Raw genomic sequence first — 264,380 nt, 5'->3', positions numbered from 1 at the left:
TGTGAGTCATAACTATTAAGCTGGGAGACTAAATTGAGTAAATCGAAATTTTTGAAATTAGATTGAAACATAGTTGTTAGAACCGAACCAATGATCGAACCGGTCAAACTACTGGTTTACTAATTTATTGGTTCAACCGATAAAACCGGTCTCATGTAAATATAAAATATAAAATAGTTAAAAACTTAAAATTAAAATTTGAAATACATATCTTCACTAATATTTTATGAAAAATCAAGTCTCAACTTCTAAAAATAACTAATATAAAAAAAATATAAAATTTTAATACTACAATAGTATCTTATTTTGACACAATAAAAAAATAATTAATTCACAAAGTCTATCATCTAACTATAATATCAGTAGATTTTAACACTAACATCAAAATAAATAACCTTAATCACAATACTAGTAATAAAATAGATCAAATAAATTAATAAATTTTTAGTGAAATTTATATTTATATTAATAATGGTATATAATTAAAATATAATTAATTTTAAAAATAGAAAATACAAAAATTAAATTAGATTAGATATTTATGTATACTATATAATTAATATTTGTCAAATATAATACTTAGAAATGCAATGGCTAAGTGGCAAGTAGAGGTTGCTTTTGTTCTAAGGTTCTTGGTTTGAGACCTTGTAGAGACATTTTAAAAAAATTTTCAAGCAGACCAGTTCGGTTAGACCGGTTTGTACTGGTTTTTACCGGTTCACACTGGTTTTATTCCTTAAACGGTCCAAGAAATAAACTGAACCGAACTAGGATTCGGTTCTAGTCTGGTTCACTAGTTTTTCGGTCAAATCAGCCGATCCAGTTCGATTTTTACAACTATGGATTCAAATACGAACATAATTTCAGAGACCAATAAGTATTATCTCTTTATTGACAATTAAGTTGTTTTAATAGTAATTAAGATCTAATAATGGTTTATAATAAAAGAAGCATTCTTTTGCAACAATGAACCTATAGTAGTAGTTATGGGTGTTCATAGATTAGATCATATCCATATAAATCCACAGTATTTATCTGTATCTGATCTGTAATTTGAGGATATGATCTGATCTGTAAGATGATCGGATTGGATTGAATCGGATCCACACTCTAATTAGATAGAAGTAAATATGTTTACAAAAGTAAACAAAAAAAATTATTGACTTTTTTATAAAAATAAAATTTTTTAATATTTTTTATTTTATGAATATATTTGATATCTGATCCAAACATAAAAAGTGCGAATATCGAATTTGATCTAATGAGTTTAGTGTGGATTGGATCGAAATTTCAGTCATATCCATCTGTAAACACCTCTAGCAATAATAACTAAAAAATTATAATGATTATATTTTTAACTAAGAGGAAGTGCAAAAAAAAAAAAGTACTAAATACAAGAATATTTAATCAAATATTAAAAGAAAATTTTACTTTAAAACAGTTTGACTTTTTTTTCTATGATTTTAAGAAAGGTTTTGTAAGTCCCTAATTTTGTTATCGATTTTTGTAGTGTTAGCCCTCATATTATCAATTTGATTCATATATAATTCGAATGATAAATTATTTGGTGACGTGCTTCCTTTTTTACTCTGATATACTTGTTTATTATTATTATTATTATTATATTATTATTATTATTATTATTATTATTATTATTATTATTATTATTATTATTATTAAAAAATAACAGGCCAAATTATTGCCATAACATAATAGAAGTATGGAAATTTATCATTCTTCTCTAATGGAGGAAACAAAATTCTTTTCAATAGTTTATTTAACGTTTAGTAGAATAAAAATAAATTTTATTAGAATAAATTTTAGTACGAGTTTAATATTTTTATTCATCATAAAATATTTATAGAATTACTCGTAGATAAATTTTGAAAAAAAGAAAAAAAAACATGATTTTTAATTTTATTTTTAAATAAACTTTATTTTTAATTTTAAAATAAATTTTATTTTTATTTTTTAATAATATTAATTTTGTACCGTATATAATTATTCAATTTTTTTAATCATATATAAATAAATTAGTCTTAATAAGACTTTTTTGTGTTATTCAATTATATTTTAAAAAATAATTAATTATTAAAATAATTGAACTTTTCGCAACAAAAATAATAAAAAAAATTATGAACGAAAAAAATTAACTATCCTAATAATTTTTTATATTTTTATTCATATTTTAATTATAAACATAAATATAATTTAATTATAGGGCAATTTACATAAATAAATTGTTTGCCTCTTAAATTTAGGCAATTGCATTGTTTCAAATATGAAGACGCAAATACATTGTTTTATATATCTATAGAAACCGCTGCTGCCAGTAGCGATTTATCGAAATACATAATCCGCTATAGCCAGCAGCTGTTTACATGCGAATGGGGGAACACAGAAACTGCTAGAGGCTGTCGCAGTTTCTATTTGTTGATGCTTCGTCATAAACTGCTACTGGCAGTAGCGGTTTATGTGTATTGGGATATGTGCGTAAACCGCTAGAGGCAGCAGCGGTTTACGTTGATTATAAAAAATATTTGTTTATGCTAAATTAAGTTACAAAAAGATTGAGAGAAAGAAAACGGAGTATATATTTTTTGCAATCATATGATTTATATGGATAAAAAATGAAGTAAATTTTAAAGAAAAAGTGTATGCTTAATTTTTTTACTAAAAATAAATTATTTTATCATCCATAAGTTTTAGAAGGGATGAAGATAAAAAAAATTTAGTCTTAGTTTATATATTTTAGTACTTTGTGAGTACTCACTCTTTGATTTGCTATTTAATCTCATTTTAATAATAAATACAAATAAAAAATTATTACATGTATATTTATATTTTTTATTTTATTCATCAAAATTATGATGCTATCACTATTATTTATTCAATTAATCAACTGTAAAATACAAATAATTTTTATTTTTTGGTATAAGACAACAAAATTGCACAAATAAAAAAAATTCATTTAGCTAGAACCTCAAATGCAAATCAGCAGCAAAGAACACAACCCATTTTTCAAACTCTCTAATATCTTTTGTATGGTTGATATAAATAAAAGAGAATGAAGTGATTTTTAAAGAGAAAAATATATGATTTAGTAAACTTTTGGCTAAAAATAAATTATTTTATTATTTATAAATTTTAAAAGAGATGAGAATAAAAAAAATTAGTATTGGTTTATATAATTCAATACTTTGAAGACTGTATTTTTTATTTGTAATTTGGTCTCACTTTTAATAATAAATACAAATAAAAATTTTATTACATGTATATTTATATTTTTTAAATTATATTGTGAAATGATAAATTAATTTTTTTATTTATAATATTATTTAAATAGTATATACTATTAATTATTTGTTTTGTAATTATTTTTTTAGATAAAGATTAAGTTTACTATTTGTTTTCATACTCAACTAAACCGCTGCTGTCTTTAGCGGTTTACGCACATGTCCCAATACACATAAACCGCTACTGCCAGTAGCGGTTTATGACCAAGCATCAACAAACAGAAACCGCGACAGCCTCTAGCGGTTTCTGTGTTCCCCCATTCGCATGTAAACCGCTGCTGGCTATAGCAGATTATGTGTTTCGATAAACCGCTACTGTCAGTAGCGGTTTCTATAAATATATGAAACAATGTATTTGCGTCTTCATATTTGAAACAATGCAATTGCGTAAATTTGAGGGACAAACAATTTATTTATATAAATTGCCCTTAATTATATTATTTATGAAATGTGACTATAGATGTAGATAAAATTTAGTTATATTACTTATATATAGTTTCATTGTATTGTATTGCTTATAAAGTTAGATTATAATTATGACAATAGAATTGTTCTTGTATTTTTATATGTGTGACTAATTGGTGGTGTTAAAACATTTCTCTTAATTATAAATAAGATTTATAATTTAAAAAATCAAAGACTCAATTAAAAAAATACGAAAAACATTATGTTAAAATATTCTATCTCTTTAAAATAAAAATATTCAAAATTCAATTAAAAAGTATTTAAAATTTAAACTCAATAAAAATTTATATTCAATGTGTTTTGTATTAAATATATTTAATAACCTATTAATCTATTATATCATATCGGTTGAAATTAGTTTTTATAATGTTAATTTTTTAATAATACTTTATTAGAAAAAGTCATCTTTTTAAAAATTTTTAAAAATTAATTAATATTATATATATTTTGTTACATTCATCTTGTTATAAAAAATTTATTTATTTTTAATGCTTATATTAAAAATAAAAACAAAATTTAAATTAGTAAATTTTAATCTATAATATAATAATAATATAGTAATTATTTTATATATTATACAAATAAAAATTAATTATTTTTTTATTTATAAAAATTTTAAGAGCTTGTTATATATATATATATATATATATATATATATAAAAATTGATGAATGTGATATATTTTTTTATGTAAATAATCTTTTAAAAAAAATCTAATAGTTAATTTAGTACTTTTTTATTTTAGTCTAAATTAAATGTTTTTTATTGTTTCTAAAAAAAAATCTTTTAAAAAATTTAATAATATGTAATGAAGAACATCGAATAAATTATACAAAAATCAATTAAAATATAACATAAAAATATCTTTAAAAAAAGACGTTTTAGGCGTGTTTATTTAAATGAGCTCCTTTATTTATATATTATGTGGGTGAGTCTTCACTCTTCACATTCATTTATTATGTAACCCAACCCATCTTTAGTAATTAATCCTTTTAAGCCTGGGTCTGAGGGGCAATTTAAATACAATCTTTTTCTAACCCCTAATCTGCACGCTGGACCCACATCAGCTCAAGTGCTGAATTGATGTCATCGTTGGCTTATTTTGCGGGGAAAAAAATCGGAAGTAAAATTTATTTTAGTCCTTGAAAATTTTATTCGGTTTTAATTTTGACTCTTAAATTTTAAATTATTCAATTAAGATTCTAAATATTAGATTGTGACTTATATTTATTTTTAGAGTTATTTCCATTAACAAAAATTTAATGTGGCAAAAATATTTACGTGTCACTCAATTTATCAAAATGAATATATAATGGTTAAAGATATGACAAAAATTGACTCTATTCAATTTAACACTTCTAAAAATATTAAAATCCAAATTTACAATCCTCTTTTTTTAAAATGTACGAAATTTTGCTAGAAATATGATGAGTTTAGGCAAGCTTCAAAGAGCTCTACGCGGTTACGTTCTTGTGGCGCTTCCGTGAAGAACTTTAATCGTAGGAGATTGAGAAAGATTCTTGATTAGTGTGGTTGTAAAATGTGTTTAGTGCTTCGGTGGTCTGAGACGAATGCCAATCCTAAAAGATCTTTTTATGAGTGTCCAAATTATAATGTAAGTTCAACGTCTTTTTTTCAATGTGTTGTTATTGGTACTTTTGTTGATGGGTATGCTAACATTTTTTTCTTTTTCTTGGTTGTTGAGAAATTGGCAGAATTTTGAGAGAATGTGGCGTGGTTTCTTTATGTGGACAGATGCCAAAGAAGAAGAGAGCTGAGTGGGCAAAGCACAACCTACAAATAATAATGATAGTTGGAAGATAAATTTAGCGAAGAGAATTAATACAATGGAAGTTAAAATTAGGTATTTAAAACTATGGGTTAGTATTTTAAGTTCGGTTATTTGTTTAGGTGTGTCTGTGTATGTTGTGTATGGTGTAAATATGGTTAAAATTTGATTAACAGTTAACTGATGGTGTATATATTTAGTATGAATAAAAACATTGTAGAAATCAAATATGAAAAAGAAGCATGTTTTAGCTCTTCTAGTATATATGTAATGTTACAACAGTGAAGTAAAACTAAATATTAATTAAACATGCTAGTACTATTCATAAACTTTAAATCAAGAATCTATATTTAGGATAAAAAAAAGGGCATGCATAGTCAATATCCAAAAACATTGTTTGTCATTAACTGAACAAAATAAACTAACCAAAATAAACATAATAGAATATTAACAAAATACATTTAGAAAGTCATGAATAGTCATATATCAAGACACACACATAATCATGTTCCAGTGATATAAGATAAACATAATTAAGAAAGTAATTATCCTAATTATAATAATTCATCACTGCTGAAGATCAATCACTTTTTTTTAGGAGAATTCAATTATCCTTAAAGATGTTTCAGAACTTACTCCCTGCATTAGGTCGATACTTGCTAATCTTGAGGTTGGAGACTTTTTTTTACGTTGTAGTTTATTGAGTCTTATTGCAGGAGTTACCTATAGTTGCATGAGTGGAATACAAATCTGTATCATTTTGAAACATCACTAAACTAAACAGATAATTAAAATCATAGTTATCAGAATCGAACCGGTAATTAACCTGATCAGACTACTGGGACACTGGATCATTGGTTCAACCGGTGGGTCACATATTCAACCGATTGACTTGGTTATAATTAAATAATTATATAAAATTTAATCTTTTTATAATAATTTTTTTATACAAAATTAAGTTATTTTAATATTTCAATAGTTTATTAATTAATTATATTAATCAAATATATGTTAAAAAAGAGTTAATATTAATAAATATTATATAATTATCAATAACAAAAATATGGTATGATTAATAAAAATATTTTTGTTTATCTTTTTAATTTATATATATTTAACAACATTTAATTTTTTTAATAATGATGTAAAATTAAAAAATAATTAATTTAAATGAGTAAATATAAAATAAAAAATTCAATTAATTAAATATAAAAATTAGGACAAATCACCAAATAAAATATTTGGGCTTCAAATTTACCGAAATACAACTTTTGCATATTGCATACGGAAATGTAATTTTTTACTAAATTATGTAAACTGCAAGAGGGTCCCACGGATTCTAAATTAACATTTGTTACGCTCCTTCAGTGGTTTACGTTAAGATGCGAAATGGCCAAAAACCGCGATAGGAGTCTTGCAATTTCTGTGTAAATAGCAAATATGCATAAACCGCAACAGGGGTCCAGCAGTTTATGCTTTAGTATAAATACGTGACAGGGGAGTCGCGGATTATTCAGTTTGAGCCACTTTCATATTCTTAGAGAGAGAAAGAGACGTTCTAAAGAAAGGGAGAGAGGAAAGTGTGGTGAGGAAGACATAAACGAACGCAGTCTTTACCAGCTCAACGGCGTTGCACATGTTGCCGGCAGCATAAACGAAGAGGTAAGTTTGTTTTCTTTTAGTTATTGTATTTCATATAACATAAAATATAGTATTCGGGTGCAGTAGTTAGAACACATAATTTAAAATTGGCTAGTTTATGATTTCAAAGTTAAGATATAAAATTTAAAGGTAGGATCAAATGTTTAAGTAGAATGATGATTCTCCTGTATTTGAGATATAGGGTTCAAATTGTAAGGCTTGTAGAGTTGCTAATTAAGTATTGTATTTAAAAACTAAGATTTAAAATTTTAGATTTTAAATATGTAAGTTTAAATTCTAATATTATAGTTTTAGTTGTTTAGAGTTTAAAATTTATTTAAAGATTAAATTTTGTAAATAGAACGTAATGGTTGTATTTTACATTCTTAAACTTTAAAGTTATAAGTTTTGTAGTTTAGATTTTTAAATTAAAGATTTGAGTCTTATATTTAAGTTTTATTAAATTTAATTTAAAATTATAAGTTTAGTATCTGTTCCGGTTATAATCTATAGGCAAAACTTGTTAGTGATGGAATTTATTTCTCTCGCATGCTACAGTCAAGTAGGTGTATTTATAGTGTCCGAAGGCAACAGAATATGCCTCTGCATAATAAGATCATACCGCTAGACCCCTTGTTGTGGTTTATGCATATTTGCTATTTACACAGAAATCGCGAGACCCCTACCGTGGTTTCTGGCCATTTCACATTTCAACATAAACCGCTAGAGGGGTGTAGCGGTTTATGTTCATTTAGAATCTGTGGGACCCCTCTCGCGGTTTATATAGTTTAGTGAAAAATTATATTTCCGTATGCAATATGCAAAAGTTGTATTTCGTTAAATTTGAAGCCCAGATGTTTTATTTTAGTGATTTGCCCTAAAAATTACTCATTAGAATAAAAAGATAAAAGTGTAAGGAGATTTTAAATTTTGCATGACTAAAAGAGTTAATAAGATAAAGTTATTAATTAGGATATGTCTAATAAGTTATAATATATTTAAAAAAAGGTAACTATATATATTGTTAAAGAGCATCTTAGCCTGTGGTTACTATGTTCTTTTTACTCTAATAGTGCCAGGTTTGAACCCCAGCCCAGCAGTAACGTCAACGAATCTTTTGAAATTGGTATTTGTGGGATGACCAGTTCGGTCCGGTCCACAGTTTAGGACCAGTTTTGACCGATTTTTTTGAGTTTGACCGATTCGTTTACTTATACGGTTTGAATGCTAGCTTGGACTGGTTAAGGATCCGATTCACTAAATTTTCAGTCGAATTGGCCGGTCCGGTCCAAGTTTGATAACTATGATTAAAATAAATCTTAAATCTACAAATGTAAGGACAAATTGGATGGTTATTTGTTCTCCATCTTCTGATTGTGAAAAAGGTGGCTGGAATAGCATAATCTCTGAAGGAACAATAGCATTTGTTAGGACCTCAGAGATAGCAACATCAATGGTTGGAGCATAGTCACCCTCTCATTCTCCGTCTTGTGCAGACTCATCCTCTACGGTTTCATTTGCATTAGAAGCCCCTTTTTTTCTTCTTAGAAATTATAGCTGATGCAGCAGCAAGGGCAACTACAACATCATCAGTTTTTTTGTAGGAGCAGCTCTCTTCGTGTGACATTTTATCCCACAATAAGTACAAGTAAACTTCTTATACTTTTTATTTAGTTTCATTGCTCCAATCTTACTCTTTTTACTTCTTGAAGGTTCTTCATCTGTATCCTTCCGTCTTTTCTTCTTCAAAGGACTTGACTTCCTTTAAATGTTGGGAGTTTGAGGCCTACTATACTGAGATTTCTCCCACATAGGCCTACTATATGAATTCATGGGCAACCAAGTGTGACAATAGTCTTTAGAATTTTCATTTAGTCTAGTTATTGCAGCACATGCGTGAACACATGGCATGCCTAAAACAATTTACATCCAATCAGAATTTGTTCCAACCTAAAATGCATGCCTAACACAGTTATTTTAAATTGCGGCTTCACTTCTATTTTCACAATTGAGTCAGGATTACTTTTCAGAAGAGTCTCTGCATAGTCTCTAACGAGCGTGTATTGTGCTGCCACATCCCATAAACAATGTTTCTTGTATCACTTAATGCTCTAGTTAGAGAGAACTTATTCTAATGAAGAGAGAACTTAATGCTCTTAGTCCTCCTAACATATATGTGGTCATTATTAAATGTCTTCATCTGTCAACAAGTTTCTTCATGATCCATAGAAGCATATGTAACCTAACTACAACCTTATTTTTTGTACTTGCAAATAGCTCTCAGTCTATAACTCTTATTCCTTCTGAAATTGATTTGTCTCTCCTCTTGTATGGTAAATTTTTTCATTGCCTTGATAGAGTCATATTTTATATTGAACTTCATCCTGACCTTTAATTTCAGCTCTCTAAATCTTGCTCCCTCAATAAACATTGAAAATGCATCATCATCATTCACATTAGATTCTTCATCCAAATTATATAGAGTCTTCATCTCCTCAAAATGTTATGAATCATTTCCATTAAAATCATCTTGATAGGTATCAAAAACATCATATAGTGTCTAAAGTCTAAACCTCATTGGCTTTTTCTATTAGCACTTATCACCCAAGTCAACTTCTTCATTAGAATTTTGAACTATCAATTCATTTTCATCCACAAGTCTTCAAGACAAATCTTTAAATTTTTTTTTTAATTCTTTGATTCTTATTGCACCTCAAAATTAGAATTATCCTCACTTGAATTCTTAAAAGCTTTCGGTCCAGGCTTATAGAGCTCATTTTTCACACTGTCCTACAAGTCACTACTGTCTTTGCTTAACAATATTACTGTAGGTACTTCACCAACAACCTTTTTTTTTTTTTTGGGTAATTTGAAATTTAGGGAACAAAATTGAGATCAAGTGAAAATTTCATGGGCCAAAATAAATTTTAACTCCAAAAATCTTGATTAAAAATAATTAAAATATATAATTATATTAATAATAATTATAATTTTATATGAATATTAAAAACATAGAATATATATAAATAATATTATTGAACGAAATATAACGTTTTATCGTCATATATCTAATTACGATGAATTACGTCGTGTCCAAAAAAAATTATAGGACTTATTTATTTATGCAATTGATAAAAAAAATAAAAATAAAACAAAAATATTTTATATAATTATTTAATTGTATTATTTTTTAAATAATTATACACAAAACAGATGTAAACGACTGTTATTATTAAGATAATAAATAATTAGATTTACGCATAAACTTTTTTATATTAAAATAAAATGTATAATATTATATGAATTTAATTTTGTATATGACGTATTACATTGTCGTGTTGCGGATCTTCTAATTTAATTTTGTGTAAAACGTATTATAAAATAGATATTTTATATTTTTTCTACCCAAATTCTTATTTACTCTAATTTATCATCTCTTTTTTTTTATTCTGTGCTGCGGATGTTCGTCATTATTCCGAAGTGTTGCACCAAACTGTAACTGTTATCGACGATGAAACACGAATGTACGAAGCTTTTACTCAAATTCTCTCTCTCTCTCTCTCTCTCTCTCTCTCTCTCTCTCTCTCTCTGCGTATGCTTCTTTCTTTCTACAATCTTTATCCATCCACTCTCTCTAACCATTTCCATCGTCGTTGTTCCCAGGTTTCTTCATCGTTTATTTATGTGGTTGCAAGATTCGGGGGGTTCAACAGCAGCTCCGCTCAACTGTTACCACCAAGGCGCCGCAGCTTCTCCGCTTCTGATAATCTCTTTATGGCTTTTGTCCTTTCTTTCTGCTGATTTAGCTCTTTAGGGTTTTCAATTTGTACTCTTTTCTCTTTTTTCCTTTTCTTTTTGTTGTTGGGGAAATCTTTGTTGTGGGTACTTTTTGTAATTGTTATATCCTTTGTCAAAGTTTATAGCTTTGAGTTGTTTCTCCCCTCAATACTGTACAATCAACAATTATCATCTCATCTCATTCTTGCAGTCTTTTTCGTTTCCGTTTCTTTTATCATTTTTCTTAACTCATGTTGTGTTCTTTGATTTTATTGGGAGAATACTGTGTAATATCGTGGATTACTTTTAAACCTCACGTCTCTCCTGTTGTTGAAGAAAATAAAAAAGATAAATTATTGAAATAATAATTCAAAAAAAAAAGGGAGGAAAGAAAATAGAGGGGAAAAAGAAGAAAGAACCTTATCATCTCTCATTGATGGGGAGCCCGGGACTGAGCAATCGAAATAATGGACAGCAGCAACGATTAGGCATAACTGAGCCCATTTCATTGGGCGGACCAACTGAGTATGATGTGATCAAGACTCGGGAACTCGAAAAGGTTCTGTTTCAGGCTATTCTAAATCATTGCTAGTTAGTTCTTGAGGTTTTTCAAGTGTTAATTTACTGATTCGGGATTGTGGATGTTCAGTACTTGCAAGATGCTGGCTTGTACGAAAATCAGGAGGAGGCAGTTAGTAGGGAGGAAGTTCTTGGCAGGCTAGATCAGGTTGAATAAATCTTCTTGAATGAACATGTTTAAATTCTTGAGAAATATTCTTTAGTTGAGAGTAGCTGTTTGACTTAATCTTTTGATTGTATTGTTACATTTTCATTAAGTACTGTCTTCGAATTTTGGTGGTGTTCCTTATGAGGTTGCTGATATTTTATTTTCTGTTTTGATACGAACTAGATTGTGAAGATTTGGGTCAAAACCATTAGCCGTGCAAAGGGACTCAATGACCAACTGGTGCAAGAAGCAAATGCCAAAATTTTCACCTTTGGCTCGTATCGGTTAGGGGTATAACTCTGTTTCTGTTTTATCTTCCATTTTTTGTTTTTGTGCCTGTATTTTGTTCATCTTTAAATTGCAATTCAAGCTTGGACAGTCTTCTGGAGAAAGGATTGGAGAGGGTGAGTAAGGGTAGCACTGTCATATGTTATTAGCTTGACATAGAATGTACAGAATTTTGGACTGGAAAAAGTGATAATACTGATAATCACTATAATACATTTATTGTCATCTCTCTCTTTTTATTTCTCTCCTCTTTCAGATTGTGTTATTTTACCAGTTCGCTCCCAAATTTTGTAGGTCCATGGCCCTGGAGCTGATATAGACACGCTTTGTGTGGCACCTAGGCATGTATCCAGAGAAGTATGATAATTATTACCATTTCTTGTTGCAAATATATCATTTGCAGGTTTTATCTTTGATATGCTAAAATAGTTATTTGAATTGACCTTTAGGAAGATTTCTTTGGTGAACTACATAGGATGCTGTCTGAGATGCCAGAAGTAACAGAGTTGCACCCTGTGCCTGATGCTCATGTTCCAGTGATGGGGTTCAAGTTCAATGGTGTTTCTATTGATCTCCTTTATGCAAGATTGTCTTTGTGGGTTATTCCTGAGGTAAGTATTTTATGCAAGATTAAAGATTAAAGATTCATATGCCTAAGTTGTTCCATTTGATATGTATGAAATTGAATCATGCTGAGTGACAAACAGTTCTTGTCCACCTTGTGTTATGTTTGTCTGCATGTTGCTTGTATAGGCAAAGTTAATCATATTTAACCTTTTATTACTGCTTAGTAATGCTGGCTGATTTTGTGGGACAGGACTTGGATATATCACAGGAGTCAATATTACAAAATGCAGATGAACAAACTGTTCGTAGTCTTAATGGTTGTAGAGTGACTGATCAAATCCTGCGTTTGGTTCCAAATATTCAGGTAGTGTATATGAAATCCTAAACATGGTTGGAGATTTATGCATCAAGGTTTCCTGTCACATTAATCATTGTATGTCTGTTTTTGACGTGCAGAATTTTCGCACAACATTGAGATGCATGAGGTTTTGGGCAAAGCGACGTGGTGTCTATTCAAATGTATGTCAAAGCTCCTTCTCTTCCTATCTCAATTATAATTATATTACTCTGATTTACCTAAAACATGATATGTTGTGGGCAGGTTTCTGGTTTTTTGGGTGGTATAAACTGGGCATTGCTTGTTGCTCGAATATGTCAGTTATTTCCAAATGCACTTCCAAATATGTTAGTGTCTAGGTTCTTTAGGGTGTATACTCAGTGGCGTTGGCCGAACCCTGTCCTCCTTTGTGCTATTGAAGAAGGATCTCTTGGACTCCAAGTTTGGGATCCTAGACGATATCCCAAGGATAGATTCCATCTAATGCCGATAATTACTCCTGCTTATCCTTGCATGAACTCTAGCTACAATGTTTCATCAAGTACATTGCGTATTATGACAGAGGAGTTTCAGAGGGGAAATGAAATATGTGAGGTATGATGGATTGCTCCAGAAATATTGGCTTTTGGGAAAATTCAAGGAAATAGTCTTGGTCAAGCTATATGAAGTTTGAAAAATGAAACAAATTTTGGTTCAATTTTCTCTTTTTCTTTTTTCCCTTCCATTCAATGAGATTTAATTGTTAATGGTTTAGACACTAATATGTTTTAAGATAAAATATTGCGGCATTGCCTTATCCATGCCAACTCCACCTAGTGGGACAAGGCTTCGTTGTTGTAGCTGGTTTTATGTTAAGCCAAAACAATGTTTTTATCTGCAATGATCTCTTTTATGACTTTATTATTATGGAACTAAGTTTCTTCTAGGGTGGTTTACTTATTAGTTAAGATTATATTTCGATGATATTTGAGTTGCATAATTCTGAGTTTCTGTCATTCTTCGCAGGCAATGGAGGCGAACAATGCCAATTGGGATGCTCTTTTTGAGCCTTATCCATTTTTTGAAGCTTATAAGAATTATCTGCAGATAGATGTTTCAGCAGAGAATGCTGATGATCTTAGAAAATGGAAGGGCTGGGTTGAGTCCCGCCTCCGCCACTTGACATTGAAGGTATAGCACTGTTACTGTATTAGTGCATGTTATGACATCTAATTTACTTTCTTTCTTACTTAGCTCTTATCTTCCTCTGTGAGAAAGGGGGTAGGAACACTTCCATTTTCATTCTTTATTTATTTGCTTTTACCTTTAAACATCCAGATTGAGCGGCACACATATGGCATGCTTCAGTGCCATCCACATCCTGGTGATTTTTCAGACAAATCTAAGCCTTTCCACTGTTCCTACTTCATGGGTCTGCAACGTAAGCAAGGAGTTCCTGTGAATGAAGGCGAACAATTTGATATAAGACATACCGTTGAAGAATTTAAGCATTCTGTCAACATGTATACTTTGTGGAAACCAGGAATGGCTATCCAGGTATCCCATGTGAAACGGCGTAGCATACCTAACTTTGTTTTTCCTGGTGGCATTCGACCTTCCCGGCCAACTAAAGCGACTTGGGACAGTAAGCGAAGTTCGGAATTAAGGGATTCGGGACATGGTCAGGCAGAGAAGTCTCAAGAAGGACAAGCAGTTGCCTTGAGAGAAGCCGATGAAAGGAAGAGAAAGCGAGCGGAGGACAGCATTGATAACTTAAGAACTTCCAAGTCTTTTGCATCTTTACCTCCCTCCAGCGGGGATGTTCATGATGACTCGAGAAATCCTGTTAGCATTGCTAGTTCTTGTTCTATGAAATGCGATGAATCAGAAGTCAACAGTGTGAATGAGAAGCCTGATTTGAAATCTTTAACGGGAAGTCCTTCCAGGCATGGCGAGACCAATGGATCAGCAAGTATCCAACAAGTCAACCATATGCTTACTGGCACTAATACATGTAATTCTAAAGAAGCAGAAAATCTAGCCATTGAGAAGATCATATCTGGTCCATATGATACACATCAAGCCTTACCAGAAGAACCCGACGAGCTTGAAGATGATGTTGAGTACAGAAATCAATTTAAAAATTTAGGTGGGAACATAAACAAGAGCAACTTGGACTCTTCACATTCAGAGCTGGCAGTGGTAGGCGAACCAGTTATTACTGAGAAGGAAACCTCTTGTTCAAATCATTTATTCCCCAATGAGAGCTTGGAGGAGCTAGAGGTTACCCTCTTAATCTTGTTCAAACCATTTTATGGTGCAGTTCTTAAATAAGAAATTGAAGAGTTTCTGACTATTTGTTTTTGTTTTGTTTGTCCCTGAAAGCCTGCTGAGCTGACAGCTCCATTCATAAGTTCTACAGCTGCACCTCTGCCCCAGAGGAAGCCCCTTATCAGGTAAACTACTTTGAATGAGAGTGAGTTTATATGGGAATTGATAGTTTAATGTTGGTTGGCTAACCATTCAGTTTCCATCTTGTTCTCTTCAGGTTGAACTTCACCTCTCTAGGAAAAGCTGCTGACAAAAGTTCTTAGATGCTGTAATAGAGATGCCACTTCAAATGTCTTGGAAATGCTCTTTTCCAATTCCTTCTTTCCTTCTGTAATCATAATGAAGTTTTGACGCCTACTTATAGAAGGGAGATACCAGCCCTCTAAAATTCAAGCTTTTTTTTTTTATCTGCAATAAAATATAGTCCATAGTCCCATGTTTTGTCTCTATTTAATTGTGGGATTTATAACTAATTTATATATTATTTCTTTGGCATAGTTTTATACATTTTAAAATTGGATTTTGCTATCCTATGTCTTTAGGATATAAGTTAAGCATATAATAAAAAAAATATTTTAATACTATTTATCACAAAATAAGTTTTTTTACATTTTTAATACATAAAAGTAATAAATAGGGGTGTCCGCGGATCGGATCGGATATGGCCAAAATTTCGATCCGATCCGCACTAAAATCATCGGATCGGATCCAATATCCGCAGTTTTTAAGGTTGGATTCGATCCGATCCGCAAACATGCGGATCGGATCGGATATCGGATATATCCGCAAAATACAAAAATATTTTTAAAAGCTTATTTTTATAAAAAAAATATCAATAAAATTTATTTTTTCTATTCTTTTAAATATGTTTACTCCTAAAATAATATTAAACATATTTTTCTTGAATAATAAATTAAAATAATTTAACATATATGATAATTATTAGTTAAAATAAAACATAAAAAGAATATTTTACTTATTTATTTCTTTATTTTTGCGGATACGCGGATATGCAGATCGGATATGCGGATACCAACACAAAATGCGCAATCCGATCCGATTAGTGTGTGGATCCGATCCGATCCGAAAGCCTTGCGGATCGGATCTCCACAATTTTCGGATCGGATTCGGATAAACACCGCGGATATGCGGATCGGATCCGATCCATGAACACCCCTAGCAATAAATAACATTTAAATATTTTCTTTTATGGTATATTTAATTTATGCTTTTAGGGTTTAGGATAGTAATTTAGCAAAACCCTTCGAAATTAAAAAAATAAAAGAAATGTAAGTTGATAGTGAATTTATTATCGATAACTCGTATTTTGCAGTTTTTTTTAGTAGACACAAAATGGAGAACAATTATAGTTTAGTGGTTAACGATTTATAGTTAACAATTAATTTTATAGTTAACTACCTTTCACATTGGTTGGATGAGTGAATGATCATTTAAAAGAATGGATGTAATTATATGAATAATTTTTTACATCCAACAATTTTACATCTAAGTGATTTGAATTACGCGTTTTTTTTTCCCTATTCTCTCTAGCCTTCTTCTTGTTCTTCCATTACCAACAACACTTCTCCTCCTTCTCCTATTATTGTAATTTCGTCTCCTCCTTTCTTTTCATCCTTTTTCTCCCATCATCATCATCATCATCATCATGGCTATCGTCATTGTCTTCTTCTAATACGTATCGTCGTTGTCGTTATCGTTATCATCGAATTCAAATTTATATAATGGACAATTTTTAGTTCAATTTGATATTATACAATGGTTTCGTTTTAAGCTAATTTTCGGTTCATTCGAGATGGATTCGAATTTATATAATGGACCATTTTCGGTTCATTTGGCATTATATAATAGTTTCGTTTTGATAATATTTTTGGTTCATTCGATCACCACAGAAAATCAGAATCAATAAAGATGTTAGCAAAATATTGGTGTTATTGGTGATGATGATAACGATGATGGACGAGGGAGAAGAAAAAAAAAAGAAAAAATAAAAAAATTCAAATAAAAAAAGATAAAGAAAAAGTAGAAGGAGAAGGAGAAAAAAAAGCAGGAAGAGGAGAAAGAAAAAGAAAAGTAAAAAACCAAACCCTGCAGCTTAAACTAAATGACTTAGATGTAAAATTGTTGCTCATATTTTATATGCATCAAAATTTACTAAAATTATTTTATATGATAACTATAAAGTGATATGGATTTTATTCTATAAATCAACTCTAATATAGATTTTAATTCTAAAAGCATCAAAAATGATATTTTAAAAATATTTTATTGGAGATGCTCTAAGTTAAACACAAAACTAAGAAAAATGACAAAGTTATTCATCTATTATCTGTAAATCAATCTAACTTGTATAGATTCTTTACTATAATCATTTTGTATCTATTTATGACAATAAAAGCTAAAAAATCTAAGTTTGTGGATGATGATCATTTAAAATTTAGAAATAATCCTGGGCGGGGAAGTTCACGTGGTGTAGAAGAGTCGAGACATGTGAGTTGTGGCAGAAAAGTTGGAAGGGCGGTGGGGTCATCACTCAACACAACCAATTAATAATCTTACACTTGACAGTGTAATTATTGTCGCTAAGCACTTGATTGAATCTTTCAGCTTCTCCCCCCTAAGTCCTAAGATTATCTTTCAGCTAATATTATACAAGTATTATTGCAACTTGTGAAAGTGACTTGCAAATATTCAACATAACATAAAGAGTACTTGGATGGACAATCATTCACAATAAGTGGGTGTGGGGATGGGGATGTGGATAGAGAAGGAGGAGCTTGAGTATGTGTTGGTTCCGTTGGGTATGTTGGTGTTCGTGATGTACCATGTTTGGCTTCTCTACACTATTCTCCGCACTCCTCTCCGAACTGTCATTGGCCTCAACGCCCACTCTCGCCACCAGTGGGTTCTATGCATGATGAGTGTCTGTATTCCTTCTTCCTCCTCCTTATTTATTTATATCATTTGTTTCGTTTGGGATTTTAGAATCATTAATTGTTTGTTTTGGAACACAAATGGATAGAAACAGGTCAACGTATGTATGTCTATCTCAAAAGAGGAACGCATTCATTACTTGTTGGCTAGTGTAGTCATAGTATGTTTGATTGAATATAAACGAGTAAATAATCATTTAAGATTCTGATTTTGATAAAATGAATCTCATTCTTTGTTTTTGATAAAATAAACTCTAAAATAAGTTTTAAGGTTGTGTTTGGTGTAAAGTGGAAAATAAAAACAAAAATAAAAATAAAATTTTAATTTAATTTGCACAAAAAAAATTAGAATTAATTAATTGAAATAAGAATATTTTAAGTATAAAATGTTATTAAATATTCAGTTTTTGTCTTTTAAAGTTTCAATTTTTGGTGTTTCTATTTTTTAGAAATATTAAAATACTAAAATTTTGGAGACAAAAACTAAAATTTTAGTATCAATTTCTGAATCAAGAAACATGATATTGAGTCTTCGTCTATTTGACATACAGGATCCGCTGAAGAATGGGGTTTTGGCAGTTCAAACCATACGCAACAACATAATGGCATCCACTCTTCTTGCCACAACAGCAATCACACTGAGTTCTCTGATTGGAATCTTTGCTACCAGCACTGGCGCTTCAGAGGGCATGCCTTTTATACCTTACACAGCCACTTCCATCAAACAAATCTGCATCACAATTTGCTTCCTTATTGCATTTCTATGCAATGTGCAGTCCATAAGATACTATGCCCATGTCAGCTTCCTAATCACGGCGCCTACGGTCGGAGACCAAAGGGAGCATATGGAATACATTGGCAAGATCCTCAACCGGGGAAGCCATTCTTGGTCCCTCGGATTGCGGGCCTTTTACCTCTCATTTCCTCTCTTCCTATGGATTTATGGTCCCATACCTATGTTTGCTTGTTGTTGCTTCACCTCATTTAGTTTGTACTTCTTGGACACTACAGCTAAAGTTACAAGGGATCTTCACAGTAACTCATTCAGGAAAGAGACCCCATCAACTCATCATGATGATGATGATGATGATGCACACTCTGCACTCCATTCTCCTTATTATTCCTTACCCGGTAACAACAACTCGTCTCCAAATTTAGCTGCGGATCATCATGTATAACTATGTAACAGTTTTGACCCTATTATTATGTAATGTCAATGCTTGAAGAATGCCATTAACTTGGTGCATCATCATGCACCAGGATAGTTCCTTCGTATGATCTTACTAATGCATTGGATTTTGCAGAGTTGATCTCTGTGACATCAATAATCATACAAGAGTTGATCACGCATTAAGGATCATAATTCGTATGTATTATATGAAGAAGATCTATTTCCATTTGAAGGTCACTATTGAACACATTAAAGGATCATAATTCATGTGAGCATATGAAATGTTTGCGCAATCTTGGATTAATTGGGACCGCATGAGCTTTTATGCAAGATCTGTTTCCGTTTGAAAGTCACTATTGAACAGCTTTTTTAACATAAAACCTGACATATGGTTAAGCTTTGAGCACTGGCAAGTGGCAACAACAGCAAATCAGCATTGGATTCCTGGGGATACCAATGATGCTTAGACACTTCATTGTTGAATGAAAGCATTTTATTAGGACCACATCGTTGTTGTTTCTTGATTTGGTGTAATCGTTCAATTCTTATCTTTTTAGGGTTTTTTTTGTTTAACAGGTTCAGTTCAGTGCACACATTTAAATTTCATTGTTAGAAAACTCAAATAACATTTATCATATAGAACAAGAAAATAAATATTTCATATGATGAATTATTGCTGAGAATAATTACAAATTTTAATTAGTGAGAATTTTAACAAGTTGAAACAAAATGATCTAAATTTCTTCTTCCGTTTCAAGATTTACACACATGTGTTGCACTATTTTGAGATCTCCTTTATTCCTCTTGGAACAAATCTGAATATATATATTTAAATTTGTAAAAATTATCACGAAAAAAAAATTCACTCATTATATTTTCTTTATAGATTTGAGTGGATTTGCAGTTTTGCACCACCATGCTAAAATTAACAAACACCACGAAATGAGAGATATAAATTATAAGAGGGTTATTAAATTTGAAATTAGGACATAAAACAAAGACCAAAAAAGATAAACGAAGGATTGAGGGAGGAAAAAAGGAGAAAGAAAAGAGAAGTGAGGAGAAGAGTGTGAAGATAAATCGGCCGACTTTTTTCTTTTTTTTTTGGTCTTGATCGGCCGACTTAATTTTTTTTTTTTTTTTTTTTTTTGGTTTCCCACGGTATCCCCCAACCCGGCAGGTTAAGGACTAATCCGTCGCGGTAATGAGCTCCATTTAAGGGTTTGCCGCTGGCCAATGGGTTGCTGCATGCACAAGACGGGATTCGAACCCCCGACACTTGCTTAAGCGGACTAGTGAGCTAACCACTAGACCAACCCAACTTGGTTATCGGCCGACTTAATTTACCTTCGGTCACTACGCACCCCAATGAGATGTTAGGTTGGGCCTCATTAATGCGCAAAAAAAGTTCAATAGATTTTTATTTTGCATTTTCAATAAAAATTCATCAACTTGATTTCAATTTCTCCCATGACCAGAATTGCTAAAACAATTGTTTGTTTAAACCTTTTTGGTCTATATTTTGTCCAAAAACAAAAAAACTTATTTTCTAATACATTTTTTAAATTTTCTTTTAAAAATAAAAAATAAATGGATCAACCCATATATAACTTGTGGGGTTAGCCACAAATAATCCGAACCTAAAAATCGAGACTCATGAATGCTTGAAAAATAAAATGGTCATATAATCTATAGATTTAGGCACATACACTGGCCTAAATGGGTCAAATCAGCACGTTTGATGGCCTCAACATCTTATAAATTTAATATTATAAAATATAAAGCATAAACCCTTAGGCTTGATGGTTAAGGGGAATTTTGTTTTAGAGTCCTACTAGTAGGAAGCCAATCACTTATTTGTACAATGTGTATAATAAGTTATATGGGTTACAAAATGAACATCACCCAAAAATTTAAGTTGATTTTAGGATTCACCAAGGATCGAATTCTTGATCTTTTAGATCTAAAGCTCTAATACTATGTTATGATATCACTCATCCCAATAATTTACTTTGATAGAAAAAAGTAACACTAATGACTATATCTCTAGTACCTCTAAACCTGTATTTCCCTTTTGTATTTTATTTCGTAAAGCGTATGGTGTATATATTTATGTGTGAAAATTATAATGAAAAGAGGGATGTGGAGAATGTGCAGGAACAGCTGAAAGAGCAAGACTTTAGGTAAAGTAAAGTGGGATCCATCAAAGAGTGACAGAAAAGTGCAATATATACCAGTGTGGTCAATGTTATATGATAGAAGCGGAGTAAGAGAAGATAGATGAAAGTGAGAGATGGAAATAGCAGAGCTGGATTATGTGTTGGTCCCAGTTGGGGTGCTGGTGCTTGGAATATATCACGCGTGGCTTCTCTACACCATAATCAGGCACCCTTCTCGCACCGTCATTGGCTTGAACGCTCAGTCTCGTTATCAATGGGTTCTTTCCCTCATGGCTGTCAGTTTTACTCACTCCATAATCTCTTTGAGTTTAAATCTTTTAACAAACAATTTAATAAGAACGTTGGTGCAGGATCCCCTGAAGAATGGAGTTCTGGCGGTTCAAACAATCCGCAACAACATCATGGCATCAACGCTTCTGGCAACAACAGCAATCACACTCAGTTCACTAATCGGCGTTTTCGCCAACACCGACTCCGACACCAAATTGGTTTATGGTAACAAAAGTTCCCTCAACTCTGCTATCAAGAGGCTCTCCATATCGTTGTGCTTCCTTGTTGCATTCCTCTGTAACATGCAGTCTATCAGATACTACGCGCACGTGAGCTTCTTGATCACTTCACCTGCACTCAAAGGGAAGACGGATTTCATTGAGTATGTTGCGAAGACATTGAACCGTGGAAGTGTTTCTTGGTCCCTTGGACTCAGGGCTTTCTACTTGTCTATTCCTCTTGTCCTTTGGATCTATGGCCCCATTCCCATGTTTGCTTGTTCCTGCTTCACCTCTTTCGCCTTGTACTTCTTGGACACTACCACTCAGATCACCAGAGATCTTCACATTAAGTCCTTCAAACACACCGACATCGACATCCACCACATGCAACCTGCACCCTAACCCTACCTCCAACTTATTAATACTCTACACAAAATTTGTCAAGTATTAAGGGTCAGTAACTTTTGTGATTTGTAACCATCAATGATGATTTTAATGGTGTGAGATTGGCGTGAGATTTTATCCAATGACTCATTTTCTTTACTAGTTATATGCTGGACAAAATTTAAAAAAGTTGCTGACCCTTAAACTTTTCCAAATTTATCAATGAGGATACATCAGCTAGCAAGGAGAGGATTATCAAAATTTATTGTTTTAATTTTTTAGTTAATTATTAATGTTTAAAAATATAAAATAAAATATATTATTAAATTATTAAATTAAAAAAATATATTAAAAACTTAAATTAATAATTAAATAATAATAAATTCTGATATTCTTTAACATTTTTTGTTAAATTACATCCAATTATACATTGGTGGTTGTAACTTTGTAGTCATCATTTCAACATAAAGCAAAAGCTTGGTTACCAATCAGATACCACACTTCTTTATCTTTAGTCTTGTTATTACAAGTAGTGCTCCCACCATATGCTTTTTGACTTTATGTAAAATGATATTTTGTGCTCCAAGTTTACATGTAGCCTAAGAATAAGTGAAATGCTTATATAGGGATGATGATGATGACAATATTGATATTGTGATCATGAGAAAGAAAGAAGAAGAATATGGATATTCAAAACCTTAATATATATCGGTATAGGTGTGAATTGGGGGTATTTACATGTAATAATTTTGCGTACATCTTTTTTATACTTTCTACATTGGTGTTAAAATAATTGATAAACAAAATGAGATCAAATAAAAATATGCAAAAACTTGTATAATATAGTGGTACAAATATCATTTTTCTAATTTTTTAACATGACCCAAGTTCGCCATCCACAAAGAAAAGATGCATGTGATAAGTGATAACTACCAATAATGGGCCACAAATTAAAGCATTATGCACACCGACGAGCCAATCTCCAACCGAAACATACAAATTTTAGTCTAGTAGGTAATTAGGTATATCATTTCAGACAAACATAGAAAGGGAAAAATGCTTCTCTCGCACTACTGTACTTTTATCACATCAATTTATCAGCCGTCCATCTTTGTGATTCTCTATCTCAAGTGGATTTGATATTTTTAGTTTGAGGTTATCCAAATTTATTAGGAACTAATTTGTCTAAATTAAAAATCAATTTTGCTCAGTAATTAATAGAAGTTTAATCAATAATAAATTAACAAATATTTTTAAATTGCATTTTATATTAATTAATTATTATTAATTAGTAATTATTTAAATTTTTTTTAAATATAAAATTAATTATTATTAATTATAATTGTTTAAAATTTACTGGTTAAAAATTATATACCTATACTTTTCTATTAAAAATTCATAAATATTACTACCAATTAGAAAGTTTACTCAATGTTTCTTTTCTAACTTGAGCAAGTATATATCCATGATTTCATCAGAATGTTTCCAAAGAATGATAGTGGGATAGTTCATTTAGCAAAAGAAGTTATAATAACGGATAAAAAATTAGGCCATCATCAGTCACCACTTATAATATCAAATTCGTTTTAATTATAATTTAAATTTTAGTCATGGTATAAGATAATTGAAACAAATTAATTTTTTATATAAAAAATTAATTATTAAATTATTTATTTATATTATATATATTAAAATATAAAATACATTTTAAAGGTGAATTAAATATTATATATATTTATATACAAATACATAATACTGATTTAATAATTAATTTTAGTGTGTACATAATATTTGTGAGAATTTTTTTATATTTATATTAGTAACCAAAAAATACATTTAAAATGTTAATATGAGAACTTTCCAAATTTTAATGGTATAAAAACAAAAATACTATATACTCATAAAAAATCTATTACTATATATTTGTGTATAAATATTTACAGTTTAATTTATTTTTCATGTGTATTTTTAGTTTAATATATATTTTATACTGATAATTGATTTTAGTAGCTGCTTTTTAAGGGGTGAATACAAATCAAATTGGATCAAATATGAACAAAATTTTGATCCGATCCACACTAAAATCTAGGGGTGTTCATGAATCGGATCGCATCCGCAGATCCGTGATAAATATCCGCATCCGAAAATTGCGGATACGATTCGATCTGTAGACTGATCGGATCGCGGATATCTACTTTAATTTGTATCCGCAGATCCACACAAAAATAATTAAAAAAATAAATATATATATGTTTGGTATTATATTTACTTATTTGTATGTTTTAGTTAGTAATTATTATTCATATATTGTATTATTTTATTTTTGTTATTAAGAAAAAATTTAATTAAAAATATTTTAGGAATAAATAGGTTTAAAAGTGTGAAAAAAAATATTTTTATTGAATTTTTTACATAGAAATATAATTAAAAAAAATAAGGTTCAATTATGTGGATATACCGATCCGATTCGCAAATGTGTGGATCGGATCGGATCCGACACTAAAAAATGCGATATCATATTCGATCCGATCCGATGAAAATTGTGCAGATCGAATTGAATTTTTAGTCATATCTGATCCGATTCGATCTGCGTACACCTCTATAAAATTATCGGATATAATATCTAAATTTTCTATATTAAAATTTAGGGGTTTCTTTCTAAAACACTAACTTAACTACTATATATTTTTTTTATTCTTTATTTATTTATAATATGTGAATACATGCATAATATCTGTGATCCAATTTTTTCGAAATGCAGACCGATTTTTATCCTATCTAAGAACAGTACGGAGCGGATTATATCTGTAATTTGCAAATTGAATGATGATAAATGCTACAGATATACATATATTATCCTATTTATGTTGATCACTACTAATTTTAATATATAACTAGCAAAGTTGAAAACTTCTTAAATGAATAAATCTAATAACGGGTTGATTATGTACCTAGCTAACGTTAGTGATTAATAAAGTGAAAAATAAAAGAATGACGTGTCACGTGAAGAAGGGAATTAACTAAAGTTATCAAGTAATTAAAGAAAGGTGGATACTACCATGAAGATTTCATTATTGTCTTTATATGAAGATGCTTCTTTTTTACCATTAGATGATGAAATGTATGGTTTGATTTTGATGTGTTACAAAAGTGTTATTTTTTTTAAAGTGTGGCTAAACAAACAAAGTACACTTTTAACACAAAAATCTTCATAAAAAGATGTTTTTAGTATCTTCATTTGAGTAGTTGCCTTAAAGAAAAATCACTCTAGCTATATATGTCTATACTGTGCGTCACATAAACCCCCAATCAATAAAGTAAATATCATAGTGAAATATCTTGAGGATGCAATAATTAATATACATATGGGTCGGATATATGTGCATGTAATTTCAGTGGGGTTGAACCATGCATGTTGCTTCCGTTTCTTTTCTTGCTTACGTACTCTTCTATCTATTAATTATACTATTTCAGGTCAAATTGCATCCGTAGAAAAAGTAACATTCGATAGTAAGTACTAGCTAGGTGTTACATTTCAGGACAAGAATTATATTGTATGGGAATCTAAGGATTTCAAGCTAGAAGAGAATCATATATTCCTAATAATTACATCTACATGTAAGAAAGTAGGCTTATCAAGTATGAATCATTCAATCAGAGGGCAGACCGCACACATGAACACGTTTCGCCTTCAAATTATGATTGGAATACTTGCACAGTGCGATGCTCATCAAGTCATCATGCTAAACATACACGCATTATATTGCATTATTGCTTTGTTGATGATGGAATGTCTCCTCCGTGTTCGTGGTTGTTACAAGTATGCATCTCATGGATGGATCATGGATGACCCATAAATTTTCTTTAATTTCTTCAAATTAAATTTACAATTAGATAGCTAGCTGCTTCTGCAATAATCCCTTAATATAATAAATCACGTTATTATTGCTGCTACAAATTAAATCCTGTTTGCATGCACGTGTGGTCCGATCCTCCTTCCACTAAACCATGTGGTTTGCTAAAATATTAAGATAACATCATATATATACTGCATACTCATCCTCATAACAAATTAAAAAGGAATGAAGCCAGAAATGTTTCCATAATTTAGTGATTAAGTATTTGAAGTATCAAATTTGGGAAAAATACCTATGATATAGCCCCCAATAATAAAATTTATTATTTTTATTAGTTATCAATTAGTTATCAATATTTATAAGTGTAGGTTAAAATATGTTATTGGATTACTAATACTATTGTAAAATCTTGCAAATAGTATATACAAAATATACTATTCAGTTGATTTTAATGTACGAATAATATTTTTAATATATATATATATAAAAGTAAAGAATCAACATCACCTTTTTATATAAATGTTATGCCACATTCATGAGTAAAGAGATCCGTGATCTTCGATCACAGCAGCTAGCCAGTCGTCTCCATCGTCGTCTAACTGCAACATACTAATTATTAATTAGGTTACGGCGTTAATGCGCAAGGATAAAGATTTTTGTTGTAACTACTAGCTACTTCAATATAATTCATTCAGATGAGGAAAATAAAAGAGCTGGGAGGAAGAGAGATGGAAAAATGAAAGGTTGGTTGAGGGCGCGGAAGTAAAGAGGAGAACGAAGGTGATGACAGAAGAATAGAGAGCACAAAAGAGTGAGATGCAGAATTGATGCATATCATCGTCTGTGCTCTCTATCTTCTGTCAAAACCCCTCTGCCATTCTTCCCCTTCAATTCTTCCTTTCCCTTCCCCTTCATCGGTTTCATCGGTTCTATGTATGTTAGGTTAGGTTTCTCAATTCTTAGTTCTGATAATAAAACCCCTATTTATAAAGAAGGACGACATGGAACAATAATATTCAAAAGAAGCAAAGAATAATATGGCTGGGTTCACTTATTCCATGCCGTCCCTTTAGTTCTTTCGGTACATCTTCAAGTCTATCCACCTATCTTATTTTCTGCATAAAAATATTTAAAAATACTAAAATAATCTATAATTATTTTATTTTATTTTATTATTATTAAAATAATTCGATAATATTAAATATATATTACATACATAAAAATATATATATAAATCTTACATTAAATCAAATAATATTACGTTAGTTTTTTCTCTAGCATTTTCGTTTCAGCATTATGCATTTCAGGTAACAATAACACTTCAATTTTCACACGTTAACGAGAAGTGTTAAGGATTAGTAACTTTTGTGATTTGTAGTCATCAATAATATTTTTAATGGTGTGAGATTTTATTCAATAGTATAGAATTACTCGCTTCTCTTTTACTGATTATATACTAGTCAAAATTTAATAAAATTACTGCTCTAAACTTTTTCTTCACACAATACTATGGGATAGGATAACAATGTGATAGATTGACATATAAATATAGTTATATAGGTGATAAAGCTAACAAGATTGTATTGAAAAATTAAAAATTTTAAGAGTATTAATTGTATAAGAAATATATAAAAGTTATCTAAAATTCACATTTTAATATTAAATAAATAAATGAAGTTAAATTTTAATAATAAATTTAAAAAATTAAGGATGCGTGACATATTGAAATTTTTGTCTAATAACATAATTTTGACAACTCTATTGATTTTGGTGGCGTGAATGCAGTGACCGGTTAGTTTTTACTTTTTAAGTAGGGGTGAATGTGGATTTGATATAGTTAAATTTTCAATCTGATTTATCGGATCGGATTGGATCTAATATCTGTAATTTTTAGATTTGGATCTGGAAAACACAAAAATATTTTTAAAAATTTATTTTTATTAAAAAATATCAATAAAATTTATTTTTTCTATTCTTTTAAATATGTTTACTTTTAAAATAATATTAAACATAATTTTCTTAAATAATAAATTAAGATAATACAATATATATGATAATTATTAGTTGAAATAAAACATAAAAAAATATTTATTTTTTTATTTTTGCGGATATGCAGATATGTGGATACCTACAAAATCCGCAATCCGATGTGCAGATCCGATCCGATATAATCCGATAGCCTTGCAGGTCAGATCTATATCCACAATTTTTAGATCGAATTCGGATAAATACCGCAAATATGCGGATCAGATCTGATCCATAAATACCCTTATTTTTAAGTGTATTATTCTTATTCTTTATTTCTAATAAATATATATTATTATTTATATTTTACTATAATTTGTCACCAAAAAAATTATTTTACTATAATTTATATTTAAAGTGTAGTAGTATCTTTTAAATTAAAATTGTCAAATTATGAATTACCCAAACAATACATGTAATTATATATATATATATATAGTTACTGCTTTTTGGTGTTCGCTTACATACCATTTTTATATAATGATAACATTATAACGCATACAAAATTGACTCAATTCTCTCTCTTTTTTTTAAGCATGATAACAATATATCAAATTAAAATTCATATAATTACCAGATAAATATCAAATTTCTATCTAATACTTCAAACCATACTAATTTACTACAAAGTTGATGTTTTGATATTTAGGAGTGAAAATAGGTTAGACGATATATCAAGTGTTTACAATTTGATTTGTATTTAGTTTGGTCTAATTTATTATAAAAGTTTTGGTTCGTCAGATCTATTAATTAATTTTATTGGTTTATCAGATTTGTATAGACCTGTTAAAATATAAATAATTTTTATTATTAATAAAATTATTAAATATTTAAATTTATTATATTTTATTATAAATATTTTTATATATTTTAAATATTTTAAAAATTTAAATATTCTTGTAAACATTAAATTTAGCATATTATAGTTAAATAATTTTTATTAAAAAATAATTTTTATAAATAATATTTTTAAATTTTTTATTTTTATAAAAAAAATTATCAAATTTTGTTATAGACTTCAAAATCAGATCAAGTTCAATAACAAGTTAAATTTAGTATTTTAAAAAATATATATATAATAATCTGTCCATCAAACTTAAACTAATTAACTACATAAAAAATCTGAATTGTTAAGACTAAAGTTTGATTTGTTATGATCTATTTCCATCTCTATATACATTATTATCTTATGAGCTAATAACTACTCCGATTAAAATGACAACAAAGTCTATATATAATTTGTTTAATAGCCATTAACTTAATTTTTTTAATTTAATAATTTAATAATATATTTTAAATTTATATTTTTAAATATTAATAATTAATTAACAACTGAAACAATATATAAAAGACCAGATGCAGGCAGCAGGTAGGCACCAACTGATTCTGCAATATATATAACATTTGAATCTGTAATTATAATTAATAGGAAACATTTTAAATATACTGAGAATACCACTGTTTCAATTATTTTAAATTTTTTTTTTTTACTAAAGATAGGAGATTTGAACCCGCAACCTCTTAATTGAGTATGGGAACCATTTGAATTATTACTCATTGGCTCCAATTATTTTAATTATTAATTTAAATTATAAAAAAAATATATAATATATATTAATTGAAATCAACGGTTAAAATAACTTGATTCCTTAGTGCTCTTCAAATGTTTCTTAATTGATAATTCCTACCTCTGCTACTTGTATCAGGAAATGTAGTACTACTAACTGATGAGATGAGATGCATGCTACACAATACATACATACATATAGAGTTGTTGACCTGTTATAATGATGTGATTAATTCTTTATCACTTTAATTTACTGCTATATATCCATCAACTACCAAGGACGAGAAGCAGTATACAATTCAGGTAGTACTCTTGTTATTATCCTATTTGACGTTGTTGAACACCTGTCAGCACCCCATACCCTTTTTCCACATTTGTATAATAGGCCCATCTCATCATCTACACATACAGATGCTCCCATCCCCCAATACAATGTTGACAACGTAGCTATGCATGGCTTTTAAGTTTTAATTTGATTGGTTATGGTTATGGTAATGGAATCTTTGAAAAAGAATATAATCCATCAAAATGGGTAGCGTTTAGACCACGATAGATGATGACCTGACCTGATCTTCAAGACATGCATTTACATATAGATCATCAGTGCATATCAATTAAAGTCAGAGTATTATTCCATAATCTTAATGATGATGAGATTGGAGTGTATCAAAAAAATTTCCATGAGTGATAAATGATAAATGATTGTTATCATGTTAAAAAAGTGGTATATAACTTATTAAAAAAGAATTAAAAATTATTATTTATTTTTAAAAATATAAAATAAATAATTTTTTAATTTAAAATTTATCATAAAAAAATAAATTAAATAAAAATTAGACACTAAATTATAAGTATATATAATAAATTCACCAAAATGATATAAGGGAATTAGTTCCATTTTGGTGCCTGGGTGGGGTCACCCCACTCGCTAAATCCGACAACCAATATAGTGTGATGGCAAATCACTCAATTCATATCTTGAATGCAACTATGTAAGGGTTTTCCAGTATATGCCACAGTAACCGCTTAGCAATAGCTACCTTGCCAAAAGAATATGGTTCTATATATTAATTATGTTATGTTCAAAACAACATGCACTCGAGAATCATTGAATCAAACCTCTTTGTAGTAACACACTTTTGCGGCTGATGCTATTATGCTTTGCTGTATGATCGCATATAGCAGCACTGTAATCGGTAACATTACACGATTACGTACACTATTAGCTTGATTCTTCTGTTATATATCGAAACAGTAGCGAAGCTTAAAGCGATATTTTTTATGAGACAAAAAGTTTTCATATAAAAATTATATAACAGTTGTTCATGTACTTGTCCACTATTTAGTCAGATTCAAAATGATTAAAAGTTCAATTTATAAAGTAAGAGTCTAGATTATATATACATTGTGAAATCTATTCGACTTATTCGATTTCATAAAGTTCGGTCCACGCGATGCTAACTTGACCTAATTTATTTAAATAAGATAAATTTCAATTAACTACTATAATCTTTTTTATTCATTTAGAAAAAAAATCTTAACAATTTTTTTAATAAAAAGAAGTAACCAATCCATCACTAAAGATGAAATTACTTAAAGGGTAATTATTGACTCTATATCTACACTTATAAATACTCTGACACTCTCAGGTATTCTTTAATCTCAATCTACTAAAAACCTACTTAAATCCTTGCTAACTTAAGCATTAGAGTCCCATGCTAGTACCGCCGCCACCTCTCTACAAAAAACTCGAACAGTGACACCTCGATACCAGTAAACATCTGACGCTGCTCCAAAAGGTGTCTGAACCTCACGTTCAGACCCAAAGCAACTCAATTTCAAGTAATTTTCGGAACATTAACATCGTTGCCGGGGACTTGGAGATTAAGATTGTATGATGGCAGATGATAACCCTGAGGATCGGACGGACACAACTTACGATTCGGAAGCCCGAAAATAACAACAACAAAACGACGAACAGGCGTCAGTTATACCTCACCAAGATGATAAAGGGAGAGGTGCGGCCAGAGATGCACACACTTCAAACCCGGAAGAACATAGGATAAGTTCAGAAATACACCAACTTAAAACATCCAGGCTAAGAGATCCCACAAAGATTATAGGACTTGTTCGTGGATATCAAGGTCGGCTGGAACAATTCGAGTAGGAGCTGGAGCAACAACGAAAAACTAAAAGAGCCTTGAGGAGGGAAGTTCGACGACGGAGGAAATTAAAAGAAAAGGTCTCAAAATTGGAGTCTGACTTCAAGGGTAGAAAAACTCGAGCTGCTCGAGAAGAAACACCTCTGACAAACAAAGATTCATTCATAAAACAAATCATGCAGCCTAAAGTCCTTAGAAATTTTAAAATTCCGGACATGGATCTTTATGATGGAACTACCAATCCGAGGCATCATCTGAGCAATTTCAAGAGTTGTATGTACTTGGTAGACGCGTCGGATACAATTCGCTGTAAAGCTTTTCCAACAACGTTAACCGAAACGGCTAAGAAATTGTTTGATAGTTTACCACCTAACTCGGTCACATGCTTCGACGATTTTGCAAGAAACTTCCTTACCCGATTTTCCATCCAAAAGGATAAGATCAAGTATGCGGCAAGCCTCTTAGGAGTAAAGTAAGAAACCAAAAAATTCCTACAAGCTTATATGAAAAGATTCAACAAAATGTGTTTGGAGATTCAGAACCTACCGATTGAAGCAGTCATCATGGGGCTAGTCAACAGCCTCAGAGAAGGATCCTTCTCCCAATCCATATCAAAGAGGCACCTGACCTCTTTGTACGAAGTACAAGAGCGAGTCGAGAAGTAAATCAACATAGAAGAAACTACTCAGTTGAGAGAGCCTGCCCCGAGGTAGCACAACCGATATCCAGCCTGAGACAAAGAGAAAGAACCAACGAAAAAAGAGGAAAACAGCTCGGACAAAAACTTGAAGATTACTGTGAATACCATCGAGTCTATGGCCACTCTACCAATGAGTGTTATGATTGAAGAAATGTGATTATTGAAAAATTGACTAGAGAAAACCAATTGAACAGATACATTGCTATAATGACGCTGGCCGTAAAAGAAATAGGAGTGCAAAGACAGAGAAAGATCGCCAAAAGCCTGTAAGCATTCTAGATCGGCATGTCCACATTATCACAAGAAGATTTGCTGAAGTTAGAGTAGCTCTAGCTTTGTCCTACTACGAAAAAGGCATGATTTCATATGGACCCAAGAATGCAAGCAAGCCTTTTAACACTTTAAAAATTTCTTGAGCCAACCACCAATTCTAACTTCAATCGAAGATGGAGAAGAACTTGTGCTGTACTTAACCGTTGTAGACAAGGCCATAGCCTCAGCCCTTATCCGAGAAGATAAGGAGGGGCAACAACCTATTTATTTCACGAGTAAGGCATGACAAGGGGCAGAATTGAAATACCAAAAAATTAGATAAAAAAATCGTTTATGCCCTCGTCCTAGCCTCCAGAAGACTCCGACCTTATTTCCAAACTCACACTATCAAAGTCCAAACTAACCAATCTATGAAGCATATCCTCTAAAAGACGAATATTGCAGGTCAAATGCTACAATGATATGTGAAATTATCCGAATTCAACCTCAAATAAAAAACTCGTACAGCAATAAAATCTTAATATTTGGTCGACTTCTTGGCCGAATACACAGAAGAATAATAAAAAAGTCCAACAACTCGACATTTGTATGTGGATGGATCCTCAAATAAAACTGGTAGTGGAGTAGGAATCGTTCTTGAGAATAAAGAAGGAACTCGAGTAGAGCTCTCATTAAAATTCGAGTTTTCAGCTTCCAACAACTAAGTTGAGTGCTAAGCTATGATTGCTGACTAGCCAAAGAAGCTGGAGCATCAAAAGTCACAGTGTTTAGTGACTCTCAAGTGATAACCTCCAAGATAAATGAGGATTACCAAACTAAAGATCCTAACATAAAGAGGTATTTGGAGAAAATACTAGAGCAACTCGAACAATTTCAAACAGAAGTGAGGCACATAACTCGAAAATTCAGTTATCAAGATAATGCTCTCTCCAAATTGGCTAGCACTAAGTCAGGGAACAACAATAAAAGTCTGATCTAGGAAACTCTCCACACACCATCAATTGCTAAGGAAGTCGACAAGTCGGACGCACTACCAATTTCCAATGTAAACTTGGGATGGATGACTCCTATTATCGAATATCTCAAATTCGACATTATTCCTAAAGAAGAAAGGGAAGCAACTAGACTCATAAGAGAAGTACAAAATTATACTACCCTAACACCCTTAGATATTTTTTGAATCCAATCTACTAAAAACCCACTTAAATCCTTGTTAACTTAAGTATTGGAATCCTTTGCAGGTACCACCCCCACCTTCCCACGAGAAACTCGAACAGCAGCACCTCACATTCAGTCCCAACACAATCCACTTTCAGATAATTCTCGAAACAATAGTATTTATATAATTTACAAAATTTATAAATATAATTAATTTTTAATTTATTATTACTATGACAATAAATAAATAATTATATTGACAAAGATTATAAAATATTAAATAATTATATAAATAAAAAATAATGTTATTGCACCTAATTTTAATATTAAAATTATAAAATCTTGTTGATAATAAAAATAATAAATAATAATGAGAATAAACTTTTTTATTTATACGAATAAACAAATAAAATTTTTAATTTATGAAAATTTATTGAAGTCCAAATCTAAAATATTAACATTTAGAATTAAAAATAATTGAGTAAATGGAAGAAGTGAGAGTTGATCACAATAAGCTAGCCTAATGTAGGAGGGTAAGATTGAAGTCAATTGAACTATATTTGTTGTTTTATAATAATACTACTAATTTTTTAATAAAAAATTTGGGGATGGTTCTCCATCCATTATCAAAGCTAAGTTCCACTGCTGTATGGAAATATCTTACTCCTAGAGCATTCTGTCTCACGTTTAGTTCAATTTGGGCCAGGTGAGCAGATCTGATCCATCCATGGCCCAGCCTTTTGAGAATTTTTCGAAGGGCTCCCTCACTTGTCATACTACAAATAACAGGCAAAAGCATATGTATGCCAAAGTTTTATAAACCAAATTTAGGTTGGTGGAGTGGTGGATTCATTCGTTTTTTTAAGTAAGTGTTAAGAGTTTGAATTTTGCGATAGACAGATGAGTCCTTGATGTGTCAGATTAGTTGTAGGTGAGTATTCCTGTGCAAATCCCTTATTATATATGATTTCACAATTACCTTAATTAATTCATATATATTTTGATTGTGTATGTTGTGTGATGGGGAAATTGATAGAGATTAATGGAGGACAGGAGGAGTGTATGTACCCTTGTGTATTGCCTTTAATTTGTGCGTATATGACGTTACGCTCATGTGTATTGCCATTGGGATGTGAAGCAACACCAAGTTCGTGCGCCAACCAACACACTACACTCGCGTTTCTAAATTCTAAGTTCTAAGTTCTAACCACTCAACACTTGAAGCCCTACTTTTGCAACATAACGCTACTTCCAACCTTCGCCACATGACATGATGCTTCTCCCCTTTCTCATCCTTCATGCCTCTCCCGTAACTTATGTATCAAACTAAAGGACGACCAACATTCATACAAAGACACAGTTTTATGAAAAGCCGAATAGGACTATTAGGCTGCTTTTATTTTCTGGAAATGGAATTGAGATGAAGTACAAAATTTCAATTTCTTCGTACTTTTAAAGAGTGAAAACAGATAAGGCCTGAAATTTTTAATAATAAAAATTAAAACTTTAATAATATGTTTTTTTAAACATATTCTCATATAATTTTTTAAATATATCTTTTGGTCTTTATATTTATTTTAACTAGAACATAATATTAAGATATAACTCAATTTATTATATTTTACACCCTTATATATATGGGCACTATTGAATTCAGATGTGAAGCATTAAATTATGAATGTGACTATTATGGATCAAGCCAAGTGCAATAAAGATAATTCGTTTTGAACATATTGATTAGAAAACCGGTATTGCACCATTGAAAATGAAAAGGAAGCACCATATCCCTAAACATAAACAAGAGTCCAAAGCAAACGAAGAACTTGAAAGAAAGTGGCACTTCACGTGTTTATGCTATGCAGAATCTGGTTTCACATATTTAATTAACGAACGAATTAAGAGCAAGTGTGTGATCCTTGAAAGCTACGTTATGAGCAATTAGAAGCAAGCAAATTAATAAATTACAGGTTCCAATGCCAACTAGGTACGCGCCTCTATTTCATTAAATCTAAATACGTCCTTTTTAACTCGACAGGCAAAATCATTTAAGGTTAACGAGTTACTTCGTAGATTAAGTAAGATTTGAACTCTTAATATTTATTTAAAGGTTATGTTAGTTAACTAATAATTGTTTTAGACAACATGAATAATAGGTTTTAAAATTAATTTAATTCAAATAAAATACACTACACTTTAAATTATTCACCTAAATTTTAATGGGAGTCACTTAGATAAAAATATTGAAAACGTTTTTTTATAAAAATATTTTTAATAATTAAAATTTAACACATATAATCAATTAAATCGTGTTATTTTTGTCAAAATTAGACTAGATAAATTGATTTGACTAAAAAATGGTGAATCAAATCTTGAACTGGTCTAAATTAATATTATTTTTTATAGAAAATAACTACAATACCCTATTATAGAAAATAACTAAAATACTTCTATTATATATATTAATTTTGAGAATTCTAAATTTTAGTCCTTTATTTTTCTATCGTAGGATTAGGATTTATAATTTTTAAAATTAATATATATACCTACGATATAAAATTTTTAAAATTAATATATATATATATATATATAATAAGAGTATTTTAATTATTTTATATAATAAGGATATTATAGTAATTTTTTATAAAAAAATAATATTAATTTAGACCTGTTCAAAATTTGATTCACCATTTTTTCGGTTAAATCAATTTGTCTAGCCTAATTTTGACAAAAATAACATGATTCAATCGATTATATATGTTAAATTTTAATTACTGAAAAACATTTAAAAAAAAAAACGTTTTAAACGTCTTTATTTGAGTGGCTCACAATCTAAATATTAGAATAATCATTCACACACCTAATAAATTAAACATTCGATTATATCCATTATTCACGTTCTTTAATATTTTCATTGTCTATCTATATTTTTCTATACTTTTCCTTTATTTAAAGGTATTAACTGTTATAAAGTGAGAGGAAGAAGGGAAGTATCGTCCTCATCTCTTGAGAAATGGATCGGGATTATGATATGAGGCAGCATTCCCTCCTGAAAGTTCCCGGGGCCAAGCTCCGCCTGATGTGCAGCTATGGAGGCAATATCATGCCACGCCCCCGCCCCCACAACAACCACGACTCTCTCTACTACGTGGGCGGCGACACCCGCATGGTGGCTGTGGAGCGTAACACCTCCCTGAAGGACCTCTGTGCTGGCCTCTCCAACACCCTTCTCCATGGACGTCCCTTCACCCTCAAGTACCAGCTCCCCGAGGAGCAACTTGACAACCTCATCAGCGTGGCCACCGATGACGACCTCCAGAACATGATCCAAGAGTATGACCGCTTGGCTTCTTTCTCTCCTCCTCTGCGTCTCAGGGTCTTCCTCTTTGTCTCCAAACTAGACACGGCGGCTTCCATGGGTGCACTCCTGGACGATGCCAAGTCCGAGACGTGGTTCGTGGACGCTCTCAACAACTCGGGGATGATGAATAATATATCTCGTGTTGTTTCTGATTCTGCTGCTGTTGATGAATGTCTCCTCAGCCTTGTTGATGAAGTCCCAGTCCCACATAACACGGAGCAGGAAGTTAATAAGCAGCATTTGGGTGATGGCAGCAGCAAGGTGATGGACGAGCATTTTGCACAACTCACGCTTGGTTTGCCTTCTCCTGATTCTGTTGCAAGGTATATATACTATATTATTTCATTGATTCTTGATTATTTTTGCTGATGATGTTTTAAACAAAGAAACTTGTTGGGTGTTGTTTGGCAGTGATAGTAGCATTGCATCTGCAGCAAGTTGTTCAATCTCAAAGGGGCAGGGGTTTTACTATCAAGAACAACAAGTGGATCCAAATCAGAATCAGCAGCAGCAATTTGTGTATATCCAACCCCACACTCACAACACTGGACATGGACATGGACAAGTGACAATGCCAACCTACCACAACACAGTGTATGTAGTGCCAGTTGACATTTCACAAGTGGCAACTAATTACCCAACTATGCTAACTACCCCAACCAATGTACCTGACATGCCTTCAACTCATCCTGCATTTCTTCAAACACCTTCCAATCAATATCAGCAACAACGCTATGTGCCTTTGCCTCATCATCCAATTGCAGTTGCCACAACCAATTATGGGGGTGGACCTAAGCAAGACCAGCAACTAGTATATTACACACAAACGCAAACCCAGCAGCAGCAATCCAGTGCTCCACAACCCCTTCAGTACCAATCCATGATCCCAGCAGCCAAAGAGTTCCCTCTGTGATATATACTAAGTATGGACGGCATTTTGTTGATTTTGTACTCCGACAATAAATAAGGATCACATCTATCTCCTCTTTCTTTCTTTCCTTGTATGAAAGATCATGCATGTTGTTTGCAAATCCTGCTTAATTAATTTTCAGATTTTAATCTATCTATGTATGGTTAAATTTGAGTTGACAGTTCCAATCGCCAAAAGTTAAATTTGATGAGCTAGCACCAATTTTGCATGTGGTTTCTTGTCAGGTATTGACGGCAATCAAGATTCATGGGTTGCTCTGACATACATTTATTTAGTTGTTATTGGAATGGAAGGAATCTATGAACATGCATGTGTGGGCGAGAAGTTTTATGCAGATCAACTGAAACTGTGGTCTGGTAATAATGGAAGAAATAGTGTCATTAGGGGAACATGGTACAAACGACCCTCTGTTTTTTCGTTCGCCATAAATAAACATTCGACTTTTATTATGCCCAAAATTAAAGAAAGAGGAATGTGATGTGTAGCCATCAATAGTTATTATGAGTGTTTTTAATGGTGTAGGATTACTCATTTTTTTTAATAGTTAAGTGTTGGCCAAATTTTAATAAAAATAGGCCTCCTTAGACTTTCTCTTAAAGAAAATTATTTAGTCTATAAATCATTTTTATCTCGTTATTACCAATAATTTAATAAATTAGCCTTTTTCTTTATGGAAAAGTATAGGGTACCAACATATTATCTGCCAACTTCTACCAACTCTTATTTATAATTGTGTTTCATGGAAGTGTGTTCGTGAATGTGTCTAATAATTAATATATTTTAAATACATATATAAAGAGACACATCCAGAAAATATATCTATAAAGACACTTCTATTAAACACCGCTATAAAAAAGACATTTTTATTAGATACATTCACAAACACACTTCCATGAAACACAATTATAAATAAGAGTTGGCAGAAGTTGGCAGATATGCTGTTGGTAACGTAGCGGAACCGTTTTTTTATAAAATTTTGATTTTACATTAATAAATTATAAAACCCTAATTTATCATTTAATTTACGTTCTAATTATGTTCTGATTATGTGCCACTTCACCATGAATAAAAAAAAATCTAGAAAATCAATTATATTATGAGCCGATTTAAATTAATTCTTTGTATTTTTAGTTTTAAAATTTTTTTATAATTCTTAAATATTAAATAATAAATTTTATGTTTTAATATTTTTAAAACAAAATATTAATGTAAATTAATTTATTTTATGTCATCCGTGTCAAGAAATTTACCATATGATTTAACTTCTAAAATATACTAAACTAAACAACAATAAAAAAATATTAAAATTAATGTGTATAGCTATTCTCCTTCACATCTCCATCACCCACAAAATTTTTTTCTTAAAATAAATAAACAATCTTACACAGGCACAATTGGTGAAGAAAATCTCATGTCCTAAGCGGTTCAAGCGATGATGTTAATGGTTTGAAGAACCAGAAGGAATTAAAAGAGGGAGAGAAATAAGTTCTTCTCATTGTTGAAAAGAATAAAAAATCTCCTTAGAAAATATTTGTTGAGTTATTACACCTTATATACTATGTATTTTTTATGTACTCTCACTAAAAAAATAATTATAATGGTAAGTCCATTATTAATAAAGAAATAATCTAGGTAACACCCTCCCGCAAGCTATAATTGTGTAAATCTAACAATCCTAACTTGAAAACATTAGCAAGAAAAAGACTCGGTGGCAGAGCTTTGGTAAGAAAATCAGCAAGTTGATCCTTGGAACGAATTGGCATAAGATGAATGAGACCAGACAAATGATTTTCACGAGCAATGTGTCAATCACTTCAATGTGTTTGAAAGATGAGATTATTGGCAATGTGAGAATAGAGTGATAGACTTTTGAAGCAGCAAACCAATGAAATCCATTAAAAAAGATAACCAACTAGCTTCACAAGTGGCAACAACAAGAGACCTATATTCAGCTTCTGTAGAAGACTTGGCAACTGTGGTTTGCTTCTTACTCTTCCAGCTAATGAGAGAGTTCCCAAGCATGAAGCAATAACCGGAAACGGAGCGAAGAGTATCGGCACAGGTAGCCCAGTCAACGTCGACAAATCCAGTGAGATGCAGAGTAGAAATAGAGGAGAAGAAGAGACCAGTTGCAGGTCGGCCTTTTAAATATCGGAGTACACGAAAAGCAGCCTGTAGGTGAGAAGTGGTTGCATAGTTTAAAAATTGGCTCAAACGTCCCACAGCATAAGAGATATCAGGTCTAGTGTTTGTGAGGTAAAGGAGTCGGCCGATGAGCTGTCTGTAAACAGTATTGTCTGTTAAAATGGTACCTGATTCCTTTGAGAGTTTCTGACTATAATCAAATGGGTAGAGAGAGGCTTGCAATCTAGATAACCAAAATCGCTGAGAAGGTCCATGGTGTACTTCCGCTGATAAATGTGAATTCCAGAGTTAGAGCGTGCTACTTCCATTCCCAAGAAGTATTTGAGATCACCAAGATCCTTTATTTTGAATTTGTCATCTAAATTTTGCTTGATGGAATTGATTTCACTAATGTCATTCCCGGTTAAAACCAAGGCATCAACATATACTAGAATGGCAGTGAAGCTTTTAGATTGTTTCTTGATGAACAGTGAATGATCATAAAAAAACTGCTTATAACCAGCATCCACAAGAGTCTGAGTGAGCTTAATGTTCCATTGCCTGCTTGTTTGCTTAAGCCCATATAGAGATTTTTGTAATTTACAAACCAAACCTGGTTGTGACACAGCCAAACCGGATGGTATCTTCATATAAACTTCCTTGTCCAAATCTCCATGAAGGAAGGCAGTGCTGACGTCCAGCTGTTTCAAATGCCATTTCTTTGCCGCTGCTAATGCTAACATTACTCGTAGGGTAGTTATATTGACAACTGGACTAAAAGTATCACCATAATCTACTCCTTACACTTGAGTGAATCCTTTTGCAACTAGCCTCGCTTTGTGCCTCTCTATGGTGCCATCGGGATTGAATTTTACCCGAAAAACCCATTTGTAACCCACAACCTTCTTGTCTTTTGGGAGTTTAGTGAGACACCAAGTTCTGTTCTGATCTAGAGCTGTCGATTCATCTTGTATTTATTTTCTCCAACATTCATGTGCAGCCGCTTCCTCATAAGTGCTAGGTTCTTGATTTGGGGTGATGGCTAGAGAAAGTGACTTATATTTTGGGATTAGTTTATCATATGACAAGTGTTGTGAGATAGGATATAAAGAGTTAGAGTTGAAAAAGTTGCTAGAGTGAGCTGTGTGGGTTGTCATACAATGATAGTTCTTCAAATAAGCAAGCAGTTTCTTGACTCTTTCTAGTAATGCAATCATGTGTGATGTCAAGAGTGTTGTGATGTAGGTGCACTGTTAGTATGTGGTATGGTAATGAGTGCAATGGTGTGTGAGGAAGTTGGTGAGTGCATTGAGCTTGAGAAATGTTCATTTGAATCTGTGAGTGTGATATGTGTGGGTGATTGCAAATGATGTGTGGATGGTGTATCATATTGAAAAAGATCAATGCATTGTGGAGTACGAATGGGTACCACATAAATGTAAGTGCTAGTGGAATGTAAAAATGGAAAATGAGATTCATAAAAAGTTACATTTCTGGATATGAAAATTTCCTTTGATTTTAAATCAATAAGTCAAAAACCCTTTGTTCCTAATTTAAACCAAGAAAATTTGTTTTTCTCTTGGATCTAATTTTGTTCTTGAATTTGTTAATGTGAAAGCATATGCAAGAGAACCAAATACTCTTAAATATGAAAGGTCAGGTAAGTTACCATACAAAAGCTTGTAAGGACTAGCATTATCCAGGTTAGTGCTTGGCAACCTATTAATTAGGTGAATGACGTGAGCAACTGCGTATTGCCAAAAACAATATGGAATTCTTGATTGAAATAGCAGTGCTCTAGCAACACCTAAAATATGTTGGTGTTTTCTCTCTACAATCCCGTTTTGCTCTGGTGTTTCTACACAAGAAGTTTGGTGTAAAATTTCAATTAATGCAAAAAGAATTTCAGAGTGAACTCTGGTCCATTGTCAGTCCTTATACACTTAACTTATTTTTCAAATTGTACTCTGACAAAATTCACAAAATTAATAACCAATTGTGATATTTCAGATTTGGTTTTCATAAAAAAAATCCAAGTGAATCTGCTCTTGCCATCCACCATTGGAAGGGACAGAAATAGGACCCAAAATATCCATATGAACTAAGTCAAAATAATCTTTTATTTTAGTTATACTAAGATTAAAAGATAATTTTTTTGTTTTGCAAAATGACATGAATCACAAGGAAGTTTTGAAGCAATACAATCTATAAAAGGATAATACTTCTTCAGAAAATCAATTTATGCATGGGTATGTGTCCTAATCTAAGATGCCAAATATTGTTGTGCTCACTATGTGAAGGTGTGGTAGGATGACTAGTAGTCGTAGTTGCCGCCAATAAAGCTTGCTTTGTTGGAAGAGGGGAAAAGTGAGAGAATTTTGGTTCTCAACTCATTGTATATAACCCTTCTATACACTTAGCAATGCCAATCATCTTTGATGTGGATCTATCTTGTATCTCACAACACCTATCATTGATTAGCAGTTGACAATATAAGTTTGAGGTTAACTTTGACACAGATACCAGTTTAAAATCAAAAGAAGGAATGTATAAAACATTTTTGAGAAAAAAGTTTTTAGAGAATGTGATTGTGCCAATGATAGTGCTAACAGTTTTGGTCCCATTTGGCAATATTACATTAATTTGAGCAATATTTTGAAAACTTGCAAAATCTTTTAAGTAAGAAGTCACATGATCTGTTGCACCGGAATCAATGACCCATAGTGCAGATTTTGGAGTGATAATACTCATAATTCTCGCTAAAATGTAGTGCAATGGTTTTACTTGGAGTGAAAGTCTGAATGAAATTAGTCAAAATTTGATTTGCATTATGAGGTTGTTGCTGGCTTGCTGCACACTTTTGTCTTTGATCAACTCTAACAAGGTAAAACTATGCTGTGAACCCAGATCTTGATATTCCAGTGTTCTCTTGGAGACAATTGAGCTGGGATTGTTTGTCACTCAGTATATCATTGTGCCCCCTCAGTGATCACGTGATTGATGGTGGTGTTATGTTGCTGCCGTTGATAGAAATGGGAGGAGTACCCATGCTTCTTATAGCATACATCTTCTGTGTGGCCTTGCTTGTTGTAATGAGAGCAAGCCAATGTAGCTCCACGACCTCTATAATGGGAGGATCTGTTTACCATGTTCGCCATTTTGAGAAATCAATGAATCACAGGGTTAATAAGGATTCAGATCTTCTTCCTTCCAACTCGTTGATCGGAACAGCTGTGTTCACCAAGAAAGAATCTTGCGAAATAACCTCTCATCAAACTCTATTGGATGAGTTTGAAGGAAGAGGTAAGAATGGGAGAAAGAAAATGTCAAAAGAAAAATTAGGGATAAAAAGAAAATGGCAAAATTGGATTATCTCAATTCACAACTTTTTTTTAATTTGATTCACAGCTTGATTGTTCTCCACGCTCACTGCACCATGAAGATAATCTCATGCTCTAAACTGTTCAAGCTGTGATGTTAATGGTTTGATGAACCAGAAGGCATTAAGAGAGGGAGAGAAATAAGTTCTTCTCATTGTTGAAGAAAATGAAAAATTCCCTTAGAAAATACTTATTGAGTTATTACACCTTATATACTATGTACTTTTTATGTATTCTCACTAAAAAAAATTACAATGGTAAACCTATTATTGATAAAGAAATAATTTAGGTAACAATTCGTGTCTGAGGTTATATTTATATCTTAATTTGGTTTATAAATTTAGTCTTTAACTTAACATTTGTAACTAACGACTTATTGAGATGAATTGATAGCTACTTTGTTAGACTTTCTAACCACTATTTAAAATGATAATTGAAAATTTTTTACCTTAATTTATTCCCTATGAAATTATTTAAAATCTAATTCTCAAACTTAATATCTCAGCATGTTGTTAATAATTATGCGACAGAAATAAAAAATTAACGCGAGTCACATATGCTAAGAGAAGTAGGAAGAAAATGATTTTTCTAAGAAAACCATAATCCGAAGTGTGAAAGACATTTATAAAAGGGGGGGGGAGAAGACGATGAAAAAAGAGGAGAGAACAAGATTCAGCAGTATTCTCTTTCTGTAAAACATGTTTTTCTTCCTCCATGTTTTGTTTTTCCTAAAACATGAAATTGTAAGTTCGTCGTGCCTCATTTTAGATTCCTTTATTTTAATTGAAATGGTTAATGCTTAGCTATAATAAACTGGAGTAGTATGTGATAGTTGAATATTCATGTTTAATCTACATTTTCATATTTTGTTAATTGCTTGTATCATCATAAAGACAAATAATTATATAATAATAGAAAATGCTCGACCAGTATCAAGCACAAATTAGATATCAGAATTTCGCTAGGTGAACAATAAGAGATGCGAACAATGTGAATAACGAGCAGCGTTTCAGGCTCAATAACTATAAAAAAATCCTCAGCCAAATCAAACTATAACCATTTTCTTTACAGCAACCTCCTAAATGCACACTTCTTTTCTCCGTCGCGCCATCGCATCTCCTCCGCATCGCTGACTCCTTTTTCCAGTGCGCCGTCGTCGTCGCCGTTAGAGACGCACGTTAGCGCCGCCTCATGTCGTCCCCGCTGTGCACCGCTGTTGCTATGTCGGACCTCAGCGTCGTCGCCCTTCATCTAGTCCACACCACAATTTTTCTATGCTGTCGTCCTTCTTTCTGAAGCCCTTACCATCCACAGCGCCACCTCCTGCATCCTTACCGGTGTACTAGAATTTGAAATTTAGGATTAGCATCCCTAAACACATTCACACTACGTACGGTTCTCCTAATTCTACTGTAACAGAATTTCGACGTCCGCCGCGTAGCCTACAAAGTGCCCCTCCCGTCTACATCCACAATTCGCCATCATCGCGCAAGGCAGCTTTGTAGCAAGGTGCCTTTCCTTCCAAGAGCGTCGCTATCTTCCGCACCCCGTGCAGCTGCAGCCGTAGTTATTTCACAATCTTGTGCTCCCGCCTTCACTGCGGTTCACAATCCCAGGACTGCACCGGATGTTTATTTTTCATGCAGATAGAATGATTATTTTTCATGCAGATGCGGATGATTATTTTTCATGTAGATGGGTTGCTTACCGTTACCAGGAGTGTCAGGGACAGTTAGGGCTAACAGCATGACGAATCCAGTTATACGGAGCCAACAACGGTGCGAGATGGGTTCCTTCCAGGGGCCGATGGTGGGGATGCAGGAGGTGGCACTATGGATAGTAAGGGCTTCAGAAGGAAGGGCGGCTGTACAACGAAATGGTGGTGTGGACTAGATGAAGGGCAGCAGCGTTGAAGTCTGGCACAGCAACAGCAGCGGCACGACGAGGACGACACAAGGCGGCGCTGATGTGCGTCTCTAACGACGACGACGGCTGCGCAACGGAAAAAAAGAGTCAGCGATGCAATGGAGATGTGACGGCGCGACGAAAAAATTGAAGGTGCGTTTAGGAGGCTTTGCTAAAAAAAAAAAAAAGTTACGATTTGATGTGGGTTAAGATGTTTTTTAGTTATTAAGCATGAAACGCGGTTCATCATTCACATTATTTGTATCTTCTATTGTTCACCTATAGCAACAAAAAAGATAAAAGTGTTAAACAATATGATAATAATGGTGGTCATGAGAATAATTTAAAAAAGTAAAATAATTTTATAATGTTTAAATAATTTATTTTTATGAGTATAAAATTATTTTTTTATAAATAATTTTGTTAGTGTATTAAACATTTATGGATAAAAATGATAATTTTTTCGAATAAAATTATAAAGATTTGTTTACAAACATCGTCTCGTTGGCAAGTCATGTATAATTTCTGAAAGATTTTAATTATGAAAAGTGTAGTTAAAATATGAGATGCATAAATAGTAAAATTGAATGTTATGGTACTTAAAAATTTAGTATTTAATCATAAAAAATAAATAATTAATATTTAAAATTTATTATAAAAATAAATTAAATATAAATTAAACATAAAATGATAAACATTAATACATTATAGAATTGGCTAATATTAAAAATTAAATCAAAAATAAAAACTTAGATAGAATTAATTTATGAAATTAATAATTAAAAATCGTTAAATAATTTAATTAAATTTTTGTCTAATAATTTTCCATTATCAACATGGTACTACACCTGAAATTCTACTTAAATGAAAGGGAAATGCTAGTTGTACAATACTTTTCAGCCTTTAATCAGCCTTTAATCAGATTTAAATAATATTTAATTATTTTTTATTAAAACATGTTCCTATTTTATAGATACATATCTATAAATAAATTTAATTTAAATTTTAAAATCCACCCACTTTATTAGTAGTTATGTGACTTTCCTTTATTTTCGGAACTTCAAGTAACAACTAAAGTCTTTTATTCCTTATTCTAAGCACAGTGCGTTACATGTTCCAAAACCAAAAAGGTACGCACAGCTGAATTCTTCCTCTCTTATTCGTTGGTGAAGACGTATCACCATCTTCCAGAGCTGAAGCACTCCCTCTCCCTCGTTCTGCATTATTAAAAGGTAAGTAGGTAAATCTACTTTCTACACTCGTTTATATAATTTATTAAGAAGTATCATTTTCAATATTTCTAATTATATTTTACTTTAAATATAAAAATTCTATTGTTATTTAATTGGAATATGGTTGATCTTATTTAATTTATTAATAGAGTTGTTACAAATAAAATACTTTGTACATAAGTAGTTTGAGCAAAGAAGCAAAAAAAAAATATGAAGTTTAAGAGAGAGGATGTAGATGGTATAGTCATAAAAATTCTGTTGTTATTGTTCATTTTTAACACATCTGATAGTATGATATTTTATTTAAAATATTTTTAAAACACATCTAAAACTATGCTATATTTAAATATATAAATTTAAACGTTAATAATATAATTAATCTTTTAATTTTTTATTTGATCAAATGCATACAATATTTATTATTTAAATTATTAGTTGGATTTTTTTCGATACTTATTTGAACATTAACGTTTTCAAAATTATTATAATCAACAATTAATTTAAAATTGTATTGTTTTTTTTCGATTATAACACATCTGATAGTATGATATTTTATACAAAATATTTTTAAAACACATCCAAAATCGTGCCAACTTTAATAATACAATATAAACATTAATAATACAATTAATGTATTTATTTTCGATTCGATAAAATGTATATAATATTTATTATTTTAACTATTAGTTAGATTTTTTTCGATACTTATTTGAACAATAACGTTTTCAAAATTATTATAATCAACAATTAATTTAAGTTGTTTTTTATTTATAAAAAATATCTAACATATATTATCATGGTATTAGTTGGAATTTTTATTACTTGTTTGAGCATTAATATTTATTTATCTTAATTTTTTTTATTGATGTTATTGGTGGATATTTTAGATAATGGTTGGAAATAGTTTATTTCGTAAATTTATTACACATTTAAAATAATACAATCGAACTTATAATATTGCTAGAACACATCGAAAAATATATCAAATAGCACAAGATTTTTTTTTGGTCGTACTGATCCAAACTGTTTAACCAAATGGACAGTTGGTTATTAATTTGCAAATATTTTAATTAATTACAATTTTGTATTTTTCTAATATTATAATGACCATTATTTTATTTATAATATTAGACATCAACATGGTATTTGCTATAGACTTGAACACGCAGCCGTCATCAGAAGAAATTCACTCATTTGATACCCATATTGATATGGACGATATAAATATTTGTAATAGCTCAAGCAATTCTGCTACAGAAACTGAGTGCACGACTGAGGTAGTTGACATTTTTTTATTTGGAATTTTTTATAATGTATTAATTTATTCTTCTGATATTTATGGCCGACTTTTTTTCTTGCATGCTAATTATAGGTTATATTTTAATATATATATATATATATATATATATATATATATATATATATATTCCTGTGAACACATCCAAATATCCGAGTAATGGCACTATAAATATATATATATATATATATGCACGTATTATTGTGTTATTTTTGTGTCACAATCCTTGTTAGTATGTTTTGTTTTTTTAGGTCATAATTCATCCCACTATTTCTGATGAGGAGATTCCAAAAGTGGGGATGCTATTTGGAACCCTCGAAGAAGCACGCCAATTTTACTACAACTATGCCAATAAAGTGGGATTCGAGCCTCATATAAGAAACACTAACTTCCACAAGAATGGAAAAACACCCATTAACCAATCCATACAGTGTAATAGAGATGGATACCGAACAAAGAAGAATCCGGTAACCCATAGGTCAAACACAGTCTCATCTGTACACTGTAAAGCTCGCATCTATGTGAAACTTGACATAGAGCTTGAAAAATGGATACTGTCGAAGGTAGAATTAACTCACACGCATCGATGTGATCCCAGTTTGTCATGGATGTTTAAGAAAAACAGGGAACTCACCATGCACGTTAAGGATGTCATTGAACGCAACGACCAGGCTGGTATACGACCTTCGAAGACTTTTTAGGCGCTTGCTGATGAAGCTGGTGGTCGTTCTAATCTGAAATTTCTTGAGAAGGATGTTAGAAATTATATATCTGGTAAACTCCGAATCAATGGAGATGATACTGATGCGCAAGAGATGCTGGACTATTTTACCAGGATGAAAGAGCAGAACCCGAATTTCTTCTACGACATTTGTCTCTATAGTGACAATAGTCTCAAGCATGCATTTTGGGCGGATGCTCGATCAAGAGCTGCTTACGAGTATTTTGGTGACGTGGTGTCATTTGACACCACATACAAACTCAACAAGTAACTTCTTTTTCTTGGTTTATTTTTTATAGGATTCATTAATTTACAAGCTCACTGAGTGCCCCACGTGTTGATTTTTTTATAGATATGAGATGCCAGTTGCAGCATTTGTGGGTGTTAATCACCACGGAAGGTCATGTCTTTTCGGGTGTGCTTTATTGGGCAACGAAGAGACTGAGTCCTTTGAATGGCTCATGCAAACATTTATAAAATGTATGGGAAAAACACCAGATGGAATCTTAACTGACCAATGCGGAGCCATGGCAACAGCCATTCGAAATGTCATGCCAAACACTAGGCATAGATTGTGCATTTGGCACATCACGAGAAAGATAAACTTGGAAAGTTGAGCCGATATGAGGAAATTAAAGCTACAATGCATGGGATTATTTGGGAGTCTCATTCGCGAGAATCGTTTGAAAGTTCATGGTATGACTTCATTGAAGAGTATACCCTTCATGACAACAACTGGCTTAACGGTATGAATGCACATCCAAAACTTGATTGGTCTGTTTATTTGTCGTTTTAAGTGTTGACTAGATTTTGTAAAAAAAATGAACTTAAGCTAAATATCCTTTCATGCATGTTTAGTGACACAACATAGGTGACTATTTTAAAAGCAAATATGTCTTTCAAATGCAGATATCTATCATATTCGCAATATATGGGTCCCTGTTTTTCTAGAGCATGAATTTTGGGCTGGCATGAGGAGTACACAACGGAGTGAGAGCATGCATTCTTTCTTTGATAAGTACCTAATGTGTAGGAGCAGTTTAGTTCAATTTGTGCACCAGTATGACAATTGTCTTGCAGATAAGGAACAACAGGAGTTGGAATGCGATGCAGCAGACAATAGGGGCCTGATCCCATGTGTATCGAACTCTCCTATTGAGAAGCAGTTCCAATATGAGTACACCAACAACATATTTCGCAATTGGTTATTGATCTTAATTGGACATGATTGAAATTTGTATCGACCGTGTTTATACTTACCGCATATTCATCCACTTTCACCCTATGATCGGTAAGAGGGGGTCTAACTAGGGAGTCAAGAGCAAAGAATGTCGCACTTTTTGGATGAAAAGCATACAACCACCAGTGATTATCCAGGCAGATGGGTACAAAGAACTGCATCATACTCGGATTTTATTTTTCGATACTCTTACAAAGATACAAAGGGATGCACAAAAAACTTTATACTTGTTGGATGTAATATTTTTGAACATATACCGTATGTCTCTTGGCTGCTTCTACCTTGTTGAACAGACGGATCTCGTTCCCCCAACATTCTGCTAACCCCACATACTCTGAGTTGTGTTTGTCCTCAAATTTTTCAACATTCATAGGTGTCATAACACGACCCTGTACACATTTAGTCCGTATTAGTTTATTACTAAGTGTATCGGTGTAAGAACAAGTAAAAAGTAACATTGATATGTGTTCATCATACCAATATCATTGGATTAATGCAGTAGAAATCTTCTTGAAACCTCTTGGCTGGGAGCCCATTAAAGAGTGCACACATGCACTCTATCACCTGCACATGCATAAAAGCATAAAGGACAAAATGAAAAGAGATGATAAAAGTAGGTTAAAATTCTATATATATAGTTATTATTTGTTAGATTTTTTACCCGACCGTCGACCCATTCCCTCCTTTTTAATGTGTTCAGATCTCTTCGTGTTAGGTCCAACGTATAATGTGTCCGGTACCACACGATAACTTCATCCAACGGATTTCTGTCATCTATTACCCATCTGTATACCTTCTCTTTTGCATCTTCATCAAAATCCGGTGGGATTATAATTGGAGCAGGCGTTGGTGGAGTGTTATTGACAGATGTTGGTTTCGAGGAAAGCCTATTGCACTCTTCAACATCATCTTGGGGTATTCCATGATCAACTTCGCCGCTTTCCATATTATTCACACTTCTGTGGGGTCCGGAATACACAACCATATCTAAACACTTTGATGTCCTGCACTCCCCAAATAAAAGATGGATAGCCAATCCAAAGAAATCCAGTTTATAATCGCTTAAATACTAGTGTACATATTGTATCCCTAGATTGAAACAACAATAATTAATACATGTACTTACTTTACACTCGATTCATTGACAACATGGTGCTCTTCGTTGCTCATGGGGCTAGGTGCTCCACATTCAGCAAGAACTTCTTCTTGGAGCTCATGACTACACACACTATGTACTTTATGTCAATATAATATAACACAAACAGAGTCACTTATACACATCTAAATTAACAAAATGACATCCAAATAATTGTGGAAACACATCCAAATTGATACAATTAGTATTTACTCATTTCAATACTATTATACATATCGCATAGGTAAATTTTAACAGTGGTAATTAGTAAACGTACTTACTTTTCAATACTAGCAATGACAGCTTGGTGTTTTTCGTTGCTCACAGGATTAGGTTCTCCACAATCAGCAACAACTTCTTCTTGGAGCTCATGTCTACACACACTAAGTCATTTAACTCATTATAATAGGACTTACTTAAACACATCTAAAATTACATAACGTTACACATTTAATTGCTGAAACACATTCAAAATGATACAAATACATATTCTTTCCAATACTAGTGTACATATCATATAGGTAAATTCTAACATCAATAATTAGTAAATGCACTTACTTTTCAATTCTAGCATCGAAAACTTCTTGGAGATCAAGACTATACACACCAATTCATTCAATTATTAGATAATATAATGAATAATTGCACTCATACAAATCTAGCCACAAAAAGAAGGAATATAAATACGATTTTAAAGAAAAATGTCATTTAAACTTGCCTTTCCTGCCGGTTTTTTGTGCCACTCAACACTCGATATCGAGACAAGGGAACATTAATTTTATCTGAGGATGTTGAGCCTGGGTTCTCTTCATGACATAATTCTTTATCGCTAACGTCAGTCTCAGTGAGAAATTCTTCCTCATCTGACTCGGCAACAATTTTTTTCGGCCTTTTTCTTGTTCGCTCCTTAGTTCGAGGTCTAACTTGTGCACCCCGTCGCTTATCACGTGTTCTCTTTTGTGGTTCATCGACGTTGCCCTTTTCCCTCTCGGATTTTCGTAATTCATCAATCTTCCGAATTAGACCCTATTACATATATTAATTAATTCTCAAGCCTAGGTTCATAGTAAAAAAATTAAATACATGTACATATGTATCTATACCGATTCCCGAACTTGTTCTTCCATTACTGCTTCTCTAAGCTCAGCAACAGTCCATTCTTTAGTCCATGGTTCACCGCCACCAGAATATCCCCTAAGATCCCCGTGTTTGTTCGTATGCAAGTAAAGTATCTGCCACAAAAACACATGAGTAAATTAGCACTACCATTCAAGTGAATCTAGGTCTAACAAGTGATATGGCTCAACTTACCAAGAGAGCAAACATGCATCCATCAATAGTCCTTATGCCATCTTCCTTATATTTCCTTAAGCCCTCCTTAACACAGTCATAGATGTGTCTACCCCAAAAAAATCTCATTGGATTACGCACATCTATCACGCCCGGGATGAATGAATTGGTAATATACTTATTACTGGAAGCAAAGAGAAAGGCCTTCATGACAAACATTATGAAGTAGCGCCGAAACTCCTCCTTTTCTACTTCTGTTGTAACCGAGCATCTGATAACATGGGTCTTAACCTCTTTTTGGGTTTTGCCTTCAAAGGTATCTATGAGGTTACGATGCTTCTTCGGATCTAATTTCGGAAAGCTATCACCTATAACACGGAATCCATATGGTTAAGAGAAGTAGTACTACATCCAAAAGATAACATATATGTACTTTACATTAAATATATACTTTATGTATTACCATTTGTAGGGAGTCCCAATGCTTGACCTATCACTCGCGCATTCACCGGTATGTCTCCGGTCTCAACTTCCAAATGCATTCGATCCTTGTTATATGACCGTGCCAGGGCGACAATCAAATCTTGGCTCATCGACCACTTAGGGATGTGCCTCAGGCATCCAAAACCCATTTTCTCAACTTCTTGGTATTTGATCGGATATTTATCTTTTAAATGTTCCATCATATCCGCAATGGCAGTTGGAGAGCAGCGGGTATCAAGTGTTTTCTAAAATATTGAGCCACTAGTTAGTATATGTGAAATTGTGTACCTCACTTGCAAACCTCGAGAATTTTTAAAGTGAGAAACAAATTACCTTTTTAGGACCCTCTGGTTTCTTCGGTCTTCCAACTTTGTTCTTGACATTGTTAACATTAGATTCATCAAGTCTGCCATCGGAAGCCTTACTAGCTGCTGATTTTTCTTTCTTTGTACCAGATGAAGTACGTTTTTTAACTGGCATTATGATTCTACACTGCACATTGTTCATATAATAAGGTTAGACATAAAGTTTTCACCAAAGACACTTGTAGAATTGAGGTAACAATATAAACACATCCTGAATCGTAATAATCCACACTAATTATTTGGACAAGTTTTTGTCTTCATTCTCAACCCAACAAATAGATATATTTCTTTTAATTGCAGTGTAACCAGCTCATGCAACCAACCCAGCAAGCTAATTGACTATGAAAGCTATGTAACAAAAATAACATCTTTCGATCATTAACACACTATAAAATAGAACTTAATCATAATTTCCTTGCACCAGTCAGAGCTAATCCATTCTAAGAAGTAAAAACCCAAAATTAAGAAAATTATTTATTATTGGAGGTAGAAAAGAAAGCTTTCATGTAATGCTGTAACACTTAAACACACAAATAAGAATATTAGTGCTCAGGTCTAATAATCGTTCAAGCCTATGATATGAATTTCAAGCCTTCGCTCATTTCTGACCCAATTGCAGAAATAGCTACGTTGATATAATGTAAAGCAGCAACCATGAACACACCCACAGATAGCGATTACTGGAAGCTTACCCACACAAAAAACTCGATTCAAAGATGTAAACACTTCCAAAATAGAGAAATTGCACATGCAAAGATCAATTACTTCTCAAGCCATTTTATTCGGAATTTAATTTTCAAATTAATAAAAAAATCAAAACTTTATACAGAATAACACAAAAATTAGTGGTGTCAGAATAATCCAAACCTCAGTTAAGTCGCCGGCAACGACGATGGGCTTGAAAGGAGAGGAATGCAGCGTTGTGGATGTGCGCCGTGGTGGAGGAAGCGGTGACGCAGACGAATGGCAGCAGGGAATGACTTCTCTGGGTTTAAGAGTGTGCGCTGCTGAGTTGCCGTTGTGCGTCTCTGGTTTTTGGATGTGGGGCGTCGACGATGAAGGCCAATGAGGACGGTGGTGCAAGCGCACTGCGGCAGGGGGTGAAGTCTCTTTGTCTTCAGAGTGCCGGTGAATTGCTTTTCGGAGTTTTTGAGTTTTAGATGTGGGGTCTTGACGTTTTTTGACTTCTCTTCTTCTATTTTGAATGTGTTTACTAAATCATTAAATGATTTAACATTTAATTTAGAATTTTAAAAGTTAAATTTCAAACTTTTGAGTAATTTAAATTTATGACGTGTATTTAAATGATAATGTATTATTATATTAAATATATTAAATTTGAAACAGAAATTTAAAATTTAAATTTTAAATTTTAGTTTGATTTAATTTGTATTTTAAATATAGATTTAATTTTTAAAGACACTAAATCTATTTACAACTTTTTAGATGTGTTTGTTTTAGTTTTTTTGAATTATTGTAAAAAATGGCTTAATATTGTAACATTGTTAAAGGATACCTAGTTGAAGTGTAAATGAAAACGTAGAACTAGAATTATGATCAATCAAATCATCCTCTGATATGATTAAAAAGTCAACGTGAACTAAAAAAGGACCTCGTGTTCGGTAAGAACGTCATCCTCCTCCAATTCTTTCTTTTCCTATCTTTCGACGATCTGATTTGATTGATAGATAGATTTGAATGCAACTGGCACGAAATAAAATCAGATTTCAGAATAGAAGAAGAAATGAGTGGTGGTGGTCCAATACTTCCGGTATCAGTCGCCTCCAGAAACATGTTAGACTCACATTGATTTTCTACAAACCATTTCTTAGGCACTTGCTTCTCTGCTTTCTTTTTTCAACTTCAAATTCAACCATGGCCACCACCACCAAACTCCTCGCACCTATTCTCACTTGGCAAGTCTCTCAACACAGGAGGACCCTTCAAGTCTCACGCTGCTTATCCCTGAATCTCGCCGCCGAGGACAACAACCTTCGAGTGGTCTTCGCCGCCGGCGGCACCGGCAGCCACGTGTACCCTGCAGTGGCCATCGCGGATGAACTCAAACTTGCCAACCCTTCAACGGAGTTCCTCTTCATTGGCACTCCAAACAGCGTGGAAAGCGCTGCAGTGCCTTGTGCAGGGTACAGCTTCGCCTCGGTGCCTTCGGTGAGGTTTAGTCGGCCCTTCATCGCCCCTCACAACCTCTTCTTCTTCCCTTACCGTTTGTTAAGATCCCTCATCCATTGCTTTCACCGTTTGCGTGATTTCAAGCCCCATATCGTTGTTGGAACTGGCGGCCATGTGTCTTTCCCTGTTTGCATTGCCGCCAAGTTAAAAGGGATAAAGCTTGTGATCCATGAACAGAACTCTGCTCCTGGTTTGGCCAACTCTGTTCTTGCCCTGTTTGCTGATGCCATCTTCGTGGCTTTCAACTCAACTGCTGATAGCTTCCCCAGGGAGAAGTGCGTGGTGTGTGGGAATCCCGTGAGGTTGTCGCTGAGGAACAAAGTTTCAAAGACGGCGGCAAGGTCGCATTTCTTTCCAGGGTATGGGAAGACGAGTGAGTGTAAAGCAAAGGTTTTGGTGGTTCTTGGAGGGTCTTATGGCGCAAATGCTGTCAACATCGCAATGCTGAATTTGTATTATCAGATGCTGAGGCAGAATAGTTGCTTGTACATTATATGGCAAACTGGGGTAGAATCATATGATGAAATGGACAGTCTTGTTAAGAATCATCCCCGCTTGTATATGGCACCGTAAGTCTTTGATCCTAAGCCTTCAAATATTCAACAAATTATACATGTGATTGTTTCTCTTTTGATGTAGGTTTATGCATTGTATGGATATGGCGTATGCAGCTGCAGACTTGATTGTTTCAAGAGCAGGTGCAATGACTTGCTATGAAATATTGGCTACTGGAAAACCCTCTATTCTGGTACTTATCATTGTCATGCTTGAGTGCAAAGTTAATTTTTTTAATTTTACATTAAATTTTTTGCAGGTCAACAATCCTTTTTAATTTCTATTTGCAGATACCATCACCACATTTATCTGAGGGGAATCAGTTCAAGAATGCTTCGTTGATGGCAGACTTAGCTGGTGTCAAAGTTATTACTGAGGATGAGCTTGACTCAAGTACACTAGCAATTGCAATTGAACAGATTTTAAGTATGTTGACCTTACACGGTTACAAGTAATCTTGTGAAAATTAAATTATGCAAACAAAAATATTTGTTTTCTAACTTGTTCAAAAAGGTTAGGGCTCTATTCAAGGCCCCATGCCGTGATGCACACTTCTATCATTGTAGACTACATTAACCGACTACCAAGGAAATTAATAATGTTATCTTTGGGAACAAGTTCAAGGATTCTTTCACCCCAACCATCTTCTAACTTGACTTCTCTGTTACTCTAAACTCTACTCACTAGTCACTAGCAAAGGCTGCAGTAATAATTACTTGGGGGGTTTTCCCACTTCACTTTCATACATTATTTATTTGTGATAGTTTGCTTTCTGCATATTGTTTTGCAGTTTGACAACTTGCACTTGTTAGTTGCATGTTCATAAATAATTGTAAAATTCAGTACTCACCACTTTCATTAAGACTTTGTGATCAAGCTGAATGTAATGGAATGTTGTACCTTGAAGAAGAGACATATAACCTCTTTCTTTGCTTGGACATTTGTTATGGTTGATAGGGGATGAGAAGAAAATGAAAGATATGTCAGAGAGGGCACTGAAAGCTGCAAATGACAATGCCTCTGCTGAGATTGCGAAACACATTCTGGCTCTTGTAAATCAATCAACAAAAAAGGAAGAATTGGCTGCAAACTAGGATCTTAGTAGTTTGCTGGTTGAAATAAGTTCAGGCTTAACACTGAGCACTGCAAGTGAAAAAGTCCTCTCCTTCACTTGCAACACTTGATAACATGAATTGTTAGGACTTCCTCTCCTCAATTGCCTTCCAGGAGAAGAATGTTGAAAGTTGAAACTATATTTTTGCTTCAAAAGACTTCAGATTGTAAAAAACCTAGTGGTCAGGTATATTACTATATTTAACAGTTCACATCAGATATTAGTACTAAGATGACTTGTATTCAGTCCATGTGGCTATTACATCTGTTGAAGATTTCAGAGTGACCAAACGTGTGGTTTTAATCATTTTTGCAACCATAAAAGAATTAAGTTCTTTTTCTTTTCTTTTCTCCATATCTTTTATCATTCCAAAGCTGATATTGCCATTTGGCAACACCATTTGAGGCGTTAAAAAAAATAAAAAAGAAAACTTGACAAATTATGCAGCGTTTGTTTAGAGATATAGAATTACATTACAGTGTAATCGCGCAATGTATGAAGATACGGGGTTTTGCCATGAACACACGCTACTGGGAATATTTCAATTAAAAAACAACGTAAGATCCGAAATAGGCATGCAGTCAAAGTCAAAGACAGGCATCCCAAAACTAAGGTATAAGCAGTTAAGCACCCAGCTTTATCAGAAAAGACACAAACTCCATTGACCAAAAAAAATTGAAAAAACTCAAAAATAGATAATCTACTCACAAGCAAGGGCCACTCGAGTATAATATTATGCAAAGATCTCATCCAATCTAGAAACCTTCACACAATCACATATATTGCCGACTCTTCACAAAGGAGATTAATGTTCAAAAAAGATTGACAGAAACAAATGAAAATCGTTGTTTATATTGGATTGGATTGGATATGAAGACTATACACCAATTTAATGATGAAAAGATGCAACTTTCAAAAAAATAACCATGAGGGTGTATCTGTCCTTCAATTGTTGCGAGCCACAACTTGTTGCTTACACACTGGACAGAAATTCTTGTGAGCAACCCATTGTTTTATACAGTGGAAGTGATAGCTGTGCTCACAATGTAACCTCCCCAATTCATCAGCAGCTTCATACTCCTCCTGCACTCAAATGCAAAGATTATAGACATAGTTAATCACCATGCATACAAGTACTTGTTTTGATGATGACCTACCTGGCAAATGGTACACGTTTTATCTACTTGATGGTTCGATGCATCATCTAAAATTTGAAGCTTAGTTTTCCTTATGTTGGCACCCATCTCATTTTCTTTAAGTCCAGTGTTGACATAACCAATTCTCTCACCGAGCTCAAGCAATTGCTATGAAGCAGAAAACAGAAATTAGGAGATGCATGTTTTGAATAGAAATAGAAATAGAAAAGAGAAAGAAAAACAAGTTACTTCATAGGACATGTTATCAACATCAAGTCTCAAATCTCTGAATTGATCGTGTGAGTATCTACTCCCCATGATTATACCTCCTTGAAGCATCATAATCTGGAAAAGTGGCAGCAACAATCACAATATTATACCACTCTGATCCACTTGAATTCAGTAACAACTAACAAACCTACCTCAGGAAAAGCATCGGTGGAAGGATCTGGAAGGTGGCGATAGTATGCGGCGGGTCCAAAGAACTCGGAGGCAGAGCGCGGTGTGAAAACGTCGCTAGGATCAGTGTCGAGAAGCGAGATGGTTTCTGGGTTCAAACTGCGCCTTCCCAAACAAGAAGATGAACGCTGCCAAATTATTATTATTATTTAGAATTGAGCTAACAAGATAAGCGGTTATGAGCGATAAACGCGCAATTAGTTACGATGATTCACTACTACTACTAATACTACTACCCCTTTATTCGGATATAATCTAAACTAAATCTAATGAAAAAGATAATCTTTTATGCATATGCATGTACCTGTCTGTGATTGATCTTGTGAACATCAATTTTGGGTCTTGAAGAGGAAGAGGCATTCTTCCTGGAAGTGCCAACAACACAATCGGCAGAGAACCCTATTCCGTGTGCGGTGCCACACCACACATCTTGAAAATCCACATCGACGCCATTATTGCTGCAACTTCCCTTGCTGCTTCTCTTGTGCTTCTTCTTTCTCACCTTCTTTCCTTCCCATTCCGCCGCGCTTCGGATCACCGCCGGCACCGATACCTCCTGCGGCGCCCCCGCCGTGCACCCCAGCCCCCTCAACGTCGCTGCTGCTGAAAAGTTGCTCTTTTTCCTGCTCTGTGACCCGCCATCATTGCTGCTGGTGCTGTTGTTGGAGAATGTGGAGAGGAGCAGGGAGGAAATGGTGGACTTGCACCTTGTGGATTGAATTTGTGGCCTTGGATCTGTTTCTTCTGCAATGATGTGGTTGCGCTGGCTCAATTGGTTTCTGGGTCTTCTCCATTTGATGTGTTCTGCTACTGTTGTTGGTGCCTCTGTTGTAACAACACGCATGTTTGAGAGAAAGAAAGAGAGAGAGAGAGAATGAAATGGAAGACCCAATGTTAAGGAGGGAATGGGACTTGGGATTATGCAAAGAATATATTTTGATTGATAATAATTATTCTGAGGTTTTAATTTAATTATAATAATTCAAATATGTGGGGTGGGGTTTTCTTCTTCTTCTGGGGTTGTTAGGTGGGCTCTGATTTGTCTTCTTGCTGGGTTTGTGGGCATATGCCATTCAATCAGTAGCCTCTTCCTCTGGAATCTATGACTTACTTTTCCCCTCTTTTTGTGCTTTTTAAGCTAAGCTGATTGATGCTACTCATCAAAAGATAAAGTTCTATAAACTCCCTTTAATTTCCTCTCTCTTTCTCCTTCACTCTCACTCCACACTCTTTCTTTTCTTAAATTTCCATCATTTAATTACTACATAATAAAAGTTAAAAACTTCAGTTTATATTAGTGAATACTAAATAGTAAGCATTATTAAAGAGGTTCACAAATCCTATACAGACAGGTGTACTGGGATTATCATAGATTTATAGCATCATTAATTGCCATCCCCATGTACGAGTAGCAGTAGTAGTTGTAGCATCATGTGAGGAGTCTTGAATATTGATCCAAGGAATGTCTTGCTTGTAAAGCATCCTTGGATCCTTTCAGTAAGTAAGGCCATGCAGACAAATTTTTGTTCTTCTTTGTATGGTCTCAATTCTCAAGGCCCAATGCATGGCTGGAAAAATTGTTTATTACCACCAAGATAAGTACCTCTCTTCTCTTCTCTTGTATTGAATTGAATTGTGGCGTATTTTGGGATTCCAATGAAATGAAAATAGTTGACTCTTCGCCCCATCAGGGCAAACTCAATAAAATAATATAATAATACTATAGTTCTTAAAATGAAGACATGTGACTATATGGTAAGTCTTAGAATATAATATATTTTATCCAATGATATATTTTCCTTCTTGGTGCAAATGACATGTATATGTTATTACTTATTACAGCTACTCTTCCTTTGATTTTTCTGCACCTCTGATACTAATTCACCCTCACCCTCTCTCTCTCTTTAAACAAAATGACCCTTGACCCAAATGATGGTACATTGCAATATTATAATGTGAAATCTATGAAAGTTTATCCTCCCAAGAGTTCAAAAGTCCATGGAATGTAGTGACTTATAAAATAACCTCGTAATTTCCAACAGAAAAACTGTAAATAAAATGGGATTGTAAAGAAGTAGAGAGGAAAAGCAAAAGACAAATAACGAATGGTCCTTTGCTATTTTATCTCTATCCTAGACCGGATCTATGGGATATTTAGGGTACAATGTACCATTAATGTTGGACCACACGGACTTAGTTATGACTTATGAGAGACAATAGAATAATAACTAGGCCAGAGAGGTAGAATGAGCCATATTTGCTTCTTCAATAAGTAAATTTTGTTATTAATGCTTAGGCTTAGCTTCTTGTTTTATTGTGCTTGCTTGGCCAGTGCAAGCAATAAATAAAAGCAACTTTTTTGGTTAACCATTAATTTCCTGCACTGCACAAATGAAATGACAACTACATTCAATTCAATTTTTCTCTTGCTTCTTTTCTAACAGAGTGGTAATTCAATATGGCTAAATTCATGCATATACGAGTCATATTGTCATGCCATCTCAGTATACATGTTGATAATTATGCTTAATTAAAGGAATCCAACACAGTGATTAGTGGCCTCCAACTATATATTAACTTTGCTATCTAATACCATGATTATTATTCATCCGCTCCATAAGATTATGGTGGCCACCGTGCCGAAAGTTGGACCATCATCTTCATATCTTTTATGATGTTTCATTCTTACATTAAATATGAAACAGTATCATTATGTACGTAGTTCATGATGCAGGGTACCTGCAATTAAGGAGAACGTCCTCCTCAAGAATTAAATTAAATTAAATCAAATAAATACATACATATACATGCATGATGCATGTCCCATGCACCTTTTTCTTTTAATCTTAAATAGTACATACAAATTATGTTAATATTCTGATTGGTGAAATATGTTAATATTCTGATTCCTTATGCGTCAATTATTATTATTATTATTATTATATTATATGTTCCATGTTTGGAAAGAAAGAAAAGGTAATTGTAGTTGGTTTCATTTGACGAGTGTAATGACCGCCAAAATGTCAATTTTGAGATGCTAATGCTGCTGTAAAATGCAAGGCAAAAGAGAAGGGAAGGGGGTTGAAAATGACAAAAAGGAAAGGTGTTGTTGCTGCACAAGAAGATAGGAATGCGTGCAATCACCCATGGCAACAAAGCAAGCTCTCATTAATGCCTTTTCTTTCTTTCTTATTTAATTAACATGATATATTTTTTACATATCGTGTGCCTTTTTCTTTTTCTCTGTCTCTTTCCCTTTTCTTTGCTTCTACTCATCAATATCATTGTCTCCCAAGCCTCTTCCAACTCCAACATCGTTATGCTCTTTATTCATTCATTATGTAGTTTCACATATTATACCATTATTACCATGTACTTTACTACACTGTGTGGTTAATAGGCGCTTTAACAAACCATAGGACATGGATAAGTTAAAATTAGGTAACTAAAACAAACAAAGTGAAAACTCAGGTGCGGTCGAATTCACGTGAAGTTGATAGCTGAGAGCTGTTAGATGATTTGACTAATTTGACTAAATTTTTATTACGACTTTCAGCTATCAACTTCACGTGAAGTCGACTGCACATGAGTTTCACCGTTTGATTTAATTGGTGCAAATGTGGGGACCAACAAGGAACTAACACTCATTTGTGGAATGAAAGTTTGAAGCGTCCCTCTAAAGATGTTGTCATGTTGGTAGTACTCGTAGTAGTAAGCCAATTCTGTTATGTGACATACGCTAATCAATAATCATTCTTGCTTCGTTTTTTTTTTTTTTTTTGGTCATTCGAGTCATTCTTGCTAAAATGGACTAAAATTATCTAAATTACAACATCGTCCAAGATGGACCAAAAATCCAATTAGAAGTTTACGGGCAAGCTGTACCCATATGGGCTTAATGGGTTTATCAAGGTCCGTTCATGGAGAAAAGGGACTGTGGGGCAACTTGCCCATTACTTTTGGACCAACAATTTGGGATTGGTGAGTAATGGTAATTAAGACTTTATTTGGATGAATGTTTACGAAAATCATAGTTGTTAGAACCATGATCGAACTGGTTAGACTATTGGGTCACTGAATTATTGGTTAACGGTAGATTATTGGTTGAATCGACTGACTTGGTCTTATATAAATAAAAAATAAAAAATAAAAAAATTAGAATTAAAATATAAAATACATATTTTTACTAACATTTTAAGAATATCTAACTATTCTAAAACAATATGGAACAGAAACAATAAGTATTTTGTTAATTTTTCTCTATCATAAATATTTTAATTTTATTTTTATATTAAAATAACTATTATTTTTAAATTTTAATAATTTATTAATTACTTTATATCTATTATACTATTATATACTACAAGTATTTATTAAAAAATAATATTAATAGATATTATATAATTATAGAAAGAAAAATAAGTGAGTTTATAATTATTGTTAAATAAAAATATACTTAATTTAAGAATAAGTGAGTTTATAACTAAAATTAAAATAAATTAAATAGAAGTAAACTATTTGATGAAATATATCTATATGTATTATAATTTGCATGTATATTAATAAGAAGAATAATAGTTTGGCGGTTGTGAATGGCATCTTTTTTATTGAGGAGAGGGGTTTAAATCCCGCCTCAAGCATTTTGAAAAAATTTTAAATTTCAAGTGGTTCGGTCGATAGTTCTGTATGCAAAGTTGGAGGTCGGTGTCGATAGTTCTGGGGCACCAGCTCCGGTTCCTAGCTCGACTGCTATGGGCGGTGCGTCTAGTTCGATGGCTGCGGTCGCACCAAATGTTCCATACGTTGCATCTCCTTCCTTTGCGGCTGATTTAAACCGTACGGAGGCAGTTGGTTCTATACCATTCGAGAATTGTGGGGTCCGACATCAGACATATGAGGTGGACAATGGCCCTGACATTATGCCCTATGTTCAAGGGTTCGGAGAACTTGATGGAGTTGAGAATGCAATGTAGGACGATGACTCAGACCAGGAGCCTGTTGATATAATTGGGGACAGCGATGATGATACATGTGCCAATCCACATACACAGCATGGCCCTTCAAGTTCCGGGACACAGAGTACCCTCCGCACTTCTCCACTCTAAACTTGGTGGCTATGGTGCAACAGGCAGACGGAGATGCTGCTGTTGGGCATTCTTCTACAGAGTTTCAGATTGGGAAATCATTCCAGAATAAAGATGAAGCTGTTTTGAGTGTGAAGAATTATAGCATCCATCGAGGTGTTGAGTACAGGGTCTTAGAGTCGGATCACCTGAAGTATCATGGAAAATGTAAGTAGTTCGGCAAGGGTTGTAGTAGGTTGATTCGCATATTGCTTCATGCACGAAAGGGCACTTGGGAGGTTAGGAGGTACAACGGTCCGCACACTTGCTTGGCCACCTCCATTTTCAATGACCACCGATAGCTTGATTACCATGTTATCTGTGCGGGGATCTATCTGTTGGTTAGGGCGGATGCTACGGTAACGATAAAAGTATTGCAGGAAGGAACGGAAGCCGATTATGGATTCAGGCCTAGTTACATGAAGGTTTGGATGGCAAAGAAGAAGGCAATAGCACAAATATACGGAGATTGGGAAGAGTTGTATGCCGAGTTGCCACGTTGGATGCTAAGGGTTTAATCCACCATGGCCGGGACGTTTACAGTGTTGAAGACTTCTCCGATTAGACTTGGGGATCAAGTCGATGAGTCTACAGTCTACTTTTATCGTCTTTTCTGGACTTTTCCACCCTGCATTGAGACCTTTCAACATTGGAAGCCCCTCATGAGCATCGACGGTTCCCACTTATATGGCAAGTACGGAGGTACCTTGCTGCTGGTGATAGCGCAAGATGGGAACTCGAACATCTTGCCGATACCGTTTGCACTTGTAGATGGAGAAAATGCGGAGTCATGGTCTTTTTTCTTGTCCAACCTACGACAGAATGTGACGCCGCAGGAAGGTATTCTTGTTATCTCCGACAGGCATAACGGCATCAAGGCTGCCCCTTGAGGCCCCCGATGGTGGTTGGCTACCTCCACGTGCTTTTCGAGCGTTCTGTATTCGTCATGTGGCGGCGAATTTTAGCCTCAGCTTCAAAGGTCAATACACGAGGAGGATGTTGGTGAATGCTGCCTATGCAAAGACCGAAGCAGAGTTTGATTACTGGTTTGACATTATGCGGAATGAGAATCCGGCTATGTGTGATTGGGCCAATCGGATGGAATATGACAAGTGGATCAGCATCAGGATAGCGGAAGACGGTTTAGTTACATGACAACCAATATTAGTGAATGTGTGAATTATGTGTTGAAGGGTACTCGGAACCTCCCGGTAACTTCATTGGTTAAGTCCACATATGGAATGCTTGCTGAGCTATTCGTGGTTCGAGGACAAATGGCGGAGGTACAAATGGGGACTGGGCATGAATTTTATCAGGCGTTGGTGAAAGCAATAGAGCGGAACATGAGAGACTCGAAATGCTTTACCGTCACTTTATACGGCAGGCACCAATCCGAGTATACGGTGGCTGAGACGACGCCCACTGGTAACTTCTCGCTTGGTAGCTATCGAGTTTCGCTTAGGGATCACACTTGCGACTGTGGCTACTTTCAGGCTCTGCATTACCCATGTTGTCACGCCATTGCATGTTGCGCCCACACTCACGTCTGAATTGGGCGTCATATGTTCATGACGTGTATCGTATGACTGAGGTGTTCAACGTGCACAAACAAGGGTTTGTGCCCCCTATCCCAGAAGGCCTCTGGCCGCCATATGATGGTCCGACTGTCATTCCCGACCCTAATATGAGGCGTGCAAGAGATGAACGTCCAAAGTCAACCAGGGGTAGCATGGATCAGACTGCTCCAAACCACCCGAAGTGCTATGGACTCTGCCGTCAGCCCGGCCATACACGGAGGAACTGTGACCAGCGAGGACATACTGCTGCAGTGGATGCTTAGATGTTACGACCTTCTTTTGTATTTGATGTTGAGTTCATTATATTACGAATGCTTAAGTTGTTTAATATTAGATGTTGAGTTCATGATTTTTGTTGTTGAGTTCATTGTATTATGTATGTTGAGTTCATGTTAAGTTTAATATTCTTGTATCTTTGAATTTTTCCAAAACAATTTACTAACACTAGCAAACTCTCATTCTCACTTGCCATTGTGAAAATGCTCCTCTTCAACACAATATTTTTCACGGTGTATACATAGAATTTTTCTCCTCATAAACCGTGGTAAGTTACCAAGATTTATGTTTACAAATTTCTCTTCATAAACCGTGGTATGTTACCAAAGTTTATGTTCATAAAGCCATCTTCATAAACTGTAGTATGTTACCATGTTTTATGTTTATAAAGTACTCTTCATAAACTGTTATATGTTACCATGGTTTATGTGTAATCCACTAAAATGTGGTAAGTTATCATGGATTATATAAAAAAGTAATAGGACACAAAAGTAAAGGATTCTAAATTATTGCATTTGAGTAAATTTTCTTCCATTTATTTTATATTTAACATATTGAGTTTGTTTAGTATAAAAATTAATTTTAAAATCAGATTTTTTGTTTGTCTAATTTATAAATGAAAAAAAAAATAAAAATTATAATTTAAAAAAAATTTAAATTATTTGTTTTAAAATAAAAACAAAAATTTCAATTCTTGAATAATTTTTAATTTATAGGTTTTCAAGCAATGGCGAAGTAGCATGTCACGGCCTTGGACACACTCCAACGCTACCGTGCCGGCACTCGGACTTACTCAACCTCTTGAGCTAAGACCAAGTCAGCCTAACCCTCAATACTTAGCAAGAAAGCTAAGAACACAAGAGAACACAAGAGAAAGGAAGCTTTGGTGAAAGAACACTTTATTGCTCAAGTGTGGTTACAAATGATTCACACACCCAAACTCTAACTCTCATCCCTATTTATAGCCATCCACCTCCTCAATGGATGGTTAGGATTAAATCTAATCAATGGTCCAGATTAATCATCCAGAACCTTCTTTACAAATATCTATCCTACCACAACTCTCTAAATGTTTCTAGATTATTCCATATCACTCTTTATACTTCTATATACATCTACACTCTTCTAGAATACTCTATGACTTTCCAGAGTCTTCTAGAACCTTCTAGGGTATTCCGGAAGCTTCTAGGACATTCTAGAACGTTCCGGAACCATCTAGAGTATTCTCAAACACTCCAGAAAACTATTCAAACACTGTTAAATCTAACCTTCTAAAATTCTCCGTGACATTCTCCCCCACCTAATGCGCAGACGTCCTCGTCGCGTTCTGTTCATGATAGCGCTCTAGGTGTTCTTGGAATTGCCACAGATCTTCGTGAGTTTCCCAGCTAGCTTCAGTTATCGGGAGCCCTTTCCACTTGATCAAGTATTGGATACTTGGTGGTACTCCTCTTCGTCGCACGACGCGATTAGCTAGGATCTCTTCGATTTCTTTGTCAAAAGATCTAATCACCACAGGCGGAGCACGACTCGAGTTACCTCTACACGGTTCGTCTTGGTCCTCATGATATGGTTTAAGCATACTCACATGGAAGACCGGGTGGATCTTCATAGAGGGAGGGAGTTGTACTTTATAAGCAACCTCCCCAACACGTCCAATGATCTCAAATGGTCCTTCGTATTTGCGGATTAAACCCTTATGAACCTTGCGAAAGGCTTTGAATTGTTGTGGAAGAAGTTTGATCATTACCTTGTCTCCCACTTGATAGCTTGCATGCCTCCTCTTCTTATCTGCCCATTTCTTCATCCTCTTGGCAGCTTTGTCGAGGTAAGAACGAGTGACATCTGCTTGTTCTTCCCATGACTTAATCATATGATAAGCTCCAGGGCTCTTTCCTGAGTAAGAGGAAGAAAGAGAGTGAGGTGTAAGCGGCTGTTGTCCAGTCACAATCTCAAATGGGCTCTTCCCTGTAGACTCGCTCCTTTGCAGATTGTATGAGAATTGAGCAATGTCTAGGAGTTTTGTCCAATCCTTCTGATTAGCGCTTACAAAATGCCTTAAGTAACACTCAAGTAAGGCATTCACTCTCTCAGTCTGCCCATCGGTTTGAGGATGGAAGCTTGTTGAGAAATGAAGCTCCGACCCAAGGAGTTTGAACAGCTCTGTCCATAGTCGTCCTGTGAAGCGTGGATCTCGATCACTAATGATGCTCTTAGGCAATCCCCAGTACTTCACCACATTCTTGAAGAATAGTCGTGCTGCTTCCTCTGCAGTGCAGTCAGTAGGGGCAGGTATAAAGGTAGCATACTTCGAAAATCGATCCACTACTACGAGAATAGATCCAAACCCCTCGGACTTCGGTAAGGCAGAGATGAAATCTAGAGAGACACTTTCCCACGGTCGCTCTGATGGAGGCAGAGGTTCCAACAACCCACTTGGTGTCTTGTTTTCAATCTTATCTTGTTGGCACACAAGACAAGTCTTCACATAGCTCTCCACTTCATCTCTCATTTGAGGCCAATAATAAGAAGATTCAATGAGTGCTAAGGTCCTTCGCTGACCTTGGTGACCAGCCCACTTGGTGTCATGGCATTCTCTTACCAACTTCCTTCTCAGATTGTCCCATTTAGGAACGTATAGTCTTCTCCCTTTTGTGTAGAGAAGGTCATTTTCTAACCAAAATCTTTTGGTCTTACCTTCTCTAGCCAACTCCACCAACTTCTTGGCTAATGGATCGTGATGCAACCCTTCCTTGATGATATGCATAATATCTCCTTCCACCATAGAAATGGCCGCTAACTCAGCCTTGCGACTCAGCGCATCTGCTACGACATTAGTCTTGCCTGACTTGTATTCGAATTCGAAATCAAACTCAGCCAAGAAGTCTTGCCACCTAGCTTGTTTGGGGCTTAACTTCTTTTGAGTTTGGAAGTAGCTTGTAGCCACATTGTCTGTCTTGACGATGAAGTGTGAACCAAGCAAGTAGTGACGCCAAGTTCTCAGACAATGCACCACCGCGGTCATCTCCTTCTCTTGGACAGTGTATCGCTTCTCTGTATCATTCAACTTGCGACTCTCAAAGGCAATAGGATGTCCTTCTTGCATCAGAACTCCTCCAATAGCGTAGTCAGAAGCATCAGTGTGGACTTCAAATACCTTTGAGTAGTCGGGTAGTGCTAGTACTGGTCCTTCTGTGATAGCAGCCTTCAACTCATCAAAGGCCTTTTGACACTCCTTTGACCATTCCCAAGAGTGATTCTTCTTGAGAAGATCAGTTAATGGTGCAGCCTTAGCGGAGTATCCCTTGATAAACCTCCGATAGTAATTAGCCAACCCAAGGAATGACCTCAATTCAGATACCTTGTTTGGCGGCTCCCACTCTTTGATAGCCTTCACCTTTCCTTGATCCATGCAGAGAGTTCCACCTTTAATGATGTGTCCCAAGAAGTGGACTTCGTCCCTTGCAAAGGAACACTTTTCCTTCTTCACATATAAGTGGTTCTCTCGCAAGATCTTGAACACAGTTCGTAAGTGTTCTACATGTTCCTCCAAAGTATTGCTATAGACAACAATGTCATCCAAGTAGACCACTACAAACCGATCAAGGTAAGGTCGAAAGATCTCATTCATCAAGGTACAGAAGGTCGCAGGAGCATTGGTCAAGCCAAAAGGCATCACCAACCACTCATACGATCCATACCTCGTGACACACGTGGTCTTAGGCTCATCACCATCGGCAATTCTCACTTGGTGATATCCTGACCTCAAATCTAGCTTTGAGAACCACTTGGCTCTACCAAGTTGATCAAACAAATCGGCTATCAAAGGAATGGGGTATTTGTTCTTGATGGTTACCTTGTTAAGTGCTCGATAGTCGATGCATAACCTCAATGAACCATCATGCTTCTTTTGGAATAAGACTGGTGCGCCATAAGGTGCCTTCGATGGACGGATGAACCCAGCATCTAGCAAATCCTTGAGTTGCTTCTTCAACTCCTCGAGTTCTGGCGGTGCCATTCTATACGGTGTTGAGGCGGGCGGTTTTGCTCCTAACTCCAATTCAATCTTGTGGTCCACCTTCCTCCTAGGTGGTAGTTGTTTTGGCAACTCGGGAGGCATCACATCCTTATTTTCTTCAAGGACTTCCTTGATTTCGGGAGGAACGTCTTCTCTTTCAAGTGTTGACTCCTCTTGTAGTAGAGCCAAATATGTAATCTCTCCCTTCTTGAACCCTTTCTTGAGTTGCATAGCGGAGAGTATCGGCGGTCCTCCAACTTTAGAGACTGTAGGGACCATGCACGGAGACCCTTTCTCCATGACGCATACTACGTCGTAGTATGGCATAGGTATTATATTTGCCTTCCTTTGTAAATCGAGCCCGATGACTATTTTAAAATCGTCCATGGGTGCTACTGAGAAATCCACAAGACCCTTCCAAGAACCAAGAGTCATCTCAACCCCTTTTGCTACTCCCTTAAGGGGTTCACCCTTGGTATTCACGGGTTTGAACCAACCATTCTTTTCGGTGATCTTCAACCCAAGCCTCCTTGCTTCATCAGGCGTGATGAAGTTGTGTGCAGCACCAGTGTCAATCATAGCCATGACAGGTTTTTCATTGATAAAGGCTTTGACATACATCAAGCCTTTCTTTTCTGCAGTATTTGCCTCTTTGGTCTTCACAGCATTTATGTGTTGGATAGATCCAACACACTCAGTTACTTGAGTTTGAGCTTCTCGTTCCTCAGCGATAGATGCCAAAGTCCCTAGCTTGGGACAATCCTTCATTTGGTGCGGTCCCTTGCACACGAAGCATCCTCCTTTGGGCACGAAAGCCTTCTTCTTTTCTTCGTACTCTTTCTTTGAAGAGTATTTTCCTTCCTTCTTGGTTGAGAAGCTCTTCCCCTTGTCTCCCCCACCTTTAGCAGAACTAGGCTTGGAGAAAGACTTGGGTTTAGAGTCTCCCCTATGATACTCAGTGAGTGATTCGGCCACCACGATGGCCTCATCGACATCCTTAACATTCCTTCTTTGTAGTTCTTGCTTTGCCCAAGGTTGGAGTCCATCAATGAAGAAGAACAATGCATCCTCTGATGCTAAGTTGGGGATTTGAAGCGTGAGAGTAGTAAACTCCTTTACGTAGTCGCTAATCGTACTCTTGTGCTTCAACTCCCTCAACTTCTTCCTTGCTTCATAAACCACATTCTCAGGGAAGAATTGTCTTTTCAACTCCCTTTTGAAATCTTCCCATGTGGCTATGTTGCAAGTACCCTTTTCCATATCTACGCACTTTCTTCTCCACCACAAAGTAGCATTATCAGAAAGGTAGAGAGCTGCAGTGCGTACCTTTATTGCTTCTTCGACCACCCCTTGGCCTTCGAAGTACCTCTCCATTTGCCATAGGAAGTTCTCCACCTCGCGAGCGTCCCTTACGCCCTTGAACTCCTTTGGCTTGGGGAGATCAATCTTTGTCGTCTCCCTTATAATGGTTGGTCGAGATTTTGCCTCCTCGAACCAAACTCGAACTTCCTCAAATAGCTTTAAGGAATTCTCAAGCTTCTCTTTGATTTGGAGCATGCTTTCTTTAAAATCATCTAGTTCTCCTAACACGTGAGCCTCGAGGGTCTCCTTATCATGTTCTATCCTTTGGAGCCGCTCATCCATAGAGGATAGAACCTTCTCCAACACAGAAACTCTCTCTTCTAAGAAGTTAGAGTCCTTACCTCTAGGCTCACTTGAAGAACGGACCTTCTTGCCTCCCCATTGAGAAGGAATAGCATTCCTTCCCCTTTGAGACTCAACATGCTCCATGGTGATACTAGAAGCCATACCCACAAGCGACTTGTGCTCCCTCTCGAACCTTGCTCGGATACCAAATTGTCACGGCCTTGGACACACTCCAACGCTACCGTGCCGGCACTCGGACTTACTCAACCTCTTGAGCTAAGACCAAGTCAGCCTAACCCTCAATACTTAGCAAGAAAGCTAAGAACACAAGAGAACACAAGAGAAAGGAAGCTTTGGTGAAAGAACACTTTATTGCTCAAGTGTGGTTACAAATGATTCACACACCCAAACTCTAACTCTCATCCCTATTTATAGCCATCCACCTCCTCAATGGATGGTTAGGATTAAATCTAATCAATGGTCCAGATTAATCATCCAGAACCTTCTTTACAAATATCTATCCTACCACAACTCTCTAAATGTTTCTAGATTATTCCATATCACTCTTTATACTTCTATATACATCTACACTCTTCTAGAATACTCTATGACTTTCCAGAGTCTTCTAGAACCTTCTAGGGTATTCCGGAAGCTTCTAGGACATTCTAGAACGTTCCGGAACCATCTAGAGTATTCTCAAACACTCCAGAAAACTATTCAAACACTGTTAAATCTAACCTTCTAAAATTCTCCGTGACAAGCAGCTCAGCAATGGTGAATTAGTCTTGACTAAAAAAAAAAAAAAAATCGTGAATTAGCGGCTCAACAAGGAAGTAGAAAATAGAAATTCAACTGGGCCACAGGTCTCTTGGGAATTGCAATTAGAACCCCGTCATAGGACCCATTGACCAAATAACAAGAAAGTGAGTGGGTTTTTGAGTTTTTCTTTCAACTTGCGAGAAATAGTACCAACAATCGGTGCCCTAGTTCCTCTTCCTCCTTGTTCCCCCATTCATCGCGGAGGGTGCAGATTGCCGAATACGCCCCCCAAGCCCTAAACTTTTCCGTGAATCAAGATGGGTAAGAAGAAGAAGAGGGTTGCGTCCAAGGTGTGGTGCTATTACTGCGATCGCGAATTCGACGATGAGAAGATCTTGGTGCAGCATCAGAAGGCCAAGCACTTCAAGTGCCATGTATGCCACAAGAAGCTCTCCACCGCCGGCGGTATGGCCATCCACGTCCTCCAGGTCCACAAGGAATCCGTCACCAAGTAATTTCCACTTTTTATTCTTCTCTGCCATTGTTTGATCTAGGTTCCGGTTCTGGATATTAGCGTGTTATTATATATTCGGTTTCCTTGATTGCTGTCTTGCTGATTCCAATTATTCGAAACTACGAAAGTTTATTTAGTTTGTTGTTGCTCCGTTTTAAGCGATGATAGAAATTTGGTTTAAAGATTTACAAGTTTCTATGTGCACTTGTTGAGATTCCCCTTTTAATCCGTGAGCATGGTCAATTAGGGTGCCGAATGCGAAACCTGGTAGAGAGAGTACAGATATTGAAATATATGGAATGCAAGGGATTCCACCAGATGTCTTGGCTGCTCATTATGGAGAAGAAGGTAATATCTTGTCTAATGCCTAACTGTAGTGGTCAGAATGTTTGTTTCTGATTTCAAAATGGCTTAATCTTCTTTCTCATGTTCCTTTACGTATTGCAGACGATGATGTTCCATCAAAGGCAGCAAAGGTGGACATACCATCAACACAGCTTGTAGGTGGAATGGTGCCACCTCCTTTGGGTACAGGATATCCTCCTCGACCAGCGGTACCGCCAATGTATGTTTGTTACATTTTTTCATCGATTTTCATTATACTGTTAGCGTTCATACTCCTATTTTATTTGACATGTGGTGAATTCTTACTTTATTTCACTATTTAAACATATAATATAAGTGGCTAGAAATCTGCTATCCTTGCTGCAGGTATAATCCAGCCGTGCCTGTCCCCCCAAATGCTTGGGCTGTTCCACCTCGACCGGCTCAGCCATGGTATCCCCAACCTCCATCTGTTTCGATTCCACCACCTGCTCCTTACGCACAACAGCCATTATTCCCCGTGCAGAACGTGAGACCGCCACTGCCATCAACTGCTCCTTCTCCACTCCAAACTCAGGTTACTCCTCCTGGGATGCCTTCATCTACACCTTCTGTCCCTGTTTCGCAACCTTTGTTTCCTGTTATTACAACTCAAAGTTCAACATTTTCTCCTGCTCCTCTATCTTCAAGTGCTCCATCCATAAATCCAGTCATATCCTCAAGTGCCCCTGTTGATTCCCATTTGGGTGCCAACTCTGTTGTAAATGCTTATCAGGCAATAGGGATTCCAGGTGATCTCGCCTTGTCAATCCTTGAGTCATTTGTGATATGGTTAAACAAACAGTCTGTGTTTCATGAATTGAAAATATAGTCCTGAACACCTGATATTTCTATGATCAGGTGGGACAGCGGGTAACTCACATTCCTATGCATCTGGTCCAAATACCGGTGGCCCTTCAATCGGACCTCCCCCGGTAATTGCAAACAAAGCTCCTGCGCCTCAGCCTGCTGCTAATGAAGTCTACTTAGTTTGGGATGATGAGGCAATGTCCATGGTCAGTTGTGGCCTTGGGAAATTTCTCTGTTTTTTTTTTCCATTGTTTTTCATTAGATTGTATCTCTCTGTTTGTAATGTTATAATGCTTGGTTACTGTAGGAGGAAAGAAGAATGTCTCTGCCAAAATATCAGGTTCATGATGAAACTAGCCAGGTAAGTCATACTACCTCTGTAATAGATGGAGTTGCTTTCACATCTAACCAGATGAGTAGGCTTTATGCTTCCTTTATTCAGATTCAGTTGTTTACACATTATTTCTTCTTTACAGAGTAACACTCTGTATAAATGTCTAATCATCATTCTTCTAAAAAGAATTTGAATGACTAAGTAAATATGATCCGTTTAGCCCTCCCTTTTTCTTCCAACCTGAATGGGTAATGCATGCTGTTTTATTTTTGAATGGCCACTCTGGTCTCTGGCTCCAAGCCATGCCTCCAAATTTTCTGGGCTTCAAAAGATTCAAGTAGGTACCCTACTGATTTATTTCGGTAGTTAATTATAATTCCAACATAATTTGTGAAGCTTGCTGCAAACAACCAACTTCATGATTCTGCATGCCAGCATTTTGTAGACCGTAAAAGAGTATGTATATATGATTTTTATTGGGTTTGGTATTTGCGAATGTTATTTTTTCTCCCTTTGTTCGATCCAAAAGTTTGGGGTTTTGGGTGGAACATCTTACCCAACAGATTTTTGCTCATTCGTAGCATCATTACAATTTATTTTATGGAACAAGTGAATTCAGACTTGGCCCAGGTCAGCTTCTTTCGCAGAGTTTGGATCTCTTGCATAGGACTGTGCTATAAAATATTTGGTTTGATGTCGTCATTTGTGGTCAGATTGTTAATTTGCTGATCATGATTCTCATGTTTATCTTTCAGATGAGCTCAATTGATGCAGCAATAGATAAGAGGATACTTGAAAGCAGGTTGGCTGGTCGCATGGCGTTCTAGATATGTCTTACCTATCCATGTACACTTGTCAAATTTCAACACGGATCAATTGGCGCTCACTCAGAACAGGTTTTTCCGAGCTTTGGACAAGGTGGGATCAACATTCCTTTATTTTAGTGGTCTAGTAAGTAACCTTGTTTTTGGTGCGATTCTTTGTCAAATTAAGGCAAATAGGCAGTGGACCTGACCGATGTATTGAATCAAAGGAGAAGGACCTTGAATGGTTTTCTGATGATAGTATTATTCGTAGGATATGTTTAAGAATTTATGATTATTAGTTATTTCTTTTCCTATTTTTCTCTCTCTCTTTCTCAACGATTTGTAGTCATCCTTTAGGAAGCAGATGCTTGAGTACCATTTGATGTAACGTTTTCAGTTTTGGGGGAACAATAGCATTGTTTCTTTGTTCTTGAGTATATTCTTCATTACAGTTTGTTAATCTTGTTAGCTTTTGATTTTTATATAAAAGCAACAGCCAGGAGGGGGAGAAAATGCGCAATGCAGGCTACCCGTAAAAGGTGCCATTGTATTGCATAATTCCAAAAGGGCCGCTCATACGCATTGATGGTCTGAGTCGGTGATATTTAATGAGAGTGATATGCAGCAATAGTTAGGTACACCTTACCAAACTTTTTGAAGCATACACGTCTACATGCACGGTTTAAACTTTTAATGGTTTGAACATGAACAGGTGATAGAAGTTGAGGTTCAAAGCTTTTCATTTAGAAAAATAAGGATTGAAGTTTTAAATATACTTGATGTATGAAAGTATATTGCAGAAAAATACACCCTGGAAATGGGAAACTTTAACAACAGGCAATCAACATTTAGAATGTGAAAATGTGAAAGGACCAACAAAACAAGAAGCCGGAACAGAAAATCCTGTATTTAAATTAATTTATTTTAGTTAACTTAGCTGACTAAGGTAAAATGAATGTGGTGGTACTTGGTAGATAGGCTTTGTAGGAATTCAACACTAGATGGTATGTTATTGCTTTCTAAAAGTGGATCTATCTATATTCTCTCTATATCTATGTCTAATATAGACTCTCAAAATCCCAAAGGATTAAATGTCATCACATGGCATATATTATTATAGCTTTCACGTGCAGTTGTACTATACAGAATAGTCAACGTTATGCTATTTCATTTGACCACTTAAAACATTTTGCTACACCTTCAAGTTTTTGAGTCTTCAACTAGCAATTTGAAGCTGCCTCTATTTTGGAGTTTGCTACGCCCATCACATCGAAATCAAATAATACGGCTGGCTATGAGGCTAAATTCTCTTACGTCCTAAACTTCAATTTAAGTTTGAATTTTATTATTTAGTCCCCTAGTTCCTTCCATCATTTTCACCCTCATTCTTAACTCCGCGACAATAATTGAATACCAAAATATGAGGCGGGTGATTACATCAACACCACGATTTTAGATGCTCCTTTTTTACTTTTTACGGACAATTGAGTCCTTGACTAGAGAAAGCACAAAAATAAGAGTTACACAATATGGAAAGTATGTAACGACACCCAACTAATCATAGATTGGTTCAACGAGATAACGTCGTACTCCTTGGTTGGTTTTTTAATTTTAGATTAGGTTTTACTTTAGAAGGACTTTTCTTGATTTACAAATGAATCGAACTTTTGGAGTAGACCATTTTGTACATGTTTCTTTCAATTTTGTTCTTTTTTGGGCTGTGTTTATTGTTTTAATTTACACTGGCCCCACTTGAATTTTGTTTGATGATTTCTTGCTTCATGAGTAGAAAATCTACAAAAGTGGTGTGATGTTCAAGACTGGTCCCTGAGCATGCAAAAGCAATTTCTATTACTATACATTTATGAATGAGAAACTGCAGGAATCTAATCTGATTTAATGATGGATGATATGTCAAATGTAATCTACATTACAATGTGCAAAGTATGAAGTACGTGCCTGTCGATTTAAGAGTTCATCCCCGAATATTAAATCCGAGAATGATGTATTATATTTATTCCCTAGTTGATAGTAGCTAGTAAAGTTTTTTTTATTATTGATTGTAAAAAGGTCATTGAGTTAAAGTGCAGGCAAATAATGATATGCAGCGAGTAGCTAACTAGAGACAAGGATTGCTTAGAGATTAGAGAGAAAGACAAGTAGGATATGTGTCTCCTGTAGTCCTGTTGGTATCCCCATTAAACTGTTATTATGAGGCATTTGCACAAGAAACAAAAGAACAAGCTGTAGTAATGATATATAAAATTGAGTGAGTAAGTCCAAGTTAAATTAAAAGAGATGAAATGGCAGATGAGAGTTGCAATAAATAGAGGGAGTAGAGAGGAGAGGAGAGGAGAGGAGAGGGGAGAGGGTCCATGTATGTAGATGTGCAGAGTGCAGAGGGAGTCATTAAATAAGTTCACATGGGTGTGGCTCTGAGTAACGAAAGAGACGTGGTTGGTGGTTCCGTGATCCACCGCGCTCCAAATAAATGCGGGTAGTTGGCCCTCTCCTAATTCCCACACTCCACACTTATTACTTACTTATTATACCCTCTTTTAATTTAATCATTTCAGGACCACACTCATACATAAAACTCACTCACTTCAATTCAATCTTTCTCTCACTACATACATACATACAATGGCTGCTTCTTGTTCCAAATCCCCCCCTCTTCCTTCTCGCCATTCTCCGCACTTCACTCCCGTGAGCATCATCTCATGTACTTATTGTTAGCTAATACATTATTACTCTTGTTTGATTTGATGAGTGTGTATCTGGTTTATGGCAGATTCAAGAAGAGCTTGAAGTGGATGAGTACAGTGAAGACAGAAGCAGAGCAACACCAACTCCTCAGAAGCACCCTCCCACGCCCATTGTCAACAAGAATGGCAGCAAATCCAACCACAAGAAGAAGAGGTCAGAATCCGACTCCTCACTCAACGCCGAAGATGCCTCCGTCTCCTGCAACAAGTGCAGGCCTCACTCCAGAGACAAAATCTTCGTGCTCCCCATATTGGATCACAACCACAACCACAACCACAAGCACCAACACTCTTCTCTCTTGGCCTCTCCCAATGGCATCTTCAAGTCCATTGTCTCCAAGCTCACACGCAAGAGCCCCATGTCGTCTTCCTCCGCCGCTTCCAGAGAAGACCAATGGAAGCTCGCAGTGGCCGAGCTCTCTCACAAGCTGGTCCAAGCCACCAGGAAGAGAGATGAGGCTCTCGTGGAAGCCTCCAGGCTCATGAAATCCATGGCCGAGTTGGAGAAGAAGCTCAACAAACTGGAGCTGTATTGCCACACCTTGAAATCGGGCCTGGAAGAGTGCAGCAGCAGTAGCAACAAGGTGGTGGTTACTCAGAATCCACAGCAAGAGACAGTGATCCAACACTTCTTGGTGTCAGTCTCGGAAGCAAGGTCTTCAGTGAGGCTTCTGAGCCGCTCCCTGACTATGCAGCTTCGGCACATGGGGGGAGGAGGCAAGGTGTACGACAAGGTGTCGACGCTGCTGCAACCGTACGACATAAGAATCTCGTTCTCAAAGAACCCGAGAAGCCTGGTGGTGTACCTGGAGGCACTGCTGAACAGGGCATTCTACGAGGACTTCGAAACGGTGGGGTTCATGAAGAACGCGTGCAACCAGGTGCTGAACCCAGTGGAGAGGTGCGAGTCGAACATGGAGTCGTTCAAGATGGTACAGGGGCTGACATGGGAGGAGGTTCTGAGCAAAGGCACAAGGCACTTCAGCTCGGAATTCAGCAGGTTCTGCGACAGGAAGATGAGCGAGATAGTGGGGATGCTGGGCTGGAACAGAGCATGGCCGGAGGGGTTGTTGCAGGCCTTCTTTGGCGCATCAAAGAGCGTGTGGATGGTTCACCTTCTTGCCAACTCGGTGCACCCAAGCTTGTCCATACTCAGAGTGGACAGGGCTGCGAGGTTCGAGTCGTTATACATGGAAGACATGGCCGCTGACAAGTCGCACAGCCTGGTGCCCACACTGGTGAGGATAATGGTCGCCCCTGGTTTCTACGTGTACGGCAGTGCCGTCAAGTGTAAGGTGCTTTGTAGGTACCTCACATCCACCCCTACCCCTTAATTACCCTCATCTGCTTTCTAATTTTGTATATTATTAATTTAGATTAGATTAATTAATGAATGAGTTGAGTAGGGTCAAAGGGGAATTTTTGGCTTTGGACTTGATGTCAATTTTGTTTCATCACATTCAGATTCTCATCAGTCCTAATCCTTCTTCGTGCGTCTGCCACGACCCGTAATTATAACTTGTGATGTGAACTCACTTTCTTTTTGAATCTTACGCTTCTGTCGTTTTTTTCCCTTTTTTTTGATATTGAGTAATGCCATCTTATCTCAATGCCGTTGGGAAAAGGGCTGCTCAAATACACAGCTGAAACAGTCCAAATTAGGCATGCTGATCATGAGAATATTCATATGCCTACCTGCACATATTAATATTATTTGCAAATTGGAAAATTTTCCCCATTTTTTGTCCAATTATTTCATAATACGGCAAAGGAGAAATCTAAAATAAAATGAAGCATTGAATAGAGTAAACGCTTCAAAATATTTTCTCTTCATCAAACTTTTAACCAATGAGCTTAAATCGTGGTTAGAAAAATGACAAGATCTGGACTTATTACGAATAAAGAACAACTGACATATACATAAGATGATGTTAGTTCCCTGTTTCAGCTGTTCAATAAGTTTTCATATAAATGTGAGTGGGCCATCATTCCCCCCTCTTTCTTTCCGAAAAAGTGGACCATCATTTTAAAATCACAATTATGACTATTAATTACCATAAACACGTAAGTGTGGTTAATTTCAATGGGTATCGATATTTCTTCTTGTTGATAGAAGACCATTTGATCGTCATGAGAATAGATTTTTTCAATTGTTAAAAAAAAAAAAAAAATTAAAAGTGTAAAGTGTGATTTTTAAGTTTTTAACTTTTCATTGTTTTCTTTTATATTTATTTTTTATTTCACTTATAAAATTAATGGTAAGAGATCACACTTTATTCCCTCAATTATTAAAAAAATGGATAGTATTCATTTTCGATTGTCATTACATCACAAAACACACCATCCAGGGACAGTTGGGAGGCTAAACATCATATTAACAGTAATGAGTAATGACACTTAAATTCAAATTATTAGACCAATTCTAATAGTGTGTTTTTCAAATATTATTTTTTATATTTATAAATAATAAATTAATTTAAAATTAAAATTTGTATTAAAATTATTAGTTAAAATAAAATTAGTCTCACTTTAAAAAGACGATTTTATTTTAATAAAAACTAATAAAACTTTACTACTTATATAATTATTTTGATGAAATAATAAAAAATAATATAAAATTTAAATTGAATTAGCATTGGAGTAATAAATTTTATATTTAGTTACAAATTATGATTTATGTCAAATGATCCCACAAATATTAATTTAGTATTTTGTAAAATCTAAAATGAAATTGAAATAAAAGCTAGCATTGAGTTTCTATTTAAATTTAAAATGTAAATATAAAATATCAACAAGATTACTCATTGATCTCATAAAATTCAATCTTTATACAAGACTTAATGAGTAAACACTAAACAATATAATGTCAATAACTTCATTATTGTTATAACGAAAATGACTTAGCTACTCCAACCACACTCCATAGAGGAAAAAAAGGTTATATGGGCCTATGGTGTTTTCATAGATGGGATGGGTCTACAGCTTCTGAGTCCAACAAAAAAAACCTAGTATGGGCTCATGTCTTGGGTTGGGCTTTGGTAAAAGTGAGTCATAGAAAAAGAAGTATGAGTGTGAGAGTTTGTGGTCCTTTTGATTTCCATAATTAGGGCTTTAAAACAAGAAAGAAAGCTTGATAAAAAAAAAAAAAAAAAAAAAACAAACAAGAAAGAAAGAAAGGATACAACGCCTTTGATTTGACCTCGCTAAATCCACTTTACTTTAGGCCTTCCTTTTAGGCAAATAAATCATCACACTCGTTTAATCAAAGATTATTTAATGCTTTATTACATAATGCAGTATGAGTATGGGATCGATCAACTTGCTTATGCTTTAATCAATTCTGTCCTTCAATTTAATAAAAAGGTGCATATCATTTAAAAGATCTTTGCCGGCACTCATCATTTAAAACTTTACCTGATTTTGAGTAGAAACTAAAAACTAGTTCTTCATTTAAAACAATCACATACACATAGGATAAATGGATAAGTTGATTCTTTGATTTTATTAATGAATTTTCAAATTCAAGCGCACGAAAAAAAAAAGTCAACTAGAAAATTCATTCGTTCGTTCGTTAATAATTATCTTATGAGACAAGTAAAGATAAGTGCTTTGATTTAGGACTCAATAATTACGAGTATGATTTAATGTTCCCTCCAACTGCGAATCTTTTGAAGTTCAGTGAGTTTTTGTTCATATATTATGTGACTAATCTCAAAATTATACGGTGGAAACTCAAGTGCAGTCGAGTTCACGTGAAGTTAATATCTGAGAACCATTAAATGATTTGACTGATTTGACTAAATTTTTATCTAACGGCTCTTAAGTATCAATTTCACGTGAAGTCGACTGCACCTGAGTTTCCACCAAATTATATTCTGCGAAACAATAGTTTTATTTTTTCGTTTCTTTTCAAAGTTACCAAAATCATGCATGTTATGGTTTCTAATTTTCTCATATTTTTTATTATTGCTTTAAAATAAATTAAAAGTTTACATGAATCTGGTTTCGGTTATGACACTGAAACCAAAGCATATCCTAAGATTGAATAAATATACTTATATTGAGATACATACAAATTCCATAACATTAAACTGTAATTGTCCATATTTGTTTATAACATATCTATTAATGTCTAAAGTAACTTTTACTCTATGTGGATACAACAACAATGAAAAGTGACATGAATTGAACCCTGTTTAGTGTTTGTGATCTGAAAGCAAAGACCTGAGGCAGTGTTGGACACGGTGATGTTTGGGGGATTTTTGGTCAAGCTTCAAACACTACACAGTTTTCTTCTTCTTTTATTTATTTATTATTTATTTTTTGTCAACCACTAAACTTGTCTCCATATTCAAAAGTAGTCAGTACTCAATACTTTAGTCAAATGATAGATATGTTCATCCCTTTTTTTCAATAATTTTGAATGTTTTAATTTAATCAAATAAATAAATATATTTTTAAATTAAATTAATCAAATTTCTTATAATAAAATCATTTTTTTATAGTATCCCTTCATTCGATTAAATAAAAAAAAATTGTTATAGATTTTGACCAATAAATTATTATATATATAAGATAAAATTCAAATCTCTAATACTTATTTAATCGGATGGGGGTGATTGAATCAATCTAAAGTTGCTTTAAAAAAAATTGTGAATTCCTAGTTTGGAGGGACCATTGCCTATTTTGTATTTTCTTCAAGTCATTGATACCGTATTGACTAGCCACTGCAATAATCCGAAGGTGCGGTCTTTTTATATCTAAAAAAAAAGCTTTCTTTGTATACAAGGATTTAACCCACATATTCACAATAAATTTTACTTAAGGATAAATTATAGGAAGAATTTTAAATATTTTTAGAACACTGATATTTAATAGTTTTAGTCATTAATTTTAATTATAAAAATATATTAATTAAAATTAATAGTTAAAATTAGTGAAATATTAGTGTTTTAAAAATCTTTGAATTTTTTTAAAAATTATATTTAACAAATTTCAGGTTAAATAATATTATACAAAATATATTTTTCTTTATAAAATGTGACTTTTTTTTAATAAAAAATTTGATAACATTAGATACATGCTATTTTTGTCTTTTGTAAAATGTAACTTTGACTTCTCTAAGGACAGTTTATTAAATAAAATGGATAGAATTTAACAACAATTTATTTTTATATAGGTTAAATATAACATACTAAAATAAAGGTATAATTAGTAGTTATTAGTTACTATTAATCTTATAGGTATTAGGTATATATTGATGTGCCAATGAAGATATGCATATATATATTTTTATATCTGAAGATATGCATATCTGTTGATATAAATTAAAGTTGAGGAAAGAGGTGAAAAATGGTCCCTGTCCCTGGCAATAGGTTTCCTAATTCCTCTGATATATGGTATTAATTGATTATTATTGTACGGTAAAGAGTATGCTGGTTGGGCCATATCTAATAAGAATGACTCCCACTTGCATTGTCAAATGTCAAGAATTCAATCAAGTTGGATTGGGTTCAATCTCTGATTAATTCATTAGTACACTTAAATAAAGATCAGAAATTTAAATTGTGCATGCAGTTATTTATTAGTGAGCGACAAATTTTTAAATAAAAATTTTGATTTACAATTAATTAGTGTGTGTTTGAATTACAGTTTGTAAACGAGAATTGTATAAAATTGATTTTATAAAGTTAATTTTGATTAAAAATAAATTTGTATTAACATGATTTATGTCTAGTAATTTTATATTAAAATGAATTATAGTAAAATAAATATTATTTAAATTATACTACTCAAAATTATTTTTAAATAAAAAATTATTAAAAAAGACATTAATCTAAATAATTTTTTATATTATCCTATTATTTATTTTAAATATTTAAATAAATATTATTAATTTATTTTATAATAAAATTAATATTTATTTACTAAATTAAAATAACATATAAAAGTTAATAAAATATATTTTAATACATAAAAATATTTAAAAAAGTACTATATATTTTATAATATCAAATAAAAAAAATGTATGTTTGATAATTTTTATATTGGGAAATAGAGAAGTCTGTTTAAGTATTTAGTAGAATTCAGAGATATAATAGAAAAAAATATATATAAAGAATGCATGTCTCTTTCTTGGGATATATATTATCTCATGGTACATGAATACTTTCGAAAGTCTGAAAGGACAGCTATGCTTTAAATTTTTCCTCTATATATAAAATTCTAATATTGTAATAACTAGTTAATTCTATTAGATAGTGTAAAATTGCCACCTTATGCATGGTTTTATTTGATTAAGCTTTGTAAGTTTAATTTGTTGGCTTATATATGCATGGTGTTGGGAATAATGGTAGTGGCTTTATTAATTTCTTCCAACATCTCAACTTTAGAAACACACCTTTAAGATGTCATTGATCAGTCTTTAATCTTGTTTTGCTTCTCTCTTTCAGGTTATGTAAAAAAAAAATTGCATATGATAAAGCTTATTGTATGTGTAATTAAATAGTCAACATGGTTTGGTATGCAAATTAAATAAATCACTAATGACTTTGGGGTATAATAAACGTCCTTTTACATATATATACACACTATCATCGCAGCATAGACTTTGCTTTTTGCACCAACTTTAATTTAATTAGTTAGATAATAATCTAGTCTTTTGGTGATTCATTCATTCCATTATCCAAAGCCAAAAACAATTTAATTTATTATTTTTTAGAAAACGCACTAAGACAAAGCTCTGAAGATATTTTGACTGTGTTGAACAATTTTCAAGTGCAAACTCTTCTTTGGCAAGAATATTTTTCCTAATCTTGATACCAAGTTAAAACACACTTTATTATTAGAAGAACGTTTGACAAAAGTGACCTACCTTCCTAGATCCTTTATTTCTTCCTAGATAGATATTGTATGTTATATATATACTACCACTGATTTCATTCCTAAAATATAATTATGCCTATCTTTGCTTTTGATATATGATATTTGTGAAGTTTAGAATGAAAATAAATCTTAATATATCTGGCAATTATATACAGAAGAAGAATATGACCCTATTGGGACTTGGAAGGACACATTGATTTCCTCATTGCCATAATTATTAAGACACAACTTTTTCAGCTCATGTGACCTAATCAATAAAGCCACAAATAGAGTAGTGTTTTTAAAAATTCGGTCTATTTCTTAAATTCCATAAATAATCCTTGTCCTTCATAGTATTGGAAAGTTTTTAAGTATACCGATAGTGGTGTTTCAATAATTTTTAACCGTTGATCTTAATTATATATATTATATATATTTTTTATAATTAAGATTATTAATTGTGTTACTATAATTAGTTTAAATAAGATAATATATATGATAAATTTATTAAGTATTAGAAGGGATTATTTTGAAGATGTGGACTTATGATCATTATTTTGGGTGTAAAGTAATTTTTTATATTAAAATACAACTATATATTTGACACTAAAAAATAAAGAACAAATCATGTATATGGAAATAGAACATGCATAATTGCACAAGAATACATACTTATTAAAAATATATAAAACAATACTTTTTTAAAAAATTTGTGTCACAACTTAATCAAGTTACATGTAGAAATATCATTACTATTCTAAATATTCGTTGTGCTAATCCCTACCACAATGTCATCAAGACAAGAATAAGTTATTATTTAAAATACGAGACATTTACATTCTAAATTTCGAAACTATCCTTTAATCTATATGCTAATTCAAGTTATACGTAATATAAATATATGATGACTTATTTTTTCATGCATATAGTATTGTTGAACCAATATGCTATTTATTTATAGTATTTTAAAACAAAAAATACTTTATATATATATATATATATATATATATATATATATATATATATATTAAAAATTAGTCACTAAATTTGTTATATTTATTTATATTTATATATGTTGATTTCAATATTTTTAATATTGTTTTTTGTATATATATATATATATATATTATAGGAGTGACTCATTAATAACTATATTGTGTACATGTAGTATTAATAAGAAACTTGTTATAAGAGGTATGTTAATAAAACCTTATTTATTCGGTTAGTGTTTAAATTTTCCCTAAAAACTGAAACACAATAATTGCAAATATTGATAGAAGCTAAGGCAAAGAAAATGGATGGGAGTGAAGTGAACAAAGGGAATAAGATAAATAGGCAGGCAGAACCAGATTCGTTGATTATGTGAATAGAAATCTTATGAAAGAAAAGAAAAAATAGTGGAATATTAAAAGAGTGAAGGCAGATCATATTGAAGATACGATTAAGACTGAATTGGTTGAAGAAATTGAAGCCTACCAAATTAAAGACAAACCTACTCTATTCAACAATCTCATCATCCGTAACTAACATCACGGGACTTTTTGGGAAAAAAAAAAAAAACAAATTCTATAACTACTTACGTACTATATACTATATGATTAGAGTATTAGACTTGTGAACTATGGGCATGAGCCACCTTTGTTTCCGATATATAGCATATCATATAAATCTAAATATGAGCACTTTATTTAATTGTCGTGTCTAATATTTAAATATAATATTTATTGATATTTATTCTATACGCATATTTTTTGTGTTTAACTGTGTATTAATAAAAAAAATATTTTAAATACACTTAGTACATTTAATTCTAAATATTATTCTGCAGACAAATATATATAGAATGCAGTTATAAATTGTTACGATGGGTAATCGAAGATTATTGGGCTAGACTCGCTGGGTTGACCCTATCGTCTATAGAGGAAAGTCTTCGGGCGGATTCGCGTCTTCAGAGCCTCCGTCCGACTTGTGAATACGAGTGAATGGGGGGTGGTACCTGCAAAGACACTCTGATGCCTAAGTCAGCAAGGTGGGTAAGCAGGTCTAGAGAGTATTGGGACTTCTGAGATACCTGAGAAGTGTCAGTGTATTTATAGTGGTGAACCCATAACTACCGTTGGTGTAGTTCCGTTATTTATGGTGGATAACCGTCCCTTTATCTCAGGGAGGTTGAGATATGGCTCCAGGAAGTGGGTAGAGAGATTTTAGGGGCAGTTACTCATTTGAATGTGTGTTTATCTGCCAGCTAATCTTCGTCCCGACTTCTTTAGAGCAAGTCGTGGTAGGGACCGACTTCGTAGGGCGAAGGTCGATGTAGGGCGAGGCTCAATCCTTTGGATTGAGCCTTTCGTTTGGACCTGAGCCTTATCATTGGGCCAGAGTATGAACAGTGCCCCTACTTGAGCCCAATTTCTTTTAGGACTTGGGTTCGAGTATTCTACTCGGGGTCATAGCCGACTTGTTGGAGGACCGACGTGATGGTTTGAAACCGACGTGACTTTTCGTGACTTTTGATTTTCACAGTTACGTCTAATCAAACGTCGCGTCCGTTAGAGGTTTGCGTAGGGATTGTCTTGGTAACGGTGCACCCATTAATGACTGCGTCCGTTTTTACCATTATGCCCCTAACGTGTTTATAAATACTTTCCTTCTCTTTCGTTGCTTCGTTTCTACGATTTTTCAAATTTTCTTCTTCTCATCCGTTCGTGGAGCACCCCTTGTTTGAAGGCTTTTATCTTCCTCTACCTTACTCCCAGATAAAGGTTAGTCTTTTCTTCTTTTCTTTATGACGTGCTTTCTGTTTGCATGCTTTTATTCTTTAGATAGAGAGAAGTTGATTCGTAGGCTCTGATTCCGTATTCCCCTTAGAGACCATGTTTTTGATTTTCTTTTCTTTTTTCTTTGTAGGTTTCACTCACCTTTTTAGGAAAAGAAATGTCTTCTGTAGAAATTCTTGCTCAGTGGGTCGATGTCATAGTCTTAGGAGAGGAACCTCTGGTTGACACTAATTTTATTACTGACCTTCGCACTCGTCACCGGCTCTGCACCTCTGATGAGGATGAGCCAAAGTATGAACTGCTTGCCCGGGTCCGGAAGACCGGGTTTGCTTTGGGAGGGCTTCAGAGGCAGCCCCTCATTTCTTTTATATGTATGAGAGTATGATTAACCGCCTGGGCATTTTTCTCCCTTTCTTTGATTTTGAGGTTGTTGTTTTACGTCACTGCCGTGTTGCACCTACCCAACTTCATCCCAATTCTTGGGGTTTTCTGAAAATTTATCAGTTTATCAGCCATGCCTTGGAATTTTCGACTTCTTTGAGGATTTTCTTCTTTCTTTTCCACATGACCAAGCCCTTCAGTGGGCAGAATAATAAGCAACAATGGGTGTCCTTCCGAGCTATACAAGGTCTGAGGGTCTTTACCCTTTTTGATGAATCTTTCCATGACTTCAAAAATTATTTTTTCAAAGTTCAAGCCGTAGAGGGTCACCACCCATTTTTCTTGGATGAGAATTCTTCTCATTGCTTTCCCTTGTACTGGTTAGAGGCCTCCCCCTGTGAGAAATATGGTTTGGAGGATCTGGATGAGGTGGAGGCAGCCATTGTAGGGTTCCTCCGAGAAGTATGGGGGAGGGCCCATATCTGGATACCAAAAAATTTCTCCAGGGGTCGTCGTCTTTTGTCCAGACACAACTAGGTAGCTTTTATCTACTTTGTTTCCGACTTGTTTCTACCGACTTGAAGTTTACCGACTTGTTTTACTAATTGTTTTCTTTTACAGAGATGGCGAGGAAGAATTCCAATGAGTCTTACCAGAGAGTCCAGGAGGCCAAGGCGAGGTCTCACGCCAGAACCGGTGGTGCCATGGTAACTAGCTCTCTTCTTCCTCTTCCTCCCCCTTCTTCCCGAAATTTGGAGACTCCTTCTCAACCCATTGTTATCTCCTCCTCGGCTTCTTCTCATCCGTCCCCTCCTCCCCGACCTTCCCCTGAGCCAAAGAAGAAGAAGCGCAAGGCTTTAGAGTCTGGCTCTTCTTTTGAAGGTGGGGCTAAGATGAATGCTCCTGCATTTATCCGAAAATTCATCTACCCCCATACCCGTATAGGTATGGATGATGTTTCTATTCGGAACCACCTCACTATTCTGGCTGAGGATAGCATCAGGGCGGCGGGGATGTGTGCCAAGTTCCTCGATATTTTTGAGAAGACTCCTCTTAGCTCTCTGGGTTCAACTTCTAGGGTTGAAGAGTTGGAGGGAAGGCTTCTCATATATCAGGAACATGAGAAGGAGTTGAAGAAGGAGGTCGCCAAACTGAAGGAGGAGAGGGATGGCCTCCGAGAGAAGGAGAGCAAGTTACAAGCTCAATGTAACATGGAGGAGGGCTTGAGAAAGAAGGCGCAGGAGAGTTATCAGAGTTTTATTTGAGGACCTTGTGGCTGTAAGGAGGGATTTGTTGAACTCTCGGACTGCCTACGCCGAGTTGGAGGACTCGATTGCTGAGGGGGCCGAGGAGGCCTGGAGGATTTTTAAGGAGCAGGTCGGAGTCCTTGCTCCCGACCTGGATCTCTCTCCTTTGGATCCTGACAAGGTCGTTATTGATGGTGCCATAGTTTATCCCCCAGCTCCCGAGGTCGTCACCGAGTCAGATTTGAAGACTCGGGGGCAGAGAATCATTGAGTCCCCTCCTCGTCCAAAGGATGTTCCGAGTTCCTCAAGACATCACGGCACCTCTTCTCCGACTCCTATGGATACTTCTCTCCCTGGTCCTGATGGCGCTCCGACTTCTCTTCCCGACTCTGGCGGTGATCCGACTACTCCCTTCGGTCCTGGTGGTGATACTCTTTAAAAATTTGTTGGCTATATGGGGCCCGGCCTGTGGGTCCCCTTTTTTTAAACTCTTTATATTTGTGGTGGTGGTATGTTGATATTTGTCTTGGCCTTTTATGGCCGTAAACAAAAATATTTATAATTGCCATTTTTTGGATAAGGGTTTTATTTAACAAAAATACCATTTTTGGTATAAAGGTTTCAGCTACCTTTTTGTGTGCATGCTTTTCTGATTTTGATTTTTCGAAGTCCCCTTGATCTTTTCTGAAAACCTTTTCTTTGGCTTTTCTGTCTTTCTGAGCCTTTTCGCTTTAAGGACTTTAGGATAGCTTTTAAGCTTTTTCTAGGCTTTTTCGATCCCTTTTTTGTTATTCCTTATACTCAACTTTGTTTTATTGAGTTTTTATGACTTATGTTATTTTTGCGATGCGTTTTCTTTTTTACTCGGTTTTTCATTTCGACTTATGAGTCAGAATGTTTCCGAGTTTCTCACGATCAACTTTTATAACATCTTTACACCGACTTGTACCTCGTCGTTTTATCCTGACGACCATCTAGGTCGGTTCATGGGATTTTCACGTTTTGTCGAGCTTAAGTCGGCGCGTTTCATAGAAAAGTAAACGAGAAGGAATTTATAAGAGATATTGTAAAAAAGATCTTTATTTATTTGGGAAGGTACTTTACGGCTACTAAGGGTTTAATGATCTATTCCCCCCTTAGCCTCTACTATGATGCCTCGTTAAAAACCCTTCTTCAGAAAAAACCCTTTAATTTTTGGGAAAAATCATGAAGTTGGGAAAAGAGTACATCAGGGAGTAGAGTTCGCTTTTAGCTATAGTACATTTTCATGTTACAAGCATGCCACGACCTTGGTAGCTCGGTGCCGTTTAAGTCGGTCACCTTATAATAACCTTTTCCTAAGACCTCGCTAACTTTGTAGGGTCCTTTCCAATTGGCAGCGAGTTTTCCTTCCCCCAATTTGTTGACTCCAATGTCATTTCTGATCAAGATCAAATCGTTTGGGGTGAAACTCCTTCGAATGACTTTTTTGTTGTACCTGGTAGTCATCCTTTGTTTCAATGCTGCTTCTCTTACCTGGGCTTGCTCTCGGACTTCGGGGAGCAATTCGAGCTCCTCTTTGTGCCCCTGTACATTTCCGACCTCATTATGGAGGATCACCCTTGGGCTTTGTTCATTGATTTCTACTGGTATCATGGCTTCTACGCCATAGACAAGTCGAAAGGGTGTTTCTCCTGTGGCGGATTGTGGCGTCGTCCGGTAGGCCCATAGAACTTGCGGGAGCTCGTCAGCCCAAGCTCCTTTTGCATCTTGTAATCTTTTCTTTAGCCCCGCCAGTATGATTTTGTTAGCTGCCTCCGCTTGTCCATTTGCTTGTGGATGCTCCACCGAGGTGAACTGGTATTTTATTTTCATACTAGCTACTAGCCTTCTAAAGGTAGAGTCGGTGAACTGGGTTCTATTATCTGTGGTAATGGAGTGAGGTATCCCATACCTTGTGATGATAATTTTGTAGAGGAACCTCCGACTTCTCTGGGCGGTGATGGTGGCCAATGATTCTGCTTCTATCCACTTTGTGAAGTAGTCTATTCCCACAATTAAGTATTTGACTTGTCCTGGGGCCTGGGGAAAAGGTCCTAACAGGTCCATCCCCCATTTTGCAAAGGGCCACGGAGAAGTTATACTGATTAGCTCATCGGGGGGAGCCACGTGGAAATTTGCATGCATCTGGCATGGTTGGCATCTTTTCACAAATTCTGTGGCATCTTTCTGCAAGGTCGGCCAGTAGAATCCAGCTCGGATTACTTTTCTTGCCAGTGACCTGGCTCCGAGGTGGTTTCCGCAGATCCCATTATGAACCTCCTCTAGTACTTCAGTTGTCCTTGAGGTCGATACGCACTTTAGCAATGGTGTTGATATTCCTCTTTTATAGAGGGTATTTTTTACCAAAGTGTAGTATTGTGCTTCCCTCCGAATTTTCTTGGCCTCTTTTTCCTCTTTGGGGAGGATGTCAAATTTTAGGTATTCGACCAAGGGGTTCATCCATCCGAGGTTTAACCCGGTTACCTCAAGGACATCTCGTTTGTCCTCTGCTTTTACCACAGAGGGTTCTTGGAGAGTTTCCTGGATCAGGCTTCTATTATTCCCTCCTGGTTTTGTACTTGCTAACTTGGAGAGGGCATCTGCTCTACTATTGAGATCCCAAGTTATATGCCTAACCTCGGTCTCCGCAAAGCGCCCTAGATACTCCAGAGTTTTTTCCAAGTATCTCTTCATGTTTGGGTCTTTGGCCTGATACTCTCCATTTATCTAGGAGGTCACCACCTGAGAGTCACTGTATATCATCACTTTTGTTGCACCGACTTCTTCGGCCAGCTTCAATCCTGCAATCAGGGCTTCATATTCTGCCTGATTATTTGAAGTTGGGAATTCAAATTTGAGGGATACCTCTATTTGAGTTCCCCTTTCGTCGGCCAGTATTATGCCTGCACCGCTTCCTGTCTTGTTTGAAGATCCATCTACATAAAGTTCCCATGTAGTTGGCTTTCCTCTTGATCTCCCGCGTATTCTGCTATGAAGTCGGTGAGGCATTGGGCTTTGATTGCTGTCTGAGTATCATACTTCAAGTCGAACTCGGAGAGCTCTATTGCCCATTGAACCATTCTCCCTGCAACATCCGTCTTTTGGAGGATTTGCTTCATGGGTTGGTTCGTCCGGACTTTTATTGTATGTGCTTGAAAGTAAGGCCGTAGCCTTCGTGAGGCTATTACTAAGGAGTAGGCAAACTTTTCTAGTTTGTGGTACCTTAGCTCGGGGCCCTGTAGAACTTTGCTGATGAAGTAAACTGGATGCTGTCCGACCTCGTCCTCCCTTATCAGGGCTGATGCGACAGCTTTGTCTGCTACGAACAAATAAAGGACGAGGTCCTCCCCGACTAGAGGTCGGGTTAGTATTGGTGGTTGGCTCAAGAACCTTTTGAACTCCTGGAACGCTCCTTCGCATTCTGGAGTCCATTCGAACTGGCATCCCTTTCTTAATAAAGAAAACAGTGGAAGGGATTTTAGTGCCGATCCTGCCAAAAATCTGGAGAGGGCTGCAAGTTGGCCATTCAGTTGCTGAACCTCTCTTAAGCAAGTCGGGCTCTTCATTTCCAGGATAGCTTTACACTTATCGGGATTTGCTTCAATCCCTCTCTGTGTTAGCATAAATCCTAGAAATTTTCTGGCCTCCACCGCGAAGGTACACTTTGCGGGATTTAACCTCATCCCGTGTAACCTTATGGTGTCGAATACTTGCGAGAGGTCTACCAAAAGGTCGGTTTCTTCCTTGGTTTTTACTAGCATATCGTCTACATAGACTTCCATTAAGCTCCCAAGGTGGGAAACAAACACCTTGTTCATCAGCCTTTGGTATGTGGCCCCTGCATTTTTTAATCCAAATGGCATGACCACGTAGCAAAAATTTGCTCTGGGCGTGATGAATGATGTCTTCTCCTGGTCTGGCTCATACATTGGGATTTGGTTATATCCCGAGTAGGCATCCATAAACGACAAGTATTGATATCCCGAGCTAGAATCTAATAGGGTATCAATACTCGGGAGTGGATAAGGGTCTTTGGGACATGCCTTATTTAAGTCTGTGTAGTCAACACACATCCTCCATTTGCCATTTTGCTTCTTGACTAGCACTACATTTGCTAGCCATGTTGGATATTTAACTTCTCTAATGAAGCCGGCTTCTAGGAGTGCCTGTACTTGCTCTTCCACCACTAGGGCTCGTTCCGGGCCGAGCTTGCGCCTTCTCTGTTGTACAGGTCGGGATCCTGGATGTACCGAGAGCTTGTGGGACATGAGCTCAGGGTCTATCCCGGGCATATCGGAAGCTTTCTAGGCGAAGAGGTCAGAATTTTCTCTTAGGAGCTTAGTCAACCCTTGCTTCAGGGTTTTCCCTAGGTTGGCTCCTATGTTGGTATTCTTCCCTTCCTCTTCGCCGACCTGTATTTCTTCAGTTTTTTCTCCTGGCTGTGGTCGTAGCTCTTCTTTGGCCCTTGCACCACCGAACTCTATGGTGTGAACCTCTTTGCCTTTTCCCCTCAGGTTCAGGCTTTCATTGTAGCACTTTCTTGCCAACTTCTAGTCTCCCCGCACTGTTGCTATTCCCGCAGGTGTCGGAAATTTCATGCAGAGATGGGGGGTAGACACCACCGCTCCGAGTCGATTCAGGGTAGTTCTGCCGATTAGGGCATTGTATGCTGACCCCACGTCGATGACTATAAAGTCTATGCTCAGAGTTTTGGACTTTTCCCCCTTTTCAAAGGTAGTGTGGAGGGGTAGAAATCCCAGTGGTTTTATTGGCGTGTCGCCTAGCCCGTACAAGGTGTCGGGGTAGGCTCTTAACTCTTTTTTATCCAGCCCCAGTTTGTCAAACGCGGGCTTGAAAAGGATATCCGCCGAGCTTCCTTGATCTACTAGGGTTCTGTGGAGATGGGCATTAGCTAGGATCATAGTTATTACCACTGGATCATCGTGTCCAGGGATTACTCCTTGGCCATCCTCCTTTGTGAATGAGATGGTAGGAAGGTCGAGTGACTCGCTTCCGACCTGGTAGACTCGCTTGAGGTGTCTTTTGTGAGAGGACTTGGTGAGTCCCCCTCCCGCGAACCCGCCTGAGATAATATGTATATGTCTCTCCGGAGTCTGCGGTGGTGGGTCTCTTCTATCCGCATCGTCTCGCTTTCTCTTCCCATGATTGTCCGACCTTTCTATGAGATATTTGTCAAGTCGGCCTTCTCTGGCCAGCTTTTCTATCACATTTTTAAGGTCGTAACAGTCATTTGTTGAGTGACCATATATTTTATGGTACTCACAGTAGTCGCTGCGACTCCCCCCTTTTTTATTTTTAATGGGCCTGGGAGGTGGCAGCCTTTCGGTGTTGCAGATCTCTCTGTATACATCCACCATGGAAACCTTTAGAGGAGTATAAGAGTGATATTTCCTTGGCCTGTCGAGACCAAGTTCTTCTTTCTTCTTGGGCTCTCTTTCCTTCTCTTTTGCAGAGTGGGAATGCCCAGGTCGCCAACTCGGCTCTCGTAGTCTGGCATTTTCCTCCATGTTGATGTACTTTTCTGCTCTTTCTTGTACATCGCTCAGGGAAGTGGGGTGCCTTTTTGATATGGACTGTGAGAATGGACCTTCTCTAAGTCCATTCACTAACCCCATGATGACAGCTTCGGTGGGCAGGTCCTGAATCTCTAAACATGCTTTATTGAACCTTTCCATATAGTCCCGCAAAGGTTCTCCGACCTCCTGCTTTATTCCCAGGAGGCTCGGCGCATGTTTTACTTTATCCTTTTGGATGGAGAACCTCATCAAGAATTTTCTTGAGAGGTCTTCAAAACTGGTGACTGACCTCGGCGGGAGGCTGTCGAACCACTTCATCGCCGCTTTTGACAAAGTAGTCGAAAAAGCTTTGCAGCGAGTTGCATCAGAAGCATCAGCCAGATACATCTGACTTTTGAAATTGCTTAGGTGATGCTTCGGATCAGTGGTTCCGTCATAGAGGTTCATATCAGGGCTTTTGAAGTTTCTTGGAACTTTTGCCCTCATGATGTCCTCACTAAACGGATCTTCTCCTCCCAGGGGCGACTCTTCTCGGTCGCCACGGGAGTTCCGACTTTTCAGAGAAGATTCTATTCTTAAGAGTTTTTTCTCTAACTCTTTTCGTCGCTCTATCTCTTCCCTGAGATTTCGCTCCGCCTCTCGTTGTCGTTCTAACCCCTGTTCCAACTGTTCCAAACGACCTTGGTGGCCATGGACCAACCCCATTAGCTCGGTTGTGTGGGGGTGGCCCTTCCTTTCCTGACTCTCGTCCATCCGAGGAGTTTACCTTTGGATTTCTAAACCCAGAGGTGCCTTCTCGATGTTGATCGCTGGCCTCCTGGTGAGGAGTTGGGATCGCGTCGTTGTTTCCGGTGTCCAGGTTTTCCTGTTCGGAATCGGACGCCGTATGACCGTCTTCCGGTGATTTGTCCGCCATTACTGGTTGATCTCTCGGGTCCCCGGCAACGGCGCCAATGTTACGATGGATAACCGGAGATTATTGGGCTGGACTCGTTGGGTTGGCCCTATCGTCTATGGAGGGAAGCCTTCGGGCGAATTCGCGTCTTCAGGGCCTCCGTTCGACTTGTGAATACGAGTGAATGGGGGGTGGTACCTGCAAAGACACTCCGATGCCTAAGTCAGCAAGGGGGGTAAGCAGGTCTAGAGAGTATTGGGACTTCTGAGATACATGAGAAGTGTCAGTGTATTTATAGTGGTAAACCCATAACCACCGTTGGTGTAGTTCCATTATTTATGGTGGATAACCGTCCATTTATCGAGATATGGCTCCAGGAAGTGGGTAGAGAGATTTTAGGGGCAGTTACTCATTTGAATGGGTGTTTATCTGCCAGCTAATCTTCGTCCCGACTTCTTTAGAGCAAGTCGTGGTAGGGACCGACTTCGTAGGGCGAGGCTCAATCCTTTGGATTGGGCCTTTCGTTTGGACCTGGGCCTTATCATTGGGTCAGGGTATAAACATAAATTATAAACAAAACAAATATACATTTCAAAATTTGTTTTTTCTGTGACATGAATACAGAAAATACACAACATATATATAAAATATAAAATATTTTTTTATAATTATAATGATATTTTATTAAAATTAAAATATAAATTAAATTTTTTATTTTTTTAATTATATAAAATATTTAAAATATTTTTTATTTTAATAAATAATAATATATATTATTTTAAATTAATTTTAATAATATATATTAAGAATATATATATAATCTTTTAAGTGTATCAATTCACTAATATTTTAATAATTTTTAATTATTAATTTTAATTATAAAATATATATATATATAATATATAATTAAAATTAATATTTAAAATTTCTTGAAATACAAGTCTATCGGTATAGTTAAAAGCTTTTCATATATATATATATATATGTCATGCATAGCCTCATCCACATGGCCGACACATACCACCAACGCAAGAGGACAAACCAGCAATTTGACTGTTTAGTCCTTGTGCTTGTGCAGCTGTGCCTCTCTCCATCGGAAGAAAACTTCAAACTTTAAATAATGGTCCCCATGCAATCTTCCTGGTATTCCCGTCACAAGATCTTTATTTTCCATTCGCTGCTTGCTTTGGCCATCAATTCAACAATCAACATGCATCTTCATTATCACTTCTATATTAGAGTTATGCATCACTTTGATTCTTCAAGCTTCACGTCGAAATTTTTTTTTATCTTTAATCTTTTTTATATATAAAATTATCTCTAAAATTTAATTTAATTTTAACATTATTTTTTTTATTTAAATTTTAAAAATTTGAACCAAATTACTGATAAAAAATTTATAAAATAAAATAAAAAGAGAAAGAGAATATTTGAAGTTGAGAGAAAGAGAGAAAGAGAACCATGGTGAAGAAGAAGAAAAAGGGGGAGAGGAAGAAGAAGAGGGAAGAGGAAGGTGGCGACGATGCCGACGAAAGAGGACGGTGTTTTTGCTTCTGCACTAGTGTTCGATGTCGATGCCAGCAGATCAGCGAGAGAAGATGTCGTGCACCGCATCGCCGTTTCTGCTCCTCTTCGCTCGCTCACCGTTATTCCGTAGGGTTTCAATTCGTTTTTTCTTTTGTAATTTTGTTGATTCTTTGATATTTGAAATACAGATTGTTGATTTTTTAGTACTAGTTTCTACTTCTATTACATTATTGATCCTTTTGTTTCTGGTTCTTTGATATTTGTTTATTTGTTAATTACATTGTTGATTCTTCTGTTTTTGTTTCTTTTGTTTATTACATTGTTTCTGCTTCTGATTCTATTGTTGTTGTTGCTAATGATGTGATGAAAAAAAAAAAAGAAGAAGCGAAATTAAGTATTTTGGTGAAGAAGGTTTATTGGAGAAGGGTATTTTGGTCTGAGTGACGATTTTAAAACTAAGCTTAATCTTAAAGGCGATTTTGTATGCAAAAAAAAAAGTTGGAGATAGAAAAAATTTTTGACCTATAACTTAGAGACTAAAACCGTACTTAACCCTCTATATTATCTTTCCAATAATCTTGATCTTCTTCAGCTTGTTTGATCTCTCACTACAAGTAAATATGATTTTTGACATGCTCCAAAAGTGTTTTCGAAAAGCTGAAAAAAGTGTAGCCATGCTTTTTGATGTACTGCCATGTTTTTTAAAAGGTCACTTGATCAACCGTGGCTAATTCTATATGGCCACGCTTTTTGGAATCAATTGTCATGCTTACTTTCTGGCGGTGCTTTTTGGGTGAAAAAAAATGTTACTGTTGGTGGTGACCAATTGCTATGCTTTAAAAGTATGCCTAGCAACAAACCTACTGTGACGTTTTTAAAAACGTGCCTATATATCAACTTATTGCCACACCTTTTTTATTTATGTGTCTAGACGTGAACCTATTGCCACGCTTTAAAAGCATGACCTATATCTTTATCAAATTACAAAAAAATCCTAATATGAGCATTCATGTATATTCCAATGTACTCCAAAAACTGTAAAAAAAACTAGTAGTAATTGCATCAAAAACATCAATAGCCTTTTATTTCTTTCTTTTTGATAGTTTATATCAAAACTTGTTGAACAAGAAGCTAAACTATTTTGTGACAAGAAAAAACTGAATAAAACAAATAAAAAATGTCTATACACAATTCAAAAAGTGACAATGGCAGCCATTCTACCTAATCTGGATCATCAGTCTGAAAGAGACAATGCCTATTTGACATGGTTTTTCCTAAGGCTTCTTGAATAACACGTTCAGATTCAGCATTCAATGCACTTGTGGCTTCATCCAGAAGCAGAATTTTCGGATTCTTCAAAATTAGCCTTGCTATGGCAATTCTTTGCTTTTGCCACTGCCAATGTATCAATTTTCTGAAAACATAACAATAAACTTTCATTTATCTTAACCAAACATAATTAAAAACTTAAAAGAAAAAAGAGCAATGAAATTTGAATACTGACATACCTGAGGCAACTTGTCAATGAAATTTTTGGCTAACCAAACCAATTTGTTTTCCTATCCATCTAAGTTGGAAATTCTTTAAGTTGACCCCATCTGTCAGTAATTCTCCAGAATCAGGATCATAGAATTTTTCTAATAAACATTCGCAGTTGACTTGCCACTGCCACTTTGACCAACCAAAGCAGCAGTTGTGGCATTTGGAACACACAATGAGAATCCAACAAAGATATGCACATGTGTACAACTAATCGCTTCCTAAATCAAAATCAAAGCATGTTTGGTATTTACTTTTAAAAAGTACCAAAAAATAAATTTCCTCTATGAGAAAAAAATCAAAGCAACTGTACTGTACCTTATACAAGTTCAAGTCACCAGGAAATTATTTATGTTGTAATTATGGAGACAATGAACTCATACATAAAAGAATTTATTGAAACAAGATTTAATAGGAACATAAACATAGAAGTAGGAGATATCTGAAAATGGAACAACTTCTAATGATAACAGAATCAAACGCAATATAGGGACAAAATCCACTTTTCTCAATCTTTCACTCAATATGGTTTATTATATACACATATTGCGCTTAGATTTTATCAAGGTTGGTTTTGAATTTACTGGAAAAAAGTTTAGGCTGCAGTAATAATATATATACAGTGTCAAACCATGATTGAATTGAATCATGTTGATTCAATTTTAAGAATTTCTAATTTTTAAAATCTGGGTACCTCAATTACTCGCATTAGAGAGCATAGACAACAATTAAACCTTTTTTTCATGATTGAAATGCTATCAAAAGAATTTCAAATATATATGACATATATAATCACAAATGATGAAACCAGTTTTGCTTATTAATTTGCCTTCACAATAGAGTACTTGAAACAGAAAGATTAATCTTTCAACTTATGATCCGAAAATTACTTTCAGCTTATTACAAATAAATCTATGATAAACCTAAATAAAGATAAAAAATTTGTACAAGAAGATCCTTAAAAAATTAAATTGAATGTCAGATAATTTACAGTTCCTTACAAGGTCACAAGAGCACATAATGAAAGATATCAACTAAAGGATAACATAACTACACCAAAATGAGATGAAGGATACCAAAACTACATAATAAAAGCGTGCTTATTGACTCTTTTACACCACGCTTTTAAAGTATCGCAAAAAAAAGCGTGGCGACAGGATTTTTTCTTGTAGTGTTCTCTATTGTTTTCAGGGTGTAGGGATGGCTGTGAAGATTCTAGCGTTTTCGTGAACCATCATTTCTAAACACTCAACAAGTCATGCACACTATGGCTGAGCTTTATTACGAGAATGAGGCCATAATCTCTCAAATATTTTATAAATAAAAAATGAGAAAGTCTAGGAGAACTTTTATTGAAATCTGACCGGCACTTAACCATAAAAAAAAATGAGTAATTCTATACTATTAAATGTCATCTCACACTATTAAAAATATTAATGATGACTAATTGATAACTATACATTACAAATTCTCCTGGCCTCCTAGCATTCCTCTTAAAAAATAGTTATGACTTGTTTTATTTATATAAAAATTATTGAATTGGTTTTTATTTTCATGCAAGTCTTTCACAACCAGTGATCGTGGGTTCAAACCACATTTTGTTTTTTTATGCTGAGTTTAGAAAAGGGACTGAGACCGAGAGGTTTTATATTATGTTTCACATAAAATATATTTGATTGTGTAAATTTAAAATTTAAAAAAGTTAAATAAGAGAATTTTTAGAAAGAAATGTTATTAAAATTTTAACCTCCATCTATAGAAATTTTAATCTTTTATGTTTTTACTTTTTAAAAGTACTGAAGGGATTAAAATTTTGTGTTTCAAAACTAAAATTTTAGTTTTAATCTCTAATCACCAAACACAATACTCAATTTTAATCTCTCAGTTCCAGTTTCAATCTTAAAAAATAAATACAGCCTTAATTCCCATGGTTCAATTCTTCTTTTATAATAAAATACTTTTTATATTTCACATTATAATCATAAACAGCATTTCTTAAGTTTATACTTAGAAAGATAAGCAAATTATTTTAAATTATAATAATTTTATTAAATGAAATTCAATTATGAAATAATTTATGAATAAAAAAGTTCATACTGTTTTAATAATTTTAATATTTTATAATACAAATTTCTTTTTTTGATTATATATATATATAGAAGTGTTTATTAAAATAAGTATAATTTTTTAATTTTTTATGTCACTATCAAAATGTATTGCACAATAGAATAAGTGATATCATATAATCAAATTAAAGATTTCTTAGATTTAAATTTTACCATTTTATATTTTTTTATTGATCTTTATTTTTTTTTAAATTTGGACAAACAAAAATATATATTTATTATCATTTTAGATGCTATTATGTTAATTAAAATTTTTACTTTTTAAAAAATTTATTGCAATTCTATATTATAAATTTATAATGCCTATTGGAAAAAAAATCAAAGAATTAACATATTTAATTTGAGTATAAATATTTTTATATAATTTATATATTTAATTATATATTTAATCTCCTAAAATTTTTTTTTCAAACTCCACTATTGGATATACGGATCTACATTTTCCTTTCAACTTTCACTGAATCAATCATTCATGAATAATCTTTCTTCCTTTTTTTTCATTTCTAAGATTTAAGGTGTAATATTAATTACTTTGGGACAATGTAATAATTAATTAATTAATTAATTGAGGATGCTACATACTTCGACCATATCATAGATCATATAGGAGGGTGGCTTTCTTAATTTCTCTAGTGATTTCTGATATTCACTATTTTTATTATTATAGTATTTTAAATTCAAAATTTATTATATCAACCTTTAAAATTTAGATTTAGGTATCGTATTTATCTTTGGATCTTTTTCTATGTTGAATCAATAAATCGAATGTTAAACTAATTTTAATGTGTGTTATCAAAGATAGAAAAACTCGAACCCATAACCTCTTAGATGAGTATGAGGAAACTATGCTATTTGAGTTATAAATCATTAGTAAGAAGATGAAATAGTTTTTTTTTTGTTTTTACCAAAGATAAGAGACTCGAACCCGCAACCTCTTAATTGAGTATTGGAAGACTATACCATTTGAGCTATTATTCATTGGCAAGAAGATGAAATAGTTTGCATATCATATAAAACGAAACGATATAGTTTAAGCATATATTTAATGTGACAAGTCAAAACCAATTTAATATTTAATTCCTTAACTCACTGTTAGAAAAGTCTAAAAACTAATATAATATTAAATTTCATAAACCAGTATAATCAATTTTAAATTTAAAAAATTAAAATAATAAAAATTGTGAATAGGAAAGACCAATTTGATAATTAGTCCGTTGGCGGCACTTCCTTTGTTAAAGTTTATTGGATGTAGAATCTCAAAGTCTTGGTTACGTTTCAAAACATACACTAACTAACTAAATATTAAGAAAAAGGATTCAGCACAACATTAGCCATACCAAATTCAATTTATCCTTTTAATTTTAATAACGCCACGAGTTCTAGTTATTCCATGAAATAACATAAATAATAAAGTTGACTACTGATACCATGCGGCTTATACGTTAACAGAAGAAACATGGATTTTCAAACTGATTCAACGAATATGAAAAAACAATGATTATTGTTTCTTGATTGACAATGTGGGTTATATGAAATATATGCGTATTATTCAACCCACATGCAAGACAAGTTTGCAAGTATAAAAAACTCCCCAACCTAACATGAATATGTTGAATATATATAAGCTTTTATTTATGGGGAAAAAGGGGACAACATTTATCATTTATAATTATCATTGTCAAATATGTTGGTGAATTTGCTTTCTGTTAGAGAATCAATTAGAATCATTAGAATCAATTTAGATCAATTAGCATCGTCTATATTTATATAGCATATCTGTACATTAATTGTAGGATTCTATGTCTTTATTACTTTGATTTATTTAGCACCTATAAATACCCCTTGTATATTGTACCTGACACACAACTCAATAATACACTTTTCACATCATTCTCTCAGTCTCTTGTTTCTAACATGGTATCAAGAGCTTAGGTCCTTTTTTTTTTCAATGAATATTAGTTCATAGCCCCTTTGTTTTTTTCTTGTCGGCAGTGTTCTTTGGCCTCCTTTTTCGTACTTTTTTTGACGCTTTGGTTCGTCACCCCCATACCCTTCTTGTTCGTCTCCTCGCCGTGATTCCAACGCAACCAAAACCGTCGCCATCCGCCGCCGGACGCGCCTCCACGCGCCGCCTAAAGACGTCGTCACGACCAGGTTGATCTTTCACCCGTGCCTCTTTGCTCGCGATTTTCGAGCTGTTTCCGACGCTTTGGTTCGTCACCTCCGGTATCATCGTGTTCTTCTCTCCGTCAGCTTTCCAACGCCGCCAAGATCGCCGCCAACGACCACCACACGCGCCTCCACGCGCCGTCAGAACATTGCTGCCGACCACCATTCTTTCTCATCCGGAGGCTTCAGCAGCCGTTGGATCTTCGTGCAGATCGGACGTCCCTGGAGCGTCCACGTGTCACAAGGTAAGCTGGTTGGGCAACCCGACCCGCGACGACCCGACCCGACCCGCCCTGAGACCCGCGTGCCACCTGTGCGCCAGCGTGTCTCCATCCGCCTCTCCCGTGCTGACACGTGTCATCACCCGCTGACGTGGCGCTGACGCATTGCTGACGTGGCGCTGACGCATCGCTGACGTGGCTGCCAAGTGGACCATCCCTAAGGTTTTTTGGTGAGCTCTTTCCGATTCCGCGCTCTGTTTTCTCGTTTTCTGCCCCGAATTTGCAGTTTTCTTCTTCCTTTGCTATTTCTTCTATTACTATGGAAAAACCGGATGTCTTTCAGCCTATCCCTGTTATTCTTAATGGCTCCAACTATGCACATTGGGTTGAAGCCATGCGAGGATTTCTTAAAGGGAGAAAATTATGGCGATATGTAACTGGTGATATTGCTTGTCCTGTTAAGCCAACTGTATCCAAAGATGGTACCTCCAAATCCAAGGAGGATGCTGAGAAGGAGAAGGACTATGCAGAGAAATTGGAAGATTGGGATAGTAAAAATCATCAGATTATCACTTGGTTCCGCAACACTTCTACTCCTGGCATTCACTTACAATTTGGGCGTTTTGAAACTGCTAAAGAGGTATGGGATCATTTGGCGAAACGTTACACTATCTCTGATCTCTCTCATCAGTACCAACTGCTTAAGGAACTTCATAGCCTTAAGCAAGAACGTGGCCAAGCAGTTTTTGATTTTCTTGCTCAAATGGAGATTATTTGGGATCAGTTGACCTCCTGTGAGCCTGTTCTTAAAGATCCCACTGATGCTAAGGCATATGAGGATTATCGGAACCGGACACGTCTCATCCAATTTCTGATGGCACTTACTGATGACTATGAGCCGGTCAGGGCTTCTCTTCTTCATCAGAATCCCTTGCCTAGTCTTGAAGATGCTCTTCCTCGTCTTAAGTCTGAAGAAACGCGCTTGGGATTGCTTCGTTCTAAAAGTGAAACTGTCTTTGCTGCCACCGACAGAAAGGGAAAAATCTGTCGCAATTGTAATCGGCCTGGGCATTCCTTCTCCGACTGTCCTTCTATTGAATGTCGTAAGTGCAAACAAAAAGGCCACATTGGCTCCAATTGCCCGAAACTGTTCTGCCATTATTGTAAGCTCTCGGGTCACTTGATTGCTACCTGTCCTACTCGACCACCACGCTCAGATCAGAACAAGTATCAACCTCGTCCCAACCACTCTTCGCATGTGCCTGCCTCTGCTGCTGCTGCTACTGAGTCCACCTCTTCCACATCTCTCAACACACCTTCTGTCTCTCCATCAGATATTGAAACCCTTCTTCGGCAACTTCTCTCTTTCTCTGGTAATACCCCCGCTACTCTTTCCACCCCTCCAGGTAATTCTAAATGGTATTTTGATTCTGGTTGTTTCAATCATATGTCTCCTTTGCGTCATCTTTTTTCGTCGTTGTCTCCCACTACAAATGCACCTTCTGTTAACACTGCTAATGGTTCCCTCTTGCATGCAACACATCACGGGGTTATTTCACAGTCCAATATTCATCTTTCTGATGCTTATTTTATTCCAAAATTGAATTTTAATCTTATCTCTGTCGGTCAGCTTGTTGAACTTGGTTTTGATGTCATTTTTTCAAATTCTGGATGTCGTGTGCAGGATCGTCGGACGGGAAAGATCATCGGGACTGGATGTAAGGTTGGACGCTTATTTGAGCTCGAGAACCTTCATGTTCCCTCTACCCATATATGTGCTGCTTCCTCTCCATCTACTCTTCACTTGTGGCACCGACGTCTTGCCCATAGCTCCTTAGGCAAATTACGTCCTCTTATATCTACGGGTGTTTTAGGTCAAGTTCAAAATGAGTCTTTAGATTGCATTTCTTGTCACACTGCAAAACAACCTGCCTTATCCTTTAATAATAATTCCTCTATTGCATGCTCTCCTTTTGATCTTATTCATTCTGATGTTTGGGGACCCGCTCCCACCGCTTCTATGGGAGGGGCTCGATATTTTGTCCTCTTTATTGATGATTATTCCCGTTTTACTTGGGTCTATTTGATGACTAATCGTTGTGAGTTGCCTCAGATTTATATTAACTTTGCCACTATGGTTCGAACTCAGTTTTCAAAGGTCATTAAAATTTTCAGACGTGATAATGCTATGGAATATCGTGACTCCAAACTTTTAAATTTTCTCGCTGAACAGGGTACTTTGTCCGAGTTTTCTTGTCCTGGTACCTCTCAACAAAATGGCAGAGCTGCGCGTAAACACCGTCATATTCTTGACTCTGTCCGTGCGATGCTTATTTCCTCTTCCTGTCCTGAGCGTGCTTGGGGTGAAGCTGTCCTCACTGCTGTTCATGCTATCAATAGACTCCCTTCTTCTGTTCTTGGTAACACTACTCCCTTTGAGCGTCTTTATCGTACTTCTCCCGATTACAGTTCTCTCCGTGTTTTTGGTTGTGTCTGTTTTGTCCTTCTTCAGCCTCATGAACATAATAAGCTTGAACCTCGGGCTCGCATGTGTTGTTTTCTTGGGTATGCTTCTGAACATAAGGGTTATCGTTGTTGGGATCCTATCTCTCGCCGTATTCGTATATCTCGTCATGTTGTCTTCTGGGAACATCACATGTTCTCTAGTTTCTCCTCCTTTGAGTCCATTCCTTCTACTCCATCACCGTTTTTTACTAACCCAAATGTTGATCTCTTTCCTAGTGATGATACTACAGGGTCTACCCCAAGTCCACCACTCGAGGCTCCTGATCCTCCACCTTCTCCATCTCCCGATGATTCCAGTCCGGACGGCGATCCCACTCCTAGCGTCATGCCTCCTCCTCCCACTCGTTCTTCTAGAGTAAGGAATCCCCCTCCTCATCTTCTTGATTATCATTGCTTTTCTACTATTCTTCATCAACATGAACCTAAGTCATTCAGAGAAGCCTCCACAAATCCAAATTGGCAACAAGCAATGCAGGAAGAAATACAGGCACTTGAAAAAGCACACACTTGGGATTTGGTTGATCCTCCTTCTGATCAGGAAGTTGTGGGCAGTAGATGGGTATACAAGATCAAGACTCGCTCTGATGGCTCTATTGACCGTTATAAGGCACGATTGGTTGCTCAAGGTTGTACGCAAGAGTATGGTATTGATTATGAAGAGACTTTTGCTCCTGTTGCTCGCCTTACGTCTGTTAGAGCTCTCCTTGCCATTGCTGCGGTTAAAAGATGGTCTCTCAGTCAGATGGATGTGAAGAATGCATTTCTTAATGGGGATTTGAAACAGAGAGTCTATATGAAACCACCTCCAGGATATCCTTGTCCTTCCAGTAAGGTTTGTCTCCTTCGCAAGGCACTTTATGGACTTAAGCAAGCTCCTCGTGAATGGTTTGACAAGTTCAGCACTACCATATGCAGTCTTGGCTTTATTTCTAGTCCTCATGAGAATGCGCTTTTCATTCGTAAAAGCGACCGTGGAGTTGTTCTTCTACTTTTGTATGTTGATGACATGATTATTACTGGAGATGATGTTGATGGTATCTCTGATCTCAAGACCTCACTTCAGCGTACCTTTGAGATGAAGGATCTTGGTTCTCTCAGCTATTTTCTTGGTCTCGAGGTCATCTCCACAGATGATGGCATTTATCTCTCTCAGGCTAAGTATGCTTCAGATCTCCTTGCCCGCGCTGGGATTACAGATAGTCGCACCGAGTCTACTCCTCTTGAGCCTAATGTTCGATTTACCCCTATGGATGGCACTGTTTTGGATAATCCGACACTTTATCGTCAATTAGTTGGCGGTCTCGTCTACTTGACTGTCACCCGACCAGACATTGCCTATCCAGTTCATGTCCTCAGCCAGTTCTTGTCTGCTCCCCGTACTACTCACTATGCGGCAGTTCTTCGCATTCTTCGGTATGTCAAAGGCACTCTTTTTCATGGCCTTTATTTTTCTGCCCATTCCTCTTTGACCCTTCAGGCATACTCTGATGCTGATTGGGCTGGTGATCCCACTGATCGTCGTTCTACTACTGGTTATTGTTTGTTTCTTGGCGACGCTCTCATCTCTTGGCGTGCTAAGAAGCAAACGTTCACTGCTCGCTCAAGCACAGAAGCTGAGTACCGTGCCCTTGCTGACACCACTGCTGAGGTTATCTCGGTTCGTTGGCTTCTCGAAGATCTGGGTGCTCCTCAGTCGTCCCCTACTGATGTCTTTTGTGATAACCGCAGTGCTATTCAGATTGCCCATAATGATGTGTTTCATGAACGCACCAAACACATTGAGATTGATTGTCATTTTGTTCGGCAACGAATTCTTATTGATGCTGTTCGTCTCGTTGCTGTTGGGACACTGGATCAGACTGCTGATATCTTCACGAAAGCTCATCACCCGACTCGCTTTCGGATTTTGTTATCCAAACTCAAGCTGGTATCCTTAGCTCCCACTTGAGTTTGAGGGGGGATGTTAGAGAATCAATTAGAATCATTAGAATCAATTTAGATCAATTAGCATCGTCTATATTTATATAGCATATCTGTACATTAATTGTAGGATTCTATGTCTTTATTACTTTGATTTATTTAGCACCTATAAATACCCCTTGTATATTGTACCTGACACACAACTCAATAATACACTTTTCACATCATTCTCTCAGTCTCTTGTTTCTAACACTTTCGTTAGAGAAGATTTGATCCTATTTTTTTATTTTTCTTTCATTTTGGGTAATAATATATGCAGTCAATTATAAATATTATTACTCATCACTAATTTGATTGGTTTTGTAAACTAAAGAACTTAGGCTTCTTCATTAGCTAAAGTTTTTAGCGTTGCACTTTCACGTACTGGAAATTACATTTAAATCGAATAAATTAAATATCTTTTTATTAATATCATGTAGAATAAATATGGATCTAGAAATTGCTATATGTGAATTGACAAAATAATTAATGTATTATTAGTTCTGTTTAGATTCCAACTTTTAATGGCCAACAGAAATTGCTACGTGAACCATCACTTTCATCTATGCACAGCGTGATACTGTATACCTAGGCTTTAATTAATGTATCTTAATTAAAATTACATTTAGTAAAAAAATTTAAATTTTTATTTTGATAAATACATAATAAATACATTTAAAATATAAATTTAATTATATTTTTTTTTAAAAAATACAGTGTTACTGTGTTAACTAAACTCATATATTTATAGTGTGAAACATTATCCGTTGATTTAGTTTATATTATAAAGTACGCTTAGACTTTAGATAGCAGAGGATACATGATAGAATAGTGATGATGATATGAAATTGAAATAACAAGAACTTGATGATAGCTATAACTCTTGGTTTTTTTTTAAGATACCAACCATGAAAATAGACTTATATTATATATCTACCTGTTACCCAAATAAAATACTGTTAATGTGACTATTGGATGCTACCCATCAATTAAACCAATGTTCACTGTGACCAAAAAAGAGTTCACGGGCACAAATCTTTCTTGATTAAGGTTCAGGGTAATTTATTTCATGCTGTTTTTTCCCAGTGAAGATTAAAATTATTCTTAAGAGAGCATCTAAGATAGGATGATGACACACATACATAAAAGTTAGATTATCTGTATTTTTTTACTATATATATTTACATTTTGCTATAAAAATATTATGCATCCAATAAAAATTCATCAATATATTAATTGTTATGTATTTGTGAATAGATATTAGATACAAACTTTTATATATTTCAACATATATTTTATTTAAATAATTAATCTAATAAATAATTTTTAATATACATATAATTGTTATTACATATTTTATTCAGGGTTACTTTTTAAATAATAAGCAATCATGAATTTTTTTTGTTGACAAACAATCATACATAATAAGATCATATGAAAACTTAATACTTAATAATATTATATATAATAAAATTATAAAAAAATAAAAAAATAAAAAATAAAAAATAAAAAAATAAAATTCTATTAAAAAAAGATAAGCATAACTAACTTAAAAAAAAATAAGTATAACAAATTTTATTTAAAAAAATAAAATAACAAAAAAAATTAATAATATATACACCTAAAACAGTTGTGATTATATGACCTTAAATTTAAAAAGTTATCTAAAGCGAACATCAAATAAAATATGCAAATAGTATTAAGCAAAAAATTAATAGGAAATAGGCTGTTCTACCTGTGCCACATGCTGGTGGTAATGTTGAAGATGATTTTACTATTTAAAGGACAACACAAATATTAACGAAAAAAGCTGATTCCAATTTTCTTTATTTTTGAACGCTCATCATATAAGCAGGGGTAGGTTATTTTATTTTATTTTATTTTTTCCCGTTTTGTTAAACTATAGTATTAACTATTAAGTGTCTAATGAATGAGTCAAAGTGTAGTAAAAGCAAGGAACCTGTAAGAGTTGGTTTGACCAAGAAGAGAAATTCAGAAAAAGTATTAAATGAAGTAACTAAATTAACTAACTACCCTGAAGAGTGAATATTATATAATGTTACAGAAAATTAAGAAGTGTTACTTAATTAATGCAAGTTACATTAGTGATTACATGGCAACTAATTCCATTATTACACTAACTAAGGATCAATTACAGTACCTCAAAAAAAGGTAAGTACGCAATTCCTCGTAGAAATGAAGGGCATTCTTGGAAATTCACCGGGAATAAGATCGCGCTTTGTCGCCATGTCATTATCGTTCAGATTTGTGATTGAGATTTCCCGTTTTCCATTTTCTCTCTCTTACTCTTCTTTCTTTCTTTCTTTCTTTCTCTCTTTCTCTTTCTTTCCCTCCCTTCCAAATCTTCAACATTGAAAGCTCACAAAAATACAAGGAATCGATGAAGTGGAAGTGAGTGATTCAGGCGAGGAAGAAAAAATGAAAAATAGAAAGTGATTCGTATTACACGATTGTGTTGTGTTTCAAAGTGGGAAATTGGATTTGAGCACTCACTCACTGGTCCAAAAAAGCTGCTTCTTTTATTTCTTGTTTTTTTCATTCTTTGAAATATTGGGTTTGCTCTGAAGCAACCAAGTTGGTCACGAGAACTCAGCAGTGCAAAAAGATGGTACCTTGGGTGTGAAAACAAGGAATGCATTGCTACTAGTATTCAGTATTCTTGAAGAAAGGTAGAGAGAGAAGAAGAAGGCTTGACTATATTATTTTTTGGTTTCTGAGGAGTTGAAGGGGGACAAGAGCGTATCTGTGAAAACATAAAAATTGGATTCAGTTTCTAAATTAAACAAAGAAAAGTAAAACAAACAAGAGAGAGAGAGAGAAAAACTAAAAAAAGGGCAGATCAGAAAACAAAGCAAGGTGGTTCGAAATGTTCATTGTACCATGTACAGGTAAACATTGTCTCTCCTTCAAAAATCTCAACAACCCCCTCCCATCTTCTTTCGTTCTCTCTCTCCTTCATTGGGTAGTGTGCTTCGCTGTATGGTGTTTATGGGGTCAATCTCTTGTTTTGATTATTATATATGGAAGGTAGGGGTGAGTGTGTGAACGTGCTCATGCTTTGTCCTCGACTCCAACAATAGTTTTCACGCCTATGCATCATGTTTCATTTTTTTAATGTCATCCTTAAATCCCAAAACTCTGTTAAAAAATCACACTTAATTGAATAGAGAGAGAGAGAGAGAGAAAGAGAGAGCCAAAGGTGGTTCCTTTGAAATTTGAGCTGTTTTCCATCTTTTGAGACCCATGCTTGTCTCTCTCACCTTTCTGATTCTGAATGTGATTTTTTCCTTGTTTTATATTCTTCCTTTCTTTCTTCTTGGCATTTTTATTTTGGGGTAGTTTCTGAAATGGGGTTTGCTTCTTAAGGGGAGAAAAATAAGAGGGGGAATTATTTGGCTACTCATACATCATGCTTGGTTTGCTTTTTAGGTTCTCCTTTCTGAGGTTTGAATCACGCAAAACAATGCTGTAATGATGCTTTTTTGCTTGGAGTTTTGTTCTGTAACCTTTTTCTTTCAACTTTTGAAGACAAAGTGAAGTCCTCTTATTTAAGCGCTCATCATACTGATCCTTGGGACTTCTTCTCCAATCTCCTCCTAATAGATATGAAGAGTGAAGGGGACATAGCAGAAGCCCGTAAGAACTAGGCAAAGGGAGATTTTTCTTCTTTCTGATGGGGCTTGGGTTGAAGATGAAGATTCAGGAGATGCAGATGGTGATGCAGAAGCACCATGTCCCTGTGGCTTTGAGGATGCATGAGCAAAATGGGAGCCAAAAGAGAAAGTACACTTTAATTCAAAAAAACAGGGCTTTGATTCCACTGTTTCTGCTTCTGTGGACCCTTGTGATGGCTTACTTTTGTTGGTTTATCTTCAACAAAATGGATGCTGATGCCAAGGTGAGGAGGAAGGAGGGTCTAGAAAGCCAGTGTGACCAAAGGGCAAGAATGCTGCAAGATCAATTCAGTGTTAGTGTCAACCATGTTCATGCCCTTGCCATCCTTGTTTCAACCTTCCATTACTACAGACACCCCTCTGCCATTGACCAGGTTCGTGCTTTCGATCTTTCAATTCCACTTTCGCTTATCTGTTTATGGTTTTTATATGTGTATTGTTTATTTGCCTTCAGGAAACCTTTGCAGAATATACAGCTAGGACAGCATTTGAAAGGCCATTGTTGAGTGGGGTGGCTTATGCTCAAAGAGTGGTACATTCTGAGAGGGAAAGATTTGAGAAGCAACATGGATGGATTATAAAGACAATGGAGAGAGAGCCCTCACAGCTCAGAGACGAGTATGCACCGGTGATCTTTGCCCAGGAAACCCTTTCCTACCTTGAATCTCTTGATATGATGTCCGGGAAGGTAATTAACAACCTTAGTTTTGTAGTGCACATCTTGTTTTTATCTTTTTTCTTCTTTTAATTGCAATTCATTTGCATGATTTAGGAGGATAGAGAGAATATTTTAAGGGCCAGGGCCACTGGAAAAGCCGTTCTGACAAGCCCCTTTAGGCTTTTAGGGTCTCATCATCTTGGTGTGGTTTTAACATTTCCTGTTTACAAATCTAAGCTTCCTCCAAATCCAACATTGGAAGAACGCATTAAAGCAACAGCAGGGTATGCTTCCTCGTTTTCACTTCTTCTTGGTTTCTCAAGTTTATTTCTTGGATATATGAGGAGTATTTTCCATTTCTAAAATGCTCCATTGAGGCAGTAATTAAATATTATTTTAATTGTTTGGATTTTTTTCGCCAAAGAATAATAATTAAAACTTTCTTAATTCAACTTAAAAAGAGATTTTTTCTCCATAAAAGAGAATTTTAAGGACAACTTCTTGGTTCAATTCTCAATTAATTGATAGTCCTTTTGATTGCACTAGTGTAAACATTTCAATTCATACACCATGAAGACAGGCTCCAACTGTCCAACATAACACAGGTGACTTTGTCAATTATGGCCTCATTGCTTCCAGTGATAACCAAATACTGTGACAGCTTTTGCTTCACTCACAATTCATGGAGTTACGGAGCTGTTGTAATATGCATCCATGATCACGTTTGTTTGTCAATGCTACATTCATTGCGCCCCTTGGCAAATGGCAGAATACTATTTAGCCAATGGGAAGATAACAGTTGCATTCTCGATTATTAGGCTTGCTTTTGATTACACTTTGTTTTTCATTTCATATCCTTAAATGCAACATGTCTGCTTTGTATTCATGTCCTGTACAATATTTAGTTCAAATCCCATAATCACATCAGTGGACTAGTCAGTTACTTTTAGTTCACTCTGGTTGCTTACTTTTTACTGTGAACTGCCTACTGGTACAATGAGTTCAACAAACTTTCTGATTGAAGCAGATATGTCGGAGGATCCTTTGATGTTGAGTCCCTTGTGGAGAATTTACTCGGTCAGCTTGCTGGTAACCAAGCAATTTTGGTGAATGTATATGATGTTACAAACTCTTCTACCCACCTGATCATGTATGGGAGCCAAAATGAAAAAGGTGACATGTCACTTGTCCATGAAAGTAACCTTGATTTTGGAGATCCTTACAGGAATCATACGATGATATGTAGGTAGGTAGTTTGTTCTGTCTTCTGTACATTTTCTGAAAGGAAAGAAATGATTTCTAATCTTTTGTTACTAGATACTTATCTTCTAGTTTTTGAACAGGTATCATCAGAAGGCACCAACTAATTGGATGGCACTTACCACAGTATTCCTATCCTTTGTGATCCTCTTATTAATTGGTTACATTTTGTATGGTGCTGGAATTCATATTGTCAAAGTAGAGGATGATTACCAGGAAATGGAGGAGTTGAAAGTGCTCGCGGAAGCAGCTGATGTTGCCAAGTCACAGGTACTGTACCTTGCATATTGTTAGCATGTTTTGTTGTTTCCCCAGATTGCATACTGATTGCGAAAGATGATACTTTGTTGTTATTGCCAGTTTCTAGCTACTGTGTCCCATGAAATTAGAACTCCCATGAATGGAATTTTAGGTAACATCAAGTTTCTTGCTCTCTTTCATTATTATTTAATTTATAACATGTTTTGATCCCTTCAATGTTTATGTTACTGATGCTGTCATTAAAATCATATCACTGTAGGAATGCTTGGTCTGCTTTTAGATACAGAGTTGACTTCAACCCAGCGAGATTATGCTCAGACAGCTCAAGCATGTGGAAAGGCACTGATAACACTAATAAATGAGGTGCTTGATCGTGCTAAAATTGAGGCTGGCAAGTTAGAGCTTGAAGCTGTTCCATTTGACATCCGTTCCATTCTTGATGACGTCCTCTCACTTTTTTCTGAGAAGTCTAGGCATAAAGGTTTAGAGGTAAGGCCTAAGGTTGTTTTGATTCATGCAAGCTTCAGAATTTGATAATTCTGATTCCTTTTCTTTAACTAATGATCTTATTTCATTTTCCACATGGTTGCTATTCTTCCAATTTTGACTTTTAAATTGTTTTGGGAATTATAGTTGGCAGTGTTTGTTTCTGATAAAGTTCCAGACATTGTTATGGGAGATCCTGGGAGATTCAGACAAATAATAACAAATCTTGTTGGCAACTCGGTTAAAGTAAGTGTATATTGTATTATTAATATGCATGTTGTATTAATTTCTTTGCAAGGTAGTGACTGACAAGTATAAATTTGTTGCAGTTCACTGAACGAGGACATATATTTGTCAAAGTTCATCTAGCAGAAAGTAGAAAGCCCACAATGAATGGAACATGTGAGACTTATCAAAATGGAGAAACAGATGAAGTTGGGCATATATCCGGGGGTTGTAATTCAAAAACTCTGAGTGGGTGTGAAGCTGCTGATGAACGGAACAACTGGGATAATTTCAAGCATCTAATTGCTGATGAGGAATTTTTGTTTGATGGTTTGGTGAAGAAGGTGGCCTCAAGTGAATGCTATGAGCAAGTTACTTTAATGGTGTGTGTGGAGGACACTGGAATTGGAATTCCTTTCTCGGCCCAGGATAGGATTTTCATGCCTTTTGTGCAGGCAGATAGCTCGACGTCACGACACTATGGTGGTACCGGGATTGGCTTGAGTATTAGTAAGTGTCTGGTGGAACTAATGGGTGGTCAGATAAACTTCATAAGCCGACCCCAAGTTGGGAGTACATTTTCATTTACTGCAAACTTTGGGACGTTCAATAAAAATTCAAAAACAGATGTGAAGAAGCTGAACGTGGAAGATCTTCCTTCTAGTTTTAGAGGGCTTAAAGCTATAGTGGTTGATGGAAAACCTGTTAGAGCTGCTGTCACAAGATACCATTTGACGAGACTTGGTATTCAAGCTAAAGTTGCAAACCACATTAAAAAGGTTGTTTTGTTATGTGGGAAGAATGGTTCTTTAACTTCAGGGTAAGCTTCAATTTCCTTTTTGATGTTTACTATCTTTTATGTTTTGTAATTGAGTACATTCACTGAAGTTCAAATAATTGGATGTGGCAGATTATTTCAGCCTGATATTGTTTTGGTTGAGAAGGATTCATGGTTTTCGGGAGAGGATGGAGTTTTCAATATCTGGCAACTAGATTGGAAAAAGAATGGTCACATGTTGAAGATACCCCAAATGATACTTCTTGCAACCAATATTAGTAATGCCGAATTCGATAGAGCCAAAGCCACAGGTTTCAGCGACACGGTGATCATGAAGCCTCTGAGAGCAAGTATGGTGGCTGCTTGTCTGCAGCAAGTTCTGGGGATGGGAAAGAAGAGGCAGCTTGGGAAAGACATGCCAAATGGCTCAACTTTCCTAAAAAGCCTTCTTTGTGGAAAGAAAATGTTGGTGGTTGATGACAATATTGTAAACAGGAGGGTCGCCGCCGGTGCATTAAAGAAGTTTGGAGCTGATGTGAAGTGTGCTGAAAGTGGCAAAGTTGCTCTTGAGATGCTTCAGTTGCCTCACAATTTTGATGCTTGTTTCATGGATATTCAAATGCCAGAAATGGACGGGTATGTTTCTTTGCATTCATTGCTGCTACTGCTGCTGATTCTCCTTGCATTGCATTGCATTGCATTGATTACCACTTGATGAATTTTGCAGGTTTGAGGCAACTCGTCGAATTCGAATGATGGAGAGCAAGGCGAACGAGCAACTGACGAACGGCGATGAGCACCCCCACTTACCGATATTGGCTATGACAGCTGATGTTATCCATGCTACTTATGAAGAGTGCTTGAAGTGCGGGATGGATGGATATGTATCAAAGCCGTTTGAGGAAGAGAATCTCTATCAAGCAGTTGCAAAGTTTTTCAAGTCAAAGCATATCTCAGCAGCCTCATGACATCAAGTTTTGGAGGCTGCCATTCTTTCTTTTTTTTAATGATTTATGAAGCTTTCATCATGCATATGGAGCTGTAACAGTTGGTTTGGTTCCTAAGGATTCTTGATGATACAAAAGAATCAAGTTATAATATCTAACCAGCTGAGTTTGAATGTATACCACATAACAATCCATCCCCTCCTTGTGTACAGGTTCTCTAAAGGGATGAGTCAAATTATGTAAATTCAATATTTTTCTTTTTCTTAATAGGTTTTTTCTTTCCCTATTAAATTATTATCTTTGGACAGGATTTGGCTATTATATTCAGAAGGGAGGTTGTTGCTTAGTCTGTAGGCATCTCTGGCAGAGTGGTTTGATTCATTATGAAACATTTGCCATCATATATATTCATATGGTTCTCTTATTCTTTTTAATTCTTTCAATGTTATTGTTGTTGCTGGGACCACATGCATTTCCGGTCATATCTTGAATTGCAACCATAAGGAGATCCTATCCAACAACTAGATCGATGATCATCACTTTTAATAATGAAATAGATTAAATATCATTGGACTAGTTAGCTAGTTATTATTATTTATAAATATTCCATAGATACTCTTGAAATTGATCGCATAAATAAACTAAATGCATGTTAAAATGAATACAGCAGACGTGTTCTGCAACTAGAAGATCTGAACCTAGTAGCACATGGGGTGACGGACACGTGGCCTGTGTGAAGTGGCACGTGTCAATACCTAGTAGCAGTTAGAGTGACGAGGCAGTGAGCAACTCCCTCTAATATAAACCCTAACCTAACTCCACTAGTTACAATTCAATAGCTTGTTATCCAAGAATGGCGCACTATCAAAACCAGTATGGTGCAGTTACTTCAAGTGCAAGCACGGATCCAATTCAGAAGGAAATGGACCTGAGCGGCGACACCGCTGGCATAGCAGCAAATGAATACAGTGATACCACAGGTGGTGGTGGTGGTGGTGGTGGTGCATTTCATCATGATGCAGTGGGTGTAAATGAAGTAGAGCAGCACAAACACAAGAAGAAAGGAATAATAGAGAAGATAAAAGACAAGCTTCCCATAACTCACCACCATAACAAGTAGCTACGTACCTGTGTTTCGTTTTATTCCCTTTCGAGCTCAAGTTATGTAATTTTGATGTATGGTTGTTATGTTGCTAAATAAAATATCTAATTGCTGAAATTGAAAAGCGGTTGTTGAGAATTGATTACCCAAGTAAAGAACGTGATCGAAATTACGTTTTCTTCTGTTTACCCTTTTGAGTTCATTATCATTAACCAAGATCTTCTCGGTTCAAAATCAACCGGACATATTAGCACCCTGATGAGTTTTCATCTGTTTAGTTTTTCACTTATATTGAAAATCAATAACTCTGACGTTGACAGCATCCTTTCCTGTTCATTATGAGCTGGACAACGTCATCTCTTTGGTAAAAATCGTTTGCGTACAAAATGCTGTTTAGATAGCAAGCATGGCTACTCCCACAATTATCCAGTGCTTCAAAAGTATATACATATATAATTTTATTATTTTAGAAAATTGAATCCAAATTTTTTTAATTAAGGGGAAAAAAATTTACTGTTTAGCTTATGTCACCTTTCAAGTAATGTCTGAAATAGAGAGAAAATGTTAAAGATTTGCCTTTCATTTCAAACCGACTAGTAAGACATAATTGGAGCATAGGAGTAGCGATCAAGGCGAGAAGGTGCAGAACTGCAACCATAAAAGAGCATCAATCCCTACTAGAATGATTAATTAACTCGCATATGATGCACGATAAGGCATATGGCATTATAGAGTAAGTACTCGGAAGTCGAATCATTTAATCTAATCCCTGAACAAACTGATTTGCACACCTTTTGTAGTCGTAATGATAGTTCATTTCAATTAAGACTATGGAAAACTTTGTATCTAACCAGCGCTATGATTGTAGTTCGTACTTAGTCGTTTGTACCACCATATCATGGTGAATGCACGTAACTTGAGATTCGTTGGTTTCACCGTGGAAAATACGATAAAGGATAAAAAGGTTGCGACGTTTAGAATGAGAAAATAAATCTTAACAATGCCACCACCCTACACACAGAATCTTTGGCCGCCATTTAGTGACCAGTAATTGGAGAAGAGAACCCTTCAAATACAAAAGGAATATGACAGAAACATTAAATCTTTGGGTCTGGCCGCACACTGCTTCTGTCCCTCAGTTCCAAAATATAGTAAGAACCAGTTCACAGATTAACCACAAAATGGAGCAAAAAGACCACACCATCGGCAAATTAAGAACAAAAAAATTCCATGCCCCGGATCATCAGCTTCAAGGGGGAGTACAGTGTAGTCGCTTGAACCATTTGTGTAGCTGCTTTTCCTCTGGAGAACCAATTATCTAACCACCGCAAATTTGAGCTTTGCTAATCAGTGCCGGACCTAGGAGGTGTACTCAAATGGCTGAGGTGGTTGAGGTTCCTCGTCAACAGCCATTGCTGATGCAGAACTCTGCAACCCTGCTGCTGAACCACCAGCAGCTGACGTGGTAGATGAGGGTGTGTCTGTGAGAGAGAGCACTTCAGGCTCACTGGGGCGCAAGTCTTTAAGAAGCACAAATCCTGAAGGTGCCAACTTAACTGGCACGTATCTGCTGTCCTGCATAAACTTAATAAACTTCTCCTGGGCAGGAACCACCCTGGCTGGATTTGTAAGAATCTCGAATGAAGGCTCGGGCTCTGATTTCTTATCCACTGGGCTATCCACCTTCAAAAAATTAAAGAAAGTTATGTCTTTACATCTACAAATTAGATAGTTCATCTCAAGCATACATGTAAGGGTGCATGTATCTGAGACAATAATACAGTGTAATCAACAAGATGTTATTATATAGGGCTAATTTTACAAGAGATGAAAAACACTGGAGTCAGCTTAATTCCAAAACATGTTTTCTGTTTACATTTCATGTTTTCAATACTAAAATTAAACCATGTATTCATTCGGTTTTCCAATTTCAGGATTCTAGGTTTAAAAAACTACGAAAATAAAAAACATTGTTTTCAGCTTTTAATTCAGAGTGTTCTAAAGAAGCCTTCATTTATAATAAACACACCTGCATGGCGTCTCCATCCTTTTCACTTGAAGACTTCCCCTTCCCAGTTCCTGAAGCAACTGATGCAGACTCAGATGAAATTTCAGCATTAGCCTTCTGTTCTTCAGCTTTCTTAGCCCTTGCTTTGGCCTTAGCTGATGTAGACAGAACAGCAGTGGGAAGTTTCACAGCTGATGTAGTGGTGGGAACAGTGGTGGGCTTTGGGTATTCAAAGAGTGAAGGTTTTGCATGTGATAGGAACTCAAACTTTGGAGACTTAAGATCATAGTTCAAACCAATAAAGGCTGTGGGTGAAAAAGCCAAGCTTATGAAATAGATCAGAGGGTACCAATACCAAAACTGGCTGAAAACTGCAAGACCAACCACTGCAGTAATCTTATCATGTTTTGTCTTGGAGAGTAGTCTTATGGTCACGTTTCTTCCACCTGCATCAAGGATCCCAGAGGCCAAGATTGCACCCATCTTGCTCATGGTATCCTCATGCTTGTCCAGAATGATTTTCTCCAATTGCCGCCTAGAAGAATACTAGTAAGTCAGACAAGATATCAATTAATCCAATGCTCAAAGAAGGTGAATGCCTTACCTAAATGTTCCAACACGGGAATCACTAGCTTCACTGATCTGAACCATGACCATAGCCATCGCTATAAGAGCACCTTGACGAACAAAATCAACAACATCCGATGTCAATGGTTCCAACAAAGATATAGCCTCACTAAGACCCGTGCCCGCACAGGAAATGCCCACTGCAAGGGCCGCTCCATATCGAACATGAGGATTGTAAGATTCAGATAGGAGGGAAACGATTCTTGGAGTCTGCAATTTAAGAAAGTAGCATGGCATCTCAACAAAATTTCTTGAAGAAATCACAGAGCCAGAGGAAAACAAGTTCATAACAAGTGATAATAAGAAGAAAGGAAAGTACTAACCTGCTCTGGATCAGAGTACAGCACAAATCCTAATGCTAGAACTGCAGTCCTCCTGACATCATCGCTAACATCAGACACAGCAAAGTGCAGCAACTGCCGAATGGCCTTATTGTTTGCGGTTCCCCTATAAGCCAGGGCCAATGCATACATGCCACCATAGCGTAATATTGGATCCTGATCCCGTGTCATCTGCTCAATCAGAGTGTCTGCTTCTTCTTCTCTACCATAAACCGTAAGAGCTATGCCCAATGCTAATCCCCTGAAACATTAAGACACCAAATAAAGATCGGCAAAAGAGAAGCCATGGCTTAACAACTCGTCAGTTGGAGCACTTTTACCTAATAATCTTTTCATGCTGTGTTTCATGTGCATAAGTAAGCATTTCATTTGCCTTATCACTTCCTGTTCCAACCATGAGTAATCCCATACTGATACCAGCAGCTTCACCAGCTACAGCACTATCAGTGTATAGAACATTCTTTATTTCTTCATAAATATCCTCATCAGCTGTTCCTAGGGATGCCAATCCAAGACCCAGACATGCACCATGTTGAATAACCTGCCCCATAAAACTTATGTTAAAGTATAATCAAAGGCTAATTATTTTTCGACATCAAAGCAAAATTATTAGTTATACTAGTTATGAGCACCTCTACAGAAGTACTACGCAGGCTATCACGAAGAAATTGTTTGATTCCCTCTCCATGGTTAGCATGAATAAGACCAAGCGCATAGAGAGCACCACCTTCGGAGTATGGACTACCACCTCCACCAGTCCCACCCTGAGGCAAGTAAGGTGCCATTAGTGACCTTCCTTGCTGCAAATGGCCTCTGTGGATAACACCAAGACCAGCTGTTGCGCTAAATTTGGCCCAATTAGTTGCTCGGCTCAACCAATCCTAATTTATTCCAGGGACAAATATCTTCAGAATTGAAAGCAATCACACTTCCAAGGAAAACAAGGGGAGAAGGAAAGTGACAAACAAAATAAGCTACAACGACTAACCAAATTTTCCCTGAGGAAAGTATCTACAGTAGTTCCAGCATGCATTATTGCATTGGCATATATTGTAGCACTGTGGCAGACACTATTCCTCATTTCCACAGACTGCTTGATTGTCTTCAGAATAAGGAGGTCGGATCTAAATTCATTAAACAGCCAAAGCAGTATAAGAACCAATATGCTATCTGAAGGAACCTAAAACCAACAAGGAAAGGAATGTATACTAAAATATTACTAAAGAAAATTGCCTCACTTGTTATGACTGTACAGGAACTGCAGAGTCAATTGTATTGAAGTTTCCCCAGACAGTATTCCCTTTATTTTGGTTAGCCTCTCAGCATACAAGGTTTCGCTTGGATCTTCAGGTACACTGACAACAGAAGCTGAATCACCCTCTGTCATTTGAACGTCATCCGGACCACTCGCTGTAGCATTCTGTTCCGAACCTATGTCATTTGGCTTTGCTTGAGTAGATGTTGAAGACTGAGACTTGGGTGGAGCAAGGCGATCTCTAACATTTAGAAGAAAAGCTTGGTGCTCATTCTCCACCAAATCGAACGCTATTTGAAATGCCAACAGAGCATCATCTTTGTTTTCAGATCGTAAAAGCTTTTCCAGGATGCTTGCAACACCCTCTGGCTCATCCAAGAACATAAGACATTGACAAATGCTCAGATAATCTGGTGAAGGAAGCTTTTGATAAACTTTAACAAGGAGACGGAGAACCTGAACAAACAGAAAAACAATCAATGCAAACCTTCATGAGACAGCAGTGTTAAAATGTGTCTCACATTTTCACACTAAAAAGTTGCCAAAAAACATAATTCATTTACCACATGCATGATATGTATTGCAGTAGAGAACTTTAACATGACTAGAAAATTTTCATTTCACTAACCTCCTGTCTGTATTCCCGAAGATTCACAAAGGAATGAGAGACATATATGCAATATGAGAGAGTTCCTTGAATGTTGTCACTCCTTGTAATTGCTTCTTCTAGTTTATCCAACCTCCTGCATTCAATGGCAGTTCCCATAGCTTGCTGGTATTTACCATCTACGATACACCTAAACGAGGGGAAAGCAACACGTGAAGGAACTCCAACAATTAAGGAATAATTTAATACAAACATCAGAAGAATGATTACAGCTTGCATACTTATCCAACATTCTCTCCACGATTGCTTCCAACCTGGGGTCCACCGTAACAGATTCACTTGACTCTGCTGCCTTATTCTTAAGACTGGCATATTCATCTATGGCCTTAGCTGCCAGACAAAAGAAAGAGAATAAAATGTCCATCAGATTCCATCTAGAATTTTGAACCTTCATGATTATATAGCTCAAAATTAACTCACGTTAATCATTTTGTCTAAAACTAATTAAAATGAGTGATCCATATTACCAATCACACCTTGCTTTCATAAAAGAAAATAGGGGGGGGGGGGGGATAATTCTTACCAAGAAGAGTATGCACATAGTCAGAATCTTCTGAAACATTGAACAGAGGACCAGCTCCAAGGGCATAAGATAAGGAATCATTTAGTTCACCCAAGTAATAGAAGACCTGAAAGAACAAGAAGCAAAGCAAAATTAGATCATAAAAAATATACCCCAAAACCAACTTCAGCATCTAATAATACAATTTTAGTTTAAGTAAGAACACATATGTTCCCCTGATGACTGCTATAGATATCAGCAAAATCAAAAAGGAGGAAGTCCAGGTTTCTTTCTGCATATCTCAAATCTCAAATACTATGACAGGCGGAACCGTGACAACCAGGATATTTGAAGCTTGTTCAAATAAGCAACATAATTTCCTCAATGGAAGAAACTTGTACAAAACTTGGCAGAGCAATAATACCTTGGATACAAGAAGTGCAGCAAGTTGCCTTTGGTGTTGATCAAACTCCTCATCCTCATACAGACTCTCTCTGTTTGACAGGTAAAACAGAACATAAATCTTCAACAATCTTCAAAAAGCCTTCAACCAACAATTTTAACATGAACTACCTAGAAAAGCCCTAAATTTGAACACTAAATTGATTGGTGGCGTGTTATTGCAACAACTAAATGCGTATGGGAGTTCAGTCCCTACATCGAATGCAATGGACCCCTGTGTAAGTGGAGCTTCACTACTAAAATATAATTAAAACTTAAACCTTCTGCCCATAAAACTAGACAAATTTTCTTTCATGAACTACCTAAATTTTGAGTAAGGATTGTTGCAATTCAAACCAAACTGCTTTCACCTTGATTAAAAATAAACGTGCGAAACAGCTCAAACCCTCGGCAAAGAAAACGCAGCTGAAAACCCCAAATAAAAAAAGAATAAAAATTCAGAAGCACAGAAAGAGAGAGATCGAGAGAATGCGTACATGAGGGGGACGCTGGTTGAGATCTCGGGCCAGAATGTGTCAACCAGGTTGTTGAGGTTCGAGAGAGCGTGAAGCTTGAGAGAGAGATGGGACTCGTTCAGCATCGCCAGCATCCCACCGGCCGAACTAACCAGCGTCGTCGCCATGATTGTGCTCTCAGACGAAGAATTCGAATAGCTAGGGTTAGGGTTTTGGGTTGGGGGTCGTAGGGATTGGTGATCTCAGAACAAGGAAGGAAGAAATTAAGAATACTCTTCGCCTTGTTTATTTAGTAGTATCTTCAATTCTTATTCAGCACGAAATGTATCAGTTGGATGGATTTGATGGGTGCTCCTTTTTCTTTTTTTCCTCTTTTTAGTTTTAATTAATTCAAAATTTTGAACATGATCCCCCTTTTCTTTTTTTTTTGGATAATTTTTGACAAAAATATTATTTGAACACTAAAATTAATATTTATGTATAAATATATATAATTTAATTTATTTTTAATATTTATTTTATATTTTAATATATATTTTATATTAATTTTTTTTAACGACTGAATTTATTATACACTTAATATGATTGTAAAAATTTTGCATTCCAAAGTAATTTATCAAAGTTTGTTTTGAAATATAATCTTTTAAAAAGTAACTTTTAATAAATATAAGTAATAATAATAATTATATTTGATAAATAATTTTAAAATTTTAAAAATTAATAATAAATATAAATATAAAAATAAATTTAGATATTTATTAATATATAAAATTATATTAAATTTCTTATAAGTTCATATTAATTTAAAAAAAAATTTAAGTGCTTTTAAAAGCGAATTTATATATTTTAAAATAAAAAGATTAATAAAATAATAAAATGAAAAATTAATTATCATTGAATTTATAATTTTTATTATGTATGAGTCCCATTATATTAATTTGAGAGTGATTAAATTCATTTTACGATTTTATTAATTTTCTTACTTAAAAAAATTTGATCCTTCAAGAACATTTTCAACTTTTAGAAAATACAAGCATAAATATATTTTTATTTATTAAATATATAATAAAAATTTATTGTTTTTTAAAAAATATAACCATCTCTTAAAAAAAGTTACCAAATCAAATTAATAATATCTTGTGGTGAGTACTTCAATTTAATTCAATATTTTGATCAACCATAAAGGTGATTGAAGCATAGTTATTAGAACCGAACTGGTAATGAATCCGGTTAAACTACTGGGTCACCGAATCACAACCAACCTAATCCTACTTATCTTAATGAATAACTAATTCTTAAGATATCTTCCACTTATTTAGAAGATAGATCTCAACAACTTTTCTAAAAAAAAGGAACTGTTATTCACCATCAAAGGTATTACACTAAAATGTAGTTATTTATTCTATTATAAATACACTGATACCCTCAAGTATATTCAGAACCCAATCTACTAAAACCCTGCGTAAAGTTGTTTGCTAACTTAAGTATTGGAGTCTCTTGTAGGTACCACTCCCACCTCCTCACAAGGAACTCGGAAGGCCAGCACCTCGGCATCAGCACAAGCCGGACACTATCTCAGAAGGAGTCTGTACCTCACGTTCAGGCCCAAAGCACAAGCTGGACACTATCTCAGAAGGAGTCTGTACCTCACGTTTAGGCCCAAATCACTGTTTCAGGTAACCATCAGAATATTAGCGCTATTGTCGGGGACCTGAAAATCTATACCTAATCATGGCAGACGAGCAATTTGAAGACGAACACACTGCATATGAGTCTGAGCCAGAACCTCGTAACCACGATCAAGCCCTTGTGATACCTCCACGATAAGAAGGAACAAGTCATCGTAATGGGGAAGAAACATCACGAAATCCTCATAGCCGACGACTACAGTCACCCTCCTGAGAACGAAGAACCTCCACACCCAACTGAGATTATGGGACTCATACACGGACATCATGGCCGGTTGGAGTAACTTGAACAGGAGATCAAGTGACAAACGGAAGCCAAAAGAAATATGCGAAGAGGGGTACGAAGTAGAAGGGAACTCGAGAAAAAGCTTCTAAAATTAGAAGCTGATTTATGAAATCGGACCAACAACGCGGAATGAGAAGAAAATTCTTCGGAGGAGAAGATCCATTCATAGAAGAGATGATGCAGGCCAGGGTCCCAAGAAATTTTAAAATCTCCGATATGGATCTCTATGATGGCACGACCGACCTAAGGCATCACCTCAGCAATTTTAAATGGTAATCATTAGATTCTGTGATATTACTTTAATATAAGAATTTTTTTTTTGTTTTTTGAATATGAATATAACATATGTATTTTTATCCAACTTATTTTAATTATATCTTAGTTTTTAAAATGGATCTCACTAGGGAGACAATGGACTATTTGTACAATGTGTACAATGGTTTATTGAGTTACAAAATGAACATCTTCCATACTATCTAGAATAACCATCCGAGTACTAGGGATAATAAACTGTTTTTGGAGTTCACCAAAAATCGAACTCTTGACCTTTCGGATTTAGCGTTCTAATACTATGTCATGATACCACTCATCCCAAAAGTTTCAGTTGATGAAAAAAGGTAACACTAATGATTATATCTCTAATATTCCATAAACCTCCATTGTAGACATTGTTTAAATATTCTATTGGCTCCTCATACTTTCCCTTTTAAAATACATGGATCCTGTGCAATTGCACCAGTTATCATGCTAGTACAATAGATTTACGTGCACTGTGTCCTCCGAAGACAGAGATTTACAACATGCAATGCAAGCCATCAAATTCCACCATTTTCGATCTCTTTTCCCAATCAAACAACAAAACAATGTTCTATTCCTTCCTTCTCTCTTTCTCTGCCTCTTCTTCCAATTGCACCTTCTCTGACCTTTCTCTTCCCTCAACAAAGGGGAGTTTTCCCCTCGTTCAATGCAATGTAATAAACTTTCTTCTTAAACCCTTTGGGGATCGTTCTAGGTTTCCATTGTTATGATTTCACAATGCAGAAAGCTGTAGGGGGATTGATCATCATCATAGCGCTTCTTACGGTGGTTGGTGTGGGTCGGTGTCAGCGTAGTGCCAGTGATGCAGATGTGCTTCGAATTCTGAAAACCACCATCAATGCTCCAATGAGCTTTCAATGGACGGACCCTGACGTATGCAAATGGAGGCGCATTCAATGTGATTCGGCGAAACGCGTCACTGCCATACAAATCGGAAACCAGAATCTTCAAGGCACTCTCCCCAAGGAGCTTGAGAAGCTGTCAGCACTGCAAAACTTGGAGTGCCAAGGCAACAGTCTCACAGGATCGTTCCCTTATCTTCCCAAATCGGTGCAAAAGTTGATCATTCATGACAACAAATTCAACAGCATACCCAATGGCATCTTCAAAGGGTTGGGTAGTTTGCAAGAAGTGAACATGGACGACATCCCTTTCCCTCCATGGCAGATTCCTCAAAGCCTTGTTTAGCAAGAATGGTCATTTCCCAGGTTTGATTTTCTTGGGGCTTTCTGGTAATTCTCTTGAAGGTCCTTTGCCTCCAAGCCTTGGTAGTAGTTCAATTGAGACCGTTTTGGTCAACGGTAACTCTAGACTAAACGGTACCATTTCTGTATTGAAAACCATGACATCCCTTAAGCAATTTTGGGCTCATGGCAATGCATTTACCGGTCCTATACCAGACATGTCAAACCATAATCATCTCTATGATATGAACTTAAGGGACAACCAGTTGACTGGTGTTATTCCACTCTCACTTACCACTCTTCCAAGTTTGGAAGTTGTGAATTTAACTAACAATCTCTTTCAAGGGTCCCCTCCCAAGTTCAAAGATGGTGTAGGAGTTGACAATTACTTGGATAAAGGGAGAAATCAATACTGCACACCCATTCCTGGGGAACCATGCAGTAGTGTTGTGAATGCTTTACTATCTGCTATTGAGCCCTTGGGTTATCCTCTGATTTTTGCTAAGACTTGGTGGGGTAATGATCCATGTGGTAATAAATGGCTTGGGATAATTTGCTCAGGTGGGAACATTTCAGTTGTTAACTTTCAAGGCATGGGTTTGTCAGGTGCCATTTCTCCTAGTTTTGCTAGCCTTACATCTGTCACAAAGTTGGTTCTTTCAAACAATAATTTTACTAGTAAAATACCAACTGAACTTACCACTATGCCTCATTTGCAGGAATTAGATGTTTCCAATAATAATTTATATGGTAATGTACCTAAATTTCGGGATGGTGTAGTTCTTAAATTAGATGGGAATCCTGATATTGGAAAGGATATACCCAGTTCTTCCAGCTCAGATTCTGAAGATGATGACAATACAATAATAATCATTTGCTTGGGATTTTTATCTTACTTGTTCCAGGGATTTTGATATATATGTTCTTGTGCCGCAAAAAGCCTAAGCATGCAAGAAAGTTTCAACATCCAACCGCAATTGTGATACACCCTAATCAATCTAGTGATAGAAATGCCATATTAAAGATAGCAAGTGCTGGTGTTCATGGTGGAGGAGCAGAAGTATTCAGTCCTTCTAGTAATGCTTACCAAGTTGAATCCAGTGGTAATCTTTTGATCTCAATTGACGTTTTGAAAGCAGTGACTAATAATTTTGCTGAAGAAAACGTGCTAGGAAAAGGTGGCTTTGGCACTGTATACAAAGGGAAATTGCATGATGGGACAAGGATTGCAGTTAAAAGGATGCAATCAGGAATAGTGGCAGAGAAGGGAGTAGATGAGTTCATGGCTGAAACGGCAGTGGTCACGATTTGACACAGGAATTTGGTTAATCTCATGGGGTATTGCTTGGATGAAAATGAGAGACTTCTTGTTTATGAATACATGCCTCAAGGTACTCTTAGTAGACATCTATTCCACTGGGAAAATGAAGGGTTAAAACCACTTGAATGGAAGACAAGGCTCATTATTGCTTTGGATGTTGCTAGAGGTGTTGAATATCTTCATGGTTTAGCCCAACAAACTTTTATCCATAGGGATCTCAAACCATCTAATATTTTGCTCGGCGATGATATGCGAGCTAAAGTTGCTGACTTTGGATTAGTTCGCCTTGCTCCGCAAGGAAAAGCCTCGTTTCAGACCAGACTTGCCAGAACTTTTGGATATCTAGCACCAGAGTATGCAGGTAGGTACATATTAAATGCTTATTTTTTTTATCTATACTATACTAGCCACTTGATTTAATTTATGACGCATTATTACACGGTAAAAACTCAAGTACAGATGTCTTCATGTCAAGTGATAGATGAGAATGATTAGATGTTTGACTAAATTGCCATTTAATCATTTTCAAATATCAACTTAAGACAGCTGCATATGTATTTATATGTCTTATTCCAAATGATGCAGCCACTGGAAGACTTACAACAAAGGTTGATGTGTATAGTTTTGGGGTAATTCTGATGGAGCTCATAACTGGAAGGAAAGCACTTGATGAAAGTAGACCAGAAGAGAATTTCCACCTAGTTTCATGGTTTCGTCGAATGCCACTTGACAAAGATTTATTTCGAACCATCATCGACTCGACAATTGAAGCTGATGAGGAAACCTTGAGTAGCATCAAGACTGTTGCAGAATTAGCAGGCCATTGCTGTGTAAGGGAGCCACACCAAAGGCCTGACATGAGCCATGTGGTGAACGTGCTTTCGCCTCTAATTGAGGTGTGGAAGCCTACAGAACCAAATGTTGATGAAATATATGGAATAAACTTTAACATGACATTGCTAGAAGCACTTCAAAGGTGGAAGCAATTTGAAGGAAATAGCACTCTTGATTTTTCTTCAAATAGTTCTCCTCCACAATCTGGAATTGCACCTTCATACAGATCTTCAGATGGACGTCCAAGTTAGAGAACATTTGACATCGATGACCTTAAACTTCACTATTGTATTTAACATTTTTTTCTTTTTTTCTTTTTTTGTTATTGTTTAATGATTGAGTGCAATGTATGTGTAGTTGACCATCTATGACACCCTCCATCCCTTTGCAGAACATCTTCACCTTAGGGAAAAAATAAGAAAAGAAAGAAGAAAAAAGATAGCAATTTTTTTATTTTTTTATTTTTTAACAATGGGATGCAAAAGGATAGAGGTGTTGAGAATAGTTTCTGTTTACTGTTACTTTTTTGGTATACATTATCTCGATGGAATTAGAAGCATTGTTCTATCACAAATACTAATAAAAAAAAATAGAAGACATTAATTTTGTGTCATGAAGGAACAACGCAACATTTGATGATAAAATACATGCTTATATATTGTTTTGGTTTAATTTGTTTCTAAGACTGCAGGCAGAAAAAGACAAAGACAATGTTGTAAAAATGTTATTTGCGCACCTATAATATTGAATCATATATAAATTAAATTACTAAATGAATATATTATACAATATTTTTTTATAAATTAGCTTTTAAATTTAATATTAATTTACATATTATCTAATTTATTTTTAAATAATATAATATTTCAAATATATATTATATAGTATAGTCAGTTTAATTCTCCAATTATTGCGTGAGTCTTAATCTAATAGATATATAATTTAATTCAATTTAAATATGTATTTTATATTTTAATTATATTTTATTTTAATATCTAATTTTAATAGCTAATTTTAATGTATATTTACTATGTTAATTGTGTTTAAATATATTTTTTCGAGGTTTCTATTATACTATTTTCCGCGGTAACATTTTACTTTCCATTTATATTAACACTAGTATATTTATATATGTGAGGTTAGTTAATAATCCAGTAAATCTTTTATATTCTAAGTAGAGAAAACTTCGATTTAAGTCTTAAAAATAATACAATCTTTTTTAAAAAATTTATATATGATAAAAAGTATCTTAGAAAAAAAAAGTTATGCCCCAAATATAATGTATTTTCATTATTTATTGTATAGATAGATTTAGGGATATATACATATACATAGATATATAGTCATATAGATATTGACATATATTGTTATTTCAACATGCGTATTCATTTAAGAATGCAATGAAAATAATATATAAGTGGCCAATGAGTTATAGTTCAAATAGCATAATCTCTCCATACTCATTTATTAAGAAGTCGCGGATTCGAGTTTCCCTATCTTTGGAAAAAAAATAATATATATATAAGCGACTAAAGATGAAATATATAAAATGAAAATGACAATATATATGTGGTAACATATTGTAAGTTATTTTAGCTATTTATTCTAAGCTAAAAAAAAAAGTTGTATATTAAAATATTTAAAAATTACATATTTAAATTTTGTAATAATTAATTATTAACCGATTTTTATTAATTTTCTAGATTTATCATTGTTTTTAATTTTGCTTTAACTAAATACACGGTTATTAAATAGAAAATGTTAAAAGGCACTTTATAAGGAATTGATGTGCATACTCAGAGTACATACTCTTAGTGCTCTTCTAATAGGGTTCTTAATGTGCTATGCTAGGATTTCTATTCCTTCTTTTTTCTAATCAATCTTTCATTCTTTTATCCCATCCACCCTCATGTAAATCTATTATCTTATCTATGTGCTAATTTCATCCAAACTCTTCATGTTTTTATAATGAGCGCCGAAAATATGAAAAATATTTGTCTTGAGAAATACTCTAATGATGCTGTGACGATTGAGGGTGTCAGCCTTCAAATGGCACCCAAGGAGCCATAAAGCTATTAGTTTAGAATTGTCAGAATTTTGGGAGACCCTAACAATCCACAATTTAAAAGGGATTTGTAAATCCCACTCTCTCGAGATTGTTGTTCTCTGTGAAATCAAAAACCAACCTCGACAAGTGGAAGCAAAGCTTAAGTCTTGCGGTTTTGGTTCATTGCGGATCCATCGAGAGTTGCCGGTGGCCTTGCTTTGGCATGGAAGGAGAGATGCAATGTTCAGATTATTAGTTCTGAACATTGTGACCTCGATGGTGGAAGTGGGCACTAATGTTTCTTGGGGGTATTATTGGAGTTTATTTGACCTCTCATGATCAAGGTAGGCGAGTACAGTATGAGACTCTTCAACCTATCATTCAAGCATTTCAAGGACGAGTGACAATCATGGGAGATTTTAATACTATTTCTAACCAGAATGAAAATGTGGGCGGGGGAGTGAAGTCAACAGCTTCTATCGAAGCCTTTAATTTATTTATTAATGACAGCTCTCTAATGGATATTGGAATGGTAGGCAGACCATTTACATGGTCAAATCAGAGATCTGGTCCAAATTTAATTCAGGAATGGCTTGACCGTGTGCTGGTTGGTTTTGAGTGGCAGCAACTATTTCCTAATACTACTGTTCTTCAGCTTTCTAAATCAGATCATACTTCTCTTCTCACTTATTTAAACCCGAGAACAGAGAGAATTAAACGACGATTCAAATTTTAAGAACGGTGGTGTTCTAATAATGAGGTAAGATAGATTGTGAATGAGATATGGATGGAGAGAATAGAAGGCAGCCCTATATTTATTTTATTTCAAAAATTGAAGAAGTGTCGACACAGTCTTGTCTTATGGCAGCAGTCTAATAGAATGAACTCTAAAGAGGAAATTAATTCTCTTCAATCTCAATTGGAGGAGCTTCGGGCAGTAGGGGTCCATGGAGGTAATATCATCTCAGATTTAGAAAGCAAGCTAGAAAATGCTCTTCATAATGAAGAATTATATTGGAAGGAGAAGTCTAGGGTCAGATGGCTTCAAGCGAGAGATCAAAATACTAGTTACTTTCACCATAAATTTTGTAACCGTACTCGTCGGAATAAAATTTGGCACTTGACCGGAAACCATGGCGAATTACTTTCTTCAAATGCTGATATAGCAGCAGTGGCGGAATCTTATTTTAGAGATATTTTGTCCTCCTCTTGTCACAATGATCCAAGCTCATTATTCACTGACTTCAACCCTAAGGTTATAGCTTCCATGAACCGAAGGCTTGGACGTCCGGTTACTATAGAGGAAGTCAAACGGGCTACTTTCAGTGTTCACCCTCAGAGTGCCCCAAGAGATGATGGGATAACAGCTAAATTCTTTCAACATTACTGGGACATCGTCAGTAGTGATGTGTTTCGTGCAGTTAACGGGTTCTTTACAGGAGGTCATATATTGAAAAGTTTCAATCACACACAAATTTGTTTGATCCCAAAAGTCCCAGATGTTAAAGATATGTCCCAAGTGAGACCAATTAGCCTTTCTTCTGTAGTTTATAAAATTATTTCTAAAGTCATAGTTCATAGACTTCAAAGAATGATGCATAAACTTATCATCCCTTCTCAGAGTGCTTTTATTAAAGGCCAACTGATATCTGATAATATCTTAATTGCCCATGAATGTATGCATTACCTCAAGAACAAAAAATAAGGTCTAGAACATGAGATGACCCTCAAATTGGATATGAGTAAGGCCTACGACAGAGTAGAGTGGAACTTTTTATAGTTTATGTTGGAGAAAATAGGATTTGATCCCCTTTGGATTAATTGGATTCGTGAATTAGTGACGAATGTTTCTTATTCTGTGATTGTGAAAGGATAACCTTATGGTTTTTTCAAACCACAAAGAGGTCTCCGCCAAAGAGATCCTCTTTCTCCATATCTTTTCTTATTTTGTGCATAAGGTATCTCTTTCTTGCTACACAGAGCAAAACAAAACAGTATCATTGACGGCATTCAGATTAACAGGCATTGTCCTAAGGTCAATCATCTTCTATTTACAGACAATTATATTATTTTTTTTGTAAGGCTAATTCAACTGTTTGTGGAAAACATCCTTGATTTATTAACTATGTACGAGTGCTTTAGCGGTCAGAAAGTTAATCTTAGCAAATATGCAGTTTTTCTTTTCATTCATAACACTCCTTTTGACTCTCATGCTCATCTGGCTGTCTCTTTAAACATTTTACACATAGGAGCTCAAGATAAATATCTTAGGATGCCATCTGTTGTTAATAGATCAAAGAAAGCCACTTTTAACATGGTTAACGAGAAGGTACAGAAAAGAATTCAAGGTTGGAAGCGTAACCTATTGTTTGCTGGGGGGAAGATTAGTTTTATTAAAGGCAATTGGGGAGGCCATCCCGATTTACACTCTCTCCTGCTTCAGATTACCAGACAGTTTAATTTCCGATATTCATTCCTTACTGACTCAGTTATGGTGGAGTCAAAAAGAAAATGAAAGGCGACTGGTCTGGATCAGTTAGGACACTATGACCCGCCCACTAAATGAAGGAGGTCTTGGTTTTAAAGACCTTAAAGCTCAAAACCTTGCTCTGTTAGGCAAACAGTATTGGAGAATAGCAACACATTCTAATTTTCTATTGGCCAAAATTTACAGAGGTAAATATTTCAGAAACAGAAATATTCTAAATACATAACCTGGAACACTCCCTTCTTGGGGATGGAGAAGTGTTTTGCAAGGTAGAAATGTGGTAGAGAAGGGACTTATCTGGGGAATAGATAACGGTATAAACATTCGTACGTTTGACGACTCATGGTTGCCTCCTCCATATTTATTCACTGTGCCAACAAATGTTCAACACTTGGCCATTGTTGCTCCCAGAGTAAAAGACCTCTGTTGAAGAAAGAATTTGGAATCAGCCGTTAATTACAGAGATTTTTCCAAGTGATATTTCAACTAGAATTCAATCTTTAAAAATTGAAGGTGGAGATGACACACTCCAATGGGCACTGAACAAACAAAAGAAGTATGATACAATATCAGGCTATAGAGTGAAGTACCTATTCTTACACCCTCCGCTTGAACTCTGTCCAACCCATATGCAGCAAAAAGTCCCTTAGATCAACCTTTGGAAGATGAAGCTCCCTCATAAAATCAATTTGTTTATTTGGAAGTGCCTCCATGGTCGGCTTCCGATTCTAGCCCAGATTCACCGGAGATTTCCTGCAACACCGGCACTATGTCCCCGTTGTCAAAAAGAGGACGAAACAATCTCTCACTATTTTATGTAATGTCCAGCTATAAGAGATGCTTGGTCTAATAGTTCTCTGAGTTTATGTCTCCCCATCCATCCAATTACTGAATTTTGGTTTTGGTGGAACACCACGACGGAGCAGATTTGTTCGATGGGTGGTGACAATCGGAACCAACAACTGCTTGCTATTCTATGTTGGAAGTGTTGGAAAGCTAGGAATCTCGTTGTCTTTGAAGGAACCAACACTTCCCCAACTTCTATTCTCAATACTTCTAGTAAACTCTTTCGAGAGATTCAACGTCTTTGTGTAGCTTCTCATTGAATTAGTTCACAAGTCCTATTCTCTGGAAAGAAGTCTACTTTCACTTTTTACAATTTTCTTTTCTATTTTTCACTGTTAGATTTCTTTCTAAGTGTGGTTTATTTGTGAGATTCCCATTATTTATTGTTTTTGTCCTGATATAAATTCTGTATTTCATTTATCAAATTTAATAAAATATATTTTTATCTTTGAAAAAAAACCCAATTATTAAAAATTTGAAATAAAGAATAATTTAAAGATATAATTGTCAATTTAATGACAAATTGTAAGGAGAAAAATTGTGAATGGAAACATTTTCATTGTTACTCTCTCACCATGTATAATTTTTTTTTTCAAATGACTTAATATATTAATTTAGATTCTATTAATATAAATTAAATTAAATTAGTGGAGGGATAAGTTCGATCGGCGGCTTAAATAAGTGTATCAAATTATATTTTGGAATAATTTATTTATCGCAAATTCTTAAATAATGTTCAAATTCGTAATAAATTATTCATAAACTTATCGAGCTAAATGATACCTAAAAGAAAAAAAGATTATTAATACAAAAATGTCAATTATGTTAACTTTTCTAGTTTATAATTTTATGTATATAATATCTAAAATTATATATTAATTTTATCTAATATTATTTAATTATTTTAATAATAATTAATGAATATAAAATAAAATAAGTGTTATTAGAAAATATAAAATAACATAATTTTAAACCGTTTTAAAATTTTTTTTATTGTTTTTCAAATACGATTATTAATTGGGATATTAGCAAGATAAAATAAAACTAATTTAGAATTTATTAAAATAAATTTTCTTAAAAGTAATAATTTAGGTTGTATTTTATATTATCCACATCCGATTTTTGAGACACTAATACAAATAACTCTTATTTTTATAATAACAAAAATATTCTTTAAATATTATAAAAATAACAAAAATAACTAAAAATAATATTTTTTATAAGTAGTAAATAATTTTATATTTTGCAAATTGCTTATGCGTTCGATAAAAAATTTGTAGAAATATTTGAATAAAATTACATATAAAAAAAATAAAAATTCGATCTATATATATCTTTTAAAAATATTTTTTGTGTTTAATAAAAGATTATAAAAATTTATTTAGTATAAAATTATCAAAATTTAAAAATTACTTTTTAAAAATATATATTTAACATTAGGTATTTTCATTGTATTTTAAAATATTTTTGTTATTAATAAAATTGTGATGATTTTTTTGCCGGATATTCAAAAATTGAAAATAATTTTAATAGTTTATTCATATATTTTATATTAAAAATATTATTTATATATTAAAATATATATTAGAATATAAAATATACAATAAAAATAAATTAAATAATATATATTTTTATATAAATTTATATCGATATTTTAATGACTAATTTTAAATTTAATGCATAATTGTATATCGTTAACATATTATTTTATTTTATATTTTGTTGGGGGTAAAACTGAATCACCGGCAACTCCAACTTGTTGCGAAAAGCAAACCCCCTGGGTATCTCTGAAAACCCTAAAATTTTCCCATTGCTCTGTCACAGTCATCCATGGAAATGCTATTCTCTTCTTAAACCCTCCCATCCGATTCATCTCCGTACCTCAAAATTCGCGCTTCTCTCTTGGGTTTCCAATCAGGAACAATGTCTCTGCCACCCATAGAGTGTATTTACGTAACGGAGGACTGTGTTCGCGAATGGAAGAGTGGCAATCCTGCCCTCAGGGTTTCCGAACCAGTTCCATCGCTACGCTTCCTCTACGAGCTTTGCTGGACTATGGTTCGTCCTTTCCGTCGTTTTTTGCACTCATAATACATCTGTTCTTACCTAAATTTTTCGCACCCTGCGTTGGAAAAATTAAAAATTTGGTGGTGAATTCGGAGCTTTATTTCTCCGTTTCTGGGATAAAGAGCTGATTTTTGTTCCTGGATTGATGTCAGGTTCGGGGTGAATTGCCGTTTCAGAAGTGTAAAGTAGCGTTAGATTCTGTCATATTCTCCGACAGACCGCCGACTGAGAAATTAGCTTCAAATTTTGCAGATATAGTGACCCAAATGGCCCAAGATGTGAGTTACCGCCGCTTGAAGCTGTTTTTAGTCCCTCTCATCCTTTCTTATTGATTTTCTTTTTTCAAGAGTAGTTGTTAATTTGTTACACCTGCAAATTGGTTGATGTTCAAAGATTGGAATTGGAATGATCATTATATGTCATTCATTTTTCTTTTCTGTAATGAGAATAGTGAGCCTCCTTAAGTTATATTGTGCTTTCTTTCTCCTCATCTGGTACCATTTATAGTTGTTCAATTTTGTTATTGGTAAAGGATAGGGTGAATTAAATATATTTTTCTGTTTCAAATTGCATGAACATCAAACTGAGCTGGAGTTCCTTTACAACTTTACCTCAGTTGTGTGGCAAGAGGAAATCAGGACTTATATGATGACTATTCCCAAAGAATTGTAAATTGTGTTGATAGCGAATAGTGTTCAATTTTAAGTAGTTGACTGTTAGTTATTCATCGTTTGTGGTCAGCACGATACTATACTTATGTATATCTCTTTCTATACAGCATACAATGTCGGGAGAGTTTCGATCTCGTCTCATTAAACTGGTCAGTTATGATCCCACCGTGTTGATCTCTTCATGTTTACATCTTCAAATTAAACATTACGGTTCTTAATTCTTTATAATTTTTCTTCAATATCATTGCTTATAGACTTTAATTTTTCTAGGCAAGATGGCTTGTGGAATCTGAATTGGTTCCAGTTAGGCTACTTCAAGAACGTTGTGAGGTCTGCCTTTTTTGTTCCTTTCTTTCCGTCATCATTCATACTTTGTGTAACTTAACTTTCTATTTCTTCTGAGGCTTTTGGTTAGTGTCAACTGTAAGGGACTGAGATGTAGTCTTTTGTGAACTAACATGGTTTTTTATTTCTATCTTACACAATTTGCAGGAAGAGTTTTTGGGGGAGGCTGAAATGATCAAAATAAAGGCTCAGGATTTGAAGGGAAAAGAGGTGAGCAATGAATTGCTAGAAATATATTTGCGACAAGATACACCTATTAATTACATTAGCTGCAGACTACCATGAAAATCGAACTATTCTTGCCAAAGGCTGGCATTTATTGTTAAGCTTTGTGATTGCATGTATTTGATTCAATTGGGCTGTTGATTTCAGGTCAGAGTTAATACACGGCTTCTTTATCAACAAACCAAATTTAACCTTCTTAGAGAAGAGAGTGAGGGCTATGCAAAGCTGGTATGATCTCAAATTTATTTTAATTAATATTGTTATTATCATTATTATACAATTGTGATTTTGGCTGAAGTGAATTAGACTGTTCCCTTATTTGTCCAATGTTCTATATTTGTTTTCCCTTTCAAAACTTTGTTCACAATTTTATTCCTTGGTGTTATTGTGACAGAAGATATAGTATAATAGAAACATATTAATTCTAGCTTATAGGTAGAAATTGGTGATCATACTGTACCACGTGTCAGACAACTTAAGCATCTTCTGTTTACCTACAAAACAATTGGAAAATTGAGGTGATGTAAATTGTAGGTATCATTCTTGGTGGATCAAATGGAAGAGGGTTTTGGGTGTTATTTTTGTGATAGGAAATCACCCCTCAAATATAGGGGGGAAATACTACATAGCTACAAGACTTACAATTGTTGAAGAGGATTGAATATTGGGCATTGAAAAGCTTAAAAAGAATAAGCTCAATATAGTGAGGCTAGGAATGAACATCTGTTGTTTGATGACTAAACACTAGTAAAAAAAATATTAAAAGTATGTGTTGGAGAGTGCTAGTATAGTCCCTATGTGTAGAAGGTTATTTAATTTCACCTTAGGTGGTTTGGTAAGAAAGTAGATAAGATGGAGGAAGCTCATTTCTTAAAGATTAAAGTTGCAGAGTGTTTATATTTCAATGACTTAACTATTAAGATGGGTTACGATCTAGGTCATTATGGTGTGATTTGGTATGCTGTATTCAGTTCAGTTTAATTGTGTAGGTCACTCTTCTTTGCCGAGATTCCGAAGCTCCAACTCAAAAGGCATCTGCCGCAACAATTGGCATTATTAAGGTTTTGATGCTTTCAATGACTTTGAGAATCCCACTGTCCTTTTCTGTATTTAATGATGATGACTTTGGTGTTGATTTTGATTAATTCTGCAGTCGTTAATTGGCCATTTTGATTTGGATCCAAATCGTGTTTTTGATATTGTAAGTTTCTTCAATTTGAATTTTTTTTCTTTCTTTCTCGTTTTTTATAGTTAACTTACTTGCCTATTTATGTTCTCATTTTATGTTTTACCTGGCTATTGATGTTTGTTGATCAGGTTCTTGAGTGTTTTGAACTTCAACCTGATAACAGTGTGTTTCTAGAGCTGATTCCTATTTTCCCCAAGGTTATTGTTCTAAGTTTTTCTTATTTCAATATCTGATATTGATTAGACAAGTTTTAATACTCTGGTTTTATCTTTTTTTTTTTGCAGTCTCATGCTTCACAGATTCTTGGATTTAAGTTTCAATATTATCAGCGCATGGATGTCAGCTGCCCTGTTCCCTTTGGGCTCTATAAGCTCACAGCGTTGCTGGTGAAACAAGATTTTATTGATATTGATAGCATGTAAGATCTGCTCATGTGCTGCATAAGAATCACATATTGCATTCTCATAAGGCATTAAACACTCAACTTAAATCCAATATTTGGGTCTGTTTTGACTATTAGAAACATGCTGGTATTGGATGATATTTACAAATTTAATTTTGTCATGGGTTATGATTCCTTATTTTCAGAGTTGTGGGGAAAATGTTGTTATGCAGATGAGGAATGCTTTATAATCATACCAAAGTTGAGTAGTTTGTAGTTTAAGATATAATAAGGATGGTCAACTTTGTAGTTTGATGCGTTCTGTTCACTTCTTCTACGATTGACACCACAAATCTGATCACTAAAATATTGAAGGCATAATAAAATTGTGCAATTCATGTAACCCACTTTACCTAGTTGGAGAAGACTTCCATGCTGTTAATGGTAATGATGTTCCGGTATTTAGGCATGGGAAAAGCATATCTATTTGTGTTGTTAAAGATATTTCAAGTAATTAATTACTCGATAAGTAAGATGGGAGTGGTTGAAGTTAGCTTTTAGTGTATATAATCTGCCATAATTTATTTATCGAGAAACTTGTGTCAAATATATGTTCTGCTCGGCTGAGGTGCTAATGCTATTGGCATCTAGGTCTTGGTTATGTTACGATTTGTTATTTATGCAATGCATAAGATAGCTTTGTAACTATCATTTTGATTGAAGATATGCACATCTACTTCCGAAGGATGAAGAAGCATTTGAGCATTATAACACTTTCTCTTCCAAGCGGCTTGATGAGGTATTTATGCTATGAATGCTTATGATGAACAGTCCATCCTTGATTTTTATGTTTTTCTCTTATTTTTTGGCTAGTGTAATTTCCTGAAGTTTGACAATATCATTCACAGGCTAACAAAATTGGAAGAATAAACCTTGCTGCTACTGGAAAAGATCTAATGGATGATGAGAAACCGGGTGACGTCGCAATAGATCTTTTTGCTGCTATAGACATGGAAACTGATGCAATTGAAGAGCGAAAGTCTGAGCTTCAAAACAGTCAAACTTTGGGGTTGCTTACCGGCTTTCTTTCGGTGGATGACTGGTATGTGTGATTTGTAATTTGCATGTAATATGTGGTGGTAAATGGTGTTATAGTAAATGCTCTATTGTTTTGTTTTCTTTTCATTCCATCTTCCGTAAAATTTCTCGTTCATTTTGTTTACTTGAATGTTGCCATCCCCTCTGACTTCATTAGTATTATATGTGGTTATTGAATGTGATGGATCTCAAATTTATGGATGTAAGATTTAGTTCCTTTCCAGTCATGATAAACTAAGCTATAGCTTGACTGGATCCTTACGTTCTCTTTAGTTTATCGTTAGATTTCTATTTTTGTTTTTGCAGGTATCATGCACATATGCTGTTTGGTCGTCTGTCACCACTCAATGCAGTGGAACATATCCAAATATGTGAGAGTTTGTTTAGGTAAATGCTTGTTCATAATCTCTCGAGTCATGTAGACACTGGCATTGAGAACTTATTTGAGTTACATCTATATATGGAAATGTCCATTGAATGCATATATTGAATTTCTTGTTATTATTTTATTTTCTGCACAATGCATTTGGATATACATGTCATTGCCAATGGTGGTTTCTATATTCTTAATCGAAATTGTAAACGCGGTTAGACAATTAGAGGGATAGTACATCTTGAGGGTGGGAAGATCCAAGTATAAATGTTAGAAAACAAACAAAAGAAAAGATTCAAGAATGCAAAGATGATTTGCAGTGCCTCTGCATATCCTGGTAATACCATGAGTACTGCACTTGCGAGAGGCCGTGGAGAGATTCTTATCCAACGAAACCACCAGCCAAACCCAAGAGGAGTGCATTTACTGCAAGCTCCACCACATTGCGTCCTTTTTTATATGAAAGCCTTTTGAAATATACCATGAGAAATAGTTCCAAATTGAAATTGGCGGGAAGCACCCAATGTTAATGTGGATATCTGTATGGTGAAAGCTTGTGTATTTGTGCATACATCAAACAGTTTGTATCCTTGGGCCTTTAATTAATATTCAGTTGTTCATCCAGGCTCATTGAGAGGACAATTTCTTCAGCATATGATGTTATTCGGCACGCACATCATCAAAACTCTGGATCATCCACAGGAGTTAGTACTGATCCTATGGATGTAGATAACTCCTCAAGACGAAGTTCTTTCATAGATCTTCCGAAGGAGCTTTTTCAGATGCTTGCTTGTACTGGACCCTACCTTTACCGTGACTCTATATTGTTGCAGAAGGTGCATGAAGTTTTTATTTTCCAATTACTTTATTTTCATTGCTGTGCTTTGTGGTAATAATGATTCCCCTTCATTGCCTGTCCCCTAAAAACCAAGTAGGTTTGTAGGGTGCTGAGAGGTTATTACTTTTCTGCCCTTGAGCTTGTTAGTCATGGCGACAGTGCCTTGAATTCTCAATTTCCTGGAATTGGAAATCCTCATCTACACCTGAAAGATGCAAGGCTAAGGGTGGAGGATGCTTTAGGAGCTTGCCTACTACCTTCTTTGCAACTGATTCCTGCCAATCCAGCTGTTGGCCAGGAAATTTGGGAACTAATGAGTCTCCTTCCTTATGAGGTTATACTTTATAAATTTTCATCCTTCTACCCCATGTATTGTTAGCAGTTATCAATTAGTTTTGTTGATGAGTTTAATTTATTTAGGTGCGATATCGTTTATACGGTGAATGGGAGAAAGATGATGAGCGCATACCTATGCTCCTAGCAGCAAGACAAACAGCCAAGGTACTGATCTGCATATATTTGGGACTGCCTAGGCTAAATTCAGTAAGCTTTATTATTTATTTCCCTTGTACTTTTTACTTTCTCTTTCTATAGTTGGACACTAGACGCATTTTAAAACGGTTGGCAAAGGAGAATTTGAAGCAGCTAGGTCGAATGGTCGCAAAACTAGCTCATGCTAACCCTATGACTGTCCTACGAACAATTGTTCATCAGGTGCTGATTTAGTTGAGCTTTACCTTGAAACTTGATCACCATGTGCTATCGATGATATATATTCTATCATGTTGATTTTTCTGTGCGTATGAAATGCAGATTGAGGCATACAGAGACATGATTACTCCTGTAGTGGATGCATTTAAGTATTTGACTCAGGTCTGTGCAAATTCTTTGTTTTTTCACTTTATTCCCATGTTAATTGGATCCATCTATCAGTGATGTCAGCAGGTCTGAGTAGTGTTTCTGTTTCATTTATTCTGATAGTGATATATCTTTGTCAATATATAAAACTGTGTTGTCTATTCATTTACTTCTATTCAACAACTAAAACTTTTGGGATAGATAGTTCATGATAGGCCTGAGGCTTCTATGAGTAAGAGGTCTAGAATTTGACTATTGCTGTCCCTCATTCCTCTAAATAAAAGCTAAATTATGGCACGAGATGAACTGGATGTATGCATTATAAATGCTTCAAACCCATATGAGGCTTTGGTTGGTGACCATATAAAGTTATAAAATCATTTATGTGCCTGTACCCAACAACGTAAGCTTTTGAGAATGATAATTCATGAAAATCTTATAATCTTTTTTCTTTATAGATGGGGTGCTTCTCCATTTTTATATTTCTTTTGTGCATTCTCTATGTGGTGCATGTGAAGTTGTTTTCTTATTGATAGATGGTTTTCAACTTGGAAATCTATTTACTTATTTTTTCTCTCTCCCTCCTTCAACAGCTAGAGTATGACATTTTGGAATATGTTGTGATTGAGCGCTTGGCACTTGGTGGACGTGATAAGCTAAAAGATGATGGTCTAAATTTGTCAGATTGGCTTCAATCACTAGCTTCATTTTGGGGTCACCTGTATGTATATTTGCTTCATTCCCAACTCTTAACTTTTATTATTTCTATTGGATTGGGAGATAAAATCTGGTTTATTATTCTTGGCAGAATGTCCTGTGCATCTGGATAAATTATAGGAAGTAATTATCATGCTTTTACGTTTGCTGTCAGGATATGTGACTGAATCTTCTTGGTGATATGTTTCAATTAACTGATTTAAGGCATTAATTAATTTTTTTTGGATAAAAGATTTAGGAATTATTTATAATGGCTAAGCAACAAATTTGTAGGTTGTCCCTACATATTGTTTTGTCTACTTTTCTACTTCTTTTTCTTTGTGATGGTGTTTCATTCGCGAAAATACAACAGTTTATGGAAATCCTAATTTTATTGGGATTATTCTATGAATTAGTAATCATGGTTGACAATAACATGGCATTTTTCTGCATTTGCGTCATCGTATAGAGTTTAGAACATCCAGAATGCCTTGTATCAAATTCCAGGTTGCAGATCAACCTTAGCAAATGCGGGATTACAGGACACTAGGAGCTTTTCGTACCTAGTCATGATGTCAGATCAGTTAAAACCATGGGCATGCACAGACAATCATATGATGTACCACTGGGTTTTGCTCACAGATGTTTTGGAATGGATATTTGTTGTTGGTTGAATGGGGTGGGAACTTCTTTGTTGCCCTTTCAAATTTCAATATCTAAAGTCGAAACTTCTATTACATTGGTGCCCACTGCCCATGTCATTTTACAAGGGAAGATTAAAAAAGATGAGGAGTACAAATTTACCTGTCTGCTGCAATAGCACTTACCATGTTTGATGGAGAATCATCTGATTGAAGAAGTTTTCACTTAGTTGGACCTTTCCCAGGTACAATTAATTTGTGGAGAAGAAAAAATTATTGCTTTGAAAGGCAATGACGTCAGTTGCAAATCAGTGGATCTTTGAGTCTGAAGAATGATCTGTGTTGTATACATGATTTATCTGAATCTCAACAGTTTGTGGTAATGTCTAATGTCAGTTCCAAAATGACAGCTTAATGGCATTTATGGGATATGATCAGGAGGGAGATGGATCCATGTATTAATGTGAACCAAAAATCTTGTCCATGCTTGTTTTGTGATAAGTTTCATTAAAATTAGGTGCATAGTTGTGTAAGCTACTGGGGATATAGAGAAGATGGAGCCGGAACTGTTTACAATGGGTGGTGGTTATGGGATGATTATTTGTTGCTGACATCCAGCTGTTTAGGCTGATTATAGCTAGATTTGGAATTTTGGATCGATCTGATGACCCTTCAGTTAAAGCGTGCTTTAGGTGGTCTATTCCATTAGCAATTACTTTAATCTTGTGATGCTAATGGAGGCTGCAAGATTCTAAAGAAGTTAACTTCTTCTGGAGCTGTTCCCCATGCTTTTCTGCAAATGCACCTTCTAATGGAGTGTACTGATAAGTGGTATATTCATTCTTAAGTTGAAGATGTAAGAATACTGCTTTTCAGTTCACTTTTAGCATCAGTGGTTTTGATTGATCAACAGTTGTTTAAGTGCAAAGGATGTTTCATGATCATCATCATGTCTGTATACCACTGAGTCCCATCTTCTGAAAAAAGGATGGCATAACAAGTTTTTGTAATATGTGCTGATGGTCTTATGGAGGTAGATACTTCAATTCTTGTGGCCGTGTTATTTTGGGCAAGCATAGCTGTTAATCCTGAAACTTCGGGGGCCAATATTCCACTAGAAAAATGCTTTTGACTTGGAGGGTTGGGGTTGATATTCTTGGAGCTGTTTGGTTTGTTTGTTTTTTTTAACTCCTCATCTCCTTAGCTTTAGCTTTCCCTTCTTCTGTATATACTGATTACTCTGTTATAATATTATGTATTGTGATGCTGCATTTGATTTCTGCATTCCTCTGTTTTGTGAATTAAAGTGTAGGTTGAATGGGTTATTGGTTACCTTCTTTAAAGTGCCTTGATTGTATAATTAAAAGATGATTTGAAAATTTGTTCCCTTTAGGAACTCGTGGAATTAAGGCTGGGTGAAATGTAAGAAATGAATTAGATATGAAGATGTGATCTGTGAAACAAATTAGACCAAAGGCAGTGTCAATATTTCATGATTAAGTGTTGCTAAATAAAATAATCAAAATAATACCATTGAATAAAAAATTAATTATGGGACCATGATCATTGAGTTAGATGTTGAATGCCTAGAAAATAAGTGAATTGGTTATTGGCTTCTATGCATGGCAAACTTTTTGAATGTCTTGTCTACGTTTAGTTGCAGATTTGTGGTCTTGTGTGCTTCTGTTATTCTAAATCTACATTTTCTGTGTTGGTTTATATTCTTTTGTAATCATCATGATAATAACATTAGCATTAGCATTTGGGTTGTAACTTACCTAACCATTGTGATCAAAACCTCGACCTAATATGGGTTATGTGTTCAGCTAATTCTTCATGTGTGAGTGGCCAGTACCTGATTTACCTTCTACACTTGTGATTCAGCTAATTCATCATTTTGGTGGCAATTTTTATGATATGTGGCAATACCACATTAAATGGGTTTGGGTTCTCACCAGACCTAGTTCTAGTTATCGAGATTGGACATTCAACCTCTTTCTGTAATACTATTGGGTTTTAATATTTTGGGTGTGCGCGATAAAATTGGTGTTAACTTGTTATAGCTAGTTCGACTTGATTCTTGTAGTGTAGAACATTATGACGTATTTGACTTATTCTCCAAAGGGACTAGATGGGGAATGTTTTCATGAGCAAATGATATTTGTTTCGTTGTAGGTGTAAGAAGTACCCTTCAATGGAATTGCGAGGCCTTTTCCAGTATCTAGTGAACCAGTTAAAAAAGGGGCAAGGAATTGAGCTTGTTCTATTGCAGGTTTTCATACTTTCCTAAAAAATTGAAATTAAAGAATTGTTATGTATTATATGGCTGCTGATGAAAAAGCCAATGTTCCATGCTGATGTTGGATAAATCTTTTTCACTGATAATTTTCAGGAACTTATTCAACAAATGGCAAACGTCCAGTACACAGAGAACTTGACTGAGGAGCAGCTGGATGCCATGGCAGGGAGTGACACTCTTCGATATCAAGCAACTTCTTTTGGAGTAACTCGAAATAATAAGGTACATAAAAGTATATAATACAGTGATTTTGGAAAGCAATAGATTGGAAGTGGCTTATGAGATGCAAGTTTGTCAGGTGTGGTAAAAAATAATGTCTTCAACTTTGTTTTTTTAAGACTAAAATATAGCAGCGAATGCAATTGTCTGCTGTTTGAATATTAACTTTGGTGTTGATGTTGTATTTAAGTTTTATAAGCTCTAGTAAATCATGTATCTTTTGTTATGGGTGGCCGAAATATAATGTATTAATCTTCGACTACCATTAAAGGAGAGTCTTGGAGCAACGGTTGAGTTGTCTCTATGTGACCTTAAGGTTACGGGTTCAAGTTGTGGAATCAGCGATTGATGCTTGCATCAGATTAGGCTGATTGCATTACACCTTTTGCATGCGGCTCTTACCCGCACCCTCCATAATGTAGGATGCTTGGCACCATACTGCCTTTTAATCTTTTACTACCGTTGTAGAGTTATCCATAGTTTAAGGTTTTGGCATTTGGTTTTCTGTCATACCAAGTTAACTATATATATATATATATATATATAATCTTTTTGATGCAGGCATTGTTAAAGTCTACTAGCAGACTTAGAGATGCATTACTTCCCAAAGATGAACCGAAGTTGGCGATCCCCCTCCTATTGCTTATTGCTCAACATCGTTCTCTGTAAGATTAGAAAACGTACAAATACTGGAGCCATGACTCAATGTTGTTCTCATGATTTAATTTTTTTCACAGGATTGTCATCAATGCAGATGCACCATACATTAAGATGGTTAGTGAGCAATTTGATAGATCCCATGGAACTCTTCTTCAATATGTGGAATTTCTTTGCAGTGCAGTTACTCCAGCATCAAATTATGCTGCACTCATTCCATCGCTTAATGACCTGGTCCACCTTTACCACCTGGACCCTGAGGTCTGTGTTCCCATTCTATATACTTTTGTCTTGTAAACTTAGGGCATGATTTCATAATAACTACTGCTTGATTTTATCACGAAAACTGTTTATATCCCTTCACCTGCAACATTTATTCATTTATTATGCTTGAACTTGTTTATTTTTTATTGCTTGTCGTTTTCCTGGACATAGGTTGCTTTCTTGATATATCGCCCTGTGATGAGACTTTTCAAGTCTCAGAGGAGTCCTGATGTTTGCTGGCCGTTGGATGATAATAATGCTGCAAATGATGCATCTACAGAATCTGATCTTGTAGATCATTCTGGCAGTATGGTTCTAGATCTTGGCTCTGCTCGAAATCCTATAAGGTTATAATCTTTTCCTAGTTTCACTTTTACTTATTTGGTGCCTATGTGTTTTAGATGCCATTCCATCTGGCAAACCTAAGTCTAGAAGTGGATAATATATGCAAAAATTTTTTCTGCTCCCCCCCCCCCCTCTCCCTTCCTTCTTCTTCTTGACTTTGGTTATGTAGTTTTTACTATTTGATTACTGTATGCAGCTGGCAATATCTACTTGATACTGTTAAAACCATGCTGCCTTCAAAAGCGTGGAATAGCCTTTCTCCTGATCTTTATGCAACATTTTGGGGCCTCACACTATATGATTTGTACGTTCCAAAAAGTCGCTACGAGTCTGAAATAGCCAAGCTGCATGCTAGTCTTAAGTCTTTGGAGGAGCTGTCTGACAATTCAAGCTCAGCAATCACCAAGAGGAAGAAGGAAAAGGAAAGAATTCAAGAATCACTTGACCGTCTGATTAGTGAACTTCATAAACATGAAGAGAATGTTGCATCAGTTCATAGGCGGCTTTCTCACGAAAAGGACAAATGGTTAAGTTCCTGTCCTGACACTTTGAAGATCAATATGGAGTTTCTTCAGCGTTGTATATTTCCACGCTGCACATTCAGTATGCCAGATGCTGTTTATTGTGCTATGTTTGTGCACACACTTCATTCGCTCGGAACCCCCTTTTTCAATACCGTCAACCATATAGATGTCCTGATTTGTAAGACTCTACAACCTATGATATGTTGCTGCACAGAATATGAGGCAGGCAGGCTTGGTAGGTTTCTGTATGAGACTTTGAAGATTGCTTACTATTGGAAGGTAATTGATTATTACTGGTGCATAACATTAGTTATGCAATCTTTTTATCCTTTTGTATTGTTGCTCCAGTAGTACTCGGTTATCTTTTTTCCTTAACTCCTAAATTCTTTTCAGAGTGATGAATCTATTTATGAACGTGAGTGTGGAAACATGCCTGGCTTTGCTGTTTATTATAGATATCCAAACAGCCAGCGAGTTACATATGGCCAGTTTATCAAGGCAAGTGTGTGCTACTTTTATGCTGCTCTGAAAATTATCTGCTTACATGTATTGGATAGATTTAATGTTTAAGGTTGTCCTCCCAAATTTTTTTATGCCTGCACCTTGTTTCTTCCTGATCCAAATACTACAGAAGTGAATTATTTTGATCAATTTTCTATTTCTTTGCTTATAGGTACACTGGAAGTGGAGTCAGAGAATAACCAGACTATTAATTCAGTGTTTGGAATCTAGTGAGTACATGGAAATTAGAAATTCTCTCATTATGTTGACAAAGATTTCTGGAGTTTTCCCTGTTACTCGGAAGAGTGGGATAAACCTTGAAAAACGGGTAACTTATAACTTATCTTTATAGTAAACTTGTGCTAGTAATTTCGAACATCAATGCACTATTTTACATATTTTATCATCATGTAGGTGGCTAAGATTAAAAGTGATGAAAGAGAGGATCTTAAGGTGCTGGCAACTGGTGTTGCTGCTGCATTAGCTGCTAGGAAGGTATGCTGTTAACTTGGTATAGGTATGGCTGTATTTTGTTGAGTTTTAACACTTCAAATCTCTTCCATCACACAGCCTTCATGGGTTACTGATGAAGAATTCGGTATGGGATATCTTGAGTTGAAGCCTGCGCCATCTATTAGTAAATCTTCTGCTGGAAATTCAGCATCTGTACAAAGTGGGATAAGTCTTGGTGTTTCTCAAACTGAATCTGGCAGTGGAAAACATCTGGACTCAGTAAACACAGTCAAAGACCAGACAAAAATAAAAACTGCAGACAGCAAGGTAGAAAGAACTGACAGCACAATAGCTGGAAAATCTGATTCTGGCCAAGCAAAACTCAAGGGTAATTCATCATTAAATGGATTGGATGCTCCATCAACCTTACCCTCACCTGCTGTACAATCTGGAGCAACAAAATCCATGGAAAACCAAAAGCAAGCAGAAGAATCTGTAAGTAGAGCATCGGAAGAACATGTTCCGAGAGCTGCAGAGGTAGCTTTTCTATATCTTAGCTAGGCTGTACAGTTAGGCATTTTCCTTTCCATTCATCGTTGTGGAATCCTTCTTTCTAGTGTTTCTGTCTTACCGGTGCATTGGATCCCCTGGCTTCTGCATGCAACCTAGACACACATAATCTTTTATTCTTCTTCTTCATTAACATTTTTTTAAATATCCCCTCATCCTCCCTCCCTCTCTAAAAGAATAATAAGTTAATTCTGCTGTTTTCAGTCAAGAGCTTCCGGGAAACGTTCGGCACCTGCTAGCTCACACTCAAAGCCCTCGAAACAAGATCCTGCAAAAGAGGATACTAGATCTGGTAAAGCTGTTGCCAGAGCGTCTGGTTCTTTGAGCAGTGACAAGGATATACAAAACCATGCATCAGAGGGAAGACACACTGGAAGTACTAATTTATCTTCTTCAGTCAATGCTAATGGTAACAGTATTTCAGCTTCTGCAAAAATCTCAGCTCCATCTACTAAGGGTGAGACCGGTAGTGAGCTCAAGGCTGAGATGGGTGGCGTAAAGTCTTCTGATATTAGGGCTTCTGTGGTGAAGGATGATGGAAATGATGTTATTGACTCGGTAAGAGGTTCCTCTTCACGTGTAGTTCATTCTCCTAGGCATGACAATACAATTGTTACTTCAAAGTCTACTGATAAAGCCCAGAAGAGAGCTAGTTCTGCTGAAGAACCTGATAGACTTGGTAAACGGCGTAAAGCGGAGGCGGAGCAAAGAGATGTCGAGAATGAAATCAGATTATCTGAAAGAGAGAAGCTTGTAGATCCTCGATTATCTGATGAGAAATTGGGGCCGGAAGAACTTGGTTTGTACAGGGCAGGGGATAAGCCATTGGAAAGGGCAAAAGACAAAGGAAATGAAAGGTATGAAAGAGAGCACAGGGAGAGATTGGACCGTGTGGATAAGTCTCGTGGAGATGACTTCATTGTGGAGAAACCTAGGGATAGGTCAATCGAAAGATATGGAAGAGAACGATCTGTTGAGAGAATGCAAGAAAGGGGTAGTGAAAGGGGTTTCAATAGACTCCCTGAGAAGGCTAAGGATGATAGAAGCAAGGATGATAGAAGTAAATTACGATACAATGATGTATCTATAGAAAAATCTCATGCAGATGATCGCTTCCATGGGCAAAGCCTGCCTCCACCACCCCCATTACCTCCAAATATGGTTCCTCAATCTGTTGGTGGTGGTAGGCGTGATGAAGATGCTGATAGGAGGTACGGAGCCACTAGACATTCTCAAAGGCTTTCTCCAAGGCATGAAGAAAAAGAACGGAGACGGTCTGAAGAGGCTGTGGTTTCCCAGGATGATGCAAAACGCAGAAAAGAAGATGATTTTCGAGATAGGAAACGCGAGGAACGAGAAGCATTATCATTGAAGGTAGAAAGAAATCAATGTTGTATCTTAGTTTTGCTATCTGCATCATATGTACTGGTGATTTACGCGTGGTTGAAGAACTTAAATAGAGTAAAGTTAGTTTTTCATTTGGTTAGATATGCTTCTGTCCGTAAACTAGGTCTTTTATTCCCTGCAGTAGCCAAGAGTACAATGCATGATATTTCTATAAAGTGCTACTTGTTCTCTAGATGGTTGAAGTTTTCTTTTGCTTCAAGTTGAAAACGCAACTGAAAAAAGTTGACATTATAATATTCTAATGAGATGGTATTGGGGTAAGTGTACATCATTCATCATGTAAAGCATAACCATATGTAGATTTAATCTTAGGTTAATATGGCTTCTCATGATTTGGTGTGATTTTAATTATTACTGTTTTACGATTTTTTTTTGTATTTTTTTCAATGATTTAAATAATGTATTTTCGATTTTGTATTTCTCTAAATCTTTTTTTGGTTGTATTTATAAAGTTATGCTTCTTAACATAAATTTCTCTCTTCTGGTTCTTTGATTAGATCAACCGATGACTAGGAGGTTTTCATTATTCTAATTGTTGGGATGCTCATATATTCTTCAGGTTGAAGAGAGGGATAGAGAGAGAGAGCGGGATAGAGAAAAAACAAATCTTCTAAAGGAAGAGTTGGATTTAAATGCTGCATCCAAGAGACGTAAGCTCAAGAGGGAGCATCTGCCAGCTGGTGAACCTGGGGAGTACTCACCAGTGGCTCCTCCACCTCCACCCCTAGGAATTGGTGTTTCACAAGCTTATGATGGAAGAGACAGGGTAGACAGGAAGGGACCCATGATCCAACATGCAAATTACATAGATGAACCAGGTCTCAGAATTCATGGTAAAGAGGTAGCCAGCAAGCTGAATCGTCGTGATTCTGATCCGTATCCTATACTGCACAGTGCTTTTTTGGTTTATATGCATAATTATTTATATCAAGATCACTTGTCTGTTAGTGTATCTTTTACTGCGATTTGCTTGACTATTTACCATGTCTGCATTTTTTCCTCCATTTGTAACATAGTTCATGGAAGGAAGAATATGGTGGTCCTTGGTTGATGAGATGGCATGATATTCATTCCTGTCTGCACTACACGCTGCTTTTTCTCTGTTTTTATGACTGAAGGAGTTTTAATTTAAGATCCTAGTGTAGTTGTAGCTAGGTTACTAAAGTCAAATACACATGCTTTTTGTTGGATGTTTGGTTTCCTTGTATCATGTTGTGCAGTTGTTTCCTTAATTGAGTAATAGAATGTATGATCGAGAATGGGATGATGAGAAGAGGCAAAGAGCTGATCAGAAACGGCGGCACCGAAAATAAAATACATCAAAGCAGGATTGTTTGTGACTTGCAAGTAGGTTCCGGGATCACATCAATTCTATCTGCTACTCCCTCATCCTGCAATTTTCAGCTGTTCAAAATTATTTGGTCTTCTAAAAGGCAATGCCAATCAATTGTGAATTGGCTTGTGCACTTGTATATAGTGTTGTATATTCTGGATAGCCAGTGATTAGCTGTACCATTGTGAGAATAATTTATTTTGCTGAGCCTACACTTACATGAATAGTCTAACCAACAAGAAACATGAATTTTGTGAATTGCTATATTAACTTGACATGAAAAGGGTTCGATACACATGGGATTTTCAGCCTTGCCATTGGGGATGAATCCTGTGCATTCTCATTTCATGAAGCGAATCTGCCATTGGCGACTAATATATCAATGTTTGCTCATTCTTTATGTAAACTGAAAAGGAGTAGAAGAGCGTTTCCTAGTGACTTACTTAGTTGTGCTATTTGTGTAGACTGTCTTTTATATATATATGCACGAAATAACTATAGCAGCATGTATAGTAGAAAACACCTCTATAACAGTAAATTACTAAAATGATATTCGAAAGTTTACATCACTAACAAAAATCATTTTAAAAGATGTAACGACAAATAAGTCTTCAAAAAATTTAAAAATACAATAAAAAATTTAGATATTAAATATTTATTCAAAAAAAGGATTTTAGAAATTATATTCTGATGCATTTTTTTGCAAATATTTTTAGCAAAGTAATATCTTTATTTTTAAAATTTTGTAATTTTATGGCATTTAATTTTTTTATTTTTTATTGAGATTAAATTTTATTCTAAATTTTTTTTATATCTTTTAAATATTTATTTAAATATTGACACAAAAATTCGGATTAAATCGATAAATTGTTTGTCGAATACGATTTTTTTTCACTTTTATAAGATATAATATTTATTGGTTTTTTTGTTACATTTTCAAATAATTTAGGGTAGGCATGTAGAAAGCAAAAACTAGCGTGTAATGTCTTAACTATTTTGGGCGATCAAATACTGTAGTTATGAGTTTTCTAAATTAATTTATTCACCTACTTTGACATTAATAATGACCAGTGATCAACAACCAAAAAATGATCAAAAGGAGGAAACAATGAAATACTGATATGGTGAAGCTGCATTTGACTTTAAACTGTCATAGACCCCAAGGGTACGAAGGGTTACGAGGGAAACTCCCGCAATGTTCATTTGGCTGATAGAAAGGATTATAAGCACTAGCAGCAGCCTGTTCATCTTCATGTCCATGTCCAGAGCTGAAGAAGAAGCTGCTCATCATGTCATTCTGATGAGGAAAAGTAACAGAGGTTTCCAACAGTGTCTCCCAACTAACTTGATCATCTTCAACATCAATCAGTGGCTTCTCCTCCTCTTCGTCCTCAGTTAACTGCCACATACCGCTGAGAAAAGTTTCAAGAGCTTTGATTTGTATGTGTGGTATTGGATCCACCAAAGGGTACTCATAGGAACCACACAACCCTTTAGCCCTACACCATTCATGGAACTCATAGAGCTGATTTGATTGCATTGATGCTTTCTTGTATATGTTGAAAGCCGCTATGCAGCTTCTATATGGCATCTGAAGCAGATTGTCCAAAACCGCCGCCATCTCTTTCCTGAATCTGGTGTAGCAAACGAAACTGTCGCGGATTATGAGCTTCATTGCCGATTGCACCATGAAACTCTGTGCTGCTAGTCCCACTGGGAAACAATCCATGGCCCTATCAATCACGATCTGCAGTTGCGGCAACAGTTCAAGCACTTGTTCTTGTTGTTGGTCTTCAAAGTCTGTGGAATCCAGCATGACATGAAGAAGATGAGCATAGGATCTGATGAAGTTGGTGTAGGAATGGGAAGAGGAAGAACAAGTGTCCCTGAAATGGCAAGGGTGGAGAGAGATCAAGCCATTGGAACGAATCCAGAGGAGTTGCTCGGAAAGAGGGCTGTTTTCGGGAACAGAGCGAAGCAAACGGTGGAGAAGAATGAGGCATTTGAGGGCGACCCTCCAGCTGCGAGTGGTTCCGAATCGGCGAGTGAATGTGATTGCAAAGGAGTGGCATGAAGAGGGAGAAAGCGAAAAGAGTGTCAACAAGTATTCAATGTATTTGTCTTGAAGTGGAACATCGTCGGGTGTTGTTGCCTTTATCATCATCGTATTCATGTTTGAGTATCCACCCGCTGATGCTATCTTTGCATATCTCACGTGACTCTGCTCTTTCAGAGCACTGCAAACTTGCCGGAACCTCCTTTGCATCTTTCACTCCTCTTGCTCTTTCTTTCTTTCTTTCTTTCATTTGCTTATTAAATACTTTTTCTGCTTTGGTACTGTCGTGGCTACAACTACGAGAAAATGTGACCAATCAACTTGCGATACAAATTATGCTAACAAGGTATATACATTTCTTAACGATTATTCATTTATTCACCTTCGCTATTTTCTTTTTCTGTTTTGTTTAATAACTTATAAGTTAGAATTTTATCATTAATAAATGCTAATCATTTATCTATCAATGGTGAAAAACTATATATCAATGGTGAAAAACTATATTTCGAGGTCAAGTGGAAAAAAAAATTGAATGGTATCCAGTGTTTAATCTAATCATTGATTGCTGTCTGGTCCTATTTATAGAATCAAAGACGAGAGATCACACTACATTTTGTCCAATATTAAAAAAACTGGAGATGATCCATTTTCATATTTCGAGAATCCTCCTTATCCCCTTTTTCCCTTCAAGGCTCATGCCCCACCCTATAATTAAAAGCATATAGAATTTTTTTTTTTAAGTTTGTGCATGTATGTTTTTTTTTTATCTCCCAATCCGACAAGTCAATAATTAATTCTTTGTGAATCGAGGTTTTATTTAAGAATTTTGTCGATCACTAATGGATTACTGTATACACAAAGCGAAATTCAAAATCACTAACACTTACTTAAACAGAATAATAACAGAATAATAAAATAATTACTAGACTATCACAAATCAATTTAAAAATTTATGCATATGACCCTTGGAACTTAGTCTCTGGTTTTGATGTTTTTGGTCAGTAAACTAGTCTCTTAATGTTAGAGCATTGATATAGTGATTGGGCCTTCAGCCCATATATGATAATTGTAATTCCTTATTCCAATAAACATTTTGTTCTTATAAGAAGAAATGTTATCAGCTCTTTAGAAATACTAATCATATTAAAATTATTTTATTATGTTCTTCTTTTTTAATTTTTTATTCTATATTTTCTCTTCATCCATTATCTTTATTGCTATTGTGCTTTCTCTTTTTCGACATATTTTTTTTTATTTCTGTCGACTTCATCTTCTTATACACCGATGTTTTTACTATGTTTAGGTAGCTCTGTTCTATCTTTGCCAAAGATATCAATGCACAAGAAGATAAAGTTGACAGAAACGAAAAAAAAGATATATCAAAAAAGAGGAAGAGAAAGCATAATAACAACTATAGAAATGATGGAGGAAGAACAAAAAAAAAATAGAATAATTTTGTCATTTCAAATCTTATTTGTTGGTTCTTTCTTAATATAATATCTATATGGTCCTTCTTAATAATTTTGATATGGGTTTAGCTAACATATGTCCCAAGAGTATATGATAAATTTGTTATTAGTAGAAAATTTTATTGAAAATATAAAAAATTCAAATTTTCAATGCATTTGTTTTGCCTCCATTAATAAAAATATTCATTTATTCACCTTCGCTATATTCTTTTTCTTTTTCTGTTTTGTTTAATAACTTATAAGTTAGAATTTTATCATTAATAAATGCTAATCATTTATCTATCAATGGTGAAAAACTATATTTGGAGGATCCACCTTATCCCCCTTTTTTCCCTTCAAGGCTCATGCCCCACCCTATAATTAAAAGCATATAGAATTATTGTTTTTTTTTTTTAAGTTTATGCATGTATTTTTTTTTTTTTTGGTATCTCCCAACCCGACAAGTCAATAATTAATTCTTTGTGGATAAAGGTTTTATTTAAGAATTTTGTCGATCACTAATAGATTATTGTCTACACAAAATAAAATTCGAAACCACTAACACTTACTTAAACAGAATAATAAAATAATTACTAGACTATCACAAATTAATTTAAAAATTTATGCATATGACCCTTGGAACTTAGTCTCTGGTTTTGATGTTTTTGGTCAGGAAACTTAGTCTCTTAGGTAGCGTTTGGTGGAGAGACAGAGACAGAAATACTGAGACTGAGAGACAGAGACTAAGAGACAGGGATTGAAATAAATTTCAGTATTCTGTTTGGTACAAAATAGGAGACAGGAATTGAAACAAGAATGAAACTCTAATTTAATTTGCATAAAGGGTAAAATTGGAATTAATTAATTAAAATGAAAGTATTTTAGGTATAAAATATTATTAAAGTTTCAGTCTCCATCTCTAAAAATTTCAGTCCCCTGTGTCCCTACTTTTTGGAGGTACTGAAATACTGAAATTTTAGAGACAGAGACAGAAATTTTAGTACCAGTCTCTGAACTAACAAACACGATACTGAGTCTCAGTCTCTCAGTCTCTGTCTCAGTACCTCAAAACAAATACTACCTTAATGTTAGAGCATTGATATAGTGATTGGGCCTTCAGCCCATATATGATAATTGTAATTCCTTATTCCAATAAACATTTTGTTCTTATAAGAAGAAACATGTTATCAGCTCTTTAGAAAGACTAATCATATCAAAATTATTAAAAAGGACTAAATAAATATTATATTAAAAAAAATTAACAAATAAAATTTAAAATAATAAAATTATTTTATTATGTTTTTCTTTTTTTTAATTTTTTATTCTATATTTTCTCTTCATCCATTATCTCTATTGTTATTGTGTTTTTTCTTTTTTGACATATATTTTTTTTATTTCTGTCGACTTCATCTTCTTATACACCGATGTTTTTACTATACTTAAGTAGCTTTGTTCTACCTTTGCCAAAGGTATCAATGCACAAGAAGATAAGGTTGACAGAAACGAAAAAAGATATGTAAAAAAAAGAAGAGAAAGCATAATAACAATAAAGATGATGGAGGAAAAACAAAAAAAAAGAAGATAATTTTATCATTTCAAATCTTATTTGTTAGTTCTTTCTTAATATAATATCTATATGGTCCTTCTTAATAATTTTGATATGGGTTTAGCTAACATATGTCCCAAGAGTACATGATAAGTTTGTTATTAGTAGAAAATTTTTATTGAAAATATAAAAAATTCAAGTTTTCAATGCATTTGTTTTGCCTTCATTAATAAAAATATTTTAAACTTTTCCCTAATGATAAGTTTGTCATGTACCCTAAAACATATATTAGCTAAATGCCTAAATCCTTTTAATATAATTGGTCCTTTTGTTAATTAAAGACTTAAAGTCTCATAATGGTCAATGACACTAATTTTCCCATTAATTATTCTATATTAGTATTGTTATTTTAGCCCAGTCCGGTGAAAGAAATATGGCATTAGTTGAACAAAGCCCGGCCCGTATAGCCACGACACAGTGGTGTAATAAGGAGGGTCCATGGGCTTAGGTCCCTTTACCATACCAAAAACAAAAAATTAATAAGGAGGGTCCAAATGGTCATTCCACCAACTCAAAAAACCCTAATTCATCGACACAATATATAAGCAGCCACAAGCTCATTCCAAACCCTAATCCCTCTGAAGAATAAGCAGGAGAAAGAGGAAGCCAGCAAGACGAAAATGGCGCAGCAACCACTGGAGCAAGTGCAGTGCTTCGGCCGCAAGAAGACTGCGGTGGCCGTCACATACTGTAAGAGAGGACGCGGCCTCATCAAGATCAACGGTTGCCCAATCGAGCTTGTGGAGCCGGAGATCCTGCGGTTCAAGGCGTTCGAGCCAATCCTGCTGCTCGGAAGGCACCGATTCGCCGGCGTTGACATGCGCATCCGCGTGAAGGGAGGAGGACACACTTCTCAGATCTACGCCATAAGGCAGAGCATAGCGAAGGCTCTTGTTGCGTTCTACCAGAAGTATGTGGACGAGCAGAGCAAGAAGGAAATCAAGGACATTCTTGTCAGGTACGACCGAACCCTCCTCGTCGCCGATCCAAGGCGCTGCGAGCCCAAGAAGTTCGGTGGTCGCGGTGCTCGTGCTAGGTTCCAGAAGTCCTACCGTTAAGGGAATTTCTCTCTTTTTATTTCATCTTTCAGTTTTGGAAACTTCTTTTTTACCTTTAATGTTATGTTAAAAACTTTTGAGCTTGAATTTTAGTTCTGTGATTTTGCTTGCTGCGTTAAGACGCTATATTTCGGTTTTAATTGAACTTAGTTATTTAGCCCTTTGAATACAGGTATAACATTATTTTATATGGTTCTCCGGGTTCGGATTTTATTTGTTTTTCTAGCTGCTGCTGCGTAATTATTTGTTGTTGTTCGTGCTTTTGTTAATGTTTGTTTATTCTGTTTCCTTGTGGCGAATATCGCATAATTGAGGTTTCCATTTGTTGAGATATATTATATGATTGATGGAGCCGAATGGAATCATGGTGTGATTCACTGTTTTCATTGCGTAAGGTAGGTATGTCTCGGTTGTTTGCTTGAGTTTCTGTAATTTTTTTTCTTATTTTATTTGTGGTGTTGAACTTTGCAATCAAATCAAAATACCCAGGCATATCAGCCTCTAGAACGTAATATAGCTTAATAGAATAAATGACCATTTGTACCCGTAAAAGATGAAAACCTTGAGATATGTATCCACACTAGATCGAAACTAAACTTGTACCCAGGTAAGATGCCATTTGTCCCTATCTTTAGAGGGTTGTAGTGCCACGTAGGGTATTTTTGTTGCACGGAAGACATTTTGCGTGGGTATAAGTTTAGTTTCGATCTCGTGTTAGTACATATTCTAGCTTAATAGTATCATCACATAGCCAAATATCAATCATCATTCATTCCTCTTACCTCTTTGAAGGTTCTATGCTTGTCTTTTTGGAATTCTTGTATTGGTTTCATTTCGTCTTAATCTGATTCTGGATAAACATGACATTATTTTGTTCCTTATTGGCTGTATCTAATCTATAAAATAAACTTTTTTAATTTATATTTCGAGATAGTGTTCTTGTATGTTTGAAACTAAATGTTATTTGGAATTTATAAATGCTCCCAACACACATACATTATCGGGTGGACTTATGTTTCTTGTATACGAATATGTGTGCTGCTTTGCCAGCTTTTTAATTTTCTTTGATCAGTAAATTACGATTAAATCATACCGCAATCACTCAAATAATAAATCATGCCAAAGTATTAGTTAATCGTCAGAATCCGTCGAAACTCATAACATATACTCGTATCCGAGCTTCGTTGTCTATGGATCCAATGGCCTATGGCCCTAATAGCCGCGTATTGTGTTACTAAAATATTAAATCATCGCTGATTCCCTGTCTCTCCTTGTGTCTATTATGTGGGATGCTATTGTCCTATAAGCGATGAATATAGTGTTTAATAATTAAAAGCTTTTCATTAGAATGCTATGTGTCCAGTTTATAAGTATTTCAATCACACTAATAAAGTAATAATAGATCATAAAGTTACTTGAGTAGTAAGTCAGTTCAAATGTCGTATTAAATAATTGTTTCATTGTGCTATCTTTTTAAATTTTTTGTAATCTGATTCGATTAATTCTAGAAAAAATCAATGTATTTGGAGTTATTTTTTAATACAAGTAGTATTTCAATAAGGTTGATTAAACTTAGGCCGAAGTAAATAAATTATTTGTTTTAATTATAGATTCGAGAATCGATTAAAGGACAAACAAGGCATGCATTCGGCTTCACATTCTGCCCCTAAGTTTTTGAAGTATTAATTGTGATATGATTAATTTCTTTGGCACCTTGCTACCAGTCATACCTTTCCCTCTAATTTTGGAGAACAAGAGAAGTAAGTTGGAGCTTGGCTTCGGACTTGGGTTCTAATGAGAGCATCATAAAAATAGTGACTACACCGTTAAAACAGGATATCACATAGCAAAAAAAGAGGAAGAGGAAAAATTCCCAAAAGACAGGCCTTCATCAAGCACAATTATAGAAGATCTTTGGCAAGGAATTTGGAACATGAGAGTACCCCAAAAAATAAAGATGTTTCTTTGGCGAACAACCCATAATATCCTCCCGGTTAAAGCCAATTTGTTGATTAAAAAGGTAACTAACTGTAACCTATGTCCTCTTTGTTTTCAGGAAATAGAGACAATGGAACATGCGCTGCTGCTTTGCGATTGGGCGAGGGCAGTTTGGTTTGGCTCGCAAGTTCAATGTACACCATCAAAAGAGAATGTCAGCTCGGTTGGGGTGTGGCTACAAAAGATGTTTAGAGAATGCAATCAAGGGAGCAAAACAGAAGCTAGACAGACCTGGAGCCGGATTGGCATCACTATGTGGGCCATTTGGAAAGCAAGAAATCGAAAAGTTTTCCAGAATACAGAGCCTAATCCAGAAACCACTATCAACTACACCAAAATGCTCGAACTAGATTATTTCAATGCAATAGAAAAGGAAGATGAAAGCACCACGGAACCTAACAGCAGGAAGAATATACCTGTAATTTGGAGAGCCCCCCCTCCAAATTGGCTCAAGCTGAATACAGATGCAGCATTCTCCAAAGAAACCAGAACAGGAACAGTGGCAGTGGTGATCAGAGACTGCAATGGAAGTCTCAGGGGAGGGACAACAGCAAATATCAAGACCAGCTCTAGCATCATAGCAGAAGCAACAGCCATCAGAGAAGCAATCATCCTAGTGGAAAACCTTAACATCGAAAATGCAACTATTGAATCTGACTGCCTACAATTAATTCAAGCACTCAAAAATGGAGATACCTTGTGGGAAGCAGAATCAATAATCCAAGATATAAAAGTCATCCAGAAGAGACTCCCAAACTGTGGATTCTCCTGGACTCCTAGAGAAGGAAATGTGCTGGCACACACATTGGCATCTCTGAAAGCACAAAATCAATTAGCCAACCACTGGTCATCTTGCCCACCAAAGAAAATTGCAGAATTAATCATAAATGAGAAGATGGGCTTACCTTTTCCTCTTCAAAGCCGTCGCATGTAACCCTCCCAGTGAGATTTAGCATCCCTGCTTCACTGAACCAGCCGGCCAGAGTGACCCGCTGTTGAAGAATCATTGGAAGTCATTTAACTGCTCAATCTTAGCCAATTCTCCAGGGCTTCAACGACATGTTCGTCAAATTGTGTTAGCATCTCCGTCATTGGCTCAGGCTCAAACCATTTGGACTGTATTACCTTACCTCTCTGCTCTGACCGTTGTGCTCCGCATCTAGGTGTCATCTGTGTTGGCTCCTCCATTAAGAAACATGAGCCAAGAAGAAGAAAATCCATTTGCTTTATTACCGGCTACAGTGGAGGGAATATAATTTCAATTGGGGTTAGAGTAGGTAGTGGGCTACGGGATCATTGTTTATGGGTTTGGGTTTGGTTCGGTTGGTCTCTAAAACTGAACACGTCCAAAAAAAAAAAAAAATGATTCGTTTATATGGATGGAATAAAATTATGAAAGTTTGAATGAATGTAAGTGCCTTCTTTGTCAATCATAAATTATAAATCATTTTACTCCATAATATTAGCAAGGCAAATAATAAAATTACATTCAATTTCTTTTGTACATTAAATAACTATATACATCACAAACAGTTACGGAATTACCAAATCAAATATTTATATAAAATATATATTAAAATATGAAATATAAATTTAAATACACAACAGCTGATTTTTTTTTTATAAATGTGGTTTTATTTATTAAACTAATGCAAAGAGTAAAGTGGCAATTAGATCTTTGAAGATGTTGATCTTAGACTAATTAGTCGAAAAAAATTATCAATTAGGTCCTTTAGGATAGCAATCGGTAGACATGTATATTTTTCTGTCAATGAATAGTGCGAAACGTAATGGAATTATTCATATATTTCGTTGTTACTGTCATATGAACATAAAAACGATTTAGTTTTAGACAGTGAAGTTTTTATTATTTTTTGAGTTTTCATATATTCTTTATCAACTGCTCTCAATTTATCATAGATCTCATCAAAACAAGTAAAGTTTCACTCCAAAAATTATTATTTATATGGTTATTTTTCATAGGCAGACACATAAGAGTAATTAATAGTATATATTAAACAATAAACATCACCTGATGAAAGACATCATGTATCCACCATTTACTATCCCAAATTAGTAATTTTTTTAGGAACTAATTAGTACGAGGTCAAAATCGACCTCATTGAGTCATTGTCACTTTACTCTAATGCAAATGTGCCTTAAAAAAAAGAACAAAACTCCTAAGGCAAATCACTTATTTAAGCCAAGAGAATAAAAAAATTACACGAATAAGTCAAATAAAAAATTGGTTCATGAATCAATAAGTTCACATTTTTATATTGTTCGAATCACTCTAATTCGAACTTCATCCACATGTAATTCGAATCATACTGATTCGAATTACCTACACCCACTAATTCGAATCAACCTGATTCGAATTACACACAGACACGTGCACATAGTAATTCGAATTGGGCAGATTCAAATTACTCAATTTAAAAAAATATATTAAAAAAATTTAAAAATATATATTTTTCGAGTAATAATTTAAAAAATGTTTTTAAAAAAAATTTATTAAAAAAATTAATAATTTAAAAATTAAAAAATATATATTTTATTTCATGCATTAAAAAAAAGCTAACAAAATATTTAATTACGATACTTCTTTAAAATATTAATGAGCTATCAATTTGAATTTCATACAATACTCTGTTGCCAATTTTTAATAGCTCATGAATATTTTTTAATAAATTTTTTTAATAAATTTATTTCAATTATATGGTGAGATATTACATGATTCGAATTATATGGTGAGCAATTCGAATTTTATACAATACTCTTCTGCTCATTCTTGATAACTCACGAATATTTTTTAATAAATTTATTTAAATTATACCACAAAAAAATATTTTATTCTATACAAAATAATTTTTAAAAAATGGCTTAAAAGATGTTAGGAGTACTATAAAAATTTGTAATATCCTAATGACTTGGGACATTAAAGAAATACTCTACATAGTCAATAATAATTTAAAAATTAAAGAAAATATATTTTTATCATATATTTACCAAAATCACTAGAATATTACAAATTTTTATAGTATTCATAACATCTTTTAAGCTATTTTTTAAAAATTATTTTGTATGGAATAACATATATTTTTTAATTATTTTGTATGGAATAAAATATATTTTTAATTATTTTATATGAAATAAAATATTTTCTTTAATTTCAAAATTATTATTGACTACGTAGAGTATTTTATTTAAAATTTGAATACATGCATGTATTTACCTAAGTCATTAGAACATTACAAATTTTTATAGTACTACTAATATTTTTTAAGCCATTTTTTAAAATTATTTTGCATAGAATAAAATATTTTTTGTAGTATAATTGAAATAAATTTATTAAAAAATATTCATGAGCTATTAAAAATAGGCAATAGAGTATTGTATAGAATTCGAATTGATAGCTCATTAATATTTTAAAGAAGTCTTGTAATTAAATATTTTGATAGCTCATGAAATAAAATATATATTTTTTTAATTTTTTAATTATTAATTTTTTAATAAAATTTTTTAAATTATTACTCGAGAAATATATTTTTTTAAATTTTTTAATATTTTTTTAAATTGAGTAATTCGAATATGCCTAATTCAAATTATTATGTGTCTGTGTGTAATTCAAATCACCCTGATTCAAATTAGTGTGAGTGTAATTCGAATCAGGTTGATTCGAATTAGTGGGTGTGTGCGAGTGTAGGTAATTCGAATCAACATGTGGATGAAGTTCGAATTAAGTGATTTGAACTATATAAAAATATGAACTGATTGATTCATGAACCAATTTTTTATTTGACTTATTTAGTAATTTTTTTATCCCTTAGTTTATTTCAGTGATTTGCCCAAAACCTAATGCAAGAAACCCGGGCCGTAGCATTGTAAAATGGATCCGGGTCGGGTTGGAAATGTGGGCGCAACGGGTTGAGTCCAGTCCAGGTATAGAGAGAGAAAGAAAGTGTGAGAGAGAGGAGTGAGGAGAAGCGGGCAGCTTACGAAACAGAAGCTTAGGGTTTTAGCAGGCAGCCGTCGAAGCCTTCCGGGGTTTTAGAAAGAGAATAGAAAGGAATCCTCATTTCATTTGTGATACAGATTCTCTTTCGCACCTCACACCTCACACCTCACACCTCACTCTGCACCAACAATGGCTCAGGCGCCTCCCACCGACACCAAGCTCGATGAGAAGGTCGACTACTTCAACCTCCCATGTCCTATTCCCTTCGAAGAGCTCCACCGTGAAGCTATCAGTCTGTTCACTCTCTCTCTCTCTCTTTCTCTTCCAGATTCTTCATTTTGCATCTCACTCTTCATTCATCCTGCTTCAATCTCTTTTCAGTGTCTTTGAGGCCAGAACTTTTCGAGGGTATGCGCTTTGATTTCACCAAGATGCTCAACCAGAAGTTCTCCCTCAATCACAGGTACCTCTTCATATCTTTTAGCTGACTTCAAATTAAATTATGCAAAAATATTTATCTAATTTGTTTATTTGGTTCTTGGTTGGAATCTGATTGCGACCAGCGTTTCGATGGGCCCTACTGAGATCCCTTCTCAGTCAACGGAGACTATTAAGATCCCTACCGCTAACTATGAGTTTGGTGCAACCTTCATTGATCATCCCAGGGTGCTTTTTCCCCCCGCTGATTTTGCTTAGTTTCGTTTCGTTTCGTTGTTGTAAGTTCCAACTCTCATTGACGATGATATTATTGTGCTTGGTGCAGTTGATGCTGTTCGGGAGAATATTGACTGATGGAAGGCTCAATGCAAGAGTCAAGTGCGACGTCTCTGAAAATCTCACTCTTAAAGCCAATGCTCAGGTATTTATGCTCCTTTTCTGTTATAAGGGAAATGCCACAATTTTTCTGCTGTTTTTGAACCTTTGATATTCTGCTACACCTTATATTTACAAGAATTTAGTGCTGTTTTGTTTTGTTGAGTACAGATTCAGCTTTAACTTGATAACTTGCAAGAGTTGTTGAATGAGCATTATGTTCATTTTTATTCATCCAATATTTGATCTATGACAACCCCCTTCCCATTCTCATGCTTCTTATTGCTAATTCTCCTTTTGGCTAACCATAACCTACTGTTTCTTGTTTGCTTCTCCAGCTTACGAATGAGCCACACATGTCTCAAGGGATGGTCAACTTTGATTACAAGGTCAATTGCTTTAACCTTCCTCGATCATTTTTCCCCCTTTTTTGACATATATTGTATTAGTGTGACTTAATGGGAGTTTTATATACTAACCACAAGAACTGCCTTCAAGCCCCCCCCCCCCCCCCCTTTTCTCTCTCTCTCTCTCTTTTGTTTATATGATTAACTGTAATTTTACAGGGAAAAGACTATAGGTCACAGTTTCAACTTGGGAATGGTGCCTTACTCGGAGCAAGTTATATTCAGGTAAAGGTTCAGCGTGCAGTATGCAAGACTTCCATACCTTTTTTTTAAGCACAAATTCTAGTGACAATCCGTACAGGATGATAAAACTAGACATTGGTATTAGTTTTTAAGCGGTCTATTATGTCTAATTATATATTCGTTGTGCTGCAATTTTTTTTCTTTCTCCAAAAAAAATATGATCCTTTCTTTAACCAAGGTTCTTAGGGTTTAGCTATTTTTAATTTCATTAGGTTGTTATTATGCTCACGATTCTTTTCCAATGAAATTTTGAAGATCATTAGCATTTTTTATCTATTTATTTATTTATTTATTTATTTATATTTTAGATAAATTTAGAATACTTTGGTCAATTTTTGCCCTGCTGTTACCATGTCTTGATGCATAATTGTTACCTTGTCTCTTTAGAGGTAATTAAAGGATGTATGTGAATTAATACTGAAGTATTTACTTTATTTTGTCCAGAGCGTGACTCGTAACTTATCATTGGGCGCAGAGGTATTTTGGGCTGGACAGCATCGTAAGTCTGGTGTTGGTTATGCTGCTCGCTATAACACTGACAAATGGGTAGGGTCACTTAAGAATTTCCACTGCTTACATTTGCTCAAGGATTGTGGCTATTGATTATACTCCTTATTTTAAATGCTTTGTATTTTTTAGAATCTTTTATCTGCTGCTATTACGCTGCTTCATATGCCAAATTCTAGGCTTGTCTTTTTCTAGTCTTTTGAGTACATGTGGTATGGATGAGCTGTATATGAGATGCTTCTGAACCGTGCAATTTCATTGGTCAAAGCAATGATGTTCTTGGATCCTCTCCTAGACACATTTTCATGTCTTGTTTTGCATTGAGATATACATCCATGGCTCGCATATATTCTGTGCTACTTGTAATCCTCTTGGAAGCATTAAAGTTATAGTTTCAGTCATACTATGCATTGCAATAAGTTCTATAGTAACACTTCATTATATTGTCATTTCTTTCATGATTTAACTGGCTTATCGTAAAAACTAAGTAAAAAATTTAGCTGGGTCAATTTATTCATGTACATCCAGGTTGCTACAGCACAAGTTGCTAGCACTGGAATGGTTCTTGCAAGCTATGTTCAGAAAGTATCTGAGAAGGTGAGTCAATTATGAGCTTATGAACTACATTTATATTGTTTTTCAATTGAAACATTTTTTTTTTATTTCTCGTTTTAAATGTATCTTTCAGGTTTCTTTAGCGTCTGAGTTAATGTGCAACTACTTGTCACGAGATGTCACGGCTAGCTTTGGATATGATTACATCCTAAGACAGGTAATATTTTATCTTCCATGAATTAAGTCAGATGTTAGATTTAATACAGAAATTAATGTGACTGTTAGTAAAATTAGCAGGATCATAGGAATGAACTTAAACTTGTAGCCTATCTTTTGTGCATCACATCTTGATTCACTTTAAAGTTTCCCTGTTCTTTGTATGTGCACCTCAGTTCACATCAATAATAACATCATATCAACATTCAAACTTAAATATACATATAGATTGTATGAATTATTGTATATTTTAATCTATGCGCAAGTCATTCTTCAAAGTGCATAACGGTTGCTTGGCCAAAAATACCACTAGAACATGCCATTAGTTGGCAGTGCAATTTGTTTGCACCTCCATATAATCTGGACCTGTGAAATAGTTGTTCCCTGAAGTTTTAATTGGTAACAAGAGTGGGTTCTACGTGTTTGTGGTTTCTACTTTAGTGTGAAAAATGGAACAATAGTTACACTTGTAACATATTTAGTTTTTACTCAGATTTTTGTACCCTATTTTTTTTTTTGGTAAGAATCTACAATCTTAAAACTTTGTTGTCTAAGAATCTTTAATAGCTGAGATGTACAACTTAAAGATATAAGAGGAAGGGATCCTCCTTATGAACACAATATCCAATAGGAGAGCAAAAAAAAAAAGAAAAAAAAATCAACCACGGAAAGCTTTCCCTTGTTAATTTTAATGAACCCCATATTTTTTTTTAGCTTTCTGCGAGTTGTAATGGGGATTTAGTTCTCAATTTTACATTCCAACAGAAGAAAATGGATATTAAATTTAATTATGAGAACATACAGAAATGTAACTAACCCTGATTGGCTGATTCCATTCAACTGGAAAAACAGATGAATAAATTAAATGATTGGGAAGAAAGAAAAGAAAAACTGTATATTCAGTTATTCGGATCATTAAGTTTAATATTACGTATTCATGATATTGATAGGTTCTTTCACTAAGTGGATTGTGTAGTTTAGTGAATTCATTATTTGGCTGTAAAGCCATTTTGAAGTTCTGCTTTTTGTGATCCTGAAGCCCATTATTCTGCCGATCGTTATTGGATAATAATGTTAAATTGTAATGATAATGTCCTGTTTATGAGTGATCTCATGTATTTCCCAAATCTTGTTATGCATCATAGTGCCGCCTAAGGGGAAAGATTGATTCCAATGGTTGTTGCGCTGCGTTTTTGGAGGAGCGATTAAACATGGGCCTGAATTTTATACTTTCTGCAGAGGTCAGAGGACTTAACTTCTATTCTGTATTATTGTTAGGATTGAGGATTATGTGTAGAACGCATGCAAATCAACTTCTGTAAAATCTCTTTGATAATTTGTCAGATTTTGCTTTGCCTTGACATGGGTTTCATATTTCTTCATTGCAGCTTGACCACAAGAAAAAAGATTACAAATTCGGGTTTGGTTTGACCGTTGGAGAGTAGATTAGCATGAGTAGACTTATGTTTCCATTGCAGCTAGTTTAGCAAGCTCTCTTGCTTCCTTTTCCTTTATTTCTAGAAAAGAACAAAATCAAAGGAGGAAAGATCATTTGTGCCGGGAAAAATACATTATTATAATCCACAAGTTACTGCAGAGATTTTTAGTAGTCACCAATTTATTTGAAACTTGTGCCTAAAAAGAGGAACTTTGATTTATTTGGACTCTTGCCCTGTTTTCCCTTGAGGGGGATGTAGAGTGATATCTGATTAATGCATATTATGAGATTCATTTCCAATAATGATTCTGGTGCTTGTTTTACACGCATCCAATTTTGTTTTTTGAGGACCTAATGTGACTGCTGCTAGATGAATGCCTGTGTTACTGGTACTGTCATGTGGATCAAAGATCATTTAAAGTGAAGAGTTGGTAAAGTGGTAAAATGAGGAGTTAATCATTCTTAAATTAAAATAGGGGAACACATTTCATGGAAGTTACAAAATCAACGGTGATTAACTCTTCACTTTACTACTTTGGTAACTTCTTCACTTTAGAGGACCTAAATTCATGGTCATGTTATAGGCCAAGTCATTACGTAAATTTGTGATAAATTTGAGTGAGAAAGATATTGTTGAGGCATAAAAGTAATTTGTTTCATGTAAAATCAGGAGAATAATCTCCCTATTCATTGCGGTTAAGTTACATTTGCTGACATCCACCTCTTGTTGGCCAATAGGGTTTGTATATTTTATCATAAATTCGTTGACATACCATAATCTTACCTGTAGAATCCTTGGTTATTCAGTTTTTAATTTGAACAAGTAATTCCACAGAAATAATTTCTTACTTGTCAAGTTTATCTGTGTTATAACAATTTTATATTGCTTTGCCCCCTTGGCTAAATGACTTTGTAGTGCTGTGCTACGAATATTAGTGTCTACTTTGTGGGTTCTAAATATATAATATTAGAAGAAAAGATTTCTTGAATAAAGATCGGCTTGCCAACACCTTATTTCGTATAAAGTCGCACCAAACAAGATAGTATTCAATTATTCATTTCAATTAAGGCTTTATGTGGCTTATTAATGTGTCGATAAGGATAAGTAGTGTCATTTTTTCTTCTGTTTTTTGTTGTAAACTTGTAATTTTCTTCACATCCATTTGCGGTGCAGAACCTTGAGGGAGATAAGGGTTCTCAAAAGGCTCGCTACTTGGAACTTGGAAGGTGATTTCCGACAAAGTTTCAACTCTGTTCAACGACAAGATATTCTGGGAAACTGAAGCTAATGCCATCTATCCCCACAAAGCGTGCAGAAAAAGTTGGCTACACATTTCTAATCAAATTTAACTCCGTCAAAATACCAAAATTTTGTACTGACTTTTCCACCGTAGTGTTAACCGGACATTTTTTGAATAATAGCAGATAGAATATAAGAAAATCAAAGGGCACCTAACAAAAACAAAATGAGTGAGCCTTTTGAATATTTCAAATACAACACCGATCTTTTCGTTTTAATTTATCTGCATCCACACAGTTTGAACTTAGAAGGAGTATCACAACATAATTAAATAATTGAAAGCAACAGCACTGTATACTAATCCAGTTGTCCTGAAGCAGTCAAGCAAAGCACGTTAACGCAACAGAAGTGCGATAAAAGTCGGTGGTGCCGCGAGGAAGTTAATTATTTTGACCATGCATCATGCATGTGCTTCCACAGGCACAAGATTTGGCCCCCCTTTAACTTCTTTTGTACAGAAAAAGTCTAAAAAGGGCTGCGTTTTTAATGCATGCCACATTTAATGTCTACTATAGTACTCACAAATCACTTGGAGGAAAACCTTTCATTGTTCAAAATTTGTGGCTTTATAATTGATTGTGGGGACACTAAATCTTTGCCATCTTATTCACTTAACAACCTTATATAAGCTTTCATGTCCTTTCTGCCTGCCATGTTGTGAGGGAAACATGGGCACAAGTTGTTGCCTGTACTGTGAAGGGTCTCATACCCCATTATAAAATTATTATTCATTCTTCACAATTGAAACATCATCCCATCAATTATCTGTCAGAGGCCGGGAATCCTACAGAGAAAAAGCATAGCAAGAGCTATTCCTTGCAGAATGCATAATTTTGCCTAGTGCACATGGGACACAAAGTGCAGAAGATAATTGATGTTAAAACTATGCTGACTGCAAATCAAAAGAAATGAAATTTTACATTACTATAGTGAGTCTTTCTTTTTGTTAAAGAGTCATTCAATCATAAGAGATGCTAAGTTTAAACCATAAAGAACTGAAAAGGATGGAATGGAGAGTAACCCTTTGTACCCTTTGAAGTCTTTGGATTACTATTGTTGTTCCCTTATGCTGTACAAGCTCAGCTGGTTACTTTTCTCAGTGCAACTAAACCTCAAACTCCCAGCTTATACTTGAATCCCAATATGGGGTATAGTGGGGTTGAGATTCCCTCAAATGTTCAAGAAATCTTAAATCTTATTCTCCAAAAATGGAAAACAAAAAAATATAATCGGAGAATGGAAGGAATTGATTAGAGTAGTGATATGACTTCAAATCTTAGGACATGAAAACAAAAATAGGCCTTTGAGGGGTTGTTTTCCTTGGGCGCTTTCTGTAGTTAACAACTTCAACCCATCCATATGGCTCAGCTTCAGATAAAGATGACTCTGGTTCTGAATTCTGGTTATCTAAAGTAAAATCACTACCTTCTGGTTTTGGAGTGTTGATGAACCTACTACTTTGACTAGCAGATTCCTCTGAACTCCTCCGTGAACATTGATTGTGATCTTGGTTTTGAGCTTCCAAGGGAAGCACTGAGACCTAACATTTACACATGAAACAAAATTAAAAACAATGCACATAAGTAGCATGTACACAATTGAATCAGACCATGGCTTGTTACCTTGCACGTAATAGAGCAGAAGCGATTCCGCTCATCTTGTAAGTGTTTCCCACATTCTTCACATGTACCACCCGGCTTTGTTCTTGATGAAAAGTTGTATTCTTTGAATTTAGAATCAGGGCTTAGATCAGAAGTTTTAGGTTTATTAGTTGAAGGCCGGGGTTTTAGATGCACAATCCTTTCATTGTTGGATATGTAAGTCTGTCAGTGCCAAGAAAAGCATGTTACCATTATAGGAAGGAAAAAAAAAGGTTCATGTTCAGAGCATACTATTATTAATTGGTCAGTTAGGTTTAGTGAATTAGATACTTCAACAATGTCCAACAAATCAACAACTACTTAAATCCAAATGAAGCATAAACATGGTTTATTTCAGCTATGATAGCACCAGCAAATTAAGTAGGGCATCACCAATCAGATCAAAATAAATCAAGCATCCATACCATCAATTAGTATAGAATATGGATATCAAGAAATTCAATTAATTTAGGTCAATTGGCAAATAAATCAATACAATATTGTGAGAAAGAAGAGAAAACCTGAATTTTTGAGCAGTCAAAGTATTTCTGCAGCTCGGAATGGCGGAAGACATCTTGATAGGAATATTTGTATATCTGAAACCTTCTGTGAAGGGAATGAGCTTCCTTACAGTTCTTACACATTCTAACTGCACAGTCTACACAGAAAAAATTCTTTTCCTTAGAACGAAGATCGGGATGATCATCACAGTGGCCATTGCTATTCATAAGAACTTTAATCCAATCTCTATTCCTTTCCCTTTCCCTTTGTGAATGATTATTCCCCACCTGCAAAATTCAGTCATTGGATGTAAAAGGAGTTCAAGAACCCTTCAATGGCAGATGCAGGAAAGCAAATAACAGATTTCACCAATCTATGATCAAAGTATCAAACTTTACACATCAAAGTACCAGCAGATTATTCTTCAAGAAAATCTAAACATGCTACTTCCTAAGATTTAAGATACAAGATACAAGAATAAACCAACCTAACCCATAGATTCAATTTGGAAATTCGATCCACACTTAAAACTGGCATCTTTACTGGGTAACAACTTAACAACTGATTTTATAAAGATTAATCCAAATGATCATCAACAATAAGCTCATGCTAGATAAGGTATGAAGTGATCATGGAATTGCAATCAAAATACAAGGAATGAAAGATAAAAATCCAAACTTTTTGAACACCCATTAAAAATTAAGCTGAAAAAGAAGTGAGGAACGAAGAAATACCATGTTTTTTGAATGAGATTTGGTTGGAGAGTAGCAGAGGCGGCTTGAAGGGAAGTGAAGAGAAAAAAAGAGACCTCTGTCTATGAGAATGTGAAACGATTGAAATAGAAATAGGGAGAAAAGAAATGGAAAAAATAAAATAAAAACTAAAAAGGGCTTTTTTTCTAGTTTTACATTTTGATGATTTGAAAAAGAAAAAGAAGGGTAAATAATAATTAATGCAATTATCAAGGAAATATTTATTTTCATGAAAAATGAAAAGAGACCAACCAAATCGTTTCTTTTGCTGCAGAGTGCAGAGTAGAGGTGTCGTACGATAGGCGGGAATGGGAATGCGGTGAGAACCGTTGGATCGGAGAGTGATCGGAGGGTGGTGGTTGGTTGAGATTGAATGCAGGATGGGACCCACACGTGTGAGAAAATAATGCAAAACCCCAAAAGGCGCTAGCTGCCTCCCACCCATTTCCCGCCAATTTAACCGAAATTCTCGGAATCATTTAATTTCTATTATTTTAATCTTTTTTAATTACATTAAATCATATTAATAAATGGATTAATTGGATATACTATTTTGGTTTAGAATATGGAAAGCAATTATGTGCTGCCCCAATTCCAAATGACAACTTACTATTATTGCTTCCTTTTGTTTTAAAGTTTAAAACTTAATAGTGGCTTCTAGGGCATGCGGGAAATTGGAAATTTGGAATACTTGCATTCGCTACAAATCTATAATTAAGTTGTTTTTTTCTTTTTAAAAACAAAACGGTACTAAACGTTGAATATTGATAAATTTATGTGTTAAATTTTAGAGGAAAACGTTATGAATTGATATATTTAGTTAAAAATTTAAAATTAGGTTAATGTTTTTTTTTTGTTGCCCACGGTATCCCCCAACCCGACAGATCAAGGATTAATTCGTCGCGGATCGAAACTCCATTTAAGGGTTTGTCGTTGACAAATGAGTTGCTGCATGCACAAGGCGGGATATATTGATTATCTAGTATATTTTTTATTTTTGTATATATTACAATAAAATCATGCTGAATTCGTTGGTGCATTAATAACTGTAATTAATACTTCACTTTTTTTCTAAAAATAAAAACCATTCTTACACATATGAAAATAAACTAAGTTTGTTCTAATTTGCAATGCAATTTTTTCACATTAGGAGAAAAATTGTGTATCTAATTTTATTTGATTTTGTGCATCCAGCTAGAATTTATCATTTTCTATTGACCTTATAAAAAAGATTCTTAATGATAAAATAATATGTTTAGATCTTTTTTAGAGAAAATTTTAAAATCCAAGGAATTTTAACAATGGATTTTGACTTGGAAGTACTAGAGACTAACATTGGAAAAAGGCTTTTTTTCATTTAAATAAAAAAAATCAATTATTTATCAATTTAAATGTAGATACAAAAATATACTATTTTGTGTATTTAGTTATGTTTTCACAGTTAAAAAAAATAAGAGACTGTATTTTCGCACATCTAAAATACAAAAACAAAGTAAAATTGTCAACTATTTTTTGTACACTTAAATTAGGAAAATGAGAAAGAAAAGTTTTTCCTATTTTAGGACTCCATGCCAAAAATAAGTTGTTTTTAGATTTTGACTATTCATTGCGTTTTCTCGTCGTTAATATACATAGAGCAATATCTTCTTCACTCGAGACATCTCATTTCTCAAGGTGACTCTCTCATTTTTTTTTATAATTAAATTTTTTATACCACAAATCAAATATAGAAGTTTTCAATTGATTCGAGTCAAATCCTAATTAAAAGAATGATTTTGATTGTTTTTTTTTTTTTACAGTATTAGTAGAATATCAAAATAATAGAAATTGTAATTGTATATAGAAAATGTTATTTGCTTCTTTATTTTATTCATTAAATTATTAAGCCAGCAAACACAAGTCTGATCTACACATACAAATTGTTCTCATAGCATGGAGTCCTACAACGAGAGAAACTTTTTTTTCCCAATTTTTGTAGTTTAGGTATATGAAAATAGTTGATAATTTTATTTTCTTTGAAAATATATTTTTTTAACTACTCACATGAAAATATTTTATTTAAAAATAATAATTAAAAATTATGATTATATAATTTAATATATTTAAATAAATTATTTAATACAGCAGTTATTTATATTATAGTAAAAGACAAAAAATATGAAAAATTTCCCAAGATAGTGACCTACCGCGTTGCAAGTATTGTAAACGTTAAAACGAGGAAGCCTATATATTCTTAAGTCATTTTTGATACTAGGCTCATGGTGGACCAACTGGGACGGATGTCACATTCTATCATATAAGACTTGTATGAGAAGAATATCTAAGAATTTCTCCACCTCTATACTAGTATACTCTAGACACTAGTAGGGCTGGCAATTCATACCCTACCCGCGGGTACCCAATCCGGTCCAACCCGTTCGGGTAGGGTATGGTCCAGGTATGCGTGCGGATAGGGTAGGGTACGGGTTTAGGGTGTACCCTACCCGCACCTTAAATATATAATACATATTTTATAAAAATTAAGTATATAGTGAAAGAAGTGAGAGTTGAACCTACAACCTCTCTTATGTAATGACTTACAATAAGTGAACAACCACTAAACTAGTTAGTCAATTTAGTAATTTGGAATATTAGTTTGTTATTTTTTATGTTATTAATATGTATAAAATTTGAAATGATTGAATTTTATATTTATTTTGAAAAAATTTGATATATCTGCGGGTAGGGTAGGGTAGAGTAGGATTTAGAACTTTAGGGTGCGAGTAGGGTTAGGGTTGAGAGATTCTCAACCCGCGGATAGGATAGGATAGAATTTTAATAGAATTTTCAACCCGCGGGTAGGGTTAGGGTAGGGTCCAACCCTACCCTACCCTACCCATTGCCAGCCCTAGACACTAGAAAGTAACTATTGCTTTTGGTTTTGGTGTTAGAAAGAAGGGAGGCCATTCCATACTTTTTGAAATTTTAGAATATTAAAACTCTTTTTAAGAGTTAGAAAAAAAAGTTAGTATTTATGATTATTTTAAGTTTTTTTATTTAAAATTTGTTTAGGCTAAGATTAATATTTTACTTTGGATCAGTTTGAATTTATTATATTTTTTTATTAATATTACTCATATTAGATTATTATAACATTTAAAAAACTACCAAAAAAATAATTAAAAAATACTATTATAATAACATTATAATTGAAACAAAAATAAAAAGTTAAAAAAAATAAAAAAATCAAAACATATTTTTAGTATTAATTTTAAAAGACTAAAAAATACCCGTTAAGATTAAAATTATTTAATTTTAATTTAAAATTCTTTAATTGAAAAACAAAAATATTCTTTTAGTATTAATATTATTTAAATGTATTAAAATAAAAAGACCAAAATACCATTTATTTTGTGTAAGTATATTAAAAGGGAAAAAATTTCTATGCCATTAATTACTTAAAAATATTTATGAATTTAACTTTAATTTTAAAAATTTAAATATGTAATTTATATATTAAAAATATATAATTATATAATTTTTACCTAACCTTAATTAAACTTTAACCATTATTTACATTTTTTTTATTCTTATTTTTTTTTATTGCAAATTTTTTTCTTTTTTTTCCTTTTTTTTATAAATATAATTCTAATTCGATATTCAAATTAATACAAACTGATATGATCCATCCGAATTTAGTCACAAAATTATATTTTTTCAATCTATTTTAAAGTGATCAAATTTTATTAGTTCAATTTTCAATTTCTTTCAAATTCAACCCAAACCAACTCGATTACATCCTAACTTCATAGATTAAACATTAGAAGCAACAACTCTAATTACAAATTTGATGATAATATAATACTATTCTGCTCCTTGATTTGCTCCTATAAAAATTTAAAATTACATTCAACTAATAATCTAAAATAAATATTTCCAATAAAATCTTTAAAAAACATTATGCAGTACCTCAATGCATCTAAATTTATTTTTAATATCTTTTTTTTAGAGAAAATTTCACTCTCCTCCCCCTACGAGATGTTAAAATGACATTCCACTCTCCTCTATTTTATAAATATACATTCCTCTCCCTTCTAATTTTAAAAAAACCTCATCTTTAATCCATTTTAACCTTTTTGTGTTAACTAATGTTAATTTTATCCATTTTTTAAGAAACAAAAAATTATTTTTAAAAAAAATATCCATTAACAAAAATTTTATTTTTTATCATTAAATTTTGCTTACCAAAATATCCTTTAATAAATTATTATTTTACTAATTAAATTGTATTTTTTAAAAAATTAATAATTATATTTTTTTCTAAAATACCCTTAAATAATTTTTTAATTATTAAATTATAATTTTACCAAAATTTTCGTTAACAATTTTTTTTATATTTTACTATTAATTTTTCGATATCTATATATATTCTTTTAACATTAAATAAAAAATTTTAGTACGATTATTTTTCAATATCAATATATATTAATTGTTATACATATTAACAGTGGTAAGATTTTTTTATTTAATGTTAAAATAATATATATTAATATCAAAAAATTAATAGTAAATATAAAAATAATTATTAACAAAAATTTTAGTAAAATTACAATTTAATAATTGAAAAATTATTGAAAGCTAGGTATCTTAAAAAAATAATTTAATTATTAATTTTTTTGAAAATATTTTGGTAAAAATACAATTAGATCAATAAAAGAATAATTTATTAAAGGGTATTTTGGTAAGCAAAATTTAATAATAAAAAACAACATTTTTTAATGGGTATTTTTTCAAAAAATAATTTATTTTTTCTTAAAAAATGGATAAAATTAATATTAGTGAACACAAAAAATTTAAAATGGATTAAAGATGAGGTTTTTTTAAAAGTTAGAAGGGAGAAAAATGTACATTTATAAAATAGAAGGAAGGAGAGTGTTATTTTAGCATCTCATAGGAGAGGGGAGTGAAATTTTCTCTTTTTTTTAAGTATCTTTTGACAAATTAATTTAAAATAACACTTTAAAAAAATATTAATTTTGTTTCTAATATATATATATATATCCTAATTAAATGATATGTTATAATATAGTTAATTTTTAAAATTATAATACTATAGATGAAAAACAATAATATATAAGACAAATTTATGAGATAAATTATAATATCAAATAAATAATTAAAATAAATAAATTTTAAAATTATTAATTAATTAGACTTTATAAACGAATTAATAATTTTAATAACTTATATACCAATAGAACATGTTAAATTCTTAATAATAAGTCATTAAAAAATCTCAATAATAATTATAATTGCCATTTTATTAAAAATATATCTTAAAGAATATAATTAATATGTTCATAGTTTTACAAAAAAAATATATTAATTGTTTAATAATTTTATATTAATATACAATAAAAATTCTATTAATAGAATACTTCATAAAATATTACGTCAACGTACATTATAATATTAGTAATATAAAAGAATTTCAAAATTTCATACAATATAAAAATATTGTAACATCCACTAAGAAGAGTGCCTATTTTTGGTGTGAAATAAAAGCAGATAAATGGGCTTAGACCATTGCTTTTGCTGAGACTACACAAACTAATAAGTAATAAGTAGGGATGGCAATATCACCCGAACCCACGAGTATCTACTTCATCTCTATTTGTTGGGGGCGGATAATTACCTGCCTCGCATCAGGAGCAGATTTTTAGCAGAGCGGATTGTTGGGAGGGCGGGGCGAGATCGGGTTTAAGTAATACCCGCCCCTACTCTCTCCGTTATATATATAATATATATAATTTTAATATATAATATATATAATATATGTAAAATAACTAGTAAATGATTAATAATATTGTATCATATTTAAATTTTTATTTTAATTTATGTTATGTATGTGATGATAATTATATAAAATTTAAAATTTAATTTTATTTATTAGATTTTAATAATTATAGGGACGGGACGAATACCCGCACAGATAAATTAGAGTTCAACGTTTTACTACTCACAAATAGAAATGGAACGAATTCTATGTGAGTTGTTATACGATGGGACGAGATCGAATAGAGCAAAAACCCGCTCCTACTCGTCCCGTTGCCACCCTTAGTAATAAGCGCATGGCATGAGAAGAATCAAGAATCGAAAGCGCGTCATATCAAGTGATATTTTATTTTGCTAAGAAGGAATTACAATATTATTTTTAATGAACGAAAATATCCTTGCTTAGGTTTTACCGTTTTAGAGCAATTGAGCAATTTTTCACTGGCCAGGCACTCGGCCATGCTAGCTATCAATGAAAAAGTACAAATAGTTAACCAAGTCTAGATAGAAATTTTATTGTTTACAAACTCATTTAGATATCATTAGGTTGTTAGAAAAAAGATATTCTTTTAAAGTGTTTGACAAAATTTTAATAATAAAAAAAACATTAAAAAATATTTTTTAAAAGTATAATTTATCATTTATATTTTTTATTTAAAAGAAATTTTTACTTAAAAATATATTTTTAATATTATAAATAAATAAAGAATATTTTTATATTATTGTATTTAAATATAATTATTAAATAAAAATATTTTTTTATATAAAATATTTAAATATAAAATTGGTTTTTTTTAATCTTTAAAAAAATCACTTAAAAACAATCCTTATAAATTATTATTTTGTATTTTTGTTAGTAACTTTCATCTCAATCTTATGTACTGGTGTATTAAGAATAAGGGTATAAGAATAAACAATTAGTTACGAAATGTTTTATACTTTTATGTTCGAGGATGACTCTTTTTTGGGTTGGAGATGGGCACATCCCCAAAACACAAACCTCCAAAGTCCAACCCCATCTACCCGACCCGTTGTTCTAAATTATCGTTTCTGGCCTGACCCGATAGAATTCCAAGAACATCCTACCCTCTGCCGCAAGTATTTCTAAAGTAGCATTTATTTTGAGTTATTGTATTTGGTGTTCATAATTAGGAGCTAAAATTTCAATCATATAAAATTTTAATCTCTTTAATATCTTTAAAAAATAAAAACACAGAAATTGAAAAATTTAAAAACGAAAACTGAAATTTTAATAATATTATTTTTAAAATTACACTCATTCAACTAGAGATGTTTGGATCGAATATAAAAATTATGGATATAGATCTGATTCGTAAGACTATCAAATTGGATCTGATCCTAATAAGATCGAATTACGAATTTTGTGTAGGTATCCACATATTTATGTATCCACAAAAATAAATAAGTAAATATTTTTTTATATTTTATTTCAACAAATAATTATCATATATATTGTATTATTTTAATTTATTATTTAAAAAAAAGTATATTTAATTTTATTTTAAGAGTATACATATTTAAATGAATAGAAAAAATGAATTTATTGATATTTTTTAATAAAAATAAATTTTTAAAAATATTTTTGTATTTTACGGATATATCCGATACGCAAATGTGCGGTTTGGATCGGGATTCAAATCCGCGACAGTTGCTTAAGGAGACCAATTAACTAACCACTTGACCAACCAAATTTTTTTTAGTTATTCTTCTAGCAGCATTTTTTTGGGTCGTTTCCTAGCAGTTGTTTAGTTTTCCTTAGGCTTTCTTTTGGACAGGGTTTTCCTTAGTTTTAATTTTTAAAAAATTAAGATGGGCCAAAAAATGTAAATGGGCCTACCCAATAAACTAGGGTTTTCTCTCTTATAAGTTATAACCAGAATATCCCAAAACATGAGCTAGGGTTTTGCGATTTTTACCGGTTCGCACTATAAAATCTGCCAAGTCTGGTAGCTTAACCTTCGTCTTCGTCACTTTCCGATTTCAGATCTTGTGCGTAAGGTATGTTGTTTTTCCATTTTACGTACACCATTGTTCGAGAATGGTGGTTCTGTGGTTGAATAAGTGCTCCTCTGTGTGTGTTTGTGCATTTCATTTTTTGCTTAAGTTCGGTCTGGAAGTGCTGGTGTCTCTGATGAGGATCAATTTCAGTAAAACTTTCGTTCTTCTGATGAACAATTCTGTGAGGAATGCTTTTTTGGAGACCTGAACTGAGGAGACATGGTTGTCACTTCCCAAACACATCCTCCTGCTTATCGTTATGCTTTTTTCTCTTTTGAAGTGCTTTGTTTATAAGATGATAGATTCCGCTGCACCGTTTCTGATTATTTTGAACTCGAATTTGATTAGATTTGGTGATTTTTTTGTTCCTTTTTCTACTGCCCGATTGTAGTCGTAGTAACTGGAACCCTAGCTAAGGTTTATGGACATGGTTGGGGAAGCAAATCACATGTGAAGGTTTTGACACACTGAATAAATCAAGTTTCCATTATTTGGATTTTTAAGCTTAATTCTTTACCCAAGTCATTTTGTTCTTGGTATGAACCATTATTCTTAATTTGAAGGATGTTGCAGTGCTATCTTTTTCTTCTTCTTTTTTTTTTTTTTGAGTTTTTGAAGAAATCTTTTCCCCCTCTTTGTGGCCCTTTGTACACGGTGTGTGCTGCCATTTTGAAAACTATCATATAGTCTCTAAGGATGATCAAAAACATTATTCTGAGCTGTCAATGTGGAAATTACATGGAGACCTGAACTGAAGAGGCTTTATGCTTGCTTGTTTCCCCTCTCCCTTGCCTTCCCAATTTCATGATGTTTGTTCAACTATATATTCTACTGTTTTATTTTAGCTTGGCATGTGCTATTAGGTCTTCTGTCGATTTTGTTTTCTGAGTCTGCCCTGTCTTGAAACCAATTGGAAAGCCTCTGAGGATGATCCAAAAAATAACTTTCGTTCTTCCGATTTGTCCATGCGGAAACTATATGGAGACCTGAACTGAAGAGGCTTCCTAATGCTTGGCTGTTCTCCTGTAATAACCCCAGTTTTATGGTTCTCAATGTTCACTTTTTTATTTTAGTTTGAAAAATGCACGGGTTAAGTAGTGAAATAGTTTCTTGGTTGTTTCATGTTTATTAATGATGATGTAGCTCTTTTATTATCTAGTGATTTATGTTTATCCCATTCTGAAATCTCTATCAGAAAGCCTCCAAGGATGATCAAAAAAATATAACTTTCGTTCTTCCGAGTAATCCATGCGGAAAATATATGGAGACCTGAACTGAGGAGGCCTGCTAATATTTTCTTTCCTCTTTCTGTTGTTCCTATCTTACTTTCACTTTTTGTTGCACTTTCAATTCTTCTCTCTCTATTTCTCTATCATATGAATTGTATTTCTTGTTATTGTAATTTTTTCCTTTAAACTTATAAATATGTTCATAACTTTTTTTTTTAAAATATCTTTTGATTGATATGTTATCTATTATGTGTTTCAGCTTTGCTTGAAGAATTTTGCAACTGCATTTCATTTCTTCTCAACATGAGGTATTTATTTCTTACTATTTCCGTGTTTATTTTTTCGGATATTATCTTCCCTGTTGAACACTAACATTTCTGTTGTCTTCTTCCAACTTTCTCTTTGAAGCCGGCCCATGGAGGAAGATGTAAGTTCTTTTATTCTTCAAGCAACTATGCTGTGTCAAGTTTCCTTTATGTTCTGGTTTATAAATTGTAATTTTCGTTTCACATGTTTTTAGGTTTTTAGAGTTTCAGATTTTTAATAGACAGATTTCAAAATTTGGAGTTCGAACTATAGCAGATTTCTTTCTTTCCTATGATCATATGGAAGCAACATAACCTACCTTTCTTGAATTTAGTTTTAAGATTCATCTCCCTATGTCCTTGCAGTTTTTATTTTGTTACTGTTTAGTACTTTAGAGCTCAGTTCAACATCATGTTTTAATATCTAACCAAACTTACATATTTTATTTCTATAGACTAGTAAGACTGAGGAAGAGGAGTTTAACACCGGTCCGCTGTCTGTACTCATGATGAGTGTTAAGAACAACACGCAGGTGTGTTTACTCTTCAATTGTACAGTACCATCAACTATTGTTCCGAGGCTTAGATTTCTGATGTGCTCTCTTGCTCAACCAATTCACTGATGCAGGTACTTATCAATTGCCGAAACAACAAAAAGCTTCTTGGTCGTGTTAGGGCTTTTGATAGACACTGCAATATGGTTCTTGAAAATGTACGGGAGATGTGGACTGAGGTATTCTTTATTTCTTTATTTCTTTTTGCAATAAATTCCTTGTATTCATCACATGCGCCTCCTATAATAGTTTTTATTACAAACAGGTGCCAAAGACTGGTAAAGGTAAGAAGAAGGCTCAGCCAGTCAACAAGGATAGATTCATCAGCAAAATGTTCCTCCGTGGAGATTCTGTCATCATTGTTCTTAGGAACCCTAAATAAGCATATTATCACTCAATCTTTGAAGTCATTGGCTGAGTAGTTGCTTTTCTTTGATGTCTTGAATTTCCCGATGACATTCTCATAGACTATGCTGCCCTTGATATTATATGCGTCTTTAGATGTTGGCGGATCATGTATATTATCGTTTTGATTTGATGAGTTGCCCAAGAACGAGCCAAAACTGAAATGAATACCTTCCATTTTATGTACTTATTTGACATGTACAACCAATAGATGTATTGAATAGCTTTTAACCTTAGATATTTGAAGTTCCTATTTCGCTCTACTCTGATTATGTCGTCTCCCCCTCCCATGTCTTTTGCCACAGTACGATTTTAGGATATCGACTTAGTTTTATAAGCTTTTCAATCTCAACCATACATAAATACTTTTTGAACTTGGTGTCATTATCGGAAAACTAGCTTCTTCATTTTTACACACTTTCCCTTGACAAGTATGAAGAAATGGCATCGGCAAACCCGTCGTCAAATGTCCATTATTAAACTCCTAATTACAAATATTAAAGACGCAAGTGATTTGCGAGCATCAATATAAAATAAAATACACCAGAGGAATCTAATCAATTCTTGATCTGTGTAGAGGTTGGAACTAAGCAGTAAGCATGGGTGGGTGTTTTGTCTTCGGATGCTTGTCGTTACCAATAGAAAAAGGATTATAGATTACAGAAGTTTTGCAAATAAAAAGCCTTAAACTCTCATAAAAAAACATAGTTTCAAAACTAGCAAGTACAAAACTGATTCCAAAGAACCTCAGAAGTTAATTCTAATGAGAGGAATGAATAATCGCATCAAACTAGCAAGTACAAAACTGATTCCAAAGAAGCATAGTCCTTGAGTACCACAACCTTCAAATATCAGAACTCATAGAAGCATCTCAGCAATCTGGACTGCATTAAGTGCAGCTCCCTTGCGAATTTGATCACCACATACAAATATGTCCAACCTGTGTGCATAACCACCATTATAAGATCCTTGCAATTATGATCAAGTGCAAGCTGAAAACTAATAATATGTTGCCGTGGAAGAAATTTACCCTTTATTCCCATCTTGAGACAAGTCTTGGCGAATCCTGCCTACAGCAACATCATCCTTGTTTGAGACTTCCAACGGTGTAGGAAAATGATTGGCTTTCCGGTCATCGATAACCACAACTCCAGGAGCATTCTTCAGAATATCTCTTGCAGTATCCTGAGGTAGTGAAACCCAAATAGACGAGTTAGATCATAGCCTTCCAGACAAGATTTCTATTTCACCACCAAAATCCTATATTTCATAACATATAATTGCCCTCAATAAATAGAAAAATGCATAATATAAGTTCACAGCACCAATTTATCATTTGGAAACTCCATGTAGATGAAACAGAGCAAAGATGTAAAAGAACTGAATAAAAGAACAGACAGTCTGACTCAGTAAAATGATCAAATGATACAATGATGTAAAAGGAACATGTGTGCATATAATGAATATTAAAAACATGGAATAGCCTGTGTCTAGTTTTCTATTCATCAGAACATGAACTACCTCATGAAGGGGGCTCTCAAATTGAAGATTCACACTCTCAGCATGAGCCCGCATAACAGGAACACGTATACATGTTGCAGTTACTTTGACATCCTTGTCATTCTGCAAGAGATTAACAGTGAAATAAGCAATGCATAAGAATTGCACATTGTGAGATAAGCTAATAACAAGTTAGGCACGTCCAATTACAACTTACCCAGATTTTCCTTGTTTCCTTGACCATTTTCATTTCTTCTTCATTGTATCCGTTTGAAAGAACAGATGCATTGTGCGAGAATATATTAAAAGCATACTGCAAAAGAATAATATAATCAGGGAGCTGTTCTTGATCCCTTTGATCATTATAAGTATCCATCCACAAACAGAAAATGGCAAACCTGTTGCTTAAATATTTTACAAGTTGGTGGTCTTCCTTCCAACACCTTAAAAAAGAAAACAAAAAAAAGAATAATCAATTCACGAAATGAAAACATTCTCTTCTTATTCCCACAGGCAGAATTTGAAATAAGTTAATGAACTAAGTAAGTAGATGAAGAACAGATCAAACCTCACGAGTTTGCTGCTCAAGCTCTTCCATTGCAGCAGCACCAGCTCCACTAGCTGCCTGATATGTGCTAACAACCATACGCAATACCTGCAACATTCATCAATTAACATCAACATCAAAGACCCAGAAAGCAAAAGAAGGAAAAGTTTGAAGCTTTGGCACCTTGGCATGGCGATGAAGAGGGGTAGCAGCCATCAAGCAAATGATGGTGGAGCAATTTGGGTTGGCAATTAGAGCACCCTTCCCCGTTCCAAGCTTGATACCGTGCATGGCTTCAGGGTTCACCTCTGGAATAACCAGAGGAACCTTCTCGTCCATCCGAAACGCCGAGCTGTTATCCACCACGATGGTTCCCTTCTCGGCGGCGATGGGGCCGAACTCCTTGCTGATGGAGCCGCCGGCACTGAATAGAGCAATGTCGACGCCGCCAAAGCTCTCCGCCGTGAGCTCCTCCACGACGTACTCGTTGCCTTCGAAGGTGAGGCGGCGGCCGGCGGAGCGCTTGGAGGCCAGCATCTTGATCGAGCGGTATGGGAAGTCGCGGTCGGAGAGGACGGAGAGAAACTCCTGGCCGACGGCGCCGGTGACTCCGACGACGGCGATGGAGGGCCCACTCTCGCTGAGTGACATTCGGACCTTGACGGGCGCGGCGTATCTGAGGGTGGGACGCGTCGGGAGGGACCCTGAGAAGAATCCGGTGTGGCGCGGGAGGGTGAGGGAAGCCATTGATGTGTGTGTGTGAGAGAGAGAGAGAGAGAAAGAGAGAGAGAGTGTGTGTGTGTTGGCGGCTGAATGGGATAGATTTTCTTTCTTTAAAACACACCGGATCTTGGAGGGTGCAATAGTCTTCTTACTTCTTATCTTAAAAAGTCTTCACCCTAAAGGGCTAAACCCTTTCTATCTCACTCCCTCTTTTGTCGTATTGTGGTAGACAAATTGAATAGCATGAATCAAGGGACTGTAGTAGCGGCTCGTGCCGGAGGGCAAAATCGTCCTTCAACTTGCGTTTCCTGCTCAATACCAGATCAACATAAGCACCGTTACTATGATTATTTTATTTAATTCCTGTGGCGCATTCAAATGTTTGACGACGACACGTTCATGTTGATCTGCTCAAACATGTTCGGTAAAACCTGACTAATTAAATTGAACTGCAACCACTACCTTCTACTTTTTCACACGTTGAATCGTTCATGCAGAAGATTTGCTACTAATATATACATACAACAAACACGAGATATATGCAAATTAAAGTTGAGTTATGTTGGGGAATACGAAGCATGATGTGTTCCTCAGCTTTAGAGGAGAAGACACACGCAACAGCTTTACCACTCATCTTTACGCAGCCTTAAGCGCTAAAAGGATCAAGACTTACATGCATGACACGCGCGGTGATGATGACGGAGGAGAAGAGAAAGAAGCAATACAAGAATCAAATATCTATGTGATCATTTTCTCTCAACACTATGCCTATTCGGCGCGGTGTTTGGACCAACTCACAAAGATTCTGGAATGCAAGGAGAGATATGGAAGGGATGTCATACCTGTTTTCTATAAGATGGATCCATCAAATGTTGCCAATCAAACAGGCAGTTATGCTGATGCGTTTGTTAAGCATCAACAACGATTTGGAGACAAAGTGCAGAGGTGGAAGCTTGCTCTAACTCAAGTTGCTGGATTATCTCCCCCTCGTTCAAAAATAAACAGGTCGGTCACTAGTACTCATAAAAAATTTTAGTTAAAAAAAATGATAAATAGGTCTTAATTTCTTTTATCTCGATGATTTAATAAAAAATAAAAAAACATTTTTCATATTTTAAAATGCAACACATTTAAGTTCTAAACTCTTACTAAGGGATCTGTTTGTCTTTATATATTTTGAATGAAAAGACTTAAATGTCTTGCATTTAAAAAGGTACATGACGTTTTTGTATTTTTAATTTGTCAATAATTTATGTATTTTTGAGTTAAAAAGCCAATGACCTATTTATTTATTTATTTCTTAAGTATTATGCATAAGTTGTTATAACAAAATTATATTCGGTATAAACCAACTTAAGTTGGTTGAGTGATCAACTTATTCATCCGTTTAAGCAAGAATTAGGAAGTTTGAATCTTACTTTATGTGTAGTAATACATTGACCAGCAATAAATTTTTAAATAGAATTTCAAACTGCAACAAATTAGTCCTTGATCTATCGAATTAGAGGATATTGTGAAAAGAAAATTATATTAAGTAAATGTGAATAATAATGCCAAGAAATATTTCTTTGTTTATGTAGAAAAAGTGCAATCACTTCGAATTTCATTTCATTTTGATTGACTCGTGTTTTGTACATAGGTTAATTAGTTTTAGTTTGTAGGTTGAAGATTATTAACTAGCTTCTTTAATTAATTTATCATGATGTGCCACTTCAGTGCCAGTCCTGATTACATACTTGTTGAAGAAATTGTTCAACACATTTGGAGAAGATTGAAAAGCAATTACTCAACTGATTACCAAGGACTGGTTGGAATTCACAACCATATTGCACAAATCCACTCCTTGTTGCGTGTTGAGTTAGAAGCCGTTCGGATCATAGGAATATGCGGCATTGGAGGAATAGGTAAGACAACAATTGCTGGTGCATTGTATCATGAATTGTCATCCCAATTCAGTTTCAGCACTTTTGCTGTAAATGTTCAACAACAAATAGAAAACCATGGGATGCAGCACACACAAAGCAAATATATATCAGAGCTTCTAGAAGAAAAAATGCCTGCAGATTATTTGGGATTGAGAGTGTTAACAGAAAAGCTTAAAGTGGCCAAGGTTCTCCTCATTCTTGATGATATGAACAATTCAGCTCAAATAAGAGATTTCATTGGAGGACATGGTATCTTTGGCCTGGGAAGTAGGATCATTGTGACAAGTAGGAGCTTGCAAACGCTTAAGGATGCTGGAGTTGATGAGATATATGAGACTAAGGAGATGAACTTTCAAGATTCCCTACAACTATTCAGTTTAAATGCCTTCAAGCAAAAAAATCCAACAGAAAATTATATGAACTTATCAAGAATGATGTTAAATTACGCAAAAGGGATTCCTTTGGCTCTCAAAGTTTTAGGATCAATGCTTCATGGTAGCAGAGAGGAAGAATGGGAACGTGTATTGCAAAAGCTTGAAAAGATTCCCAATCTTAAAACCTATGACTTGTTGAAACTGAGTTATGATGGGCTTAGTGAAGAACAGAAGGATATGTTTCTTGACATAGCTTGCTTCTATAGAGAGGGACATGATGTGAATACTGTAAAACAAGCATTCGATAGCTGCGGTTTCAATGCTGCCACTGGAATCAGAGTTCTCAGTGATAGAGGCCTCATATCTATGTTGAGAGGTGAACTGATGATGCATGATCTAATACGGGAAATGGGTCAAGAAATAGTTCATCAACAGTGTGCTAATGAACCTGGAAAACGAAGTCGATTATGGAAGCATGAAGACATTTACCATGTTATAAGAGAAAACAAGGTAAAACGTTTATGCATTCATCTCGAATTCTTTTTTCTTTTTCATTCTTTACATATTGCAAAAGAACTTGGCAGGTATTGAATTTTGCTGCAACTGCATTTTCTTTCAGGGGACGGATGCTATCCGGTGTGTATTTCTTGACATGTGCAAAATCAAAGAAGTTCAACTACATCCTGAAACTTTCAAAATGATGCATAATCTGAGACTGCTCCAGTTCTACAAGTCTAGCTCAATTCAAGCCTTAAAAGTGAGCCTTCCTGCATTTCTTCATAGTCTCCCAGATAGTTTATGGTTTCTGTGTTGGAATGGCTTCCCTCAAAGATCTTTGCCACAGCACTTCTGCCCCAAAAATCTTGTTACACTCGACATGCGTGATAGTCAACTTGAACAACTTTGGGAAAAGGATCAGGTAATGCAGTTTCATTCACTGTTCCTGTTCTATGCATGTATGGCTAGGTAAAATTTACACAATTATTCATCTACTTTTCTTTTCTTTCCTTTTTTTTTTGGTTGCAGAAGTTACCAAATTTGAAAAGACTTGACCTCAGTGGTTCCAAGAACCTTGTTCAACTACCAGACCTTTCCCACTGCCCAAATATTGAAGAAATATTTCTCAGCCACTGCAAAAGCTTGGTTCGAGTTTACTCCTCAAGTTTCCTTAACAAGCTCAACTGCGTATGGCTAAACGGCTGCACTGAGCTTAGAAATCTAAATCTTCCAAGCAACATTCTGTCAAAATCTTCAGGCTTAATAGTTCTCAATGACTGTACCAACCTTGAGTTGTTTTCAATAAGCATCACCACAAAGGATGTTGTGTTACATGGTTGTTCCCGCAGTAGATCAATAGAGAGTCTCTTCAGAAACTGTTTGCCAGGGGATATGATTCGGTGTATGATGGGAACAAGAGGAGGGTCCTTATTTGAGAGCTTTTCTGACACTTTTGACCCCAATGGGGGTGCTGCTGCTAATTTAGATGATGAACCAATGGATAATATACACTTACTAAACTTGAAAGTGTTAAGAGAAGGTTCACCTTCATTATTTCCAAGTCTCTCAGAGCTTTGTTGGTTAGATCTCTCTTACTGTGAATCCCTCACATCCCTTCCAATTAACCTTTTTAAGCTGAAATGGCTAAGAAAACTATATCTTCGTGGCTGCTCAAATCTCGAGAAGCTCCCTGAGATAGAAGAGGATATGGAAAATTTAATGGTGCTCATCTTAGATGAATCAGGAATACAAGAATTACCTTCAACAATGCAAAATTTGGTAGGTCTTGAGGAGTTGAGCTTGCATCGTTGCAGAAGCCTTGTGTTCATTCCATCTTCAATTGGACGTCTCAGCAAACTCTGCATTCTTGATCTTACCTACTGTGAAGCACTTGAATCTCTTCCTAGCAGCATTTTCAACCTGAAGTTGACAAAGCTTGATTTGCATGGTTGCTCAATGCTGAAGACTTTACCAGAGATCATGGAACCTGCAGAATCTGTTGCTCACATGAACCTGGCAAAAACAGCAATTAAAGAAATACCCTCATCCTTGGCCTTTTTGGTTGGGCTTCAAACCTTGCAGCTCAACTTGTGCAAAGATCTTGAGTTTCTTCCAAACAGCATTGGTAATCTAAACCACCTCTCCAAGCTTGATTTTTCAGGCTGTGAGAAACTATCAGAACTTCCTAGGGACATTGGAAACTTGTCATCATTAAGGGAATTGTCGCTGCACGAAAGCAGCATTGTGGACCTTCCTGAGAGTATTGCTCATCTGTCAAGCTTGAAATCACTGGATTTAAGTGATTGCAAGAAGCTTGAAAATATCCCAGGCCTTCCACCATTTTTAGAACACTTTGTGGCGTTTGATTGCCCATCTGTTAGGAGAGTGTCAAGTTCAGGATTTGACATTAAACTTCCATCAGATTCCAAAGATGGTATTTTCAAGTTTCACCTTACCAATAGCCAAGAACTGACTCAAAGTTCTCAGAGTAATATTGCTGGTGATGCATGGCAAAGAATGCTAGATACAGCATATAGGTCTGTGTTGTTTTGCTTTCCAGGGAGTGCAGTTCCTCATTGGTTCCCTAATCGTTGCAAGGGACATTCAGTAACATTGAAGCAGAGTTCTCTAAATTGGTGCAGTGATAACAGGTTCATTGGTTTTGCTTTATGTGTGGTTTTTGGACTCGAAGGTATGCATGATGAAGAATGTAAATATAGTGTTTTTAGCTATAGATTCACATATGAATGTGATGATGGCATTCATGTTGTTCCCAGCAATGATCAGCTAAGATACTATTTCAATTGGAAGGACAGACAGAGATTCATTCTTCATGATCACACATTCATTTGGAAATCTTACTTGGAGACTCAGACCATCAACCACATGCTGTCTCATAATGCACACAACTTCAGTTTCCAGATATGCAAGTACGATGTTGGTCGCTCTTGGCCAAATTATAGGCCAAGGTTCAATATAAAGGAGTGTGGAATATCTCCCCTTTATACCAAGTGATTTAGCCATTTAGGATCATTTTCTATTTCTTGTATTCTCTGTTATAATTTTAATAACTCAATCACATTTATTAGCTTTTTGGAGAACATTCAGAATGTATTGTAGGTTCTATGAATCTATATAAAAGAACAATATGCATGAACAAAAAGGAAAAATATTTTGCAAATTAAATGATAAGAGTGATTAAAGATTGTCTACTATATATATATACTTTAAAATTTTTTTAAAAATAATAAAAGAGAATTTAGAAGGTGACTAGGACAAATGATTAGCAGTCATAGACAAAAGACTAATACGGTTTATTAGTAAAAAAATTATTTATATATTAAAATCAGCCGCCAAATATATTTACGGTGAAAACTCACATGAAGTCGACTTCACGCAAAGTTGATATAAGCTGTTAAATAAAAATTTAGTCAAATCAGTCAAATTATGTTGAAGTCGCCTGCACCTGAATTTGCACCTATATTTATATATAAATACATGGAAAATTGATTAGTGTACCTAGTTACCTACAGATGTTGGATTGTTAATGCTAATAGCTACCGCACCGAAAGTCAGAGTTAATAAGGCTTTGTTTGGTTCGAAAGATCACATTCTCACGTTCACAGAACAGAAACAGCGTTGCAAAATGGGTGACCACGAAAATGGCATAAGGCTTGAACCTGAGAGGCAGAAGCTTCTCAATGAACACAGCGAGAAGCACTTCACCGCCGGCGAGATCGTCCGAGACATCATCATCGGAGTCTCTGACGGCCTCACCGTCCCCTTTGCCCTCGCCGCTGGCCTTTCCGGCGCCAATGCCACCTCCTCCATCGTCCTCACCGCCGGCATCGCCGAAGTCGCCGCCGGCGCCATCTCCATGGGACTCGGCGGGTACGTACCTTGAAAACTAACTCTTCGCAATTACTCTGGATTTTCTCCGAAAGCAAAACAAACCAATTGTGTTGCACTTTTCAGGTATCTGGCGGCAAAAAGCGAATCCGATCACTACAAAAGAGAATTGAAAAGGGAGCAAGAAGAAATCATCACTGTTCCCGATACTGGTGTGCACTGTAATTTGACTAGTTTCTTCTTTCTTTTTTCTTTTAATTTAAAAAAAAAATAAATTATAATATTCATATGTTTTGTTGGAGAAATCAGAAGCGGCGGAGGTAGCAGAAATTCTAGCTCAATACGGAATAGAGGCACATGAATATGGACCTGTGGTCAGTGCTCTCAGAAAGAATCCACAAGCATGGCTTGATTTCATGATGAAGTAAGTTCACACACTCAATTTTCATAATCTCCAAATTTAATTAAACTTCACAACTTATTCATGATTTTTATCTGCAATAAAGCGAAGCCAATAATAGTATTTATTTGGCGAGTCTATGAAATTGGGTATCTTTTTCTCTAAATTAATGTCAAATCCACTCTCAAAAATCCGCCTAACATTACTCTAATATCTATCGTCAAGGTTTGAATTATAAACATGAATGTATTGCATGTGGCCTAATGACAATTGGTTGACAAGTTGAAATGGATAGCCACCTTTTTGTTTGTGGGTGCAACTAGGTCATCACATTTTGAGCATATATGGTTATCATCACATTACATGGTCCAATGACAATGAGATAAAGGAATGATATTCGAAAAAGTAGTTTTAAGTGAAACCGTGGAATTGGTTTTATAGAGGCATGGGGGTTACATAATCTTAGCATTAAGTTGCATAATATGCATAGAAGTAGGAAAGGGGGGGGGGGGGTGATTATGAACACATAATAACACATTTGATATTATACATTTTACTTTATACTTTTTAATAAATAGCTCAAGTAAATATTATATAAATAATATTTAAAGATATATACTTACTCAAAATAAAACTGTAGGCATATATTAGGGTCTTTTAATCTTTTGGATCTAAAATCAATATTTTAAAATATCAATTAACAATATCCCAAGAGTACATTACAAACAACGTTTCGTTTTTGTTCTCAAAACAACATTTTTCTATGCAAAAGGTGGGCAGATTGTGCGTGTCCCAAAACAATGTGGACTGTTGATGGTGTGCACATGACCATAATGTACCTTTATGTTTTGTTTTATTCAATTATTGGATCAACAAGCTATCACATTAAGACTTGGTTTGATAAAATTTTTCAAATTTAAAGATGAAATTCTTTTTTAAAATTGACATGTACTTATTAAAATTAAAAAATATAATATAATTTTATATATTAATTAATATATAAATTTAATTTTTATATTAATATTTATTATAATAATTTTAAATTTTAAAAATTATTTTACTAAACATATTTGTTGTTATTTATGTTTATTAAAAATTATTTTTAGTTTAATTTATCAAATATAAATATAACAACTTTTAAAAAATTATTTTTAGTTTAATTTATCAAATATAAATATAACAATTTTTAAAAAATTATTTTTTTAAAATTAATTTTTATAAACTATTTTTAAAAAGTAAAAACTTTAGTAAATTAAGGTCCAGTTTGGAAAAACAGTTTAATTAAGCTAAATAGCTTAAACAATAAATGACTATATTAAAAATAGCTTATAAATAAGTTATTTTGTATTTGGATTTTTAGTTTTAAAAGTGCTTATTTTATAAAAATATGATAAAAAGTAGTAGTATTATGAGAGAAGTTATTTTTTTTAACTTTTCTGTAAACTCCTAAATAGCTTCTTAGAAAGATACAATTTGGTTTTGAAAATTGTACTAAATATTAATACTACTATTTTTGATAAATTAAAAGCTCAAAAAAATTACTTTTAAATGGTGCTCTAGGTTAACGGGGTCTTTCTATCTAGGTTTTTTTTATTTAAGTAAAATAAATTAATTATTTACTCAAATAAATTGATTTACAAAATTTTACTTTTTTTTTTTTAAATATGTAGTTCAATTTCACTGGCATGAAAAAGCAAAAACGGTAAAAAAGAGAAAAAAGAAACGGAGAAGTGATTGACAATTATTTTCTCTTTCCTTTTTTTTTGTCCATTTTTGTTGGCAATAGCATCCTAAAAGTGAGAGAAAAAAATTGTTCTATTTTCGCTAGTAGCAATAGCGAAAATGTAGAAATAATTCAGTGCTATTATGGCTGCTAGTATTAATACAAATATCGTAATCTTTATTATTTTTTTTTTGCCAACGAAATTGTAACTAAATATTTAAAAAATGTAAAATTCTGTAAATCAATTTATTTGAGTAAATAGTTAAATTTATTTATTTAAATAAAAAAGCTCTTTCTACGTAGTTGACATAAAATAAAATCTAGTTATTTATGTTATGCAGTAAAATTAAATAAAATAATATATTTTATTGACTCGGGATTAAATACATATGATTTTTTTTACTTAGGTTTGTTTGGATGGGTTTTTATAAACAAAATTCCAGTGCTTTTTTTTAAAGATTTTTTAATAAAATAAAAATAATTTTATATTTAGATACTAGATGTAAAAATATTTTTTTATCTAATAATTATGTTTAGATATAATAATATAAAAATATTTATTTATTTGTTATGTTAAAAATCTTTTTATTAGTAAAAAATATCTTTTAAAAAATGTAAATTGTAGCTTTTATTTTTTTAGTGCTTTTATTTTTATAATTAAAATTTTGTCAAATATACAAAAAAAAATTCAGTGAAATTTTTTTTTCTGACAACTTTTTTTGGTGACCTTTTTTTGTAACAACTTAATGGCACCAAAACAAGATATAAGGCTTGTTTGGGTGAATTTTAAAAAAAATATCTTTTTTTGAGTTATCTTTTTCCAAAAGATTTTTAAAAAAATAAAAATAATTTTATGTTTCGATTTTTAATGTAAAAAGAACTTTTTATCCATTGATTATATTTATGTACAATAATATAAAAATATTTTTTGATTATCTATTATATAAAAAATATAAATTGTAACTTAAAAAAAACTAATAGCACCCAAATAAGCTCAAAATGCATTATTGATAGTATTGTTAGGTTAAAAGCTCCTTGGAAAAATAATATATTATAGCAAAATTATCGAGTTTGAAATCTAAGAAACAACCAATATGATTCAAGTTAGAAATCAGATTCATTTTATATGAACCCAATTTCAAAATAACAATTTTTTAATTTCTCATCAACTATTATCCCCCCTCTTTTCTTTCTCTTTTTTAGTCAAATACTGATATACATCATATTAGTCACTATTGCCATCTCTTATTACCTTCTACTTAGCTTGAATGGTCATAAGCATGAAAAGTTTTGATCAAGTAACACATGTTGAATATATATCTAATGTTTGGGTGAGGATTTGATGAGTTGCTTTATTATTGGGTTGGCAGATTTGAGCTGGGACTAGAAAAGCCAGATCCAAGGAGAGCCTTGCACAGTGCAATGACCATTGCCATAGCATACATATTGGGTGGCATTGTTCCACTCATTCCTTACATGTTCATTCCGAACGCAGCTGAGGCTGTTGTCATATCAGTGGTTGTTACCTTATTTGCATTGCTCGTCTTTGGCTATGCTAAGGGATATTTCACAGGCAACAGACCCTTCAGGAGTGCTTTCGAGACAACTCTAATTGGTGCCATTGCCTCTGCTGCTGCTTTTGGTCTCGCAAAGGCTTTTCACACTTAGATTCATGTTTTTACGACTATGTGCTACATCTTTCATTTTCTCTAGCTACCATTTGTTTCATACAAGTACAATTTGCTATTCAACTTTTGATATTATAATGTTATCACTAGATGTTTTATCTTTGTAGCTTGCATGAGTGCGTATCATGAATTTCATTTCCACCCAAAAACAAATAAATTAAAGAATGAAGCTTATACGTCTCGTTGTAATGCTTAAAAAATGAATACTAGAAATTTGGCAATAACATATTTCTTCATAATGCATCGATCTTTAAGGTATCTTCCATGTCAGTTGAGGTAGACACTATAGGAGCGATTAGCCTAATCCTATAGGAGTCACTGAGCGTGAGCACAGACCTCTTTTCATTTTGTTTCATTATATTTTAGCCGAATCCTATGGAAGACTTGAAAAGAATACCCCTTCAGTTGCCAGGGTTGAGTTTATCTCCTTAACGCATCAACCTGTGGGAAGAAACAGGGAGAAAGAAAGGAATATGTTATAACAAAGCAACGATTACTAGTTCACTACTACTACTGCCTTCTGCCAAAAATATGACAGAAACCATGCTTTCAATTATATATATATATATATATATATATATATATATTAGTACATGTGCCACTAATAGAAAATGAATCTCCTTTTAAGGCCCTTTTCCCCTGACATTTTCTATTGCTACCAAATATTGATTTCATTGTGTATAGCTAAGTAAGTGCACCATCCTACAACTAAGTGTCAAAAATCAAAATCTGTCAATAAAAGGAAACCGCGATTAGTATTCAGATACAAGTTGGATTCACATATAGAACATAGAGAAGAATATTATCTATATTTAGCATCTAGATCATGTGTAATAACTAGGAGACTCACTATAATTTTGGTTGCGGATCTAACAAAGATTGGAGGTAGAAGATGGAAGACAAAAAAAACTTAATGCTATATCTATATAGTATAAGGTACTCAATGAAGATAATCCAACTGAAAAATATCCCTCCAGCATTATTATCACTTCCTTCCTTCCTCTTCCTCCTCCTCTTCATTGTCAGTTTCAGAAGCCAGAAGTTCCATTTGCTTGGTTAGAGATTTCAGTTTATCCGATCCCTCCAAATGAACTCCATCAGCTCGTAATTCCAATGCATCGGTCTCTTCAGTTTTCTCCATTTCTAGAATCAAAGATTCAAAAGATTGAGACTTTTCAGTTTGATCTTCGTGTGTGATGGGTTCTATCTCCATTCCGCTGACAGTGGGCTTGTCAGCTTCATCAGTGTTTTGCAAGAAAGGACTACCAAGAAAAAGTTGCTCCCATGAACCATCATCAGGTAAATCCGGAAGAAGAAATGGAGGATGATTTTCCAAAGGAGACAACTTCTCATCCATAAGAACTTTCAAGAACTCAGAACTGATGCACAAGTCTTTTAAACCATCGAAAGAAAGCTCAGGTTCCGGTTGCTTCTCGAAAGTGGGTGATCGGGGAACTACAGGCTTGAGATTTTCGGGCACCGGAGGTTTATACTTTACTATCATCCCATTCCCATCTCCAAGTTCGGCCATTCGCCAATTGTTTTCGTTAGGCTGAAGGAGTTGAACCATGAAGCCGGGACTTTGAACAACCATGACCAAGAATGATAGCATCTGCTGCTGATGCTTCTCCATTCCTTGAAGGCGATCAGTGAGGAGTAGCAGCTTATTCTCGGCAGATTCTTGATGCTGCCTAAGTTTAACCAACTCCTGCATGAGGGAATTCTTGTTGGATTTTAGATTCTCCACTTCCTTCCAAAGCCCATCATTTGCTGGTGCTTCATCAGAATTGTCTTTCATGGCCACTGGCTTTTGATGATCTGCAGCGTGCGGATGTTTCCTTCTCCGAATATTGATCAACAAATGCTTTTGACCCTTGACAAAGTTGTCATTGGCGAATTCCCAGCGGTCCGTATCAATTTTCCTGAAGCCCTGATGCATAATCTAGAGTTATCCATGACCGACTCAAATGGAGAAAACAATTGTAAATTGAAAGCAAATGAAAGAGATACGTACGTAGATGTTGAGCTGGCGGATGAAACTGGAGAAGTTGTTGTGCTTGAAGTAATTGGGGAGAAGAGTGAGGGAGAATTGGGTGATATCGGAGATGAGGAAGGTGTGGCCTTGATGGGTCCAAGAGATGACGGAGTCGGTGGAAGGGTCGGAGACCATATCGTAGCACTTCTGAAGGAACGGAGCCACACAGCCATTCTCCCCTGATTTCGCCACCATCACTTCCAATTCGAGGGTTTATGGTATGCTCAGAAAAGGGGTTCAGGGAAAATAACAAAAACAAATTCTTGACTTGGGCAACAAGGCCAAAGGAAAGGAAAAGGGGCCTTCGCTTCTCTTCTTCTCTTCAATCGAAATTTCCACGCACGCCCTGCTTTCCAACTTCTCACGCCTTTCCCAAATCTTCTTCTTTTTGTCTTTTCTTTCTTTGTTTTTTGGTCACGGACTTTTTCTTTCATTGTTTAGTTGGGCTTCATCTCTAGACTGGGCTCCCAGACTCCCTCTAGACTGGGCTTCATTGTTTACTTGCTAATAAGGAAAGGCAGCCAGACACAATACCAAAAAAAAAAAAAAAAAAGCAGAGAATGGGAGTTTATCTTCCAACACGCTGCCAATGAGCTTTGGCTCTAATGGCATATCTCCCCCTCCCCACCTCAAAGGTCTAGGATTCAAACCTTAGAAAATACAATTGAGGAAAATATGTGATAAAATGTGTGAGGAGTGTGTGGGTGTATTGTGTACCTAGGATTGGGAGTTGTCCAATCCATTGGGGTACTTAGGATTGGGGGTTGTCCAATCCACCGAATAAAAAAAAAAATCTTCCAACACGCTTATAAAGAGGAAACAGGTGTGCAGATTTTCTTGCAAAAAAGAGTCTCAATGCTCATCAAGGATTACATTTTGTGGATAGCCCTCCTAGAAATCTTAAGTAGATTATTGAGGATGATTATTACACAGGGTTAACATTCCCCAGGAAGTTTTGGATTTTGGCCTCCTTTCAATACCAAAATAAAAAAGTATGTACTTGCCTACTTGGTCAGTCCAAAAAATTCTATTCCATTATTATAAATAAAAAAAATCTAAAAAGCCAACTATAACTTAAGCCAATTCAAGTTAATTCCTTGTATTTTTAATTTTGAAATTCGAAAAATTAGAATAGTGAGAAGTTGTTTCTTTTTTTTAATAACACTTCTTATTTTTCAACTAATTAGCTCTAGTTGACTAACTTTTTAGTTGGTTCCTAACGGAACTGTTTATTAATTTATTATATAAGGAATCAATTCATCTGACTCATAATTCGTACTTGGTTTCTTTACAATACAAAATCTTTAGGATAAAAAAAAAATACTTTAGCCTAAAATTTTTTATAACTGAAGTAGGCTTAAACTGATGTATAACTGATTATACACTAGGCGTAACTGGAGTTCCTTATTACACTTTCCATACAAAAAAGTTTCACCTAATATATATAAAAAATTCTTAACTGAAACGGTCTTTAATCCAAATATTAAGTCATAATTCACCTAATACAAAGAACAATTATACATGTCTTCATAAATTATGAACTCAACCAACCAAAAAAAGGAGGGGGAAACAATCGCGTTCATCATGCGTCGTCATGCAGGAAAACTGAACAAGCAGGTACTGATGAATGCAGAAAATGCCACCACAGAATTGCGTCTGCCAAATTCAAAATAATAATAATAATAATAATAATAATAATAATAATAATAATAATAATAATAAATGCCTGAAATTAAAAGGAAAACCAAGTATTGTCCCAAGGAATTGCCCAATGCCTAGTAATGGTAATAAAGTAAAACATTCTAAGGGCAAGACAAGTGGGTTTGGAAGAAAAAGCATGGTCATACCCAAAAATACAAAGACTTGTTATCCTCAGCTGTTCCACGTTCATCATGCAAAACAAAAGATCTTCTGGTTTCACATCTAATATTTTACCCTTTCAAATGGCACTTGTCTATCGGCCTATCGCTGAAAGAATTGCAGTTAATGCATAATAAAGATAGAGTAAAAATGAAAGGTCCAATGAATTTCATATCTCCCAAAACCAAAGACGTTTATGCATATATGATATATGAATATTTCCGTGGGACGAAAGAGAGCAGCTAAAAAAATAATGACATGGAATACTTCAAAAGATATCTCACCATAATTCAGTGACCTGGTGCGCAAACCTTGTAGTGAACCCAATAATCTCCAGCAGGAAAATCATTATCTTTCTCTTTGGAATAAAGAGGGCATATTCCACATTCTACTACATTGGAAGTTGGTACACCATGTGATTCTTCGCATATCTCAAAATTGAAGTTTCGGGCACGAGAGAGCATGTAGTTAATGGCTGAAGATTCCAAAGTATATTTCCACACGAGAGTATGATGGACCTTGAATATACGTTTACCCTTCCAGTAGAAATAGTTCCTTAAAAGATCATTATTGGCAAGAAGATGCATGCCTTCATATTCAAATTTGAGTCCGAAGAGAAATTCCCTATCCTTATTTCTCTGATCTTCAGAGCTTCCTAAAACTACACACAGTGCGAAACCAATGAGCCTATCACCGTTGATCGGATTCAGAGAACCTGGATCCAGAGTAACTGAATTTCCCCTGCATCGATAAGGGAACCAATGAGGAACTTCACTCCCTGGAAAGCAGAAGAGCACAGACCTATATGCATCCTGGTTAATCATATCACATGCATTAGCAGCAATACTATGATCATTTGGATCCAATTCTTGGCTGTTGGTGAAATGAAATTTGAAGAGACCCTCCTTGGAATCTGGTGGGAGTTTAAGCCTGGAACTTGACACTTTCCTAACAGATGGGCAATCAAATGCCAATAACTGTTTTAGAAATGGTGGAAGCACAGGGATGCATTCAAGCATTTTGCAATCACTTAAATCCAATGATTTCAAGCTTGAAAGATGAGCAATACTCTCAGGAAGGTTCACAATACCACTTCCCTGCAATGACAATTCTCTTAGTGATGACAAACGATCAATGTTATTTGGGATTTTTGTTAAATTGACACAACCAGAACAATCGAGATCAGAGAGAAGGCTTAGATTAACAATGTTGCTCGGAAGGAACTCTAGATCACTGCACAATGATAAGCACAACGTTGTAAGGCCTACCAAATGGTCCAATGACAAAGGCAATTCTTTTACTGCAGCTTTTGTTAACCGAAGGTGTGCAATACTTTTTGCAGCTTCCATGATCTCTGGCAAAATCCTCAGCCTTGAGCAACCGTGTAAATCAAGTTTTGACAACTTCAACTTAAAAATGCTGCTTGGAATAGTTTCAAGCAATTCACAGTAGGTAAGGTCCAGCTTGCAGAGTCTACTTAGACTTCCAATGGAAGATGGAATAAACTCAAGCCTTCGGCACCCATGCAAGCTCAATTCTTCGAGCCCTACCAAATGGTGCAAGGATGAAGGTAGTTCTTGTATTCCTGTTTTGTCTAAGATGAGAACAGTTAAATTTTCCATAGTCTGGTTTATTTCAGGTAAACTTTCCAAACTTGAGCAGCCACAGAGATCAAGTCTTTTTAGAAATTTCATCTGGAAAAGTTCAACTGGAAGGATTGTGAGGGATTCGCAATTAGAGAGATCTAACCAACAAATCTCTTTAAGACCTGGGAACGACGAGGGCGAACCTTCTCTCAACACTTTAAACCTCAGTAAGTGTATATTGTCCCCAGTGTTTTCATATTCTTTAGCACTAACAATGGGATGAAAAATATCAAAATAATGCCTTTGTGGTGCATCTGGTGCACACTTTTTCTCTTCCTTCCATCTGCGTGTTCCATCACGTGAACAGCCAGATGGTAGAACTCCCTCACTTGTTTTACTGACTGAAAACATCTCAAGGCTATGACAGTTATAAAGAACTACTACACCAAGAGATTTCAATAGGATACTACTTGGAAGATTTAAAATCCTAAGCTCATAACAACCATCCAACCATAAGCAGCTGAGCTTGGCAAGGAAACTAGAGGAGTAAACGACATCCAACTTTACACAATGACTAAGAATAATTTCTTCAATATTTGGAGACTGCGAGAGGTCTGGTATTTGAATCAGCTTCCGAGAACCACTGAGGTCAAGTCTTTTCAAATTTGGTAAATCCTAGGACAAAAATGTTAAATGAGTAATTAACAAAAAAACACAAGACCAATTCTGCTTTGCATGGATAAGATTGTAATTTACTTAAAGAGTCTCATTACTAAAACCTAAAAGAATAAAAATAAAAATTACACGACGCTTGTAATACCTGATGTCCGTCCCAGAGTCGTTCAAGATGGCTATCACGCATATTGAGTTCAACAAGATTTTCTGGGCAAAAGTCCTGTGGCAAAGATATTTGGGGGAAACCATCCCAACGAAGAAATCTTAACTCCTCCGGAAGAATGTTAAGAAATTCAGGAATGTGCACATTTGAGTGTATAGCTGACTTTGACGTGTAGAATTGGAGCATTCTCAGTTTATGCATCATGTTGAAAGTTTCAGCATGCAGGTTAACTTCTCTGATTTTGCACATGTCAAGCATGATACATTGGATTGCATCTGTCCCCTGAAAGTAAAAGCAAGGAACTGGTAAATGCTACACCTTTTATTAGTCAATCAATATAACTATGTGACTGTATGACTTAGCATTTAGCAAGTGATATTTGTTGTTGGGTAGGTAGGGGGAATAAGAAAGCAAAGTCAGAGCTAAACATATACCTTGTTCTTTTTTAAAACTTGATAAATGTCCTGATGCTTAAATAATCGACTGCGTTTTCCAGGATCGTTGACACCTTGACGACGGATGATTTCTTGTCCCATATCTTGTATTAGGTCATGCATCACAATCTCCCGATTCAAAACAGATATGAGGCACCTCTCCTTGAGAACTTCTATTCCAATGGTAGCCGAGAAACCAGAGTCATTAAGTTTTTGTTTTGCAGTATGCTCTTCATACCCTCTATAAAAGCAGGCTATGTCAAGAAATATATCTTGTTGCTCCTCATCAAGCGCATCAAAACTTAATTTCAACACATCGAAGATTTTAGGATTAGGAAGTTTTTCCAACTTTTGCAACTCACTTTCCCATGCTTCCCTTGTTCTACCATAAAGAAAATAGCCCAAAACTTTGAGAGCTAACGGAATCCCTTCAGCATAATTGAGTACCTTTTCTGATACTTCCATGTAGGATTCTATTGGGTAGTTTTGTTTAAAGGCATGTAAGCTGAACAGTTGTAGAGAATCCTGAAAATCCATATTCTTAACCTCATATATTTCATCAGTTACATTGTTGAGCACTTGTTTGTCACTACTAGTCACAATAATTCTACTTCCCGGACCAAAGCTATGACGCCCTCCAATCAAATCCTCAAGTTGATCTGCGCTGTTCACATTATCAAGAATGAGGAGAACCTTCAGTCTTTGAAGCATGTGCCTCCTGTCCTTATATCCTCCATCATTTTTGTACTCTTCAATTTTTTTTGAGACATCGTCAAACAACCTTGTGTAACTGAATTGGGTTGCCAGCTTACGATATAATGCATGGGCAATTGTTGTTTTACCTATTCCTCTCATGCCCCAAATCCCTATGATCCGAAAATCTGCTGAATCACCATGCAAGATGGACTCAACTTGTTGAATATGCTTGTCAATTCCAACAAGTCCTCCATTATCATTAATGGATTGACTATTCAATTTTGTCCAAATATCTTCCACAATCTCTTTAACAAGAATGGATTCAGGTCTGGCACATATTAAAGAAACTAATTAAAGCATTAGATATCCTTGGCAAAAAGTGAACTTTCTTCTCAATGAAGAGAAGAATCCCTATTTTAACGAAAGGTCAAAGGATCAATCTTTCGAGAAAAGAAAGTTCAAGTTTTGAATAATTTATATTTATAATTAATTTTCCTTATAAATCTAATAAATAGCTAACCTGAATGCTCGTGAATCCCATCCGGAGAGATTAGCTGCTTGGTTTAGAGCAGATCTCCATCCCTGCACTTTGTCTTCGTATCGCTGTTGGTGCTTCTCAAATGGTTGTCCATAAGTTCCTATCTGATGCCTAACGTGTGCCGGGTCCACCATAAAGAACACTGGAATCACTTCCCTCCTGAATCTGTGCTTGCAATCCATGATCTTGGTGAGTTCATCCAAACACCACCGGGAAGAAGCATAGCCTTGGGAGAAAACAATGACATAAATGGTGGATTCTTCAATTGCTTTCTCCAGTGCGGGTGAAATCTCTTCCCCTCTCACAAGCCTGTCATCCATGTAAGTTTCGATGTGCCTCTTGCGCAGTGCTGTGCAGAGATGGCTGGTGAAGCCGTCACGGGTATCCTCCCCTCTGAAGCTGATAAACACATCATACTTCATTGCAGGAGGAGGAGAAGAAGAAGAACTGCCCAACATGGCTACCCAATTTCTCTGCTCTTGGACTTTGGTCTCTGAGGAAGGCTAGAAACAAGTCGTGTTTTTCAGCTACTGCCACCAGTTGACTTTGACTCGACAACGGACAGGGACAGCAGGCGAAAAATGGGCCTCTATATTTTAATAATTTAATGAGTTGGGCTTTTTTGTAGCCTGGGCCCCCACTACAGTCTCATGGTCCTCTCTCAAAACAATTTTTTTATTATAGGACAAAATAAAATGTATTCCATTATAAGTAGAAAAAAAAAATTATAATTTCTTATACGGCAATATTTTGTCCTTGTAAACATTTTTTTGAGTTAATATTCACTTTGGTCTTTGAAATTTAAGGTCGAATTCAAATTGATCTTCAAATTACAATTGACTCCATTTGAATCCTAAAATTACAATAATAATTCGTATTAGTCTCTAAACTAATTTCTGTAAACAACATATTGATTTTGTACATTAATTTGTCAAAATTTAGGTTCCTTACCTAAGTTTCATATGATTGAGATCTACTAAATATTATATAAATTTGACGTAATTTCAACATCCGAAAACCATAATAACAAGTTTAATTTGGAAATTTTGGAACTCTGGAGTAGTAGTCAAACTTCTGAAAGTTTTAATAGTTCTCGATCACATAAAATTTGAGGAAAATCTAAATCTCAACAAGTTAATATATCAACTCAATATGTTGTTAGTAAAAATCAGCTCAAGTGCTAATGTGAGTTACGATTACAAATTTCAGGATTCAATTTGAGTTTATTAAAATTTTGAGGGTCAAATTGAGTTCAACCTCAAATTTCAGGAGTCAAAATGAGTATTAACTCCATTTTATTCGCTAAATAGATTTTTTTTCTTAGGACAATCTCCGTTCTCCAAATAGCACTCAATCTCTCAGCAGTCAGCAAAATCCATTACCAAGTTGAGTTTTATAATAATGCAAAATTTAATTATTATAAAAATTTTTGTCAATTTTATCGACTAACTATAATTCAAATGGCATAATGTCTCGATACTCATTTCAAAGTCTCGTATTTGAGACTCACTCCATTCCAGGACCACAACGTCTTTTTTTATTCGGAACATATGTATGTGGGCCATCATTTCTAGCTACATATATAGTTTTGAAAAAAAAAAAAAAGAAATTGGTTCGAAATATCCTCACCATTATTTAGATGGCATTTCCCTTAATTTCTTCAAACGGAATGTTCCAGTTGTTTCATTAATCTTTAATCATCCAAAATTGGGTCCCAAAAAAGAAACAAAAAAAAGAAAGAAGAATTGATAGAAAGAATACGCATGAAAATATACTAATGCTCTATTGGTCAAATATCCATAGCAATAGCAATGGTACTTGAAAAGGAGTATGCAAATCTTGACCAATCTCTACCCCTTGTTGGCATTTCAAATATTATCCGATGCTTCTAGTCCAACTAGTGAAAGTTTAGTCTCTCATCACATGCTTAATTATTACCAATCACTTCTCTTCATGGAAAGATTCCAAGGGAACAAAGACAATGGATAATAATTAAGTAAATAGTTCACTATAATGCCTATTAATTCCTAAAATAACATTGAGAGGGCCAACAGTTTGAAACATGAGTGGTTATCCATTTATTTGTTTTGCATTTAGCGAAGCCATTACACCCACCCTTATCCAATTCTTTCTTTTTAATATTTATCTGCAAAGACTTTATGCTTTGGCAGGGGACACCAATTTGATAAAGATTGATAGGTGTTTTAATGTGTATTTTTTTGGGGCATTGTGTGTTTGGTTTTGAGGGCCTATTCATCACTTTGCATGCTGCACCCCGAAAACGCAATTGGAAAGTGCGATGCCCATCAAATTATTATTGAGATCTAAACAGATATTCAGCCACATTTTGCGCTCTGATTGGCTATCATCCAAGCCATCAACATCGAAGGTTTAGATTATAATATATCCTTCTAATTATAATTAATAATTTAATATATAGAATATATCATAGCTTTTGTAAAACCCAAAGTGCATGAATGTAATGGAGGGTACCCGATGCGTGAATATTAAGTGTATGTTAATTTATAATTTAGAATAATAAAGTGAATTTAGTATTTAGTTTTTTTTTTTAAGTTATGTGGGATATTGATTTTTTTTTCAAAAAATCATATCAATTTATTTTATTTTAAATTAACATTATACAAAGAAGTTGCTTACCGTCAAATAAATTCTTGTAAAAATTGATATGAAATAAAGTTGGTCTATAAAGACCAATGTAAACGGTCCATCTCATCATTCAGTATTTTGTTAGTATCAAAAGTCTATTTTTAGAGATTAATAAATTAATGTTAGACTAATCTTTAATTTTACACGTCAAATTATAAATTTAATTTCGATACACTCTAATATAAAGTGATTTATATAATTATCCAATTAAAAACACACAATTTTTTTGAGTGATGTTATGTATAGAAAATTTTTTTTAACCAAATTCAACTAAATTAATGTAAAATCTAGCCAAAAAAAAAAATGCGCGTATATATTATTACGCCTATTTTTTATATTTTCTGTCGCACACAAATTTTTATTAGAGAGCATAAAAATTGATTGATATAGCACATAAATTTTCAAAATATAACATACAAAATTTTGTACACAATATAAATTTATTGATATAGTACAAATATTTTTACACATAGCACATAAATTTTTGCTACGAATGTATTTTATTAGTTGGGTGAGTCAATGTTGTAACACCTTACCACACAAAATCTTATGCTATAGTCGTAAATCAAAGGTACTGAAACATTACGACGCCTAAAAACAAAATACATACATATCTATTTGAAGAAATATTAATATGCTAGGAGCCTGTGAAAAAAGGTGAACAAAAACGACAATCGCATCGCACTTGATATACAAAAAAGATATATATATATATATATATATATATATATATATATATGATTCAAAAGAAGATACATAGCAAGTACTAGCCTCGACCTGCAAAGAAAAAGTCGGCTAAAAAGTATAGTACAACCTAGAAAGTATACAAAGTACAACCTGTTTTTCCATAAATCAACATCTAAGAGGGATATAAAAATACATGTTCAAAAATGAAAAATATAAATGCACTAAGTACAAAATAAAATTCCAAAAGCAGTCTTCGCTTTTCAAGAGAAATTCAGCACGCTTAGCGAGATGTGTCACGTCCTGTATCTGAAATTCAACAAAGTTCCACAACGGATGAGAACTCGAAAGTTCCCAATAGGATAATAATTCCAAATAAAGACTATGTAAAACTACATGAACCCGCTAGACAATTCTTGCCTCCAAACATACCAAGTTCAAGCTTAGGGTTCCACTAATCCAAATAGGTAAACAGACTAAATCTCAACTATATTAGTGATTTCTAGATCTCAGTTCTTTTCAATACAAGTTATCATCTCTCTCAATATCATAATTGTCCAAATTTAGTAATTCTATATCAAAATTTAGTCTCAATAGTATCGATTTATTCTCAATATTTAGTCTCAACATCTTAAATTCCCAATTCGTTTTCAATGATTAGTTCAGTAGTAATAAACACAGGTAAAGTAATTTAAACACAATCAATAGACAAGTATAGCAAGTAATACAATTAGCAAATAATAGATATTTAGATAGGTAAACCAAATATAATAAGCACACTCAAACAATGTCATATATGCAGATGATGCATGCCTGTCCTACTGCTATGAGCTTATGTGTCGGTTAAACTGCCAGAACTCAACACATCCAGTAGCTAACCAGGACATTGTCTCTTGATTGCGCATCTCCAAGAGAAAAACTATCTGCGCTTATCACAAGTCGATCTCAGAGGGAGAGTGCCCTGTCACCTTCTCACTAGAGGTATCGTTCTGTCTCAGAGGGAGTGTGTCATGTCACTTTTCTCAGAAGGAGAGTGCCCTGTCACCTTACAGTCAGAGAGAATGCGGGCAAAACAACCCACCACATCCCCAAAAGGAACATTTTCAGCTTATCATAAGCTGGTCTCAAAGGAAGAGTGCCCTGTCACTTGTCTCAAAGGGAGAGTGTCCCACTACTTTCTCATTGGAGGTATCATTTTGTCTCATAAGGAGAGTGTCCTGTCACCTTTCCCAAGTTATACCGCAACTACGAGCAAGCAGGATGAGACCTCCGTCCCTGCCGGGTGCAAGTGCCAAACAAAAAATACGCAAGCGGGACGAAACCCACGACCTTGTCACGCAAGCGGGACAAACCTCTGACCCTGCCAATTTAGCCATTCAAGCCATATTCAGTCAACATTAGTGTCTTTAACCAATTTCACAAGTTATTATATTTATTAACCACAATCCTTTATCCATTATCAAACTTAGATTCGTTAATCTCAATTCGTTATTAAGTAATTAATTTCGTTTTCTTGTGAGCGAGATAACACCACCGTCTTCACTGTGGGCGGAACAAGACCACTATCCCCACTTAACCTGGAATAAGTGGGACGGAGCCACAATCCTTGCATCTTATCCAAGTGTTTTAACTCTCAACCCAGAGCAAGTGGGACAAACCACAATCTTTGCATCTTACCCAGGTGTTTTAACTCTCAATCCAAAGCAAGTGGGACAAACCACAACCAAGCATCTTACCCAGGCAATCAATTACTAATCATTAACTTTAATTAATTCCACAAATTATTAGTCTGTTTAACCTCAATCCATACATTTACTAATCAACTTCAATTCGTTATTAATTCTACAATTTTAGGTTCATTAACCCCAATCTTTTATCAATTTGTCAATTCCATTAATACGTGAGCGGGATGACATCTTTGTCTTCACTGCGGGTGGGATAAAACCAACATCTTCGCAAGTTTTGATTAGTCCTCCAAGTCTCCAACAAGTGACCCAAAATCAGCCCAAGCGCCACTTCAAACCTCAACAAAACTCCGCAACCACACCAAGCATTCAATTTGCGCAAAATCAACCAAAGAACTCTAATATCACCAAATTCCACAAATAGTTCAACTAGGACTCGCACATATATGAAAAAATTGAAGGGAAGAAAATTTTCTTACCTCAAGCCACGTGTTCACGGGTCAAAATCTTGCTAGAAATCAAGGTTAAGCTTTCCCTAAATATCAAAACTCATAATCTCAGCACCAAACTAATCAAAACGCATTTTCAGTGAAGAAACTGAGAATAAGACAATGATTTTTAAGTTTCTTACTACAATAGTTAGATGAAATTGAAAAGAGAGTAAAGACAAACACGTAGCCGCAAACGGATTGTCAATCAGAGTTACAGATTGAAAGTTATGTGGATTTGAAAAGAATAATAAAACTAGGGCATTTGCTCTCACTTTTCTCTTCTAACCGTGTCTCTCTCTCAAATGGGGAAGATGAGGCTGAAATGTTGCTAAGTGTGAGGTTTATAAGCTTTGGACTTAGGCCCAAAATGAGCCCGTTTGTAATTTTAAGCTCATTGATCTCATTTTAGGACAAAATCTTTAAAATAAGTGTTTAGATTTCTATTCTGAACTATTTTTGTTTATAATTAATTTATTAATTAATTATTCAGTATTTATTTGAGTTTTACAAATATTCTAGTTATGAAATTCTCTAAAAATTTCTGTGGTGCAAATCAAAATTTTTGTACTATGTATTAAGATTTTTGTGTTAGTACACTAAAATTTATGTGTTACATAAATGAATAATGGTGTATTTGGATTATAGAAGAAGAAAATAAAATTGTGCACTAGATGCAGGGAAGAATTACAATAGAAAAGAACTAGATGGAATTGAGTTATAAAAATGAACTATTATATCCCCTACAACTAAAAACGCTTATATATATATATATATATATATATATATATATATATATATATATATGGCTAAGTCAAGGAATTAACTACAACTTCAATAGAATTTAACTAACTAACGAACTAAGGAACCACTTTTGGATTTTTTTATTTTTTAATTTTGTAATTTATTGTGATATATACATCAGTACCTTGTATACTACACGTATTTTATTGGTATAGCATACAAATTTTTACACATAATATACAAATTTTTAAAGCATAGCACAATAATTTTTGTTGCACCAAAATTTATGTGTTGTGCATCAAAATTTTTGTGTTTTAGTTTTCTAAATATTTATAGAAGAAATTAAAGAAGATGAAGACGACAACAAGGACAATGATGATGATAAAGAAGGATAAGGAAGAAAAAACAGAAGAAGAAATTAAACAACAATAACATCAAGAAGAAGAAGGAGGAGGAGGAGGAAGTAGCAACGACGATAATAATGTTAAAAAATACAATGGTGGCAGCAATGTTAAAAAATACTGTGGTGGCAACAACAACAACGACGGCGGTAGTGGCTGTTGGGAATAATACACCATTCCCCCTTGAGAAAATACTTTTCACAGAGAAATAAAATAGACACAATCACAACACAAGAATTTAACGTGGAAAATCCCAATTATTGGAGAAAAAAAAACCACGGCCGTTGTCAAATGACAACCAAAGAATATCACTATGTGAAAATTGTTACAACACATAGACTTCTTTCTCTCTAACACCGGCATCCCAGTACACCCACACTCTCAAAGCAAATATTTAACTACACCTCACAACACTCTCTAATCAAAGAGTATAGAGGAAAAGAAAATTCAGATACAAGCTTTAAGTGTTTCCGACTGGTGCAAAAAATATGGAGAACTTAGCCTCATATTTATAGCCTAGGCCACCCACTCCATTTGCTATCCTAAGCAATGTGGGACTAATTCAACCAAATCCTAACAATCTCCACCTTGATTGAAATAGTCACACATCTTCAGCTTCCATAGTCAACACCGACAATTCTTTGCTGTCATTGTCTATACCGACAATCATAGTTCAGAGAACTATCATACTCCACCATGAAAGTATACTCACTTGGAATTAGACCACTCCAAACATTTTGCCTTAGTACAGATCGAAACCTTGCTGAAAATTCATGGTGCAACTTCCAAATTGGCTTTTCCTAAAAGTTCTTCAGCCATCGACATAACTCCGCCACACACCTTGCATCTCAACGCCAACCAATGCCCGTGTGCAATTGTGGACCCGATTGCCACAACTTATCCTTATCCATGGCAGTGCGGTAATACCATGAGGATACTTCTTATCTTCAACGCCTTGTGCAAACCTGATTGTATCAACACATCCTTGACTTGTATTTGCCACAAGACAAAATTGATTCTTCCATCAAATTTCTCTATTTCAAGCTTCACAGCACTTGAATATCCTGACATTGTTGCAACCGTATACTGGAATAGTATAACTCAACTGTAGACCGTGCACTAGGAATGGTCCCCAGGAAAGAGAGGTGGGTCACAATGGACACACTTAAATACCAAGTCTTTCCTTAGCCAGAACCTTTCTAAACTGCACTCTCACAGTGTCACACTACCTTCCAGCAACAACAACAGCAACCAAAGATCCACCTCAAGCCACAGGACAAAATTCTTTTCTGATGTGAAAGGTCAGACTAGGCTACAACCACAGAGCATACTAAGAATAAATCACACCGAACCGAAGCTCTGATACCACATGTTGGGAATAATACACCATTCCCCCTTGAGAAAATACCTTTCACAGAGAAATAAAATAGACACAATCACAACACAAGAATTTAACGTGGAAAACTCCAATTACTGGAGAAAAAAAACCACGGCCGTTGTCAAATGACAACCAAAGAATATCACTATGTGAAAATTGTTACAACACATAGACTTCTTTCTCTCTAACACCGGCACCCCAGTACACTCACACTCTTAAAGTAAATATTTAACTACACCTTACAACACTCTCTAATCAAAGAGTATAGAGGAAAAGAAAAGTCAGATACAAGCTTTAAGTGTTTCCGACTGGTGCAAAAAATATGGAAAACTTAGCCTCATATTTATAGCCTAGGCCACCCACTCCATTTGCTATCCTAAGCAATGTGGGACTAATTCAACCAAATCCTAACAGTGGCGGCGGTAGCGACGATGACGACGACGTTGAAGAAGAAGAAGAAGAAGAAGAAGAAGAAGAAGAAGAAGAAGAAGAAGAAGAAACAATAGTTAAAAAAATAGAGAAAATAATAGCCGCATGAATAGTTTTTATTTTTAACAACTTGGTTAAACTTGATTACTTAATAGACTTGGACACTTTATATTTTTGAATTTCTTTTGTACTGACTATAAATGAAAATTGAATTACTTGTTGTGATAAGTACGAAGGATGTGGATGCCCATTTTCCATAAAACTCAAGTTTTCAAGAGAAATCACATTTAATAAGATTTGACAAAGTAATCTTATGTATGTATATAAATAGAAGCTTAGGCTTAAGCCTCTGACGAAACATACAACATAAATAAAAAGCAATTCTCTCTCTCTCTTTATATTGTTTTTATACAAAACTTTTCTCCTCCCTCTTCATACGTTACTAATATATGGTAAATATATAAGTTTCTTTTATTATTACGGTGAATATCAAAACTAGAGTCTTCTATTTATACTTATTTACTTTATATTTATTATATCTTCATTAGTTTTTTATTTTACAACATGTTATCAGCACGAGACTCTGATCAAATTTAAGGAAGACTCTAGGTAACAATTTTTTATTATGTCTAAACTCTCTCATCTTGAATTTAATGCTCTTGATATATCTGGAAACAACTTTTTATCATGGATACTAGATGCTAAAATCCATCTTGATTCAATGGATTTTAGAGATACCATTAAGGCTGAAAATAATGTATCCCAGAAGGATAAAGCCAGGGCCATGATTTTCCTTTGTCGTCATCTTGATGAAGGTTTGAAAAATGAATATCTCACATTAAAAGATCCTGTAGATCTGTGGAAAGATCTTGAAGAAAGGTACAATCATCAAAAGACGGTGATACTTTTTCAAACCCGATATGAATGGATGCATTTGCATCTACAAGATTTTAAATCCATAAATTAATATAATTCAGCAATGTTTCAAATCAACTCACGAATGAAATTATGTGGAGAAAAGATATCTGATAATGATATGTTAGAAAAAACTTTCTTGACCTTCCATGCCTCGAATGTGCTCCTGCAGTAGCAGTATCGAGAAAAAGGATTTAAAAAATATTCTAAACTAATTTCTTGCCTTCTTGTTGCTGAACGCAACAAAGAGTTGCTTTTAAGAAATTATGAAGCGCGTTTAGTTGGCGTCGTCCTATTTCCTGAAGTAAATGCGGCAAATCATTATCCCAAAAGAGGTAAATGGCAAGGTTTTGGTAACAAGAAAAATTATGGAAGGAAGAAGAATTATATTCACAAGAAAGGATCTCACCAAAAGTGGGATAAAGAAAGAAACAATTGGCAAAGTAAATCAATTGAGGATAAATGTTTTCGTTGTGGTGGAAATGGTCATTGGTCACGTACCTATCGTACCCCAAGACACCTAGTCGATCTTTATCAAGCATCTTTGAAAAAGGATGACAAAGGAAAGGAAACGAATTTCGTTTCAAATGATGCTGTTGAGAATTCCATCACTCATTATGATATATCTGATTTCTTTGAGGATCTTGAAGGAAATATTGGTCATTTGATCAATGATGGAATAGTTTAATATATGTATTTATTAATTATTCATGTGAATAAATAATGTAAAAATTTTTTTGTTAAGTTTTATGCATTTGGATTTCAAGTGTGATATATGAAAAATGTTTGATAAAATATTTATGAATTTCAAAATTACTGAATGTGCTAAGATAATAATAATAAAATTTTTATACTATACTTCTTATAAAAATATTTTCAATCAAGGAAAATGATTTTACTGTGTATATATTTCAACTTATTTTATTATTATTTGTCTTTGAACAAAATGGTAAGGACATATAGTGAATATATTTGCCTTGCGAATAGTGCGAGTTCGCACACCATTCTCAAAAGTAATATATATTTTACCCATCTTGTGCCAAAAGAAGAATATATTAATACTATTATTAGCTCGGGCAATGTGATAGAAGGCTCTGGAAGAGCTATAATTTTGTTTCCTGGAGGAACAAAATTCATAATAAATAATGCCCTATTATCTACCAAGTCTCTGAAGAACTTGTTGAGTTTCAAAGATATTCACCGAAATGGATATCATATTGAAACAATGAATGAGAAAAATCATGAGTACTTATGTATCACAACTCATGATTCAAATAAAAAGGTTATATTAAAAAAGTTACCCTCACTTTCATCTGGATTATATTATACCAAGATTAGTGCAATTGAATCCCATGCCATTGTAAACCAGAAGTTCACTAGCCCAAATGAATTCATAACTTAGCACGACCGATTGGATCATTCGAGAACAACCATGATGCAGAGAATTATTAAAAACTCCCATGGACATTCACTAAAGTACCAGAAGATTCTTAAATCTAGTGAATTTTGTTGTGCTGCATGTTCTCAAGGGAAGCTAATTTTAAGGTTATCACCAATAAAGATTGGATTTGAGTCTCCTGAATTTCTAGAAAGAATTCAAGGCGATATATGTGGACCTATTCATCCACCATGTGGATCTTTTAGATATTTTATGATCCTAATAGACGCATTTTCGAGATGGTTACATGTGTGCTTATTATCTTATCGCAACCTGGAATTTGCGAGATTACTTGCTCAAATTATTTGATTAAGAGCACGGTTTCTAGAAAATCCAATCAAAGCAATTCGTCTTGATAATGCTGGTGAATTTACTTCCCAATCTTTGATGCTTATTGTATGGTTAATGGAATAAGTGTTGAACATCTAATAGCTTATGTTCACACACAAAATGGGTTAGAAGAATTACTTATTAAACACCTCCAATTGATTGCTAGACTCTTACTTATGAGAACAAATCTCCCAACCTCGGTTTAGGCATGCTATTTTACATGTCGCAACACTTATTCGTTTGAGGCCAACGAGTTACCATCAATTCTCTCCTATACAATTAGCTTTTGGCCAACAGCCAAATGTTTTCCATTTAAGAATATCCGGGTGTGTGATATATGTTCCCATTGCACCACATTCTCACACCAAAATGGGACCCCAAAGAAAATTGGGGATATATGTTGGATATGATTCTCCCTCTATAGTAAGGTATCTTGAGATACAAACTGGGGATGTATTTAAAGCCCGATTTGCGAATTTTCATTTTGATGAATCAAATTTTTCAACATTAGGGGGAGAGAATAAGCTTCCTGAAAAAGAACTTAACTGGGATGCATCATCCTTGATGCATTTAGATTCTTGATCCGGGCAATGTGAACTAGAAGTTCAAAAGATTATACATTTGCAAATGATAGAAAATGAATTGCCTGATGCATTTTCTGATACAAAGAGGATAACAAAATCCTATATACCAACTGAAAATGCTCCGATTCAAGTTGATGTCCCAGTCAGACAAACTGCCACCGAAGCAAATTCACGCCAAAAGCGTGGTAGGCCTTTCGGTTCCAAAGACAAAAATCCTTGAAAAAGAAAAGAGGTAAATACTATTCATGTTGAAAAAGACATAGTAAAGACACCTACAATTGTCCAAAATTCTGATATAATTTTAACGCCAGAAGACATTTAGGTACCTGAAAATTGTGAAAATGACGAGATCTCGATAAATTATGTCTTTATAGGAGAGAAATAGAACCGAAATAAGACAATTATCAATAAAATATTTGCATATAATGTGGCATTAAATATCATGCATGAAAGTAAGGATCTTGAGCCAAGATTAGTCGAAGAATGTCGACAAAGGAATGATTGGCCAAAATGGAAAGAAGTCATGAAGGCTGAATTAGACTCACTTGCAAAACGTGAAGTCTTTGGACCTGTAGTCCGTACACCAGAAGATGTAAAACCTGTTGGATACCGATGGGTATTTGTGATAAAACGAAATGAGAAAAATGAAGTTGTGTGCTATAAATCCCGACTTGTGGCACAAGATTTTTCACAAAGGCCCGGTATAGATTATGAAGAAACATATTCCCTTGTAGTGGATGTAATAACATTGCGTTATTTGGTCAGTTTATCAGCATATCATAAACTACATATGCATTTAATGGATGTAGTAATAGCCTACTTATACGGCTCATTAGATCGTGATATCTATATGAAAGTCCCTGAAGGACTAAAGATATCTAAACCATCCAATGAATATTCGCAAGGGTTATACTCAGTCAAATTACAAAGATCTTTATATGGTCTAAAGCAATTTGGACGAATGTGGTATAATCGTCGTACTGAGTATTTAGCCAAAAACGGATTCAAGAATGATGATATCTGCCCGTGTGTTTTTATAAAGAAATCTACATCTGGATTCATTATAATTGTTGTGTACGTTGATGATTTAAATATCATTGAAATTCTTGAAGAGATTCTAACAATTATAAAAACTCTAAAAGAAGAGTTTGAGATGAAAGATCTTGGAAAGACTAAATTTTGTCTTACCTTGCAGATCGAGCATACAAAAAATGGGATCTTCATTCATCAAACAACATACACAGAAAAGATCTTGAAGAAATTTTATATGGATAAGTCACATCCGTTAAGTACCCCAATGATCGTAAGATCTTTGGATGTGCAAAAGGATCAATTCCATCTTAAGGAAGAAAATGAAGATATCCTTGGTCCTGAAGTACCATATCTTAGTGTCATTGGAGCGCTAATGTATCTTGCTAATAACACATGATTCGATATATCATTTGCTGTGAATTTACTAGCAAGGTATAATTCCTCTCCAACCAGAAGACATTGGAGTGGAATCAAACAAATCTTTCGATATCTTCATGAAACGGTTGATATGGGATTGTTTTATCCATATGGATCTAAGTTACAACTAGTTGGCTATGCAGATGCATGATACTTGTCGGATCCATACAAAGGGAGATCTCAAACAGGATACCTGTTCACATATGGTGATACAACTATATCATGGAGGTCCACAAAACAGACGATAGCAGTAACCTCCTCTAATTATGCTGAAATACTAGCGATACATGAAGTTAGTCGTGAGTGTTTTTGGCTCAGGAGTCTGATCCAATATATTCTGTTATCATGTGGATTGATTGATCATAAGATAGCTCCAATTGTCCTGTTTGAAGATAATACAACATGTATTGCTCAACTTAAAGGCGGATATATCAAAGGTGATAGCACAAAGCATATTTTCCCAAATTCTTCTTCACTCATGATCTTCAAAATTAAAGGACAATTGATACCAAACAGATTCGCTCAAGTGACAATCTGACAGATTTATTTACAAAGTCACTCCCAAAATCCTCCTTTGAAAGATTGGTACATGAAATTGGGATGCGCCGATTTCGAGACATTAAATGATGTCGACAAGAGAGAGAGAGACTGTACTCTTTTTTTCTTGGTTAGGTTTTTTTCCATTGGGTTTTTCTTGACAAGGTTTTTGATGAGGCGGTTCTCATCACAAAAGGATATTGTACTCTTTTTTCTTCACTAAAGTTTTTTCCATTAGGTTTTTCTTTAGTAAGGTTTTAATGAGGCATAATTTTAAATGGTCATTCAAAGGAGAGTGTTATGATAAATACGAAGGATATGGATACCCATTTTTCATAAAACTCAAGTTTTCAAGAGAAATCACATTTAATAAGGTTTGACAAAATAACCTTTAGGTATGTATATAAATAGAGACTTATTACAAAACACACAACATAAATAAAAAGCTATTCTCTCTCTCTTTATATTGTTCATATACAAAACTTTTCTTTTCCCTCTTTCATACGTTATTATATACGTTATTAATATATAGTAAATATATAAGTTTCTTCTATTATTATAAATAGATAATTTTATTAGTGAATATCAAAATTAGAATCTTCTATTTATACTTATTTATTTTATATTTATTATATCTTCATTAGTTATTTATTTGACAACATTACTAAATTATATATGTACTCTAAAGAAAAAATTTTAAACCAAAAATATTAGTGAAATGATACAATAAAAATAAATTATTATAATATTATTAATTTTGTGCTTAACGTCATCAGTGAAGCACATTGTTTTAATTTAATAGTGATTAGATTTTATTTTTTATTTATTTATTAATTTTTTCAGTTTGATGGACTTGGTTCCACTAATATATATATAAAACATGATTTTCTTATATATTTATTTATAACTCATTTTTCATTAAAAAAAATTTGGAAAATAGAGAAGTGAGCATCTTTTTCGTGAACAAGTTATTGAAATTTATTAATCTGCCTACGAAGAAGTTACAATGACAAGTTGAAAATTGAAAACAAAAAACTAGTGCGTGAGTAAGCCTCGAATTTTTTAGGTTGGGTCAAGAAGACAAATAGATTAGTCGGTTATTCATATACTAATCCGAAAATACTAATCCGAAAAAAGAAAAAGAAAATAGAAAACTAACATAAAGCCGTACATCCTTAACGAAAAAGAAAGAATAGTCAACAAATAATTTATACTCATACATATCTGATGGGATATACTAGGCCCCTAAACCAAAAAAGTAATCGCATATTATCTTATCTCATTAAAAACTAAGCACGCATAGTGACGTAGAATGAAAGTTTCAACCCTATTTTGTAAGTAATTTCATATTTATCTTAACGCATTCTTTGCAACATTTTGATGTTTAATAAGTTAGGTTAATAACCAATACAGGAGACAAACACTTATTATTAATTTATTGTATACTAACTTTATATGCACTTGGATAAGGTTTATCGATATTGTGATGGAATTTGCCTAGCTAGAATAATACACACTAGGTAAAGTAGGTATAATATAAAGATTGTATGATATGATTATAAAGTCAAGAGTCCCATATGAGACTACTATACAGATAAAGATGACTATAATAAGTCATAAATAATATTTTTATGGCCGTTTCTGATTATGAGTTAGTGCTTAATTCTTGTGTAATTTGTTTTTTTATAATAAATTTTAAATATTTAAAAATATTTTATTTTTATATTTTTAAATTAAATATTAATTATTAATTTTTTAATAGGTTAAATACTATATTTTAAGTACTATAACGACCACTTATTTTTATATCTTGCTATTTGTGGAGTATATATAATTCCAATACTATTAGAGCAACATTTACTTTAACTGACAAATTAATGGTTAAAGTAGGTATTTATTTTGGCTAATTTTATTGGATATGCAAATTTTGTGTGTATTGTATATGGGTATGGAGGTGGATAGTGCTAGATATAGATATGAATGTGAGATAATTTTTTTTTAACCATAAAGTGAAGAAATTGGATTGTTCGATTTCTTTGTTAAAAAAATTATGAACACAAATTGGATGGTCCGATTTGTGTGGGAGAAAAAATCGGAAGATCTGATTTGTACTTTTAAAATTTTTTTTATTTTGAAAATAAAAATCAGATGGTCCGATTTTAATATTAAATTTTTTTAATTGTTTAAAATACAAATCGGACGATTCGATTTGTGTAATGCAATCTTTTTAAATATTTTAAACACAAATCAAAAGATCCAATTTACTCTTGATATCATAATTGCGTAAAATATTTATACACTCTATAACTGTATTCTACATCATTCATCCTTTTATATCTAAATTAAAAAGTATATTTTTAAGTTGCTATTCTTATTTTTACTTTTATATTAATTGATGTAGATTACAGTATTATCATCGGACCGTGATACAAAATACAAATAAAAGTTTATTCTTGTTTGGTATTAAAAACATGACATAAATATAGGTAATAGACTAATAATGACTTAATAATTGGCCAATCGTAAATTCTTAAATGGAATTCAGTACTGCGATAAATTAGTTCTTAATCTGTCGAGTTGGGAGATATATATATATATATATATATATAGACCTTGCTGAAGCATAAATTATATGAAAATAACAGAAACATTAATAAAACGAAAAATTTATGGTTGCAGTTTGTTTTGTGTAAACAAATTAATATAGATTTTAAATAAAAAAATGTACATGTTCAGGTACGAGTAGGAATATTAGGACTCTTTCTATTGACGAATTTCTAAATTAGATTAAAAGACAGAAAACTAACCAGTTAGGACGGTAATAATTTAAATTTAAATTTGTTTATACCTTTTTAGGTTACTTAAGACAAAAAAAAAAATTATTCCAATATTTATATAGCTGACAAAATGACTCAAAAAATAAGAATAATAAACAAAGTTTCTAATGAATTAAAAATATGATAAAAATAATAATTAAAACTATTATTTTTTTTATAAACTACAAACAACTTTTGCATTCAATAAATAGTTTATTAATTTGATTCGATTTTTATAAAAATATTTAAATAATTATTTAAAAAATAAATACAAAAAATTAAACCAAAATTTGATCTATAACCTTCTTTTATTTATTTTTTTTGTAAAACATTACATTAGAATCTTATTTATAAATCTCTTTCTAAAAATATATATTTAATATTTAATTAGTTTTATCACATTTTTAGATATTTTAAAAATTTATTTATTATTTGTATGTTTTAAACTTATTTTTTTCAGCAAGACAAATTTTTTGATATTATTTTATTAATTTATTTAAATAATTATTAATAAAATAATGGAATTTTTATGATCATACATATAAATTGGTAAAAGTAAATTAAAAGGTCTAAGGTTATTTTTAACCTAGGATACGAAGCCATTAAGAAACAGATAAATTAGGAGTGTTTAAGATTGATCCGAACTAAAAATATATTTTGCGATCTGATTTGAAATATGTTTTGAGTCATCCCACTTGATCCGAATGTATTTTTTAATAATAAAAGATATTTTAAAATTAAAATAATAAAATTATATTATATTTTTATATTTTAATTAATATTTTTATATTATATAAAATTATTTGTATTTTAAAATAATTTATTTTAATATAAACATAATATAATATTTATCAAATTTAATTTTTTAAAATAAATTTTTATTAATTTAATATATAAAATTTAGGGCAAGTTACTTAAATAAATAGAATAGAGAAAATGTTTACCCAAATGTGCAAAACTGGTTCTTGTTACTTGCATGTGCAAAAAGCCATTTTTATGTAATCCGTGGCAACCTACCACGGTTTCAAAACGTGCATAAACCGTGGCAGGTTCCAACGGATTATGGCCAAAAGATATAGAGTGTAAACCGTGATAGGTCACCACGGTTTACTAAGGAGATATGGCATGCATAAATCGTGGAGAGTCACCACGGTTTATGAAGAAACTTGTTTGCACATAAAACTTTGTGGATCACCACGGTTTATGTGTGGTAAATAATGGCCAAAAAACCTTGTTAATTTTATGTCCAAGAGATACAACTTATTTTTTTTTTTATTATTCTTGTTAATTTTTTATAATTATATTTTTTATTATTATATTTTTTATCTCAAATTTTTTTAATGAAAAAAATGAGAATAAATTAGATTTTCATAATTTGTTCTAGAGAATTACAAGAACACAAAATTTTGTGTCTCTGTCCATCAGTGTCTTGTCCTATCCTATTTTCAGTGTCTTATCCTATTTTGTTGTTGAAAACAAAGGCAGCCTAATAAATACACACTATATAGTACATTTTATAAAGAAAAAAAAAATCATCTATTTCTATTGAATATTTATAATAAATTTTTTTCGTTCTCTTTATGTATTATTGACTAATATATACTATAAAATTTTTACATGTATTATCAATTATTTTTTCATTATGTTTATCCTTATTTTTCATTTTATACTATATTTAAATATTTATTATACTATAAAAAATATTAATGAACATAATAAAATAATTACTTATTAATATTTTTTAGAGTACTTATTAATATTCTTATAATATAATAAATATTTTTTATTTTAAATTTAACAAATACTAATGTATCAATATACACTTATATGTGAATTTATTAAATCTATATAAAAGATTTAATCAATAAGCATGTTAATGAATATTAATATACCAATATTAACAAGTAATTATTTTATTGTACTCATTAATATGTTATAGTGTAATGAATCTTTATTTTATAAATGAAAAAATAAAGATGAATATAATGAGAGAGGTCACCTTAAGCTTAAACCAACTTTTGAGTAGTTTTTATAAGTTCGCCTAAGATTTTGAAAACTTCGTAAAAACTCAAAATAAAAAATAAAAACACAGATTCCAAACATTAATGTTAGTGTAATTTATTTTTAAAAATATTTTTTTATTTTATAATAGAAAAAAATCCAAAAATTTCATGGTGTTTATTATTGGAGTCTAATTTTTTTCTAATTTATTTTACATAACAAATTTTAAATATTTTAAATTTATTAAATTTCATCATTTTAAATTAAATATTAATTTTTTATTTTTTAGTAAATAGACATCAATTTTTTAAGCACTATAAAAATTATTTTCTTAGTATTATCTGATTTTTTTTTCTATTGTACTCTTTCTATTATAAAAAGCTGTTGTTGATAAGACATAATTTAAGATTCTGCTCATAAATTTATTGTGCTAATAAATTCATTTTCTATTGGACATAAAATTAACAAGGTTTTTTTGCCATTATTTACCACACATAAACCGTGGTGACCCATAATGTTTTATGTGCAAACAAGTTTCTTCATAAACCGTGGTGACTCTCCACGGTTTATGCACGCCATCTCTCCTTAGTAAACCGTGGTGACCTACCACGGTTTACACTCTATATCTTTTGGCCATAATCTACTGGGACCTGCCACGATTTATGCACGTTTTGAAACCGTGGTGGCTTGCCACGGATTACATAGAAATGGCTTTTTGCACATGCAGGTAATAAGAACCAGTTTTGCACATTTAGGTAAACGTTTTCTCTATTCTATTTATTTAAGTAAATTGTCCTAAAATTTATATATATTTCATTTTATATAAGATGAATGTGACTTAATCCGATTTATTTCAAGTCATTTTTAAATCGAACAAAAATGGATCCATAATCTTTTATCATATACACTCCTAGCATGAACGACGAAGGATGATCATCATGTTCTCTCTTTCTTGGTTCACTTTACTGGTTGAGTATTGTCTTTTCCTGTGATCATGTGATGCTAACCTCACTCTCAGAGCTTTCATATATATACCACGTTCCTCCCCAACCGTCCAATGCTAAGATGATCATGATGTCGCACCTTGTCTAACGGTTATAACGGACTTAACCCTTGAGGGAGCACCATCTCTCGTATACAGCCACCACACCCAAGCAAACACTCTCATGTTTATCTACATTTGAGAAAGTTAAAAAATGAATAAAAGACAAAGGAAAAAAAAAAAGAAAAAACTTATCCGCGACAATTGACAATTGGTTATATATTAATTATTTAATACTAATCCTGATAATGCCGCCTCGTTGGTACCTCTTGTCCTTTCCGTCCAACGATAAACGCGTGTTGTCCAAAAGATTTGCCACGTGTCGTCCAATCACCATGAAAACTAGATTTTTTCTTTAAAAAATTAATTCTATTATTTCTTCTTTTCATGAGAACAACAAAAAAAACCGCTCTACATCGAACATTTCGTATGGATGCAACTTTAAGAATGTATTTAATTATAGATATAGATACAAAGAAAATAAAAAAAATGTGTGGAACGTCTTAATAAATAAAGTGTTAGTTAAAAAGATAGTATAATATAAATATTTGAAAGTGTATTTATAAATGTCCGTATTGTGTTTAAAAAATACGGAAATGGTGTAGTGATTAGAGTATTAGAATAGTAGAGTAGATGAATAAGAGTATTTTTGTGGTTTTATGAATGAATATGGATAAAGAATTGAGAATTGTGAGAAGTTGAGAAAGAGAAAGAGAAAGAGTAGTGTGGAGGAGGAGTATGTGTTGTGTTAGTGAGTAGCTAAGCTAGGTAGGTGGGTAGCAACTAGCAAGTAAGTGAATATTGTTTCGTTTCCTTGCTGTTTTCCTCTCTTAGCTGTTTCCCATCTCTTTGCTTTCATAATCCTCTTCTCACTCACACTATTCACTGCCAGGTTCCAAACATTTCTTTTTCTTTGATCAGTAATCCAGTTGCTAGAAACATGTTCATAGCATTCTTCTAAGTGGTGTCTTTATTTGTGAACAAACAAAAGAAAATGGTGTCAAGATCTTATTCAAATCTACTGGAGCTGGCATCGGGTGAGTCTCCATCATTTGGGACCATGAACAGGAGAATCCCTCGGATTATGACTGTGGCTGGTTTGATATCATCCGATGTTGATGATGACCGTGCTGAGAGTGTGTGCTCTGACCCTTCTTCTTCCTCTGTCCACCGTGACAGGATCATCATTGTGGCTAATCAGCTTCCTATAAGGGTTCAGAGAAAGCCAGACGGTAACAGCAACTGGCTCTTCACTTGGGATGACAATTCACTTCTCCTTCAACTCAAAGATGGCTTAGGTGATGATGACACTGAGGTTATCTATGTTGGTTGCCTCAAAGAAGAAGTGCATCCAAATGAACAAGATGAGGTTTCTCAGATACTTCTCGAGACTTTCAAGTGTGTCCCTACTTTTCTCCCTCCTGATCTCTTTACCAGGTACTACCATGGCTTCTGCAAGCAACAGTTATGGCCACTGTTCCATTACATGCTGCCTTTGTCACCAGACCTTGGAGGCAGGTTCAATAGGTCACTGTGGCAGGCTTATGTATCTGTCAATAAAATCTTTGCAGATAGGATTATGGAAGTTATTAACCCTGAGGATGATTATGTCTGGATACATGATTATCATCTCATGGTGTTGCCAACTTTCTTGAGGAAGAGATTCAACAGAGTCAAACTTGGGTTTTTCCTACATAGTCCATTTCCTTCATCGGAAATATACAAGACATTGCCTATTAGGGAAGAACTCCTGAGAGCACTTTTGAATTCAGATTTGATTGGATTCCACACCTTTGACTATGCCAGGCATTTTCTCTCATGTTGTGGTAGGATGCTTGGTCTAACCTATGAGTCCAAAAGGGGTTATATTGGGATTGAGTATTATGGTAGAACTGTTAGTATCAAGATTCTTCCGGTTGGGATTCACTTGGGACAGCTTCAATCAGTTTTAAGCATGTCCAAGACTGAAGAGAAAGTTTCTGAGCTCATCACACAGTTTACTGATGAAGGCAAGATAATGTTACTTGGTGTTGATGACATGGACATCTTTAAGGGAATAAGTTTGAAGCTATTGGCAATGGAGCAGCTCCTGATTCAGCACCCTGAGTGGCAAGGAAAGGTTGTGTTGGTTCAGATAGCCAACCCTGCAAGGGGAAGAGGGAAGGATGTGAAGGAAGTGCAGGCCGAGACAAAGGCCACTGCGAAACGAATAAACGAAACCTTTGGGAAGCCAGGGTATGATCCTGTTATTCTTATTGAAGAGCCACTGAGGTTTTATGAGAGAGTTGCATACTATGTTGTTGCTGAGTGTTGTTTGGTAACTGCAGTGAGGGATGGAATGAATCTCATACCGTATGAATACATAATCAGTCGTCAAGGGAATGATAGGTTGGACAAAGTTTTGGGAGTAGCTTCCTCTCCAAAGAAAAGCATGCTGGTTGTGTCTGAGTTCATTGGTTGTTCGCCATCTTTGAGTGGCGCAATCAGAGTGAACCCTTGGAACATTGATGCTGTGGCAGATGCAATGGACTGTGCCCTTGAAATGGCTGATTCAGAGAAGCAGCTTCGGCATGAGAAGCATTATAGATATGTTAGTACTCATGATGTAGGTTACTGGGCGCGCAGCTTCTTGCAAGATTTGGAAAGGACTTGTGGTGATCACGTACGGCGAAGGTGGTGGGGGATTGGCTTTGGATTGAGTTTTAGAGTTGTGGCACTTGATCCAAACTTCAGGAAGCTCTCAATGGAGCACATAGTTTCGGCTTACAAGAGGACGACAACTCGGGCGATACTTCTTGATTATGATGGTACATTGATACCTCAGGCATCCATTGATAAGAGCCCAACAAGTAACTCCATTAAGATGCTTAACAGTTTGTGTAGGGATAAGGACAACATGGTGTTTCTCGTCAGTGCTAGAAGCCGAAAGAGGCTCGCAGAATGGTTTTCTCCTTGTGAGAGTCTTGTAATTGCTGCTGAGCATGGTTACTTTCTAAGGTAACATTTTTGGACCTATAAGTTATAACATTTCTAAAGATTTGTTATTTTTCTCGCGGTTGATGTTGGCTTTTATGGTTTGTGGTTTTAGATTGAAAAGAGATGCAGAATGGGAAACCTGTGGGCCTGCTATAGACTGTAGTTGGAAACAAATTGCAGAACCTGTAATGAAGCTTTATACAGAAACAACTGATGGATCCACCATTGAAGATAAGGAAACTGCACTTGTTTGGTGCTATGAGGATGCAGATCCTGATTTCGGATCATGCCAGGCTAAGGAACTTCTTGATCATCTGGAAAGTGTGCTTGCAAATGAACCGGTAACAGTCAAGAGCGGACAGAACAATGTTGAGGTTATACCACAGGTGTGTATAATTTGCAAGTTATATTTGTTTTTCAATCAGCTAATAATTTCGGGTTAAGACTGATAGAATTGGTGGTGTTAGATTCAGTATCAGTAATGGTTCATACTTCAATTTTGTCTCCCTGAATGAATTAATTTATGTATATGTATCAAACTTTGAGAAATGACTATTTAATGGTATAAACGTGCAGGGCGTAAGCAAGGGGCTTGTGGCGAAGCGGCTGCTTTCCATGATGCATGAGAAGGGAATGTCACCTGATTTTGTTTTGTGTATAGGAGATGATCGGTCGGACGAAGACATGTTCGAAGTAATCGCCACTTCCATGGCTGGTTCTTCGGCAACACCCAGGGCTGAAGTATTTGCATGTACTGTTGGTAAAAAACCAAGCAAGGCTAAGTACTACCTTGATGATACCGCTGAAATAGTGAGATTGGTGCATGGCTTGGCTTCTGTTTCGGAGCAAAAAGTGTTACTCTAGGCATGGTAGTGCAAGGTATTGAGATTGCCCTTGCTTTCTTTCCTTTGTCACTCACTATTTAGCCTCAGTTGTGCTCTCCATACTTTTGAGCTTTTTTGCTTTTTCTTGGTTGCGATAATATTCAGTGTATATTGTTACATTTGTTAATGAGAATCCTGCAGGAATTCTCCTCTCAAGTGTTTGTTTCTATTATCAGGAGAACTTGTAAATATAATTTGTTTTTGCATTGTGAACTCTGTTTTTTGTTGCCCTTCAGTGCAGATGATACTTGATACTTGAAATCAGTACTTTGACAGGGAAGATGACTATGTCAATATGATGCTTGTGTTGTGACTTGCGACGGTTGAGATTAAGCATGTTATTTTCATATTTGTATCATATAAGTTGCCTTATTTGTCATAATACGATACATGCCAGGGTTCATTGTCAATGGCTATTGGCAAAGCTTGAAATTCTTGTTTTCTCAAAGGAAGGGGACGAAAGAAAGCGACGAGTCAAAAGAAAAGGCAGCAGATGAAAGCTCTACGAAAATGCTTATACTCGTTTTCTTCAGGCAATGGTCAATCGTCAAAGGACTTTGACTCCTTAATTAGTATTATTTTCTTTATTCATTGCATGCACATTCCTACACCGCAAAATGCTCAAACAATGGAGATTTCTTTTCATAGTTTTAGGGAGGAAAATATTTACTTTTGATTTTTGAATTTAAAAATAATAGAAATAGAATAAAGATAGAGAGATGGTGGATGAAGAATTTTTAACTTTTCTTGTATAGAAGAATCTTTCCCAATAAGGACTTCCTCATTAAGGTTCTTTGTAAGAAGTCTCTAGTATTGCGTGTACTTTCTCTGGTATTTTGTTTAGGATTTCTAACGGCATCTGTGATTTAATGACTGGAAATTTCGTTGTAAACCTGAGGAAGACAACAGAAGGAGAGAAAAGAGAGGGAAAAAAGAGAAGGGGGGGGGGGGGGTGCATAGTTTTTAAAGAACAAAAAAAAAAGGTTGACATTGCAATGGGTGATATCTGATGATCATAAGTTAGGTTAAACTTGGCTGAGTTATCAGGGTAAAACTTAACATAGATGTAATTGGACTTGAATTTGTAATCATAAGTTAAAACAATATGGGTTATTACCTGAAAAATGATCTAAGGGAAGAGCCTCAAATAACATTAATTGACAGATTCCACAACACCATTGTGGTTTTGCTGATCCAGCAATTCCTGAAAAACGAATTTTTAAGAACATAATGAATGATAAGTTATCAACAATTCCTGATCTCAGTGTGTGCTTGCCAAACTCTTGCTTAGAATTTTAATCCACCTCTCAGTTTATCAGTGCTGCAGCTTACCCTTCCCTTATTGCTGGCAAGGTCGCAATGCACATGATTGTCAATCATAGTTGCTACATTAATATTACCAATAATCTCCACATGAACAAGATCCATTCTTAAAATGGTGAAATCGGCTATTATCCCAGAAAATGATTTCTCTGCCAACTATTGCTGCAATAAACTTAATTGCTGCATGGCAGTCCACACAAACCCGAATATTCTTTATTACGGGGATAGTTGTACCAGAGTGCTAATGATTCCAAATGCTATGGCTAGCCTCTCACTGTAGGTGAGTAACAAGTCACGTCTGTGTTCCTCATCAACATCATGAAGTGCCTCACTTGTCAAGCACATAACCTTAGTTTATTTTGTCATAATATGGATGTGATTTATCTCCAGCAGTAAAAGTATGGACTTTGTTTCCAACTTCAATTCAGCTGCATGCTGGAATCTTCTTCAAACCCCTTTTCCTCATGTAGATTCTCAACTTTGAAGCATCTTTCCATCCTTGAGCAGAAAAATAGATGTTTGACATCGAAGTATTGGCACCTATGTTTTCAGGATCAACCAATATTATCTTGTCAAGAACCTTCTCAGCTAATTCAACATTCTTATGAGGCCTACAAGCAGCCAACAATGTCAACCACACACTTGCTGAAGTCATAGGCTTCCTCCAATCTTCCAGCTCTGCCAAGCAAGTCTGCCACAGCAACATAGTGGTCCATGCCAGGAGTAATACCAAACTCTTTTTCCGTACTGTTTAAATACTTCCAAGCTTCATCTACCAATCCTGCGCGACTGCATGCTGTTAGAACAGCCATAAATGCTACATAGTCAGGCTCTACTCCATCCATTAGCATCTGCTCAAACAAGGAAAGAGTGTCAAGAGCATGGCCATGCATAGCGCATCCCATAATGATGGCAGTCCATGATACCATGTTATTCGCCTCTATTTTGTCGAAAATACATCTAGCCATCTTGATGTGGCCACATTATGCATACATGTCATCAGAGAGCTCGCTCGCTATAAATTTGTTATCAAGTCCAATTCTAATTATATATCCATGGATCTGTTTCCCCAAACTGAGGGAAGTCAAGTGAGCACAAAGCTTGTATTACACTGGAGAAGGAATCATGCATAGGTTTGACTTTGTCCTTCAACATTTGACGGAATATCATGCGCCCCTGATCAAATTTACCATTTTGCACAGAGCCTGCAATGATAGTGTTTCACAAAATAGTGTCTTTCTTGGGCAAGAGGTAGAAGGAACGAAGCTAGTCTTCCAGGCGAGTACATTTTGCGTACATATCAATTAAGCTGTTTCCAATGACGACTTCCGCATCAAAACCGTTCCTGCTAGCATTATGAATCTCCTTTCCTTTTCATAAGATCAACATGGTATGCAAAGATAGGGAGAATGCTTGACAAAGTATAGGAATCGGGCTTCATTTTGAGCATTTCCGGCAATAACAGTGCTCCAAGAAAGAACATCCCTGACAGGCATTCTATCAAAAACCTTGCTAACACTATCGATGCCTCCGCGTCTGTCAGGCAATCCATCAAGCACCTTACCTGCATAGCCACCCAAGACATGTTTGCAATCCCTCTTACTTCTCTCTGCAACTCTCATTCCGACATTCATCAACAACACCACAGGTAGAATCTAAATGGGCCTGCCATTTAGGCAAGTCCAACCCAAATACTTGTTGCGTCAGCTTGACGTCTTTTTTCTAACTCACAACACAGCTTTCGTCACTTTGCGCCTTCTTCTGCTACTGCTATGCTCATAAGTCATAACTTTTACTACGTTTGAGACCCAAAACGGTGCCTGATAACTTAGGCAATTTATGTAGCAAATCAAATAAATGAACATATGCTTTATTTTGTTTTGCGATTAAATTCTGAAAACGACACTTGTTTATTTATTAACGCTAGAGACCCTTTCAACTCCTTGATCCTGAGTGCGTGTGGCGTACGTCATTTTTTTTCCATTTAATAATATAAATCACTCTCCATATAATTTAATTTTAATTAAGTACATTTTAAAAATGATTCATATTGTTAGAGATAAGAGCCATTAATCTAGCCATAAGTCCGATCCTACTTACTAATTGTTTAATAAGATATTTGAACCTCACAAAACGAGATTATGGTAAATAAATAAATAAATATTTTTGTTGTTTGTATTTTGCCTTATTGTACTTACCAACCCAGTGTGTGAATGGGGTCCCATGTTTCCTTGTTTCCGTAGCAACCGGAAAGAAATGGAATTAAAAAAAACTTAGAAAACAGAATGACCAAACAGGAATTAACCTAAGGAATCACAGTCAACCCCAAGAAAAATAAATCATGGCAGAAACGATACAACCTAGAAAGTTAAAAAATAAGTGGCTGTGTCAATTCCATTTTACACTATAAATGAATGAGTTGATTAGTTTCATTGAAAAAGGGAATAGAAGCAAGGGAGAGATGGGAAAAGAGGAGATAGTGGAGGAAGCATTCAGGAGCTTAGGAAAAGGGTTTGACTTGACCTCAGATTTCAGACTCAAGTTCTGCAAAGGCGAAGAGCGTATGGTTGTTCTGAACGAAACGGAGAGAAGAGATGTCAGGGTGCCTGGTTTCGGAACCATTAAGGATGTCTCTGTTGACATCAAATGCGACAAAGGTGACCGCACTCGCTACCAGTCCGACATCCTTACCTTCACCCAGGTAAGTATTAAGCTTTAACCATGTATATATAAAGTTAATAGTTAAGAAGAGTATGAATGATAATTTAGTCAAATATATTAAATCATTTAAGAACTCTCAGTTATTAATTTTATGTGTCATTCATTTTAAGCTTTTAATATATTATCAGATGTCGGAGCTGTTCAACCAGAAGAGCTCAATACATGGGAAAATTCCATCAGGGTATTTCAACAGAGTGTTTGGATTTGATGAAGCTTCGTGGGCAAGTGATGCAGCCAACACAAAGAATTTGGGTCTTGATGGATATTTCATAATTCTCTTCAATGTTCATATTGATCGATACCCGCTTCAACTATCTAAACAAGTCATTCAACATCTTCCTTCTTCCTGGGATCCTCCTGCACTTGCAAGGTACTCACTTTATTTTTCCTATTAATGCACCTAAAAATCCCCGTAAATATATATTATGGGAAAGTTTAGGCGCAAGCAACTTTGTTAAATTCTGATTGGTATATAACTGGCAAAAAAAAATGAGCTATTGGATAAAATCTCACACCAATCTCACACCATTAAAACCATCATTGATGACTATTTGATGGCTACAAATCACAAAAGTTGCTGACTCCTAACATTGTTCATATATTATTTCTTTTTTTGAGATATAAGTCAAAATAAATTTCCCATCAATATATTATAAAAATGATAAAAATATTATTTATATACTAAAATTAATTACTAAAATTAATCACTTTTATATATATATATATATATATACGTAACAGAGTTAAAAAATTATATAGTTGTTTAATTAAAAATGGAAGAATACTAACAAGCTAATATTTTTATTTCTTATGGTAAAAAAATTTGATGACTATTTATTTAAAAATAAAATAAAAATATTAATCATCGAATATTTCTGTTAAAAATGAGCCACACAATATATTGACTAATTGACTTGCACGCAATTGCGAGATCAACCATACGAATAAAAAACAATATAATATGAACATCTCATCCATTAAGTTCGTAACTAACTTTCGTGAGAAATTTATTCATTTATTGACATTACTCTTTTTCTTTTCTATTTATTTATTGTTTTGTAAAAGAAAATCTAATGACAGGACAAAGATATCAAAAGCAAAACAGAATGTACATAATATGTTTTTATACTTATTTAATTTACAAAACAACAATAATAATTTTTTTTTGCTTCAGCCATCTTTTACTCATCAACAAAATTTTCATTTTTAAAATAACCATTACTGTTTATGAAAATAAAAAAGATTACGTTAAGTGTGATTAGCGAACTGGTCAAATATACTTATTTGTATGTAGCATCAGCACGCATCACATACACATTGATATATTAGAAGTGGTGCATTTCATCTTTTGCGGTAAGAAAAGTATAGGTGAATAATTTTTAATCAATTAATTTTAAATAATTATAACTAATAATTATTAATTTTATATTTTTAAAATAAAATTTAAATAATTACTAATTAATAATAATTAATTAATATAAAATACAGTTTAAAAGTATTTGTTGGCTAGATTATTATTAGTTATTTAACTAGATTATTTACTATATTTATACGTTAGTCAACTACGACTCATTATTGCCATTGAGAAATGCACTCCATCAACCACTTTAAATAAAACTAGTTATTGAATTTAGGTCTGAAACCAAGACTAGGAATTAATGAGAAGAAAATGTGCCAAAATGGTACTCCATAACTACTATGTACCCAACTTGGATAGTTTAAATGGTCAGCTCGTTTTTCTGCTTAAGAATATTGGCCGAGTCCCACTTTGTGTATGTAATCTATTGGTTAGCGACAAACTCTTAAATAACTCAGATTTGCGACAAATTAATTATTGACATATCAGATCTGAGAATATTGTAGGCAACCCAAAAAAAAACACTACTAATACATATGTAGTACTTCAACTATATATTTAAAACTTTTCTCATCATTCTACCCGTATATACAATTACGATACTAATAATAATTTCGCTAAAGAAATATTCGTTGCCTCAATTCATAAGCTTTCTACGTCAAACTGGTAATTTCTTTTACGCGTGATGATTTAGAACACATTTATATTAATCATCATTAATGAGTTATAGGGTTTGGAAGTTAAAGAAATTATTAGTTGAGACGAGAGAAGCTAGCTCAATTAGTTGTCATGCAATGCATGCTATCCCAGCAAACAATTCTATGTTTGAATTGACTTTTAGCCTTTGATCCTTTCAATTCAGTACTCATCTTTCTCAAAACGCCTTGTAACGTCAATGGTTTTGAACTACTCTATAAAAGAAAACGCCACATGCCCTATAATTATTTGATTGAGCTTCAAGTTTTCACCAATGCTTATCCTTTATTTTCCGGATCATCCTCCTCTTAAATAATTGGTTTAATTATTCTGTTGGTCCTATAGTTTCGCGAAATTTTCAATTAGGTCTTTATATTTTTTTTTTAATTGGGTTCCTGTACCAATTTTTTTTAAATTAGGTCCCTCTTGGTAGTAATTGGCTTAATTTTATAGGGACCCAACTAAAAATAAAAAAATTGGTACAGGGATCCAAATAAAAGAAAAAAAAGTATAAGGACCCAATTAAAAAAAATTTGGTGGAAGTGACTTAATTAAAAAGAAAAAAAATACAGGGACCTAATTAAAAATTTCGCAAAACTATAGGGACCAATAGAGTAATTAAACCTAAATAATTTTCAACAAACTAGGTCATTATCTATGTTTATTATCGTCGGCAATTTTATCGTTAATTCAACTTTTTAGTAAAAACCAAAATAAAAACTCACAATTTTTATGTAAAGTTAATATTTCAGAATCATTAAATAATTTAATAAGTCTAACTAAATTTTAATCTAGCAGTTTTTAATTATGAATTTTTCATAAAAACAATTGCATGGAAGTGTTCATCATAGAACAATGTCATGTCTATTGAATTTCTAGGATGCTAACTAGAAAGTAAGTGGAAAAAATAGACAACAGACTATGTACGATGTATGATTTATTTTTTATATTTTATTTTTCCACCACTGCTGTTCATGGGTCGCATTCTCATATTATTGGACAAGTAGAGGTCAATTATATGCATTTTAAAAATAACAAATGATATCGAGTTATCAACGTTGCAATAATGTTGGAAATTTTCTAAAAGAAAACGTGTTACACAAGCTAACTAAATTATCATTTTTTTTTCTGATGAATTTTTATTTGATGATTTTGTGTTACACAATTTGAACTCAAAGCACTTGAATTCGTTTATTTTTTTGGAATGAAATTCTAAAATAATTAAAAAAAAAAAAACAGAAAATTAATAGCATCATTTACTAAGAAAGTTGCATAGGCATCATGAATAACTATGATTTGCGTGTGTTATTATTCTGTCTTCTGAAGAACTCCATTTGTTAGAGAATTCCTCTGCTCTGTAATACTAATTACTGATAAGACATATTTAAGCAAGCTAAGGTTGGTATGTAAACCTGATTAATTAAGTAATTTAAACAGATTCATTGAGAAATATGGGACACACATCCTGGTGGGGCTGAGCATTGGTGGCAAAGATTTGGTGCTTGTGAAGCAAGACGTGTCTTCCAATTTGGGGCCATCAGATCTGAGGAAGAACTTGGATGACCTTGGAGATCAGTTATTCACTGGCACTTGCAATTTCCTTCCTAAAACCAAAGATCACAAGAACAAGGTTTTTACACTTTTACTTTACTTTCTTTTCTTATGCCTGACCTTTCCTTAAATCTTATTCCAATGTGATGTATACAGGCACCACAGGCTTTTGATGTGTTTGGTCCCAAAGTTGTTGCCTTCAATAGCTCCACATGGGTTTGTGCAAAGGATGTAAGTTGTCCCAGTTGAGTTCAGTTAGTTATATAATTTTGTGGTTAAATTACACAGTTGGTCTCTACACTTTCAGTGAAATTGCAAATTGGTCTCTATACTTTAAAAATTTGTAATTGGGTTCCTAAAGATAATTAAAATTTGTAATTTAGTTCCTGTTATTTAAAAAGTGTTTGATTTAACAGAATATTCTCAGTATATTCTCTATTTTAACAGAATATTCTCAGCATATTCTGAGAATATTCTGTTAAATCAACACTTTTTGACCAGCGGAGACTAAATTGCAAATTTTAATTCTCTTTAGGAATCCAATTACAAACTTTTAAAGTGTAGAGACCAATTTGCAATTTCACTGAAAGCGTAAGGACCAATTGTATAATTTAACCTAATTTTGTTGAGATAGAATATGGTTTTATAATAATAATGTGTGCAGGGAATAACAGTGATATGTTCAAAGAGAGGAGGAGACACACAAGTGAGCAACCATTGTGAGTGGCTTCTCACAGTTCCAGAGAAGCCAGATGCAGTTCATTTCAACTTCATTCCCATCACTTCTCTTCTCAAAGGTGCTCCTGGCAGAGGCTTCCTCTCACATGCTATCAACCTCTACCTCAGATGTAATAACCTTGTTTTTTGTTTTCATTTTGATTACATTGCCTGTTCAAGTTGAAGTCATCATGGATGGTAATTTAAGTTAATTAGACTTTAATGTGAACTATGTAGATAAACCTCCTATGTCAGATTTGCCATACTTTCTTGACTTCCAAGCACACAAACTTTGGGCTCCCATTCACAATGATCTGCCTTTGGGTCCACTCACAAACAGAACCAATCCTTCACCTTCTCTCACCTTCAACTTGATGGGTCCCAAGCTTTATGTCAACACAGCTAAGGTACATTATATTCATTCAACTACTCACATGCATCTTCTTCTGCCTAATAAGTTTCCTAGTCCTAATTACATAACAGGTTACAGTTGGTAAGAGACCAATCACAGGGATGCGTTTGTTTCTTGAGGGCATCAAGTGCAACAGGTTCTTTCCACACTAGCAATATATTTAATTATAGAGATAATGGTGGTTTAACATTGTTGACAATAATGATGTTCTTTGGTGAAACAGATTAGCCATACACCTGCAACACCTGTTAAACACTCCAATAATGTTTGATGGGAAAATAGAGGACACAACAATATGGTCAGAAGAAGTCAACGATGACCGTTTCTTTGAAGCAGTCAACAGCAAGAAATTCTCCCATGTGTGCACAGCACCAGTGAAATACAACACCAGATGGAGGACTGAAAATGAGGACGTGGCATTCATTGTCACTGGGGCACAACTTCATGTGAAGAAACATGATTCAGTAAGGAATGTACTTCATCTTAGGCTACTGTTCTCTAAGGTGTCTAATTCAGTTGTTGTGAAATCAAATTGGACACAAGGGTCTTCAGGGTTGTCCCAGAAATCTGGGATATTCTCAGCAATAAGCACATCAATTATTTCTGGAAGTAACAAAGATCATAAAAAACCAGCATCAGTGGTTGTGGATTCAAGTGTGTTTCCAACAGGGCCTCCAGTGCCAGTGCAAACAAACAAGCTACTGAAATTTGTTGATTTGTCACAGTTGTGTAAAGGGCCACAAGATAGCCCTGGCCATTGGTTGGTCACTGGAGCAAGATTGGTCTTGGATAAGGGTAAAATACGTTTATGGGTTAAGTTTTCCTTGTTAAACACTGGTGAATGAAACAGCATCAAAGGAAGGAAAATTTTTCAAACAATTATGTTTATATCATAGAATAGTTTATAGGTTCAAATGTTCAATCATTAGAATAGTTACTCCATGGTCCATGCCATGTACGCTTCATTAGATTCGTACTCTCTCTTTTTTTTTTTTTTTTCATTCTTTCTTTTTGTTTTCAACAAACAAGAATGTATAATTCATTTTTTTTTTCAATCGAAAAGACATATGTATATAGAATTTTGATATTCATGAAAATAAGGGTCAAAATGGGGCAAGAGAAAGATATTTCCCCTGATCTTTCTAACATTTGAATTCAATGATCATTAAAGGATCTCCAAAGTTAGTTCTAATTTCATTTTATTTTGGATTCTACAAAAATATTTGTGAATCATATAACATAAATAGTGATTTAAAATTAAAAATAAAATTTGCTCCTCCAATGTTTAGTATTAATTCAATTATAATTTTATATTATTTTTAATTATTTTATCAACATAATTATACGAATGATACAATTTTATTAGCTCTCTATCAAAGTAATATCATATCTTTAGGATGATATCAGTTTTTTTTTATATAAATTAATTTTAGCACATATTTCAATTCTAAATCAATTCACTTCTTAAAAATATTAAAAGTGATACTCTAAAAATATTCTATTAGGATGCTCTAATTATAATTATAAGATCAAGGAATTTCTTGTCTTTGACTAATCTCAAGTTAATTACTTTTAAAATATAGCATAAACAAAATATGCTAATGTCTATCAAGTATTAACTCACTAATAATTTAACCAAGGATTATAAACAATAATTTAGGATAATTAACAAAAATTCACCGAACATACTTTTCCATAACAAAATAGTTTAATTTTAAAGCACACAGTAAAGAATTTTATAGGATCATTGAATCAAATTCTTAGATGATTTTTGAAATAGTAAATTTAAAAATAGATGATTTATTGTAGCCGTTAGATTTGATCTGATCTTAATCTTAGAATGAAAGGAAAACGAATATATGGTAATGTGAAAGAGATTCCGATTCCCATTACCATTCCACGTCAGAGATCGTTGGCATGCGGCAGTTGTTGACTGCGTGGAACTTGTGTGCTCTTCTTTTCCTCTCCCTCGCTTTCTTCCTCTATTCTCATTCGCACCCTTCTCCCTCTCCCATGGCTCAAGAATCTTCCAAATCCATCTACGATTTCACTGTCAAGGTCACTTTTCCCTAATTCTAAATTTCCAGGGTTTTGCTCAAATCACTATGCTGTTTTTCGATTTCGAGGATTGTGTATGCCTGTGGTATAATAAAATTGAATTGAATTGAATTTGCAGGACATCCATGGTAACGATGTGAATTTGAATCAATACACTGGCAAGGTTCTGCTCATTGTCAACGTTGCCTCCCAGTGGTAACTGCTAACATACTCATTTCTTATACTCTCAATTGACTCTTATTGTTCTTGATAAATCCCGAACCCTAAATATTCATTGTTGTTATTCTAAATAATTGCTGCAGTGGTTTGACACAAACAAATTACAAGGAACTCAATGTACTCTACAAGAAGTACAAGGATCAAGGTCTGTCACTTTACCGAAATGAATACATGTCATGTTTTGTTTATGAGGTGGTGAATTTTGTTGAGCTATGTTGTGTACAGGGCTTGAAATCTTGGCATTTCCCTGCAATCAGTTTGCTGGACAGGAACCAGGAAATAAGGAAGAAATCCGGGAAGTTGTATGCACAAAGTTCAAAGCTGAATTTCCTATCTTTGATAAGGTACTTTCTGAACTGATCAACACATTACAACCTTGTTTTTACAATCCTAAAATACTTTAACTGTTGTCTAGGTTGAAGTCAATGGGAAGAATGCAGCACCACTTTATAAATATTTGAAGGATCAGAAAGGGGGAATATTTGGAGATGGCATCAAGTGGAACTTCACAAAGTTCTTGGTAAGCAAAGATGGTAAGGTCGTTGAAAGATATGCTCCAACCACCTCACCTCTCAAAATTGAGGTAAGAGATATTTTGGTGCTTCTCTTTTAAAATCCTCTTTTTACACTTAATTTTAACTCAATCCCTCTATCCAGAACCATGAAATTTTACATGTCAATAGTTTCTAATTTTCTATGTATATGTTCCCTTTTACAGAAAGACATCCAGAACCTCTTACAGTCTTCTTGAGTTGCATGATTTGACTGTCTCAGAGGTTAGTTTTGCAGTCATTTAGTTTTCTCCCTTCCTTTCTTCTTGATATATGCTCATGCGAGTTGACAATAATATTTGCTGATTCTATATATTGCTTATGCAAATGCTTGCATTTCATTCAGTGATCAAGCCAACCTTTTCTTCACCCAAATATTCTGGTTGTGGCTCATTACTTCCAAGAGAAATACTAATAATCCCCTTTATTTGGAACTAGTGTATTTCAAACACTTTTGTTGAAGGGTTTCCTCTCAAATGGGTAAGATTGTTACTCCAATGGAAACGACATCAGCTGATGCTCTACCCTTGTGGTCTTGTGTACAGGTCACAGGAAATGTCTACAGCGCTTTCAAAGAATCAGCAGCTTCTCAGTGGATGTAGTGCTTTATTGCCTAATTATTATCATTTTGTAACACATATCCTTTGCCTGGATTATAAAATAAGTATAGTTTGGCACTATGATCATGTCGCCAAAACAATGTAATTTGGATGCATGTTTATGTTAATGTGTATGATCCATAGATTTAATCTGTTGCCACCGCTGTTGTGGTGTAGTTACCAACCACAAGCATTTGTTCCTATTGAATTTTCACGCACAATTCAAGCATAAATGATGAGCACACTTTTTTCCCCCTCTTACATTACATGACACATTAAGAAAAAGCTTTTTATATTGTAAAATGTAAATACATTTAAAAAAAAATTGCAGCATTAAAAACCTAATGCCAACAAGACTTGTCATTATTGTCGATATAGGTAAAATATATTTTTTTTAAGTTTTTGAAATTTTTTAAAAAATTTGATCATATTGTTTGAAATATGTTTCAATTTTAGTTCTACTAGTTAGTCAAACTTATAATTAATTACTATATCTAATAAGATGACCCTATTGTTAATAGATAATTTGCTAAGAAACAAAACTTTTTAGAGCTGCTTCGTATATAAATTTTTTTATAACTAAGTCCAATTAAGTTAGTGCAAAGTCCATGCAAAATCCAACGAAAAGTGCAAAGTCCAACTAAAAAAATACGTACATATGTTATTATTTTTTTTGTGTGTTTTTGTAACACATAAATTTTTGTGTTGGAGAACACAAAAATTTATTGATATAGCATATAAATCTTTAAAACATAACATATAAAATTTTGCATATAACACAAATTTATCGAAATAGTACATAAATTTTTATGCATAGCAAATATATTTTTGCATATAGAACATAAATTTTTGTATATAGTACAAATTTTTGTTGTGAATGTATTTTGTTAGTCAATATTTTGAGTATGTAATTTTCTAAAAATTTTTATGTTACGCATAAAAAATTATGTTATACACCAAAATTTATGTGTACGCGTATTTAATTGGATGTGTGTCAATATTTTGGACGTGTAGTCCTTGAAAATTATTTGTGCTGTATACTAAATTTATAGGTTGTGCATCAAATATGAAGAGGATAAAAAGAAAAAAAAATTATATGTTGTGCATCAAATATGAGGAGGATAAAAAAAAGGAAATTAAACAATATCAAAGAAAAGAAGAAGTGATGATCATTAAAGAAAAGAGAAGTGATAAGTGATGTGCAAATAAATTTTTATTTTTAAACAACTTAATTAAACTTGATTATGCAAAAAGACTTAAACATCTAACATTTTTATTTTCTAAATTTCAGAGTTGTATCTTATTTTTTTTTTTTTACCAAAGATAGGAGACTCGAACCCGCAACCTCTTAATTGAGTATGGAGAGACTATGTCATTTGAGCTATAACTCATTGGCGTTGTATGTTATTTTTTACTTTGCTAGAATAATTAGGATTAATCCATGTAAATAATGAAAATTGAAAGTTTAATTCTAATGCATTAATATTATCTTATATTATTAAATTTATTCGTCTAAATTAAAAATAATTATTTGCACAAAGTTGCATAAAAATAAAAAATAACTATCATAGTGTTATCTAATTACATACATCATATGAGTTCTAAAATAGAGAAGATAAAAAGTGGAATAATTTTATTGATATTGCAATATATGAAATGAAAAAGTTACGAAACGATGCGTTGAAGGGGTTATCAGCTTTGATGTTCTTTCCTCAGTCGTCGTTGGCCAAGAACGCAGCATTACCCTCTCAGCAATCAGCATCAACCTATTTCAACCAAAATGCATATTCGTGATACACAATCTCTTCACTTCTGACAACACCACAAAATTTGTGGCTTCTAAATTTAGTTTTGTTTCGTAAAGGTTGTTCCTTTCAGCTAATTCCTAAAATGGCTTCCACGATTTTCAGAAGCTTTCAAGTTCACTCCTTTATGCTTTACCCAACATCATTAATCACAAGGAGAAATGGGGTTTTCCGTTTCACAACAAAGTCCTCACAGTCCCAAACAGAGACCCAACAGAGGCAACAAACCAAAGTTTCACAGAGCACACAGTCCAAAAAGCTTGACAAAATCCCAAAAGACTATGAAGCAGTTATTGGGATTGAAACTCACGTTCAGCTCTCAACTCTCACCAAAGCATTCTGTGGTTGCCCTTACAATTATGGCTCCCATCCCAATAGCACAATTTGCCCAATTTGCATGGGTTTGCCCGGTTCATTGCCTGTGCTGAATTCTAAGGTCATTGAGTTTGCTGTGAAGTTGGGTCTTGCCCTTAATTGCAACCTTGCTTTGAATTCCAAGTTTGATAGGAAGCAGTATTTCTACCCAGATCTTCCAAAAGGGTATCAGATTTCTCAGTTTGATGTCCCAATTGCCACTTCTGGTTTTCTTGATGTGGATATTCCAGTGGAGTTTGGTGGGGGCCACAGGAGGTTTGGCATTACAAGGGTTCACATGGAAGAGGATGCAGGCAAGCTCCTACATACAGAAGGTGAAAATTACTCACAGGTAATCCTTTTTTCTTCTTTTTTGGAACTTTAGTTGTTCTAACTTCAGTGCTTGATATGTAGTTTTTATTTGCTGTGCATCTATTGTACTGAATTGCATACTATTAGGATGTGGAAATGATTTCACACATCTATATTTGGACAATTCCTCTTAGCTTTTGTAGTGTACAATTCATTATTTGATCACACATAAGATGCTTAACAACCTTTATCCATGATAAGAGAGTGTTGAAGTTGGTAGTGTTTTCATGATAGGTTGATCTAAATAGAGCAGGGGTACCTTTGCTTGAGATAGTTTCTGAGCCTGATATGAGAACTGGTATTGAAGCAGCAGAGTATGCAGCAGAAATACAGAGATTGGTTCGGTATTTGGGAGTGAGCAATGGCAATATGCAAGAAGGATCTCTTCGTTGTGATGTCAATGTCTCAATTCGACCCATTGGTCAATCAAAATTCGGGACAAAGGTATGTAGCTATTGGCCTTTTGCAGGTCTGTTACTGAATTTTTGGAATTGGCACTTTGTTTCATCATTATGAAGCTTGTTGGATATTAGTTACTTTAAAATTGTTATTACTATTTATTTGGACAACAATTAAGTGCATTGAATTTTTTGCTTTTACTAACCTGAAGGCTAAAAGAATTATGAATAATATTGTTATAAGCAGGTCTTGTGGATTGGAAAAACTTGTCATTTTTTTTTTTTTTGTAGCAGTGCTTTAGCAAAGTTCATCTACCCTTGCTTTTGGTAGAAATAAAGTTTCACAGAATGACTATATCTTTTCTCAATGCAATCAGAGCAAAAGACAATTTATTTCAGCTTTAGCAGCTAATTTGAAAAATTGTTTTGGCAGGTTGAAATAAAGAATTTGAACTCATTTTCATCCGTGAACAGAGCCATTGATTATGAAATTGCGAGACAGGTCCAACTCCATAGAGAAGGCCAGGAAGATCGGATAGTACAGGAAACTCGTCTATGGGAAGAAGGCGCTCAGGTTAGTATTGTGATTTTGTTTTAATTTTCTTTCCAATCTAGCAGGCAGAAGATAGTACTATATTCCTTTGTAGTCATTTAAGTGGATTACTTTTTTTATCTGTTTAGAAAACAATTACAATGAGGAAAAAGGAAGGGCTTGCTGATTATCGATATTTTCCAGAACCCGACTTGCCAGCAGTAATACTTTCTCAAGAATATGTTGATGATATTCAAAGTTCTTTACCAGAGCTTCCAGAAATTAAGCGGAGAAGATATGAAAACATGGGCTTAAGCATGCAGGATGTTCTTTTCCTGGCCAATGACAATAATGTGAGTTTGCTGCTGTTTTCTAATATTTAAAAAAAATATAAATGTCAATTAATTGTATTACACTATTAATACAAGTGATCTAACAAGATTTTTATTGTCTGAAATGATTATTAGGTTGCAGATTTTTTTGATGCTACTGTTGCAAAGGGTGCAGATGCAAAGCTGGTTGCCAACTGGATTATGAGTGATATTGCTGCCTTCATGAAAAACGAAAAGTTGACCATAAATGAAATAAAGCTTACACCTGATGAGCTGTTTGAGTTGATAGCGTCCATTAAAGATGGAGTCATCAGTGGCAAGATTGGCAAGGAGGTATAGCTTGGTTCGGCACTAACGAATGGTGCTTAGCTAAGTTCTAAGCTTCCATCATACTTTGCTCATACAATTTGTTCATGCATTTGCAGATACTATTTGAGCTATTATCCAAGGGAGGAACTGTTAAGGGAATTATAGCGGAAAAAGACTTGGTTCAGGTTAGTTGTAGAATCATGCATCATTGAAATTCAATTAAAAGTAGTGTGATATTGGTGCTCTATTTTGATGCTAAGAAAGAAAATGTAATGTTCATGAGTCTTGGAAATTGACAGATAGTAGATCCCGCCGAGATTGAAAAAATTGTGGATAAAGTGATTGCAGATAATCCGAAACAGTTAGAGCAATATCGCAGTGGCAAAACGAAACTACAAGGTTATTTTGCTGGCCAGGTATGAACCTGTAGAGTTGGAAGCAATTCATATATTATTTTCTCATCATCTATGAAGTAATCTTTATACCTCTTTGTCCACAAAGCAGGTGATGAAATTATCTAAAGGCAAGGCAAATCCAGGTCTCCTTAACAAGATCCTCTTGGAGAAATTGAATTCAAAGAGCTGATCCTAATAGGCTGCTATCGGATTACAGATCATACGCATCGCCTGACAATGGATATCGTCGGACATTTTTGGATTAAATGGCAATCCTTTAGAAAAATTGCCAGTGAAAATTAGAAGAGGAAGATAAGTTCTTGGCTAATTAATTTAGAAGATTTTAAAGATAAACCTTGTAAGGTGGATGAGTTCCACAGGGTTTTCAGTTCAACTGATGCATATCTTTTGTTATTCTGCAAAGAAGACAAGAAAGAACAAGTAGCCTATCAAAGCGTATCACTTGTATCCCATGTTACAGGCTTCAAATGTATTGGTATATCTCATGTATTTCTTTTCGTGATGGAATGTTATTCTACTTTGAACTCAATAAAAAATTAGTAATGATAGTAACTAGTGACATAAAAGGTAAATATTGCCTCTAACAAATTTTTATGATATTATTGTTGTGAATAAATTTAAAAGATAGTTAAAAAATAATAATAAAATTAAAAATAGGGAAACAAATAAATTTTAGTATATATATATTCACTCCGTGTCATCATTAAGTTTCTATAACCATATAAATCCAAGTTTTTTCTCTATTGCAGAAAAAAGTAGTATTGGAGAAAATATAGTGTTAATATTCTTGAAACAATTAAAAGTGAGGATAACTTTTGAATTACTTTTGAAAACATTTGGAACACGAATATGATTAAAAAAAAAAAACCGTTAAAAATAATATAGGCATCTACTCCAAATGTTTTAGACAAAAATAATATTTTATTAAAAAATTTCTTGTTTGTAGCACATGAGCATGGTAGAAGAGAATATTACTCATTTTTTTATAAATTCCATACAAATATATATATATATATATAAGAGTAGTGCTAGAGAGCCAATGGCCTAAGTGTACAATGTGTACAATAGGCTAAATCTTTGGTTTATGAATAAAATGAACATCACCTATACTATGCACAATAACCATCCGGATACCAGGGATAATAAACATCTCATGTTATAAAAAACTAATTTTGGGTTCACCAAGGTTCAAACTCTTGACCTTCCGGATCTAGAACTCTAATACCATATCCTGAAACCACTCATTCCAAAATCGTAACCTGACAGGACAATGTAACACTAATAATTATATGTCTAATACTTTCTAAACCTTCATTGTACACATTGTACGCTTAGGTCATTGGTTCCCTATACTTTCTCTATATATAAAGAGTGATATTACCAAAAACAACAACAACAACAAAGCCTTGTCCCATTAAGTGGGGTCGGCTACATGAATCAAACGACGCCATTGTGCTCTGTCATGTATCATGTCTACAGAGAGACCGTTTACATGTAGATCTCGTTTGACCACCTCATGGATGGTCTTCTTAGGTCTTCCTCTGCCTTTCGCCCTTTGTCCATCTTCCATCTCATCCACCCTCCTGACTGGATGTTCTATCGGTCTTCTTCTCACATGTCCAAACCACTTGAGACGCGATTTAACCATCTTTTCCACAATGGGTGCTACTCCAACTCTCTCCCTTATATCTTCATTCCTTATTTTATCCAATCGCGTATGACCACTCATCCATCTCAACATCTTCATCTCTGCCACACTCAGTTTATGTTCGTGCTCCCCTTTAGCCGCCCAACACTCCGTACCATACAGCATAGCCGGTCTTATAGCGGTGCGATAGAATTTACCTTTAAGTTTTAAAGGCACTTTTTTGTCGCATATAAAACCAAATGCACTCCGCCATTTTGACCAACCTGCTTGGATCCTATGATTTACATCCTGTTTAATCTCTCCATTATCCTGTATGATGCACCCAAGATACTTAAAACTTTTAACTTTTCGTAAGATGTTTTCTCCAATCTTCACCTCTATATTGGGGTTTTCCCTTCTCAAACTGAACTTACATTCCATATATTCCGTCTTGCTACGGCTTATGCGCAGACCATACACTTCTAGAGCTTCTCTCCATAACTCCAACTTCTTATTTAGGTCTTCCCTTGACTCTCCCATAAGGACGATATCATCAGCAAAAAGCATGCACCATGGCACAGGCTCTTGGATATGCTCTGTAAGTACTTCCAAGACTAATGTGAAGAGGTATGGACTTAGGGATGATCCCTGGTGTAATCCTATACCAATAGGAAATTCCTCTGTCACACCACCTTGAGTCTTCACACTAGTTGTGGCCCCATCATACATGTCTTTAATTGCCCGAATATATGCGATCCTTACTCTCCTCTTTTCTAAAACCTTCCATAAAACCTCCCTTGATACCCTATCATACGCTTTTTCCAAATCAATAAACACCATATGTAGATCTCTTTTATTACTACGATACCTCTCCATCATCCTTCTTAATAGGTATATCGCTTCAGTAGTAGATCTGTCTGGCATAAATCCAAATTGGTTCTCTGTTACTTGTGTCTCTTTTCTCAACCTCCGTTCTATCACCCTTTCTCATAACTTCATAGTATGACTCATAAGCTTAATCCATCTATAGTTTCCGCAACTTTGTATATCCCCCTTATTCTTGTAGATAGGTACCAAGGTGCTCTTTCTCCACTCATCAGGCATCTTCTTTGACCTTAAAATCTCATTAAAAAGCATGGTTAACCAGTTGATGCCTTTTTCTCCAAGACTCTTCCAAACCTCAATCGGAATATTATCAGGTCCTACTGCCCTGCCATTTTTCATCTGCTTTAGAGCCTCTTTTACCTCGAAGTCTCGAATCCTTCGATAGTAGTCAAAGTTTTGATCTTTTTCCCTTGTGCATAATCGACCAAGGTTTGGAAGAGTCTTCTGTCCCTCATTAAATAACTCGTAGAAGAGGGAAATTATCATTTTTCTAATTTATAATCTTGATAGGTAATAATTGGTTGCTTTATATTAATACTTTATTTCATCGTTTAATCAAATTATTTTATGCCTTCACATTAGCCAGTATAATTGAAAAAAAAAAAGTTAATTAATTATAATTTGAATATGTTGATCAAATGTGTTTTTTTTTTTCATGCAATTTTTTTTTCTTTTCATATTTTTTTAGTCCCTCTGAGAGATTGCATGATGCAGGATATAGTAGCTGATTTTGTCGAGTAAAAATCTGCTTCCGCCAATGATTATTTTATTTTGGAAAGAAACGTAATTATAAAAGAAGATTCAGTATACTAATAAAAATAATCCTAAAATTAACGATTTCTATATCATCATTACCTATCTATCTTTCCATGCATGTTTTGCATTCAATTCATTCCTTCCCCCATGCATGATGCAATAATGTCGGCAGCACCATACCAAATATTATGGTTGATGATATGTTACTATCCTTAGCATAGTGACATGAACCATAATTGAACAATAACAAAATCCCTGACACTTTGTTACTTCACAATCATGTTTTCTAAGATTTCAACTCTATATATAACAACTTTATTATTAATATGTGATATGTCCATGATCGGTCTTATGTGTAGGTACTAGGTAGTAGGTAATGCAACTTGCACATACCCACCATCATTTCTTTAAAGATCAAATTGGGACAGTTCGAGACTGATTCAACCCATCAATTTCTCACGATGTATCCACTTATTTGCTTGAATTCCTTATTATATATGGAGCTTATATGTAATAAGAAAAGAATAGGTTTAAATAATGTGAACAATGAATATGTCGGATGTTCAATTTAATAGGTATGGAGATGATTATGCTTATTATTTTTAATTAGATGATTATTTCTTTTGATTCGATTTAGTTAACAATGGCTGGACGTTTAATTCCCTAGGTGTGCAGATGGTTATCTTAATTTATGAGGTAATTTGGAGTTGGAATATTTTTTTACTTTATTGGGTTAATTCTAGAGTCCATTGTTCACTTTTTTTTTTGGGCTAGGTAGACAATAATTTTTGTAAACAATGTGAACAATGGACTCTAAAATTGACCTAATAAAGTAAAAAAGCACTCAATTCCCAAATTATCTCATAAACCTTAACATTATAATAACCATCTGCACACCTAATGAATTAAACATTCAGTCATTGTTAACTAAATCGAATCAAAAGAAATAGCCATCCAATTAAAAATAATAAACATAATATCTATCTGCATACCTATTAAATTAAGCATCCGACATATCCATTGTTCACATTATTTAGTATTTTCATTATCTACTTATACTTTTCTTTTACTTTTACATATAGTCATATATAAATACAAGGTGAATGCTATGGTGCCTGAGATATGGTACCTAACTTACTAAAAAATGCAAAGAAATAATATTTAATAAATTTTAAATATTTTACTTTTACTTTATATATTTTATTTTTTACTTATAAAAATAAATTAGACAATTTAAACACCACAATAAAATAAAAGACATCATACAATCCACCTAAATGCAATTCTGCGATAATGTATATCATTATAAGCCACCAGTAGTGCAGGAGAAAAATTATTGTATGGCCAAGTCTTTGTTTATAATTAACTTTCTTGCCTCACATGCATGCATGATCGCCCTCATTGTATGTTCTCGTTTTAATTTTTATTATTATTTTTCATTTTTTTTAAATGTTTTCTTTTTTAAAACAAAATTTAATATATTTTGAAAAATTTAAGTTGTTTCATGTGTATATGTAAAATCATTTTATAATTGACTATTCCACCAAAAGATTTATATTTGAAATAAATGTTAAAATAACTTAATTATTAATTATTAAAAGAAGTTCAGAAAATTAACATAAACTAAAGGTTGTATAGTTTTATTTTATACTGTTTCAAAATACATATATATTTTCTGAGAAAAAGAACTCTAGAAAAATAATAAAGAATCTAAACAATATAAATAATAAATTATAGATTTAGTCTAATACATATAAAAAAATATTACATAAATTACCTAAATAAAAAAACTCACTCAATTATTTAAAAAAAAATAGCCATTTTAAACTCTAATTTATCAAAGCATTTCTCTTAAATATTCTCTTCTTTTTCAATTGATTGCCACCCTACCTTTATCAATAATTATTCCACTTTATTATTATTGCTTGACTTGCCACACGTCACCATTGACATCGCTTGACTCATAAAGAAAATAACCATCCACTTAAGGATAAAAATAATCATCTACATATATATCTAATGAAAGACCATGTTAAAATCGAGGCAACTACTATAGTAATGGAATTAAATTAATGAATAAATGCTATGTATGCACTGAGATCTAAAAATCAATCTAGGTAGTAGTTGAATAAATCTATAGTTGGAGTTTGTGGTGAAACAAAGTTTGAAGGATTAGATATGACGAAAGTGGCACTGTTGTGAAGAATAGAGCTCAAATCATGAAAAAAGTTAACCATGCTTGGATTCAAAAAAGAAGAAGAGCATGATAGTATCATCGGTGAGAAGAAGTTTGAAGAAATAGGAGAAAGCGAAACCGGTCCGAAAGAGTGGCGTGAAAATAGCAATAGCAGCGTTGGACTGATTGTCGGAGGATGAGGCACGTCGGGCTAACCAGCAGAGGTAGAGCCGGTGTTGACTGTTGACGGGAGGCTACGGTGGCGCCGGCGGCGGTATAGCCAGCAGGGGTACAGCGGCGCAAGGTGAGGACCGAAGAAGATGATGGCGAGTTTTGGACTTGTATTAAAAGTTATATTGATATTAGATAATTCGAATAAATTTAAATACTAATCCTAACTTTTTAAATTTTAAAATTTAAAATTAAATAATTAATTAATAATCTAATTTTTAATTTTAATTTTATACGGTATTCACAATTAATATTATTTTTCTATACTTTCTCTTCAGGTAAAGGTTATGAATATGCATATGATAGACTAATTTCTTTTACTAATAACTAATAAACCTCTACATTTTACCCATGTATAGCTAAAATTAAAGAGATTATACGTGTACTTGTTGATAAAAAGACCTTATTTACGTGTTTTAAAAAAATTTACAAACACTAAATGTGTGTTTGGTTTTTTCATTTTTATTTTTATTTTAATATTTTTTATTTTTTAAATTTTATAAAAAAATAAAAACAGTAAAAATACTAAAATTCTATTTTTTTTTTGTACGTTTCTGTTTTTACTTTTTCTCACAAAATTCAAAAAATAAAAAATACTGAAAATAAAAACAAAAAATAAAAATGCAAATCAAACACACTCTAATATTTTAGCGGTGTGTGATTTTAATATATGGTTTACATTAATAATTTTCTCTTCTTAGTACATATTAGTAATCTTATTTTAAAAAATAAATTTATTTAATTGTATTAAAAATATTTTTATTTTATTGTAGTATATTTTGATTAATTTAGTTTATTATTATTGATATTTATAGATAGATATTATTTTATTAATTTTGGGTAACCTATATTTAAAAGATTCTTAGGACATTGTAAAAATGCAAAATATCATTTTCATGAGTTGAGCATATCGTTCAGATTACATAATACTCTTTTTACATCACATGATGAGGCTTTTAACTATTATTATTCAAGTGTTTTAAATATTATTGAGCAAACTTTTGAGATTTGTAAAACAAAGTGAAAAATTTTACAAAATATGACTAATTTTAAGTTTAAAATTCAGTTTTAAATCCTATGAACTTGTTTTGCTTTAATTTGTTTAACTACATAAGAAGAACAAACTCAAATGGTGTCATATTAATATTCTTGAACAATTTGAAGATATCTCTTTTATAAGTTATGAATATGTATTTATTTATATTTATTTTTATTTATATAATTAAATTGAGCAAACAGATGCAATGGCTATATAAAAATATTATATTACTATGAGAGATTATGTAATATTTTATATTTTAGAGGCATATTAGTGGTATGTATTAGGAGTTGAAATATATAAAGGGGGTATTGTGGTTGTTAGTCATGAATTTTGTATTTTATTGTAATTTAAATAATTTTTTAAATTATTTTATCTAAATAAAACTTAAAATACTTTTTATATTTGTACTTTTTTTAAAAAAATTATTCAAATATGAAATAATTTTTTATTAAAAAAGATATTTTAAAAAAAATAAATTTGAGTATTTTTTTTTTAAAAGTTGATTCAAATTAATTCTAATATGTGAAGACAACGTATATGCAAAAAAGAACGATTGGGGTTGAGTCCATTTTTCTCAATCAAAATCAAACTTTAAGGTTGATAATAATTAAGTACTTGTTATTTACCCTAATATATATACTAGGGTTATATTAAGAATAATAACTACCGAGAGATTATATTAAAACCAAAGATATAATATGTCATATAGAGTGAGACAAATTCTTTCAAGAAGAAGAGCAAACTTCATTCTATTATTCTTGGAGCATCTGGTTTAATTTAATTTTTTATATACACTTAATTTTAAAATGTGACTTTATTTTAGACGTGTTTATAATTCATTTTGTGTGAAATTATTAATTTTAGAATTTTTGTGAAGATTTGATATAATATATTAATTGTGTTTAAAGTACATCAAAAATAACAAATAACAAATATAAAATCCCTTTAAAATAACATAATAACACACAAAATATTTTTTAAACATATCCAAAACCCCTTTAAATTTATATTCAAAATAAATATCATTAAACATTAAACTACACTCGCATTAAAAAAACTCTTCATTTAAAAAAAAATCTTTTAACTTTTTGTTTTTGATTTTCTTGCTTCCAGATTAAAAGACGTTGTCTACCTTTTGCGAAACTCTTTCTTATTTTTGTTTTTGTTTTCTTTGCTTCCCTGATTAAATGATTTAGTATTTTTTTTTATTTTAAAAAGTTATAATTCTAAAAATTTTAAATTTAATTTAAAATAACTAATTTTTAAATTTTGAAATTGATTTTTTTTAATGTTAAAGAAAAAAGAGTTTAATTTTCATGCACTGACCATGTAAAATATTTTACATAATTGTACAATTACAATCATTCTCTTAGATGATTATTTACGCAGTCAATGTAAAATATTGTTATTTTTGATAATGTGACGTTATGTGATTAGATGTATGTATAAAATGATTTTATACTAATGGTTTTACACTGATAATTTATCAAAATTAAATTTAAGAAAAAAAACATTAAATTTAGATGCAATTATTGTAACTTTGTAAGTATATATTTGAAATTTTTGTAAAAAACATAGCTGAAAAACAGAAGAATTTAATGGATATTTAGTTGCATTGATAGAAATATTAGACTACTAAGAAAGATTGTATAGTATTTTATATTTTAGAGATATGTTAATGGCATGTATTAGGAGTTGAAACATATAAAAGAGATGTAGTTGTTAATAACTTAATAATGAATTTTGTGTTTTCATCTTGTTCTTTTCTATAATTTAAATAAAAAATACTTTTTTTTGTTTATCTAAATAAAACTAAAAATACTTTTTATATTTAAATTTTTTTAAAAAAGCTTATCTAAATATAAAATAGTTTTTTTTTATTAAAAAAACTTTTTTAAAAAATAAAAAATTTAAGTTCTTTCTTTCTTTCCAGAGTTAATCTAAACTAATTTTAATATATAAAGACAGCATATATCCAAACTAACCCTAATATGTGAAGACAACACATATGAAAAAAAGAATAATTGGGGTTGAATCCATTTTCTCAATCAAAATTAAACCTCAAGGTTGATAAGTACTTGTGATTTACCTTGATATAAACCAAAGTTATAATATGTGATTATTATCCATGAAAACTTGTCCTTGATAACCATCAAGTAAGGAATCAATGGATGTTGATAAGTACTTCAGATAGTTGGCATGTTGTAGTAATGGACATTGGTTAACTGCCTCATTTTTTTTACTCAATTTAGTTTATTTTATTAAAAAGAAATTTTTTTTACTAGTACAAAAAATTCAAATCTTAGTAAGTATACATTATAATTTTTAAGATTTATTGTTGTAACTAAAATTTTTCTTTACCTATTTAACATTATATATATTCTGAACTTTCTACAACTATAATGATAAAAAAAATTTAAAGAATTGATGGTTTTTTTTAGAGAACGAAAGACTGTTCAAGAAGAAAAAAAAGTATATTTTTTATGAAATTGACATCTATTGATAATAGTTTGATTACTTTAATAATCAAGAAAAAAGTAATCCCATACAATTTATAAAAATTCAAAGATCACATCTAATAAATTTGATCTTAATTTTTTTAAAATAAAATTCTAAAAATGGTTTTAAAGCATCACCCAAACGTCAAAAGATCTTATCTTAGACGAGATCTATATCAAAAATATTTAAACAATTATTCTCTATTAGATACAAATTATCTAGAACATCTCAATGTACTTGGTTTGATAATGTTTTTTCTTAATTAGCATAAAAGTGCGACATTACTGTTTGTTATTTTTCAAAGAGTATATAGGCCGTCCCAAAAATTGTCGTCAAGGTCCCCGGCTGGAAGCTGCTGATGATTGTGCTGGTGGTGAGTTCTTGAGAAGAATCCTGTTGGAGAAAGGGACGATGATGATGAGGGTGGTGCTGATGATGATGATATATAGCCATCATTCAGAATCTCAGCAATGCTGCCACTTCCGCTGACTGAATTATTATTCATTTGATGATGATAATGATCAAGTGGTGCTGATGATGATGAAGAAAATGTATTGTATTCAACAAGAGGATCACTCCTACAGCCACCACTACCTCCCCTCGTTCCCCCTTGAAAAGCAGCTCCATCACAGGATTGAGGAGCCATCATTGGATAATAATGACTTTGCACCAGTGATTGTTGCTGTTGTTGCTGTTGCATTAGGTTCATAATAATGTAACGACCATAATCATTATTCTGATGATTAAGTGCCATATTACTTCCAACAATGCCATTGTTGTTGATGAGACCAAAGGGATTACTATTAGGGAATTTCAAAGCATGAGGTGCAGCACTAACAGTTGGCACATATTGGTGATGAAGGGGCAGTGTTTGTGGAATTTGAAGTGTTTGTGGAATTTGAGGAATGTTGGTTGCAGCTTGAACCCTCAAAGGTGCACAAAGTTGCTTATTAGCTTCTCTATTAACATTTAGCTTCCCATTAATATTTGTTTGCTTAGTCTCCTCACTCTTCTGCTTAAGATGCATCCGATATTTCTGCAAACCAATAACAACAGATTAATTATGTAACATACACAATGCAAGTTTATTATTTGCATTAGTAACATACCTGCAGATGGCTTGCTACATTTTCCCTTGTCAAGTCAGGGATATCCATCAATTCTAGAATTTTCTTTGGCACAGCTTCTGAAAAATTGAAACTTGCATTCATAAGCAAACACCCATGCACGTGATTAAAAGGAAGAAGAAGAAGAAAGAGTGGTCGTACTATCAATCCCTAGTTGGAGTACAGCATCGACGAACATTTGATGCCTTTCTTGGGTCCAAATAAAACGTGGCTTTTTGTTGGGAGTGTTGGACTGAACATCATGATCATCTCTTTCGGTTGATAAGCTCCTCTTCCTTCTATTCACTGTTCCTTTGCTTTCATCATCATCGTCATAGAAAACTTCTTTCTGGGTTTTCTCCATCACATTCTGCCATATGTTCATCAAATCTTGCTCGCTAAGAGGTTTAACTAAATTATAACAAGCCCCTTTCTTTTTCATACCCTCCATCACTGCAATTGATGACTCATCATCTGTTGCACACATCACTGCAACAACACCAACACCATAATCATGATTAATTAATATCCCTGATCATCAATAATTGATCATTCAAACAAGGTCGGTAGTCAAAGTTACTTACTTACGACAGGAATATTGAATTCTTGGAGAACATGGTCAAGTAATCGAGAACCATCATCCATTATCCCTGGCATATGAACATCACATAGTACCACATCGAAACACCCACTGCTCTCCCGAAGAAGATTCAAAGCATGAGAACCCTCGAAGCATGTGGTCACTGCATTTATTTGTTTATAAAGATTACTTTTTTTTCAGGAAAAATCAAAACTTGAATTGTTTATAAATAAAGAAACCTTGTTACCTTGATAGTTGCATTGAAAAGCCATATCTTGAATAAGTCTTAAGTGTTCAGGATCATGATCAACGACCAGAAGCCTAAGAGCAGTGGTAGTGGAGAATTGATAATCAAGAATAGGCGGAGGCATAGAATTCGCATTCTGATCAGTGAGAGAATGCGGATTGTTGTTGGCGGCCATAGCGGAAAAAAGAGTGAAGAGTAGAGAGTGCAGTGAACAAGTTTGGATTTTAATTAACGGAAAGCAGAGAGAATGGTGATATTGTTGTAACAGATTGGAATGGAAAAGAATAAGAGTGGAAAACTTATAAATTTGAGTTGAAAAAAAGGTGACTGTGAAAGATTGAAGAAATATGGCGAGCAAAGAGAGGAATCACTCACTTTGGATCAAAGCTAGGGCTACCTCACAATCAATGCTACTTCCACCCACCCTTATTAATTCTTTCCAAAATTAACTTGATTGATTTTTAGACTAAATCCTAGCATATCTTTTATAATTAATTATATGATGAATTAAAAAATATTTTAATTGATATAAAAATCTCCTTTTATAAGATATTTCATTATATTATTTTTTAATTAAGAAAGTAGTGAATAAAATTTTAAAATAACTAGATTTAATGTCTTTTACATTTTTAAATCAAATCAAGTAGTTCTTCTTAAATTCGTTAACTTTTTTTTTTTAAAGATTTCAAATTTTATTGTGGAATTACTTGAAAATTAGAAATATTCTTTCCTCTTTGAAAAACATTATTTTTCTTTTGTTAACCGGTAAGTTTCTGTTTCTGTTTTTGTTTATGTTTTCAAAATCAAACATTTAAATTTATTTTTCCCTAACCAAAGCCAAAAATAAATAAATTACAGAAATTAAAAGATATACAAAATTGTCAGTGGAGAATTAAATCTAACAGTCCATGAAAATTGCTTACAAACTATTAGATTATGATTAGTAGCGGGTGACAAAGGGGTATGTTTGCTTAAATGTGCAGTCACAAAGAGTACGTGTCCTCCTTCTTAATTCACCAGAAATAATTTTTTAAAATAAAACAAATTAAAATTTTATAAATTGAAATTTGAGTTGAAGTAAGGTGTTTTTTTTAGAACTTAAATCAAAATTTTTCAGTTTAACTTGGATTAAACTAAAAAAAATAGATGAATGACAAAAGATAAGATGAAAATAACAACCCGATAATCCAATGTTTCGCTCAATATATTGAATTTTAACAACAAAAAGTATTCTAAATTAAAAAAAATGACATTCTTGCAAAATTCAATAAAATTGGAGAAAACTAATGTACTCCTGATAAAGTAGAGAGTGCAGTATTATTTAAGAGTTAATTTATTATCAAAAGTTATCAGGTAAATTAAATTTATTTATTATTATTATTATTATTATTATTATTATTATTATTATTATTATTATGAACAGAACAAACAAATTGATACAGACCAAAAAAAATTAATCTCCTCTTTCAAACACCAGAAAAATATTCAGGAACTTGATTGGAACTCCTCTTTTACTCTGTTACTAGCGATGTGATGTCTTCAAACATCTTTATTTCTGGCCGGCGATAAATTTAAACATTCTTGAACCCACTTCTTTTCGTCTCTGCCATAAATGACCTTTCAAGCCGGAAAAATCCCTTCCATGAAAGAGAGAGATGACTGTCTGTCACGCTAAAAGTAAAATTGATTTTGGAGAAGAACCCTGTCTCCATGAAAGCGCTATGACTCCATTAATTTTAAAATACTAATTTACACTTATAGATTATTTGAAATTCTTTGAATGCATTAAAAATTAAAATATTAATTTAATATTAAAATAAAATTAATCTTAAAAAAATTAAAATATCCTTTTAGAATAAATATTTTTTAATTATATTAAAAATTATAAATTTAAACTTAAAAAAAACTAAAATACCCTTGTAATTAATTTTTATAAGAACACAACAAGGTCTGAATGTTACTAAAAATACTAAAGTAATTTTATAATAAATTATTCATATTATTTAATTAGAATAAATGACCATTTGTACTCATGAGAGATGAAAACGCTGACATTTGTACCCATGAAAGCTCGAAATTAATCTTGTACCCATGATAGATGCTGTCCGTGTGACAAAAGTGCCCTGACTTGGATCTGAGCTTGGTTCGTGGGTTTCCGAACCTACGTGGCACTCCCACCCCCCAGGCATATCTGAGCCAACCATTCACCATCATCATCTTCATCTTCTTCACCATCATCTCCATCCATCACTGTCTCTTCCCAGCCACCATAACCTCCATCACCATCACCTCAGCACCGCCACAGCCACCTCCCTTCACCACAACCTCCGGCGACAACCTACACCGCCGCGCCCCTTTCTCTTCTTCTTCCCCTCTTCTCACCTCCGCTGAGCCCAGAAACCACAGCGCCAGCTCCTCCTCTCCACCAAATAGCCGCGACACCCAACCTTCTCCGCAGCGTCCTTACGGCGTTCCAACCCGTCACCACTCCCCTGTCCGAACCCTACCTCCCCCAAAGCTCCCAGCAGCATCAGACAAGCCAAAATTTTCAAACAGCAGCATGAATCAAAACAAACCTAAATCCACTATCCAGCTCAGATTATCTAACAACCTAAGCAACTAACATGCATTTCTAACTAACCAAATTAAGCAAAATGAACTAAAAGCAATACAATGAAAGAAACAGAACTCAACAAATGAAAATGGGAACCTGGGAAGCAAAGAATGAACAGGTGAAGGGAAGATGATGGCTGAATTAGCCGGGGCAGAAGCGGCGGCCTGGTAGTGGCACTGCTTCAATTGCAGCAGCGGATAGTGAACGCAGCCATGAAACAGGGGAAAACGGAGGGGATGGAAGACACAGGGGCTGCACCCTGTTCTGGTCGTTCCATGGGAGAACGGAAAACGGGAGTGGAATCGCGACGGTGCTAGGCTGGTTCGCGATGGAGACGAGATGATAGAGAAGGAAGAAGAAAGGGGGAAAGGGGCTCATCGTCGGTGTCGCTGTGGCTCGTCGACGGCGCGGCGGTTCGGCCAGTGAGAGAGAGGGAGGAGAAGGTGGCCGGTTCGTTGGTGTGGCTGAGGAAGACAGAGAACACGCAAAGGGGAGAAAAGGGAAGAGGGTTGCGGTGGCTCGTAGAGGCCGACGGTGATGGTTGGCGGAGCTAGGGTTCGGACAGGGGAGTGATGATGGGTTGGAACGATATAAGGACGCTGCGGAGAAGGTTGGGTGTCGCGGCTGTTTGGTGGCAGACGAAAGGAGACCCAGGAATGGAGAAGGTGGCCGCTGCCGCTCTGGGCTTTGGTGGAGAGGAGGAGCTGGCGCTGTGGTTTCTGGGCTCAGCAGAGGTGAGAAGAGGAGAAGAAGAAGAGAAAGGGACACGACGGTGTGGGTTGTTGTCGGAGGTTGTGGTGAAGGGAGGTGGCTGTGGCGGTGTTGAGGTGATGGTGATGGAGGTTATGGTGGCTGGGAAGAGACAGTGATGGATGGGGATGATGGTGAAGAAGATGAAGATGATGATGGGAGTGCCACGTAGGTTCGGAAACCCACGAACCAAGCTCAGATCCAAGTCAGGGCACTTTTATCACACGGACAACATCTATCATGGGTACAAGATTAGTTTCGAGCGTTCATGGGTACAAATGTCAGCGTTTTCATCTCTCATGGGTACAAATGATCATTTATTCTATTTATTTATATTAGGAATTAAAAATTTAAAATAATTTTAAAAATATTAAAATACTCTTATATTTAATTTTTAAGATATTAAAATAGTCTTTTAGGATTAATCTTGGAAATAATAAAATACTCATTTAAGATTAGAGTTGTTTAATTATGTTTAAAATTTTATATTATAATTTTAAAATATTAAAATATTTCTTTACAAAAAAATATATTTAACTATTTTTGTTTGTTTCATTCTTTATATTTATCTTAAATAAAAAAGATATTAAGACATAACTCAATCTTATACACATTTTACACTAAATATAACACAGAATTATGTAATCTTTGTTGTCTTTCAGTTTTTATCTTCCAGTTTTTCTCTTAGAATACAATTTTATTTATATTTAAGAAGATACGTTTAGCTTTAGATAGATAAATAACTAATGAAATTATTATTATTATTATTAGGTTTAATTACTCTACAGGTCCTTATAGTTTCACCGAATTTTCAATTAGGTCTCTATACTTTTTTTCTTTTCAATCGGGTCTCTGTACCTTTTTTTTTTCAATTAAGTCCCTGTTAACGTTTGACATTAAAAAAACGTTAGTGAGCTGTGGAATGACTTATTTACCCCTGTCTTCTCCCTATAAACACTCTCATTGCAATTTTGAGGTTTCTCTTCTTCTCCCATTTTCATTTTCAGTTTTCATATTCTCCAAATTTATGGCTCATAGTCAAGGAACCTCATTCATTCTCTATTCGGAAAGCTGTGTTTCCAGGAGCTCGTACTCGAAGAAAGAAGACACCTGTGTTTCTGTGGAGAGGCAGTAACCGTCCGCCGTTTCTCAGCCGTTTCTGACCATGGTAGGAGGTATGTTACTTGTGGAAAGATACCAAAATGCAACTTTTTTGAGTGGATTGATGATTTTGATTGGATTGAGGTTGATGACGGTGCAAAGAATTGGTGGCCAAAGGAAAAGGAAAGGCGAGTTCACTGTTTTTGTGGTGACACTCTGAGTCTTCAAATTTCAGTGGGCCCAGTTTGGACCCAGTTTTCGGCCCAGAAACACAGACTAGAGCCAGAGGACAAGCAGAGACTCAAGACACATTCTCATTCGCACAGTTTTAGTTTTAGTTTTGGAATCTTAGAGAAAAATTACTACTTCCTCTAGGGTTTCTTCACATTCATAGATTTCTAGTTTTATGCTTTTGATTTGGATATTGAGAAGAGTTACTACCTCCGTGAAAGTTTCTATTATTCTAGTTTTATGTTTTTACCATGGCAATCAATTCTGATCTTTGACTATTTTGGCTGTGCTAAAGTAAAGGTACCGTCCCTATTATCACTTAGCATAAATGTATTTCTGGAGTATTTCTTAGAGGATTATCACTTAGCATTGTTAAGCTATTCTCTAAGCAAGTATGTCAAATATTGAATTCAGTTAATACCACATATCTGATGTTGCAGCTTTCACTTCTCAGACCCAAACACACTTCAGCTTTGTTTTCTCAGGTAAATTCTTTCAATGATGGACTTGTTTTGACTGTTCTTTGATGCCTCCATTTCTATTTCTAAATATTGCTTAGTTGTTCACCATCTGTTTGAGGAAATGCCCAATTGCAAAACACCCTCATCTTGCTGTATGAAACTATCTTTGTGTGCGCTCTCGCATGTGAACTCGATTGTGATGTGCTTTGGTTGTTTGAATGACCTACTTTTTGACCTTCCAAATGTGTTTCAATAGCTTTATCAGACATTATTTATAAATTGGGTGAAATGAAGAATGAACTCTAATGAAAATAGTTCCATTTCTTAAGTTTGAGTTTTCCAAGCTTGGCACCTATAAAAAAATTTACAATCTGTGCTTGATTTTCATTTATCCTACTTTACAATTTTGTCCCCACTGGCAGATTTGTCCTATGTATAATTTGGTCCCTACTTTACAATTTTCCTTTGTTCTTCTACTGTACTCACTGTTGCAAGGAAATTCTGCCTTTCTGGAGTATTTCTTAGAGGATTATCACTTAGCATTGTTAAGTTATTCTCTAAGTAGGTATGTCAAATCTTGAATTCAGCTATTTCATGTTGAGGTTGAATGAAATTGTGTTTCATGTGTAGTATTGTGAAGCCAGCAGAAATCAAAATGATTGACTTTGGATCAGCATGCACATGGAAAACCGCACTATCAGTATCCTAACAAATGAAATTTGTTGTTGAAACTTTTTTCCTCATGGTTTTTCAATTTTTGGTGTTTCCTTCCACTTCACTATCTCTTTTCTTTTGCTACTGCTTCTTGCTGCAGTGTGATAGTGATCCTTCTAAGCGAATACGATTATGGATTGTGCTTTACAAGGATTGAACTTAGTGATCTGCTTAGAGCTCTGTTAGCTGCAATTCTTCTATTCCATATGTCTTACTAATGAATCACCTGCAATTTTTCTATTGGTGATAAAGCCATCAGAAGAAAGACAAATTTTGTTACTGATGATAAAGCTAACCAAGGCAAGCTTGTCTTTACTTAAATCCTCCTGCATATATACGATAGAATAATATTTGGTTTGATTACACTAGCGGTTCCTATATTTTTACTCAATTTTCAAATAAGTCCTACTCTTGATTTTTGTGGTGTTAGCAAGGTAGACTCTGACTAAACTTGTGATTGATTTCTAATGTTTCAAATAACATTATTTTTATCTCTGTTTCTATTTCAGGGTCCAGGCGTACCGTTTTGGAAAGTGTAAAATCCGTTTTTAATAAATTATGTGACAGGATGGAGGCCAAAGAGCTGAGTTTGGTATGGGATTTCTTATTTAAGCTTAGTGATCTGCTTAGAGCTCTGTTAGCTTTATCATTAGTAACCTCAAAATCCCCTTTCTTCTTTGCTTCTTTCTCACTTCTTCTTCTTTTTTCAGATCAAGCTAACTTCAGGTGATTCATTCCTTCCCTTCTGTTCCCTTCCCTTTTCGTTTCTCTATTTCCTTGCTAATTCCAATTTGTTTGGTCCAATTTCCTAAATTCAATCTTCCCCTTCCATGCAACTGGACTGTACTATGATAGTGTTTCTGCCACCTAGGGAATCAGAATGCTTCCCACGCTTTTCTTTCTCCTAGCGTTTCGTCTAATTTTTATTCTAGCTAATCGTTGTTTACGCTTCTTATAGGGTGTAGTAAGGGTTGATCCTCTTGTCTAATAATCACAATAGCGAAAAATGGTATGCTTTCTAGTGTAATATTGCCACAAAGGATATTTATTAAGAGATATTTTGACCTGTTTTTCTAATGCAGCCAGCATGAATGTCTGTTTTCTATATATGTTGCAATGGAAACTATATTTTCCTTTAGGAAGTAATTGAAGCCTAATAATTCTAATATGAAAACATGCACTTGATTTATGTGATGCTATTTTCAGCAAAAATAGTTCTATTGACCGAATCTAATATTATCATCCTTTCAACTCCAACCTTATTTGAGGCATAGAAGTATTTTACTTCTCTGAAATTTCTAAAGTTGAAAATTTTCAGCATTTTGAAGGTAATTCATATTGAGAAGTAGTGAAATAGCAACCTTTGATGCCATCTTCAATTTTAAATAACCCCCTAAGTTGTGTTCCCTTTTTTCCCTGTTTTTCATATCACCATTGAAAGTTGTTCATTTTTTATAACATTATTTTAATTCAGATTTGGAATATCTTAATAAGATTTCATATTTTTCATTATTGCATGTTTGAGTGATGAGAATTGAGAATTTCTTTAAATCACCAATTAGGTTTCATCTACCGCTGTTACTAAATGGAAATGTTGCAGGAAGCTAATGAAAAATCAAAAGCCGTTACAAAAGTATCTGCTATGAAAGGTATATTGCAATGCAAACTCCCCCTATATATTAGTCGAAAGCATTAGAGTCGAATTGGGTCATAATGCTAAGTGAGATTTTTTTTGGCATCAATATTGGCTATGTAAATATTCATGGTTCATATTGCATCAAATTAATAATTTTTAAATATATTGCCTTTTTCATTAGACATTATGCGTGGCTGAAACTTAATACTCTATGATCACTGACGGAAATGCAACATCATTTTCAGCTATCAAGAAGAGGATGGAGAAGGATATTGATGAAGTTGGAAAGATTGCACATGGTGTCAAAACAAAAGTAGAAGCTGTAAACAGAGATGTAATGAGACGAAGATAATGACTTGATGTTTTAGTAGATTTTCGTCCTGAAATTTCAAACATATGAGGAATTTTTATATGGTCTTGTTATTTGCATAACTTAGTATAATTGAACAATACATTGAGTTTATGTTTTGATGAATTATAGTTGATGTATCAACATACTTTGATGTATGGTTGTTACTTATTATTATAGTTGATGTATTAATACACTTTGTTTATGTTTGAAATATATTGACTTGCTTGTTTATAGTACTTTTCTTTTAGTTTGATAATACGATAAATTTGTTTATTTTTTAAAATATTATAAATATTCGAATACAAATTAGATAAAAATTTGTATTTATTAAATTTATATTTATTTTGTATGAAAAGATTTATTTTGCAATGAAAAATCTAAAAAAAATATTTTACCTTACTGATGAATTTACAGACAGATTTTCTGTCTGTATTCAGAGTTTGGAATGGTTTTTCAAGGTTCCAATTATTGACGGAAAATCTGTTGTCAATTACCGACGAAAAATCCGTCGAAAAATCTGTCTCTAATTACTGACGAAAAATCCGTCGAAAAATCTGTTTCTAGTTACAGACGGAAAATCCATCGGAAAGTTTGATGCTCGGAGAAATGGAGGAGAAAATTTACAGAAGGAAAATCTTTCGGTAACTGGTAAAAATTTGTCGGTAATTTTACCGACGGAAAAAATCTGTCGGTAAATAATTTTCGACGGGGCTTTTACAGAGGGACAAAATCCATCGGTAACCAAGAATCCGTCTGTAATATAGGCCAAATCTGTCTGTATTAAGCAATTTTTTAGTTGTGATCTTCTGTTGTAAATCCAGCATATGGTTGACTATTGGAAATATTGACTGAATGGAGAGTATATAATATTGGTGTTTGGAGAGTATATAATATTGGTGTTTGGGTGATTAAGCTGTTATTTGCTGAATTGATTTCTTCTACTTGATTATTGGTAGTAATGTTGTTCAATATCAAAGAATGAGTTGTTCCAATTTCTTAGCATCCTAAAAAGGACAGTAGAGTTAATTTTATAATACTATCCACATTTCTAGATAAGAGATAAAGTTAAAAGTTTAATTACCCTCCATAGTGATATGAATAGGTGATTGGGAATTTGGAAACTTCGCTTGAGATCTCCAATTGAATTCAGAATTTGAGTT

The 264,380-nt window shown here is 34.2% G+C and overlaps 26 protein-coding genes, 1 long non-coding RNA gene, 4 other non-coding genes and 2 pseudogenes across 47 annotated transcripts; 24 read left to right on the top strand and 9 right to left on the bottom strand.

Moving 5' to 3' along the window:
• The first annotated feature begins 10,573 nt into the window (after positions 1 to 10,573).
• LOC112734229 (nuclear poly(A) polymerase 1) lies at positions 10,574 to 15,645 on the top strand. Its single transcript, XM_025783460.2, has 13 exons — positions 10,574 to 10,714; positions 10,854 to 11,526; positions 11,617 to 11,694; positions 11,878 to 11,985; positions 12,277 to 12,339; positions 12,432 to 12,593; positions 12,800 to 12,913; positions 13,006 to 13,068; positions 13,151 to 13,480; positions 13,892 to 14,056; positions 14,204 to 15,148; positions 15,251 to 15,321; positions 15,414 to 15,645. Exons 2-13 carry the CDS (start codon positions 11,404 to 11,406, stop codon positions 15,457 to 15,459), a joined length of 2,268 nt encoding a protein of 755 aa, XP_025639245.1. The 5' UTR covers positions 10,574 to 10,714; positions 10,854 to 11,403; the 3' UTR covers positions 15,460 to 15,645.
• Positions 15,646 to 16,723: 1,078 nt separating this feature from the next.
• Positions 16,724 to 19,422, top strand: LOC112734228 (uncharacterized). Its single transcript, XM_025783459.3, has 2 exons — positions 16,724 to 18,137; positions 18,699 to 19,422. The coding sequence occupies exons 1-2, from the start codon at positions 17,964 to 17,966 to the stop codon at positions 19,323 to 19,325; spliced, it is 801 nt and encodes a 266-aa protein (XP_025639244.1). The 5' UTR covers positions 16,724 to 17,963; the 3' UTR covers positions 19,326 to 19,422.
• Positions 19,423 to 21,453: 2,031 nt separating this feature from the next.
• On the top strand, positions 21,454 to 22,516 carry LOC112734226 (uncharacterized). Its single transcript, XM_025783457.3, has 2 exons — positions 21,454 to 21,773; positions 21,849 to 22,516. Exons 1-2 carry the CDS (start codon positions 21,612 to 21,614, stop codon positions 22,389 to 22,391), a joined length of 705 nt encoding a protein of 234 aa, XP_025639242.1. The 5' UTR covers positions 21,454 to 21,611; the 3' UTR covers positions 22,392 to 22,516.
• A 14,540-nt stretch (positions 22,517 to 37,056) lies between these two features.
• Positions 37,057 to 38,612, top strand: LOC112734225 (uncharacterized). The gene is made up of 2 exons (XM_025783456.3): positions 37,057 to 37,796; positions 37,885 to 38,612. Exons 1-2 carry the CDS (start codon positions 37,126 to 37,128, stop codon positions 38,384 to 38,386), a joined length of 1,173 nt encoding a protein of 390 aa, XP_025639241.1. The 5' UTR covers positions 37,057 to 37,125; the 3' UTR covers positions 38,387 to 38,612.
• A 9,572-nt stretch (positions 38,613 to 48,184) lies between these two features.
• Positions 48,185 to 49,680, top strand: LOC112735584 (protein FAR-RED IMPAIRED RESPONSE 1-like). Its single transcript, XM_025785114.1, has 4 exons — positions 48,185 to 48,322; positions 48,594 to 49,017; positions 49,060 to 49,330; positions 49,416 to 49,680. The coding sequence occupies exons 1-4, from the start codon at positions 48,185 to 48,187 to the stop codon at positions 49,678 to 49,680; spliced, it is 1,098 nt and encodes a 365-aa protein (XP_025640899.1).
• Positions 49,681 to 55,094: 5,414 nt separating this feature from the next.
• Positions 55,095 to 57,761, top strand: LOC112734222 (uncharacterized). 2 transcript variants are annotated; one of them, XM_025783454.3, is made up of 4 exons: positions 55,095 to 56,335; positions 56,406 to 56,514; positions 56,612 to 56,747; positions 57,279 to 57,761. In XM_025783454.3, exons 1-4 carry the CDS (start codon positions 55,275 to 55,277, stop codon positions 57,413 to 57,415), a joined length of 1,443 nt encoding a protein of 480 aa, XP_025639239.1. In that variant the 5' UTR covers positions 55,095 to 55,274; the 3' UTR covers positions 57,416 to 57,761. The 2 variants fall into 2 exon arrangements, 1 of the variants encoding a protein (XP_025639239.1); XR_003168335.3 differs by having other exon boundaries at positions 55,105 to 56,335; positions 56,406 to 56,464; positions 56,581 to 56,747.
• A 310-nt stretch (positions 57,762 to 58,071) lies between these two features.
• LOC112734223 (uncharacterized) lies at positions 58,072 to 60,590 on the bottom strand. Its single transcript, XM_025783455.3, has 5 exons — positions 59,335 to 60,590; positions 58,994 to 59,158; positions 58,821 to 58,916; positions 58,593 to 58,739; positions 58,072 to 58,518 (listed from the first exon to the last, which is right to left on the bottom strand). The coding sequence occupies exons 1-5, from the start codon at positions 59,872 to 59,874 to the stop codon at positions 58,381 to 58,383; spliced, it is 1,086 nt and encodes a 361-aa protein (XP_025639240.1). The 5' UTR covers positions 59,875 to 60,590; the 3' UTR covers positions 58,072 to 58,380.
• An 11,946-nt stretch (positions 60,591 to 72,536) lies between these two features.
• LOC112734221 (protein SUPPRESSOR OF FRI 4) lies at positions 72,537 to 75,717 on the top strand. 2 transcript variants are annotated; one of them, XM_025783453.3, is made up of 7 exons: positions 72,537 to 72,941; positions 73,192 to 73,292; positions 73,392 to 73,509; positions 73,656 to 74,059; positions 74,169 to 74,323; positions 74,425 to 74,478; positions 75,207 to 75,717. In XM_025783453.3, the coding sequence occupies exons 1-7, from the start codon at positions 72,748 to 72,750 to the stop codon at positions 75,276 to 75,278; spliced, it is 1,098 nt and encodes a 365-aa protein (XP_025639238.1). In that variant the 5' UTR covers positions 72,537 to 72,747; the 3' UTR covers positions 75,279 to 75,717. The 2 variants fall into 2 exon arrangements, with proteins under 2 accessions (XP_025639238.1, XP_025639237.1); XM_025783452.3 differs by having other exon boundaries at positions 72,542 to 72,941; positions 74,425 to 75,717.
• Positions 75,718 to 76,858: 1,141 nt separating this feature from the next.
• On the top strand, positions 76,859 to 79,570 carry LOC112734220 (IRK-interacting protein). 2 transcript variants are annotated; one of them, XM_029291790.2, is made up of 2 exons: positions 76,859 to 77,963; positions 78,049 to 79,570. In XM_029291790.2, the coding sequence occupies exons 1-2, from the start codon at positions 77,901 to 77,903 to the stop codon at positions 79,354 to 79,356; spliced, it is 1,371 nt and encodes a 456-aa protein (XP_029147623.1). In that variant the 5' UTR covers positions 76,859 to 77,900; the 3' UTR covers positions 79,357 to 79,570. The 2 variants fall into 2 exon arrangements, with proteins under 2 accessions (XP_029147623.1, XP_072084401.1); XM_072228300.1 differs by having other exon boundaries at positions 77,608 to 77,754.
• A 30,463-nt stretch (positions 79,571 to 110,033) lies between these two features.
• On the top strand, positions 110,034 to 116,555 carry LOC112734215 (histidine kinase 4). 3 transcript variants are annotated; one of them, XM_025783446.3, is made up of 12 exons: positions 110,034 to 110,720; positions 111,262 to 111,880; positions 111,961 to 112,194; positions 112,279 to 112,448; positions 113,192 to 113,410; positions 113,508 to 113,694; positions 113,785 to 113,836; positions 113,945 to 114,174; positions 114,319 to 114,417; positions 114,501 to 115,216; positions 115,307 to 115,810; positions 115,902 to 116,555. In XM_025783446.3, the coding sequence occupies exons 2-12, from the start codon at positions 111,506 to 111,508 to the stop codon at positions 116,140 to 116,142; spliced, it is 3,027 nt and encodes a 1,008-aa protein (XP_025639231.1). In that variant the 5' UTR covers positions 110,034 to 110,720; positions 111,262 to 111,505; the 3' UTR covers positions 116,143 to 116,555. The 3 variants fall into 3 exon arrangements, with proteins under 3 accessions (XP_025639231.1, XP_025639232.1, XP_025639233.1); XM_025783447.3 differs by having other exon boundaries at positions 110,067 to 110,720; positions 111,436 to 111,880; XM_025783448.3 differs by having other exon boundaries at positions 110,067 to 110,720; positions 111,361 to 111,880.
• A 1,641-nt stretch (positions 116,556 to 118,196) lies between these two features.
• LOC112734216 (26S proteasome non-ATPase regulatory subunit 1 homolog A) lies at positions 118,197 to 123,937 on the bottom strand. The gene is made up of 13 exons (XM_025783449.2): positions 123,562 to 123,937; positions 123,048 to 123,117; positions 122,645 to 122,750; positions 122,343 to 122,451; positions 122,083 to 122,251; positions 121,438 to 121,910; positions 121,188 to 121,323; positions 120,832 to 121,080; positions 120,520 to 120,740; positions 120,182 to 120,440; positions 119,836 to 120,068; positions 119,253 to 119,766; positions 118,197 to 118,906 (listed from the first exon to the last, which is right to left on the bottom strand). The coding sequence occupies exons 1-13, from the start codon at positions 123,705 to 123,707 to the stop codon at positions 118,583 to 118,585; spliced, it is 3,009 nt and encodes a 1,002-aa protein (XP_025639234.1). The 5' UTR covers positions 123,708 to 123,937; the 3' UTR covers positions 118,197 to 118,582.
• Positions 123,938 to 126,422: 2,485 nt separating this feature from the next.
• Positions 126,423 to 129,624, top strand: LOC112734213 (receptor protein kinase TMK1-like; annotated as a pseudogene).
• Positions 129,625 to 136,251: 6,627 nt separating this feature from the next.
• On the top strand, positions 136,252 to 152,923 carry LOC112734212 (THO complex subunit 2). 2 transcript variants are annotated; one of them, XM_025783441.3, is made up of 32 exons: positions 136,252 to 136,610; positions 136,772 to 136,897; positions 137,398 to 137,439; positions 137,561 to 137,620; positions 137,783 to 137,845; positions 138,008 to 138,088; positions 138,850 to 138,921; positions 139,014 to 139,061; positions 139,178 to 139,246; positions 139,334 to 139,467; positions 140,155 to 140,230; positions 140,340 to 140,533; positions 140,836 to 140,916; positions 141,528 to 141,738; positions 141,838 to 142,074; positions 142,161 to 142,241; positions 142,335 to 142,454; positions 142,554 to 142,613; positions 143,192 to 143,319; positions 146,111 to 146,207; positions 146,328 to 146,456; positions 147,015 to 147,118; positions 147,191 to 147,371; positions 147,546 to 147,721; positions 147,916 to 148,522; positions 148,637 to 148,741; positions 148,917 to 149,072; positions 149,159 to 149,239; positions 149,315 to 149,734; positions 149,972 to 151,141; positions 151,734 to 152,050; positions 152,418 to 152,923. In XM_025783441.3, exons 1-32 carry the CDS (start codon positions 136,476 to 136,478, stop codon positions 152,485 to 152,487), a joined length of 5,631 nt encoding a protein of 1,876 aa, XP_025639226.1. In that variant the 5' UTR covers positions 136,252 to 136,475; the 3' UTR covers positions 152,488 to 152,923. The 2 variants fall into 2 exon arrangements, with proteins under 2 accessions (XP_025639226.1, XP_025639227.1); XM_025783442.3 differs by having other exon boundaries at positions 136,267 to 136,610; positions 149,315 to 149,692.
• Positions 152,924 to 153,374: 451 nt separating this feature from the next.
• LOC112736081 (probable clathrin assembly protein At4g32285) lies at positions 153,375 to 154,878 on the bottom strand. The gene has a single exon (XM_025785433.3). The coding sequence runs from the start codon at positions 154,771 to 154,773 to the stop codon at positions 153,658 to 153,660; it is 1,116 nt and encodes a 371-aa protein (XP_025641218.1). The 5' UTR covers positions 154,774 to 154,878; the 3' UTR covers positions 153,375 to 153,657.
• Positions 154,879 to 158,079: 3,201 nt separating this feature from the next.
• Positions 158,080 to 158,863, top strand: LOC112734211 (small ribosomal subunit protein uS9). Its single transcript, XM_025783440.3, has one exon. The coding sequence runs from the start codon at positions 158,238 to 158,240 to the stop codon at positions 158,673 to 158,675; it is 438 nt and encodes a 145-aa protein (XP_025639225.1). The 5' UTR covers positions 158,080 to 158,237; the 3' UTR covers positions 158,676 to 158,863.
• A 1,631-nt stretch (positions 158,864 to 160,494) lies between these two features.
• LOC140182160 (uncharacterized) lies at positions 160,495 to 161,901 on the bottom strand. Its single transcript, XR_011877962.1, has 3 exons — positions 161,579 to 161,901; positions 161,370 to 161,487; positions 160,495 to 161,242 (listed from the first exon to the last, which is right to left on the bottom strand). It is a non-coding gene; the product is annotated as an uncharacterized lncRNA (long non-coding RNA).
• A 2,687-nt stretch (positions 161,902 to 164,588) lies between these two features.
• Positions 164,589 to 169,113, top strand: LOC112734207 (mitochondrial import receptor subunit TOM40-1). The gene is made up of 11 exons (XM_025783437.3): positions 164,589 to 164,923; positions 165,013 to 165,094; positions 165,195 to 165,297; positions 165,395 to 165,490; positions 165,783 to 165,833; positions 166,011 to 166,076; positions 166,539 to 166,640; positions 167,130 to 167,198; positions 167,290 to 167,373; positions 168,518 to 168,613; positions 168,761 to 169,113. Exons 1-11 carry the CDS (start codon positions 164,821 to 164,823, stop codon positions 168,815 to 168,817), a joined length of 909 nt encoding a protein of 302 aa, XP_025639222.1. The 5' UTR covers positions 164,589 to 164,820; the 3' UTR covers positions 168,818 to 169,113.
• Positions 169,114 to 170,999: 1,886 nt separating this feature from the next.
• Positions 171,000 to 173,236, bottom strand: LOC112734208 (uncharacterized). Its single transcript, XM_025783438.3, has 4 exons — positions 172,986 to 173,236; positions 172,272 to 172,538; positions 171,733 to 171,933; positions 171,000 to 171,650 (listed from the first exon to the last, which is right to left on the bottom strand). The coding sequence occupies exons 1-4, from the start codon at positions 173,232 to 173,234 to the stop codon at positions 171,387 to 171,389; spliced, it is 981 nt and encodes a 326-aa protein (XP_025639223.2). The 5' UTR covers positions 173,235 to 173,236; the 3' UTR covers positions 171,000 to 171,386.
• Positions 173,237 to 180,644: 7,408 nt separating this feature from the next.
• Positions 180,645 to 183,592, top strand: LOC112734206 (uncharacterized). The gene is made up of 6 exons (XM_025783436.3): positions 180,645 to 180,836; positions 182,325 to 182,373; positions 182,474 to 182,492; positions 182,826 to 182,903; positions 182,999 to 183,103; positions 183,190 to 183,592. Exons 2-6 carry the CDS (start codon positions 182,369 to 182,371, stop codon positions 183,304 to 183,306), a joined length of 324 nt encoding a protein of 107 aa, XP_025639221.1. The 5' UTR covers positions 180,645 to 180,836; positions 182,325 to 182,368; the 3' UTR covers positions 183,307 to 183,592.
• Positions 180,963 to 181,055, top strand: LOC112739675 (small nucleolar RNA Z159/U59). The gene has a single exon (XR_003170610.1). It is a non-coding gene; the product is annotated as a small nucleolar RNA Z159/U59 (small nucleolar RNA).
• LOC112739676 (small nucleolar RNA Z159/U59) lies at positions 181,523 to 181,597 on the top strand. Its single transcript, XR_003170611.1, has one exon. It is a non-coding gene; the product is annotated as a small nucleolar RNA Z159/U59 (small nucleolar RNA).
• Positions 181,754 to 181,837, top strand: LOC112739672 (small nucleolar RNA Z159/U59). The gene has a single exon (XR_003170606.1). It is a non-coding gene; the product is annotated as a small nucleolar RNA Z159/U59 (small nucleolar RNA).
• On the top strand, positions 182,035 to 182,120 carry LOC112739673 (small nucleolar RNA Z159/U59). The gene has a single exon (XR_003170607.1). It is a non-coding gene; the product is annotated as a small nucleolar RNA Z159/U59 (small nucleolar RNA).
• A 184-nt stretch (positions 183,593 to 183,776) lies between the features above and the next one.
• LOC112734205 (uncharacterized) lies at positions 183,777 to 186,256 on the bottom strand. The gene is made up of 7 exons (XM_025783434.3): positions 185,560 to 186,256; positions 185,398 to 185,484; positions 185,228 to 185,272; positions 185,047 to 185,142; positions 184,851 to 184,952; positions 184,360 to 184,514; positions 183,777 to 184,269 (listed from the first exon to the last, which is right to left on the bottom strand). Exons 1-7 carry the CDS (start codon positions 186,121 to 186,123, stop codon positions 184,188 to 184,190), a joined length of 1,131 nt encoding a protein of 376 aa, XP_025639219.1. The 5' UTR covers positions 186,124 to 186,256; the 3' UTR covers positions 183,777 to 184,187.
• A 201-nt stretch (positions 186,257 to 186,457) lies between these two features.
• LOC112734204 (TMV resistance protein N) lies at positions 186,458 to 191,581 on the top strand. Its single transcript, XM_025783433.3, has 4 exons — positions 186,458 to 187,104; positions 187,816 to 188,908; positions 189,018 to 189,317; positions 189,425 to 191,581. The coding sequence occupies exons 1-4, from the start codon at positions 186,659 to 186,661 to the stop codon at positions 191,408 to 191,410; spliced, it is 3,825 nt and encodes a 1,274-aa protein (XP_025639218.1). The 5' UTR covers positions 186,458 to 186,658; the 3' UTR covers positions 191,411 to 191,581.
• Positions 191,582 to 191,852: 271 nt separating this feature from the next.
• On the top strand, positions 191,853 to 196,161 carry LOC112734203 (vacuolar iron transporter 1). The gene is made up of 4 exons (XM_025783432.3): positions 191,853 to 192,286; positions 192,371 to 192,456; positions 192,554 to 192,668; positions 195,738 to 196,161. Exons 1-4 carry the CDS (start codon positions 191,943 to 191,945, stop codon positions 196,033 to 196,035), a joined length of 843 nt encoding a protein of 280 aa, XP_025639217.1. The 5' UTR covers positions 191,853 to 191,942; the 3' UTR covers positions 196,036 to 196,161.
• Positions 196,162 to 196,768: 607 nt separating this feature from the next.
• Positions 196,769 to 198,572, bottom strand: LOC112734202 (heat stress transcription factor A-8). Its single transcript, XM_025783430.3, has 2 exons — positions 198,070 to 198,572; positions 196,769 to 197,985 (listed from the first exon to the last, which is right to left on the bottom strand). The coding sequence occupies exons 1-2, from the start codon at positions 198,283 to 198,285 to the stop codon at positions 197,041 to 197,043; spliced, it is 1,161 nt and encodes a 386-aa protein (XP_025639215.1). The 5' UTR covers positions 198,286 to 198,572; the 3' UTR covers positions 196,769 to 197,040.
• An 842-nt stretch (positions 198,573 to 199,414) lies between these two features.
• Positions 199,415 to 204,611, bottom strand: LOC112734199 (disease resistance protein RPS6). Of its 5 annotated transcripts, XR_003168330.3 has the most exons (6): positions 204,025 to 204,557; positions 202,809 to 203,832; positions 202,357 to 202,656; positions 200,235 to 202,211; positions 199,938 to 200,058; positions 199,415 to 199,746 (listed from the first exon to the last, which is right to left on the bottom strand). XR_003168330.3 is itself a non-coding variant. In XM_025783429.3 (5 exons), exons 1-4 carry the CDS (start codon positions 204,498 to 204,500, stop codon positions 200,241 to 200,243), a joined length of 3,771 nt encoding a protein of 1,256 aa, XP_025639214.1. In that variant the 5' UTR covers positions 204,501 to 204,611; the 3' UTR covers positions 199,415 to 199,746; positions 200,235 to 200,240. The 5 variants fall into 5 exon arrangements, 3 of the variants coding, with proteins under 3 accessions (XP_025639214.1, XP_072084368.1, XP_072084364.1); XR_011877960.1 differs by having other exon boundaries at positions 199,938 to 202,211; positions 204,025 to 204,593; XM_025783429.3 differs by lacking the exon at positions 199,938 to 200,058 and having other exon boundaries at positions 204,025 to 204,611.
• Positions 204,612 to 223,965: 19,354 nt separating this feature from the next.
• Positions 223,966 to 228,312, top strand: LOC112734196 (alpha,alpha-trehalose-phosphate synthase [UDP-forming] 6). Of its 6 annotated transcripts, none has more exons than XM_072228245.1 (5): positions 224,020 to 224,420; positions 224,523 to 226,627; positions 226,719 to 226,992; positions 227,183 to 227,485; positions 227,888 to 228,312. In XM_072228245.1, the coding sequence occupies exons 2-4, from the start codon at positions 224,625 to 224,627 to the stop codon at positions 227,468 to 227,470; spliced, it is 2,565 nt and encodes an 854-aa protein (XP_072084346.1). In that variant the 5' UTR covers positions 224,020 to 224,420; positions 224,523 to 224,624; the 3' UTR covers positions 227,471 to 227,485; positions 227,888 to 228,312. The 6 variants fall into 6 exon arrangements, with proteins under 6 accessions (XP_025639208.1, XP_072084342.1, XP_025639207.1 ...); XM_072228247.1 differs by having other exon boundaries at positions 227,727 to 228,312; XM_025783423.3 differs by having other exon boundaries at positions 223,966 to 226,627.
• A 335-nt stretch (positions 228,313 to 228,647) lies between these two features.
• On the bottom strand, positions 228,648 to 230,583 carry LOC112734198 (putative pentatricopeptide repeat-containing protein At3g23330; annotated as a pseudogene).
• A 257-nt stretch (positions 230,584 to 230,840) lies between these two features.
• On the top strand, positions 230,841 to 237,415 carry LOC112734197 (MACPF domain-containing protein At1g14780). The gene is made up of 8 exons (XM_025783425.2): positions 230,841 to 231,514; positions 231,663 to 231,904; positions 235,025 to 235,217; positions 235,295 to 235,369; positions 235,803 to 235,986; positions 236,093 to 236,262; positions 236,339 to 236,403; positions 236,491 to 237,415. Exons 1-8 carry the CDS (start codon positions 231,224 to 231,226, stop codon positions 237,110 to 237,112), a joined length of 1,842 nt encoding a protein of 613 aa, XP_025639210.1. The 5' UTR covers positions 230,841 to 231,223; the 3' UTR covers positions 237,113 to 237,415.
• A 547-nt stretch (positions 237,416 to 237,962) lies between these two features.
• On the top strand, positions 237,963 to 239,844 carry LOC112734195 (probable glutathione peroxidase 2). Of its 2 annotated transcripts, none has more exons than XM_025783420.3 (7): positions 237,963 to 238,325; positions 238,444 to 238,520; positions 238,628 to 238,689; positions 238,770 to 238,888; positions 238,960 to 239,127; positions 239,263 to 239,320; positions 239,641 to 239,844. In XM_025783420.3, exons 1-6 carry the CDS (start codon positions 238,185 to 238,187, stop codon positions 239,293 to 239,295), a joined length of 600 nt encoding a protein of 199 aa, XP_025639205.1. In that variant the 5' UTR covers positions 237,963 to 238,184; the 3' UTR covers positions 239,296 to 239,320; positions 239,641 to 239,844. The 2 variants fall into 2 exon arrangements, with proteins under 2 accessions (XP_025639205.1, XP_025639206.1); XM_025783421.3 differs by having other exon boundaries at positions 239,442 to 239,844.
• Positions 239,845 to 241,269: 1,425 nt separating this feature from the next.
• Positions 241,270 to 244,490, top strand: LOC112734194 (glutamyl-tRNA(Gln) amidotransferase subunit B, chloroplastic/mitochondrial). The gene is made up of 8 exons (XM_025783419.3): positions 241,270 to 242,205; positions 242,460 to 242,669; positions 243,057 to 243,197; positions 243,305 to 243,508; positions 243,623 to 243,820; positions 243,913 to 243,981; positions 244,096 to 244,212; positions 244,301 to 244,490. Exons 1-8 carry the CDS (start codon positions 241,585 to 241,587, stop codon positions 244,379 to 244,381), a joined length of 1,641 nt encoding a protein of 546 aa, XP_025639204.1. The 5' UTR covers positions 241,270 to 241,584; the 3' UTR covers positions 244,382 to 244,490.
• The last annotated feature ends 19,890 nt before the right edge of the window (positions 244,491 to 264,380 follow it).

The sequence above is a fragment of the Arachis hypogaea genome, chromosome 3, assembly GCF_003086295.3.
Source record: "Arachis hypogaea cultivar Tifrunner chromosome 3, arahy.Tifrunner.gnm2.J5K5, whole genome shotgun sequence".
Lineage (NCBI taxonomy): Eukaryota > Viridiplantae > Streptophyta > Magnoliopsida > Fabales > Fabaceae > Arachis > Arachis hypogaea.
Note: the sequence above shows the minus strand (reverse complement) of the source record. Positions and strands in the feature narration are given on the sequence as shown.

Excerpts from the sequence above, each read along its gene's own strand:
- LOC112734229 (XM_025783460.2), top strand. The coding sequence starts at position 11,404 with ATGGGGAGCCCGGGACTGAGCAATCGAAATAATGGACAGCAGCAACGA. Across the intron at positions 11,695-11,877 it reads TTCTTGGCAGGCTAGATCAG|ATTGTGAAGATTTGGGTCAA; the intron begins GTTGAATAAATC and ends GATACGAACTAG. Across the intron at positions 12,340-12,431 it reads CTAGGCATGTATCCAGAGAA|GAAGATTTCTTTGGTGAACT; the intron begins GTATGATAATTA and ends ATTGACCTTTAG.
- LOC112734228 (XM_025783459.3), top strand. The coding sequence starts at position 17,964 with ATGGGGATGTGGATAGAGAAGGAGGAGCTTGAGTATGTGTTGGTTCCG. Across the intron at positions 18,138-18,698 it reads GGGTTCTATGCATGATGAGT|GATCCGCTGAAGAATGGGGT; the intron begins GTCTGTATTCCT and ends TTTGACATACAG.
- LOC112734226 (XM_025783457.3), top strand. The coding sequence starts at position 21,612 with ATGGAAATAGCAGAGCTGGATTATGTGTTGGTCCCAGTTGGGGTGCTG. Across the intron at positions 21,774-21,848 it reads GGGTTCTTTCCCTCATGGCT|GATCCCCTGAAGAATGGAGT; the intron begins GTCAGTTTTACT and ends ACGTTGGTGCAG.
- LOC112734225 (XM_025783456.3), top strand. The coding sequence starts at position 37,126 with ATGGATCGGGATTATGATATGAGGCAGCATTCCCTCCTGAAAGTTCCC. Across the intron at positions 37,797-37,884 it reads TCTCCTGATTCTGTTGCAAG|TGATAGTAGCATTGCATCTG; the intron begins GTATATATACTA and ends GTTGTTTGGCAG.
- LOC112735584 (XM_025785114.1), top strand. The coding sequence starts at position 48,185 with ATGGTATTTGCTATAGACTTGAACACGCAGCCGTCATCAGAAGAAATT. Across the intron at positions 49,018-49,059 it reads TGAACGCAACGACCAGGCTG|CTGGTGGTCGTTCTAATCTG; the intron begins GTATACGACCTT and ends TTGCTGATGAAG. Across the intron at positions 49,331-49,415 it reads ACCACATACAAACTCAACAA|ATATGAGATGCCAGTTGCAG; the intron begins GTAACTTCTTTT and ends ATTTTTTTATAG.
- LOC112734222 (XM_025783454.3), top strand. The coding sequence starts at position 55,275 with ATGCAACTGGCACGAAATAAAATCAGATTTCAGAATAGAAGAAGAAAT. Across the intron at positions 56,336-56,405 it reads CCCCGCTTGTATATGGCACC|GTTTATGCATTGTATGGATA; the intron begins GTAAGTCTTTGA and ends CTTTTGATGTAG. Across the intron at positions 56,515-56,611 it reads CTGGAAAACCCTCTATTCTG|ATACCATCACCACATTTATC; the intron begins GTACTTATCATT and ends TTCTATTTGCAG.
- LOC112734223 (XM_025783455.3), bottom strand. The coding sequence starts at position 59,874 with ATGCGTGTTGTTACAACAGAGGCACCAACAACAGTAGCAGAACACATC. Across the intron at positions 58,740-58,820 it reads TTGATAACATGTCCTATGAA|CAATTGCTTGAGCTCGGTGA; the intron begins GTAACTTGTTTT and ends TCTGCTTCATAG. Across the intron at positions 58,519-58,592 it reads AAACGTGTACCATTTGCCAG|GAGGAGTATGAAGCTGCTGA; the intron begins GTAGGTCATCAT and ends ATTTGAGTGCAG.
- LOC112734221 (XM_025783452.3), top strand. The coding sequence starts at position 72,748 with ATGGGTAAGAAGAAGAAGAGGGTTGCGTCCAAGGTGTGGTGCTATTAC. Across the intron at positions 74,060-74,168 it reads TCAGGCAATAGGGATTCCAG|GTGGGACAGCGGGTAACTCA; the intron begins GTGATCTCGCCT and ends TTCTATGATCAG. Across the intron at positions 74,324-74,424 it reads ATGATGAGGCAATGTCCATG|GAGGAAAGAAGAATGTCTCT; the intron begins GTCAGTTGTGGC and ends TGGTTACTGTAG.
- LOC112734220 (XM_029291790.2), top strand. The coding sequence starts at position 77,901 with ATGGCTGCTTCTTGTTCCAAATCCCCCCCTCTTCCTTCTCGCCATTCT. Across the intron at positions 77,964-78,048 it reads ATTCTCCGCACTTCACTCCC|ATTCAAGAAGAGCTTGAAGT; the intron begins GTGAGCATCATC and ends GGTTTATGGCAG.
- LOC112734215 (XM_025783446.3), top strand. The coding sequence starts at position 111,506 with ATGGGGCTTGGGTTGAAGATGAAGATTCAGGAGATGCAGATGGTGATG. Across the intron at positions 111,881-111,960 it reads ACCCCTCTGCCATTGACCAG|GAAACCTTTGCAGAATATAC; the intron begins GTTCGTGCTTTC and ends ATTTGCCTTCAG. Across the intron at positions 113,837-113,944 it reads TCCCATGAATGGAATTTTAG|GAATGCTTGGTCTGCTTTTA; the intron begins GTAACATCAAGT and ends ATATCACTGTAG.
- LOC112734216 (XM_025783449.2), bottom strand. The coding sequence starts at position 123,707 with ATGGCGACGACGCTGGTTAGTTCGGCCGGTGGGATGCTGGCGATGCTG. Across the intron at positions 121,081-121,187 it reads CTTTCCTCAGGGAAAATTTG|GATTGGTTGAGCCGAGCAAC; the intron begins GTTAGTCGTTGT and ends GGAATAAATTAG. Across the intron at positions 120,069-120,181 it reads TGTACTCTGATCCAGAGCAG|ACTCCAAGAATCGTTTCCCT; the intron begins GTTAGTACTTTC and ends CTTAAATTGCAG.
- LOC112734212 (XM_025783441.3), top strand. The coding sequence starts at position 136,476 with ATGTCTCTGCCACCCATAGAGTGTATTTACGTAACGGAGGACTGTGTT. Across the intron at positions 141,739-141,837 it reads ACTCTATATTGTTGCAGAAG|GTTTGTAGGGTGCTGAGAGG; the intron begins GTGCATGAAGTT and ends AAAACCAAGTAG. Across the intron at positions 142,075-142,160 it reads TGAGTCTCCTTCCTTATGAG|GTGCGATATCGTTTATACGG; the intron begins GTTATACTTTAT and ends TAATTTATTTAG.
- LOC112736081 (XM_025785433.3), bottom strand. The coding sequence starts at position 154,773 with ATGCAAAGGAGGTTCCGGCAAGTTTGCAGTGCTCTGAAAGAGCAGAGT.
- LOC112734211 (XM_025783440.3), top strand. The coding sequence starts at position 158,238 with ATGGCGCAGCAACCACTGGAGCAAGTGCAGTGCTTCGGCCGCAAGAAG.
- LOC112734207 (XM_025783437.3), top strand. The coding sequence starts at position 164,821 with ATGGCTCAGGCGCCTCCCACCGACACCAAGCTCGATGAGAAGGTCGAC. Across the intron at positions 165,491-165,782 it reads CTCTTAAAGCCAATGCTCAG|CTTACGAATGAGCCACACAT; the intron begins GTATTTATGCTC and ends TTGCTTCTCCAG. Across the intron at positions 167,374-168,517 it reads ATGATTACATCCTAAGACAG|TGCCGCCTAAGGGGAAAGAT; the intron begins GTAATATTTTAT and ends TATGCATCATAG.
- LOC112734208 (XM_025783438.3), bottom strand. The coding sequence starts at position 173,234 with ATGAAAATAAATATTTCCTTGATAATTGCATTAATTATTATTTACCCT. Across the intron at positions 172,539-172,985 it reads AATCTCATTCAAAAAACATG|GTGGGGAATAATCATTCACA; the intron begins GTATTTCTTCGT and ends TGAATTTTGCAG. Across the intron at positions 171,651-171,732 it reads TCTGCTCTATTACGTGCAAG|GTCTCAGTGCTTCCCTTGGA; the intron begins GTAACAAGCCAT and ends TGTAAATGTTAG.
- LOC112734206 (XM_025783436.3), top strand. Across the intron at positions 182,904-182,998 it reads GTGTTAAGAACAACACGCAG|GTACTTATCAATTGCCGAAA; the intron begins GTGTGTTTACTC and ends TCACTGATGCAG. Across the intron at positions 183,104-183,189 it reads TACGGGAGATGTGGACTGAG|GTGCCAAAGACTGGTAAAGG; the intron begins GTATTCTTTATT and ends TATTACAAACAG.
- LOC112734205 (XM_025783434.3), bottom strand. The coding sequence starts at position 186,123 with ATGGCTTCCCTCACCCTCCCGCGCCACACCGGATTCTTCTCAGGGTCC. Across the intron at positions 185,143-185,227 it reads GTAAAATATTTAAGCAACAG|TATGCTTTTAATATATTCTC; the intron begins GTTTGCCATTTT and ends ATTCTTTTGCAG. Across the intron at positions 184,953-185,046 it reads AGGAAACAAGGAAAATCTGG|AATGACAAGGATGTCAAAGT; the intron begins GTAAGTTGTAAT and ends AATCTCTTGCAG.
- LOC112734204 (XM_025783433.3), top strand. The coding sequence starts at position 186,659 with ATGTTGGGGAATACGAAGCATGATGTGTTCCTCAGCTTTAGAGGAGAA. Across the intron at positions 187,105-187,815 it reads CCTCGTTCAAAAATAAACAG|TGCCAGTCCTGATTACATAC; the intron begins GTCGGTCACTAG and ends GTGCCACTTCAG. Across the intron at positions 189,318-189,424 it reads AACTTTGGGAAAAGGATCAG|AAGTTACCAAATTTGAAAAG; the intron begins GTAATGCAGTTT and ends TTTTGGTTGCAG.
- LOC112734203 (XM_025783432.3), top strand. The coding sequence starts at position 191,943 with ATGCTAATAGCTACCGCACCGAAAGTCAGAGTTAATAAGGCTTTGTTT. Across the intron at positions 192,287-192,370 it reads ATCTCCATGGGACTCGGCGG|GTATCTGGCGGCAAAAAGCG; the intron begins GTACGTACCTTG and ends TGCACTTTTCAG. Across the intron at positions 192,669-195,737 it reads TGGCTTGATTTCATGATGAA|ATTTGAGCTGGGACTAGAAA; the intron begins GTAAGTTCACAC and ends TTGGGTTGGCAG.
- LOC112734202 (XM_025783430.3), bottom strand. The coding sequence starts at position 198,285 with ATGGTGGCGAAATCAGGGGAGAATGGCTGTGTGGCTCCGTTCCTTCAG. Across the intron at positions 197,986-198,069 it reads TCCGCCAGCTCAACATCTAC|GGCTTCAGGAAAATTGATAC; the intron begins GTACGTATCTCT and ends ATTATGCATCAG.
- LOC112734199 (XM_025783429.3), bottom strand. The coding sequence starts at position 204,500 with ATGTTGGGCAGTTCTTCTTCTTCTCCTCCTCCTGCAATGAAGTATGAT. Across the intron at positions 202,657-202,808 it reads AAGTTTTAAAAAAGAACAAG|GGGACAGATGCAATCCAATG; the intron begins GTATATGTTTAG and ends TTTTACTTTCAG. Across the intron at positions 202,212-202,356 it reads GACTCTGGGACGGACATCAG|GATTTACCAAATTTGAAAAG; the intron begins GTATTACAAGCG and ends TTTTTGTCCTAG.
- LOC112734196 (XM_025783423.3), top strand. The coding sequence starts at position 224,625 with ATGGTGTCAAGATCTTATTCAAATCTACTGGAGCTGGCATCGGGTGAG. Across the intron at positions 226,628-226,718 it reads GAGCATGGTTACTTTCTAAG|ATTGAAAAGAGATGCAGAAT; the intron begins GTAACATTTTTG and ends TTGTGGTTTTAG. Across the intron at positions 226,993-227,182 it reads ATGTTGAGGTTATACCACAG|GGCGTAAGCAAGGGGCTTGT; the intron begins GTGTGTATAATT and ends ATAAACGTGCAG.
- LOC112734197 (XM_025783425.2), top strand. The coding sequence starts at position 231,224 with ATGAATGAGTTGATTAGTTTCATTGAAAAAGGGAATAGAAGCAAGGGA. Across the intron at positions 231,905-235,024 it reads GATCCTCCTGCACTTGCAAG|ATTCATTGAGAAATATGGGA; the intron begins GTACTCACTTTA and ends TAATTTAAACAG. Across the intron at positions 235,987-236,092 it reads TATCAACCTCTACCTCAGAT|ATAAACCTCCTATGTCAGAT; the intron begins GTAATAACCTTG and ends TGAACTATGTAG.
- LOC112734195 (XM_025783420.3), top strand. The coding sequence starts at position 238,185 with ATGCGGCAGTTGTTGACTGCGTGGAACTTGTGTGCTCTTCTTTTCCTC. Across the intron at positions 238,326-238,443 it reads TCTACGATTTCACTGTCAAG|GACATCCATGGTAACGATGT; the intron begins GTCACTTTTCCC and ends TTGAATTTGCAG. Across the intron at positions 239,128-239,262 it reads CCTCACCTCTCAAAATTGAG|AAAGACATCCAGAACCTCTT; the intron begins GTAAGAGATATT and ends TCCCTTTTACAG.
- LOC112734194 (XM_025783419.3), top strand. The coding sequence starts at position 241,585 with ATGGCTTCCACGATTTTCAGAAGCTTTCAAGTTCACTCCTTTATGCTT. Across the intron at positions 243,198-243,304 it reads TATGGGAAGAAGGCGCTCAG|AAAACAATTACAATGAGGAA; the intron begins GTTAGTATTGTG and ends TTATCTGTTTAG. Across the intron at positions 243,821-243,912 it reads GTGGCAAGATTGGCAAGGAG|ATACTATTTGAGCTATTATC; the intron begins GTATAGCTTGGT and ends ATGCATTTGCAG.